Genomic DNA, 232,697 nt, shown 5'->3' with positions numbered 1-232,697 from the left:
TGTTCTCTGCCTCTCGAACAAATGGCACATCGAGTCTTATGATGTGCTTCACATACTTGATGACAGCAGTGCTGCTGACTGGATACAATTCCTCTGGGCTTCAAGTTCCTGAAGTTTACAGGACACAACACCAAGCACTTGAGCTGAACATTTGTCCTTTTCCAACAGGAGATGCTCAAATGTGACAGCTTTTTCTTGACACGTAAGTTGGTGAGGTTTAACGTCTGAATCCTTCCAGTCTGCTGACAGACACTGCTCTGGAGCTGCAGATAATATATCTTAGCTAACCTTCCTAAGCTGCCACACTGCAGATGAAATGCAGGCGTGCAGTAGCAGAGGCTTAAAACAATGTGGAAGGTCAATGGAGAGGTGCTGATGTCAGTCCTTGTTGTACTAAGCCCAACTGTGCCAGGGTTCATGCAAGTACTACATATGCTAAGGAAGTGAACTACAACTACAGAAACCAAATTCTAGTTCTTACCATCACCTTCACCCTGTTTGGTGTTTATTGTCACAGAAGAAGCAATGTAAAATTGGAGAAAGGTGTATTATATATTGGGGCTGTATTAAGATCGATTTTGTTTTTATTTCAGACAATTCAGATGGACTCAAACTGTTCCAAGAATAACAAAAAAAAAGCTGAAGTGGAGCCCTGGAACACTTGGCCTTTTATCTCAAGATCACCTTCCTTCAGCTCTTGGCTTCCTCATCAGCTGTGGGAGTGGATGCATGGAAACAAATGGTAATTCCACGAACAAAAAGAAAAAATAATTAATGACTTTATTTTTTTTCTTTTTTTTTTTTTCTTTTAGTTCAGTTGGCCATCTGAGGTGCTAAAATCTCAACACCAATGAAGCAAGTGTGCATAAAAACAAATGATAAAACAATCAAACAGAAAAGAGGCTGGAACAGTTTTGGTGTTTTTTGTTGTTGTTTAACAAGTTGGGTATATACGCTTTTCTGTTAACACTCCATACATGCCAACCATAAAAGCCTTGAACAATCTGAGTATCAGAGATCACTCTCATTCAAAAGGGAAGATGCCAAGGCATATCCCTTCACCTGGAACAGACTTTGCACACACGCACGCACGCACACGCAGATACAGAGAATATTTAAATTACTGCAATGCCATCAGAACTTGGCATCCTCCACACCTCCTTTCAGTGACATCCTCATCTGCCTGCTGCCCTGTCTATAGCAGTATTGTGAGCAATCCAAAAGCGGAGGCATTTGGAAAGCTTCTAATCTCTGTTACTTTGCAACAGTCAAGAGCAGGCGATCTCTCTCCGCCAACTATGTACAAGCTGGTTATTAGTATGCTTTAGAGTTCTCTTTATTGCAGACAGTGATGATTTAACTTCCCATACAGCCATGCTGTGGCTTTTCAGTTTGTACTCAGGAGATTTTATAATGCAACACCTTTCTAGTCCGCTGGCGCTTGGTGTAAACGTTTAATTGAAAACTCATTTTAAAAGAATGTTAACCAAACAAGGTGTAGCTGTGAAAATTTTAGGAACAGCTGCTAAGAAAACAGAAATGCTGGCTGCTCTAGATCATGCAGTCTAGACCACTTATAATACTTCATAATGTTCAGGATTAGGATGTATAAAAATATTAAAAACCACCAGAGTGCACACAAATGTGGTGACTAGCTCTATGCAAGCACCGTGTTCTAACAGAGGCCTAGGCATTGCACAAACTCAGGTTTTTGACCGCAGGGGTAACCCATGGATCCACTGGTGTCTTTACATATAAACAAATATTTACATAAAATGCAGAGACAGAGAGTAGCACAGACTTTTAAAACTTGTAGTTTGCTTGAAAATATGTTCAGCGACGCAGTTTGTATCGTGCCCTAGCGAGACCATGGGGTTTTGGTTAGCTGAAAAAGAAAAAAAAAAAAAGGAGCATGTCTGGAAGTTGGAGCTGAAAGATGCTCCTGTCATCTCCCCATGCATAGTTCTGTGAAGCTCAGGATCTTACAGCCATTTGTGAGCTTAAATGAAAAGACGGAAAAAGGAACAGAACAGTTGAAAAACAACAAAAAAAGTATTTGTACTGTGAAAACAGCAGATCGGGTGTTTTGGCAGTCTTCATTCCCCCATCCCTACTTGCTTCCTGGGTGTTTCCAGGAGGTGATATCACGTCCTCCTTTCCCCTTAGGGGACTGAAGCGCTTGCCACATCCTCAGTGTGCCCATTTGGAAACAAAGGTGGGTTAGGTTCTGAGCTCTGTGCTCCTCCCACGACACGGAGGAAGGAGCCAGCCCCTGGTATGGGGACTGTCACATAGGGGCATACAAGCAGATACCATTGCATGCCTAATTCTCAGAAGCTGAGGGCCTTCTCACTTCCTTCATGTGCTTGACGGACACACGTCATTGAATACACATGGCTGAGACATGTGCTGCTTTGCACCTGGATAGCACAAGGAGCTAGAACATCCTACTTGGATTCTGATACAAATAAGGGATCTTGTGGTCACAAGAGCCTTCTTTAGCTTTAAAAATACAAAGTTTGAATTAAAAATATTCAGACAGTAAAAAAACCCAGTATCTGGTATGTAAGTTATATTCTTAAAGTGCAACTGAACAGCAAATACAAGTTGTGCCTTTTAAAACCATTTGATATAAAAAGGCCTTGAAAGGTTTCCTTTCATGTACTTTCAATTGACTGTGTGCGATGTTAGGTCTCCACTTTCATTCTGAGTGCTGGAGGACTTCAGCACAACTCAGAGAGTTCAGTTGTAGGATATGCATTTTTCCCCTGCAGTAGGGCATTACACCCTCAAGTGATAGACTCAGGCAGTGAAAAAATCTGTCCCACGTCCCCCAGCATGAAAAGGGATAGGTACTAACCTGGTACGTCTTCTTTACAGCTCACATTCAGTGATCTTTTGTTAAAAGTTAAATATGGTCCATATGCTACAGAAGGGACTGAGGCTGATTCTCTGCGCAGGACAGTTTACTGGAAATTACTGAGGTTCTCTCTTTCTCCTCTCCTCTGCAGGTTCCACTGGCCCCTCATGCAGACTATGTAACCTATTATCACCACCAGTTTGACTCCACAGCTGGCCTCTGCCCTGGCAAATAGGCAGTACTCTGCTAACCGAATCCTCTTAGCAGGCCAACACTCCTCAAGAATTTTGTCCAGTGAGGTTGGTATAGGGGTATGACTTTCTAACATGCATAGTTACTAAGTAGCACTGAAGCTGCCTACCTGCTTTGTTTCACAGCATGTGTTTAATTTGCAATGCCTTAAATGACAATGGTAAGGAGGGGAAAAGAGGAAACTCCTGAAGTATAAAAACCAAGTTTCCGTAGTTAGCAATCAGCCCTGCTCACAGACCTTGGACACCATCCTAAGCATTCTTCCTCAGCATCTGTTCATCCATCAGAGGTGACCTCAGGTTATAGACAGCTGGCCTCTTTGAAGGAGACAGAGAGTCAGCAACAGTAAACCATGTTAACATTTACCCTGGGGCAAAGAATTAAAGGATGTTCAGCCCTGCTTGGGCATCTTGCACCAACAGTGTATGTTCAAGCTGAAAGAGCCACCATGCTGTATGAATATGCTTGGGAATGGAACACCTTTCCAAAGACACTGGAGAGCAGGCTTAGTATTTCCTTAACGTGAAAAGAAAATAGGCAACAACTCAAGGGGAAAAACAAAAACGAATTAAAAACAACTTCTTAACACATTACGTTAAGGATGGGACACAGACCCAACACACAGTGCTATTGCTCTGTGCAACAAGTTAAGGATGTAGCATGCTCCTGAATCTGTCAAACAGTGGATGGTGCTGAATTGCTAAGTGCATGACCTGCGCATTACTTAACACACAATTGTAATGAGTACCCTCTTAGCTTAAAAGCAGCAGCTTCACCAGCTGAGTCAAAAGGAGCTTCTTCCAACAGGAAGTAGCAGGAAATGTGCTGTTTTTGTTTTCATGAAAGTCCCTCCAGCTGTATCTCAGGAGTATGAAGGTCCCTCTTTCAGTGAGAAAGGGACATATGGGATATTTCTGCCTTACATTTTTGGCTTTCTCATTATAAAAATTTTAAATTTAAATAAATTATAGGTTTATTAGTCCAACAGAGGGATTTTTGGGATGCAGAAGAAAAGTATGCTAGGAACACAAAATAGATTCTTACAACTCCACAAGTGTGCAGGATTTTATCATAAAGGAAATCTTGCTAGGGCAGGATGCGTCCATGGGGTCCATAAAGACTGCCCTTGCTCTGAAAGAGGGACCAATCTGCAGTAGTGTCTTCCTCTAATAGAGTTAAAACACTCCCCCATCCCCCCTTGAATATGTGTAACATTATAAAAACACTAATAAATAGCCACAGGTAACAACGTCCAGTAATTTAGAAGTGGAAGTTGTAGGATGCAGCAGGCACACACACCTATCATTCATCCATTTTTTTTTTTTTTCCTAAAAGATACAAAAATGAATTTTCTTTCAAGTATTAAAAAAATAAGTTAATCGACATAAAAGGGTCAAAGTGACTGAGGGCCCAGGCAGGTCTTAAGCTTCGTTTCCAATGTGCAAAAACAAAATATAGAGGAAAAAATAAAAACACTGAAAAGTCTTAATGGTGGTTTCAGTCACTTACGGGCTTCTCCCTTTTAGGAGCTGAACAGCCAGGGAATGCTGCTTGGTAACACCCCTGCCCCAGCGCACACTCAACACTGTCCCACAGTCAGTTTTTCCAGTGTCAAAACAGTCGCAATAAAAACAGAACGAAGAAGCCCATCAGCCTCTGAGCTGTGGCCAAGAAGATAAAGGCCAGCAGCAGCTGTCTCTCCAGTGTGTAGCAAAGCAGAAGGGCATCTTCTGTCTCTTCTTCTCCCCTTTTTCCCCAACAATAAAGCCTTAGGAGACCGTGATGGGGAGTGAGTCTTCTGATGCCCAAATCTCTTTACAAACCGTGAGGCAGAGAGTTCCATCACGCATAACTAGTAGTGTCTTCTCTGTCTCATTTCTTCATATCCATGCATAATAACCAACTGTAAGTTTCTTTGGTGGGGAGGAAGACTAAAACAAAGAAGGTGCTGCCCTGGGCTTCTGGAGCTCTCCTGGATAGCTGATTCCATCAAACAGGTTGCTACAGGCTGCTGTGGTTTTCCAAAGAGGGTTGTTACTTCCCTCCCTTTCATTAGGGCTGTTGTAGTAAAAATGGGAAAGGAATGGACTGCCATAAATCCAGATTAGTTAAGGTACTTCTTCCCTTAACCTCCTTCCCCACAGGAGGATGGATTATTTCTCTCCCTGCTACCAAACAAAAAATAAAATGCAGTCAATTGTACTGAACTTCAAGGAGACTCCACAGGCTCCACTCATTATCTTCAACATGGCTTGCAGACATGTAAAACTTAAGCTTCTGGAGCCAACACACTTATCAAAAGGCTTCTGAGTGCTTCAAACCAAATCGCTGCATGCTGTCGGGCCCTTCGGAGATTTCCCCTTCAACATCTTCCTATCCATGTAATTCTGGCGAACTCAGGGTAAGCCAACTGGAGAACACAAACCAGCAGAGGTAAATGTATTGAGCTCAGGACCAGTTCAAGCTAAATCCTTTGGAAAGCATGACTGCCTCCAGGTCCTTGTCTTCCTCTTTTTCTCGAAGCCGTTGCTCCTCAAGGAGAGCCACGAGAGAATCTCTCTGCTCTACTACTTCTAGCATCTCATTCAGGATCCTCTTCTCCTCTGAGAGCTCCTCATCTGTCTTTAGATGATCTACAGAGATGTCAAAAACTGTTAGCACACTCAAGACTAGAAATATGCACATACAAACTACGAGGTCATATTTATTGCTCTCACCTTCCACTGCCATCCTCTCCCGGAGTTCCTGTTGTAATCGACTCTGCCTGTCTTCCAGTTCTAGCTCCCGTGCGCTGGAAGGAAAACACACCAGGAGTTCAAGTTCTGGATGTAATCAAATACTCTGCACAATTGCTCCATATCCCTTCTCAATTTCTTCCCCCCCTCTAGATATCTGCTATGCATTTTATCAATCTATTTTAGAACAACTTTAGAGATAACTGATGTATAGAACTAGATTTTTAAAGATTAAATCTAAAACAGTGTGAAACACTGGGAACAAGCAAAGCTGCAATCACTGTAAAATCATACCTTACCTCAACGTTATCTGCTATTTGCCACTCTAAGAACAAATTACTTAACAACTCAGGTCATGCCAGGGCATTGCCATTTCAGATTCCAATGCAGACAACATCTTGGGGCTTTTCTGACAAAGGCACCAAAAGACACCAAGCTTACACACTGCTCAGGTCAGCCTCTGTACTCAGAAACTAATTCCTGTGAATTTGCACCACGGGGACTAAGAAAGCTCACGGATTTTTTACAGGAAAAAAATCTGTCCAAACGTGAGCCCAAATGAGAAGCACTGGAGTCCCACTGCACGCAGAGAAGAGGGGCCATATGACAAAGGTAACAGAATTAAGCAGTTTGGCTACACTTAGGAGCCATTCATCATTTCTTCGTCATTCACTAATGTGCTGTGTTTTATCCAAGAACAGCTTGGAAAGGATGCAGAACTGAACAAATATCCTTACTGCACACATGCAAATAGTTCTTGTACTCTTCTGAAAGTTTTTGATCCCTATTTCAGCCAAGAATCAAACTGTATGACTGCTGATCTTCAGCATTGTAGGGAAAACGGTACTGGCAGATCTTCCACTGCTGTTTATAAAATAATCCCTCTTTTCAAGTTTGCACATTGACTTACAAGATCATCAGTTCAGACTCATAGCGAACCAAGGCATTCTTCTCTTGCACCAGCTTGAACCATTCTTGCATCAGCTTGGGATCATCCTTCTTTCCCATGCCTGCAAAGAAGAAACTTGGTAAGACTGTGTGGCAAAATGCCACACAATCCTTACAAGCCCAAATGGCAAAAACAACAATGGGGCAAAATGTGCAAAGAAAGCCGAGCAAGATGCTGCCAGAGCACTCCCAAGCCGGGTCCATTCAGTTTGCCTAGAGCACACAAAAGAGTGGAAGTCATCTCCAAAAGGATTCTCTTGTCTTTGGAGTCTGATTTTTATTATTATTTTTTGCTTTCTGATTTTCTTTTGATTGCTTGTTTCTTTCTCACATTTACTGCAGAAAGCCCACACTTCTGTATTTCACTTTTCCTTTCATTAGAAGAGCTTTATAGTTCCTAATGCCAGCTACTTAAGTGTGTGCTCATCAGAAATAGATTCAATTGCCACTCTACGTCTTATTTTCTTCAACTGCACATCCTCAATCATTTATTTTACTGACAGAAAGTAACATCTCATCTTTTTTCAATAGCTAAATGAGTGTTTTTGACTGCTCCTCCTAGCCACATGCATCTATCCACCCTGACGATCCCCTGTGCGCAGTAAGCACAGAAACTACTTCTGCTGTATCGCACATCAGCACCAGAAGGAAAGAGAGAACCCCCAGACACATTTGCTAATGTGAAAATGGAAGCAGAAAAATCTTGGGCCACGGTATATCTTGGTTGGTATTTATTTTTTTAAACCAATTCATAAATTGATGCAGGAGAACACTGATCAATCTCACATCTGTCAGAAGTTGCCTAGAATAAATTGCAGAATTCTGTTCCCAAAACCTTTTGTAGATTTTTACCAAACACAAGAGCTTACCAGGAAAGCTCCTCCTGGCAGTCCCTTGTTTTGGGCCACTGAATTCACATTGAATTATCTGCAGATGAGTGCCTTGACTCTTACCAACACCATCAAGAACCTTGGCAACTCACCTACCTGCACAGAACGGAGACAAGAGTAAGGTCTCAAAGTGAGCCCTACAGCACTTCCTGAGCCCTACAGCACTTCCTGACATGTATGGTTGGCATTCCAAAGTAACTAACAGCCCTAAGTTTGTTATCAAGGCTACATACTATCTACACCAAGAGCAAAACCTATTAACTAGTCATTTTGATTCCAAAAATAATCATGCAGCAAGTTTGCTATTGAAACTCTAGGAACGACTACACGAATATCACAGTAGTGACTATTAATGGTCAGGTCTGTGACCTGACTTCAACCTTCTGATCTCAGAGAATTGCTGTGCTGGAGAGAAGTAAAAACAGGCCTACAATTCCATTGAACTGCAACTTAGTCTGAGAACATCTGCCTTTGAAAAACTGACAGAGCAAACCCTTGGGAAATACCAGACCCAGCTGCACAACCCTAACAGCCTCCAGTTCTCTGGGCTTGGTATCAGTGTGTTGCTCATTTCCAAGCATTCCTTTCTGAGCATCTCTGCACAATATGCCCATATGGCGGCAGGAGAGGGGAGACGGAACATGCAGATGTCCAGTGCAGTGGCGCATGAAAGCACTGGGAAGTCTCCCTGCCCCTTCCAATGTCAGGATGTACAGAAAACAAATGCCTCTAAGAAAAAGCCAAAAACACAGCACTACTGACCTATGGAATATATTAAGTATTTTTAAACAGCCAATGAGAAGAGGAAGAATGGTAGGATTGGAGAGAGAGCACTGACAACTGATATGAGGGAGCACCATGGAAAGCAAAGTAAGTGGTTAGCAAAATTACACCATGAACACACAAACAGCACCCTTCCCCCATGCCTTGGCAATGGAAACTCTATGGCAAACTCCATTTGATACAGTTAAAGAACTCACTCAGCAAGACAGATGAGGGAAAACTAGTCTAACTTAAGGTTTGTTTAATTTTAAACTTCACGGATGTTTTGCAAACCAGTCCTTTAAAAAGACACAGTATTCCTTTAATCCATGTAAATTAATTAAAAGGCAATTTAAGGAAGCAAATTTTCTTCCCTTACCCCACCTTCCAAACACCTCTCAGGAGGAATAGAGAAATCAAAGCCACCAAATGCAAACAGAAACTTTTGAGTGTGATGTTACTGCTCCCACCACCGCTCCACCATGCCCGCCACAGCACAGCTGGGTCTAACAAAAGGGATACTGTACCTTTAGTAACTTCTCATAGGCCCACAAAGCTGGTTACCAGGTTGCTACTGAGAAGGATGGTTTGGGGAAACAGTAAGAAAAGGCTGGGGACCCTGTGGTCACTAGCTGACTAGTGCTGCTGTTGACAACCCAGCTGTGGTCAAGGAGAACAGGGAGCATGTGAGGTTACGTTACCTTCGTGGGCACAGCAAGGGCAGAAGGAGAGAGGTCTACGACGTGGTGTCCCGCCATTGGGCTCAACTTCAATAGGACCAAACGAGGAAGAGGAAGAGGCAGGAGAGGAAAAGGAAGTTGGAAGTGGAACGGAAGAGAGGAAAGGGATGAAATAAAAGACAAGCAAAGGACAAAAAGCGTAAGAGTGAGAAAGAAAGGAAACACAAGAAGAAAAGAAAAAATACAAGAAATGGAGAAACAGAAACAAGGGAACAGTCTACAGATGAATAATGTCTCTAGCAAGCACAGATAACAGATAAGAGGTAGGCCGAGAATCAGTGAACTCTTACTGAGCTATACAATTCCTAGACAAGAGGTTATTGCTGACTTTTTCCTAACATAAATTTCCAATCACATGGTCTTTAACTGAAAAGTTTGTGAACAAGATGTCAGGAGGAGCAGAGATAAATATTTAACTCCTGCTGATAAATCTCAAATTTCAAGCAGGGTTACAAAAAGTCTCGCCTGCATGCATAAGACTCCAGCTGTAAACAGCCAGCCCACCTTATGGCTTTATCAGACCATGCTCTTATCACCGTGGCAGCATCCACTGATGGAAAAAGTATCCTTTTAAATGGAAAATAATTCCTTCAGGTAGGGAACATCACAGGAAGAATCTGATTCACGTGGAACCCATCTGCCAGGATCTGCCATGTCAAGCATGGTGAGTACATGTACTGGGTTGGGTGCTTAGAGGAGAATCAGCTTTTTGTGGATAAAAGAATGATTCATGTCAGTTTCTGTGGTGGGAGTGATCACCTAAGGGCATTGCATAGATAAAATGGTGAATTTAAAGCTGTCCCTTGACATTCTCATTTCACAAAGCTTACAAGTCCTGTTAACATCAGTGACTTACTGAATATTTTCCATCGTCACAGTCACTCAATGAAGGACAAACATTTCTCATCTCTAAAATGGTTCAGCTGCTTCAACACTTACAATCTCCTCTTCAGCTGTACTTAACGTTGCAGAGATAAATAGTAGAAAATAACTGGTACCACTTTAGTAGTTACAGGACAACAAATGCACTAAGGAGGTGATGAGCCTGAAATATCAAAGCCAGCAAACTAAAACACTTCTCAATGAAGAACCTCATTTACAAATGGGAGGCATTCCTATTTGGGAAAAGGAAGCTCCAGAACAATAATATGGTAAGAGTAACTTGTAAAGTGGAGAAGCCAGCAGTTTGATACATACGGTTTGGAGACAGCTTTACATAACTTTAGACTAGCAGCAATCTGGGAGAGCTTTAGAAGGGACCATCACAGAACTAGAACAGCACATGGAGGACGCACTGGAGTGAGAGGAAGAGCACATCAGCTTCAAAGGCTGTGTCTGAGCAGCAAGGCTTTCTCAGACAGGAAGAAACCTCTGCACTGGGGGCAGGAAGGGGCAACACTAGGAGAGGTTCCACAGTTGGCCACATGACAGTTACAGATAAAGCATCATACCAACATAAGTTGACAGTACCAGAACTTTAATTCTAGTTATTCGGTCTTCCAGCTTCTTCACTTAAAATGAAAAATGCTAGGGCTGCTTTTCCTGTGATTTGCATTTCACAGATTTAGGTTAAAAAAGCAAAAACAAGTCCCCAAAACAATGAAACATACTGGCTGTCCTCTGTGAAGAAGCTTCCATAGAAAGTAGAGCATGTAGTGCGTTATGCCCATTACATTTTTTGTTTCAAATCCTACCTTCATCCTACCAACATCACTCTTTCACCATATAAGCTCTTATACTCTAGTTGATGGCCTACCAGTTCTTTTTGGGATCAGGAAATGGATATTTAACTATGTGGAAGAATCCACTTCAATTTCTCAGGGTTTGAGATTTCATTCAGAATTTTAGGGGGTAGGGTGATATTGCTGACTTATGCACAGTTTCTGAATTTCTAACTATGGAGTTACAGATTTGGTGAGGAATTCTGAATTTGCCATATTTGATCTTAAAATAAATACCTGGTGTTGAAAATGCCATTCAGCTCATTGCAACAGTGGCCACAAACTATTAACTTTTGTCATCAGTAAGCAAAGTGTCACATCCTAGGAAGAGATACCACCTTTGGTCTGTAATGAAAAGCCATAGGTCTTACACAGCAGAAGACAACAGTGCAGACACCTCTCCACATCATGTTTTCTTCCTTTGGCCTTAGTTGTCCTATTTTTTAACAGAAATATAATCCTCTCCACTCCTGTCTAAGAATAATGTGTTCTTGAATGGAGTTGCAAAGTCTATACTATCTATACTCTTGCTACTGGAAATATTAATATTGCTCTTCATTAAGGTAATGAATATAACCTGCACTATTAAGATATTTTCCAATTATTCCTGTTGCAAATTATAGTTGCATTAGTGAACACAGGTGACACAATTGTTACAGTTGCTCTGGAAACAACTTCCATCAATCTATGATGATTAACAAGCCATGATGGTTAACAAGTCTTTGAAGTGCTCCCTATTTCCTGGAGGTCCTAAACAGCAAGGGCAGAATGAAGTGCAGCCTGAAACTTACCTCTTCTTGTTCTCTAAAGCTGTGAAAACTGCACCAATTATTAAGCCCTAGAATGTGGTATAATCCAAACTCACAAGTGTTGCAAAACATATAACGTAGTGGAATTTTAAGTGTGCTTTTACAATTGTCTCTAAGGTTACAATTATGAAAACTGCCTCCCCAAACCTGCTAACGTAAGTATCAATGCAGGTGGTACAGATGCTGTAAGCAGACTGAAATGGGAACTTTCTGGTTTTGAGAGGAAAAATATTTTATTGTATTTCCTGAAAAGATAAAGATTTTTCAACAACAGTAACAAGTATTGAGGTGTGTTCCACGTCACATATTTCACTATCCTTTCAGATGAACTCTGTCAAGAAGAGGCCTCTTAAATGTTTCAGAAACAGAAAACTAGAAAAAAGAAGATCACCTGATGAATGGAAAAGGTTTTACTGATGTACATTGATACATGTGTAGGTAGCAAATGTATCATCAGATCACTCACATTCCTGCCAGCTAAACAGCACAAGTTCTCACTGTGAACACACTCCCAAGAAGAGCCTGAGCATCTCACTGAGTACTATAAAAAGTCCACACTGTCTCATCTTCCTTGCCTTTCTCACTCATCTCACTCAGTAAATCCCTGTATGTCTACTTACTTCCCTCAAAGCCATCAGTAAACCCACAGCAGACATCACAGCCTTCTCATTACTAATTAGCAAAATCACCAGCTCATGAGCTCATTAAATTAAAAACGTGATCATCACTGCAAGACAACTTTTCTGATCACAGACAGACGGAAAAAAAACCATCTTCTTTTCAAGCAAATTAAAAAACAACAATGAAAATAATGGTTCTGTTCACATGTCCCCTACCACAAAAAGAAGAAAAAAAAAAAAGAAGAAATACAGGCTAGGTCAGGCATCACAGGTCTTTATCCACAGCACTGTTAGCTATGTGCTGCCCCGCCAATGTCATTTGTTCCAGGCCTACTTCACTGTGAAACCTTCAAAGCAGAGATCAGCAGCCTCAAGAAACAAAGATGGCAAGCAGAGGAATTCAAAAGGGTGCACGGGAGGACAGCCACATCCCATCAATGATTTGACTGGAATTATCTTGCCTCTGCAAACAGCACTCCCCAGATCTTACGGAGTTCACACAGCCATGACAAGAAAGACCTTGTTTGCCATAACACATTTGAGAGACCGCAGACTTGGCTGTCATAGAATCACGAAGGTTGGAAAAGACCTCCAAGAACATCCAGTCCAACCATGAATTGATGGAAGTCAGGAGCTAATCCAAGAATAAATGCCAGAGCTCCTATGCCTCTCCAAAACAAGGAAGAGAAATTTTATAGCAACCATGAAGACATTCCTTCCTTTTCACTCTGTGTTGTTCTTTGTTGCATCCAGAAGGCTTCAACTTCTGTATGGCTATTTGTGAACTAACCAGGGCAGTTCAGAAATCAGCATATGGCAACACTGGGTAGGAAACCCAGCTCTGAGGCTAATTTCCATTCTTATACACTGCTATGCTAGCACTTGGCCTTATAAGCCAAGAGCATGACACTTTATAAATTCTTATTCTGCTAACAACTCCCATGTGCCACTTAACAGCAGATGAAGAACTCTAAATTTTATCTCAGTACTTATAACACAGATCAGTTAAACAGAAATCAGGCAAACTGTGGTAGTAACAGGAAATATATGCTTTCCCATCTTTCAGAAACTGTTCATGGTAAGAAACTGAAGTGCTGAGAAATAAAGCATTTAGTGAAATTGTTGTAAAAGAGCATGAACACAGAAAGCCACCTCTTACAGAGCAACAGCCACACAATCATAGGCATTATAAAATTGAAGGAAAGGATTCTGACAACTATCCCGTAAGTACATCGCTCGAGGTGTCTGATAGCAGTTTACTCAAACCATGTTGATAAGAACGTGCTCTGAAATACAATCATTCTAAGAAAACAGGGCAAAACTCACGGACCACTGCATTGCCATGCAAACTGAATACTATTTTTAAGCAGCAGACGAGAGTGGGGAAAAATAACTGAGGTGGGGAAGCTAAAGAAACCTGGAAAAGCAACAGCTGGAGAAGAACGTGCAAATGACTGCATAGAAGTCTTCTGCATCCCACAAGACCTGAAGGCACTTCAAAATGCAACCAGAACTAGTGCAGTGTCTTTGTATCTGTGCACACCTGTGAGCGGTGTCCAGAAAGAAGCAGGTAAATGACAATTGTTTGCTTACAGTACCTAGCAAGTACTCTCATTACACCTAACAAGTTCTGCTTATCAGATGTCCTTTCCTGCAAAAAAAACACGTTACAGTTTTGCTTCAGTCTCAAAAGCAGTTGCAGACTGAAAACGGAATGTTATCTTACAACTCCAAATCTCTTGAAGGAGTAGGACTGTTCCCACTTTTGTATATCAGACTCTGGTCCTGCAATTAGAATTAGATCTGCAGGTCTTTGAAGAATGCAGTGAGCCCAGTATTTTAAATAAGCTAATAAAAAGTGAATTCTGGGACACTGTACTTCAAAGAAGAATTTTCAAAAACACAATATCTCTTTTTTCCTGTTTATCCAATGTTCAGCAGAACCTTATCAAGAAAGAACAAATGTCTGAAATCAGCATTGTCAAACATACCAGCCTTCTTCCTGACTCCAACCAAGAGGAAAGCATGACTGGAGTGTGGGGCTGCACCCCAAGTGATTCCCTGCTGGGTGCAAGGAAAATGAAGTTGTCCATTTAAATATGGAGGGAACAACAAAGTTGTCTTCCAGCTAAACTGGGACAAAGAACTGGTGGGAAAGGAAGGTCTGAGGCTGAGACTAATTGGGCAAGGAGACTAAGAACACTAACTGCTAAAGAAGAGGCAGAGAGGAGAGGGGAAAATAGGGAATTAGACTGATTCAAGAAGGTATAATCTAGGGTTATCCAGAGAAAGAATAATGGTAGAAAAGGGAGAAGAACTCAAACATTTTGTGATGAAGTCATTGGTAGGAATTGAATCTGGTGGCCTGAGTCAGTGGGAACACAAGGGGTAGAAGATCAGGAACAAGTAATGGGGAAGAACAGGAGGTCTGAAGGGTAAACATTAGGATTTCTTTGTCAAAAAGATAGGGATTAAAATTAAATGCCTGAGAAGCAGAAACAAACTCAGAATGAAAATGGAAGTGGTGTAAGGAGCTTTGGATGGAAAACAATTCCCTTTGGATGGAATCCTAATGGGATTAGGACAAAGATCGCCTGGAAAGTGAGTAAAATGGACAAAGTGTGTATCCACCAGAGTACTGTATCCTTCCTGGCTCAGAATCCATGTTTTCATGTCTCACCATTCCACAGCTGCCAGCAAACACCTGTGAAATCCACTGACCATGTCCCATTTCCTCTCCACGAGGATCTACAGAGATGACCTCCTAGTGTCGCTATCAGTTACTCCTTAAAGGTAAGTGGCAGATTTTTCGGCAGTGGATCTAAAGGTTATAGATCTGTTGATAATTCAACATAATACACAACCTTAATTTCAGTTGATTTAGCCACTTTTGTAACGTTCTTTTAACAAAGCTGCACATACACACAGGAAAAACTACTCAGAATTGAAATGTGACCATCTGAAGCCTGAAACGAAACATCTGCTTTAGAGCAACAGCACATGGTGTTTTAGAACAGGAAGAGTGTAGAGCAATCTGAGTAGAACAACATGGGTAGCCAGGGTAGCAAGCCGTAATCCCATAAACTGGAACTTGACCAGAAGATGAAGAGTTACCACACCTTGCAGAAGTTGTTGTTGTTGTGTAGCCTGTAACCACTAAATGAAACGTAACTCTTATTAATACAAAGAAAATCCAGATTAAAGTAATGTCCTAATCACTTGAAAATAATTACCAAGTTACAGATAACTCTGCAATGTATTTCTGCTTATCGTTCTTCCGACATCATGACTCAGAGCTATGCCCATGCCTCAGAGACACAAATTATCTGGAGAATAATTAACCCACAATGCTTACAGTGCTCAGCAGGACCACGCAGCCCCACGGGGTTTAACAGCACTCCACCCAGATGCAGCAGCCTGCACAGACACATTACTTTGAGAGCCAAGCTTTAAATCAGCCGCTGAATAGTGACAAGTATCAGCACAGCAATGTATCCCCTCGGGCAAAAGTGTTCTGGCAGCCCTCAAAGCAAATAAAAAGCAAATTAAAGAGGCAACAAAACTGAATTATAAAGCCACATACTCAGCAGGCTCTACTGGCTCAGTGCATTTAAAGGGATACTGCCCAATGCTTTTTTTTTTTTTTTTTTTAAGTTTCTTTAGGGAAAGGTATTTTTGACATGAGCAGAATGATATGTTTTAAAGTGCCTTTTTTTCTTTTCAATATCAACATTGTCTCTGCTTGGAGTCCAAATGACTACATCGCCACATAAATAAAAGCAGTTTGTAACAGAAGCCCAAAAACAACTACTCTAGAGTGACAATTTCAGCTCAGAGAAATGGAAAAAGCAAAAGATACGAAATGTAAATTCATTTTTTTTATTATTTGAGATTTTCTGCAACACAGTAATTTTTAAGTGACAGTGTCCCTTTAAGTAAAGATTATTTGGTTTTCTTAAAGCCACCATCAGTGATTTTGATGGGACTGCTGTCTCTAATGAGGCATTGGGAGAAGAAGGATGGGGAGGAGGGAAAGGTCTAGTGGAAGTAGCATTAGACAAGGAAAAGGATCTGTTAGGGATAATTCAGCATCAACCCTTTTACAGCTCCCATTTCATGTTCACGTGGGTCTGGGCACACCTAGAAGAGGATTTCAAAGCCTCTCTGCAGAAGATACCTTGGGAAAGAATGCTGGTGGGACGGAGCAGTGCAAGAAGCTTCATAGTTTGTGGAGGACTAGCTCACCAAAATTACCAGCGGGGCCCAACTGGGCAACAAATCAGGTCTAATAAGAATTTAAACAAGTCTTCCATTTTGAAACTTGATTCCAGTTGGCTTTTCTTAAACAACAAGGCAATTTTGTGTAAATCCCAACAAAGGGCTGCAAGCAGGTATTTTGTGGGTTAGCCTTCCCTTGGAGGAGGAGAAAAAATGAGAATTAAAAGCTTGGGCATGATTTCATCTGAAGGTGAATGCAGAAAACAATAAAACTAGAGGGAAGACCTCCAGGGATCTGTCCTAGGTCAGGTCTGGAGCACGTGGACCCTCCATCCTGCTGAGCTGGATGCAGTGTGGCCCCTCAACAAAAGCACAGTTTAATCAAGCAACTTCATATTCTGATGACAAATGAAATGAAAGACTCTCAGACAGCAAAGCAACCTAGCAGGGTTTGCCTTGTCTTGGATCCACTGACAGATTTGTTTACTTTGTAAGAATAGATTTACATTAACTAAATCAGTAAAGGGAATTTTAATTTTCAAGAGGGACAAACGTTAAACAAGCACCATTTACAAAGCAGAAATTATCCGCCTGCTACAGGATTCAGGAAGTAGCATTAATTAAGGAAATGGAGAACCACAGTGCAGACTGATGACCACATTATAATGTAAGGTGAGGAAAAAAAGAGCTAAAAGTAACATTAATTAAAGAAACGAAGAATCACAGTACAGAGTGTCAATCACATTATAATCATCAAGCAAGGAAAAAAAGAGCTAAACTCTTGTATGTTTGCCACTTAAATGAGACACAAAAAATAAAATAATATAGCAAGCTTAGTAGCTGTGCAATGGTGCAAACGGAGGTGACTGGAAACAGTAGATTGCACCAAAACTGACTGCAACTCTACTTGTAGATCCTCCTTCTAGCCCTACAATAAGACAACCCAAGAAATAAGAAATCTGTTATCTACCACTGCTTCCAAAGTGCCTTCAGGATGCATTTCTTGTGAGCACATCAAAACACTCTTTGAAAAGAGCAAAAGAGCCTCAGAAGGAGAAAAGGGAGGCAAAGGCATAACTAATCCTTTAGAGTGCTGTAGCTGTTGGGAGTTGGTCAGATCTGCCGTTCCCTTTGTGTTAATATATTTTCCTGAAGATTAGGATGGTAGAATTGGACTTTGCAAAGGAGAAACAAAAGTCAGAATGGCCACTTCTAGCAGGGAAGGTGGCTGGAGTGAGAACTGTATATAAATTCAGAAATAATTATCAATATAGAAAATACAAGAAGGAGCTTTACACATGGCTTGTGGAACATGCCAGGATTTCCTCTTCCTGAGCTGCAAAAGGGGTTCTGCCGTTCATGTGCAAGGACTGTTTCTTCTTGATTGTGAGCCAAGGATGGGAGAAGTAGGTGAAGGGAGGGGTGGGAAGGAGTGTCAGCAGGGTTAGTGTCAGCGAGAGGTTCAGCTATACATACCACCCAGATGCAAGTCGATGAGGTCACTGTAATAAGACTCTCCCCAATAGTCTATAACAAGGAATGGGTGAAGACAGAGTTATTGAGTCAGATACCCACCCTAGCCCCACACAATCAAAGCAATCTATGAGAAAAAAAGACATACAGGCAGACAGAAACAAAAAAGACAGAACAACAAGAAACATGCATCTATGTACGTTTGCACATATATATAATACATATAAAATTACGTCTTTGTTTATATACATATATGTACACACGCACATATATGTATCACAAAATATATTGGGAAGATGAGGAGAAAATTCCCAGCAGGCAGGCATGGATATCCATGGAGAAAAATCAAGAAGTTTACACAGACACTTCACTCTCTCAGTCTGCACCAGCACTTGACGCTGATGTCTTCCCAGTTCCTGCTGGGAAAAGCAGAGCTATTCTTGTTGTTTTCCTAACTGTTTAGGTCAGCTGCAAGAAAGGTACAAGGACTGACTTCTTGGAGGTGAGTGTGTGGAGGATGTGTAGAGAACACGAGTGAAAGGCACTGACTGAATGCTGACACAAATGGCAAACGCAGAAGTGTGGCAAAAAGGGTTTCTGCTAATGCAGTACCTATGTGAGAGAAGAACATAAGAGGGTGTGAAACAGAGACAAGCCTGTCCACAGCTGCTAGAGTCAGGTACACCGTGAGTCTAGCACTGCATAATTATTCCTTGGGGAAGAGACATGGGAGTACTGAGAGCACTGTTTCTCACTGCATATGATTCACTTGATGTCAAGAGGTTGCTCTTAAATTTTTCAATATCAAACTGTCAGTACAAGACATCTTAAAAATGACTATCAGAGTTTGTGCTAAAGGAGAACAAGGGAGAAGAAGAAAAAGGTTCAAGAAATTTTCAAGTTTACATATTTTTCAAGGTAATAATTGAAAAGTCTTAATAATGTCCAGACAGGCGAATGCACTATAACACAAAGCAGTGTTACTTTAATAGTGAGCCCATCCCAGCTGTCTCCTGGGATGCTGAAGGAAAAATGGGATAATTTTTTCCTGACATTATCATACTTTACCTTGGAAGTGAAATACCATGATTCAAAAGAAAATTAAAAACAAAAAGGGAAGAAAAAAATACAAATGACAAAAGCGTGGCCCATCTTGTATACAACAAACTTGCCACCTTAAATAGAGCTTCCATTTCAGATCATTCATTCTTGCTACAAAAGCCACTGCCAAAGGGTGAGATCTTCAAAGACATTAGGAGAGAACAATTAAGGCAATTGAGTAATCATATGTGTGAGACTATTTTCTGAATCAGAAACAAAATGTTAGACTGAGCATTCACAGCTTTTCAAAGAAAGGAGGCCAGCTGCACATTCCCTGAGGCTGAGACAAATTAAAAAAGAAGAAAAGAAGTTATAGAGAAAGGTGCAATTACTTTGTCAAAATTAAAGTTGACAGTGACCTGCTAGCATCATCATACAGAATATTTCAGCCTGGCAACAATCAGATAAGGACTGTCACTTCTGGAAATAGTACTGAACTGTTTGCTCTATTGCTAGGATCTAAACTGTAAACACACAGGACACTGCTGTGACTTTTCTGCTTGGTATAAACCACCTACTAAGGCCGAAACAAAACGGATGGAAAATAAAAGCAAAATTATTCTAAGCAAACAAATCCTTACCCAGACTATCTTTTTTTGTTCTCACCAGTCTAATGAAAGAAACACTCCTATAAAGGTGGGAAAAGATCAAGAGGTCAGAGACATGAACAATTAAGTTTATGAAAGACCTCTACACAAAGAAAAATTGAAAGATGACTAACAGAGAACATGCTGAAAGATGATAAGAGACTTGGAAAGTAACTCAGATGGTCTTGTCTGTCCCTTTCTACAAAAGAAAAAGAATCACTACGAAATACAAAACTGTTTTTTCAGTCAGGATTTTCAAATATCTAGGACTAGGAAACACTTCCAAAACTTCCTGTTTAAATGTTTAGTCAATGAGTGATTTGCTCTCTCTCTACAGGGAAGGAAGCTGAATAACCGACTCATTACAGAGCCCTTATCATCTCCAAGTTAACACTGGTGGCCCTCTAGAGGACAGCAATTACTTCGGCCCCATCTTGCAATCCTTCTCCTTTTATGAGGATGGCGTATGTGCATAGGGGGCATACTTCCCACCCTCCCCTTTCTCTCACTTGTACAAGCGTACTGAAAGGATTATTTTTTCCCAAATGTTGACAACATTGACCTTCCTCTTTTGTTTAGCTTCTGTTTACACAATTTCATTAAGAAAAACTTATCAGAAATAGGAGTATGGCACCACATCAGCACTGCTCAATGCAGTGGTCACAGTTAGGTCAATACCCACGCAATGCAGTTGAGAAGTACATTATTCTGCCCTCTTGAATAATTAATGGTATTGGAGGCAGAAATTAAATGCACTCACAGGATGTGATGTCACATACTTTAAACAATGAAAATAATTTCTGCTATTTTATTGCAAATTTATGTAAATACTGAAATATGTAAGCAAAAGTGGTAAAGGATGGAGTTTATTTTTAATTTTCAGTTAAAAAAGGCTATGCTTTATACATATATATAATATAATAATATATATATATAATATATATAATAAAAAGTAATTATATATATATATATAATTATATAATCATATATAATTATATATATATATATAAAATTACTTTTTCCCCCATCAAAATGTGTTTCTTGTTAATCCCTGGATGTAACTGGAGAATTGGAGCTTGTGAATTCTTTAAGGTGGAGTTAAGCCTCCGTAATCAAGAGTAAAGCACACCTTACAGGCTTCCTGAAGAAAAGAGGTTCATATCACAAAGAATGACCTACAATTTCATAATTTCGCTAGGAAATCCACAAATACAGAAGCTCATCTAAGACTGCTTCCATTTTGGGAGAGCTGAGAGTAAGGTATTATGCAAAGGTTTAAGTCTGCAGCCTTCCATACAAAATACCAACTCTTATTCTTGGTCTGAACGTTTTTTTTCTTTGGCATTTTGAAGGATGTTCTCTCAGCTGCTAAGATTTCCAGCTTGTGCTGATATATCTGACATGAATGCCATTTAGCAGCTGACTATTCAAGATAGACTTCTAGACATAGAAGAAAAAGAGGAATTAGAAATAAGAAGAGGTGTTAGTAAGCACAGTGACTGGCAAGCCAGCAAATAGAGTGGAACTACAGGGAAATACACTGCATAAGGAAGGTGGCACTACCACAGAGAAAGAGTTTATACACAGGATACTTCTTGAACCCACATGTTAAAAACCCAGTCGGATCACAATACCACTCCAGTCATCAAGACTGTTTTTCACACTTGTAGAACTTACTTGCTTTGGTAACTATTCAGACCTGCTGCTTTAGCATGCCTTCATGGAGCAGCAAACAACTAAACTTGGTGAAGTAATTGGAAAGGAATCTCAACAAACTGTTCTTCCAGTGAACCTTCACTGCTTAATCTTATACCGTCTTCATAGGCATAGTGGTCACTCTTAAGTCCAAGCAACAAGCCAAATCTTTCTTCCAGTCTGTTCCACTGTTACCATTACTGATTTCTAGTCTTTGTAATCAGGTACATAATCCTGGGCATAATCCTATCAGATACAGTCACACTGCATTTGCCTGCTGGATATTTGACTCCATGCAATTAAAGGACTCTTTTTTTTTCTTCCAGATCATTACACTACTATTAGCATTACCTCAACCAAGTACTCCTCCACTCATGTTTTGCCAGATCAGGTGAAACTCATTTAGTTTAATTATAAACACAGATCACATTCATTTAACAGCTTGACATGGATACCTTTCATGTTTGCATTTCTGCTCTGCACAGCTTTGTCTGAAGCAACCAGTGTGCTGGGCTGTGCAGTGAGGAAGATGTTCTGTGATGGTCCCTTGTAAGGACACTACCGTAATAATCCAACACAATAGAGAAAGCACACACAAATTCACAGTTATTTTCTTCATGTACAAAAGGGGTTCTTTTTCTGTGAAAGCTGTGAATTGCAGCTGGGAACCCCCCAAAATTTTCTAGCTGTAAAATCCAATAATATGTAGAAAACAGTCAGACATCCATTATTAATAATTGGAGGATTACTTCCTGAGTTTCTGGTAAAGACAAGCAAACTAAGTCTCTGCCATTAGAAAGATCCAAGGATTAGAGGAAATACAAGAACAAGGCCTCGAAAGAGAAGAAAAGGGGGAATGGATTCATATTGGACTCTAATTCTAGGCTACAAAGGTCCAAACGCCTCTAAAATCCAAGCACCAATGGACTACTGTACAAGCATTTGATAAAAAAAAAAAACATTAAAAAGCAAACCAAGCTCTGCTGGATACCTGCTTCTCCTCGAAGGGCCTTCTCCACAGCAACCCCTCTCTCCTCTAGCTGTCTCTGCTTCTCTTCCACTTGTTCAAGCTGCCGCTGGATGATCTGTTGAGAAAAGAAATGAGCTTATCAGTAGCAATTCTTCTGTTCTGTATGTAGCACATATCCAGCACCAATTCGACTTCAGTCAAATTAGCTGTTTGAAAACTATAAGCATTTGCATCCAACAACACAATGGCTTGAAAGCTAGCATCACAGTCCCCTCCAGTGAGGACACCCCCATCTCTGCATCCTAGCATCTCGTTTTACAGACACCTGAATATTCACCTATTTGTTACAACTGAAATCCCCCTCCTAAATGCTAAGTGAAAAGTGTTGCCATTCAGTTAGCTGATCCCCTTCCTCGACAAAACCCATGCAATTTCCTTTAAACAAAACCCATCTCCTATAAACAGTGCCAGCAGATTCTCTTGTAGTTAAAGTTTAGTTGTTAACACTTCACCCACCAGCATAATCTAGGAAAGCAGTCACTGACTACAGCTCTTTCATTCAGTGAATGGTACTATATTCATCTCCAGGTAGGAAGGTGTTATGCTCTCATGCTCTTGTCATTTTTCTTGCTGTTAAACTACCTTGACAGGTTACAACAATTTCTTCCCATGTCTGAAAGATTGCACCAAATTTGACAGACAAAGTAGGAGCAGAGGTAACCATGTAGAACTAGAGGGAATTCTGGTACTGGAGCTTCTTCTGACACACCCAGTGGAATGTCAGGATCATGATGCCTTCGGATAGGGTTTCCTGCCATAACAAGACTGTGAGACACTACCTGAGCTCTATGTAACCTCTTGAGCTCTTCTTGCTTGGCTTGTCTGCGGGCAGCTTTCTGTACTCGTCGGGTCAGCTTAGCATTCAGTTCCTCTTCTGTGTAGGCTCTCTGGAGGAGAGGAAGGAAAAACAGCAGACCTTATTTCCATGCCCGGAGCTAAAGGGGAGGGAAAATGATTTTCTTTTCCAAAACCGCAGAAGGGAGGTGTTCTGTTTTTCTCATAGCTGTGTCAAAAGTCAAGCTTCTGTAGGCAAAGGTGTTCACGGTGCAGCGAGCAACAATTTCAGGGTCAAATCAGGAGTGAAAAAGCACATAAGCCAATTGCAAAGCTGTGATTTTATATGATGTCCCATTTCAGTCTTCCGTTGCTATGAGGAACCTCTCCACAATGATCAAATCCATTTTTAACCTATTTCTCAACAGATTTAACCAAATGGACTTAATCAAGTCAATGAGTACCTTATAAGGGGGTCACCTTGATTTCATTTTAGAAGACAAAGACATGTCTACATGAACAGTTACAGCAGAATAAACTAAGAGATTAATATAGACAGGTGTAGTTACATTGGTATTCTGCTCTCTTCATAGAAACCGTTTTATTCTGGATATAAATTATCCGTATTTGGGAATTATACTGATATAACTGGTAATGATTACCTGTGTGAATTTGTGCAATTTTTCTCTAAATCAAGAAGGCAAAAAGATATTTGAAAGCAGAATGGTGTTCTGGTGTGAGAGGGTAAATCCCATCTCAGGAACAATGCCACAAAACTGTCTGGTATAAAACAGAGCAACCAACACCTTAACTAAAACTAGAATATTATAGCACCAGAAGTTATTCAAAATGAGAAAGGCTACATTTATAGAAAGATACTCCTCCTTTTCTCCCAAGTGAACTGGTTTTAAAAATATCTAAATCTAAATTTTTGATTGTACTGAAATGAAGTTCAGTATCTTTTCAGGTATACTAGTTGGTTTGTTGTAATCTAGGTTTGTTTCCTCTCATCACCTTTAGAGCGTCAAAGGAACTTCACAATTGCATTAAATGAACTACAGGGAAGAAATGTCTTCCTACATACATGTATGTAGTCTTTATGAGATAGCTGTTCACAGATGTCTTCCACTTCTGGAAATATCTTCCACATCGACAGTTCAGTTTAAGGACAAAACATTAATACAGGCATGAAATTTCCTTTATCTAGTTATTGTACTGCTGTGCTGATCACACTATCTGTGTTTTATTGTTCTCAGTGAGCAGAGGTTTATATGGTTGAACCACAGCTCTACTAAAAACTCCTCAGATTGGTGATCAGCAAGCACCATTATTAAAGCTCCAAGAAGTCAATACTTTGCTGGAAAGTTAGAGACAGCATGACTTTCCTATTCTACTTAATGCTGTTGTGACTGTCAATAAGGCCAATAATGACTTCAGAAAGCAGCAACATTTCTAAAACAGAAATGCAACTTCTATCTTGATTTTAGCTTGACAAAGAATTTCACTGAGATTTCAGTGAACCCAAAGATTTTGAACAATGATTTTGAAAGAAGGAGTGACAATCCACTTCTATGTTCTTACGTATGTAAGAAAATAATACACATATATATTTAACTCCCTACCAACCCCATTTGTTCTGAAGCTCAAAGATCATCCGCATTACTCTGTACCGTGGTGCACTGCTGGGCACTGATAGTTGCATGCATTCTAACACAGACAATTTGGATCTCAGTGCATTGTTGGTAGACAACCTCTACGCAGATTTTGCTGCCCATGTCTGCTAACATCTCACGCATGCACAATCAATGTTGTGATGTTAGTGTACATGTGATGGGTAGCTACATATTCAATGGGTTAATACAGGGATATACATGCAACAATGGCCAACTACTGGGAATGGAGACACTACCTTTGACGAATATGATCTCTTGAATGCCAAGGCGTGTGGTACATAAATCGACTTTAAAGGGGGAATGGTAAAGGAAAAAAATAAAAAACATACAAAATGAAGTAAAATCAGTTCAACATTGAAAACAGATGCATAGTAAAAAAATAAAGCTGTTTTTAAATGCAACACAGAATTGTGCAAATGCTGAACACGGCCCAGTCTGATTAAGCACAACGAAACCGTTGTGCACAAAATCAAGTTTCTAGCAGTCTCCTGAAGAGGATTAGCTTTGGCAGCCTCTTTCAAGATACAATCAACCTGGAAATACTTTTTTTCTAGAGAATGCTATGGCCTTTATCCACCTATGGATTTAATATCCACATGAGCAGTAAGTATACATACGCATACAAAATTTTGGCTTACAATATGGAATAATGTCTTGTTTGCTGGGGCATATTTGGTCTGAGCTTGCTAAGCCAATCACATATTACTGTGTCACACAACTCTCCATTTATACACTGTTTTACAACCTTTCATGGAGGTTGTGTCTATTTCATGGTTTAAAATAATTTCTACTCCATCAAAATAATCATTTGCATTTAAATAATGACATAATCTTCCTCACTGCTTTGTGACTGGAGAAACACAAGATAGGCTCAGAGTGAGTTACCTGTCCTTTCCCTGTTTAAAAAGAGAACCTCCAGAGAACCTGAGGAGCTAAAATTAGGAGGAAAAAAAAAGATGCAACGTTGAGGGGAGGGGAGAATCATAGCCTTTCCCCTCCCAAGAATATTCTAGGTTCAAGTGTACCTGAAAATAAGGCAAGTAAACCACCTAGAGTCTAAGAGAGGGGAAATTTGTCTTGTGTCATGAAGTACAGAGGGCATTATGTCATTCTGGGCAGTCAGCATTTTGCATTTTCACATTTAATTAAGTAAAAAAAAACAAATGAAAAGCCATAGAACAACTTTAAGCACATAAGCAAACATCAGTAAAAAGCAAACTACCTGTGAGTAAAACACGTCTGATCACAACACCACAACTGTAGAGGAACAGTGACAAACACGCACAAGGACACACCCATACACACGGAACCCACAGGGTATTCACAGTAGGAATTCTTTACAAGATGCTTCTCTTGAAAGACACTTGAATTACACTGAACAACACGGAAGAAATTTGCTGCTGATCGCAGAGAACAGGCTACACAGAGCAAGCCATCTAGGAAGCAAGCTCACTACAATTACTGGAAAAGCAGCAGAAGTAAAATTTCAGTTTAGAGAAGGGGTTCACATAAAAGTTATGTGCCATATAGGAAGTAAACTTCTACCCATAGTAAGTAGCTTGTAATTTAAAACACATAACATTCCCACCCCAAATCAGTACAAACCCAGTTTCGTCAGTCCCAAAGTTCAGTTACATTTCTTTTGACAGCAACACGTTCCATGTTTGCATCTATGTTTCACATCCTTGGACTGGATGCAATAAAATTAGGTGAGTGGAGTTCTCTGATTTGTTTCCTCTAAACAAATCCATTCTCAAAAACTATTCCTTTAGAAAACAGGCAGATGCTGAGCCAAAGAAATTCTTAATATAAGCTCAGCAACAGCAAACAGGAGAAAATGAGATGTTACCAAGATATCTTTGGCAAAGCTGGTGAGATATTTCGAGTATTAGGATTCCAGCCATCTGCCACTGTCACCTATCCCCACAAAGCTCAGTGACCATATCTTTTTCTGCTAATGTTATTTTAAATGAAAGTAGCTCAGCAGAGAAAAGACAAACATACAAAAAAAAAATAAAAACCAACAACCATGGGCCATCAATGCATACTCAAGTCTGAAAATAGGCATGAACCTTATTTAAGGCCTGCTTCCTCCCAAGGAGCACACAAGATAGAACAGTAACTCCGTAACTCTTATCTGAACCCCTTTATTGCATATCTGTCCTCTGCTAACCACAGGTACCTCGTTCTTCTGCATCTCTTGGAAAATGCAGAATTTCTCATGAAACACCTTGAGGGCATGCAAGAAGGAATGAAAGGGGAAGAGAAAAAAAGGAATAAAATAAAAAGAAAATAATCTTCCTCTCAGAAGAGATCTACATCAACTAGGACGAGAAACTGAAAGAGAGATAAGTAAATGCAAATAAATTCTTACTTTTCATCAAATCCTTCTACCAGCCTTATATATACACAGAAATGCAGGACTAGATCAAAGGTTTGAGACAGGAGGTACAGACCACTGTGTCTGGCACACTACCCTCTGAGATAATCTCTTCCTGAGTTATTTAATATATGGACCAGGCTCCATTGAGAAAGGACAGGAAGAATTCATTTTTCGTTCTGTAGTACCAGGAGGGCCAATGGAATCTCTACTTATTCTTTATACCTTGCAAAGTCTGTCTTGCAGAGCTTAGAAGCCAATAACAATGAAAGAAGCAGAGCATATCCATACATTTTCCACCAGCAGTGGAACAGTGCCATCCAAAACTGAAATAAGTAACTTACAAGCATCTAACTTTGGCACTTGGTTCTCACCACTTTTTTAAAACACTGCAAATAAATGAAAAGTATTTTTCTTTCTGGGATTTACAAAGGTGCACTGGTATCTAGTCTGTTTTATTCAATAAGTTCATTAAAGTACCACTTAAAGTGAAACTATTTTAGATGTTGATATGTCTTACACCACTGTACTACTGCATTAGCTTGGGGAAGTTTGCTCAGGAACAAGAAGAAGCACAGTTCACACCAGACTACACCGGAATGAAAATACCATGCTAAGGCTAATCACTATATACTGGGATTTCAAAATCATTATGTATTTTGTCTTTACATTTGTTTTCTTTATAATAGATGCAAAGAAATACTCAGCAACTACCAAGAAGTCCTCAAACAAAACAAGGTCAAAGTAGGAGTGACAACTGATGGCTCATCTCTCCAAGAATAAGAAGGTACTAACACTCTTTGCCTAGGAAAAATACGTAGACCTGCACGAGTCACAGACTGCAAACTACAGCTTACCTTTCAGTTGACAATCTGTCTTGAATGTGCTCTTGAGGCATAAAAAAGTATACTGCTGCCTGCAGTTTGCTTGGAATTCTACCTCATCAATCTATCAAAAAGGCTGGTGAAACAAAGTGCTGCAGTCGGACTCTTATAACAGGTGAAGACAACCTTTTTGCTTAAGAGTTAGGGAAATTTGCTCTTCTGACATTAAACTGTTGTTTTCTGTAGAGTATTGGCATGATCATTACCGGGACAAGATTCACTATTCAGACTGTGATATTCAGCTGTAAAACAACCTAAGTGAGATAACAGATGCTTCATATTATAACAGTAAGAAGTAGCTTGTAATTGTGAAGTAAGTGAAACAAATCGTTGGTCAGCTTCCAGGAAAGCCTGTTCCACAGAAGAAACAGTAACAATGACAAAAAGCATTACCCAAGCTCCTGCCATGGGTCTGAGTCTCTGATCTGTATGATACAAGATCTGCCTACCTCTCGCTTGGATTTCTGGGAGGAGCGTTCCAGAACATCATCACTGGAGAGGTCAGAATCCTCTGAGAAACTCAGGTGTCGACGGAGCTGCAAATCTGAGAAATAGGAATAAGAAGGGGAGTTAGAAAAATAGTAGCTACAAGAGTGCATTTCCCTCTGTAAGCACTTCAGATCTCAGCTGGCAAGCTGCTTCAACTTCAAAATTACAGTTGTTTATGCCAGTCTTAGCTGTGCTGCCTCGGATTACACAGTCAGCACAGAAGCACTGTTCCACAAGATGATAGTCACTGGTTAGAAGCTTAAATCTGGGTGTGTATCACTTTCTGTGAACAGTACTAGAAGTCACGGTCATGATTCTTCCTTTCTGCTGCTTCAATTCTCTAATGCAACATACAGCACTTGGTGACAGCAGCAAGCACTATTCTGGCTTTTAGAACAAGGCCAAAGAAATGTAACATGTTTGCTTTTGATCATGTTTATGGCTAATGTACCACATCACAACTTGCTATTAAACATCCCTGTCTGTACCTAATGGCGTATGAGAGATTTACACGAGGCTGCAGAATCTTAGGTGAGCAAACAGTTGTCAGATCGCAGAGAACACATCAGTGACTGCATCTCTGCAGTCTTCTGTATCCATAGAACCAGGTTGAAACGAACAGAAACAGAACATCCATGGAAAAGATGAGGATCAGATATAAAACAAAGATCTAACATCACAAACACCTGACTCCAGTAAATAGTGCTTCTGTCTCAAATCAGCATAAGGCAGAACCTGGATGTGCCTTGTACATATTAAGAGTGAAGCTTCTATTTAAGGATCCTTTTAATTCCGTAAACATGCAGACACATAATTCCAGTTGCTGCTTATCCTGATCTTTACCTCTAACAATGAGGAGAAGTGCCATTCAACACAGTATCATGATAACAAATTTACTTTCAAGGATATGCAGCTGTATCACATATCTATTGTACCTGCAGCTGTAATCAACGGAGATGCTTTGTGCTTGCCAGAGTCCACAGTAGCACTACTTGAGGGAGTACTTGGGCAGGATTTGTCATCAGCTTTCTTCTTCTTGTCTTTCTTATACCCAGAAAAAACAGACTTCCATAATGACCTGGACTTCGTTGTTTCCTCTGTCCCACCACTAGATTTGTCGGAAAGCCTGCTGTCATTTTTGGATTTCTTCTCCTTTTTGTTCTTACGAGGGGAGAAAAGAGAAGTTCTTTTCTTACTCTTCCCACTGGAGCCCTCTGAAGAGGTGACAGATCCTTCAGGTCCAGCCACATCAGCAGGAATGGAGAACTTCTCACTAGCAGCATCATGCTTTAGTGTGGACACCTCTGCTATTTTCAATGCCAAGTGCTTTGGAGAGTCATGAAACAACTCTTTGGTCTTCAAAGGCATAGAAGATGCCTTTCGTGCCCTTGCGGATCCAGCAGCTGCAGCTGCAGCCATCTCCATATCTTTCATCTTACATAACTGTTTAGCCATGGCATCACGTAGTGCCTGGCTCTTGACAGACTTCTCTCTGGCTCTCATCCTTTCTTCAGCAAGCTCCTTGGCCTCTGCAGAAATTTCAGGCAACACTCTCTTCTTTTGGTTAACCCCTCCCTCCATAGACGGTGGACCACCATTTTCCTTCACCAAGGGCAAAACAAGTGGTTTCTCTGGCCGTGGCCTACTGGTAGGAGGTGTAAAGAACTTCTCATGAAGGCTTGAGTCCTCTGTCCTGTCATCATATGTGTCCTCCACATCATCAGCAAATGGAATTTCATCCACACTCTCTGCAAAAGACTTTCGCACGTCATCCTTTTTGGCCTGCGTTGGTTCTTTGACAGCAGAGGTTGGCTCATGGCGTGGAGGAACGGGAGGCGTTGATGCTGGTGTTGGAGGTGACTTGGATTCAACCTCATTCTGCCAAAGTGCTTGATACCTTTTTCTACGCAAAGTAGCTGGTTCTTCATCTTGAGGAGGTGGTGGTGGGGGACTTGATGGAGGAGTAAGCATAGTAGAGTCAGAAGTGTTGAAGCTCTGGCTAGCCAAAGTTCTCATGTTAGATGAGCTCTCCTGAAGACCAAGTCCCGAACTGCTGGATACATCTCTCTTAACTTCATGGGAACTCCTCAGTTCTTTTTCTGATGGAGATTTTGGAGTGAGCAGAGAAATTTGCTCATTTTCTAACTTGGACAGTCCCTGCCTTCTTGGGACAGGCTGTGGCTTCACAAGATGCATCCTTTCATCCCCTGTGACACTCTCACTATTAAAAGTCTTCAGAGGAGTTGTCTCAAGGGCAGATACAGGAAAGTTTGATTCTGAACGTTTGTTTCTGTCTACTGGGGTGAGTCCTAAGCTCCTCCGGATTTCAGCACTCTTCATCCAGAACTCTTCTACGAGGTTACTACGTTTCAGAGTTTCTTCTGCAGTGGTAGGGCTCCCCAGTTTCTCCACTTCGCTATCCTGGCTCCTGAGGACCAGTTTAGCTAGAGGAGTAGAAGTTAAGGCTGGGCCAGGCTGGAAACATACTGGAGGCTCCACTGGGGATGGAATGGATGTCTCGGCAGAAGGCAAAGGCTGTGAACAGATAGGCTTTTGAGAAGACGTTGGAGATGAAGCCAATTTTGGTGCTGCTGGCTGAGATTCTGCTGGAGATGTAGGTGCAGTAGTTTCTGGTGATGCAACCGGCTGAGATAACACAGGAGAAAGTGGCACAGAAGGGCTTTTAGCTTTTCTGTCTTTGGGAATTTCATCCTTTGGTCCTTCCTCAAGAAGGAAAAGCTCAGGGAAAAAGCGTGCCTCTGGAGATTTTATTGCAGCCAGGGGATCTTTTACATCCTAATAAATAAAATATAATATAATGTAATAAAATATTAGTAGTCACTGGTCACATTAGAATGCTGCTACATTTTTACTGCTAAACCACCCAAGTATTAAAACTTGGAGAAAAAAAAGCACAAATTGCATCTCACTCCCAGGCCTTGAATGTTGTTTAGGATTCCTTCTCAGGTGCAGACATCCAATTGTATAAAACTATTCTTTGTACACAACAATAAGGCAAATTTAACTTTTGGAACAAAAAGAATGCTAAATTCCAGAAACCTATTTCTATCTTTTCCCACTCTCCCTTTCAATATCCAACTCTGCATATATTAGGAGTCCCTCATTTCAGACAGATTTCATTCAAGTCTCTCAAGCTCTCATCAACACAGCAGTTTCTGCTGGCTTGCATCTACTGCAGCTGCAACATTTTTTTAAAGTAAGGAGTGCTTTAAGAGCAAATTAGGCAAACTGCCATATTACTCAGTAGTACAATTCTTGGTTTTATATCTAACCTTTCGGCAAGGGACTTCTCTTACTGAGTTCTTATCTTTCCATGGTATCTTTCGCGCTAGCTTTCTTCTAAAAGCAGGAAGTTTAGTTCAATTGTCACAAGACCACGAGAGAATAAACTGCTCTGTGTGTTTCTATGACATATTAAGCACTCAGGTCTTTAAGTACTGCATTTGGGCATTATCCCAATGCAAAGTATAACTCTGTCTAACAGAATCATTGGATTAGTCTGAAAAAATAATCACCCTCCATTTTAATAGACAATATTGTCAACAATTGCTGTCAGCAAACTAGCCTTATCCCATCATCTGTCCATTGTGCAAGTAAAATGGTTTATAACAAAACTCTCTAGGAAAGTCAAATCATTAAGCAATTCTTCACAAACACTGGAGATGAATGTTTGAAATAAACATTTTAAGGGTCATGGACTTTCTGTTCTTGCATCCTATTAGCTGGAAACAACAGTAAGCTTGCATGCCGATTTCAGGGCTAACAGTACAATGTTAAATAACTCAGCTTCCTTCAGCTGAACTATGTTGCTACCCAGGAAAAACTAAACACTTGGTTACTATGGAATAAGTAATACAAATAAGATTAATACAGAATCTGGTTTTGGTACAGAAAGGATACCCAAACCAGGACAAACAAGAAATAGCTCACTGATGACTTCCATTATGCATTATATGCAATATACTTCTTGTTAACTGTGCATTGAAATGAAAATATCCTCTAATTCTTTTTGCATTTTGTGATGGGAACTTGGGTGACTATGACAGAGCCTCTACACTCTAAAAGTAGGAAAGAAAGACAGTACATTATTTTTAAAGCCTACATAAAATGAAATTTCAAGAACACCAATTATAGAGACTAAAAAGAAGAAAAGAGCATGGCTGTCAGTTCTCAATAGTTTGACCAACAAAAAGTTCTCTTGAACTGTAGGTTCTAAGCAGAAAACTCGACCAATTCCCCTTCTTACCTCTGCTTGTTCTGCTTTGAGACTATCAGCTGGAGACAGAGGAAGAACAATGTCATTAGTTGACTGGTTAGGAGCAGACGGCTTGCATGGATCTATAGAAAGCAAAAATATGTTTAAGAAAACAAATGAGACTGCTGTATCTTGAATTTTTAATGTTACATGCAGCAAGTAGTGACAAATTCCACGGCGTCTTACAAATTCTAGATGAGACATCTGGAACCTCACCAAAATTTTGTACATGTACAAAGCAGTAAAAAATTTTATATAAAAAATTCTACAAGAAGCAGCAATTAGATGGGCTCTCACTCTTTCCAAAGCCGTAATCAATGGATTTATGGATCCAAGTTGAAGGAGGGAAGATTTAGGTTGGATGTTAGGGGGAAGTTCTTCACAAGGAGAGTAGTTAGGCCCTGGAACGGGCTGCCCAGGGAGGTTGTGGATGCCCCGTCCTTGGACGTGTTCAAGGCCAGGTTGGACGGGGTCCTGGGCAACCTGATCTAAATGTGGATGTTTGGTGGCCCTGCTAGGCAGGGGGGTTGGAACTACATGATCCTTGAGGTCCCTTCCAACCCGGGTGATTCTGTGATTCTGTGACTTTGCAAAACACCAATGCAGGCGCATACCTTGCCACTGAGAGCAGTGATTTGGTTCAAATCCAAGAGATTTAAAATCTTAAATAAATGTATAGACTATCCAGAAGGCAATTACAACCACTCAAACACTGGTGGGAAAGCTATTACCTTCTGTCACGCGGCAAGAAGCATCTTCTGGTCCTTCTTCATCTTCAGAAACTTTTAGTCCTGGCTCATCTGCGCTACCTCGATGTAAGCGAAACTCGGCTTCTGCATCAGATGGGATGTCATCTGGTCATGAATAACACAGGTTGGGCAGGAAGGGGTAAAAAGAAAAGAGAAGAAAAAAAGAAGACAACTGTTGGATGCAAGTCCATCAGGACATCTGTTTATTATTTTCAAAATCTTTCATAATTCTTTTGTTCACATGGTTCCAATCACTTTCATAACATGAATACCTAAATGTTTTAGGTCTTTTCTTAGTGCTGAAACAGTCATTTAAGTAGATATGATAGATCATTACTAGAAAGTACTAAAGAGGTAACTGATGTTATAGCTTCTCGGTTTTCTAAAAACTGCTTAATGAGAAGATTTTTAGTATAATACTATGACCACTTCACAAATCTACTTCTATTTTTGTTATTCATACTGAACATGAACACAAGACTGAGTCTTCTAAATAGCAGACAGGAAAAGGATGCAAGAAATTTATTCTACAACCCATAGCACAGAAGTTTCTGTTTCTTTTTGTCCTTCAAGCCTGGCTCCCTCTAGGCTATTTGAAAGAAACTCCTACTGAAAACATGATTAAGCTTAAGTACCCTCATACAAACTGTTTTATATCAATACAATTCTGTTGACATAAGTGGCTCACAAGATGCATAGAGATGCCCTACCGTCATCCAGCTCTGCACCCGTGTCTCCCTCTTCACCCGCCTGCCCTTCAGTGTCTGCAGGCTCTGTGCCCAGCTCATCCTCGACACCATTATCTTCACACGAAGCTAGAATATATTCCAAAATTTAGAGAAAAGAAAAACATCTATACAGTGAAAAGGGCATACACTGAACTGAAATCATACTGAACATATTTATTTATTACTGTCAGAACAAGAAATTCTGAAGTGTGTCAGCTGGAAGGACATAATATGAAATTATACTTCCAAACTCCAAGAAAGAAAGGAGTGCCTGTCCCTTGGGATCTGTAAGGCATTTGCAGTGAAAGTTGCAGGACTTTTCTGAGAAGAAGGCCTTCTGAAAAAATTCAACAAGGGGACCGAGAGGCCACCAAACCAGAATTAAGTTTACTTTTTTTCCAGTAAATCACTATCACTTCATAGCACCCGTGTATTAGGTGAAAACTGAAATCTCACAGTGTACCACAACTATTCATCTAGAAACTGAAACAGGCTTTTGAGGATGTAAGTCAGAGATGAGCAGTCTAGCATTAGGACTAAACCTTATTACGTGTGGAAACAAACTCTGGGCAGCTGTGGCTCTCTTTGGCATTTGACGTTGGCAATTGTAGCAGTATTTAGTCACAGGAAGAGAGAAGACCAAGCTGTGAGGTCTACCTTTCATTAATAACTGATATTAGAAAAACTTAAAAGCAAACAATCAATCAAAAAAACAGCCCCACAAAAAAAGACCCAACAACAACTACAAAAAAACCCACAACACCTTGACCCATCTCTAACACTGTGAATGTTTCACTAGGGTTTTTTTCATTAAGCATTTCCATAGAATGCCATAATTTCAAACATAATTTAAATATAAAGAAGCACTTCCAGATTTTTCAAGGTAGAGTCAATGAACTACATTTTTAGATTTGAGCAGCAGGTCATTTAGCACTGTTATATATCCAACTATTGCAAATGCAAACACAGTCAGCATGTGTCATCATGCAAAATGCTAACTATACACATAGCACCCAATGATGATTCTTGGTCACTCTTTTACAGTAAACTACTCATCGCAAGCTTCCGGACCTGCATGCACACAGTGTCACACTGTCCTTTCTAAAAGGGTTCCTGGCAGTTTCCCACAGTAGAGCTGGAGGTTGTTTCCAGCAGGAGTCTGGATGCATTCCTCCAAGTTTGGATGACAAGGAATTTTCCCTATTTTTGCCCTATGGGTGTGGATCACACTGTGTCATCTTTCTTCAACGTCAGGTAGTGGACACTGATCTTCTCATTTGCCACTGACGATGGAGCATTTGGGACCACAGATATGTTAGTATTGCTAATTAAGACAATCCTGAAAATAAACCAACCCTCCCTAAAACTGAGGTCTTACAGACTCTCCTCTTTCTCAGTTTTTCTCTGGTCTCAAAATATAGCCTTCAGTGGAGGGTTTGTCTTCCTCATTCTACGTTTTCCACAAGGTATTTTTTCTATGCTTTTCCCCTCTGTAATATTATGACAGACAAACATATGCGTTAATTTATTTTCTGTCAACTGCTGTGAAAAGGCAATTGTGCTTACATGTGATAAAACACTGACCTATTCCCTTACATCATAGGCTTATAAAATACAGAATCTTACAGGATGTAGGAAGCTGAGTCACGCAGCAAAGGCTGGACTTCCCAGAGAAGCATATATAAATGTACTGAACAAAACAAATTGTGTCTGATTGTTGCTGAAGTATGCACTAGCCTATGTCGTTTGGGGAATAATAATGTTGTGGGATGGTTTTATGATAACAGCAAACATGAGTAATCTTAATCAAAACCCGTAGAAATGTAACCTGACGTTAGGAATATCTGATTCCACTATGTACATGTGTATCTTCAGATCCAGACACCACAAGGGGACACAATACACACAGGGAGTGTTGGAGGGAGAAAAGAAAATCAGCTCTTAAATAGGTTGGTATACAAACCTCAAGCGAAGATTATGGATGCACAGACAAGGAACGACTTGGAGCAAGGGGGATCCCATTTTGAGGGACACGGAGAGCTTGCAGGTGGTCGGTTATATTATACATATACTGTGCATATACGTATACGCAGTTAGGATAAGAAGCAAGAGGCCAAAAGCTGTCACACAATAATTCAGAAGCTACAAACTATGGCAGCTGGAAACTGGGATCAGCACTTTGCTTGTACCAGCTAGCAGCCAGGAGCAGGCTGCACAATGTGCAGCTATCTCGGAAACCACTGCTCTCCTGCCAAAGCAGCAACAGAAGCAAAGTTGTACAGATGAGCTGGCTATTCTGATGTGCCAAAGCAACTTAGCTGTAGATTACTACATACCCATAACTGCTTCTGTTCCACTCATTTAGGTACTTGCACTGCTTACAGAAATCTACTCTCTCAACTCTAGTCCCAGAATCATCAGTTTTGTCACAGAGCTTAGATGACTGCACAACAAAAGCGAGCGAGCTCTACCTACCATCCTTCAGCTTTACTGAGGCTTTCCTAGATACATGGATCCCCAAGCCAAAGCCAACAGCCATCGTTATTCTGAAAGATCCCACCTTCAACCTTCATCTTCTTTCCTGTCTTCTTCATCAGATAGCTAGTTTGCAGTTGCTATAGATAACTGCAACTGCTTTCAGCACCCCATCTCTTTATCTTTTGACTGGAAGAAAGCCCCATGTTCTTTTAGTCAAGGAGCCGGGAGAATAACACCTGGCCTACTTTTCAGTTTACAAAGAGAATCAAAACACTCAGCTAGATTCCTCCTTTGTTATACCAAAGATAACCTCTCTGTTTGGCCTCCCTTCAGAATGGTTACAACAAACATTGAGTTCATGCAAGAACGGGCTGTCTGAGCAAGGTGTGCATGCACACTCCCCTCCCTCCCTCCACTTCCCGTCATGCAGTAGCGATAGGGCTGTAAGTCCAGGGTTAAAGTACCAGCTCAGCTGCTGAAGGCATGGAGAAGAGACGGGCAGGGTTATTGTGCATTGGAATACATTTAACATCACCAAACTACCTCCAGGGACCGTCTCCAGCCACGCCTGTACCGCCTCATGGCGTACGGAGGGAAGGTCGGACGCTGAATTTAAAAAACAACAAATTATAAGAAGTCAAAATTAGACCATCAATAAGCGTCTAAATCAGAAGAGTGACAAGGGGAGAGTCTTCTCTGAGAAATACACGAACAAAACCTATGAGATGTTAAAATTGAGATATCAGTCAAATGCCAAGGGCCAAACCTTTAGGATCTGCCGTGTTAGAGGAAATACACAGTGAGAAAAACTGACGCGCAGGTCACTGTTGCTGTGTGCTTCACCTGAAACTTTGTACAGGAAGGAAACCCACAGCTGAGGGAACCGAGCTGCCTGGGTCTGAAGGCCAGCAGATGAGAAGGGGCACTACAGCACAGTGGTAGGGGCTTCCGTGTGCCACCATGCTACCCCAGCCTTCAGAACAAACCCCACCGCCACCGCCGCCCTGGTAAGCTCTGCAAGCACCTCATAGCTCAGCTCAGCCAGGGACAAGGTTGTCTACTGAACTCAGATGGAAAGCTTAGAGCCTACCCACAAGTGCTTTGCGACAGCCTTTGCAAAAAACAAACTGCCTGTACTGTATCAGAGTGGAACTGAAGGAGCTCATCTACTGATCAATGTTTTCCTAGTCTGGCCTAATTTGAAGGAAAGAGAAGGAAGTATTATTGTTCTGCTTCCCAAGATAAGCTGGAAAGTCCACAGTCAACTTGGAAGTGCAGGTCTCCCTCCAATTTGCTGGCAGGTATACAATGTAGAAAAGTGGAATTATAAAATGTCAACTAACAGAATTCAAAAACTACAGTGTCACAGGCCCTCAGGCAGAAGCTAAAGCAACCTCAGTTGCAGTAAGCTTATGAAAATATGTTGACTTTTTTTACTTGTCGTTCTTAAAGCTCTAGGAACACTGAATATTACAGAAAGCAGAACACTGCGTGCTTCTTACTTGCAGGGAGCTGTTTTCACATCAGAAAATCCCAATGCAACCTGCAAACTGCAACTGTAAGCATTGCTGAGCTGAACTGGAACTGTGTATCAAGTTGGATCATGATTTAAAAAAAACAACAAAAGAAAAGCCAATTAGAAATATGAGGAAAAGATCATTATCTGGAATGGAATGTGATCAAGCAAGATGAGGTAAAGCCCTAGGTTCTGTAAAACAGATCAGTCATGAGCTTAATCTCATATTTCCTGTGAAAGACATCCCTTCTCACAACATACTTACTCCCCCTGCAATTCTGCCACAGTAATTACAAGACTTTGATAGAAGACAGCCACTCACTAACAGCATCATTAGCTTTAACTAAGCTCAGCTTTCTGCACCTACAACATACTTACCTTAAGATACACTGTAATGCAGGCTAGAATAAGGGCTGTAGGGACTCACAGGTGTTTGTAAGACTGCTAGACCGTTAGCATATTCCCCTTCCAAAGTTTTCCTTTATGCAACTGGCAATTCAAAAAGCTCACACCTCACTTTAAAAAACAGGTATATTTTCCAGTGTTCAGCACAGGGAGTCAACATAACCCGTGGTGAGATATGCAAACCTTTGGAACTCCACCGTTCACCAATGATACAAAATGCAGTTACGCAGTTTGAATAACAGCTATAGAGGCTCAATACAGAAGCCAACTCCATTTGATCTTTGCTGTAGCAGGTACACAGTATAATCCTTTAACTTTCTCTGAAGGGGCACAGAGTCCTTGCTGCCACAGAAAGCACTGCTACCCCTGAAGTCAGTTACCAGGACCTGATTGCCAGTACTCTGCACAGTGAGGGAGAACGCTACAGAGCCAGAGCAGGCACACAAACAGGTCAGAAGTCACAACAACATAAGGCTGAGAAAGCACTCATTTTAAGTACACACTGTCTTGAAAAGCAAAATGTTTAACCACGTGTAATTTCAGAAAGCAGTTCCTTTGGATTACAGCTGTCCCTGCTGTCCACTGGTCTTGAAGGGCACAGAAGCAACATGGTTAAACAGCTGCAGCTGTGATCTAGGAACTGATGATGCACGGCAAGGGAAAATTACCTCTGGAGGTGGAGGACTTTGAGGCTGGGACCATTTTTTCCTCCTCCTCTTTTTCACGTATGTGTGTCCAGTGCACATCTGCCAGAATCTCCAGAGGATCAACCGGATTTACAATCTGCTGCAGCCTAAGGTTTCCAGCTAGCAGATGGAGGAGGGGATGGCATACCGGGATGTGGGCAGGGTGGAATGAAAGACAGGGAGGAAGAGATGGGACAACAGTGGAAAGGAAAGGTAACACATCATAGGAAAGGAAATAAGAAAAAAGAAAAGAAGGTGTTACTGGCTAAGACAGTTTTCAAGACAGAAAAAGTTTAGCATTGTGTGTGCACGCAAACACTAACACAGAGCTCTCCAGACTCCCCACCAAAGCTCATTAATGCCATTCCAGAGGCAAAGAGATGCTATCAAAAAAAAACCCCGTCATTGCAGATTATGTCTATTGCAGGCAGTTTCACTGAAATGAAAGACATTCCCTGGGTGTCCAACAGATATGTGGTGTGCAAATATCAATGCAGCAGAAATTTCCAGCTCCTTCAGCCTATTCTTCATGACTACTGACAAAGACATCTTGCTTTTAAGGGACAGTCTGCTTTGTAGCTTGAGGCACCAAAACAAAAGGTCTTTCATGCCCTACTATTAGGTTAAGTACTCCTATTTGTGCTGAACAGTATCTCCTTGTGAATTAAATTACATGAGGGATCTCAGAGTTTCTCACACATGTGGATGTGCGTGCATGCTTAAAATAGTACATGGCACAATCCTGCTATTTTGCACTGTAAGGCTTGTTCAAAAGGTGCAATTCTTTTTCCGAAGAATATCAGTATTTTCATTATGCCTTAACAGTGTCTCCACTTCCTCAGAAGGGACTTCCTGTTACAGAAACGAATTTGTTTAAAGTAGTTTGCATTACTCCCCAATTATCTGCCTATACAACCCTCGGATATGGATAGTCAGAGAGAACAATAGGCACACTACTGAAGCAACTGATAAGCAAACTGCTTAACTGCTGCAAAACATCCGTGTTGCAAACATCTAACCTGCTGCACATCATATTGACAGACCCTACCTCTGTTGCTGTCAGTTACGGGACTACAGCTCAGGCTTTATTTACCCATTAAAAAAAACCCAACTTATTCTATAGGGAACAAGGTGTTCTGTGTCTTCTGTAGTGCTCTTCAGAAGCAAATGATCCATTCTGAGAAGTAAAATGCCACTTACTTCATGAGCAGTAATTCAATTTTTAGAACAGCTGATTACTCCTACATAGGGCCAACACTGTTTCAGCAGTTAAGAGCCCCAAAAACAATTAGGTTTTTATGTTGTGGACTAGTGTTTGAAGGAAACAAGAAACATCAGCAGCATTTAGAAGTTGCACTCATCATTTCCTGCTGTCTTGTTTTAACAAAGGTCCTCTTTCCCGGCCATGTTTTTCCCAGAAATGACAAAGTGTTTGAGACTTCTGTTTCAGAAATGACTGTGTGTGACATTTGGCATCAGAATTGCAGAAGAAACAGGCAGAAGGAACTGCAGGAAGGACAGAATTACCTGTTGGTTATTAAAGAGGAAAAGGGGTCAGATGCACAAACTCAAACGCAGAGCAGAATTCACGATTTAGCCAAGGATTCAGCAGTTTTAGGTCTCTGTTAACCCATCAGAGAGCTTTCTTATCAATCAGCACAAACTACAGGACATCTTGCAGGAACAAAGGTCTGGGCTTTTCTCACTGCAATCCAAAGCACTCACATGCAGGCCCCAAGGTGAGTAGAGTTAGCATTTGCATCGCCAAACAAAATTTTGTGTTAAATGGTTTAGGTTTGCCAGCAATGGCTGAGAAGTATATAGTCACTCAGCAAGGCTAGGAAAGAGCAGGTCCCACGTGATCTCGATGTTCGAAAATGGATTTCTCTGGGATTTAGTCTAGCGTAACATACCTTCGGTTACCCCACAACTATCCAAACAGAGGCCTGTCTCACTTAAAACATTGGTCCTTTTCACCTTTTCCAGTAAATAAATAGCAGTTTAATCAGCACAGCCAACTGTGTAGGAGTGCTGCTTGCCTGACAGGCAAACCTGATATTTCCTTGAGATCTAAATGCTTGAGAATTTCAAGAGACACTTGGTGCAGCCCTCTCTCAAGACTGCCTGCAAAGTTCTACAGGAACTGGAAGCTGGGTGCTAATTCCACTTACATATGGTAAGGTAGCTTTCCCCTCCAGGCACTTTCTAAGAAGTGAGCAGTCTGGATGTTTAACTTCAAATGGAACAAGAAGCCACTCACTAATCAACTCCTCAGAATCCACATCTAGAGAACAGTAGCAGCTACAACAGCTTCATTTATGCTCTTCAGCCATCTTACTAATACTTCTCGTTCTTAATACCACAAAAGTTAATTTGGAAAAAAACATAACTTTTTTTTTTTTTTTTTTTTTTTTTCAGGAAAAAAAAAAAAAAAAGGTCAGAAGCTAAGCTACAGCTGTTACAACCATAGGCTGCAAAATAGGCAGTTAGATGACGGGGTATGCCCTCTTACCTGCAGTAAGGCACTTGGGTTCTCCTCTTATGAATTCTGGCTCTAATGAACCACATTGAGGGACTAAGGGATTAATAAGCTATTAGGACCAAGTGCTTCAAAAAAATAAAAAACAACCATCAGAAATAAACTGCAACAAAATGCATTATGGAAAACAGCACAACTAGTTAGATAGGAACGTCAGATTCATCTTATGCACATTTTATGATCAAAATATCTGAGGGATCTGCTCCATTTGATTAGCTCCCCAGTAGTCTCTCCCTACAGACACACATTCACAAAGGACAATAACAAAAAATGCAAGTTTGCTCCCACAATCGCAGTACTTTGGATGTGCCCCACATGTCTGACATATTGCACAAGTGTGCAGCACACCTATGTGTGTATGAACCAAACCTGAAGCTCCTAACTAGGTGGGGGTCATTGTTCATGCACATTACAGTTGCAAATTGTCCAGGCTTTCTGGATACCCTCAAGTGCTGGGCAACTTTATTTTTTTTTCCTAAAATCAGGGCAACGTCTGGTAACAACTGCTATCAAATCGATATTTAGAAAGCTGGTGAAGTAATTACGTAAAACACAGAACCTTCTCGTGTGGGACCTGCTCTTTAAAACATTCCCCCCATACTTAGGGGAAGTGGAAATAGCATATGGGTACCTTTAAATGTACCCGTGTCCTCTTCATTTGAGAGACGTTGAAGCCAGAGGCCTTGCTGCAGCTCTTTCTCCCAAGGGCAATACTCTCCCTCTACAGCAGAGGGAACCACACATCCATATATCACATCAGACACACGTGTGTACATACACAAGCAATGGAGAGAGAGAGAGAGAGAGAGAGAGAGAAGGAAAGAGAGAGAAAGGACAGCATCAGAAAGAAAGACTGACTGGAAATCCACCGAGACCCCTTATTTCTACTGTATGTAGCAGGAAAACTGCTCAAAAAAAACCCCATCTGCCTGAGCACACCAAGATTTAGCAGACTAAACATGCATGTTACCACATTAAAAAAGCAGTCCTGACTTTCACAGCTCCTACATTTAAAAACCAGGCAAGCAGCCTGCTGACCTGATGAGCAGAACTAAGCCAGTAAGACCTAAAATAACAGGACCAGTGTTGCAGTAGGTAGCCAAAGTCCTTTGTGAAGAAGCTCTTTGGAGTCTACTAGTCTTCACAGAAAGGAAATGCGAGTATAAAGACAAAGACAAGATCAGCAAGAAAATGGGAATGGTGATGAAACACTGAAAATGCCTGTTCTTAGCACAAACTCTGCATTTTGATGACTGAGACAAACACAGAGGGGAAGGAGTCTTTCCCTAAGATTTTCCACAGAAATCCCTCAGAGAAAAAAACAAGAATCCTCTGAACTCCCTGAACTTCTCAAGGTTGTCCTTAAACAAAGGAGGACTAAAAGCAGATTCTTCTGGGATGTCCTGCTGTGAGCTAGGGCACTACCCCTGAGTGAAGCACCCCGCAGCACTGAAAACATTGCCTCCACAGTGCTTCCAGTTCTTGCCATCAAGGAACAAAGAGCCCATTCAAATCCAATTCCCAATAAAAATAATAAATAACAGTAAAACAATACATTGTCACAGAGCTGTGAGTTGCACATGTCGGCATGGTGTATGGACAGCATACTGCGCTGGTACTAGCGCTGCAAGTGCTCCGTGGGGAAAGTTCTTTCTGTATCCAAAATGGACAATTCAAAGCTTCCCTCGACAGTAACACCCTCAAAAACCAAAGTAATAAAGTGAAAGGAGAAAGAAAGTTTTCCAAGGCTCATTATGCAGAACAAGAAGCACGCAGCCCAGTCTTCCCTGCTGTCTAGCAGAAAAAAGGGACAAATCAACGCGTCTAACCTTCGCTAGACTCCTCTTCATATTCCTCATCGTCCTCCTCCTCTTCGTCTTCTTCTCTGTCATCATACTCATGATTTTCCTCCGCTTCAATCTCTTCTTCGCTCTTCCCCTTCAATAGGGCATGGATGCGCACAGCCTCTTTCCATGGCACACCTCCCAAGTCTGAAGGGGGTTGCTGAGGCAGCAGCAGTTCATCATCCTCATCTTCATCTTCCTCCTCCATCTCAGACTCTGAACTGCTGTTAAAGTTTAAAAAAAAAAAAAGATAAAGAAACCACTAGTAAATGTTTCCTAGATCAGCCCTGGACCACTGACAAGTCATTTCAGTACATACAAGTCTGATGTACACACAGTGGAAACCACAATACTAATTTTCTGCTTTCAATATTTCATATGTATTTTCAGTGACAGCACTATGCGTGGCCTGTAGTACGGTCACAGTGTGGCATAAAAGTGCTCATGAATCCATGCCCAAATATTTTTGCAGTATTAATTATTACAGTGCGTGATCATACAGTGGAGAGAAGTGACCTTCCTAATACCACATTGCTTTGGATAAACTCGTTCAAGAGTGCTTGGCAGTATCATAACATAGAAGGTCACATCTTTTGATGATGGCAGCTTCTGCTAGCGTTTTGGATAGCTAAGATGTTTTTGGCACTTGCTGGGGACAACTATAGAAGACCTTATGAGTAGAACTCACAACACAACTATCAGGTGCCAAAGGATAAAGAATGTAAGAGCTAAGGAAAGATGGAGAAAAAATGCAAAATTCCTCACTTTTCTACACAGAATTACAGCATGGTTTGGGTTGGAAGGCACTGTTAACATCACCTAGTTCCAACCCTCCTGCTATAGGCAGGGACCCTCTAGAGCAGGTTGCTCAAAGCCCCATCCAGCCTGGCCTTGAATGCTTCCAGGAAGGAGGCATCAACAACCTCACTGGGCAACCAGTTCCAGTGTCTAACCAGCGTCACTGTAAAGGATTTCTTCTTAATATCTAGTCTAAATCTACCCTCTTCCAGTCTGGAATCATTTCCCTTCCTTCTGTCACTACACGTCCTCCTCAGCTCTCCTGTAGGTCTCCTTCAGGTACTCTAAGGCCTTCTCTTCTCCAGGATGAAGAACCCCAGTTCTCAGCCTGTCCTCAGAGGGAAGGTGCTCAGACCTCTGATCATCTTCATGGCCCTCTTCTAGACCCACTCCAACAGCTCAATGTCCTTCTTGTTTTGGGGGCCCCAGAACAGGATGCAGTGCTCCAGGTGAGGTCTCACAAGCACCACCTCCCTTGAGGTTACACTCCCTCCTGGTCACACTTGTCTTGATGCAACCCAGGATACAGTTGGCTTTCTGGGCTGCAAGCACACACTGTCGGCTCATGTTGAGTTTTTCATCAATCAGCACTCCCAAATCCTTCTCCTCAGGGCTGCTCTCAAGTCATTCTCTGCCCAACCTCTATCTGTGCTTGGGATTGGGATTGCCCTGACTCAGGTGCAGGACCTTGCACTTGGCCTTGTTGAACTTCACGAGGTTGGCATGAGCCCACCTCTCAAGCCTGTCCAGGTCCCTCTGGATAGCATCCTTTTCCTCTAGCATGTCTACTGCATCACTCAGTATCATATCCAAATTTGCTGAGAGAAACAAAATTATCATATGTATCCAATTAAGTACAGAGTGTACACAGTGGCAAGAAACCATAGGAAGCAGTATAAGGATAATTACAATGATGAGTTCATTATTCTCACAGTGTAGTCTAAAACATGCAAAACAATAGACCATTAGTGCTCTTTGGTAGGCATCTCTCTTTGATTCAAGCAGTTCTTCTCTATAGGCGGAAGGGACAAGGGATTGTCTAGAACTGTCGTTGTCTATACAACACTGCATCTAGCTCATTCTTACATGCTGGACCACCTAGAGATACTGGGAAGAACAATGGTTGCAAGTCATTGGAAAACAAATATAAATCATAACATCTTCAGAGAATGCATGCACATGGTGACAAAGTATTCTTTCTTTATTTTTCCTTAACAGAACACTGTCAGAAAATAATTGTATTTACTACAGCAGCAGTTGGATGTTTCCCATATAAATCTTAATAGGCCCAAACTCATCTCATTTGAAGGACAAAGCTAAAATTTAGGTGAATCATTTGAGAGCAGTATTCTGCTGCTGCTGCTTCCTTATGGAACTATCACTGCAGGCAACAAACTGACACCTTTGGCAGAACCCCTTCCACATAAACAATGAAAGGGAAAACAGAAAAGTTGAAAATAGCAAAGGATGAAGTTTAAATTGCATTTTGGTCTATGAAATATACCTTCTTTTGCTGTTGAAATTCTTTTCCCCACAAGTAAGATTTTCATTATATGAGCATTATATGTGACAAATTGACACTTTACAAGACCAATACACAGCAGCACCGTTTCTTTTGTATTGCAGATAAGCATTTTCAGGCTTAGAATGTTGAGTTACTCTGCCACTACATGAACCTATCAGATTTACATAATTTTATTCAGCTGCTAGTATGAGAGATTGGTTTTGACAGTGGAGTTAATGAAGAAGACATTATTTTTTCATGTCCTGATTGTCATGTACTTTTGTCCATGAACTCTGCAAGTTCTGCTGCATATACATAAAATCATTTTGACATTCATGAAATGCTAAAGTTATAAGCCACATTTTTACAGCATAGATTGAATACTTATTTTTAATGGGCCGTCTCTTTTTTTCACATGCTAAACACAGCTGCATGCCATGGACTCCATGTATATTCCAGGAGAATGGAGTATATTCCAAAAGCTTTACACAGGTATGCTCACAGAGATAAAACTGATGTTTCCATCTTCCCTGCTCCCCGATTAGCAGCAGACTTTCCTATCCTTTAGTATGGAAATAAACCTGACAGGTGCTGCATGCTGGCTTGTTCATGGGCTGTCAGCAAGGTTTACTGCTGCTCCAACTGTTACCATGACGGCTGAGTGGGACAAGCTCTTCAACCAGTCTGCTTATCTCATGTAATATTGACGACATGCATTCTTTACCACACAGCTCACTTTACCTTCCTTGGCTTTTATTTATAACCTGCTTTTTGTTTGACCTTTGAATACTGAGAAATGAGAATATGAGAGAGCAGCGGGATGGCCTGGTACAACGGGCATTCCTTTCAGCTGGCTGATTATGTGCCACAAGAAATAATTCAACAGGTGACACTTTTCTTCTTTTTTTTCTTTTTAATTTCCTACAAAGTGGCGATCAAACAGCAAACTTGGTTACTTTATGGAATTCTATAACCAGTTGAATAGCCCTTTGAAGAGATGTTCCTACACAGATGCAGTGCTGTGGAAAGGAGCCTGAACCGTGGAAGTGAGCCTCTTCCATTCCCTTGCCATATTCCTTTCCTCATTCCGAGGGCAGTGAGGCCCTGGCACAGCTGCCCACAGAAGCTGTAGGTGCCCCATCCCTGAAGGCATTCAAGGCCGGGTTGGAATGGGGCCGTGGGCAGCCTGAGCTGCTGGGTGGCAGCCCTGCCCATGGCAGGGAGTTGGCACTGGGTGGGCTTTGAGGTCCCTTCCAACTCAAGGCGGTCTGTGATTCTATGACACAAGCCAACACTACATGCACTGTCCTGTCACGCTCCTTTGAAAGGTCACCATAACAGAGGATTACACCACGAGTGCAGATGACAAATTGCACATTACTGCAAGCTAAAGTCAATGAGTAAAGCACATAAAGAGTTTTCTCTTGAGGAGCTGATGGAAGATTAACTCTGCTTTGAACAAATGTCCTTAGAATACAATTTTCTGTAAAACTTCCCTGGAACGCTTACATGCTCACGAGTACGTGTGCATATGTGTGTAGGGAAGCTGCACAACCAATGGCAACTCTGATTTGGAGCTCATATCCAGGAACCTTGAAGCTCAATCCCTTACTCCCTAAGACACGGAGGGAACAAAAAGTCCTGCATTTCCTCAGCCTGCTCCTAACCCTGCGGCTCTGCGCTGACAATGAAGACGATCAAATCAGGGCTTTGGTTGGCTTGCTGCAGGAATCAATTTCTTTTCTTTTGTTGCTGAAAAAGCACTGAGATTTCTTCCTTTTTTTTCCTCTCCGTTCTGCGAAATACCAGGCAGTTGATACAGCTGAGCAGAGGTACAGCAGAGAGATACATCATCTAGAAACTTCTCTGATGTTTGCCCACACAGCCTTATTGATGCTCTAACTAAATTGCTTGCAGTATCTGGCTTTGAGACAAAATTTTCTCCAAGTCAAACTGAATGGGAATTTGGTAACCTTTTTCTTTCCCTTCTATTACAAGTGTGAAGTTCCCTAGTAAACACTGCTTTGAGCATGCAAAATCTACCAATTCCACATATGATAGGCACAAATACTTAGTTCAATTCAAATCACAAGGCTAACTAAATAAACGACAAAGCCTACAAGAGGAAATCAAGCTACCTAATCTAATGAAGTAATGGCCTCAGACTCCACAATTCTGCTGAATAACTCATGGAGATGACCAACAGCTTCATCCCCAAATGCCAAAGTTCCACTTTTTAAACTAATTCTTCTCCTTTGGAAATCTGCCATTTGCTCAACATAACCACCACGTCCTGATTTACTGGAATCATGACAAATAATAATAGGGCTCCATTATGGTGAATTTTGGTTTAGAGCTATGAACATAACAGACCACAAACCCCACAATATTGCTAATGCCAAAACTGTCCCACTGATATAATTTCTAGGCCTGAATTGGGAGCTAAAGGAGGAATCAGTAAAGCAAGCAGAATTTGCATCTGCCATTAAATTGTCTCATGATTGCTTAACCAGATCAAAGTTCTCAATTGGGCAAAATATGTCAAAATAGTATCTTCCAAAGAAAAGAATATGTGAAGAAATTAATCGAAAAGTATTATTTAGGTTTTGGAGAAATCTTCTATACAAATTATCAGCAGTTCCTAGGCACTTCTATTAAGCTACATCTTCCTAAGTCCAAATATACATGCACTCCCATCTAGACTGGCAGAGTTCAGGCTATTAGCAGTTGCTCATTTTTAGATGCTTCCTCTTCAAATTTACATCATAAGATAAATAAATGGCAGATTTTTTCACTACCTATAAACATTTTAATGCACACAGCTGCATTCTTCACCACACCAATTCAATTTCACATGCGTGAATGCAGTAAAACATTTTTTTCTAGAGTCCTATTCCTGAAGGTTATGTATGCTTGGAATATGTTTGCAGGATCTAAGCCTTGGGAAACCAGAAACAGCATTATTTGAGTTTATTTCAAGAAGACTGACGGGAAGAATAAAGCTGAGAAGATAAGGATTGTTATTGTTACAATGACTAGAAACCCCAACCAAGAGACTGAGAATTTAAAGAGTGCAAGATATTCTTCATCAAATACTCTCTCCCACTGACTCCTGCAACAACTATTTCTGTCAGCTATACCTGCAAATACTTGGATTTTGATGTGTTTACACATTGCTTTAAAGAAAAAGACAAATTTGTGAAGGTGCACAGCTATAAGCACCACTTCAGACTAAGGTCTCTAGGCTTTCCACCAGCACGCTGCTGGGATTACGTGTGTGCCAAGCCTGAGTTTTTTAACTAAAAATGTTGTTGAACTGTGATGTAAAATAGGAAAAAAAAATAGTCCATTTTGGAACTCCCTTCCATTTGAATCCATGTGCTATTTTCTCAAAAGAATTGTTTGTCTTTAATACAAATTTCTAAACAAATGAATGAATGAATGAATTCTGAAATTCCTTTCCAACTTAGGACCGAACTTCATGTGATTGTGGTTCTATAGTTATCTTCTAAGAACAGCAGTAAGCTATTGAGAAGATAAGAAATTTCAGCAGAAAATAATGATGTGCACATCTGGAATATTTTCAAGAACTTTAGAAAAAGCAACCTGGTAAACAGTATGTTTAAAAAAAAACAAACAAACAAAACCGAGTGAGCAACGGGCAAAAATCTGTTGGGATGGATATAAAAAGCTTATGGACAAGCATACTTACCTGCTGGGCACATCCTCCTCTGCTCCTTTGTCCAACACACTGCTCAGATTATGTTCTGCTAGTGTCTCCTCAGGAACCTCTTCCAGTTCCTCTTCCCGTTGCAGTGACAGTCGGTAATTCTCCAGCTCAATTCGCTCAGGTGTGCCACGCAAGCGCTTAGCAAGGCTGGGCTCTTCCAGCCCATTTACATTAGGACCTAAAGAATAAGTCAGTGAATGAACAATAAATGCAACAGTCGGAACGGTAATTTCTGAAGAAATTGAGCAATTGGGAGAAACAGGGTACGAGGCAGAGGGAGATAAGTAAAGCGAGAGAATACCTAATTTCATTATCCCATTCACCACTACTGGCAGAACCTCCTGGGAGCCAGACAGCAAAAGGCAATCTGAGTGTTCTGGGATGATAGATGCTAAAAAGTAGTTAAAATGTCCTAGTTGAGAGATGTTCTAGCTGCAAAAACCTATAGTTGCAGTGGAGTCTGCACAGTCTGGCCACAGGCGGGATTTGTTCTCTGAGATGAAGCAGGAATGCTATGGGGCAAGCCTGCTGCATGATGTTAAAATAGCTACCAGTCAAGCCAGGTAGAGCTATAGAAATAAGAAAATATGACAAATACTTGAAGGAGGGGGGGAAGGAGGGAATGAAAAGGGCCACTTGGAGTGATTTTTCAAAGTTTTTTAGACTTGAATCCATTCACTTTTTAATCAGAGTTTGTTATGAAACGAACCACAGTAAAAAATCTAGGTGAGATGTTCACAACCCCAGCATCACAAAAAACAGAGGACTACACGATTCAAGTGTACATGAACCAGACAGCCAGAGAAAAGTACACAGAAGCTTCGTTCACTGTGACGCTCAATTAATTGCAGTCTAACCTACACTCATCCATCTCTTTGTTAAATCTTAGCATTTTAATAGGGAGCCACTGTTTACCCAGCTTACCATTTACAGAGTCTAATCTTTTCTAGCTTTTGTTTTGCTTTGCTGAACAAACCAAGCCTTCCTCTCGTGAGATAAGCTCTTCAGTGCACAGATCATCCCCCAGGTCTCCACACCTGTCCCTGTTTGGATTAATCTTTCCAAAACCTGCATGATCTGAATTGTGCACAGCTTCCCAGATGAGGTCTTATCTGCGTAACATACAACCCTGCCAGAAACCTCTCATCTGATACACCCTGAGAACACATTTGCCTATTTATACACCACATAATACTGGGGGCTTTATTTATTGACTGATACTCAAACCTTTCTCCTTCTCTGCTTTCAACTGATAAGCACCTTGCTGGCAGCCAAAATTGCCAACACTTACTTGGTGCATGCATGACCTGGTACCTTCTAGTATTACATGTCTATTTTTAATATTATAGTCCGCATCACTTTGCGGTTCTCAGTGTATGACATGCCTTTCCTCCTCTGCACTGATGAGGGCTGGAAACATTGCCTCAGCAGCGAGCTTCATTAGCAGATTTCTCCTTTTTGGTCAGTATCCTTAGCAAAAGCATTGCAAGGATCAGTCCCCAGATCCACAGTCTGTAGGTGTTACCCAACTCCATTACTTCCTCTTTGAATAAAATTGCTGAACTCCCATTTGAGCCAGCTCCTCCATTACTTGACACTTCATACACTATCCCTCATCTTATCCAGCTTTAATAATTATTTCCATGTGGCTGCTTTCAGGTACTTTACTGAAGTCCAGACTTTGGATATGCTGCATTTTCTCCCAGAGATTTGCGGATTGCTTCATCACTAAGAGCTGTCAGGGTAGTTAGGCACAGTGTCTGGTGAATCCATGTCACATTTTATACCACTTACCTTCATGAGCTCAAAGGACTTCACTGCAGAATTAGAAGTCTTTATTTATTCACTCAAAGAAGAAGTTTTATCTACTATTTACATTAACTGATGTGTACTTGTTCCAATCTCCTTTTCTCCTTTTTTATTCACTTGCTCTCCTGGCTGTATTTAAGACTACATTCAACGTCAGACTCCACGTCTGCAGACCCATTTCTTTCCCATATAATTAGACTAGAGAATGCTCTCCTTCCTTACCTTCGCACAGCCTAACCCAGCTTGAGCTTTCTCAACATTTACTTTATCCTTTCTTTTGTACATCCAAGAGAGCTTTTGCTTTTTCTCTCCATTCTTTGCAGTTTCTCAGTTTATTTCTACTACAGCCTTTTTTCAGGGCAATCACTCACCCAGGAACGCATTAGCCTTTCACGCAAAAGACTACACATGCCTTGCCATAACTAGAGGCATTAATTCCTCAGTCCTTCTCCAGAAAGATAAAATCTCATGAAGACAACTTCCAGGACAATGCTTGGTATTACCGAACCCCTCTATGATGTGGACAAGTGGTTGCTGTGCCCCTGGGCTGGACTGAGCTTCTTTATGGTGGAAACCGCAGCTGCTAGCTCAGGTGAAAGGCAGGAGCATCACTGTCCATTTCCAGTGAGAAAGTGGTCTCCATCATTTCCTGCTGCTAAGCCTTCTGTTGTATTAGTGCTTTCAAAGTTTAGTGGAACTGATCTGTCTTCTCAGCTGGGATTCATGCTTCATTTCATTCTCTCTAGATGGTGATACCACCTCAGCCAAATCTATTTTTATAATCTGTGTTACATTCCCTAGCCCTGAGCTCATAGTAACGGGAGAAATGACCTGGAATACTGCTCCGCCAGTTCTGGCTGACAGGGGAAAACCAAGGGCTCTGGGTAATGGAAGAGCATCGAGGTGAGAGAAAACAACTAAAGAATTCACAGAATCAGCAAAAAACGAGAGCTCTTCTACTTGGAACCCTTTATACACAACAGAGCACTCAACTAGGCTCAGCTGTTTCCATAGGAATATCCTTTCACAAGCTCCCTTTTGCTTGTTCTCTTCCAAAGCATACCCCAAAACTGCTGCAACATGCACCAGTGTAAAAAGTGATAACAAAAAAAAAGATAACTTTTTCACCGTCTGATATTCTCTCACTCCTCTGATTTTCTAACTATCTTAAGCCTTTTTTCTTGTCAGCCTTTTCAAAGTTGGAAAAAAGAGAAATATTAAAAAAATCATTCCATATAATTAAACTGTATGAATGGAATATATATTTTATATATACATATAATATATATGTAAAAGAGATGCTCGTTTCACTGCTACAGCATCTGGGTTGGGGAGAAAGATTAGCAGCAGTAACACTGAGGTAAAAGAGGACTGAACATCATGCTGATATCTCTTTATATGCATTGCACTCAGGTATTTAATCTTCTGGGCATGTTATTCAATAGAAACAAAGGATCACCAACCTTCTAATCGTGAAGACTGAGTACAAGTACAGATTGTGCAAAGAGCATCAAACCAATTACCTCACAGTACAAAGTATAAGTATGAGCAAATCAATCATTAAAACTAAGTTAGAAAAAAATGGAATGATGGGAAAAAAGAGAAATCTACCTACACTTCAAGGCAAAAGAGTGTACTCAAACCAGGATGTCTACTAGGCTTGAGAAGTGCTCTCTGCCTCAAAATCCCAAAGAATTAAAAAGAAAACTCCCAGCAATTTTCAAACTCGTTTCTATAACCACCCAGTTCAGATGCAGGATTGATAACATTCATTTTACTTTGTACATAAAACAGCTCTATGCCGGACAACATAATCCAGAAACTCAACTGATAACTAAGGGATTCAGCAAGGGATTTCTAAAACCTTGCTCTATATAGACACACTTTGTGTACAAGACCTGGTTTTGTTTCTAAAAGGTGCCATAGGCTTACCTGACTAACTGCAAAGCCACTGCCTTTGTTACCCAGTGCTAATAGGAGAAATGCTGACAACCTTCTGTCTACACCACGAAGACATCAGCTACCAAAGGGAAAAGCGTTAATTTACAAACCTACCTAAGGGACAAAGCTAGCTGAGAGATATAGGTATACTTAATGTGGCAAGAACATGAGTAATTTGTCCACATTATGCTACAGAGTTCATATCAATTCATTCGAAGCTACAAAAGAAAATTAAACCGGCACAAGGAAATTTGAAGCTGTCCTACCTCACTTCTTCCAAACATACATGGTGCTGTATGCATGGAAAAAGTCTGTTCCTTACTGCGGAGTCGGCAGCCAAGATTTGTGAGGGCTGCCAAAAGTATGGCTCATTTCTAAGCCACTGCAGTTCAGCACTCGACCTGTCCAAGCGGAGCGTAACTGATTTTTGCATCCAACGAAGGAATGATATGACAAGAGGAAATGGCCTTAACTTGCACCAGTGGAGTTTTGGGTTGGATACGGGGAAGAATTTCTTCTCAAAAAGAGTGGTGGGGCATTGGAGTAGGTGGCTATGGGAGGTGGTGGAGTCACCATGCCTGGAGGTGTTTAAGGAAAGGACAGATGTTGTACTGAGGGACATGATTTAGTGGGCAATATTGGCAGTAAGTGGACATTTGGACTAGATGACCTTAGAGGTCTTTTCCAACCTTAATGATTCTATGATTCTATGATTCTAAGGGTTGCTCCAGAGGAGAAGTGCTTCTTTCAAACATGTTGTATTCCCAGACTAGTTTGTTGCCTGCCAGTGGGAAATAGCTGCAGAATACATTCATCATTCGTTATCTGACATTCCTCCTTGTCAGTGCATCACGGCTCAGAGCCAAATGACTGAAACTGGTCACAACTGAGAGAAAAGGGGATGATAAAGCTGCATGTGCCAGAAGAATTCTGCATTACTGGCCATGGAGGGGAGACACCTGAAAGCCAAGAACAGCTTCTGATGCAACCAACAGATCAGCTGAAAATGCACAAACAACATCCAAAATAGGACACATTTCAAAATCCAGACCTTTATTTTGGAAGAGCAATGGGCCATGAACATTACATAGATCATCCAAAGGGAATTGTTTTTCCTAACAGGACAGGCCTCTTAGCTGTTGCATGAAAGCTGCCAGAGTCCTTTATTTATCTCAGCCCTGACACTGCCTGCATCCTGTACAGAAAATCGTACCATCAGAGATAACAACCCTACACCAAACTGCTCCTGGAGCCTGAAAGCATCTTTTCTTTTGACCTGATTGCAGCTTTGGAGACTATTGGAAGGTTCAAGAATCTCCTGTTAGGAGAGGATTCCATCTCTGTTTTTCCTTAGTAGTTCTTTGTCCTATGAAAGCTACAGATTAATTCGTGAACCAGATGAAATCTTGCCAGGGTTATTCCCTGACATAGGACAAACATACATAGGACAAAACTGGGGATTTGAGAACAACAGCTTTTTCCCCAAAGGGAAACTACCTGCCTTGCCCAGTTCATTTCTCTGTGTTACTTTCCTCCAATTCACTGTTCATGAATCCCGCAGTACCTTTGCACTTCCTTTTCTTAGTCTAGTCTGGCAAGACTGCAAGCTTTCTACGGTAAATGTCAAGTACGGAGCCAGCATTTTGCACAGGCTCAGATGGAGCCTTGGAGAGGAGCAGCAACTCAAATGAATCTACTGAGAAAGACACATAACAGAGGGAAAGAATTAATACACTTCTCAGAAAAATCTCCATTCTGGACTTCACACATCTTGTACTTTTATAATCTGAAATACTATCTGTTTGCATTCAATCCTCTTTTCTAAACAATTCTATCTCCACAGAGTTGTTTGAGAACATGGTTATGTCAGATAAAACAACTGCTATGGATACAACCACATATCACATACAACAAAACACAGAGATGGAAGATGGAACTCTTCTGTGGCAGTTAGAAGAAATGCAGTGAACACTGAGTCAAATGCTGAATGTTCTCAAATTCCATTGCCATTAATTTGTAAGAAATATCTTGGAGGATAAGGTTTCTGAAGTTTGCTTGCAGTCCAAAAAACACTATCAATAAGGTATACAGAAGAACACAAATGAGCTCTAAGAGCATTTTTGGCATCTCATTTTCCGTGGGTTTTTAATGTCAGATTGAGTTTCAGTTTTTTCTCAGAAGTTTCACCCTCGCCCTTTTCTATTCCATTAACTGCCTCTTTGTACTTCAGCTCCACTTCTCATCTCAGGGCTTCAGAATGTGTTACAAGTCTTAGCGTATTAAAACAAACCTATTTTGGAAGTAGATAAGTACTGTATAGGCATCACACAAGTCCAGACACAGTGATTAAATACCAGCAAGTCAGTCTCACAATAGATTAGCAGCAGTGCCAGAAACAGGATCCAGAATGCCCAACTCTTTCCTCTCAGCTTCCCTTTAAGTCAAGACAAAAGGCTTTGAAATAAGAAAGGGGCTAAAACATGCCAGACATCAAGCATCATGATTATCTGGTTTACATGAGCAGGTTGAGCAAAGGCCCCTCCTATGAGATGCTCACAGTGCTCAGCACAGTGCGCTCTAAAGCAGAATGCTTAGTACTGAGACATGCTGTTGGATGCTGCACGTATGGAAACGGTAAGTCAATTAAGACATCTCATTTAATTAAGTGCAACTGATTTCTTTTGAGAGACGTAGCCAGAAATCCTGTCTTTAATCCTGTACAAAATTAGTATCTAACCACTGTTAACAATTTTGGTACTGCACAGTATAAGATATACTAAACATGCCATTGGCAGCTCTAAGCTGACCTGCAGCAGTATCTTAAATGTAATTGCTGAGAGTTAGGAAGAAGTTTCAGGATTTTACATCTAGATATAGCCACCCTTTAGAATTTAATTTCTAAGAAAAGTATATAGAAAACCAGTAAGAGCCCAGCAGGACTGGGGAATTCCTGTCACTGCTTGCTCACACAGCCTCACTTTGCACACTGCAGAACTGCATGTTGCCTGGTAGCATCCCCTGAAACTTGATAAGCACATCCTCAGAGACAGAAAGGGTGATAAAACACCTAATTAAACAGAGACAAAAACATATTTGTTTGAACATAAATACATAACAGTCATCAACTGTCAATGCTTCTTTGATAAAGTGCCTCATCTTTCTCTCTCAGCCTCTAAGGGTTTTCCCAAGCCCTCAGGGAGCCTCAAATACTTTGTTATTCTGGGAAGACACCAAATCTTGAATTTTGTTACGTCTGCATTTCCAGCTTGATCCATAATCCACAAGTAAGTTATCCAATGGTCATGCACAGGATTGAAAACGAGCTCAAATCAGAAGACAACACTACTGAAATTGGTCAGTAATGCACATACAGCAATCTGTAATAAATAACAAGTAACTAAACTTTCTAAAAAAAAAAAAAATGTGCCTGGGGCTTCTATTATTGCTTCCAACCTCAGTCCCCAGACTGAGGCAACTGTCACTAAGGCAATTCTTCCTAGCAAACTGGGAACTAAACAGAGAAATAGGGAGATTAACGTGCACAGAAAAAAAGCTGTTTGATTTAAACACCCTCTAATGCAGAAGTACCCAACGGAGAGTTATTACAGGACCAGCACCTCAAAACCACTACCATGTACAGGAAAAACTGTTAGATAAAATATTCAAGGAATTTTGAAACAGATACTCTAGAAACAAACTTGAGGACATAAGGCTTCCTCCACGCATTCCACAACCTCCAGCTACAATTAACTTCTCCATATCTCAGATACTGTCAGAAAATATAGGACCCAATCTCTTCATAATTATAAAAGTGAACTGGACTGACTATAGAATGAAATCTATCTTACTGAGGCTTATTCAGGATTTTCCACCTGCTCCCACTGAGAGTGATTAAAATGGGTTTTTAGAGCTGTCAACACAGATGCTGACAAAATGTTGCCTCCTACAACAGTGGCAAAGCAGGAGCAAAACTGCTGCGTATTTGATCAATCTTTCTTCATTTCCAGTAGAAGCCAGCAGACGAGAGTATCATCAATCAGTTTTATTTCCAGGTCATCTTTACTTCACACTTGTGTCTTGAATGCAAGTAAAAATTCATCTGCAACTTCAACACCATCAAGTTACGCCTGAGAAATACGTGGTGTTTTTCATATGCAGATGCTGTGTTACAACATAATGAAAATTTAAAGCTCAGGAAATAGTTCAGTACAGAAAAGCCTTCCTCACTACAGCAGGGGTATAGAACAATCCAGGAATGTGTTTCTGGACTCCTGGAAGGAGTCCAGTGTTGCAGACAGTGGGTGGAGAAAAGGAACGGGGGAAAGGAGGTTATTAGGTCACCTAATCCGAGCCCCAGTGAACACCGCTAAGCTTCACTCTTCTTAATGCATCTTTTCTGGCACAGAATCTTATCACCTGCACAATTTAATTTTTTACTTCTGCTCAAACAAGTAACAGAGTTGGTTTTTTTTATTATTTAGTTAATTATCGGAGAGTCCATTATCCAGGAATATTGGCAAATCAGTGACATATTACCTATAATTTTCCCTTTTGTTAGGGACATCCGGGATGTTTGAGCTCCCTTCAAATGTTTTGATCAGCTCTATCATTTGTTGCCTGGCCTTGTTTCTATTTCCTGGAAGAAGCTGAGTGTGGGGAGGCTGAAGGGCCCTTAAGGATAATCTGGCTAAAGATAACATCACTTTGTAGGCGTAACTTTTGTCCTGGAAGCTATTAAAGGCATGTTACCTCAAAGGGCCACCTGGGATGAGGCACACCCAGGAAATGGCTAGGAGAAAAAGGAGAGAGTGGCCACACTATGCTAAAATCACCTTGGCTTTGGCTCTGACTTTTCCCCCTTTCTAATGTGAAATACATTCTTTGTACCGTGAAATTCTTTAGATATTAATGTCTAAGAGTTGATCATCCAAAAGTAAGCCAAACAGCAACCACTTTTATGTTAAGAAAGACAGCTACTTTCTCTACTACATAAGACTTCAGAGAGCTTATTTATTCATCATGGCATCCATCTCTCACCATTTATTCCTAGCAGCCCTCTGGAATCCTTCATCTCAGCAGCAGGCATCAGGCATGGTGGTTCCCAATGTGCACATTAACACAACAGTGAACCAAGGACATTTCCATCTAACAGCACTTGAGGAACCTATCAATACAAATCATGTCTAGTTTGTTGCTGTTTTTTTTGTTTTGTTTTTTTTTTTAAACCTGCTCTTCCAATCCCAGCTTGGATCCAGGAAAATGTTTTCATCATTAAAGAACAAATAACAAGGAACTAGAAATTTCATCATATATAATGAAAACGTTTGGAATACCAACTGCTTTCAGTTTCCCATTCAAACTGGGATCAGTTTCAAAAGATAGCTTCCAAATGGATATCTTCTTTCATCTACTGAGCTAACCACTCTCTCTTCTGTAGCAATTTATTGCAGATTTTCATAATTACCGGATCTCAGGATATATTTAGATAATAACCACATTCGCATTTAATTTTTTTTTTTTTCCTCCTAGAAGATGAAGTGCTGCAAATGGAACAGACTCAAATCTGAAGCCTGTGGTTATAAGAAAATATACTGGGGAATACTTGTCCTACGTAAAAGTTCTATACTCTCCAGAAAACATCAGCATCTGTTCTCTCATTTCTTAGCATCTGCATTTATCCCACATACTCTTGCTTAACTTGCAAAGCAACAGAATGTTCCAAGCAATTCAGAGCTTCATACCTTACCGCGAGTTTTTTTTGAACCCAAGAAAATTCTTTTATATAGGTATATCTAGGATGGATTCTATCAACATTTAGGATGGATTCCAAAAGACATATATCTGATTAAAATAGCTTACATATCAATTCTGGTGTTTTAAATCATCGAGTTACCAAAGTCTGAAAGCATCTAAAACATCTCTTGGGTAGAAGAAAGCCTATTTTTGAACACTACTACCCCCAGGGCAATTAGATAAACTTCTGTAACAGCATATAGGACAGTTATGAAATTTTCCAAAGAAAGAAAACACAGTCTTCTGGGATGACAGCAACACGAGAAATGTCAGACTAAACATACATTTTTGAGACGAGATGTAAGTAACTAAACAAAGCACCCAAGTGCCGTCTCATCCTTAAAGAGCATCTGCCCTGTTTTCTTTGGATAGCCTAAGCTAAGCTCTACATCCCCATGATCAGCTCAGCAACTGCTACTCCACCTTCTTCCATAAATATACTTCACAGAAGCAGGAGAACGGGTTCATTGTTGACTCAGTAGTATCCATTCCGTCTCTTCAAATATTTTCCATTTGGTTTTTGTTGCTGTTTTGGGTTGTTTGCTTGGTTTTTGTTTGTTTGGGGTTTTAATTTTCTTTTCCTCCCCTTGTTTTCCTTTTTTATTTGAAGATACAATATGAAGTGCATATCCTAGTATTTCATGCTGCTGGCTATAAGCAGATGGCCAAATCATTACTGAATGGCTTTAATCGGTGCAGAGATGAGCATTTATTAATTCATACTATTTTCAAAGTATCTCATGCATTCTCACCGTTGTTACAGAAATTAGAGGAAAAGATCTACATTACTTTCTGCCTTATGAGATGAAGCAACTCAGTCTAAAACATGAAAACTTGTACACAACCTGCTTTCTACACTACCCTAGTGGTGCGTGCCGCAAAGGAAATGGTCTATGCCAATGTTTCTCTTGACAAAACTGCTACCAAAATGATGAAGCAAGCTCTGGTTTTGGATGCATGATGAAAAATACCTTAATATTCCTTAAAGCTTAACTCTAGCAATGAAGTTCCCAAACTCCTGCAAAGGCTAACTAGTTCACCTATTATGGAACTAACCAGTTTGTCAAGGGAATGAAACATCCACATTTCCCACAGACTTCTGTGCATATGTTAATGGATCAGTACCTCAAATATATTAAAGTCATTTACACACCCACTTACAATAGATTGTTTTAAAACTTGTCCTTAATACAGAATCAGCTATATTGTGAAGTTGAATTCTCTGTTTTCAACTTTATAAATAAATAGAAGTAATTTAGCATCCACATAAGATTTTCTGTGGATTATTTATTGGGCGACTCAAAGTGAGGATGGAATTACAAAGAAGTACATACACCTGCTCATTTACCTTATCTGTAAGACAAGAGATCCTTTTAAATCTATTTAACAACTGCTACAAGTCCTAAATAATGCTAAAGACTCTCAAAAGTGATGGATGCAAGTTAGGGACTGTGTAAGTCAGGATCCTAGAACAGCATATTCTGAAAAATAGACATTTTCTCTTTACAGGACTACACGCAAAAAAGCATTTACACTCAGCAAGAGCATGGCTCAGCCCAAACCTACTTTTCTTCCTCATTTTCAAGCCATTTAATCTGCACAACAAAGGTTAAAAATAATCATATTTGATATAGTGTGTTACTTGGGGCTTTACTTACAGATTTTCCTCTAGAGTAAATAATTTTCAGGTAAGTATAGGCTGAAATGCAAGGGAGGAGGAAGGGTGGTGGTGAAGAGAAAAATGCCTGAAAGATGTTAATTTTCTTTCACAAGCAAAACTAGGGTGTCTTTAACACAAAGTGACTTTTGAGTTGGTGCTTTTGTCCAAAGAAGAAAACCTTAGTTGCAGCAGAATTGGCATTTCATGCGTAGTTCTACAATCTACTGTTTAAACGTAACTATGCAGGCCAAATCAACCCATATGTTTCACAATCAGATGCTCAAAGGATAACTGACTTTCCATGCTCTCAGTTGCTAGCGGTGCAGTAGGGAGCATGAGAAGACATGAGATAAGACAGAATTATTCTCTAATGCAGACTCATCCGGTTTACCTTTGAGAACTGGAAAGCTCAGAACTATGATACAGCTCCATATGTTGGCCATGGGGATAACATAACAAAACAGTCTATCAGTGGTTTTGAGGAATGAAGGTCATTTCCTCACGCCACCATCCTGAGAGGAGAGAGCCATCCAGATGGAACATAAGACACTGGATTTGGCTACAAGGCTCCACGTTTCCTCATTTCGTGCCTTTCCATCGCTTCTAATGTCCCAGAAACACAGCTGCTGCTGTGCAAACAAGAGGAAACAAATCCTGCCAAAAAGCTTACCTGTCACACCAGATGCAAAGGCTATGCCTCCCTGTTCCTCAGTGTTGGCTTACACTTGCTCACACTCTTCATCTCCCTCCTCTCCCCTCACAGATGTATTTCACTGCCCTGTTTACAGAGAACTATGGCCTGCAACAAGGTACACTCCCAAATCAACAAAAATCCATGAAGCCACAACACTGACAGCATCTCTACAGCAAAACAGTAGAACATTCAGTATGGGGGTCCTTAACAGCTTTTCTACAGAAATATGTAATGCTGTCTGGGCAGCGCATGCCCTGCATGTTGAGCACACCACAATATGGCAGAAAAAAAAAAAACACATTTAATTTAGCCTGTGTCTGCCAGAGCTTAACTGCCCTTGTAAGTCTCTGTAGTACTCTGCAGTTACACGTGCCATGCAGCTCCCCAAAACGTCTTTGGAAGACTATTCAAGCTTGCTAGATCTATTCATTTCACTCTCCCCCAAAAACTTATCCCCCACAGCATTCCTAACCTGGAGCTAATGGAAGGAGGAGGGAGGTGACAAAGAAAAACTCAGAAACCTGAAGGTTGTTTGGAATTTATTCCCTTGAACATTTCACACAATTGAACAAATAATGTCTTGATTTCACAGCAACAAGAAAACCAAGTATTACATAATTTAAGGAGACACACACCCAAAACAAAAACAGGTTAAAAACAACTGCATAAATAAAAATCTTCAACGAAGCTATACAACGGAGACATGAAGCCTTTCTGAGCACTAATTGTCTCACTTGAATATCAACTATCCCTACTTCATACAAACTCCCTCCATTTCTCTGAGGGAAACTTAATCTCCTCAGAATGGTTATTTCTTAGATTCTACTTTTCAAAACAAAACAAACAAACAAAAAAACCCCAAAAAACGAACCCACAGATGTTATAATTCTGTAATTAAAAAAAAAAATCCAACACCTTTACACAGCATTCTTTTTCTAAGTTTAATGAAACTCTTAAAAGTGCCCAGAAAAATTCATATCACCCTTCAGAAATTACACATACAAGCAATAAACAAATATTTCAGTGGAACAAGTCTACAGGTCTGAAAGCTAGAGAGAAAGGTGGAAGAGGGAGGTATTTTACTCCCAAGAAAAAGTGTTCTTAGCAGGATCCAGCCATGAGCACAAACCAACATCGCTGCTATTTTGAAAACCCTTTCTCGGTCCCCAGATCATTTTCTTGGGTTTTTCAGTGAAGCTCTATTAGGTCAGCTGCTTCTCAACCCCTTAGAACAAATAAACCAGCAATTCACGTCTTTGCTTTTCCAAATTTTCTGGGCTTCAAATTCTCTTTTCATTTACACCAAAGTCACCCAAATCCTGATAAGAACACCGACAAGGAACACGATGGACTGGGAACAGTCAAGCACATCCCCAGGAGTTTCCTGGCTTGCTACTGAACAATGATTCACTGAGCACTGAACCTTGGTCCTAATCATGCAACCCACACGCTCTCCTCAGCTTCCAAAAATACAGGGGTCTGATTCTTAAGTTTACATTTTAAATATTCCAGCTGAGAAAAATAAATCTGGCATTAGATCTCTCTGGAGCCGTATGAGGCCCTGTGAAAGGGTTCGTTACCTTGTGCCCTGTCCTGCAGAACACAACTCCACCGTGCCTCCAAACAGAAAACTTCAAGGCATGGTAGAAGAGGAACTACCTTTCGTCTCAGTTTGGTGGTGCATCTTGAAACATGATTTTTAAAAATTATTTTATTATTTTGTGGAGCAGAGGAGGAGGGGGAAGGTGTATGGATGTGTCTGTAAATGCAGGTTAGCGGTTTCAAATGAAGGCACCACAAACTGAGCAGTATGCCACAGAATTAGCTTACTGTATTGGCGGTAATGCAGTGTTTATGACACATCAAATTAAAACAAGTATGAAAAACAAATCTGAATAATAACAAAAAGGAGTGGCCGAGTGGAAGCCTTCGTGAAGATATGTTCATACGCACAAGTAAACTGTTTTGCTTTGAGATGAAATATTTTCAGAAGGCACATTCAATGTATGTAGAACTGTAAAGGGACAACATCAATGAACAAGAAGACAGTTCATATACAGAAATGCATACAAAAATGATTTGTACTTCCTTAGGCATAGAAATATGTGCAAATAATACTGTATGCATTCATAAAGATTTGTGTAAACTCAATGGACAGCCATGATCCTTTTGAAAATGGGGCTCAGATAATTTACTTGAAAGGGCACAGCATTCAGAGGAAGCAACCACCACTTTCTAGATTACTTGGTCGCCAAAAGAGCCCTCTCATGTAAGTGTCCACTTTTGCTTATTAAATGCAACACATTACATGTTTAAGAGTCTACCATAAATGGTTTGCTCATAACATTGCTCCCTGAAAATGTTTAAGGCACATCCATAAGAGGATTTCTAACCTTTCATATTGCACCCATCTCATATATAGGATATACTTTTGCAACTGTAAAGCAGGAGACCTAACACCTCTACTTCGTATTGAAATTTTCAGGTTTGCATACTACTTATAGTGAGTTTCTTACATTTTTTGCAGCTCAAGTAACTATTGCAAAGATCTCATGACTTGCATTTTATTGCTGAGAGTTTTTGAAGTAAGAGTTTCCCTAGGTCTTTTCTTTATGAAATTCCTACTGCTGATAGGGTCAGAAATGTACTGCTGTGAGAACACAAGCCTGGAATAGGAAACACAACAAAACATCACTACCTAAAGCTGCCCCAAAGAGCATTATGATAAAGCAAAGACTGTTCCAAGTCCATCTGTCAAGAAAGAGCTGAAAGTTTGAAAATGTGTTCTTACAGACCTTTAGAACAAACAGAAAAAAAAAGCATTTACATTAAAAGCACATTCAAATCATATAAAGTATTGTAAATAATATTCAAAAAAATCCAAGACACGGTGGTTACAGATTATGAAAGGGAGAGACAGTTGAGGAGCAAAGTGTTTTTTTCCCCATGGCAACAGCAGCAATTTTGGCACAAAGGCAAACGCAGAAGATAGAAAGAGGCAGACAGAGTACAGAGAAGAATTACAGAATCTAAGACAAGCATGCCACAGTTGAGCAGAACCAAAAGCAAAGTACCAGCTTTCCCCAGCTTCCCTTCCCAGGAGAGAATGGCATCAACCACTCAAAAGCTTGTTGCCACTTCCCCATCGAAAGGGGCTGATCAGTACTGCAGGAGCCAGTTAGAACTTAACTCCCTGAAAACATCCCTGTGACACTACATAAGATGTCACGTGGGCTCCCTGGCAAACCAGGCAAGCCTTCGTAAGAACGACGTTTGTAGAAGACTGCTAAAAAACTCAACTTGCTTCTCACAAGTTGTACCCTATAACTGCAGTCACTGCAATACAAGGGACAGACAGCCAGTGAGGGACTGACATCTTTAGCAAAGTTAATGCATGCCTGTCAGGTTAGTACGGCATCACAAGAAAGTGCTTGTTGGGACCAACTGTACCTAAGCTGACCAAAGCTGCTGAACGTCATTTTGAGTTCAAACAGATTTTAATTATTAATCTGGCTACAAAAAGAAGAGCACAGATTTGGTGGTAAAGGAGGTACTGAATGTAGGGGGAAAACCTGGAAAATTTACATTTGTTTGGGATTCTGTGGCAACTAAGAAGCAGGCCTGCCACAACTTGTCGTAATGGTCACTGAACGAGCTAATTCAGGACTGAATTTAACTCAGAGGGTACAAAACTTAAAACCAGGGGGCTTTTGTCTTGTGCACTGCTTAACTGATGTTTCTGCTCTACACCTTCCTTTTGAATTCTAAGCTATCTTGAGAACTCCATCACAAATTAAACCTACGCATTTCACACTCCTATTTCACTTAATCGTTTCAGAGGCAAATTATACTCCTCATCAACATCTGCCTCACTAGTAAGACTGACTCAGATCTCAAGGTATGAAATCAGTACTGCCCAACCTCAGCCGCTGGTTCTTGCCTTAAAAGAGGCCAAAGAGTTTTCAGATATACAACCAGTTCATGGTAAGTCCACTGAATGGGTAAAGTTGGAGCGTGGGAAACTATCTCCAGATCAGAGAGCTTTTTGCTTAAGGTATTCTTGTACATTTCAGTGAAAGCAGAATGCCTATAGTTTCTCACCTAGAGAAGTTAATAAATTACAAGAAAGCATATATGCACATAGTTCAAAGCCAGTAGATAAATAAAGATGCAATCTTAGAGACTCCCTTTGATTATTCAGAAATAGTATCTTATTCTTCCACTGTATCATGAAGTTTTGCAATTCAAAAGCTGAGGTTTTGTGGGGTTTTTTGTGTGTTTTTTTTTTCAAGCCATACAAAATGGTAAACACAATGCAAGTTTCCTGATCTACTGTGCAAGAACTGGAGCTAAAGAGAGGTACTACAGCACATGACCGTTAAACTGACTAATGGAGAACTGGCCTGCCTTAATGACACCGCAGCTTGCTTTTAAAATATATGGCATTTAGCCTCCCCTCCTGCTTCCTAACCCTTGTTAATCCAGTAGTTTTAAAATATACTTACAACTTGCTTCATAAAGAAAATGAGATCTCAGCTATAAATAATGTTTTCTAGCAGAAAAGGGGAGACAACAGAACCAGAAGGTAACTCTTCAACCATTAAAGGTGTTTCAGTCATGCACACACAACAACATGTTACATTGCCTTAAAGATGAACTAGCTTCATCCAGCTGAATATGCCCTAATGATGTACTTTGCAGAGCACAAGAGCCAAAGCTTTAAAGCTCCAAAATATTTAAAAACAATGCTACAGTTAGGCACAGCAAACTGGAGACCTAGATTTCAAGTCTTGCTGTTTGATAAAATGGTGTCTGTTCTACTTTTCTTCTCTAGAAATATTACAGCTCTTCTAACTGTGCCATTGCAGGTGCCAACTATGTCACCAGTACATAAGGAGAGATGGAAATACCTGGCCTAACATTTGTCCTACTTACTGATCACATAGATGCTGTCTGCTGAAGGCTCATCTAGAAATGCAAATAATTAAATTTGATCTGTTCGAAGGACTAAATCAAGGAAAGGAGACCGACAGCAACAGTACTGAAAAACTAACTGATATACACAGCTAAACTCTCTTTCTTCCACTTCTCATCACCAATAGCTTCAACCCACAAGTCACTTTTCCTATAATATAGTCTGTGAATTAACAGCTCTAAGAAATATCTTTTTCACACATGTTAAAAAAATATGCTCTATATTAAAAAAATCGTAAAACCAAAAACTCTTCACCTTTAGAGTAAGCAATTTTAAACCTAGCCTACAGTACAAAAAAATGCTGTCATTATCCCACCTGCCATTGGCACTCTGGACCTGTCATTTTTCGTTACATTTTTTCTCTCCTTCATTCTCCCATATGGAAATTCCACGCCATTAACAGACAAAACAGCAAGTGTAACTACACTTAAAGAGTCAACAACACACAGTAGGAATGACTTTCTGTGTTCAGTTACCATCTTAGAAATGCTTGTAAGAATATTACGTCACATATAAGCATGATTTTTATCTGCCTGTATGTTTTTAATGTTTCTTCTCAATTAGCACTGTGAAGACATTCATTTCTAAATTTTTCCTCTAAGTATGTTCTCCCTCTAAAAGCACCTAATTTCCTGCTTTCATAGCGTTCTAGAACCAATATTAAAACTAAATCTCTTGCTGACATCACCAAGTGAGCATGTAGGGGCTGGGCAAACGAGCGTTTGTAGCAGAGTCACTTCTCCCATGTTAGAAGGAATTAGAATTTTAACTTAATAGGCAAAAATACTTCACAGTAAGACACACACATTCACTACCTCGTTCCCAAAGCCATGGCCAGGAGCAGCACAGAATCTGGCAGTAAGGGAAAAGCACCATGACCTGTCAGCACCACGAAATTCAAGAAGTTTAAGGAATCCCATCCCATTAGCTGTCACAGACACCCAGAATTCCAAAGGAGACACAATCCAAAGATAATGGGATCTTCCCATTCAAGTACCAGATTAGTGAACAGAAATTTGGGAGAATGAGAAACCACTCCCAGATTTCAGGCAAACACAGAAATCCAATTTTAGAATTATTCCAGTGTATCAGAACTTGTAACTTGAGTCAACATTGAGGTAATACAGTACAGACAAAGCCTCTTTATCTGGGTCCACTCAGAGGAGACCCTTAACTGAGGATCTGTGTTTTCCTGGAACTATTTCAGACAGTATCCTTTAAAGAAATGAGAATATCTAGGCCCCCAAAGCCACAATGCAAAATAACATATTGAGAACTTCACATAACACACAAAATTCACACGGCACCCCAATTCACACGAGTTGTACAGCTTATAAAGTTGGGTCACGTTAATTCTTAATGGTCAGCAGACTGGCCACAGAACTCCCCTAAGATCTGCACGAGAACTTCTGACTGGACATAGAGAAAGGGAACCCCAAAAGCCATCAGCTGACACATGAAAAAGGAGTCCAAAGGGTTCTGGGCTACCTGGTGCCCAATGCAGGAAACTGTGCTTTGCAGTCGCTGGCTTGCCACCCTAACTCTGTCAAAGAAGCCGAGAGAGTACTGCACCACCCTGCTAAAGAAGGAAGCAGAGCTACCTGGGGCCCTCTCTGCTGAGGAGGAGATGGAATTTGCCCGTCCACTTCCATCACTTGCCATAGTGTCCTGCAGAGGTCCTTTGGTGTCCTGGAAGAGTGAGGAAGTGAATTAAATCCATACTACAATTGCAAGCACTTAGAAAATGCTCTTTTCATATGAGGTTGTATGTACTGAACACAATGAACTAGGAAGATATCCCTTTGCCAATTAAGAGACCCCTTATTTATTGTATAAAGGCAAGGTCTGAACCAAACGCGTTCCTTCTCGATAGGCTTAAAACCCCAAAAAACAAGCTAGATATACAAGGTGGTCAAAGCAGTAGGATCCCTGAAGTCTGCTCATCTGGGATACATAATGTTTCACTTTTGGTCTTTCCTTTTGGCTGGAAGCATGGCACAGATTTTGAGATGGATCCCTAGCCCTTCCAAAAAGGTGCACAGCTCTAGCTTGCACTAACAAAACTTGACAAGCAAGCAGAAAGATCACCACCACCGCTACCACAGAGGAAAACATCATCTGAGGGGGAAGGTCAGTTTGTAGCATTCAGTCTTAACAGAACTTGAATGCAAAGAGACTACCACAGACAAAGACAAAAGCAGAGACACATTTCTGTATTACATAGTAGGTCTTGGGCCTATGTTTAAAACACAGATGCTTCAATTACAATAATATAGGGAAAAGGATACCCTTTCTTTCCATACACTAACTGACAGCAAAAGTGCAGAAGAGACAGTACATCATCTTAATAGCCTACGCAAGCGAGTTAGAAATTCAAGTTTCAGAAGAAATGCAAATAATTTGTTTAATCTTAAGGAAAAGCAAAACCAGCAACATAAGTTATTTAGTCTCTACACGAACTAAATAAGCATTTCAGTATAACAAGAATACAAATCAAAATACTGTTCTGAGTGGATCAGTACATCATTTTACAGTAAGAACCATGAAAAGAAAAGTGATAATTGCAAGCTTTTAATGAAAATTTATAGAACTGTAGGACATTATGACATTACAATGCCATTTGATGCATTCTGAATTTTTCTCCCTTCACAAAAAGAAAAGCATATTTACTCTTTCAGTGTTAAGAATCAACATGCTAGATGAAAAGAATGAGTTACCTTTCCTGACACTGCTGGCCTCTTCCTTTGAGCATAACCGGAGAGTCGGTAACAGTAGTGGGGCTTACAGTAGAATTTACCTGCAGACAGAACATTAATGATGGTCGACAATCAGAACACACCACCTTAACACAATACAAGTGTCCATCTCACTGCAACTTATTTTCTGTTGTCCCTCCTTCCTCTAGTTTAATCAGTATGCAGCGAGACAAGCACAATCTGAAGTTTTAACTCCAGCCCTCCTCTCTCCCCTGCCTAACTAGCTTCCCTTTCATTGGGTGCCTGACAGCCACTGAGCATAATATCCTATCAAACACCAAAGCAAAGCTGTGAGGCTTGTGTGGTATCACATGCTAACAATGCGGCAGTGTGTGAGGAACAAAGAAATCATCACATGAAAAGCTGGCAGAAGCACTTTTGGAAAAAGCAAGAATGAATACAAGCAGCAGAGGAAAGAGGGAGAGGAGGGCATTAACTCCCAGAGAACCATCTCCGAAAACAGATCCTAGTTACTTGCAGAAAGGGCGATCGAGCAATGAGTCATTTTCACAAGTAAGACCTGTTGTGACACTGATGTTTTAGTAACACTCCAGACGTCTAGATGGGTTTTCACCAGCATCTGAACACTATCCTAAAGACAAAGCAGCACTAGCAATACCCCAGTGCAAATAACAGTAATAGGAGCAAACTGATGGCACGGTTATCTTCCCATGTTCTTTTGCTACCATATCCTGCTAAGTGTATACAGCCCACAGCATACCTTCTAATATCCTGTTCCTACAGCCTTCCTAACACATTTCAAATCTATAGTCTGACTTTTGCTGCTTTCCACAGTTTCTCTGAGCTGGTACTAGCACAATATATTCTAATGATTTGTTTTATGATAGAAAGGTGGCAAATACTATCTGTTGAGAACTGCCTGCTTAAATAAACATTTGTTAACGTGGAGTCTTTCAAATTGTTTCGGGGGAAACATCTGACAAGAGATACAACAGCAAAACCCCTACATACTCAGGCTTTGAACCAGACACTGATTGTAGAACACTACAGGACACTCTCAGTTGGAAGAGCTAGATGAATAGCAACTACATGAATGTATTTTATCTTCTCTTTCAAAACAAATCCAGAATGAAACATGAGCTACATTTTCACAATGATTAGAGACAATAACACACTTTTCTATGTGGTCACATTTGGTATATATACATATGAAACTGTTAACCGTGTAACAGTTACTTCAGAATCAATGCTGCAGATGTGCTGAGACTCCAAGCTTTGTGCTTGTTTCACTGTGAGCTGTCTGGCCATAACTGTGTACATAAGCTGGTTGGCAGAAAGAATCACTAAGTCTGGTGGCAAAAACTGCTTCAGCACATACAACAGATAGAAGAGCTCAGCTTGCACATTTAATCAGGTACACATTGCACATTTAATCAGCTACCCCATGACTTCTGAGTGCACAAAATAACAGCAGTGCTCTACAACTGCCTTGTCCCAGCTTTGATAATTGACCAAGCTGTTGATTTTATACACAGACTTCAAAATTATCACTGGCCCCTTTAAACTTCCAAGTCAAGTCCGCTGTCATTCTGAACAAGTAATAATGGCTTTTCTATTCCTTACTGGGTGCCTGGTTTGATGGTTCTGAGATTCCTCAATTCTTTGTGATCCAAGCCCATTACTAAAGGTCGCTATATAATTCATCTTCAATAGAAATATTATGTTGGTACTTTTTGCCCCATAAGCCTAGCTGATGTATCCATGGCCACTGTCAGTATTTTCAAAAATATTCAACCCAGTTACACAGATGTCTATCAATTTCAGAACTTTTCAGTCTGCGGAGAGTATTCTGGAGTTTCATTCTGTAACATACAGCTTACAATTTTTACTTCATCTTTGACTCAATCAATGTGGAAAAATATCATTTGTAGCACTTTTTCCTGTTATTTTTATTTCTACATCATCATTTCTGGTGTAGAAGCCTCTCCATCTAATATCTCCCTACTTTTACATAATTTTGTACATATTTTATTATTGATATCAGAGCAAAGATAAATGACAGCTGTGAAAGAAGGTAGAAGTTATACTTCTTGATATACATTAAGCTTTATCTAAGACACCTTACTTCTTCAGAAAATGTGAATTTTCTGCTAACAAGCAGCAAATGTAACACTGCCACTCTTTGAAGGATGTTACTCTTCAGAAGTGATGTGCAATTTGAAATTATAATTTTCAACATGCTCATCTTCTGGGTGCTAAAGTAAGTTTCAGCTGCTGCCACACTGTCTGGTTTCTCAGATCTGTTATACCTAATGCTTCCCTTAACCCTTTGAATGTTGGACTCTGTTAAGAGTCATCAATAAATTTATTAATTTGGTAATCTTATTTCTTGCTCCTCAGTCTATCAGACACAGAAAGAAAAAATTATTACTGAACTTTCAGTAACTAATTCTTTCTCCATATATTTAGCATTGACCTATCCCTACTCACCTTCCATGTCCTATTTTTCCCCACTAAAATATAACTTAGTCTGTAATTATCAATTATCATAGCCCTTGATTATAAACTGCTTCTTTTGTTGTATCTAAAATCTCTATTGCTGTGTTCTCTTAAAAAGTAAAAGCTGATTATGTCTGTCACCAACATGTTACGTTCTCTTAAATAAAGCCAAACTAAATTTAAAACTAAACTCATTTAAAACTAAAATGAGTTTGCTCATTTAAATGTAACCAAAGGAACAGTAAAGGATCTAGCCTTAAAGATAGCTGCCAAACCATTTTAAAGCCCTCAAATACTATTTGTTTCTTTCCATTCCAGCAGCTATTCTTAATTAACTCCTCACAGCTCTCAGCATTACCCAGCCACAGGAAACCCACAGAGCTTTAAGAGTTTGAGAGGATATCTCTGGACCTGAAGTTACTCCGTCTCTTAACTCACCAAATAATTTGTAAGCAAACAGCGAGCTGCGAAATCACTTGACAAACCTCCAGGACAGTTAAGAGAATTCTTACAGAAAGGCAATTTCTCTTACCATCTTCAATATCATAGGCGTAAGATGACAACCGCAGAGTGGTGGCACAGTATTCACACTTGAAGCAACTGCGGTGGAAGAACTTGCCTTCAGCACTCAGCCTTTCCATCACATAGACTCGCTTGCGGCAGAAGTAACAGACATCACTGCCTCCCAGGTTCTGGGGGAACTCCTTTTTGAGTGAGCCCTAGACAGATAGAGGCGTGATTAAATTTGTGTGTGTCCATTCTCACCAAGACTGCATGGTCATATTTTCTCTTCATCTTTGCAGGTATGGGAGCGTCTGGATGCTGCTGTTCTTTGACACATGGGTGCTGCAGCGCTGTGACACAATTCAGTTTTAGCCAGGAAACCAAAAACTAACCTTGAAGTCCAGTGAAGAAGGTCCTAGGATGTCATGCCTATGTATGTGAGGAATAAATTAGGCTCTGGATGGAAAAGTGGACACAAGTACTATTAACAACGACCTTGAAATAAATGACTGAGGGAGGCATATGATAGAAAGGCAAAATCATTAAGAGACCCTTCAAACTGCAATTCTTAGACCAGAACCTCACTCCTCTAGTAAACAACAATGTTGAAGTAGCCACAGTGGAACAAATACATCTTCACAAATACAACCACCAGTTTGTCAACTGGTTGCAGCTAATCCTTGAGTGCTGAGATTAGATTCAGCAATTTTGCAAGGAAAATGAGGACAAGAGAGAGGGTGGATGGAGAAAGGGAAGTTAAGTCTTTTACAAAGCTACTATGGATCCACCAGCTGTACTAGCAACTCACAATACTTCAGATCTACAGTACATCTAATCACAAACACACATCATCTTCTGCACATCATCTTACCAGTTCCTTCTTGTCTAGAAGGGTTTTGGGTTGCTCTTTCCTTTGAAGCTGATTGGCTATCTGCTCAGCCAATGAGCTCACTCCGCCTGTGTACATCTTTATATACTTCTACCAGATGGATGGAGTAAAACAAAAGGGAAGTGAGAAAAGAAAAAGAAATAAAATTATAAAAATGACTAAAATGATAATAGGTTAGGTGGTGAGAAGGTGCAGAGAGGTGAAACCATGCCAAGACAGTGGACAATATGGAGTGACAAGTAGTAACAGCAACACTAGTGCCATCAGTAATCATTGGAACAGTCCAATATCAACTGCAACTATGAAAAAGAAGGTTTGCATTTTGCATTCCCTAAGTGCTCTAGAAATGCTATGATGATGAAGAAAGCCAAGTTTTTTCTTGCTTATGGGGTACTTTGCACCTGGAAACCTGAACAGATTCACTTCTCAAAGATGAAACCAAATACAGACAAAAATTTGAGGTTCCAGGTAAAATTGGCATCAGAATCAAAGACATTTTGGAAGACATGTCATAGAGTCTAATGTAACATGCTGATTGCAACAGTTTATTTATATGATTAGCATCTGAAAAGAATTCATTTAAAGTGCATTCACAGAGTAGGAAGAAATCCTTAACTCAGGAACTCACAGTCATTCAAAACTATCATTTTTCCAAAGCTAAAAATACATAGAAGTTTATATGGAAAATGATGGCAAGAATCTCATCCAACACTTTAAAGCCATACCTGCAAACATCTGGAACATGTATTCACTCAACACTGAACATGGCTTTATGACTCGGCTTTTCTCCATCATGGGTATTGACTGATGCAATGACTGTGGATAGCTAAAATCCCTCCAGTATTCTGAGAAGCCTAGGCATGTTGGCAGTTACACTAGACGGTCTAAAATGAGTGTTTGCAAGCCATGTTCAGCCACTGCAGGAGCAGAGGAAGTGATTTTCAACGGAAATAATTTCAGCCATCATCAATAATTACATGGTTAAGAGAATTATGTGCTTACATCCGTGTTAGCTTAATCACACTGCAAACACCACGAATTTGACTCAGCAGAGCAGCAAAGAGCACGCCAAGCAATTTTCCTTTTCCAAACTAAGAAGTACTATGAATATTTCTAGCTGGAGTCTCCTCAGGAAATGAAGGAGCAGAAAGACACTGCCTTCTGGCAAGTGCAAAATCACCAGGATAAAAGTATCTTGAAGGAAAAGACTGAATTCTTCTCTCAAAATTCCCACTACCATACCAGAACTAGTTATTTCCCATAAGTAACAATTCAGTATATGTTTCACAAGCGTGGTTATTAGCCTTTTAGAAATGTTTAAGACCTTCACATATTCAGACATGAGAAAAGCAGGAAGCATCACAAAAATCTGAAATCCATCACAGAATGGTATTTCAGGGGGAAAAGGGTCTGAAAATGGCATGCTTGGCCATCAGACTGTAGTTGCTATCACTGACGTCCTAATTCCTCAAGAGCTATGTCACTACAATAAAGGAAGTTTATTTCTGCCCACAAAGAATTTATACTCACTCCTTTTACATACTTGTCTGCTAAATCCAGCCCAAAATATTGAGCACTTGCAGTATTTACGTATGCAAGTAACAACACAATTTGTCTTTCAGAATTTTCAAGCTTTTCCAGGGGAAGCAGGTGCTTTCAACAGACATTTTCTTTCAGCTGGAACTGCATTTCATCTATACAGGTTCCTCACCCAAGCTTAACTGCAGGTGTTTCAGGATCTTTAAATTTCTATCAGCACATCTGCCTGAAAACTGATTATTCTAATCTTAACTCACAACATCTGAGACTATTTCGTGTGGGAAATGTAATTGCTCAAGTCTTGATTTTAGGTTCTGTGGTTCTGATTTCTCTACCTACACATGGCAACTGGTCTAATATTGGATTTTAAATGGAGCACTTTAACTTTCCTTGGGCAAATGTCTTCAAGATATGCAATGTTCTGAACCATTTTGAACAGTGAGCAAAGAACCACTTTAGCTTAGGTCAAATCAAACTCCTTTTGTTTTCCAGCATGGCAACTGCAACTAGATGAAATTCCTAGTGATTTTTCAGAAAGCCAAAGTATTCTGTATTTCATACTATAGATGAAGCATATACACACAAGCCCATTCTGTAGTTTGGCCCAGAATCTCAACAAAAGCAGCAAGCAAAACAAGAAAGCTTTATTCCAAAGCTAGACTATTAGTGCTCAAAAAAAAAAAAAAACCACAACAGACAATTTGAGAGCAAGATAAACCAGAAGCTTTTTACAGTTGCACCAAAAGTTACATATATTTAGTTTCAAACTGCTTTATGGTTGACAACAAGCTATGCCACAGGCTGCTTGATTTCTCAGTTGTGCATGAATATGCACAGAGATTGCATTTTGCAGGTGAAGTGTTGCAAGCCTAGCCATCTCTTGTGTTTTGTCCTTGGCCAATGGGCCCAGGGGGGGTAAGTGACACAGCCGAGTGCACCTAGCAATGCTCAGGCCAATGCTACCTGTCGAAGAGAGTCAGATGAAGGTGAAGAAGGGCGATTAGAAGAACGGAGGCTAAGGGAGAGCTCCCACTGGTCAACAAAGAATCGGCGAGACGGTTCAGTCTCAGGCTAAAAAATAAAATAAGAATCACAACAATCATACACAGATATGAAGGAAAACCAGGTGAAAATAAAAACAAAAATTCAGGCTCTTCTGCCCACCACAAAAAAAAAAAAAAAATTCTTAATGACATTTGTAGGACAACTTGAAAAAAAAAAAAAAAAAAGGTCCAGTGCATCTTCAATTTCTCCCTAGTGAGGCAGAGTATGTTATTCTTAATTTGTCCTTTATTATGTTTTAAGTCACTGAGGGCCATTTGGAAACAGTTACCTTCTTCCACAGATGTCCAGCCTTCTGTAACCCAACCAACTAAGCCACTGGCACAGATCCCAGATCAATTTCCTCTGTTGCTCCTGTATCTCCTGTTGTTCCGTATTACTGGCTCAAGACACTAGGATTCTATTTCAGGCCACATGAGACCTCTTCTACATTTTAACTATAAATGCAAAAAAAAAAAAAAAAAAAAAATCCTGCTCTCCTTCCAGGTGGGAGAAATTAACTTGTAACTGTTGCCAACAAGCAGCACCACATTTCCAGTATAAAATTTAATGCAGCAGATTTGAAACACCACAGTAAAAATAATTAAACAATATAATGCAATCTGCTATTTTTGCTTATCAAGTGGCAAAGAGCAAATCTCTAACTGAGAATATGCATCCTTCTGAAATGGGCCCTTCACAGGAGGAAGAAGGTATGGGCTCCCAACATACCCTTCTCATTACCTTTATGGCTAACTAATGCCCACCTTCCAATACACTTAATTTAAATAGGGAAAAAAAAAACAAGGTAGCGAGGTGTATCAGACAGTACTGGTAGGAACTGTGTATTCCTTAAAATTACTATCTGGAAGAAAAAAATATGTAAATTTCAAATATTTGACTTTCTTTTAAAAGAAAATTATGTTTTGCATTACAAAAAGGACAAAAATAAATGTCATGAAGCTACTTGACTCACAAAAACAGTAATTTGTAGCCACTTAGAAAAAACTAACTTGTTGATTAAACCTATTGAGCACAATAAAAACTAGGTGGGTTTTCAGAAATATAATAGTATATTAAAACACTGATCACAGAATGTGTGATTCTGTGATTTTCTGTACTTAAGATCAATATTTAATCAAATTGCTTTTCTGAAAATGTATTACTTTACCTGAGCTTTCTCTTAGTACTCTACTTTTTCTCGATTTCTTTCCCTAAATCCCACACTATAATCCATCATTGTCTGCAGTGTTCCAACATCCGTTTCCATCTTCATCTCTGCCTCACTCTTTTTCCTTTCCTCTACTTTGTGTTCTCCATCTTCACTATATTTTCTCTCCTCCTTAATTCTACACTGTACAGAATTAAGGTTTTTTTCTCTGCAATGCAATACTGTTAATCTTTTCCACCCTCAAAAAGAGCCTGAAAGTGCGAGATAGCAGGAAGAAGGTAGGAAGTAGGTGTCAGGGTCCAGATGCTAACTCCTGTACCATTATTTCTACACAGTAATGAAACACATACGAGCATGCTATCCTCAGATCATGCCTGAGATCTTCAGTTGTGTCACCCATTAACAAATAGATACTGGTATGTTCAAACCAGTCTCCTTACCCACACTTACATGGTTTCTTCTATGTCTGCGACATCCTATCTGAAATCCAGCCAAAGGTTCACTCTTCCTGGAGAACAGCTTCACTGATTTTAATCATCACATCAGCAAAGACTGCATCCCCAAAGAACAGTAGTTAAAAGTGACTTATTTGTTACATGTTTCCCTTTAAGATGGCTTGGAAAAGTTATATCCACCAGTAAAAGTTATAGGACTGTTTATACTCCTGCTCAAGAAGACAGTTTAATTTTGCGTAATTAAATCAAAACCATAAATTCTGCAAAAAAAAAAAAATCACTTAAGTTGATAGTGTTTTCTGAAAGTACTCTCCAGTTTGCCAAAGGCTGCTGAAGATAACCAAAAACAGAAATGGGGCAAGGAATGTGAACAAAAGAAGCCACAGTTCAAATTGGCACACTCCCATATGCCAGAGAAGACAAACAGGAGAAAAAATCAAGCACAAAAAAATAATCCAAAAGTGTACAGCCGAATCAAAGAAAATCGGCACAAGCCACCAACTCTGTTGTTGGAAATAATAATACAGAAGTATGGGCACAAAAGTCGTACTTCAGAGCCAGGAGTTAAGCTTGGAAAATGCACATGTTCTTGCTTCCAGCAGCAAGTAAAACTGGGGAGCAACTGACTGGTAAACGAGCACTGTGAGATGATTTGATCTGGAGTCCAGCTCGTTTTCAGCATGTGCTCTGAAGCTCGGAGGCTGCTTTCTACCCTATTGATTGCAGTGCTTTGTATAACGGAAGCATTCATCAGGGAGACTATTAAAAGCTGTCAAGTCTGATAAAAAATACTACACAAAATAAACTTGCTCTTTCGTTTTTATCCACGGGACTGTGCGCAGCAACGGGCCCTGTATTTCGTTGAGCTCTTCTAGCCGTGTGACCCCAGATGCCAGCAGTACCCACACACTGACCCACTGGTACAGCAGCTCATAGACAGCGGGGCTGTAGTCACCTGATGCCTCGCTGCAGGCCTGGGCTCCAGGAGGGCAGCCAGCTGACATGCCCTTTGTTCAACATTCTCAGGCACTTGGTCATCAGAAAATAAACGAGGAGATCTCTGTGAGATAAGGAAGGAGGGAGGAAGTAAATAAACCAGAGGGGAAAAAAAAATAAGAAGTCCCAAAAGGAAAGCCAGACAAAAGGTATGAAATTCACATGCAGAGCAGTGAAAGAAGCTCCCCTCTGAAGACTGTTTTCATTTCTATTGTGTACTGGATTACTATTCTATTGAAGTGCTAAATGTTGACCTTCCAGGCCAGGAGAAAAAAAACAGCTGAATTAGACCCTATTCACAGCGCTCCCACTGCTGCAACAAGCACAGAGCCGCTCTCTGGCATTACCATCCGAAGAACTCCCACCCCTCTACATCAAGATGTGGCTTTATCATGCAAAAGGAACTGATTCACCAACTCATTTCATCACAGTTCTTTTTTTGTCAAGGATTTCCTTTACACATCTAAGTGTGCATGTATTTGTGTTTCTCAGATCTTCTGCAGAGAAACACATATTTTTAGGGTAATGGATTTCAGTTTTCATAAAGAATGAATTAGTTTCCTTAAAGACGCTGGTAGTATGTAAAAAGAAATTGCCGTACTTACCAAGGAGAGGATGGTTAACGAGAGTGGCTGGTGGATGCAAAGCATAGCAAAATCAAACTACCACAGAAGTTTCAACGCTGCTTCTGCACTTGTCTGAATTGCCATGTCAGCACACCCCAGGCACATTTCACACCTCTGCTATTCTGGTCCTTCGTACCAGTCTTGCTAACATGGAAAAAAGACCTGGCTTGGGGCCTGCTGTACAGAGCAGGAGTATTACTTGCAACACCAGGTAGCCTTCAGCTAATATGTTTGTAGCATTCAAAAGCAAATGGAGCAGGATTTACAAGGGAGTGTGAAGAAATCTCAGGCTTGATCTGTCAAAAAAGCCAGAGTGCTGCTACATGTTGTTAACTGTTCTTCAAAGCAGAACAGAAAACCGGGTTCACACCCAATCAGTGAGAAACGCATTTCCCATTCAAATGCATTAATAATATTCTCTATTTTCAGCTGCTTTCAGTTCCACCTACTCCTCTCTACTAGATCATTTTCACTAAAACTAGGGCCTATTATAAAGCTGTGGGTTCTGTGTCGCTGCAGACACACGCTCATTCATTTTCCACTGCCTGTCAGAAAACATTCGGCCCACAAGTGCCTTTTGTGTAGAACACATTTTTGAAGTTGTAACGGTTTCATAGCTGGCTATCATTTATGACTTCATTCATTAAAAGCCTTTACTGGAATGTCAATTTATTTGCCAATATGAATTCAAATCAGCTCGTTCTTTTGAATGCTTCTCTCTCCTTCTCCCATGCTTCTGCATAATACTGAACCGCTTAGACAGCCTGTTGAATATTCCATTAATAAGAAGGCTTCAAAGTCTCCATACTACATAATGCCTCATCTTTGGCCTGTAGGAGGCAGGATGGAATGCCAGTTGTTTAACCATCCAGAAAGCAAGCAGCGAACACAATGCAACTGTGTTCGCATGAATTAGCACAAAACATAATTCTTCTTGTTCTGCTACAGCCATAGCATACTCCAATAAAGAGGTGTAAGAGAAAAAGAACGGGAAGAGCTCAAGTGCCAAATAATGGCAAAATAAAAGCATATAGCAAACTGTTGATGAAGGCTTGTTATGCATTTATGTGGACATCACACAGAAATAGTCACTCTTAATTGCAGTTGCAGCGTGTTAACAGCAGCGTTAGGTAAGTGTGTTTCACTACGTGGTACATTTGCCTCCTGAATTGCACACATCCAATACGGCATTGTGTCATCAGCATCCATGCCATTTGTTCATGCTGTTTACCCTTTCCTGTCTGGGACTCTGCTCCCCAGGATATCCAGCACCAGGATCCCTGTATCTCTGCAGGCAACAAATTATGAGCTTAATAACAATCACAGACCAATTTTCTAGTCAAATAGACTTCGTCTCACTTTGTTGACAATGCGAGCAGCAAAGAAGTCATAATGAAAGATAAGTATTTTATTAAGAAGAATATTCTAAAACTGACAAAAATAATTTGGCTCCCATAGGGAAGATTTAAGTCTCTATATATTCATATTAACTCATTTAATCACAGTTAGTGCAATAAAGATAGCAGATACTCAGTACAACTCATATTGTGATGTTAGCTCAAAAGAAGTAAATAAAAGATTAAAAGAAGTGGCAGAAAGACTCCATTAGCAGTGCAGAGAGAGTTTTTAAAAGACATCAGAGTAAGAAGGACAAAGATCCACCTGACTTGTCATGAGGCCTTGGCCCAAGGCAACTTCAGAGAAATAATAAAAGGAAAAAAATCTCTCCAAAGGCAAAGGCATCAACTGGCTGTACTGGATTAGCTCTGTAGCACAGGATGCATATATTCCTCAGAATTAAAAGGAGGAAACTTTTTTTTTTTTTTTTAAGCAAAGAGGCACACAAAAATTTTCCTATGGGACACAACACAGAAAATAGTGAAAACATATTTGGACCCCAGCAGCAGTAAATTCTCATGACTGAAGTAGGCAAGTGAAAGACAGGACAAACAAAACACTTGGAGAAGAGAGGGAGGGGAGACAGCTAAAGGGTCCTCAGTTACTGAAAGCTCCTTTTTTCATATGGAAAATGATTGCCCTCTAATAGGATGAAAGGTAAATTTTACCACTGCCTTCACTTTTCTATCTGCAAACTTGGGGAAAAACTGTTGTTTTCTTATAAAATCTTAAAAAGACTTTGACAAGAGGAAGACTGCTAGCTACCACAATATCTAATAATACAATTCCCCATTACAGTCAATCCAGCTTAGCTGTGGATTTTGCCCATTCTAGCCAGATGTGCACCCCTGAACCCTTCCTTGCACCACACTGTCCACAGGGTGCCAAAAAAATAATTACTTTTTTTTGTGAAGACAGTTTTAAATCAGATCAACAAGCAGCCCTGATTCATCTTGTGGGTGCACAGTCTGATACAGGAGAGAGGTGGCAGAGTACATATGGGTCAGAAAGAAATGACCCTTCTCTACTTTCCTTAAAGGTGACATGTGTTTATAGGGTTGATAGGCAAACAGAAAAGAAACATTATCAATCTCTGGAGAAATTTACTTGTGTAATGTCTATTGAATGTATGGGATGTCTTGGGAACTGCAGCTGCCTTTTTATCTCCTAAAGATTAGTTCAAGGTTGAGGAAGGAGTGGGATTTATTACTGCAGTAGGAAAATGAAACAAAAATAGATACAACTGAAAGAAGCAGGATGACTGTGTACAACAAACAAACAGGCATTTAAAGATTTCAGGTAATATTTAACTAGAAAGACAAATACACGTGTACACACGGCTGCACATGTATATGCTGTGTGCAGAATAAGGCTTACACTGAATCCAGACTAAGACAGACAGAATGCAAAGTCTTCTTGAGACAAAGGACTGAATGTGGGGGAAACAGAAGGATCACATCAGGCATATGCACAACAGTTCAAAAAAGCACTTCATACAAGTAAACTTAAAAGACTTTCATGGAGAAAAGAGGAAATTCTCACTCACACTTGTATAAACAAAAAGCAGAGATGGAGAAAACTTGCAGTCTCCATCTCTGAATTACTCCAAAAAGATTTAACTTCTGTGTAGAAAAAAGAAATTTTTGCTAAGACAGAAGCAATCCGTTGAATTTCTAAGCAGCATGTATACACTTTAAGGGTAGACTTGACCCTTCAATTTCACTTGTACTTCGCTTCAAGTCAAAATTGAAGAAGGCTACTGTGATTACCAATTACCCTACAGTGAAATCTCAGAATCTCCAGTGCATCAGATAATAGTGAGATAACACTATAAAGTGTGTCTAATATAAGAGTTTGATGAAGCCTTATCTACATACGAGAAAAGAAAATTGGAAATGTATTTATAAATGGGATTTCTGGTAATTGATTTAGTCACTTGTACAAGCAGCAATGAAGAGAGAGGGACAGAGCATGCAGAGGGAATCACCTGCAGTCTGGGATACGGTGGAGAGGAAGGTGGAGTGGAAGAAGAGAGCATGATCACTTTTTTGGGGCAGGTCCGAGAACGTTCCTTACTCCTCATCTTTTTTTAAAAAAGAAAAAGAAATAAAAAATTGTAATAATGGCAGGAAAGCTAACATTCCCATTCATTGACTTTGGGAGGACAGGCCAGAATGCATAAGCTGGGAGACTGCAATCTTCTGCTCACACCTCTTACCAATGATCTAAAGCCAGTTGTACCAAAGTTGAAAGAGGTAGATTTTTCTCCTGTACTCACATGATCACGTCTGTTGGGCAGAATCTTCTGCAGACAGCCAATAAACGTGTAGTTACAGCAATAACCAACTAAACCAACCGTTTCTGACTCACAGACAAATATGCAACTTGGAACTCTCAACAGCGGAATTGGACTGCACTTTTTGCTTCACAAAAAAACTGCTTATTGCTGTGCTCTGCAGAGTTTAAAAATATCCGCTGTGTTGACTTAATTAGTCTGCTTGCAGTTCATTAGCAACATAATTCAAGTCATAGTGCTCTGTTCTCAGCTTCAAATCCATCTTCTCTGCCTTACAGATATTAAACCATCTCAGGTAAACTGAACTGCTCTTTGCTATCCTACTAGAACAGAAATATTGCTGCTTTAAAGGCAATATGTACACAGCTGGTAATTTGAAGACTGCACAATGCAGGTATGTCCTCATTTTCATACACCATAAGAACATGCCTTCATAGTTCTTTATGTCATTCTTATGGATAGTCTTTTAACACATCTTCTGCCTATTCTTTCTACCAGAGCAAATCTGGTAATTGCTGCACTGAAAAAAAAAAACAAAAAAAAACTTGTGTACCTGGAACCACTGGAACCACTGTTACATAGCTTTTAAAGAAACAGCATGCTGTCTAAAAATATATGGATGTTCATTATGGTCCTGACAGCTGAGATGGCATGAACATCTTTTGGGTGTTCTCTTCCCCTTCAGCAAAAAAGTAAATTTTAATTCAAACAGATGCTACAAGCAGCTTAAAACTAAGCCACATGACTTTGCACTGAAGTGGATGAGGAACATTTATACGCTCAGCCTTGAAGGCACTAATTTCAAGCAGAAAGGCTGGCAACATTTTCAACCACTACAGCTGTTTGTAGACTGTCATCTAACAACAGCCTAGTTTGCATTTCAGATTTCAGTATATTCACAAGGTTGTGTAATTTTCCACAACAGATCATAGTATATAGCATTATATAGGATCTAAGATCCATTCTTGAACATGCAAATACAAAGACGGCTATAGGAATGAGGAAACAAAAACATATCAACATATTCAAATGAGAAATTAATTAGGAAAAACAGTATTGGTAATGTAAGCTCTCTTCTACTGAGATTTCAGCTCCAGCTGTCTGTGGCCATTTCATTCACTACATGTCTTCAAAGATCACAATTATAACAGAGTCACTGAGAAGTGTTTTTACTGCTGTGCTTTTCTCATATTTCAGGGAACCACCTCAAAAGAACAAGCATCAGACCTCCAGAGGCAGAAGAGATCTGCATTATACAGCATGTGGATTCTGTCTTACAAGCAACACATCAGATGTCTTTGCATACATCAGTGATTTCAGCTTGTGCATTACACTCTTCTTGTTGGGAGGACATCTCTGAAACTGGCAGAAAATTGCTGAAAACTGGAAAATTAGGACAAGATTCATTTTAATCGGCTAATTTCCCATACCATACCCAAGCAGTCATATATTCTTCTGGATAGACTACATGGCTTCATGATCCCAGATGAGAAGCTCAAAAAACATGACTGCCCAAAAGCAGTGAAAACGGAAAGCAGTAGTACACAATATGGAAGAAATTTCTGTACAGCAAGGAGTTAATTTGAGATTAACCACCATACCATAAAACACAATCCAGACTTTATGTGAACATATATCCCTTAAAAAAACTTCCTCAGATTTCTACCGTGCACGTGCACAAACACTATCTCAATTCATTACTAGGTGCTGCTGAGGTGCTCCTAGTACCGCGAACAAGCTTTGACAGTACAGATGAACATTCCCAATGTATAGTTCAACAAAGAAAATACTGCAGTCCAATTCATGAGGAAAATGCAGGCCACACTGAATGCACAGAAGCAGACTGAACAGGTTTCTAATGTTTCAAGGTTATGCCTTTGAAAGAGAGATAGCAAGAAAGTCTTGTGATGAAAGTAAGAACTCCTTCAGAACAGATTCTGCCAGGACTTAACAGAATTTTGTTGTACCAAGCCACCCTATCCTAGCTCTACAAACCACCCAGAAACACTCTCCATTATGATCTCATTACATTGCTGGTCTGATAACTCTTTTAACTCTAAAGCAAAGCAAGATCTTAGACTTACTGATAAGCAAGTACAGCTAAGAAAATTCATCTGTCAGCCATTGGCAGATCATAGCCCACGGCAGGTGCATATCCTTCATCAAAACAGGTGGTCCAAGATGCAGGACCAAACCTATCAATCACAGCATAGGAAACTGCCCTTCTCCCAAGAACCCCTTAGGACCTCAACATCACCCCACCTGTGGCCAAGAATATTAGGCAATTAGTTGTTTCCCTCTAAAGCAGGTCACTAGTTTGTCCCCTTGAAAACCACTTTACTCCTCTTCAAAAGACTCCTCAATAGAAGGCTTCCACTATGTGATACGTTATGCGGACTCACTGAAGGAAGGTTCTGCTTCTGAACTCTTGATACCTGTGCCAAACAAGAGAACCCTCTCCCATACCTTCATGAGCAGCTCTTCCTAAATCAGCTCTTTACAGCAAACACAAATGTTTCCTGAAGAGTTTGTCAGGAGCGATACCACTCCATTACAGCATCTCCACAACACATACAGGCATCCAGCACCAATTCCACTGCTGGTGATCTGTGGTGCAGGGAATAGCTTTGTAACTAGTGCTTAATGTTACCATAGAAGGCTGTTCCAGTACTGTAGTAACGCAGTCTCACAGCTATCAGATTCCACATGCCTAAGCAGCTAGAATTAGCACTCTCAGCAGTCAGCTGAAGCACTGCTTCAACAACAACTTCCTGCAGGATGGATGTCTGTACCAACTTAGCAAAACTGGCTATTTGGTTCACTGGATGGCTTCTAGCCTCTCCTGATCTCCCATGAATTCAGAATAAACAGTTCAAAAGGCTTTTGGATAGAGACAAGCGATGTTCTTCATTTCCCCAAAAGTCCTAAGGAACCTCTGGAATAGGGACATGAACTGTTACTTTGATCCTAATTTTGCAGACTGTGCACCTAGGAGATCCACTTTTACTCTTTCACATTTCACTGTCAGATGAAAACCACTGCAAAATCCAGCATGAACTCCGCACCAAGAATCAAGCATCTTCTGTTGACACAGTAGAGCTCACTGAGGTAAGATTAAGAAAATACTTCAGAGGCAATCGTGAGTGGAAAAGTACCCAAAGACAGCTGACAATGTCCTGTTAAATAAAAAAAAAGCTCTTGAAAAGTACAATAATTTGTTTTTTCCAAGGATCTGCCCTACATTGCCATGTACATGGAGATGGCTATCAATGTTGAGGGAAACCAAAGGACTTCTTTCTCTCCTGTTCAATAAACTGTATAGTTCCAAACAAGAACAAAAACAAGAATAAACTACTTTTGAGAAGAAAATCATCATCATAAAAATGAGAAACATAAGTTTGTCCTCTTTGATCAGTTACAAAAGGAAGACAATAAGAACTTCTGTGTTTCATCATAAAGACTAGATTACAAGGCCTTCATAAAGTTTCAATAGTAGGTTCAAAGACAACTCTCCAGGCTGCAGGGATGGGATCTTCCCCAAGTACAAAAGCACAAATCTTAATTCATCTGAACTGAGAAATACAACCAATGCAATTCAGTTTTCCTTTTATTGTAAGGTAGAGGGCACCACAAGCAGTGCTCATCAACTATACCAGTATTGTACAGCTGTCTACAATTCTTCTCCACCATTTCTCCCCTATATGGAGTTGCACTCTTAAAATCTGAAATCTGTCTTAATCATGGATGATGAGCCACTTGAAAATACTCATTAGATTATAAAGGAAATTTTGAAGAGAAGGTAGAAGAATAAACAAGTCAGAAAAACTAAACATAATGTTGACAGTCCTAATGACAACAATTCTCCTGCTTTGAGTCTTCTTTGGGAAAAAATCTTCTAGATGATAGCACTGAAAAGAAATCTTGGCACTGGCCATGATGTGAAGCACTACTTGCACTGAATACCTTAAGCATAAAGTATATCATGAATCCAAAAACATGCAGAAAAGTCAACTTCCAAAGTAGTGTTGATTTCTTCCTCTTGACTCCATAGTACGCACTGATAAAATTGCAACTAGAAAGAAACAGGTGCTTGTCTAAATTATGACTACTAGAAAAATATATCTCAGCACTCTAAAGAAACAAGAGTGTGATTTTCACAGGGAAAGATGGAAGCAGACCAAGCAGTAAGATAGGTATCCTGTTTGCCTGAGAAGACTGACTGTCACAAGCCTTCCATTTGAATTGTGCTGCTGAAAAAAAAAAAAACCCCAAGTAGTGACAGTGAGTCAAAACACATCAGAGAAAAAATAAAATATGATACCTATTGATTTTTCTTCTCTTGATCCATGTTCTGTCACTCTGTGTGGCAGAAAGTCTAAAATACACTTATACTACAGTACTACGGGAATTTGCAACACAATGAAGATGATAAAGTGGCAAGGAAAGCTGGGTCACAAAGAAAGGGAATCCACAGTAACTGAAAAACCTCTTCTAACTGGCAAACATGTAAGATTTCACGTGAATAGAAAAACTAATAACCAATTTTACTTTTTATACTAATGACAAGCTTCAATAATTACAGACTCCACAACACTTTTAATCTCGCTGGCTGCAATAACTGCCTACATGCTCTCTATTATTTTCCACAAGAATAATAAAGAAATATCTCAGACAATACAACACCTGCATCTGCAGGCAAAGTTTCTTATGAAACAACCACTGAAGCCCCAGAAAGCTAGAATAAGCATAACAGGCAGGCTTTGATTTTTATTCATAATAAATTAAACTGTTAAAAATAAGAGACTGGCATTATAAAGATTGGTTTTGCTGGAAAAGGATTGGTTTAAAAAAAGGACAGTGAGAGCTGGCATTGGGTGCAGGCAACAGATCACATTCAATCAATTTCTTTACCTGTTTCCACTGGGGTATAGGAGCTAGACGGCCCTGCTCTCGTCTGCTGGATGGTTGATTGTGAACGCGTTCTTGATAAGGCAGGACAGGTTGCTGCATGCAGGTTGCAGGGCAAGTGGGTTGGGAGCAAGGGGGAATGATACAACAGCAACAAAAATTTGAAGAAAGCCAAAGAAATGGGAGATACAATCAGACAGACAAACATTTAAGAAAAAAAAAAAAAGAGGGTAGGGGAGAATTCATTTAGCAAGTCATATATGAAAAGGGAAAAGACATTTTAAAAAAAAAAAAAAAAAAAGGAGGGGGAAATGCACATTTTTTGGACCTGCCCTTTGTCCCTTTGTTTTCATTTTTTCTTCAATTCAGCCTGGTTATTCAAGACAGCATGCAATGGCTAAGGAAACATTTTACTGGTAAACAATAGGATAAATGTCACCATTTTGAGATTATGCTGTGCTACTAACAGTGGTATGCAATGTAGCATATGTATACATAAATTCAACTTAAAGTAGTTAGATAAGATCCCATTCGCAATCTGGCCACAGCAGCTCTGAGTTTGACACAAGCTATTAAGATGAAGTAACCATTAGAGCAAGAACTCAGGCACTTAAACCATACTGAGCCTTATACTGCTGACACTGCACTGCTAGCAGTGTCTTGAAGTGACTCAACATAACTTCAGATATGACTATCTTGCAGTTGCAGTAGTTCAGATACTGTACTGAATAACCAGCAGTCGTCAGAAAGCCTCATTTGAATTGATATAAATATTCTGATTGTGAAGAACCTCCCAGGTATTTACCTGCTATGCTTATGTACAGGTAGAAAACTTAATCACAGTTCACAAGCATAAAAACACAACCTGATAATGAAAATCTTCAAATTAGAAACTAAATTAGAATTCTTAAAGGTTAGAAATGGGATTTTCCTGGACAGCTTTTCCATGAGCAATAGCAGTTATAAAAAAAACCTAATTACTTGTAAGATATTTTTGAATGAGATTATAAAACATCATACTGGCAGTAACAACGAAGTGGACTTTCATTAGGAAGTTCACTATCTCATACTCCTAAATTTAACTTTTTTCTCTATGGAGTAACCTTCACTCCTCCCTAGGGGAGCCTTTGCAGTAGAAGGGCACCACTAGCATCCAGTCTTGAGGAATGCATGTTATTACTCACGATTTTCTATCATGATTTCAAAATACGAGGATTTATTGACCATCTCCTACCTGTCTTCGTAATGTTGAGGACTGTACTGGTGCATTCTCCTCAAACTTGGCCAGAAGCTGGGTTGCCATGGACTTGACTTTGTTCTGATTCCCAATGGCAGCATCAATTCTCCTCTCTGTCAGGGCACTCACCAGTGTAGGTCTTTCTTCTCTGTAGCTTCGAGGAATGTCCTCCTATCAGTCAGTGAGATCAACATTTAACAAGTACATCCGAATCACCTTTTCCACTCTTGCTCTTTGCTGTACTAGGTTTCTAGGCTGTAGAAAACAAATCTGCCACTCTGCATTAGGATGGATACACTCTTGGCTGGGTAAGGAGCTGGTTGGAGGGCCGGGCACAGAGAGTGGTGGTAAATGGAGTCAAATCCAGCTGGCGACCGGTTGTGAGTGGTGTTCCCCAGGGGTCGGTGCTGGGGCCTGTCCTCTTCAATATCTTTATTGATGACCTCGATGAGGGCATCGAGTGCACCCTCAGTAAATTCGCAGATGACACCAAATTGGCTGGAAGTGTGGATCTGCCTGGGGGTAGCGAGGCCCTACAGAGGGATCTGGACAGGCTGGAGAGTTGGGCTGAAGCCAATAGGATGAGTTTCAACAAGGCCAAATGCCGGGTCCTGCACTTCGGCCACAACAACCCCAGGCGACGCTACAGGCTTGGGGCGGTGTGGCTGGAGGACTGCGTAGAGGAAATGGACCTGGGGGTATTGATTGATGCTCGGCTGAACATGAGCCGACAGTGTGCCCAGGTGGCTAAGAAGGCCAATGGCATCCTGGCTTGCATCAGAAACAGTGTTGCAAGCAGGAGCAGAGAGGTGATTGTTCCCCTGTATTCAGCACTGGTGAGGCCGCACCTCGAGTACTGTGTCCAGTTTTGGGCCCCTCACTGCAAGAAAGATATTGTGGCCCTGGAACGTGTTCAAAGGAGGGCAACAAAGCTGGTGAGGGGTCTGGAACACAGGCCATATGAGGAGAGGCTGAAGGAGCTGGGAATGTTCAGCCTGGAGAAGAGGAGGCTCAGGGGAGACCTCATTGCTCTCTATAACTTCCTGAAGGGAGGTTGTAGTGAGCTGGGGGTCGGCCTCTTCTCTCGTGTCATTAGTGATAGGACCAGGGGGAATGGCTTCAAGCTACGGCAGGGGAGATTCAGGCTGGACATGAGGAAGTATTACTTTTCAGAAAGGGTGGTCAGGCACTGGAACGGACTGCCCAGGGAGGTGGTGGAGTCACCGACCCTGGGGGTGTTCAAGGAAAGACTGGATGTTGTATTGAGGGACATGGTTTAGTAGGAGCTATTGGGAATAGGTGAACGGTTGGACTGGATGATCTTTTAGGTCTTTTCCAACCTTGGTGATTCTATGATTCTATGAAAAGCTCACATTTTAATTTTCTTTGGTATGCCATCAAAAGCTCTGATAAGCTTTTCTCATTTTTCCAACCTTACTTGATACATTTACCTACCAAAGACACCAAACACCCTCATAAATCCACTGACATAAAACAAATGGATATCATCACAACTTCATTGACAATTCCAAGCATTCAATTTTAGCTCATTTATATCTGTTTGGCTATAAGCACTTGATCTGAAGGACTACCTTGTGAAGCATACTGGATATGTATGCATTTTGCACTAACTGAGACTACAGATCCAATATGAATGAAACTTCCGATTCCTGAATGGCTTTACTAAATGAAGTTTTATTCTTGGTGCACTCATCAAATCAAAGTAAACTGCAGTAAAAATAGAAAATGAAGGAAATGCACATTTCATTTCTAGTGTATTCTCATAAACATCAATAAAGTATTTTCCCTACAAATAGAACAGAGAATAACCTTTGAAGAAGAATTTTAATTTAGAAATTCTCAAGTAAGGCCTACCTGGTTATAGAAAACAAAAGGATTTAAATGAGAATGAAGAATGTACCGTATATATTTTTCTTCTTTACACCTTTCTCATTGTAATACTTACATCCTCAGATTGGCTGGTTTTCCTCCTCTTTCCTGCACCGTCCAATTCCTTTTCTTTTTTGTCCTGAAAATAGAGGAAGGAAAACAAGGATAAAGACTCTTGTATATTTCTAGCCTGAGGTAAATGTCATCAGTGCGCTTAAGCTTTGCAACACAACTAATTAATTCTCTAAGGTCATTCTCCATCTGTTTAAGGAAAGAGTTTGTTGTTGCTGCTTCTGTTTGTTTGCTTTTGTTTGTTTGTTTTTCCCTTTATCCTCCTTAGGGATTTCTAGCATTCATATTGGAAAGTCTACCTGATTGAAGTATATCCCCAAATTCCTCCAAAAAGCCAAGATTTTAAGACTGAAGTATATCACAAACTGAGAATGCACATTACCAATGTAATTCTGCAATTATAAAAGTCATGCATTGTCAAGAGCTGATGAACATCTGGTTTTTGGAAGATACATGGCAGACAGACAGACATATTCATTTCTGTCATGGTTACCTTTGGAGTGCGTTTCCGAGATATACTTTGTCCCAGTTTACTGAGAAAAGAGATTGGAGATTTGGTACTGGCAATTAGGGCGGCCTTTTCTTCTGCATTCAGATCCACACTATCTGTAAGGAGGAACAGGTCGGAGAAGGAATGCCAAGAAATTATTTCTGAAGTGCTGTTATTAAATACATAACATAATGCTTTCTTCATTTTGCCAGAATCAATTCTCCCTCTAGGTTTTGTAACGACCCAGAATACTGTGTTTGTTCAGTTTCATATTTGAAGAGCATCATCGTCATCAGTATTAATAGAATGAGTTCAGAGTTTTGGAAATAATTCCTAATCGATAACACACTATATTTTTTAAAGGCTATCAAACATATCTTTTTTTCCATCAGAATTATATACTTGAATATCTTAGGAAATTATAAGATCATTAATAACAAAAAAAAAAAAAAAAAAAAAAAAACCAACAAAACAAACAAAAAAAAAATTACTGCATTTTTAAGACTTAGAGATGGACAATTTTTGCTTCTGTTAGGCAGGAATGAAAGACAGATTATAACTGAAGAATGTAATTGCCTCTCATTGGCCTAGAGTTACTCTCACTATTCATGGATGGTAAATAAAAGCTATAAACCTTGGCCAGAATTAGGAATTACCTACTAAAAAATTACTAACAAGGCATCTCACATTAATGAAGACTGATGAACCCCTAATAACAGCAAGAAAGCAGAGAAGTTGCCTAGTAGCACTGAAGTGACCTTAAACTTACGAGGACATCAGTTTGAATTAGTTTAATTCCCCGTTTTGCTCCTGATATTGCTAACATGGTTAGCAGCAATAATGATACCAACAATAAGAAGGTAACTTTTTGTTACATAAAGTTAGCGAGTAACAAGTTATACGCTCACGTGGAAAAAGCATGAAAATAAGACATACTCATTCTGCAGCTGTCTTTAAAGATCATAGACCTGCACCAAATTCCTTACCACTGGAAGGGATGGTGTCTTTGAACATCTCATAGAACTGCGTGAGGTACATCACCATGGAGAGTTTATCTGGTTCCCCGACAGATGCCATTTCCTTTCCAGTCATAATGGGAGATATTCCAAACTCTTTTTCAGCAATGTCAAAGGCCAGCTGGTTATTCTTCTCCACATTGTGTTCATCCAAAGAATCAAAGTCTCTGCAACAGGCAGGAAGAGGGTGTGCAATGAATCAAGTGGAAACCAGTCTTCTGAAAGGATTCAGGTGCTTTTTTTTAAATCTCTCAAATTTACTTGCCAACAAATTATTTTGTATTGTAGGGTTGATGAACTTTTCTCAAACTTTCTTTTTTTATTTGTTACTCTTTTAATAAAGAGTATTTTTTTTTCCCTTTTAAGGACCTACTGGTACCTCTGCCAGCCAGTGCTCTCCTGTTCTAGAATGGGGTAGCTATTTTACCCACTACAGAGTTTACAGGCACAACCTCTCTGTTCAGACAGTGAGTCACTACTTCTATAAGGGGCAGCCTCAACTTTAAAAAGAGTTACTGTCAAAAAGGAGATTATGAAGGCCTGTGTAGAGACTTGTTCACTAGAAATTTTTCTGAGCCCATCAACTGTTCCTGACTAATTCCACAGAGAGAAGAGTTTTTCTGACAATAAAGCATTCTAGTCTGTACCAATTCGAACTTTCATTTTGTCAAATCATCCATAAAGGAAAATGACAACATGTTTACCTTCATATTCATTAAGCTATTACAACCTTCCACTCCACTGGTGAATCACTTGTACATTAGCTTCCATCAAGCTTAATTGAATTCATTTCAATCCATTTCTTTATTAGTCACAAATGCATTGCCTCAGTCTCAGTAGTACTAGTTTGAAATAAAACTACTGTTCTGCTCTCCCCAAATCTTCAAAAGAGCAAATTACTTACATTAAGTCTGGGCGGTATCTGTGGATAATGGCACACAAAGCTAAGCCACTTTTCCATGACATCGTGAGATCTGTCACATTTACACCAGCATACCCATCTGTCTGCCTCTGGCACCAACTGAGCAATTTACTAGAGCGAGCTACAGACTCTGTAAGAAATCATGCTGTTAAGTAGAAATACACAAAATCTCTTTTCTGAATTGTAACTACATCATAAAAAATAGAAATCAACAAACAAAACTTTTCATGCAAAGGATAAGCTCCTTCTACAATGGGCAGCATGGGACACAACTAAACAGTAGCATTTTTTTTAAAGACTATTACATCTAATTTAGGTGCAAGAAAGGATTTATCATTCACTAAAAAGTATCTACCAAAGTTATAATTTGACATACAATTCACCCTAAAAGAGCCCAAATAATTATAAAGAAAATCACAAAGGCTTGTTTTAAACACAACCTAAAGACTATAGAGTAGTACAATATTCTCTGAAGCCCAGATACAGCGTTTCTAATGGAAGAACTGCAAAAGTACTTTTGCAACTCTTTATTTTCTATTGAAAGCTTTCCATTAGAAGTACTGACCTATTTTGACCTTGCCTTACTGCAAGATCTGACAAGATTACTGCCCAAAGGGATATGGTTGCAGGCCAAAGAACATATCCAAAGACTACGCAGATTTTGAGCAGCAAAAGGAAGTTCAGTAGCAAAGCACTATTGAGGGAGTCCCCAAACACCATCTGGATAGAATAATGCAAGTAAAGTGATGTTTCACTTAATTAAGCTAGGAGATGAGCTTTTCTTAACTAAAGAAAAGTATGACCATGAAAGACTGTAATAGACATACCTTCTGTTATTTTTATTAGAATTTTGGGTTTATGATTAGAGTGAATTCTATAGTATAGAATAGTATAGTATATACTATATACTATACTATTATAGTATAGTATATACTATAATATAGTATATGTACTATAGTAAGGATATTCTTATAGGATAAAAGAAATGAAGAAAATGCTTGTATAAGGAAATATGCTCTAAAATTTTAACAGCATTATAAAGGAGGGAAATCAGGCAAATAAAAGTATATTTGCACGTTAATTGAAACTTGAATGACTAGAAAAAAAAAAATCAGATTTTTGACAAAATAATTGCTTTATCTAAACCAAAAGAAGCTGGCTAAACAATACAGCACAGCCCTGTTACTCTACGTGCGCTGCACTGAAGCGGCATCTGAATATCAAAAGGAATGGAGCAGTAACCAGGCCTACCATTCCGAGTCAGCTTTGGTGTCCTGGAGTTCACAAAATTCTCTATTTCCAGGTGTATGTCTTTCAAATCTCCTGTATTATACAAGTGGCGTACCTAAAATGATACAGAAAATTACAAGTTACCAACACACTGCGTACCCAATGGATACAGAAAAGAGCAGGATGAGCAGCAGCTATCCCAAGGCAAAAGAACAAGTATTTTTATGTAACAGAAATCTCTAGCCCAGGAAGTCCTGAACAAGGAACAACTTGTCAGTACTGAACAGTCTAGCTGACTGATGCTGCTCAGTGGGTACAAGATTGCAATCATAAACTGGCACTAGAAAACGCAGGCAAAATCAAAAATACAACTGAATTTTTAAGCACACTTTTAAGACTTCAAAACTCTGAACAAAATAGGAATTTAGTAAAGAGGTCAACTCTGCATTTCACTGCTTCCAAGTTCTACCACCACAGTCAGGTCATTATCCCTAAAATACTAGCACAGTTTCACATAAGAAAAGACAGTGCAGAATACAAACATTCAGAAGCATCACTTCTCTCCAGTTACCTGCTGTGGTCGCAAGAAGTTGACGTTGATATTGGGATACCGAGTGGCTGGATCAATGCTATAATGGCTGAAGTTTTTACTCACATTCTCAGGGGTGGTCTGAGGCAGTAGTCTATAAATGCTTTCCCTTGGAAAAAGAAGAATAATCTTTTTATTTTGTGTTTGTTGAGTTTTTTTTTAAATAGAAAAGATGCAACGCTATTAATACTGCTAAATCAATTCTGAAGAGAAAAAACTTCAATAGCTAAAAATTCTTATATGTATATTTAAATTTGCAATATAATACAACTCCAAAAATCAGAAGGAAAGAATAATACACTGACCACAACTAAAGGGGTTCCCCAGCACAGGAAAACATTGACACTCTGAAAATGACTCAGAAAGAAGTCCTACCAAGGGAACTGGAGTACTCAGCCTGTGGGGAGAGGCTAAGGAAAGTGGATTTGGCCAGCGTGAAGGAAAGAAGGCTGAGGAGGGATCTTATTGCTCTCTGCAAATGTCTAATAATGTATGGCAACAACTGAAACATGATTAACTTCACCATTTCTCAAAATTAAAAAAGCAAAATATTAAATATTTAGCATGGAGTTTAAAAATTTATGCTACAGCTCCTAATAGAAGTTGCAGTTGTTTAAAATAGGTTCTTACACATTGCTTAAACTCCATTTTTTAAACACTCAAGGTCTGATTCTAAGCAATGACCTTATGTCACCAGAACAAGTCTCACCAAAAGATGATAAAAACATCAAGAACATGATACTCAAAGAAAGAAAAAAAGACAAGACATTCTTTGGCTCACATGAAACAAAGTGAATAATTATCTGAAATAAAAAACAGGTTGTAGCTTCTTTGAGAGAAAATTGTAAAAGATATTTACAAGATAAGAAGGGAGAGAACATTTTTTTATTTCTCTTTTTAAAGGCACCTTCATCTGGTTTGCTATTGCAATTCTTGTGACAGTAAGTTAGGCTCACTTTCTCTATGTTACCAGTAACACCAAGAAGAGACTCTCCACCTAATCAGTTTTGTACCACTAGGACCAAGAACAGCTGCAATATTTACTTTTCTTCTATTAATATACTTCAGTTTATCAGCTGCTATGGACATTTTTCTTTAATTCAGTTATAGCTACAAGCACCCTCTAAAAACAGCGGGAATCTGTATCTCATATTTTATCTATGTATTTATACTAGAAGGAACTAGAATAAATGACAAGATGTTGGAGGATTAGATTACAACTCAAAATGTAAGCATTTTTTTCTATTACCTCTCTGCAAGAACTTCCAAAGGACTTGCTCCGAGTGACCAACTTCGTACCATCCAAGCAGAGTCCATTGCAGCTAAAAATCCTCTCGCTATTCCAGTTCCCATTGGCCAAAATGGCTAATGTTATAGTTTACAAAAAGGAGACGAGAAAGAAAAAGCATCAGTTAGGGAAAGCTTTAAATTAATATCAAGAATATAGTCAGGGAATAATCTGCTGTGAAATTTTAGCTCAGTAATTAGCTTAAAGCTCTACTCCCACTGGGCTAGAGGAAGCCAGACGCATCATGTCCATGAGAGCTCCAATAGCCAAACTCTCCTCTATTTCCAACAACAGTTCATTGTCTAGAGTGCCTTAAAAGCTACTTTTCAATACTGTACTTTTTAACCAACTATAAAATGCTAATTATTAGCAGGCTTAGAGTAGGTTCCCATACAGAGTGTAATTGCCTCAATAAGAAGCACATGGAACAGATACAATTTCAGAGACGTTTCTGCACATATTTTCTTAAGCAAGATTGTTTCCATACTAAACATTCTGTTTTCCCAGGACTCCTACTCTTCATACAAATCTCTTACTTTGTTACACAATCAACAGCAGCACACCTCATAATAACTGTCCTATAGGCAGCGCATATTTCAGTGATAGGTGCAATGGTTTGTACTTATGCTTTGATAAGTCTAAAAGACAAACCTCCAAGAGACTGTCCCCAACCAGTGCCACAAGTAACTGGTGGCCGTTCTGCTCTCGCACCAGCGCTGCATTCTCTGATGCATACATGCACGTGAAGTCAAACATTGCCACATCTGGCTGCCCGTAGTGGTTGATGGCAAAGTCCAGTGACGGCAGCTGCTGATTAGTGGAAAAGTCAGCTGCTTCTCTGGCATAGTTTAGCAAAGCTTCCTGGTCCACGTTCTCCCGTGAGAGTAATAATTCCGTATCAGCATAATCCTAACAAAGAGAAACGAGTAAAAGTGAGACAGCCAAATCCACAAGGTTGTATATATATAAAAGTGGGCATGAAATTATATACAAATCCACTGATAAAGGTCTGCCCTTTCATTCTTACATTCCTAGCAATGTGTATAAGTTGGACAAAAAAATCTGTAAATACTACTGGCATTTCTGAGTGTGAAAAGCCAAAGAAACTTCTGAGCTTTTCACTTCACACAAAAGGAGCAAGACCTCAATCTTTTTGCATTCACTTACAGACAAACCACTTTTACATTTGCTTCTGTCAGAATTAGACTCTGGTAAACTTTCTTTACTCTGTCTTTTCATTATATAAATGAAAAGCCCAAATAAGCCAACAAAAGTTATTTCTGCATACTCTTTCTTAGCATGCTCAAAACCCCCACACTGACAAGTTCGGATGGTATAACATTCTTGTAACACTTCTAATGGCTGAAAATGCCTCAGAAGGGCATTAACCACAAATGTTTGTGTTCTAAAATATACCTGTATAATAACATAATGTGGTGCAAGAAGAGTGTTCTTTCAGTATATTGAAAGCAAAATCTCCCCAAATCTTAAAATATAAAAGTTAATACCCACATGTCGTATTACGCCTTTATCCAGCAAGCTCTGTTTTTTGGCAGTCATGACAAAGTAGTGTGTATCATCCTTATAGTAGACGATGTTCTCTAAGTCAATACCTTGTGACAGAACAAAAGATAATGAAGGAACAAGCAACAAATCAGCTCTATTGAAAGAAAGTAAACTGAAATTATCTGGTTAGAAGATCTTAAGAGAGAATGTCAGGCAGCCTCCTTCCACTCTTTCAATGAGTTTAAAATCTGTATCTTCGACAAAGCCAGAAACGGAGCATTTCTTTAGAAAAACATATTTATCATCACACTAAGTTTTGTATTCAGATGTGGAATGCAGGAAACAAAACTCAGGATTCAGGCTTCTCTTGTGAATGGCTCAGATTTCCTGAAAATCCTTAGGGAAAGAAGTTCTGAACAAAAATGACACACATCTGAATGATACAGATCTGCTTTGTACGGACGTACAGAACAGCTGTAAAAATGAGGGAAGTTAGATTTCAAAGAGAGACTGAAACGACTGTCTTCCTTGCGCACGGCTTTTGTTTACTGACTAAATATTGTGGTACCTGAGTTAGAGAAGTTGTAATAATAAGGACAAATAGCTTTAACTGGAAATTTGACAATTGCCGACATACCGGTGGCTTCTCGTAGATCCTGGAAGAACTTCTGGTTGAATATGAAAGCCACACCACTGATCTCTTCTACTTTGGCTTCAGCTGTGGTGTTACGATTGATGAAGTTTGCTGTGATAGCAATCGCTAGTTTACCACGGAACTCTTTTCGGCGAAACCCTACAGAAAAGATAAAGGAGCAACACTGAAAAACAGAGCATAGCGTCAGAGAAGGCTCAGCACACCCCAGACCAGTGCCCTCAAAAATACAGGAGGTTGGACCTGATGGATTATGAACTACTCCACCGAAAAAGCAAAAATTGCTTCATCTGAAAAAAATAAGTGTTCTTGGTTAGGAAAAAGGATCCCCGTTCTTTCTTATCTCTTTTCCTAAAACTGCAACACGCATAACAAATAGTAAGAGAAAATTCTCTACTACACAGTTGTACATTCAATGCTTTCAGCTCCTACTCCCAAAATTGAGTTGCAACACTATGCAACCAAGGAAAAATTGTGGGAAAGACTTCTGTGCCAGTGGATAGGAAGAGGAAAAATGCATAGATTTCTACACGGACTTCTTATTTCCTAGTCAAACGTCTTGATTTTTATTGGGATTTTGAATGCCACTTTTGTTCATATCTATTCTAATTTAAGAATTAGTTGTATTTTAAAGTGAATTATGGACACATCATTACCTTCTAAAGTGTTCCTTCTACCATCCCCTCCAATGATCACTTCAAATTCATACTCTGATACTGGATGGGTTTTTGGATGGACCAATGCACGCCAGCCTATTCCTGTCAATAAAGTCCAGATTAATGACAATGTAAAACAGTGCACATAGTAGAACAGACATATAAAAACACTTTCTGCTATCCATAAACCCTTTCTTACACAGTCAGTAAAGATATACCACAAGATAGCTATATTACTGACAGGGCTATTGCTGACTTTCATAAGCACTCTATGCATATCAAAGAATGCGCTACAGTAGACAGAGAGAGCCCCAGTAAACCCTCCCTGATTATCTTCCAGGAACGCTAAAACCTTTATTAGGTATTCAATTAACAGGATGCCAAAAGACAAGCAAGCCACCACTTCCCATAGCAATCAGACAAGAGGTTTCACAAAGATGCAAAAAGCATAACAAAGACCATTTGCTGGTATAAATATCCTCAGTAAACACAAATAAAGGAGTTGTTTTAAAAAGGTATTTCTTAATTGTAATAAACAGGCTTAAATATGTTAGGAGACATTAGGAACTACTGTGTCTTGGATTAATTTTGCTAAGTACTTCAGGTGATTTTACTAGAAAGAAGTAAGCTTACAAAGAAGTCAAGCAAAAGTCCGTTGAAGATAACTGCCATTAATGGAACATGAGAAAAGGAGGAGTCATAACATTAAGGAGCAAGAGTCTATGTATCTGACCATAACTTCCCCTTTCTCTACAACCCATTTCAACACTACTTGCTTTCATTTTCCTGATCCTCCGGAGGGTAAACAAGCCCTTGAAATTCCACATTGACATGGATTTCTATTCCCAAGATCAAGGCAACCTTCAAAAGGATAAGCTGGAGTTGACGGATACCTGAAAAAAAACAATGACAAAAAAAATAGCAGAAAAAGGAAAGAGTACAAGTACACACACCTCCCTTTGACATTACTAATAAATTGATTTAAAGGCTAGTTGTTGCTTTCTTCTTCCCACTGTGTTCTCAGCACTTCACCCAGGCAGCACTGGTGGGTAATAACACGGCATAAGAAACTCCCATATAGCAGAAACTGCAGCCCTTCTCAAAGAAGGGAAATACTTTTTTAATGTTTCAGTCTCAAAATCAGCAACAAGGGAAACAACTAGAATATGCACTGCTGGAGAGGAAGAGAAGAGAGCACAAGCAGGACTGTCTTTCTGTTACAGATGGTAACCAGCTATTTGATCACCTTGTAATACTGAGATGTACCTTAATGCTAACACCATTGGGTTAGGGAGGGAATATTAAGTTACTCAACACCTCTTTCCACTTAAGTCAGTGTCAGTAACAGGTATGAAAACGACTGTGTGCAAATCTGAAGGAATAATACTAATTTTAAGGAGGAAACCTCATTGTCATATTTCAGATATTGAAATGAAGAAATACTCCAACTAGAAACTACATTTCAACTGTGCTGAGACACAAAAGAAGACAATATAAAGTATTGGAAGAATAAAAATAAAGGGAAAACAGAAGAGAACAAGTTGCAAGACTGAAGTGATAAGGGCCTTTCTGTTTCTACCAGTCATTTTTCCTCAAAAAAGAGCAGCTTTCACATTGAACAAGAAGTTAAGTCTTATCTACTATGATTGTGCCAATTTATACTTCCATTTACGCCCTGAGGTGAACACAGACTGATGGGCACTAGCGTGCTTGGAAAGTTTTTTTGGAGAAAAAAATAAATTGAAAAATGGCAATTTTTGCCCTCAGAAAGCAGAAGATATAAAAGATAACAGGTACACTAAAAGATATATATTACATGTTTGATCATGCCATGGCACAATCTATTTCTTTCGTTATATACCATGCTGACACAAGAGGAGTGACAGGTGCAGGATGCATTTTCATGAGATGCTCCATGCCTCAGCCACCTCACCCTTCTCAACAAGTGCTGCCATGACAAGCAGCAGCTGTACTTACTGATATGGTCTATGGATCCTGCACAGAATTTGCCATAAAACTTCTTGGCGCCAAGACCCCTCAGGTCATGTATGGTGAATGGCCACAAATGCAGAACGTTATTGCGGGAAAAGGCATCCCTCTTCTCTATGACCACCACCTTGGCTCCCAGGAATGACAGGTCGATGGCTGTACGAAGGCCACAGGGTCCAGCCCCAATTATCAGACACTGCAAAAGAACCAAACACAAAGTAACTGTACGATTCAAAGAGGAAAAGGGTATTTTCAACCCTTCTTTTAAGGGATTAAGACCATAACATAATGCTTTCCAAGCTATATAAGCACCTGGAAAGCAGCAATATTTCTGAAGCAGCAATATTCTGAGAGAATATTTCTCTCTCCAGTTCCAACCACGTCTTTTCTGTTTTTAAGAAAAGGTGAAGTAGCCTTTTCTTCTCATCTCCCAAAGCCTGAGTTAGCCTTTTCCAGAAAATCTTCAGGAACGCTGGAAATTCCTCATCAACACTGAGCAGCACAGCAATGGTTCAGGCAGATAAATGCAAAGTTTTTACACACATGATCATTTAGATTAGCAGAGACAGCACTCTGACTTATACCCATGCTGATGTTTCTAGTATTGAAGCAAAGGAACCTCCAAGGTAAGTAAATACAATGTAAAACTGAATTTCGTGTAATTAGACCTTTTTTAATCAAAATACGTTTTCTTCACTTTAACCTTTTTCATATCAAAGGTATTTCATCTTCCTCCATCTTTCTCCACTCTATTCACAAACACTTTTAGAGGCTAATAAATGACTTGAGAAACACTTGCATATCCAGTGCTGGAAGTACTTCTGAAGAAACAAAGGAACACAGCAAGATATTTTATTTTGAGAATAAAAATCCAAGATACTCAACTGCCCACAGAAACTGAAGTCCACAGAGAAAGCTGGCCTGTATGTGTGTATTCACATTAATACAGTGCATAGTCCATTTTGCCATATCAATTTTGTACTGGTTTTCTATTGATTATGAACCAGACACACTGGGTAAAGACTCACCAACGTGGTGATTATTTCTGCCACGTGAATATTTTCCAGATCCCTAAGAATCCTTACAGCTGGAAAACAAAGCTCCTTAAGAAATTCTTAAGTATGCTAAAACTTCATCAGAACCTACTCTTCTGATTACACAGCCTATCCCAAAACAAAGCTCTTTGTTCTCTGATAGTCCCCATAAGCCAGTTTGTACAGTTCCCCACATTTTAAACTTGCTGTTCACTGGGGTACAGATTCTTCAAATGATGTGAAAATGCAAATACAAAGCCTAAATGATAAATAAAAGAGTACAGTTTGCAACAGTAAAGAGTTAACAACTAACATGCAAATGCTCAACAAGGCTACTGTATAAGATAACAATGCATATAAATCTGAGGGCAGAGATACAAGTCCAGAGAAAAGGGAAGGGAAGGATAACAGCAGTTTATTTAGTAGCTTTGGGAACTGGAAGGCATAAATACAAAATGCTAGCCCGACCACTGAGGTATTAGCAGTGCAATTAAAAACCAGACTTACATTCTGAACAGGTGTCCAAGTTGTAATTTGTTAAAAAAGCAATAATCAATTAGGAACTACTGCATTCTTCCAATTCAATATTGTTTTCTTTGTGGTTAAGTGTAACTCTCAAACACCACTTAGTCTTTAATTTTTTAACCTTGTAAGAGAATGAGCCAAGTGTGTCATATTTAAACAGGTAATTTATCTAGCTTTACATGTTCTGGATCTAAAATACAATACACAGCAAAGCAATTCACGACAAAGGTTGCCACCTTTTTTTACCTCTACAAAAAAATTAAGCGGTGTTGTTATAAAACACAGCAAGCTTTCAGCACAATTAAAAACAGAAGAAAAGACTCTGTCCCCTTTTTTACCCCTACTGACTCTTCCAGTTTCAGATCTCTTGTAGAAACCTAAGTTGTGATATTTGCATGGGCGGCGATAAGCATGAAACCTTAATCATAGCCAAGTAACTGTCGTCCCTTCTTCCTCTGCTCCACAGTGACTCCAAGCAACTGCTACAGCTCTGTGCACTGAAGCAATCTCACTCCTCACTATCATTTCTTGCTCAAGATCTAAGTTATATTCAGTTTCCAATAACAACACCACGGTAATGTAACATTAAATGCAAACAAATCCTGAGTTCTCCAGTTCTCAAGTGGAGAATTACCTTTCTGTTCTCTTTTGAGCTGCTCAAGCTAAATAAATAAAGGGGCTAATATAAATTTTCGGTAACTATTTACATTTGGACAAATCATCACATCCAAGTCTTGTTTTCATGAACTATACCCCCAACCATCTGAATTCCAGTTAACCTGGACACTGGCCATGTGCACCAAGTATCTGGTCTGGCTGGGACGCTTCAGCCCAGCACGACTTTAAATAGAAAAGCAGCAATTAAACTCTAGAGAATGAGATCTTCATATGATCAAGTACAGAAGCTGACTTTACTAAAGAAATGACTGACAGCAGTTTTAAGAATATGGGTAGAATTTGATCTTTGTTTTAAATTGTCATTTCCACACACCCACCTTAATTTCTGTGTTGTATTTTTTGTTTAAATCAGTGTTTGCAAATTACATTAAAAATTAGGAATATAAAACTGAGTGAGATGGGAAACATCAAATCAGAAATGAATCAGTTCTCAAAAGGCCTCCACTTTGAATAGTTGTGTTTACCTCCTACGAATTACAAATTTATTGGCAGAAGCTGTTAGGGTCAGAAGCAAGTAATTAACAGAAATATATGAAAAATATGAAAAAATACACTTGAATATCATTTCTTTACATAAAAAAGCAACAAGGTTTGTAATTAGTGGCATACAAAAATCATTTATCATAACAAGTACGTATTCTTTAAGATGTACTAACAAAAAATAATTTTTGAAACAATTTCCTTTCCCCTCAGCTGGCTGATTTCAATACTCAAAATGACTCGAATCTCAAATCAACAGTACTGCACGTTCCTGGCTTGGGACATGGGTAAGCGTGGAATTTATTTAACTTATCCACCCTTTTTAGTTGCATTTCAAAAGAGCATCTCACCAGCAGCTTCTCAGTAACACTAGCAAATAAGATTTCCCTCCTCTTCCTCTTTCCCTTCACTCTCCCTCCTTGCCACACATAAGAGAGCTGATACGCAATATGCCCATTCCTTCCTTTGGTAGGACCCAGTTCAGCGTGAGTTCCATTGACCAACACTACTTATCTGCCTTATCTGTTTTCATAGTTGATCTGCATCCCACCTGTTATCTATAATTGGATGTAACAATTATGAACATTTTGAGGAAAGCATTATTTTCACAAGACATAGAACAATGCACCTTGACATTGAGTAATTATTACAGGTGTTATTGTAGCAATTACTTATGTCACTTATCTATACAAAAAATTGCAAGTAGGAAGTGCAACAATCAACGAAATAACATAACTTTCTAATATCTAGCTGAAAGTAAACCTGAGTCCATATATCTGAAATGACCCATTATATCCCAAATAGGATATATTTCCCTCTCAGTTCTCTTCTATAGGAACTAGTATTTAATTCTTCGTATTACTTCTTTCTGCAGAAAGGTTAATGTACAAGGGAAAGAGAAGCACCTATTGTCCTAAATGAAGGAGGGGAGAATCTTGTTCTAATTTTCTCATAGTCCATACTATCTTTCTTTATTTTTTGAAAGGAAAACTATATGATCACTTGAGAAAATAACTTATTCCATAAACATTTTGATGAATGACATAAATGTATTTCAGTAACAGAATAAATAGAAAAATAAAGCTCATACTGCAGAGTTCAACCAGGGCGTATGTAGCACACAGATATCAGTTCACAACAAGACACGTAAAATACAATGGAGAAGGTGAGTGAAAGCAGTAAATACCATACATATCAATCCTTTAAATGAACTGGTATGAGTTTCCACAGCATTTGTATTTTAGTGGGTTGATTTTTATTTTTTATTTTTTTATTCCCACAAATAAGTCTCTTACATAGGATCACTTTCCTTACCTTCGTGTTGGCGCATGCTTTCCCCTTCTTATAGTCCTTATGGCTGCCCCTTTTATCCAATTTGGCCCACAAGGCTTTGGCTTTCCAGTAATTTAGCTTGGACTTGAGTTTGTGATAGAAAGAACGGTAGTCCTTGGGCTTTAGTTCTAGGTAGTCACAGAGCTCCTGGAAAGCCTTGAGAGTCCCTTTGCATGTTGAAGCCTGGACAAATCTGTCGAAGAGAACGTGAGCCTGGTTCACCTTCTCGTTCTTACTCTCCTCCATGCTTCACGCTCGGCAGCTGCCCTGCAGGGCAGCGGTTCTCTTCCAGTCTGCCAGATTTCCCAGTGTTGCTCTGCTGAGCCACTTTCACCTCTGGCTTACAAGCATTATTAACCTATAAAATAAAAAGAAAAAAAATGTAACTGAGTTTGCTCTTTTTTTTTTTTTTCTTTCCAAAATTATCTCTGTGTCTGAGCTGAGGTCCAGATTCTCAGTAACAAATAAAGCAAGCATCAGTCCTAAATAAGTTAACTAAGCAATACCCCAGGCAGTCCTGCTGAGCTGACTGAAGCACAGCCTGTCTTCAGACACTGGGACACGTCCTTTCTATCAGAGCACAAAATAGTTTACCTGAGCCATACAACCTGTGAGTTTGAAGGCCTGCCTCTGTGCCCTGTCATAACAAAAACGATGATGGTACTGCAGTACTAGAATGAGGTTAAACTTTAGAGCAATCAAATGCTTACAATGTCAAGACTGGAAAAAAATGCTGGCCTGTGCTGCATCAAGCAGTATAAATATCTCTTCACCTAGAGCCCATGGGGACATTTCCTGTATCAGTAAGCAAGTAGCCCAGGAGAGAAATGGGGCTGTAGTACTATCCATGTGGGGTTCTCAGGCTGCTTCCTCTGTGGTTTTCAACACTGTTTGATATGCACATCCCCACATTTCAGGTGGTAGCTGGGATCCTTGGCAGATGAAATACGCTGACAAGAAGTCTGCTACTCTTAGTTGCATTCCTGGGATCCCACAGAAGTACAGAATTGTTTAGAATACAAACAACAATTTTCTTTAAAGAAAAGCTATTCCACTTTATATATAAAATCAATCTTTCTTTTATACACATACACATATGAACACGTACATACAAACAAGGTATAAACAATTACTCTAAGAAAGAATATTTCTGTTTATCTTCAGGTAGGACGGTAGCATGGGAACATATGCTGGAACTGTGGAAAAGAAAACAGTTTTGAGGTACATTTTCCTTTGTTTTTTTTTTTGCAAAGGGCATTAAGGTAAAAAAGGAAGTATGTGGACTCGGATAAAAGCTTTTAGATTCTCACCAGCTCTTTTCCCGCTTCCAGCAGACAGGAAGCCAAGGCAAACATTACAGCTCATGTCTCTCTTCCCCTCCGCCAGGACAGCCCTACAGCAGTTTATGTGGGCACTCCTGCTTCCCAGCCAAGCATGGCATCTATTGATTACATTTACAAATAGCAAAAGAGACCCAGAAACCCTTACATACATCCCTGAATTGTTTAGTATTAGAAATAAAATTCAAAGTTTCTGCAGAAGCCACAGCATAACGACAAGTTATACCACTCAGTGTATTTCTGACTTTATTAGGACAGCTGCCTTAGAGGACTCAGCACAGACGAGGATGTTTTTCTACATAGCTGATGGACATTGATGTTGTCCAAGCAGTACTGCTCACTAAGCAGTACGGAATTAACTTCTTTCCTTACTTTTAATCTTAACTTCACTACCAAGTGCGGTTCAGGCTTGCACCTAAGGGGGACCACCATGCTTTGGTGCTTTAAGTCTGCACCTCCTGTTCCCAAGAATGCTACAAAGAGCCCTAAAAAATCTCCTCTTACATTGAAGCAGCAATTTCAGTACATCTGATAATGGAGAGGAAATAAAATACTTGCAGTCTAAATCCATACACCACATTTACCAGCACAGTTCTTCAAGTATTCTGCTCATTTCCCCCACCCCTGACACTCTACCACCCAAAACCTCTACAGCAGCACTTCAGATGATTGATACAGCACTTCTTAAGAATAACCCTCAGAAACTACACAGCCTAAATGCAGCTGAGTGGCAATTTAAGCCGGTTGGTCCACAGACTATTACTGATACACCCAGATGCAAGGACAGCCTGAGTCTCATTTCCTGCTCTTCCTTCTGTTGTGTCGTATTGAATCCTGTAGTATTTTCAAAAAAGGAGCAAAGTGACACTGATTCTGCACTGTGCAGAGAGATCTGTGAATTAAAACCCAGCCTTCTGTCACCACAGGAACTCAGTGCTTTGTGTTCAAGGATGGCCAAGTCAGGAGAGACCTGCAAAAGCAGGTCACTTTGTGAAGCACAACCAGAGCAGCACATTAATTTTGCTGTTCTGCTTACATCCCATCTCACACTGGCTGTTAGGTAAGTTATGCCCACAGGTCAAATACAGAGGCTTCAGTCACTGTAATTAGTCACTCCTCAAAACTCTGCATTCTTGATGTATACACCCAAAGCCCTCAGAACCTGTGAGCAACATGTCAGAGAGCACGGAAATTACAGGAGGCAAAGCAAGGGCAGGCAGGAATTATTTGCCACATTTCCAGGGTATTTGTGTGCCTTGCTGGCCCTGCTGCAAGTCTGCAGCATCCTGCATGTTTTGTCTCGAGGCAGCTGATTGCTGACTCAGAAGCTCTGCAAATCCCTTGGCTGAAGCGCTGGGAAAGAAAGACAAAGTCTGTGAAAAAATGCATGCAAAAGCAGCGTTCATGTTGCTATTTACAATAATAGCAAGGGGTTGTTACTGACTCATGGCTGAAAGTACGCTCAGGATCTCTGCTCCTGCGCAGGATAAAAGAACCCAACGAAGAACAGAAACAAAGGATGAATAATTCCAGGTGGTGCTTCCTTCCCCTTCCTGCAGTCACCACAGGCACATGAATATTGTACCAAACACGTGCATGATAAAGAAAGATGCCTGCAAAACTCACAACTTGTATCAAATGGAAGAAATAGGAAAGGATTTTGCAAGCGATGCACACTGCGATTTTGGTTACACAAATTCAAATTCCTGCAGTGCTGCAAATCCTATATCCCAAATACATGCCTCCCGTACAGGAATCATCCTCCTACCATTTTCAATCCAGATTTTGTTAAAAGTGCTCACTCAACTAATGTTTTGGGCCTGGAAAAGTTTAATATTTTGGTATGGGAATGTATTTTCCAGCATTCTTTTACTTTTTTTTTTTTCCAGCAGTAACTATTGACTTAATTCCATCTAAACTCACAGATTGTTCTTTCTGGCTCAAAACAGCATTTTGAGCAAATGAAACATTTGCCACTTCTGATTGAGATCTTTTGAGCACCACGCCAGTATTTTCCTACATTTTGATTATTTCACAGCTAGACAAACAGTGCAGATGCACCCTTGACAGACAAACCTCTGAGGGGCTAGTGATCAATAAACTACAGTATTGTATGAAATCTAAATGACTGATAGCTCCAAGAGCCCCAATTTCCATTGATTTCATCCTTTCCATAGTATTTCCAATTGTCCAGCAACATCCCCTGCCCCTGTCTCCCCTCTGTGGCCCCTTACCTTCTGCCTAAGACTCAGTAAAGTGCTCTGGAAACTCTGAGATTAGTGTAGTACCACAGCCAGTACACACTTGCAACTTGGCTAGCAAAAGCCTAAGAACAGATTACTGCTAAGCTATGCTGCAGACAGTGGGGACACCTATTTTTGTCTCTCTCCCCTACCCAGCCACCAGTTTTCTTGTAGGAAATGAACTACCTTCAAGACTTTTACTCCCTGTCAAATCTGGATGAAATGGTTCAGAAGTTATTAAGGATGAACTGAAAAGCAGATGGACAAATGACTGAATCCAGTAAGCCTCCCCTCTGTAGGAAACCACACTAACAAAAGTCTTTATTCCAGCAAATGAAGGAGCTCTGCTTTCGTTTCCAGGATTTGACTTATTTATACTTTTGGCTCAAACTGAAGAAATGGTCTTTGCTACAGTGTGCTGATCACACTGTAAGTGATCCCAGATAACAAGAAGTGCAGGCTTAGGTTGGCTATAAGGGCTGGGGAACAGATGGCAAAAAGAGGACAACTTTGACAAGAAAAGATAAAAAGCATTGGCAATTATTTTAGCTCCGTATCATGCAGACAAGAAATGGGAAAGCAGGAGGACAAAAGGGTGGGGCTGCCATTGTGTGCAGCTTCCCTTTTAGACCAGATGGAAAAAAGAAATGTCAGTACCACACACAGTCAAGTTTGAAGATGGTATTTAGATCTGCTCTCACTCATAACACTCAAGCAAATACAGTGGACAAGGAATGTTTGCTGTTTATGCACCCATCAAAACCAGGTTTGAGGAGCTTCTGCACACCATGTGGGGATGAATCCCATCTACCTGCTTTCTAACTCCACCAAGCTAGAGTAGAAGTGAGAGAAAGAGGGATCAGATGTGAACTTGTTGCAAACACAAGAATCCATTCCTCATAAGATGATCAAAGTACATATACAAACAGGTCATGGATTGTCACAGAGAAAGCTCAACTCAGTAATAATTTGAAAAGAAATTCAAATTATATCAAAGAACATGGAAACAAACACAGAGGCATCTGCAGATATTTGGTTCCCAAATTCACATCAACGTACTGAATAAAAATATGTAGATTGTTCATTCTTAATCCTTTCTTAAGTGCCATAAAATGTTTACTGAGACATCAGAACTACAAAATAAGACTTTTATCTACATAAATTCAACGAATGTACTACTCTGCTGCTCTGTCATACACTGCTCTTTGATCAAATCAGGGTCCCTATAGGGAGTGAACATCAGCATCCAAAAATGAGGCCAAATAACAGATCAGATGTCTTCTTTTCTTCCTTTGATAAAAAATAATGCCCCAGAATGTTCTACTTGGGATTTTCCTTCCGGTGTTTGGGGAAAAGCTGCTTATCTTACGCATTGGAAGTGTTATGTATTTGACCATTTTAGGCAGTTTCCTTGAATTATAAAGCAAAAACTCCACAGACAATAAAAGAAGAAAAAAGCATGATACCATAGAATAGGAAGAGGTAACTGCCCCCTTATTACATGGTAAAGGAACGATAGGCCATCTGGATGGCTGTCATACTGCACAACAAACTTCAAGAATGACTAGCTTAGAGTTCCTGAATATACTCATGACACAGCCACATACCAGGGAGACCCCTCATAGCACAAGTCTTCACATGGGGCCAACAGTAACCAATGCAGTATTCCTTCTCATCTAGAACCAACTTGTTAACTGCATGCTTGAGAAGCTGAGGACACCCAAGGCGTATCATGGAACTGTCACCATTCTGTAAAGAACCGCGTTGTTACCCATAAATAAAATTTATTTCCCAAAAGAAGAGTTAATTACTTGTACCTAGAATCAAAACTGTAAGGACAAACTTTTTGGAATGTGTCTATTAGGGCGTATTATATGGGCAACTTTCCCTTTAAAAGCCTTCCAAAACCCCAAGACATCAGGCAGCAAAGGCTGCGTTTGTTATCTGCATAGTGAAGTTCATGCGCATCCTACAAAGTCTATTAAGTTCTTCCTGGTACAGACGCTACCATGATAGCGCACTAAAGACATGCAGCTACGCATCATCATCACTGTTCCATACACCATATGGCAACAAGGTGCTCAGCAGCAAGCCTACTGCTCTGGGAGGAAGGCAGCACTCCCTCCCAAAACATTTCTCCACAATTACTTCTTGGTGCACCTGCTACAGCACAGTGCCAGCTTCTGCTTTCACCTCCTCCCAGATTTTACCACGGTAAATACTGGAGGATGCTAACCCTACCAAAGGACTCGCCCCCATCTCACAGTTTGCCACATCTTCCTTGCCTCAGAAACCCTAGGAACTAATCCTGTAAGTGCAACGCTTCCCTTTACAAGTCTCCCAAACTCCCAGACGCTTGACAGCAAAGGCTTCATTTGTTACCTGCATGGTGAAATTCATGCATCTCTCACAAACTCCAGGGAGAAAACAGGAACTCTCAAAACACAGATCCTCATGTTTCAGTACAGGGAGCTCTCAGTCTACATACATGCCCATAAGACCATGCCTCACACCTGTAGGAAGTCAGACCATAGGTATTTTCTGATGAGCCATACATACATAACTTGTAAGTCAAGTATACAATCAGTTCGCACTAGGTGAGGGAGATCTTAGTGCTGGGCTGAAACACCTGGAGGCTTCTTACTCCACCTCTTACTAGGTAAGGAGGTTGGATACCATTCCTTCATTTGAACCGCCTTGAAGCTGAGCTTGATGTTACCTTTCAACACGAAAAATCATCCTGAAGTTACTTCTATCTAGTTTGCAAGCTGGCCTTTACTCCTGGAGTTCTTCAAATGCTATCTGAGGACAGCTCCAATATAAAAAAAAGCCCTGTAAGAAATACTGGAATGACACTTTCACAATACTTTATGATTCCAAATTGAGAAAAAAACCAAATCAGTTGGCTTAGCACAGCCAGACATAAAAGCTTTTGACATCATACAGAGTACAAATTTTCATCTTTCTAAGCCAACATGCTATGGCACAAGAAAAAAAAAAAGGTTTTCAAAAAAGCTGTACTGAAATCAGAGGAAAAAAAGCACTGTTCTGACCCAACTAGAAAGTTAAAGCAGAATGAAGACTGGAGGCTACACATGCACTGTAGAGACCTCTGCAGCCCAGCAATACAACTCCTCTGAGATTTTCAGGTTCTGCCAGCACTCCGATCACCCCAAGCTATCCCATGGCATGGTGGAACAAACAAAGCCCAGATTTTAAAAAACATAAGAGATCTCACAAAAGAAACTAACTATCTAATAAAACTCACTTTTTTTCTTTTAATTATACGAATGAAGGTCAGACCTGTCTGAATGTTTTACCAAAACAAGCTGCAACAATCACAAAAGATAACGTAGGAAAAAATCAACGTGGACAAAAAGACAGATACATGTGATCTGCAAGCAACAAGAGGGAAAAAATTACTGTCCTTTAAGGAGCTCATCAAATGTTTCATATGAAATCTAGAAAGCAAAAAAGCCTAACTTCTAATGTAGTACGTGCTTGCACTACAGAAGCTCATGCCTCCAATTACAAGCGCTTGTCTCCGCCTATGTGCTTCAGATCTTCCTTTCATCATCTAATTCTGCATATACAGGCAGGCAAAGGTTACTCATCACAAAGAAGCACGTGGTCCAATCTTGGCTGAACTTAACAAAGTCACCTTCATTTGGGTCACCAAGGGAGACATCTTAACATTCAGAAGCAAATTCTCAAATTTGTCATTTCTGTCAGCATTTATTCCAGTCAAAGCAGGTGGCTGCCTGGACTTCTAACTCCAAGGCTCCCTCCCCAGGGGTATGGTAAATACCAGACTCTCACAGTCCAAAGAACAAATATTCCAGTTACAGACCTTAAAAATGTACATGGAAAAGCAAGTTTCGTGTGTGCTGCTTCCAACTTTCAGCTATTATAGAAGTGGAAAAAAGGAAAGTGGTTTCTTGAAGGGGGAGAAAGGAGATATAAAACAGGATTAAAAGATTCCTAATTCCAAACTATACGCATACTCAACTAACTAAGGCATCACAAATAAAGCATATTGCACAGGGCAGTTCAAATGGATATTTAATAGATCTATCTCGAGTTTCTGCAGAGGAATACTGTATATAGAAAGCTGATCTACTTAAAATTTTTTGAGTTGTTTTTCTAAAGCAGACATTGCAAGACTATTGGGGAGCCAAGAAACCTATACGAAGACATTTGAATAAAAAAGCCATAAAAAATTCTCCAACCCACAAACCACTTCATTTAGAGGCTGCTGAACTTTATAAACAAAACAAACCTCAATGCTTAATTCTATGAAAAGCCCAGAAAGGGTTGGGACCATGCTATAACCCGTGGGTGCAACCTTAGCCTTTATAATTGCTAGGTAAAATATACACAGAAAGCTCAGAAAACACCCAAGGAATTGGACCTCAAACCCAGACCTTGCCTCCTTTTGCTGACTGAACAGATCCAAGAGCAACACCTCAAGGGCTCAGCTGCAGAACAGGACCAGACTTCACTCACTGCATGCCTTCGCTTGTCACTTAGTGTTGGTCTATCCAGCACTCTCCATCGCAGACATACGTCTCTATCTGCCACTGCCCCCAGCACACACACTGCCAGCAAAGCCAAGCTCCATCAGCCAGGCCAACTCCCTCTGGTTTCATTGCTGCCAAAGAAAATCACGCCGCACGATATCTTGTACCCTACTTATTAGCCCAGCTCAGGACATTCAGTTTTCCTCTTTCCTTAAAAGTTGTGCATGAAAATGCATGCTGTGTAGTCCCCCTACATATCTAAACCAGAAATGGCAGTCAAGAAACTTGATCCAGAGAAAGTGAAGCAGGTTGCTTCTTGATACTCCACAGGCCACCACAGGTCTCTTTTGTCCTTGCATGTTAATTAGCCATTAGATTAGACCATAATATACTATTAAGCAATTTCACTTCATTTTGCAAAAGCAGAGTTACGTACCTCAGCAAGAGCAAGACTGGCTGAAAAGAGTCTGAATGGGACGCAGAACAGGATTTGAAGGGAAGTAGGAAGAGACTCAATGACCTTTAGTGGGTCCCTTCCAACTCTGATATACTATGATTCTATGAACTGCTCCTAGCAGTTTCACTGCAGAGTTAACACCTGCATTCATGATAGAACTCACTTGTGCATGGGGCTTCTAGACAACAAAGAAGATACTGAATATCTTCAATGAACACAGTGATAAATCCCAATTCATTAGACCACGGGAAGAAAAGAGAAACGCACACACACAAATCCCATCGCTTTTATTTCAAAAATGAGATCCTTCCACCAAGCTCTCATTTACAGGTCCCACAACATCTTCTATCACGTCTCCTGAGCTGAATCCTTATAGATTAAAAAAAAATAAAAACAACCCTCTATCAAACCCTTTCCTCAAGGCATTTCATTTCTGTACTTATAGCGTGGAGTTCTTGATTTGACAGTACCTTAGAATGAGTTTAAGATACTTTTCTTGACAACCCTAGTCATGTAAATCTTTCCTCTTCTAAAGGTAAGAACAGCCAACCCTTTGCACTCTGGTACACACCACCACCTCTAATCACAACAACAGTAAATATTAGATTATTAATAAAATCAACACAAACTCCAACCCCTAGCAGCTAATAAATTTCACTGCAAGACTGTCAAGCAACAACTGATCAAATCAAATGCCCCATTACACAATCCTGGGTCTAACCCATCATTCATTTTCTTCACAGGTAACAGGAAAGCTTTTACCAGGAGACAGGAAAAGTTGCAAGCAAAAACTTAACTGGCATTTTGGCTGCTCTATCACAAATAGGCAGAATCAAGAAGTTACATTTTCTCACGCTACAAAACATAGCAAAACCTCCACAGGTAATCCCGATTATAGGTGGAGTTCAGAGCATAGCAAAAGCAAAACTCAGAGTGTTGAGCCTTCTGTTCTTGACATAAGTTAGCTCCATTTGTACATACTGTTACATAGCTTAAAAATAGTAACCACGCAGTATGTTCCCCACTTGGCTGGACATTTGACTCTCAGTAAATGCTGAACCAGTTTCAATTGGCCAGATAACGATTTCCCTCAAGCCCCCAAACGCACACGAGATGCCTCTCTCAGCAAACACAGTGCCAAGCTCAATGCCTAGAGCAAATGAAAATCTGTTAGGAAATCAGTTACAGAGGAAAGAGGTGGAGGCGGTTTTGTGATTTGCTCTCCTCTCCCTGAGGCTTTGGCAAGGAGAGTTTCTGAAATAAGATGGCACTCATCATTTCCAGAGGCAAACATTACCAGTCTGCTCAAATACAGCTGCACTGGTGGGGACATGAAAAGACTTGGTATGAATTAGTCAGAGATTTAATCCAATCTAAGTGTAAGGATGCCATTCAGCAGAATTTGTTCCTAGCAGTGAGCACACATAAAAGCTCCTCTTTGCCTTTCATCCTCAAGGACTTTCTATCTAGTCTTTTTTAATTCCATCCTTCTTTGGATGAAGGCCATTCCTCTGCAAGGATATCTGGGGGTCTGAGGCAGATATCCTTAGCTGAACTTCCCAGCTATCCTGCAGAGATAGGTGAGGGTATAAGCATCCATTTCACTTACTGCAGTTCTGAGAGATCCCATCACGGGAGCTACAGTGCCTTTTTGTGCAAGACATCTACACGCATCACTTTACCAGCCCACCATTACAGGTCACAGAGAAATATCTGCAGTTAAACAATTCCTGTCCAGTGTGCTCTGACAGCCCCTAGGCCCTGTGCTTTGCCACTGTGCTCTCTGCAGGCTGGAATTTGTCTTACGGGGAATTCCAGGATCTTCACTGACAGACAATTCAATTCTGGACTTTGGGCTCGAACTGAAGAATTTCCATAATTCCTCATTTCGTAATATGAACCTCCATCTGGTATTTGAGCACCAGCCAGACCAGTCTTTTTTCAAAATGCTTTTAAATGCAGCAAGAAAGGGCACAAGAGACCGAAGGCAACAGTGATACTCTTTCAGCAAGAAACACCAAGAAGTTGCTGCCAACTTAGGTAGTAACTTCAGAATCAGAAAGTACATTTAAGAAGAAAAAAACTGAAATTAAGAAAAACTTCCTTCAGGATTTTTTTTCAGCTGCTGCCTTCAGGCTTAGTCTGCTGCTGACTGATAGCACAGCACAGCTCTGCAAACATGGGGAGACCAGCAACTGTGGCAGAATGTCAGTGTGAAGCAGCTTCTTTCATGGAAGCCTGCTCAGCGCTCCTATACAACCTTCCACATGGTTACTAAAAGGTCCATTCCAGATAGAGCAGCCTGAGGCTTTCAACATTCGGAAACCCCTCTCTCTACAGTTGCTCACCAGTAGTAAACAATTCAGTGTTTGTATATTACCATTAGTTACACTGATGTTTACACCGCTATCAAAAAGGGCAGCTTTTGTCCAACTTGAAGACTGAAGTAATGTAAAGAATTTATTCCTAATTAGATTGGAAACCACCACTGCAATTTGAATCACAGAATCATTAGGGTTGGAAAGGCCTCTAAGATCATCCAGTCTAACCACCAACCCAATCACCACCATGCCCACTAACCATGTCCCTCAGTGCCACATTTGCACAGTGTTTGAGCACCTCCAGGGTCAGTGACACCACCACCTGCCTGGGCAGCCTGTGCCAGTGCACCACTGCTCTTTTGAAGAATACATTTTCCCTAATGTCCAATCTGAACTTCTCCTAATGCAACCTGGGCCCATTCCCTCTCCTATCACTATTATCTGACAGAAGAGGCAGACCCTCACCTCGCTATAGCCCCCTTTTAGGTTGTTGTAGAGAGCATTTGATAACATGACTATTTCTCATATCTACTGTAAGGGAAGAAAGATGCCAGGGAAGCTCAGCAGTTTCAGGCAAATGGAAGGGTTCAGCATCTGAGCCAGAATCAAAGTCCTTGGGCAATAAACCCCTTCACCAGATCAGTACAGTATGGGTGGTGTGGTCTCAAATCCGGTGGCCATCTGTCTCTGGAAACGCTCCTGCACCCTGTCCCAAGCCACATACTCTCACCCCTTTTCTTGCCCTCACACTGGTGATTCTCTGTCCTTGGGGTGACCCAGAGCACAAGGTAGGTCTGCAGAAAAAAAACCCAAAATTATTAGTTCTAAACCAGCATATTGAAGGATCAAATGAGCCCAAATCCCATTGCGAAAGAGAGGATGTGGTAGTTGTCATTATAGAGAAAGAGAAACATCTCTTATATCATGATATCTTTGATATTTATATGCTCCCTGTCTCCTGTATCCCTCCCCATGTATACAGCTGTTTGTGTCCCAGGCAGGACTGTGAAGTAATTGGGTTTGAGGTGGCAGAGTTCAGGTTTTTTGCTATTTCTTTTTGCAAGGAGATGCACGTAATGTGATGAAGCACTATTGCTGTAATTTGGCCAGGTAGGTTCTCTAATATGAGAACCTAATATTAGGATGAACATTGTATGGTTTTGCCCCTTTCCTGATATTCCATTAATTTTATTTGTACATTCTAGTTTTCTACAGAATATACAGTTAAAAATGAAGTTAGTCCCAAAAAAGGGCCATCACATCCCCCATTTGCTAAAAAACATGAACACTGTCTATCCCCCCCACCCTAGCTCCTTCCTCCTCCAACTACAATTTGCTCCTTTTTGTTCCAGAGGCAGATGCTCTGATATGGTACAGTATTCAGGCTCAGCACCACTCCTTTTCCCAGCTGAACAGCATCAAGGATAAGCAGTCTTTCATGCATAGGGTCTTCAGTTTTATGTTGTGCAAGTATGATGCATTCAGTGGAATACACAATGCCCCAGTACAGGCTATTAATGTTTCACAGTGCATTTGTTAGCGATGAGAGCAGAGCCACATTCACCTCTAAGCGAGCTTCTTGGGGGATTCAAGCCGTGGGAAATCAGCTAACCTCGAGTCCTAACTATAGGAACAAGTAGAAACACTCCCAGGGCCATCAAACACCCATCTGGACAAAGTGGAAAAGAAGCAAGTATGATATTTGGCTGCAGCACACTTTCCAAAGGAAATGTAATGTTAACTTCACTGGTTAGGAGACTGATAAAAAGGCTCAACTGAAAGTGCACGCAGTTCTTTCTCACAAAGAGGTACAGGAGGAGCATTCAGCTCATCAAGCTAACAACAATGGTGTGGCCCACATCTTTCAATTTTCCCTGCTTCCTGTCCCTTTTCTGTCATAGTTAAAATGTGTGTAAGGTTTCAAGCTGCAACATAATGCTTGAAACCAAAGAGATGAGGTTCTAGAGCACTCTCCCATGAGAAAGGAGCAATACAACAAAAGACTTCATTTGTTAACAGCATGCAGGTTTCTGAGACTGGAAAGAAACACATCACAAACCAGTAACTCGATTTTAGTGTACATACACAGATGTGACAGTATATGCACAAATAATGTCCCAACTCACAATCAAATAATCTAAACCACGATCACAAACATTACTGAAGGTTTATAATGCTGTATAAAATTACCAGCTTTCAAGGTCTTCAGGTTCATGAAGACGAATTTTCTCTGTAGAGGTAGCTGATCTTGTAGCCATTTCTGTAACTGCCTGTCCTCTAACTGACATATGTGTTGTGTGGGGTGTGAAGGAGGAGGGTAGTGATCCTCACATATTTGAAACTTCATTTCCTTGCCAGGATGGAAGAAATATTACATCTTCCCCTGTTTTAAAAAATAACAGCTTTAAAAGCTGAAGAACAGAATGGACTTAGGGAATTTTGCTTGTGTGTAGGGCTGAAAGGAACAATGTCATTAACAAAGTTACTGGGAAAAACAGGAAATGGATTCATTAAAATTGTTATTATTATTATTAAGAAAAATGCTTTTGGTAGTTCACAAGTGTGCAGCAGCAATATACTAAAAACTGCTGGCACAATTATTCTGCACGTTGACTTTGGAAAATAAAATTTGAGTGTTGTTTCCCCCAAATGCACAGAGACACTATGCAAAGAAAAGCTACAGGCCATTTATGCCACATCTGTGTTTGTTCCTGCAGCTAATAAAGGAATGTAAGATGACTACAAGCTATACAAGTAAAACGAATTCACCACATTATATCAGGGAGTTTAAAGGATAAGTACTGCTCCAGTGCTCCAAGTATGTACTACAGAGCCCAGTAATTCATAATCTCAAAAGAGAAGTTATTCAACGTGTGTCTGACTTGCTCTTAAAAATACTTAAGATACACTAACAGTATAGATAATTCAGGATTGCTCCAACCTGGCCCTGAGCAAGCTTGATTTTTCCTTTTCCATATATGCCACATAGCAGTGACTTCATTTCCATTAGTCTCCTGGTTACTCAGTGGATGTGACAAAAATGTAGCCATTAAGTAAATCAGTAGGATCTCCTAAATTTACCAGAAAGATCAGTGTTTACATGTCTTTATAAATCCAGTCCAGAGGTGATGGCACATTTATAAGCTCTTATAAATTATAGATTGAGATGTGCTAATATCTTAGAGAAACAGAACAAAAAAGCTTATAGCATCCAGCTGTAAGAAACGTGGAACTGAACTGCGTCCCTGACAAACATAACACGGCAGTGTTCACCGAATGGCAAAGGAGGTCCCTTCTGTAGTTTGAGTCCCCACTTGTTAATAGTGCTTCTGGGTGCCCCTCTGTCCATTATATTCACTGCCTTTGGGGAAAGCATGCTGCTAACACAAAGTACGGAGTTTGCCTCTATAAAGATTATGCCGTGTAACCCTAAGGTTATTCAACATTTAGTATTTCAGTAATTCACAAGACACACTGTAGAGAATGCTAGTGGTATCCACACGCTTCTGTAGTATTTGACCCAGAACACCCCATGTGTGTATGTTGGGATCCAGGCATTAGACTCCCATGTAGCTCCACTCCAGAGTACATGGCAATTCACTTGCAGGACAGAGCCATTTAATAATTACACCACACTTCATTAACAACATATAAAGTAAATTAAGAGCAGAGTTAGGCCTAATCAAAATGGCCAAGATAGGTACCTTGCTATTCAATGATGCTCTCCCAAGAGGAATACAAAACAGTGCCAGAATCTGTGAGAGAAGCTGACCATACTACGTTACAGTTACTTGCTGCAAGGTAAAGATGGATGGAAACATCTGCAAACAAACTCAATCTATTCTGTTTTGTCTGTTTTCCCCTCCCACCTAATCACTAAGAAAATCACATACCAACCTGCACCCATAATCACTACAATCCGATCATGGGTCCAACAAATTCTAGGTGTAAATAAATCTCCCCAAACTCAGCAAGCCTTGAGGATAGACAACAGCAACAAGTGAACAAAACCCATCTCTCTTTCACATAAAAAATAAACAAATAAGATGCTATCTGGCCGGAGCATCCAGGCAAGATGGATCACTCTCAAAACTCTCCCACAGACAGGATTCAGCAAGTAAACTTTCAGCATGCTCTTTTGGCTTCTTCCACTGAATGTAAGTTGAAATCCACTCATGGAAAAACAGCACACGGCCATGAAAATTCTTCTGTTCCAATTAGGCTACACTCAAGAAGAGTCAGTACTCAGAGTTGACCCTGGCAGTATGTGACTGGAGGCCTGCCACGCCAATAGCTTCTCCAGACCAGTACATTTGGCTGCAGAAGAAATAAGGATATTTTGGAAAGGGGAAGTATTCATGTTTCCTTTCTCTTCTACATTAAGTATGTTGTTGTGGATGTTGATAAAGGCAGTGCACCAATCCGCCCTGTTTAAAACTCTTGTTTTAGAAGTGGGTCAAATTAAAAATTTGGGAGTTTAATAGCCACAGAATAGTAGAGGTTGGAAAGAGGCTGTGGAGATTGCTTGGTGCAATCCCACTGCTCAAAGCAGGCAGCTGAAGCAGGTTACTCAGGGCTGCACTCAGCCAGATTTTGAATATCTCCAAGGACGGAGACATGGGGAACACTTTAAACCTAATGGAATATCCCTTACAGACAGATCTGCATATTTAACCTCCAGGCAGATTATTTTGTATGTAACAGGAGGGCAATTGTAGCGAAGAAATGCTCAAGTCTCGGCAGATATCACCCTAAAAGGTGAAGCCAAGAGAGCAAAAAGCAGCAAGTCATTTTTTCCCCTATATTCACAAAACTCATAAACTCTTCAGATTTCCTTCTCGCCTTGAAACAAAGTGTAATGTTCATTCCCAGGCCTCATGGAACATTAAACAAGAGAGCTTAACCTATGAAGATAACGCAGAACTACTGCCTAGGTTTTGGGATTTGTAGCTATGAATTTCATCTCACACACTTCTTTCTAAACAAAGGTAAAACTAAGCCCGCAGGCTCAACTAAGCTACCTCTCTTCAAATAGAGTTCTTGCTGGTTTGGAGACATCTGAATTGGCAGCATACAAACTCTAGCAAAATCAGAAAAATAGCACTGTCAAGACTACTGAGTCTATCATGTTGCTCCAGATGTTGACATAGAACATGGAGCTTCTTAAGGGCTGCAGTATGAAAGAGACACCTAATGACATCAGAATGGATTATTTGCAACCACTGGTTTAAAAATACATTTCCAAGAGTAGAGTACAATTCCTGGCAGTGGGGCAATAGGGAATAGCTGTTCAATTGGCAACCAAACCACAAGGTTTTAAATAGAGAGTTCAAAGGCAGAGATTATTCCCTTATCCTGTGCTGTCAGTGCTAAAAGCTGTGAGGAAATGTAATACTGATATAGAGTTGGGAAGCAAAAATGTTTACCTTTAAGGTTAAGTTCTTTTAAGTTTGTCTTCACAAAGCCGTATCTCGGATTACTTGTAACGTGCAAAGACAGTTTAAAACACAGGAGACATACACAATACAGTCAAAGATCTATCATTCCATTTCAGTGCAATCAAGCTTTGGCTCTTGCAGGGTTGTCATTTTAGTTTTGCTATATGACAAATGCATTCCTTAAAATGAGGTTCATCTTCCGATAGGAATCTGTTGTGAGGTTCTGGTGGCAGTTAATGGTAGCTACTTACAAATACTTGGGAAATCAAGCTATTTTGATGGAGAATAAAAAACAAGATCAATCACAAGGGAAGGCAGGTTTAGAAACCAGCAGATTTGTCTCTACAAACAGTTCATTTAGAAGAAAGCCTGATGTCGTGGTAATCTATTACACACATGCATGCTGGACGAATGAAATTACCAGGTCAGCCCTCATGTGTCCCTGGTCCTTCTTCCTTTCCTTGCTCCTTTGTAGGAGGTTCTGGCAACAAGATTTCAGAAGATTACTAGGTCAAAGTTGGAAATGCATTTCAGCCAGCAGTCTAAAAGTGAAGTTAATCACCTCAGTACCATTAAGGACTGAGACAGACTGCTTACACTAACTAGCCAGTAATTAATCACATGCCATGTAAACAGCACCTCTGAGTACACGGGTGAACGAGTCCCCAGCAATTGTTATTTGAGGCAACAGATGCTGGGTGATACAGAATCTACTTCTCTGCACTGTTCCACACAGAACTGTTTCAGCTTTCGACTAGACAGGACTTCTACAAGCCCTGAACAAGAGAAAGCTTTCCTAACTTCATGAGTCTCCCTTCTCACTGCATGCAGCCCAGGAAGCAGTGTAGACAGTGCTGCCACATTACCACCATCCAGGCTGTTTCATGAACTTATCAACTTACGCAAAAACTTGGAATAAAATATCCCAAGCAGTGATTTCAGCCAAACCCTGAGTTACAGAACAAGATTTCAAGTTTTTAGACTAATGAGGCCAGTTGCTGCTTGTGCAAGTGTTCATGAGCTTCTCCTGCATGTGATGTATCTATGGCCACCCTCCTCTTTGGATAAAAAAGGAAGCCAGTCTTTTTAAAATCACAAGGAAGTGATTTTAAAAAACAAGGTTGTTCTCATTTAAAGAGATGTTCTGCAATCATCAAATAACTCATCTCCTTTGGTCAAGATTTGATTTGAGGGTTTTTTGTTGCTGTTTTTTTTAAGTGACTTGTTTCCTCAACAAGTGAATAAAAACACACCTCAAAGAGATCTGGAAACCCTGAACACTTCCCTGCTCCTGCAGGAAGTTCATCCACATACAACTCTTCAAGCTCCATTTCAACCCCTGGCCATTAAGACTGAAAAGGGAACAGAAGTTTTTAGATTCCTTACCATTGTTAAGTTCTAACAAATTAAGACTTCAATGTTGAGTTCTTAATTTCACTGTTTAATGAGACAAAACTAGACTGCCTTTAGGAGTACAGACTTGTTTACAGCCTTCATTAAAAACTCTAAAAATCTTATCCAAGATGTTTAAACACATGATGGCATTTATAGTTAAGATATTAAACTACACAGTTTATATAGTGTATTTATATAGTTCAATGTGTCATTATGATACAATGCTCAGTTTCAAGATAAGGTAATCTACAGGGTTTTCACGGATTCAAAGCTTAAATCAACTCCCAACAGAATGGCAAGAAAAGCTGTAGCTTTCCTTCCCTTTGCTTTTAGATTCTCTTAGAAAGGAGAGGGATTCCTTTCAGTACCATCTCTTCAATTCAGATTGCCAAGAACAGTTATGGAAAACATTTTCTAGGGTTGAGACAAAAGAAGACTTCCAAAATCAGCTGCAAAATTTGTAAGGGTAAGGGACACCTCTTAGACTTTTTCAGTCACCAATAACCGCATTAGGATGGCACTAGAGATTCCTAAGGTAAAAGGTCTGTTATCCATCACCAGCAAGTGAGCTGCTCTGAACTCTGTAGATGTACCTCAAAAGGAATCCATTGTTACACTCCTCCTATGTTTACAGTACAACGAGAACAGGGTAAGGAATACAGCCTATTAAGAATTCTTTAATGCCTCGATATGTTTTCATTCTGCATTTCAAAACTCATTTGAAACACTAAAGTGCACATTTCTTAAAAGTGGACATTTGAAATGCAACCTCAGTCAAACATGATAAAGAAAATTCAGTACCTGCACCCAAAACAAAAGTACTAACAGGCATTTCTGCCTTCAGAAAGGCCAAACATGCTTGCTCACCAAAACCAGTTCCTCATTTTCACATCTTTCTCCTCTAGTCCTGTGGTTTCATTGGGTTTACTCATATCACTCAATAACATTAAGTACATAATGATACTGCAGAAAGTAACACCACCACTTCTGCGGTTGTAAATTTAGCCACAAATACCCTTCCTGTTAAGGCACAATTCAAGGCAATAACTAACTGTACATGCATCCAAGATCTCCAGCTGCAAGAATTCATGTGTAAGCCAATTTAGAACCAAGCCACCATAGAAAGGGATTCATTTTACTCCTCTCATTTTGGCTCTAAGAATGAGTTAAACTTGAAGACCTCCCCAGCACTATTGTCCCCTAACCTAAGAAACAAGACAAGCCTGTTCAGTAAGACATGATCCAACTCCCCACAGGCTGTGCAATTATCATAACAGAAACAGAAGAGGAAAAGAAACACAAAGTTTGTGACAGACCCACCCCTAAGGCAACAGGGTGATATTCAGCTGTTTTAGGCAAATCAAGAAAACACTCTATGGGTATTCCTGCTTAGGGAAGAGGCTGCAAGAACAACAGCCTCCCTGGTTTTGCAAAGTCACTGACAATTGCTGGGTTTTTTAAATCAGTGTCTCAACAGAAGAAAAAAATTATTATTATTTTTTAATATCAATATTTTTAGGAAAAAATCCTTGTAGCTCCCACTCCCTCAATATGTTATGTCCAGGAAAAAAATAAAAACCATTTGTTTGTCTGTTTCAGTTGCAGTGCTACCAAGTTTAACTAGAAGCAGTACAAGCAAAGCCAGGAGTCCCTGATCTGCTTACTAACAAAGAAAGAACACAAATCATTTCTCTGCATCTTCCCACTGAGTTCAAACACCCTGGATACTTTAAGGAAATGCCTCTTGAGAAACTCACCTTGCTTACCTCTTTAAGAAAGGTTCCAATTGCTCTATTACTACCACCATGTTCTATTTCAGTTTCTGAAACCTGCAGTTTTACCTCCTTTTTGTTGTGCATACGGCAGTCGCACACTAAGCAGAACTTCATTCCAGAATCTTCATTTGACTTTTAATGACTACAGCTAACTGGCTCCCAAAAAACCTGGAGGAACAGCAATTCAGGCAATCCAAAGGGCTGCTTTTGGGAACTGTGACAAAGCAGTAAAGAAAAGCTCACACCCCCACCAGAAACGCTGTGGAACAAACTGAATGTTTGCTCTCATATCAACCTGGCACACTCTCAAGGGAAGTTGTGGAAGTCTGTTTTTCAAAGCATTTCAAATTAAGACTATTTAAAGAAATAACAGCAGAAACAAAGCATAGCTGTCTAGATTATATTTCCTATCGTTTTGAAAGAAAATTAGACAAATATCCACAGCTTCACTATTGTGTAAGGGCAATACATTTGTGAGACATAAAACATCCCAGTGTGAGATGTTTAAGGACTTACACACAGAAAGTTTGCACTTCAATGTTGTCTGCACTATCCATTAATATTTCCTATCCAAGTAAGTAGGGTGCCTGGCAATAGGTGAGTTCAAAAGTCAGCACAAATCTATGAGATTTTCCTTACCTGAGCATCCCAAGTCATTCTCCCTTCAAGCCCTCACAGGCGGCTCCAGAGCCGTCAACCAGACAGGACAACCTTCTTGCTCCTATTTCTTTGGGAATCTCAGCTCAGGGAACACCCAGTATCTGTACCAATGATGGGCGTGTTTTCACAAAGATCTTCAGAAAAGCTAGAGTGAAGCATGGGAGAAAGGAGCAAGCATACAAAGGAGACTGCCTTCACAGCCCATCTATGGTGGCATATATTATGTTGTGTATTTAGAGTTCCTGAAGGAACTCTAAACTTTATCCAGATTATGAGCAGTTATTTGTTTCCTGACTAAGTCACTTTATTGTGAGAGCCTGTGCTGGCACTCCCTATGATGGAAAGAACGTCTACTAGCTACTAAAATAACAGCTTTCTGAACTTAAAAAAAAAAAACAAAAACAACGCAACCAAAACTGCATACTGTCAGACAAAGTAAACTAGAGGCTTATACCTACCATGTATTCAAAGCCAGAAAACACCCAAATCAAAGCTGTGTCATACCACCCATTATGATCCAGTGTAATTGCATTAGTACAACAAACAGTTCTACCTCTGCCAACATTGCCATCCCTCAAAACCAGGAACCACAAGTCAGTATAATCTTGGCAACAAACAACTCTTGTTCTCATGCAATTACCACAAGTTTACCAGTCATGGCTTTTGTATTTATTTAAAGTCTTCCTTGGGCAGCCAAAAGCATGCCAGAGCTGGATGTGAAAACAGCCACCTTACCCATATCTGCAACTAAATCCCAGGACACATCTGACCTAAAATCTGAGACGTGGCCACAGACAGTACTCAAACATAACCACTGACTTTTGTACTTCCTTTTCCCTCCACATCTCTGCCAGTTTTTCTACATTCACATGCCTTTGCTTCACATGACACAGGTTTCAGAACAGTCTTTCAACAATTCCTGGACATTCAGGCCCCTCTCTGAAGTCTCCCAGGAGATTCCCCAGGCATCAACCAGGCAAAACCCACACATTCCTACTGGGAATGCATTTGCCCTCCACAGTGGACTGATTTGTCCGTAACAAACAAAACTGACTAAGCAAAAGGTTACTGTAGCTATTAAGGTTTTCAGTGTAATCATTTATGTTCAATGCTACTCATACAGTATACTAGGAAAGAAATTAGGGATTTAACTTCACTGGTTAACTCTAGATGTCATGCCTCATCATTCAGACAGAAAAGACTTGAGAAATTAAAAATAGCCAATGCTAAAAAGCCATTCTTACTCACAGACCGAAAGTATAACAACAATCACAGAACTGTTTTCAAAAAGCTTGTAGTGTTGTTTAAGAAAACATGCACTAAGCGAAACACAAAAGAAGTTCCCCGTTCAAGTATTTTTTTTTCCTTTTCTTATCCTTACAGTGACTTAGCTTTAAGACCTCCACACAATTTTTGAATAGAGAGTAAGCTTGAAGCATCTAATCACCATTTATGTCAACACTTAGAAGAACAGGTACAGAACTAGGAAGGATTTATAGCATCTTGCCACAGTGAGCTCTGACCAAAGCTCAGTTCTAATTAATAAAACTTTCAGAAGATTGAGCTTAAGGCTCATGGCCTATTTTCATTATGAACATCTGATTATCTGACAATTCAAACCAGGGCTTCATAGAATCACAGAAACCTTAGAGTTGGAAAGGACCTCTGAAGACCATCTAGACCAACTCTCCTGCAATAAACAGGGACACCACACTAGGGCCTGATCCAGGGATGTCTCCAGGGATGGAGCACCAGCCACATCACTAGGTAATCTGTGCCAGTGCCTCACCACCCTCACTGGAAAAGACTTTTTCCTTATATCTAACTTAAATCTACCCTCCTTGAGCTTGAAACCAGTTCTATCATCACAGACCCTGCTAAATAATCTGCCCTCCTCTTTCCTCTCATTTCCCATTAGATACCAAAAGCCTGCTATCAGGTCACCTAACAGCCTTCTCTTCTCCAGGCCAAACAGCTCCAGCTCTTTCAGCCTGTTCTCACAGGACAGCTGTTCCATCCCTGGATCATTCTGTGACCCTTCTTTGGAGGTGCTCCAACAGGTCTGTGTCTCTACTGTACTGAGGACTCCACATCTGGATGCACTATTCCAAGTGAGGCCTCACCAGCACAGAGTAGAGGAGCAGGATCATCTCCCTCAACCTGCTCACCAGTTTTCTTTTGATGTAGTCCAGGATACAGTTGGCATTCTGGGCTGCAAGGGCACACTGCTGGCTCATGTCCAGCATGCCATCCACCAGTACCTCCAGGTCTTTTTCTGCAAGGCTGCACTCAATCTGTTCTTCCCCAGCTTGTATTGGCCATGGGGGTTGCCTCGACCCAGGTGCAAGATCTTGCAAGACATCAGAAGCTCACATACTTTATTCACAGATAATTTCTCTCAACAGAAGAATTGGGGTTTTTTTGGCTGATACAGCCCTGAAAGGTCAAAAATTCTGTTTTCATACATTATTTTTAATACACTTTTAAAACTTATCTGATGTATCACCTTCAGCCAGCAAGTTGCTCGAAGTGTGGAGCTTCAGAGCGTGCCTACTCTTCTGGAGTATGTTGTGTTGAGCAAAATGTAAACCATCTGTGTCATTCTGTCTTTCATGAGGTGAAGCTGTACCACAAAACAGCTAAAGATAGCACAATGATTATATGTTTGCAAGGAAGCAGCAAATTAAGCCTTCCCTAAGCAGAGAGAAAACAACTACTGCTTGAACAATGACAATTTTCTACAACAGTCTTTCCTATTTACTTCCAAAGCCAAAATATATGATCTTCAAGATCCTTTAAAGCGTTATGAGTCAGCTACAAATCCAGGTCAGACTTTTTTTTTCTTCAAATCGGCAGGGATTTTTACATGGCATGACTGAATCTAAGTAACATGCTTAACAAGTGCACCCGAGATCCAGAAATGAGAAGTTTTAGAGAAACAGGAAGACAAATTCAGCTGGAAACAAGCCTCCTGCCAAGAAAGCACATTCTGTCCTTACTATAAAAATCTATTTACTCATCTTCAAAGCAGCAAGATGAGGGCATACTCACAAGAAGTACTAGACCAGATAAAGCAACAACTACACGGAGTTAGTGTCATACAGTTAGCATTCAGACACAAATGTCTATACCCAGTCCTAGTTTAAACCCTACTTTTTGCCAGCTTGCCACCATTTTAAAGTAGAGCTCCTGTAGCCTCCACAAAGTCTATACCATCAGGAGCTCTATTTGCAACACAAAACTTCCAGCATCCTCATCAGGTGATGATGCTGTCACTTATATGGTACAATAAAGCAGGCTGCAGCAGCATTTTTGCTCCCATACTTCATCATTTCTCCAGACTGATAGCACACATCCTGCTGGCTACCCTCCCTCCTTCCAGTCTTGCACTCCAGGGAAATCGATGTAGTTGAATTATGCACACTTACATCACCACCTACCAATCAAAACAGGACAGAGTTCACGCATTAAGCCACGCACCCTTTGGAAGATAATGAAAGAAGTGCAAGTATAAAGCAGAAATCTATCAACTCCGACTTTAAAGGGCAAGGGTAGATCAAGAGAAACAACATACAAGTGTAACACAAGTGAGCTGCTGGACTCTTCACTGAAGCTCTTAGAGCACACATAGTTCAGCATAAAGTGAGTGTTATCACTTATTTTTTTTCTCCCTGTCTTACACAGTCATGGGTGAGGTCAGACAGAACCCTGCTGATGTGGCAGTTGTTCTCTCCCTAGAGCAGATGATTTCAATCCAGCAGTGTATGTTTCAGCCTATACACTTATTTCAGTCAAAGAAAATATCCCAAGCCATCATGAGCTCAAAAAAAGAATTTCTAACCACAGTGTGGCAAGATTGGGGTGGAGAAGGAGAAGAGGAAAAACAATGTTGTTTTAAGACCTATTCCAAGTTCACATCTCCAGCCAGAAACAGCTTTTAGTACCACTATTCTCAGTAATAAACTTCAGGACCAGTTACTTCCATTTGTTTTCATCCCTAAGGAGTAACTAGATTTGTACAAATGGAGCTGTCTATCTAGGTTCAGAGCATGCATGTGGGGGTAAGTGGGAAAAGGGATGAGTGGGGTGGAGAAGGCAGCTTACAAAAAGAAAATTACAGTGCAAACACTGTTAGTGTGGTACAGCATTTGTAATCACCTCACCTGCTCAAGCAAATTGTTGAATTAAATCTCAAACAATGCAAACAGGTGAAGAGAAGCCTGGTACTATTGCATCCTTTGCTCCACAGCAGGCAGAAGGGCTATGACATTCCATGCAAAGTTCATAGGAGGGCAATGGAGGAAGTCTTCATTCCTTCCCAGGAGTTAATTACAGTGAAGGAAAGTCAGCCTCAGTTTCACCACAACAAAAAAACAACTCAATGAGCTTATACACAAGACCAACCTAAGAGAGACCCCGAAAAATCAGCTGGAACTGAAGAAAGTGGTCTGGAAGTCAAACGGAATTCAAGGACTGCCCATCCCGGCCACGAAAGCCCAGCTCTAACGGTGCCTTGCTTACCCAGCAGCATTATTATTACAGGTTTCTATTTTTATCTGGACAGTAAAATGTAGACGAATACAGTTACAAGCTTCTCACTGCTTCACCGACTTCAAGACTAGTTTTGAAGTCGGGAAGGAATGCATAAACACCCCATTTATCAGCTGTACAAGCCTGACTGCTCAGTGCCTGTTATTCCCTGTGTGCCTACTCCGTTTCTTTGGATTATCATTGACACCTGCTTAATTCTTTGACTCCAAGATTATTTGCAAGTACCATTTATGGTAGTTTTGCAGAAACTCACGCCCGAAGAGCCTGACAGATTGCCAGCTCACTTCATTAAAAAACCTCCCGTGGTAACAGCTTTCTTCTACTGCTGACTAGGGCTGTGTTTGAACTGGTGACCCTAAGCTGAAGTGCTCCACATGTCAACAATCAGCTGTGCCAAGGCAGCCTGTAACCTGTGAAGATGGGGAATTCTTAACACAGAGCTTTCTCTAACCATGGCAGCTGTTATTCCCCTAGAAAAACAGAAGAGCTAATAAATATGTTTTTACGGTAATCTGTAGACATCTAGAAGGTGCCAAACTTTGGTCTTCAAGCAGCTTGTTAGGAGAAGGCACAGTAAGTGCAGGGTGGGGGGTGGAATAATTCCATGCCAGGCAGACAGCACAATTCTGTTTGGGTTGAATAAATCCTGAAACAAACTATAAAACCTCTTCTAGTAGTCCTACTGCAGGTCACCTGCCAATCAGTAACAAAAAAGGGACCAAAAAGGCCACAAACAGACCTCTTGCCATTCTAGTTAGCACCCTGAAATGCGAAGGAACCGACAATAGAACAGCAGACAGGCTCCACCCTTGCTACAGCAGTGCAGCCTGCCAGCAAGTGATTTATCAAGGCTCCACAGCCTTGCAAACTGGAAAGCATTCTTCAGGCTCCTGCCAGCTGTCTCAACTCAGGTTAATACCAAAACACTAGTTACAAAGGCTGTGACAAGCTGCACTGAAAACATGATTAGAAGGTGCCACTCAAACACATCACCTCCATACTTCTCTTAAATCTAAGGAAGCTGACTATTAGATCACTGGCACTAACTACTTTCATTAGCTTTTTTTCCTTCCTAGAAGCACCTTTGTGACTTCTCTTTCACCATTCTCAAGCACAGGGATGCACAGCTGCCTCACCAACTTCTGAAGGTGGAGAGCAACACTAAGGACAATTCACAAAGAACCAGATCCAAAGGGTTCTGCCAGCAGAACACCAAAGAGCATCCAAGCATCAAGCAGTCTGTGTGCTCTGCTGCTTTGTAGGCTGAGCTTTCAGCCTGGTCACATGCTGAGCCCTACAAATGCATGTGGTAAAAGCAGTCCCAATCCCAAGTACCCCGAACACAATAAGCCCTGCATCCAGGCCAGCAGTCACAGAGGTTACCGCAACATACGAAAGCTCTCTCTTCTATCAGTGAACCTGAGAGATGCACAGAGGTGCAAAGCTTTGACTGTTATGAAAGCATCAGAGCTGCACTTAGCTTCCTCATTCTTCTGTATTACAGCCAGTAAAATGAATCACAGTGCATGAGCACCTGTTTGACTGCTCAGAGAGGCCTCTCCTAGCAGTGCTCCCACATGCACTTCCTCTCTCCAAACTGTGCTGCAAGCCTTGAATTAACACTCTGCAGAGTTGATGTGCTACTTTCACAGAACAAAACAAAATGAGGCAAATGAGCAAGCCTTTCAAGTCTAATTTCAGATGCTGTTAAGATGCTGAAAACCAAACTGTTTGATCAGTGTACAGAGCCAAGCAGGAAATTGGCTTAATCCTGAAAATATTCTACACAGAGAAGGAAAATACCTGCAGTATAAATAGTTCTGGTTCAATATTGCTGCCTCAAGGGCCTAAAGATTAGTAGGACAGGAGTACGTCTGAATTAGAAGCACCTTACCTGCCCTTTTGACCAATGCTTCACCCAGAGACAAACAGGCTTGCAGGGTCAGAGAAGAAACTATGAGTATTTCTGCTTTTTAAAAGATGATTTTTGTGTTGAGATACATAACTAACCGTAGCTGAAGTCATATCTTCAAACATTCAGCATTCAGTCAAAATTTCTTGTTTATGAACTACTACATGAATCACAGTTAAAAAAAAACACCTGTCACTCTCCTGCAAAACACTGTCCTTGAAATCTCACACAAGCAGTAAGCATTTTTAGACTAAGTGAAGGTTATGAGAAAAGCAATGTCATTTGCAAATGAGCTCTCTGGAGCAGGAAACATCTGAATTTGAGTTCACTGCTGTTCAAAACAACTTACCCAGCATTTAGTATGAAAGCTTCACACAATCTGTTTAATCAAAGGTATATTTTACGTATAAGAAGGAGCTGGTTTCTAGAAACAAAAATGCATCTGCTACAACTGAGCAACAAACATAGGCACTGAATAAGGCTTCAAAATAAAAAGAATGACAGAAGAAAAAGCTTTCCCCCCTTTTGGGCACATTTTGGACGCTGAGAAGAAATGAAAAGAAGGATACACTGTAAGGAGGGAAGTGAGAGGGAACAGAAGGAATAGAAGGAAGGATGGCTGCTTTTCAAGGATAGATATAACCGCAGTTTCAGTTCATGTGATGCAACAATACAGACCATATGAACTCATGGTTTGTGTGTTTATATATGAATACACACACACCCTTTGCTCACCACAGACAAGTGTGGCAGGAGGGACTGAGGATTCTGATGATTACAGCCCCACATGCCAGCAGTTTTCTTCCCACTGATGTCAGTGCAGCTTCAGAGCAGCCAGTATCCTGAATCATCAGCTCTTGATATGTAATTCTACAGGTAAGACTCAAAAGTAAGGATGACTATCAACACTGTTGTGTTAGAGGCAATTTGGGATTCAATGAGTAAATATTCCTCTGCAGCTTCCAAAGCAAACTTCAGCAGGAGTCAAGTCTGCATACCTCACATTGTTAGTCCAGCACGGAAGAACAGGTCAGTACAGGAGCCTCCTGGAAATGTCCCATCAAAAATCTCCCTGTAAAGCTCTATCTCCAGGCTTCATTCCGTCATTCCACGGAAATATTTTCATTTCACTGAAACGTTTTTTTGGGGGGATGGTTGGAGGCACTGTTAGTATCATGAATACTTGAGGAAAGGCAAAATTCCCCTTCCCCTGTGCACACCCGTATCTCAGATTACAAAGTGCTTTGTAATTACGTTGGATACTTCATATTCAGAATCGGGTGTATGTTTCTTCAAAGTTCCAGATTTTACTTCTCATTTTGAACTTTATTATGATTGTTCCTCAACTTACTCCTTACCCTGCTTGCAGTGCTGAACACTGAACACAGCAGCAGTTCCAAGGCTCAACATTTTGCAAGATCATGCAGTTGATGCTTTATCATAAACTACATCCCTCATACAGCTTTTATGTAAGTTAAAACAAAGCGTGCTTTTAAATAATTGTTTATTTAAGAATAAAACAAAAAAATGTGACGGTATGTCTTGAGAAAAGAATAGTACTGGCAAGAAGTTTGAAGCCATTATTTATACAGGATGAACCCAGCTTTTTCCAGAACGTGACCAGAATGTGATACATTGTCATAGCTGCAGACTCAAAGCTCAAGCGACTGCTAATAATTTTGTACATTAGCACAAAAGTTACTTACTAAATCTTCTACTTAACTCTAGCATCCAGCTGACTGATCAAGCCCAGAGTACATCTGGTGTACCTGCACCATTGGCATAGAACAAAATTGTGTTCGAGTCAAAGCATACAATGAATTATCGTGTATCAGCAGTGGCTGCCAAGTTCCACAGGACCCAAAGAATACTGATAGATATTACACTGTAAATAGCATTTCTGCATTGTCTGTTTTAACATGCTTAAAAGCCAATATTTTAACATACAATTTGAGCATACTTGGCCAAAGAAATCTGGAGGCTAACATCAAAATGAGGCCTCTGGTATCATTTTAGATATCATTAAAAAATAGCCTACGCTCAACTTGCAACCAGTACTAGGGTGAGAAAATAGCCTCTACAGCCTCCTCTACAATAATACACATTTCCCACAGAGCAGCAGAATGTTAAGGAAGATATATTTATGTATTCAAACTAAGTCAAGGATGTGGACAAGGATTTTGCCTGCCTAATAGCACTGAATGCCAAATATACATCACCCTGAAAAAAGAAGGGAAGGAAAAGCTAGATGCACACAGCAATTCTGTAAGTTGAGCCGAGCCCAAATCAGAGGAGGAAAGAAAAAGAACCAGCAATCAGCTGACCTACACAGGTTCTTCTACAAGATGAGATTCACTAATGCTGTGCACCCAGCCTTTTTCTTTTGGTGACGCTCTCAAGAAGCTTCTCTGTGGAGCACAGCAAACCTACGTGGTTCTTCACAATCCAGTGCAGCTCCCAAACACTTCTTTCTATCACGAAGAACCACAAGCATTTGGAAACCTCTCAATACCTGTTCTCCCACAAAACATTCACACTGTGTCCTGAACATGGAAGAGTCTTTGAGTAGCACTGCTCAATCCGGAAGGAAGTTTTTGCAGGAAGTACTGAACATTTGGACTGCAGGTGCTTTTAAGAGGTTACTTCACCCCCTGCAGTGATAGAAATAATTATGATAATACTTTAATGAGAAGGAAAAAGCCCTGGCTGATATTAATAGCTCCAGTGGAAGGACGCAAAACACAACTGTCTTTTCTACTTGCTGTGAACTAGAGGAAACTCCAACTTCCTTCCTACAAACCTCCATCAAAGGTTTTGTATAACCTTGGATTAAGATTCTTACATAAGAAGATATTTCCGATTAATGGCTAGGGAATAGGCCTCTGCCAATATTTAAGATACAGCAACAGCCTCTCCTACTCACCTTATAAAACTACTTGTGAAGTTTGAACTATTCAACAGAAACCTTTCTCACAATGGTTACTGGGTTTACTTTGTGGAAGTGAACAGGCCTGACTGAAATGCAAAACCATAAGTTTGCTAGTCCAACTCTTGCAAAGATTCATCCTACAAAAAGAAACTTCACTGCAGAATTATCTGTGTATATTCCAAAACATCTTTATTTGATGTCAGTCCTTTCCATCAAACAAAAAAGCTCATCAATAAACTACTCGCTTTCACACGAGGCCACAACAGACGAAGATTCCTGAAGCAAAGCAAATCTCCTGAACCTCAGAACAGTGAGAGAACATTATCCTAACATTCAAACGGAGATGACTAGCACCAGTGATAGAAAAATTAAGGCACAAAGAACATCAACACACAGACTCTTAGAGCTAGGAGTTAAAAGCAAAAGCCTAAAACTCTACCTTCCACCCAAAAGTAGCCCTGGAAGCCCTATAACTGGGATGCAATTCAGGACCTTTTCAAGTCAGTGCGCCGAGCAAGGCTACAGCCACCTCAGCTCAAACCTCAGTAAGCCTTTCCCATCTCTATACTGCAACTCTCGGCTCACTGGCAGCAATTTGCTGGATACCATCCCAACCATCTCAACAAAGTAAATAGTGTAGAGACAATTACTTTAAAACACATCATCCAACTCTGCGTATTTCCTCATACACAACCAGAACTCCATCAGGAAGTATCTCTACCCAGATGGATAGATTTCTTTCTTTCCACAGCAGCATAATATCACTGAGTGCACTTTACAAAGCAGTCTCCTCACCCAGAATGGTGCAGAATATGAGTATGCATTCTAAGAGGGCAGAAAAACCAGTTTCTGATCTTCTGCAGAAGACAAATTAAATAAGCCAATGCATTATAAGGAAGGTTCTCCTCAACAGAGGAGAAGATATCCTCCTCAGAGTAAGATATCTGAGGCACTGGGGAAAAAAAATCAGGAGCAAATTTATGTAAATGGCTTTTCCTCCAATGCACATCCTAACAAACTGGACAGCAAATTTCACATGGACTCAAATGGAGACTCAGCTCTTCTTACATGACCTTTCCTTCCCTCCTTCATTGCCCAAGAAATATCACACCATGCTAAACTTTGACAAAACATACTTAATTCAGCTCCTAGCAGTAATCTGCTGAAGCAGCTAGCGCCTTCAAAGTCCAAATGAACTGAAAGTTAATTAAACTGCTTGTTGCAAACACAAATCTTTGAGAGGCCATCAAGCTCACCTAACATAAAGAGAAGGCTATGATAACACTCAGAAGGCTAAGTATTTATGCCAGGGCACAATTTTTTTTCTAGAAATTGAGCAGTTTCTCAATTTAAAGCTACTTTTCAGTTCAACTAATTTGTCCAGAGTCCCAGGTTTCCAAGGATGCAAGCTTTCAAAGCCAGTATTTTAGAAGAGCCTAAAATTTCCATATGTCTAAGTTCCACCAATTCTCACTGCAGTTTGGCCCTATAGGAAGTCCTGCAAGAAGTGTTCTGCTGTGAAAAAGAAGGTGCTCCTGCTGTGACTGCAACCAATTCCAAAAAGGCTGCCTCCACAATGCTGGAAACGCACGTAGAAGAAGTGTAGAATATCTCATCCTCACTATTTAATGACATCAATACACCTGATCTCCATACAAACCAATTCCAGTGATTTTACTGTGAGGAAAGCTTCTGGCAAAGTCGTAATCAAGGTCATTTATTAACATTTTAAAACTAAAGAACACCTGCAGTAAATTCTCCCTTTCTTCACATTGCCCCTGTGCCCCAGCCCATGCCATCAACCTTACTTTCTCTTTCCTACAGATGCCAGTCCAGATCTTCTCCCCAGCAGCATGAATTTGCTTGAACAGTTAAATGGTGCCCCACCTGAGAGAAGAATACTGACATAAACACCACAATCTATGCAAACTGAGATCTCCCCAAACTGAGTCTGTAGTACTTCAACGTACCAACGCAGCTCTGGCTTTTCAAGAGCCTGTATCTGTCTTCTAACAAAGTCCAGGGCAAGCTGACAGCAGCTGGTGATAGAGCCAAGCCCACTCCCAAAAGCTTCAACCCTACAGTTATCTTCTTTGCACAGGGTGCTTTGTGCTCCAAACATGGAGTTTTCCCACCATGAGAAGAAAAAAGCAAAGCAGCTGTTTTGGTTTATGGGCTGTGACCCAGTAAAGCAGACAGCCCTAGCACGTAAGGTAACACTGCAAACATTAGAGCACTCATGAGGAACAGAATGGGAAAATATTGTTACCTGCAGAATCAGCATGATGCTACATTTCCACACCTCACTACTGACAAAGAAAGGTGGCTGTATCCAGTCCATTTAGGGGAAGAGTTCAAGAGAATCGGGCACACAGCTAGGATTTTAGGATTAAATTCTGCTCCATTACATTCAAAATGATGCTTTTAATGTAGGCAATGACAATTATTTATCTCATTCGTAATGAGGCTTGTGTTTATTTGGAAAGGATTTAAATCACATTACTGCCAAAAGTAATACTTACATGCAATTTATGTAGTCATTTTGTAAAGAATAGAATAGGGCATTTGTGTTAGAATAGAACTAATGTCAACAGGCCTGTCCTCGCTTACCGGGCACAGTAACCTTACAAAGTCAAAAGAAACCGGTTTATGCTTTTGCTTCTTCTTCATAGAAGTTGAACCAAACAGCACTACATGTCCCAAGCCTGTTGTTACCACAGGGAATCCCCAGCTGTAAAGCTTCAACTCCACAAGCAGAAGAAAACATCTTTTCTGCAAATCAAACTGCAGCAGTAATGTATAGCACAAAGCTTCAGAGAAGCTTAGAGCCGGCGTGTGTGCTGTTGCACCTATTAAATTCAGTGTGTTCATTCGTTATGGTGGCATTTATTAATGTCTTCCCAGTACAGGAGAAAACCAGCTATGCAAAAGAACATGACACATCATCAAGCTGACAGATCTCAAAGATTTGCTCTGCTAGCACAGTATACATCTTACTTGAAACCAGCAAGCAGTAGAACATTTTCGAAGAAGCAAGATACTCAAGAAAACTGCATTTCTTCATTGTGCCAAATGAATCTCCGGACATAGTCATAACATAAGTGGTAAGCATAATATGCCTGGGAAAGAGGAGAGCAATGAAGTTCAAATTGCAGCTGCTGCTACACAGAGACAAATACATGAAGAAAAACAACATAAGTCTTACTAACATGCTGCACTTACTGGGTAGTGCTCCTGACTTCTGTGCGACAATAATAGGAAATGGAAGTATCTTGCCTTTTTCACAGAACGTACAAGTTATGAAAACAGTATGAACACTACGCATTTTCCAAGAAGCCACTCTCATAGAAAGGCAGAAGAAACTTGCAGCTGTGTATGAGATAGCCTCCTATGCTTCAGCTGTTTCATTACAAACTAACAAAAGGGAACATTCGGTGTGTTCTTTGCTGCCATAAGCACTCACCTTAGAATCAGAGTTTGTTTCAATAAGTTCATACTGCCACCAGACCAAAAGTGAATCAAGTTCTGGTCAGAAATGCTGCAAACTCTTTGCAGCCCTCTCCCCTCAGAGCCAGGGTCTGAAGTTTCACTTCCCCCACGCCACAGAAGTGGCACTTACAGGAAAGTCACTTTCTCCTTGATGAGCATTCCCCATAAAGGAAGCTGACTTGTAATTAATAAATGGTAATGGCAGGGCTTTTCCTTCCCGTTATCTAACCATAAGTTCTCTATATTTTAAAGCTTGACACTTCTCTGGGGCCAGAGCCTTGAATTTCTGGTCATCTCATTTTTTTCTGTGGCACATAGAGAAGTCACAGCTTGTTCTGGAAGTGTGAAGCTGACATCTGTCTAGGGTCCAAAAATAACTTCAGTGGAACACCTGAATCCAGGTCTGTGAGGAAGGCGACTTAGAGAGACAACTATCAGTGCAGTATAAGGAAACTGATCCTCAGAAAGAGCAGGGAAGTTACTTTTGCCACAAATTCCTGTTGCAGTGCTGTCTAGACTTACAGACTTCTTTTATAACACACCCATGCCAGAAAGCCCAAGGGACTGACAGCCAAAGAACAATGCCCTATCAAATAGCCACACAACAGATTCTTGTCACCACTACATCAGAGCAGGAGAAAACTGGGGAAAGGCCCCTTTCACTTGCCCTTAACCAGAGATCTTGAGTGCGTATGGAGGCTGAAGACTCAATCCCAAAACGAATACCTCAAATGCCTCCAGTCAAGACACCAAATTCCAGCTTAGATTTGTGGCTTCTTTTCAACTTACTGAGGAAAGAAGGGACTTAGTCTTCAAGAGAGGAATTACAACCAGGTTTATAGCAGCAAAGGCACACCATTCTTAGATTTCTTTGTTTTTAATGCTGCTATTTACCAACAAAGCTGTCCCTTCACACCTGGCAAGTCAACCATTCAAAAACCCTACACAAAATCTATGTGTGAAATGCATCTCAGACAGACTGAAAGAACGAGCTAGATCAGGAAAAGCAGAAAGTCATTTGCTCATTTAAGTGCCCCAAGAAGTCAGAACAGAGACTGGAGGAAAAAAAAATAACAATAAAAAAATCCACACCACACACATTTCCTCCAGCTGACGAACTGCACATAAGTCAGATAAGAAAACACAGTCACCAAGTCTATGGGTTGTTTGAGTTTTTATTATGTCTCATCGTTATTGTCAGTACTGGCCTAGGCACGATTTCCCATCTTTCTACAGACCCTGCAGTCAGCACTTCTAATTACATAGGGGAATGTACTTCTCTCAGTCAGAAGTGTTAAAACCAGCCATAAAAATCTGGAATCTTTCAAAAGTATGATGAAAATAAGAGACAGGTCAGGCTTACCAAAATCAATAAGCTGGCATTAGAAGACAAAATCTGCACAAAGCTGTTCTGCTTACTTCCCTTTCTGAAGGCAGTGGTTGATTTTATTTTTCCCTATTAATCTTATGCTTCATCCCTATTAAAGGGCCAGGCAGGAGCAGCAAGAGTTCCTGCTCTACATTACTCCTGCCAAACTGAGCTGTCTCTTCTCTGCTGGCTGACCTTAAACACACAAACAGAAAGGTTTCCGAGATGCTACCTAGCTGATCATGGAAATCACCTCCATAATTTAATTTGCAAGCAAGTAACTCAGTGTGGCCAGAAGGAAGAAAAAAAAAAAAAAAAAAAAAAAAAAAAAAAAAAAAAAAGCAACACCTCCATTGTACTGAGCAATATTAAAAAAAAGTATGTCCTAGGGCACAGTGATTTCAAGAGAGGAAATCCATCCATCAAGAAGGATCACAACTAGATGTAGCACACTGCCTTACTCCAGAGGCAAACAATGCAACAGCAACAGGATCATGCACTGCCTTGGAAAATGGATGAGCATGCATCGATTCTCAACTATCGACTCCAAGTCAGACCAATTCAGCATCTGACTGCCTATTAATTCACTAGTTTCTACTGTATGAGAATGGTTCGTGCACTGATTTTCCCTGCCTCCAGGTTTGTTTGGTGCTGTTTTATTCCCCCTTCCATCTGTTATCTGACACCTTATGAAACCAGAATGTGTGAGCGCTGCCAGAAGCAGTATTGTACAAGGACAACTATACTTCATATCTCAGTATGGCTCCCTGTGTCAGCTGAGGAGACTAGACAATTTATAGAAAGTTCATGGACTAAACATGCATATAGGTAGCTTTTTTTTTTTTTTTTTTTTTTTTTTTTTTTTTTTTTTTTAAATAAAAGCCTGTGTAATCAATAGATATCAAGATGTTATAATCACCATATAATCAAGAGAGTTAGGCAAAGTAGACAACGACAACAAAAAGAGAATAAGTGGAAGAGCTTACCCTTCGGCTGAGCTCACCACAAAGCACCAAGAGAGGTGATCTCCAGAAGAGATCCTTCCCCTCTGGTAGCCAGCTCTTCAATAGCTCTAGGAGGGGTGCAGCCAGGCTCCATCCCTTCCAGCAGCACAGTGAATGGCCTCCACCTGTGCTCCTCTGCCTGACTCATGGCTCGTCTCAGGTGATCAATCAGAGGTTCAGGCCGTGACTCCGCAGTTCCCATAGTTGTGAGGTTTACAGGAAGAGGACACCAGATGGAAGAATCACAATCAAGTCCATCTTTGTCTCTCAATTGCATACTTCGTATTACAATGACAAAGTTAATAAAAACAGAAATACTCGTTCCTTGGTTTCCTGAAAGAGCATCAAGTGATACAAAATTACAGAATGGTCTAACTAATTAATAACTCAGGGCTGGCCCATAGAGTGCAGAAGGCTGTATTCCCAATTCTCAAATTATCCACGCAGTGCCGGTATTCCCCCGTGAAGCAGCAGTCTTTCAACATTTACATCAGAATGATAGTTGTGCCAACAGGAAAGCTACAGAACCAAACACTCATGCTCTTGCTACAAGAAAAAAAAAAAAGTAAAAGGAATAAAATTAGCACAGAGAGATCATAAAGTACAATGGAAATTTCAGTAACACTAAAGGTGTCAAGGAGGGGCTTCAATAACACTGTAGATATGGCAGCAAACAAAACACGCTATTGATTTCAGAAGTATTTTTTGAAACTACTATGAATCACAAATCTCAAAATGAATAAATAAAATGTTAATGCATACATCCCTACAAGTAGCTTTACTAACATGCAGTCCAGTGAAATTGCCAACTTCACCCGTTACTCCAATCCTAAACCACAGAGCACACTGAAGACAGTTGTTGGGTTGACTCCAATGCCATTCACTTCTCCATCTGTACTCGGGTATGCGGACAGTGGCACACAGCACAGGTTCCCATTCAGAAAGTCACCAAAATAAGAAAGTGGGAAAGACTTTAAGATTGTCACAAGTAGAAATTACACTTTAAAAAAAAAAAAAAAAAACCTAGGGTTCATGACTCTTTTCAGAGGGAAGAGAAGGTAGAAATTACTTTACTTTAAATACTATTTTGTAAGTATGTGTTTGTATACACACTACGTGCCAAGTGGCACAGTTACAAGCTATCACAATTTTCCCAGGCCTGCATCTATTCACACCCACACTATCTTGCAAATTCATACCCTTATGCATATGTGAAAACAGATGTAAGGATTCATTAGTATTTGCATAAGTTGCTATTTCATGCCCTCAAACTTGTATATTCACAGACACTGAAAGTCTCCTTCTTAATGTACTGATCCCAGGAGGTGATGTGGATTCTTATCCTAACCATGTCTAAGCTCACAAAGGTCATCTACAATACAACCCTGCGCTTCATGCATTTCCCTTCAAAAGCCAAAAGGACACAGGCTTTTATCCCTTTTATAAAATGGCTGGAACAATCAAGATGAAAGGACTTCAGAGCAGTGTTAGAGCACCAGCATTCTCACCGGTTTAAAAGGTAACACTGCTTTCCCAGATAAGAACAGGTCACAGACAGAAATCCTGCAGTGCTGCAAATGCCTATCTAAACTAGAGAGCAAAGTACAGGAGAACGACAGAAAAGCAACTGTGAATATCTCCTGCACATTGCACCCTGCTTCATGCGCAGTTCTGTGAAACAGGAAAGACGGATGGATCCTTCCTTTCCAATTTATTTCCTTTCAAACTTCCCTTCGAGGCTTTTTGTGTATGTGAGTAACATTTGGACCTGTCAAGGTTAGGACTCAGTTTCTTCAGGCAGTGAGACAGATCACCTCGTTTCATTCTCCAAGTGTGGTGAGACTTTATAGAAAGTTGTTTTCCACAGAATTGCAGGGTTAGAAGGGAGATCAGTGAATCCAACCCCCCTGCCAAAGCAGGTTCCCTACAATAGGTAGGCATCCAGGTAAGTCTTGAGTATCAAAGGAGACTTCACAACCTCACTTGGCAACCTGTTCCAGTGCTCCATCACCCTTACTGTAAAGAAGTTCTTCCACATATTAGTATGGAGCTTCCTATGTTCAAGTTTTAGATCACTGCTCCTTGTCTCATTGCTAAGCACCACCAAGAGCCTGGTTTCATCCATTTGCCTCCTATCTCCCTTCAGACATTTATAAATACTTATCAGATCCTAACTCAGTCTTCTTTTCCCCAGGCTGAACAGACACAGGTTGTTCATCCTCTCCTCACACAGGAGATGCTTCAGGCCCTTTATCATCTTTCTGGCCCTCCACTGGACTCCTTCTAGGAGATCTCTGTCTTTTTCTTTTTAACTGGGGAGCCCAGAACTGGACACAGTAGTCTAAGTGTGACCTCACCAGGGCAGAGCAGAGGGGGAGAATCACCTCCCTCAACCTGCTGGCCACACTCTTTTTATTGCACCTCGGGATACCATTTGGCTTTCTTGGTCAAGTTAATTTCACCCTACCACTTCCTAAACAGATCCTGACACACAGTGACTCCTACTTAATTTTATTTGAAAGCATCATCCTAAGGGCACACTGATGGACAGAGAGCCCTCCTGGATCAGTGCAAAGCCCTTTGAAAGAATCAGAGGGGAACTACTTGGCTAGAAGAATCTCACTAAAGCCTAAATGGTACTTGAACATTAATCTAAAAAATTAGTTCTTAAAAAAAAACTAAAACAATCCCAAACCCAGTTACAGTATTCTAATCATTTTTACCATGCTGCTTTGAGTCACTAATTAACAGGAAAATGTAGTCATTTCTTCAGTTATCAGAAGGTTTCTCAACATATTTGGTAATAATTAAGAATGAACAACTAGTACACATTTTGTCATTACAAGTATTTTTATGAGGTTCCTCCATAGAGAAGGGGATTTTTCTTTACAAGACCAGCTGATGCAAGCAGAAGTGGCCAAGCTCACAAGCACAACTGAGAAGCTTACAGATCTATGAGGGAAAGCAGACACCAGCTAACAGGGAACTTTGGTGTCAGAGACAGCAACCCCATCAGCAAGCCACCCCCACCTGACCATTAGTGCCATTACAGCCACTGTGGGACTGCACTGTATACCAGACCAGGTTCGCTATCTTTCCTTCCAGCAAGGCTACTTTTCAACTCAGATCAGTTTTCTGATTAGACTTCTCACACGTGCACAGACAGCTGTCCTGGGTGACAACAAGATGAGAAAAAGAAGCAGCATCCCAGGATAAAAACCAAGCAGCTGGAGGCAGGAGCACTGCCCAAGACACTTCTAGAAAACACACCCTTCTAATTGTTCCCCCTTGACATTTAGCTTTGATGATTGCTTCTATTGTTTCAGATGTGAAGGACCTGAGGTCTCAAGGCCCATCCATTTACCAAAAAGTAACCCGCTTCACTAAACAATGTAGCTATAGGAAAGCTGTATATAAAGCCTGTTAAGAAAACAACCAACTCCTGTCTCCCTTTAGTATGGTCAGATTTGTAGCTTTGCTGTTATCAACATTTAATTCAAGGGAGGTATTTAAAAAAAAAATAAAAAAAATAAAAAAAAAAGAATACTGAAATGAAGCACTATTCTCATTTTCCCCCACTGGCTCTGCAGCTGCAGTCTAGATGAGAAAAATCCTGGTTTTAATAACGCTGGAAAGAAAAACCATTTTTAAGTGAAAAGTACAAGTCAAGCAAGAGAGGAATTTTGTTTGTTTGCTTCTAGAGTTGCCTTTTTATTTAACAAAACACAATGGAAAGCATAAAAATCTCAGAAGATTGAAGGAAGAAACAATGCCCTAAAGGAAGGCAGCACAGAGGCTCCAACAGCAGGCAAGAACGATTAGGCTGTAGGTCGCTAAGCTGCACAGACTCAAAGACCCTCTCCTGCCCAAAACTTATGCCTGATTATTCACAGGCTGCCATCTTGATAGTTGCCATGCAATTGCTCCAGTATGCCTGCTATACATTTATTTCTTCTTGCTCGTGAGGCCTTAAGCCAATTCAATACCCACAAGAGATTTGACACATCTTTCAGAAGCCTGGGGACAGCAACATTTATAATACCACACAAAGAGGTGGCAAGATGTAGCTATTACACTTTCACTGAAAAATCAAAATGGATCTCTACAGAGATACAGAACATTTAAGCTGCCCCCACCCAAACAAAGGGCCTCCCAGAAAATATTTTCCTAAACACAAGTCACACCTACATTGTTTCACTGGAACGGACACTCAAGGTCACTCACCCCCCAAAATCCTACCCTCCCTTCTGTTGGTTTCTGTGGATCCTCAGATATGAGACTCTCTGAAGCTTTCTCTTTTCATAGCATTGCATCCAGGCACCAGCACGGAAGCCTGCTGTATTTCGCAGACTCTGCCGTTAACCAAAGCTTCGTCCCATATTCACCCAAATTCTCACTAACAGCATGGTGATTTAACAGACATCCCCCTGAATTTTGGAACAAAGCATGCCACATATCAGATGCTCACTCACCCAAGAGCTCACAGCCTGCCACCACAGGGGAAGAAGAGATGGGAAAGAGCTCCTAATCCCTCTGTGTTTGGCTGCACAGCTCTCTCCCTCCTGTGCGCTGCATTCTGTGCAACTACTGCAATGCTCAGTGCAAGCAGACTCACAAGAGCAGCCAGAAAGCAGTCCGGAATGTCCAAAGCTGAGCAGAGGTGTCCATCCCAGCTCGAGGGTGGTTCCTGCACAGGAAACCTATCATCTACAGCACCTTGGGCAAAGGGAGGGTCACAGTGACAAGCGGCCGCTGAAAGGCAATAACTAGGGCGAGAGAGAATAATAAAGCCAGAGAAACTGTGTGACTGCACACATGTGTGTGTGTGTAGGAAGGGAAAAGAATAAGTGGAGCAAATAATGAGTGAAAGAATGGAGTAAGTATACAAAGAAAATTATTTACTGAACAGACTGATTGTGCTGCTGACCTCAGTTCATTCCTCTCCAAATTTTAACTCCTTACTACCAGGGCTCTGCTCATGCAGTAAGCTCATGTCCATCACCAATGTCCCATCACCACTTAAAGCTGCCACAACCACATCTCACAGGTGAGAATACACTCAGGCAACAGACCACTGCTCAGTTTCAGTGCTCTAATAAATTGTCACAAATTAAAACATGTTTATTGAAGGCTTGGTCAGCTTGCACCCCTGCCTCCCCATTCTACTCCCAAAGAAAAGCCCTCTTGAACCCAGAGCTGAAAGGATTGGCTAGGGTGCATATTACCACCATTTTTAAGACCTTCACAGAAAGGAGAGCTGAATATTGCCAGCTTATAAAAGTCAAATGTTCACCGAGCACACCTTTCCACAGAAAGCACTGCTGAATGCAGGTTAATCCCATGGCCATGACCTTGCCACCTACAGATTTTACTGCCATAACAAATTCCACTGAGCCTGCAAACCTTCACTACGCATAACTCACCGTGAACTCCCATTTATCAGAAGAAAGTTGTATTTTGCATGACAGGAGCTACTCCAAGTGGAAAGTGCATTCTACTTGGGGAAACGGGCAGAGAAGTGACATAACTGATAGGAAATACATTTTAAATATTACATATTTTAAGTCGTTATTGCATTTGCCAACAGGATCACCTGCTCTCAGGTTCCCCAGCACCAGGGATACTCAATGATATTGCCTGCACAAAGAAGCAAGCAGCAAGTCCCAGCAAAATGATGCAGTGTAACCATCAACATTACAGGTGATGATTGCACTATATTGCCTAGCATTTTATTCACAGCACTGAAAAACCTAAAGTCCATACTGCTGTGAAGAAATTATTCCAAATACAGCCAAACAATACGACTGACTTTGTAAACAGCCTGAAGGCCGTTCCATTCTCTTGTCAAATGTCAAAGGACCCAGTTAAGTCATACAAATTAAACCAGAAAACTTGCAATTACCACTGTAGCAAGTGAAACACAATTCTAGTTTTCAAAAAAGTCAAATCAGCTTAAGCTAAGACAGCTGCCCACTCTTGCTTCCTGAATTGCAATAATTAACACAGCATTTTAAGGCAGTTCATCCTCAACTCCAGCAGGCTCATTCATCTGACAACACTTCAATTTCCAGCTTATTTCAGAGTCTTCCCTTCAAGATCCACCACTATTGTGATACCAACAAGGAAAGGAACAACCAAGAGACTGGTTAGCATGGAGCTGGCATTTCCCTGCCAGGTCAAGTCTCTCCTACAGGTCTTCAACCTACCAGGCTCAGTCAGTCCTTCTCCTTGTCTTAACTACTCCTTTCTTTTTTTTTTTTCCTTTTTTTTTCTTTCTTTTTTTTTTTTCTTTTTTTTTTTAATATCATGGTTCTGAAATTCCTTGCTTTCTTGAGAGCCTAGAAGCAAAGTACTAAGCTGAATTTGCCAGCAGATACTGACTGCGAGAAAGCATCATGCACAATTTGCACAAATGTGCACAAAGCACATTTCTAAGTTATCCAAGTCTGCACAAATGCATAATGCTCAGTAAAGAATTTACCACGGTTGTTGTCTTCCATCAAAAAGCCTTACTGCCTGAGATATTCTCCTGTATGCTAACTGTTCCTAACAGGGCCCCATCTAGCCTGATTTTGAATGCCGCCAGAAACGAGCACCAACAGCTTCCCTGGGCAGCCTGTGCCAGGGCCTCACCACCCTCAGAGTAACAATTTCCTCCCAATATCTAATCTAAATTTCCCTTATATTAGTTCAAAGCCATTATCTCTTGTCCTATCATTGCATGCCAAAAGTCCCTCCCATCATTCTTGTAAACCCTCTCAGGTACGGACTGCAATGAGGTCTCCCTGGACCCTTCTTTTCTTCAGGCTGAACAAACCCAACTCCCTCAACCTTTTTTCATGGGAGAGATGCTCCAGCCCTCGGATCATATCCATGGATCAACTCTGGAGCTGCTCCATGTCTTTCTTGTGCTGGGGGCTGCAGGCCTGAACTCCAGATGAGGCCTCACAAGGGCAGAGCAGAAGGGGACAACCACCTCCTTCACCCTGCCCTGCTGGTCACCCATCTTTTCATGCAACCCAGGATACTGTTGACCTTCCAGGCTCACAAATGCACACTGCTTGCTCTTGTTGAGCTTTTCCACCAGAACCCCCAAGTCCTTCCTGCAGAGCTGCTCTGTGTCCATTCATCCCTCAGTCTGTACTGGTGTTTGGGACTGCATTTCTTTAATCATCTGATTCACCAATTAAATGAATCACAGAATTTCTTGGGATGGAAGGAACCTTAAAGACCATCTAGCTTTGTGAAGTCATCTAGACATAACATGATTCCAAATGAAATCAGCACCTTAATGAAATGTAACTGTTGCAATGGCACAACTGAATTGACAACTGTAGATTAATAAAACGTACAGGTACAGGAATACAACACGATAAGGCTATTTGACCTCTTTGAGAAATGTTTTCTTTGAAATTTTCTGGTGTAGTGGAAACAGCAAAGAGCCCAGCTTTTTGGCACAAAGAAGGAAAGCTTACAAGATGCTCCTCCTGCAGAAAGTAATATTATTAGGCTTGTGAAGCACCACTGTTTCACAACAGCCACAGCGACTATCCTGAGACAAAGCCCACATCAAGGCAGAAGTTAGAGAAGAAAATCATGTTTTCATAGCAGAGAATGAAGGACAGTGCACAGCACTTCCTGAACTCAAGCATTTGGTTTTGACGTAAGTTCAGTTTAGGAATATCCACCTTTTAAACTAGAGTAGAAGAGTTTTGAGGAATAAAGTTATGAAGCCATCTATTCTTGAAGTAAATAAGCCTTCTCCCAGAATGTAGTTTCACCAATACTATCAGCTAGCATTAGAGAAAGGAACAAAGAAAGACATTTTTTCAACCTACCTTTTTGGAGATTACTAAACACTTGAATTCTTTCTATCTTAGCACTGCAGCATTTTACAAGACTGTTGCTTCAGTAACTACTTAAAAATAAGCTCCCGAGAGTGCAGATAGCATTAAAACAAGCCTCTCCAGACTGATGACACATCTAGACAAACGCCTGCAAAAGGGCACATTAGCAGAAGACTTCTTCTAAAGGGAAGCAAACATCTCAAGTGACACAATCCAAGCAATTTAGCTGTTTTAGATCACAGCTGAGATTACTCCATTCCTAAATGAACATTAATTGATACCCTTCCCCTCCCCCCTGGCAAAAAAAAAAAAAAAAAAAAAAAAAAAAAACAAAATCCAGCAAGCTGCACAGCTAATTCAGTCCATGAGACATACCCTGCTCTTACATTTGTTCCTCCTGGCTCACCCTGCTACAAACAGGCTTAATAGCAATTGCCAACAAAATGCAGTAGTTTCTCCTCTCTGCACCAAAGAAGAGTACAACACTAAGAAACCCACCAGGTGGGAAACCGCAGTGGGAGACCAGAAACCAGAAAAAGAGGGCAGTAGGTTAAAGGAAGGAAAACGTGTAGGAGGTGGCAACCAAATCTTTACTTTGTAAAGAATCTAAAATTCAGCCCTACCAGGCCAGAAGATTCTGCCTCTTGAGAAGGCACTGGCTAGAAAGGGGGCAAAAAGAGATGGGAGAGTAAAGAACAGTCAAAACATAAGCAAGCCAGAAATGAGAGAGGGGCTACCTGCTTCATGTGCAGCACACACAACGAGACCCTTTCTGTGCCAGAGGGTAATGTAGACCAGGAGTCTCTTCCCCTCAGGAACTACACAGGGCATACACTCATGACCACAATCATATTGTGACAGTATCAGTAGACTGCAGATCAGTATATAAGGGCCACGTGTAATAGCTCTGATTTTAGGAAGCCCCAACACTTACTGTCTGGCTAGGACACTAGCTCAAGGAACATGGACAACATGGTATGAGTGCAAAGAACTGTGTCTGAGAGACAGTTCAACAGGAAATCCATTTGATGTCATGAAGGCTGACCAAGCTGACGGAAGGAGGAAGATAGAGGATGTGCCAGAGACCTATGGCCTGAATGCAGATTGGTTATTCCAGCACAAAGGTTCCTGCATAAATACATACCTCTCACACATGCACAGTTCTCCAAAAACCCACAGCTGACTTGATTTGTAGTTGGCTCACATCTTGAAATAAATTCACTGTCAAATAAAATCCTATTCAGTGCACCAAATTCAAAACTTACCAGCATTTGCCAATCGAAACATCAACAGAAAATTGTATTTGCATTCTTCTACTCTCATCTGCCTTATTTAAGCAAATACATATATATATGTATGAGCAGGGGCTTGTTTTCCATGCTTTAATACAGTGTTTGGCACAGCAGAGTCCTAGCTAAGTCTCCAAGCGTAAGTGTAACGCAGCAGGCATTATATGTAATGCAAAAGCAACACAACTAGTATTAGGATAGAACAACGGTCCCAGTTGTAGCCCATCTGCCTTCTCCAGAGCGTGGAGATAATAATTCATTGCGGAGAATTATTAGCAGCAATCTCCTGCTGTTATCTTCTAGATAACTGCTCCATTTTCACACAAACTTCTATGTTTTGAAGTACTGGATGCAGACCAGGCATCACTAGTCGTCTTCTCATATACTTTCTGCACTTGCAAGCAGTCCTAACTCTCCCAGGAAAGTCCATAACAAGACCAGTGACACTTGTAAGACCCAGAAGAAATCTGAAACACCAGGCATGCAGCATTGACCTCCCCAGGCTCACCAAGGAAACCATACACAAAGGCTAACTCTGAACTAATCTTTCTTTACAATCAAAGCAGGAAGAGGCACAGCTCTACAGAATTCTCAGTGGGAGCCTTGCTTAATTAGTGATTTACCTTGGCTAAGTGAATCACCAAAAGCATGCCACTTGCCCATAAACTGTTTGCCCTTCCTGGCAATCTAAGGTAGTTTTCCCTCCAAAACAAAGCAGAACTCTGTTTATAGCAGCTGGAGTACCATACATAGTGCACACAGGCTTGCTAAAGAAATAACTTTGCTCTATGAAGAAAGATTAGTGAAGTATTCTGTCATTTCAATATTTTAAATAAGATTTCAGTGCAAATACTGCATCTTTCTGTGCAGATCACCACACAACAGAAATGAGAAAGCCTGCCATCCTCCAGTCACAAGACTGTGGTGTTGCAAGTGTCCCAGCAGGAGACCCAGAGTAAGTAGTCTGTTACATGGGTGGGTACCAACTGTTGCTGGGTTTAACTGGTTTGAGCCAAATTTGGTTTCAGTTGCTTCAAGTTTCATTTCTTGAATGAACCCCCCAAAAAATCCAAGTGTTAAATAGCACAAATCTTAGCAAGCTTCAGCATCTTACAGAAATGGAGCAGAGATTCTGCTGTCCTTTTCACAGGACCTGTCCAAATGGAAGCCCACTTCAACAGCTGTGTAACTACATATCACATTTTAGAGAGACTAACAGAAGGGCAAGAAGGAATTCCCAACCATCCCAATAGAACCAACACAGTTCTACCAGAACCACAAAGAGATGCCAATGTCAGATAGGACTTGCACAGCCACAAGACTTTTACTGGCATGGCAGAGATAACAAGATATGATCCCACAAAGATAAGGCTTCCACAAACATGATTTCTTTTAAGGAAAAACAAACCTTCCAGCAAGAAGTCTCCTCACAGACTTAAAGAGATCTCAGTAAGTTAAAGGGAGACCTCTTAAAGTTATGCTATCCATTAAGTCACTTCAATTCAAAAGTTACTTGATGAGTAGCGGGATTATACCCTAAAACTTCCTGAGACACACACAAAAAGCTCAATCCAAAGAATAACACAGCCATGACAATAAAGGACATAACTAAAGTAAAGCTTTAAAGGAAGATGCTTTTCCTTAATAGAAGCCTTCCATGCACTGAAATGCCCTCTTCCTTCAACCACAAGCAAGCCTTCCCTGCAAGCCTCGCCTCACTTCAAAGCACTGCAGATTCAGAGGAATTACTTCCAAACAGCAGGGCAGAAAGCAGTAATACAGAACAATTTCCTTCTGGCCAAAGAGGAAATTGATGCTGTAAGCAGGTTATTTCCCAGATTTTAATTAAGCGTACGCTCTAATACCGATGCAGACAAACACAGCAAAAGACCCAAACCATCAGATAAACATTCCTAATGTTGGAAATAAGCAGCACAGAAAATGGAAAACTGCAGGACTGAAGCTTTGTTTTGTAATGTACAGTAAGAAGCTTGAGACTCCCAGCCTAAATCAGAAGTCTACTGTACAGTATGCTACAAGGAGCAGAAGAAAGCACATCTCCTGCACACAGGCTCCAACTCAAGGGACGGGATGATAGCCAGACAAGTAATTCCAAAGAAAGAAGGGAGTACAGCAAAAAGGCTCATGCATTCATAACAATAAGCTCACTCAACCACTGTCTAGCTGTTGCAGTTCAGCCAGTGGTAGAGGATGGCACTAAGGACTTCCCTGCAGTTCTCAAGGCAGAGGCTGAGGCAGCTCCATTGGTGTTTGTGAGACCCTCATGATGAGACAACAGCATCTATATCTGCCACTCCTCTTCCAGGATCAACAAGGTAGAGACAAAATCCTGTCCTTGGAAGGTCAGCTTGGATGTGGCTCTGGGCAGCCTGGTCTAGCGGCTGGCAACCCTGCTCAAGGCAGGGGGGTTGAAACTAGATGATCCCTGAGGTCCTTTTCAACCCAGGCCATTCCATGATTCTAGGAAAACAAGGAGCCTTTAGTGCCAGCCTGAAGGTTAGCAGCTCTGACAGCTGGGACTGTGTCAGATTCTCCATAGCATGCCACTCTCAATGACAGCTGAAACTGACCAAGAAGAAAAACAGTTTATGCATGTAGCTTCAGGACCCACATAGAAATGATTTTGTTTAAAGCCTTAATGGCAAGCAAACAAAAGCACTTCTTTCAGTAAAAATGGTCACTGTTTTGAACAGTTGAGTGTCAAAAAGAAAACCAGACACAAAGCAAGGACAGCCTAGACTAGTTTTAACCATACGGCTAGACACAAAAGATCATATCTCGGAGATGCCATGGAGAAAGAAAGAAAAAAGTTAACATATAATCCAGATAAAGATCTAGGGAGAAGGCAGAAATGACAGGCTGAGAGAAAGGAATGTGGTAAAAAGGTTTTCCTCGTGATTTCCATAGCTTTCTTCAGAACCCTTTCTAAAAAATGAAATGCAGTTGTGTCATGTGTCTATTGCAAAAACAACAACTTCCAAACAGCTGATTCCTGTCAGAGCAACAGGGATTCTACCTTCAGTAAGAAGCTATGCTGCTACTGCACATCTTCAGCAGAAAAATTACGAGTTCTCCTTGAGAACAGTGGGATGAAACTGGTACTTCTTTTCCTGAAATTGAAATGGTTCTGTTGTTAATTTACTGCTGTCTAAGAACAGCAAGACCTTGCACTTCCTTTCCTAGTCACACCAACTGTGTTTGAATGGAGATAATACAAATGCCTCAGAAAATGAAGAGAGATGCATCACCTTCCTCTTGCCACCAAGCCAAAAACCTGCCGTTTGATCAAACTGAAAAGGAGCAGGGAGCAAAAGGGAAGCTGTCCACAGAGGTGAGCAACCTTCCACTCCTTCAATTGCCTCTTACAAAAGGGCACTGAGTTTCTATCAGAAGATGCTCAAGAGCATCACTGTGCCTCTTCAAGAGGCAACATGGACAAAATGGTTAAGAGCTATGATCCATGTCAGTTTAGTGTTTGCATCAAGAAGCCAAATGCTGTTAGAGCCTTACTAACTACCTACCCTAACTACCCCAAAATTCATAAGAAAAAGCTGGAACAGACAAGTAATTCAGTGTCTCCATCCCAAAAGCTTGGTTGAAATCCAGATGTTTTCACACCCTTCACAAGCCCTGGCTACATGCTGATCTCTCACACACAGTATTAAGAGTGCATGTTTGCATTCCCCCAAATGTGTTTTCTCTTTCTCCCCCTCCCTTGCGCAATTATAACAGAAGATGTCATTCAGCTCAGGAGGGAGGAGGAGAAAAAGGAAGGAAAGGGTGGCGATTTGATGTGCCTATATTGGCTCACCTCTTGCTGTCTGTTGTGTTGGTCTCCCCTCCTAACAAAGAAAAAGTGCCTGCCTCTTGCACTTCATCACATCTTTTCCAAATTGCAGAATGAATGCTAGATCAGTATCATTACTGCTTTATTGCCACCCCTGTAATTGCAAGCAGCATTCCCACAGCTGGCATTTCAGTTAAAGCCATATAATAATAACAGACTACAGAGGTAAGACAAGCCCTAACAGCATGTGTGTTTTACTGGTGTAAGTGACTCCGTGCTTGGACCTTACATATCACAGATCACAGCCCTGAAAGAGAGCTACTTGGATGGAAAACTGTAACCGTAAGCTGAAGGATGTTTCCATCCCACGCTGTTCAGATGTATATCAAGCAGCAGAGAATGGATTCCTAGAACACTGTGCTAGATGCTGCATGGCTGAAGCAAGCTTTGACCAGACTGCTATCACAGCCGAATGGCAATGGGATCAAAACACCTAAGCCTTCTCTAGGGTAACAGCACCGAATTAAAACTGTAACAACAACAAAGGTCCACCCACAGGCTCCACTGCTGCTCTCACCAGTTTTCTGCGACAGTCAAGAAGTGATGCCATTTGGAACAAAGACAGACAACATCATCACGGACAGTTCTCCCTCTCCCTTTACCTTGAGCTGTGAATTCCACTCTAAGATTATGCTGGCAATACAGCCACTGTGTGTGCAAAGCAGGGCGGGCGGGGGAATAAAAAAGGAGAGTTAATCCATGAGTGGATTAAGCAAGTGACTGAGAAGTCATTCTGAAATCCTGCAAGCAGAGAGGAGCACATTCAGCTGAGGACCAGCTCTGCCCCAACTTTCTCTAAAAGCAGAACAGCACCAGCCCTGCGCTACCATGCACACACCGGTAACTAAGCCCTCAAACAAGAAAGTAACAGCACTGTAGTCTTCATGGAAGGAGAGCAGCATCTGCAAATCAGCTAAGCTTTCTCAAGAGGCACATTTGCAAAATACTCCTAAATGCGAACAGAGGAAGGTTAAAAGCAGGATATGTAAAACCACAGAGGTAAGCAAGCCTAAAATAAAATGTCATTGTGACCTCGGCCACCAGTGTTCAGGTTTACACCAGGAATACACTGTCACATACCACTTACCAGTCCTTTCTTAACACACAGAATTAATCAAGGACAGGATTTATACTCAGGACTTCCTGAAGACAAACATTCTGATTCGAGTCATTCATAACCCATGCAACCATTAGTTATGTTTTCGCCATAAATACATTTAAGTGACTGTTGAAAGGAAAACCTAAATGGTCTTCCTGTAGCATAAGAGGAGTTTCCCCATCCATTGCTTTAAGGACCGCCAGATATCCGAGTCCATCAATTAGCTACAAGGTACAACCTTTTGATTGCAGACTAAGATATGAATAAGTGCACACCTAGTGAGCACTTATATACTTCTATTGTCATCCATATGTACTGCAGCAAGCTCCAAGCTACACATAAATGTAGCTGTTTTATAACCAGAGTCTGAATTTGTCATTCTCAGCTGCAGATCAGCACGTAGCAGACTTCTGGATGGCTTAAAGCAACACTGTCACCTTCGATCTAACAATCCTGAGTTTAGTTTCTTGCAAGTGAGCGTCCATGGGATCTCAGAGCAGTGGAAACACTCCTGTGAATAAAGAAGTTAATTCCCACATGGCCAGTTATTCTTACCAAACACATCCCCACAGGATAACCAACACAAACACAAAGCCCTTGAAATGGGACACTGAAAAATACACAGAATAAGCACACTCTCAGCAAGAAACGAAGAACGATGGTATTAGTAGGACCACAGAACAAAGAAGACTATTCAGATAGATGCTTAGGTACACTCGAAATCTCCAGTATGGATTTTTAACTTGTCGCTTTCAGTCTGTAACTAGGACGGGCTCCAACGCGCTGTCAGTTCCGTGCCCGGATAGCCCACCGCCAAGCCTTTTCACTCAGCTACCCCTAAATCCTCTACGGCAGTGCGGGCCGTTCCACGCGAACCGCAGAACCGACGACAGCGCCGAGCCTCCGAGCCTTCCGGCCGGGGTCAGAAGATCCGCCGGCACAGAAAGCAGCGCAGCGGAGGCACGCGGGGCTCCCAGCAGCGTCTCTCCGCCCGCCCCGTCCCGCGGCCAGCGCCGGCCGGCCCGCACCGACCCCACCTGCGCGGCCTCCAGCAGCGCGGAGCCGTGCGGCGGGACCGCGGGCTGCCGCTCCGACGGAAGGAGCTCCGCGCCGCTTTGTTCGCCGCTCCCGCACCTTAAGCGCATCCAAAAGACCCGCGTCCCCATCGGAACAAGACGGCGGAACGCGGAAAGGCGGCAGAAACGCGGGCACGCCCGGTACCGAGCGCGCCTCAGCCAGACGCGGGGCCGGCAGCCCGCGCGGACCGAACCCGAACGCGCGATCCCGCCCGGCCGCGGGGGCGCCGCGCAAGGCGCCGCGACGGAACGCCGTGAGCGCGCCGCGATACTGCGGCAGGAGCGGGGCGACGAGCCGAGCGGCGCCCAGAGCTCTGCGGCACCGCGTCCGGCTCCGTCCCGCCGAGCGTCGCCCCCCTCCCCGCCTCGGGGCTCGCCGCCCTCCCGCACTTGCCTTCGCCTCATGCCGCCCGTGGCGCTGCCGGCGGGGCTCGGCGCGGCCCGGCTGGCCCTGCCCGCCGCGGACGGAGGGGCGGCGGCGCGCGCGCGCACACCTTGGCAGCCCGCGCGCGGAGCGAAGAGCGCCGCGAGGGAGGAGCGCGTGCCGGAGAAACGCCTCCGCCCCCCGCCCTGCTCTCATCAGCGGGAGGGCAGCGGCTCCTGCCGCCGGGCACGCGGAGCCCTGAAAGAGACAAGTGGAAGGATGGGGAAAAAAAGACCACGCAGCCGGGCGCCGCGCGCCGCCGCAAAGGGACGCGGCGCCCCCTCGCACCCCCGCGCTCGGCGGCGGTGGTACGCTCCACGCTCTCGAATCGGACAGGCCCGGCGCCGATTGGCCGCGCGGCGGGGCGAGGCCAGGGCGCGCCAAACGGGGTCGGAGGAGCGGAGATGAGAAAGGAAGGGGGCGGCCCGAGACGCGACCGCTTAAAGCGCCCCGGGCGGCGCGGCGGGAACGCGCGTCAACAACCGTTGGGCTGCGCGTGCCTGCCCGCAGACGGAGATACCTACCGGGGCGGCCGCCGCCCCTCCCCGGCTTTCCCTGCCCGCCGCCGTCGCACCCAACTGCGGTGTTCGCTCCCCGCGTGAGAGGCGCGCCTCGGCTGCCCCCGTTAACCGCCGCGAGGGTGGGAGGCGCGTAGAAACCGGCGGGAGGAAGGTGTGGATCGGAGCTTGCGGTGGCTGGAGAGGCGCTTATAAAGTCATCGCGAGGAAGAGCTAAATATATTTTTGTTTAGGGTTGGCTTGGGAGAAGCTTGGAGCTGTGGTCATGGCAACTCCTCCTGTTTGGGTCGCGTCGTGCTCTCAGAAATCGCTGCTCGCGTGCGTGCTCTGTGAGACCGAGAGAATTACGTCAAGTGGATGCCTGGCTCCATTATCGCAGAATAACAGCGTAACGTGAAGCATTGTCAGCCGCTGTCAGCTGGTTCTTGTATGACAGATCGCCTAGGTTGGAAATCATCTCCAAGAGCAAATCCAGCCATCAGCCTGGAGTCCCATGGCTAGTCGTGTCCCTCAGTGTCACATCCGCACATCTCCAGGGATGGAGGCTTCACCGCTTCCCTGGGCAGCATGCTCCAACGCCTCACTGCCTCTCTGTTAAGAAATCCTTCCTTATATCCAATACAAACCTCACTGGAGCAACTTAAGCCTCATTACCTGTCACCTGAGGGCAACATCCTACTGAATACAAATTCCTCTCTGGAAGTTTTAGAGAACAATGAGATCTACCCTAAGCCTCCTCTCATCTAGGCTGAGCAGCCCCAGCTCTCTCAGTCACTCCTCATAACTCATGTTTAATAACAAAATCCTGTTCTTCAGGAAGGTACTGAGGAGTGCATACAAATGTGTAAAATACAAGTACGTAGGTTTGTATGTACATGCATACTTCTAAATGGTCTCAGAAGCTACTGCTTACTAAGAGTTCCCTACATCTGGAATAACAGTCAGGAAGAGCACTTTCCATCCAGCATTTATATATACCCAATATGTCTGTATGCATACATATATTTGTATAACATTTACCTATAAATACTTTATCTCTGTCTGCACCACTGTGTGTAAGCATAACCACATAGATGTGCTATCTTTGCCCACACTATGTTGAGTATGCCAGGGGAGTCAGCTGATGTACACCTGAACAGAGAAGGAATGCAAACCAGTACAGAAGCACTGTGAATAATCCAGGAATTAGGAATCAAGAACAAACTCAGGATTATGTCGTAACAACATCGGTAATACAAAAGTAGTGCACTGTTCCTTTCAACAGGCTTTTCCAGCAGAGGTAATTCAAACATCTGTTATATCCAGATCCATATAGTTCCAATCTCATATGAAAGCCACAATTTTCCAACTCTACCTTAACAGAAGTTTTGATCTTCATAATCGATTAACTGTGTGGGGCTTGATTTTGACATGAAAAGCAGTCAGGTACAGTAACATCCAAAACAAAATGGATACCATTCATAAAAGACGCACAAAATGAGCTGGCATGGCTGGCTGTGGAAATTCTTACTACTGTGTGGTGCAACAAATATCAACCTGAAGTGCACAATTCCCAAATCACTATCTATATCCCTGTCTGAGAACAGATGGAGGAAAGCCTTCAGCTGATACAAACTTGGCTCAACCCACTCTTAATTACTGATGGAGTTTCCATGAGCATTGAAATTAGAGCTACCAGTTGCAATCAGTAGAGAGCCTGCTGAGTCAGCTTACGTGTGGAAAATCTGGCACAGAGATCTGTCCTCACCTGAGTAGTGCATATGTTCATACCCGTGCAAGTACCAGATGGCAGTCGCATCTGCATCAGTGAATATTCCTGCCTCTAAAACCAACCATGGTTAGTGAGTGGGGTAGTAGTTTTCTGCAGGTGAGGCAGCAGCTCTTCCTAACTTAATAACCAAATAATCAACATCTCCTTCCCTACAAAGACGTGAGATGAGGATGTGTTAGATTATGATGTGTTAGATTATTGAAAAATGGAAGTAGATGGAGGAGAGCATTTGCAACACAAAAGACTTTTTAAAATGCTCCCGAAGAGGCCAATGCACATGGTGTGTCCATTGATTACTGGCTGAGCACTTGGCCTCTGGACAATCAGGAGGGCTATCAGTTTAACAGTAATCTTTGTAAAATGCTAATAAGGACCTGAATAATTCCCATTAGGGAATTGAAGAGCCATCTGCACTCAGAATGAAGCTGTCTATGGCACCCACAGCAGGACTCTGTACATTTTGCCTTGCTATCTTGGAATCCAGTGGCAGAGAGCCTTAGTCATATGACAGGGTTATTTGCATCATTACACTGTCCTATTCCCAGAGGAGTTTTCACAATGCACTGTAAGAGGAAGAGTTTAAACAAGCAGAACTAAAGCAAAAACAAAGCACTGTGCTTCCTTTACGTGTCTCCTTTTACTGCATGCACGTGGTGTTCAGAGTGGGAGGAGGGTGGAAAGCAGTATCATAACTTCAGGCTAATAAAACACACCCTTGAGAGCACACAAGAAAAAGGGGCTGCAAGATCAGTACAAAAAAGGGTTACTCCATATAAAAAAGCTCAGAAAGCTGAAATTCTGCATCTCAGTCTAGTAGAATACTGACGTTCCAGACTTGTAATGTGCAAGGTGAGCCCATTGCTGTGTGTTCCCTGAGGCTTTTACAGTGCTGCTGTTTAGCACTGGGCTAGATAACAATCACCTCACCCCAGCAAAGCAGTGATTCTCTGTGAATGAGTGCCTGCAAGCACTATAAAACTGGGTGCCTCCGGTAAGCTGACCAACAGTCAAGGCAGTAGTCCCAAACCAAGCCAGAGGAAAAATATTGTCGTTCAAGAGTGAGTTCTTGAAAGGCAGTGAGCTGCTGCTGCTCAAAATAAGGTCACGTTATGGCACAGTGCCCCATTTTGAAAAATCAATACATAAAAACAGGGCCTGATTTTCTATATATTCAGTTTCTAAAATAAATTACTAAAGGTTCGTGAAAGCCAGCTGCTGCTCCTGGTTAGACAAGGATTATAGCAAGGAAGACAGTTACAGAAGGAAACCCAAGGAAATTTTTAGTATTTTCATGGTACCAAAGCTGTTTTCACATTAAAAATGTCCAGGGAATCTTAAATTCTCTTCTGAAGACTTTCCAAAGCTCAGAACTTGCCAGGTGGATGGCCGCTCCTGTGGGAATTTGTAATCTCTTTAAATACTGAGAACAGCAGATTCCATCATAAGCATACAGTCCTGGAGTAGAGTTTGGGACGCTTTGGGAGTTACCAAGCAAAAACACAGCGCAAGGATTTTCAAATGAGGAGACAATTGCTGAGTTACAGGGCAGGCTGGGAGGGATGCTGAGAGGTCATCTAGCTCCATCCCTGTGAAAGCACCTCTATCCTATCTGTTTTACTCTTAGAGACCTCCAAGGCTGAAAACACCAAGATCTACCCAGGCAAGCTGTTCTGCTTGCATGATTATCTCTTTTTGCTTTAGCTTTTCCATAGTGATTAACCTGGATCTCTTTTCCCATAATCTGAATCTACTTCTTATCCTGCCCATCACAGATCAAGTATTGTTCCTTTCACCTTTGCAGAAGCCTTTCAGGTGCATGAAGACTTATCATGTCACTTTTTATTACATTCTCCAGAAGTAAATCCCATTTCTTCTAATCTGTCTTCCTAGACTACATTGCAAGACCTCTGGTGATACCTTTTGAGGCTCTGAGTTAGGCCAAGTGCTCCCAATTGAGGCCTCATCACCATTCTGTTGAACGGGAGAAGCACTTGCTGTGTTCTGCAAACATCCCTTCTATTTATATAACTTAGTACAATGTCTGCAGTGCTAGAGGGTTTCATGTGCTTTCCACATTGATGTAAATTTGTAAGAGTCAGGTCAACAGCATGAAACCAAAGCACCACTGAAACATCTGAAATGCTCTCCATTAACAACAGCTCTTATCTACTGTACAGAAGTGTTTCCTGCTAAAAGTCGCTGCACTGAAATTGCTGCCTGCTGGAGGCAATTTCATTGGGGATCTCCCTGACGGATTATATTGCCTTATTTTCTGATGCTCACATCTACTTGGATTGCTAAGGCATATTTGCTTTGTGTAAAAGTAATATGTATACAAATCAGCAACTGAATGTTTCCAAAATAAATGTTTCCAGAAGAAGCTGAGGGACTGCAGAAAAAGTCCAGTTTTACAGAGGTCTGAAAATTTGTTGTCTTCTGCATCAGCTGCAGCTGTTAGTAGGAAGAATCATCAAGTTCTGGGGAAAACATGAAGAGCTTAATCCCTAAGCAATAACACAGGTGTTCGACTTGTGTTTGAAATACAAGGCAGAGGTCATCAAATACCCAGCATCCTCTTGGATGCCAGTGGTTATTTATTGCATGAGCATTTGGATAGCTGTCATCTTTATAAAATGAAGCTATTTAACCCTTTCCACCACTGCTGAACACACAAGCACACAATCTTGAATGATGTTGTGTGATAGGGGTTGAATTCCAAATAAATTGCTAGCAGTGTTTCAATAAAAGAAAAGAAGCCTAATTCACTTAGGAAAGCTACTTAAAGGATCAGCAAGAAAAAGTGAAGGCTTCACTTGGTAAAAACTCCTCGGGTTTGACAGGAAAATAAAAAGCCAGCCTATTGATCCAACAAATTTTGAGCATTTAAAAAAAATGTTACTAATCCTTCAGGCTAAGCAAATGCACATTCAGATAGGATCCAGTAAGGAAAGCTTCCTTGTGGCTACATGCAGACCTGCTGAGCATTGAGTATGGACAGCATTTGGGATCATTTTAGGAATTAGAGAGGCTCTGGATCTGTTCATACACTCTATAGGCAATTTCACTGCTCACAGATTGTCCAAGTTGTAAAACATAAAATTGCAGTTGATTTTACTGCTACTGCTCAGGTATAAGAAAAGCTAGTAAGAAACTTTCACTTTACATCGCTTCACCACGTTATGCTACATTACATTACACTACACTACACTACACTACACTACACTTTACTGTAAGTAAAGTGACCTCTACTACAAGTAGAGATAACCTAAGACAAAGGCTATCCAAGGACAGAAAACTCCCTCCCAGCATTGTACAGGATGCTAAGGGTCAGGAAGAGTAGCCCAGGTAAGTTTGACTTCATGGTTCCTTACAGAACAACAACACCTGGATCTGTAAAGACATGCAAGATCACCTTCAATTAGCAAAAGATATATATACAAAAAAACAACCGTTGCCACACTATGTAATTAATAGCTTAAACAAAAACTCAGAAGTACAGCACTTCCTTTTATGCAGCTAGCCCTTGGGAAGGACTAGAGAAATGGATTTAAATATATCTTGGTCAAGTACAATGGAAAGAAAGGCCTGTGATATCATCACTGGGACATATAATTGGTTCTTGACCTAATTTGGGCTATACCAATCCTGCACAAGAGCTGACTGGGCAGGACTTCCCCTGGAGCTGGTTTACTCAGCATAGCACACGTTAAGGTCTAGAAGGCATGTTTAACACTTAGAGTTTAGCCTGAGGCACGTTTTGTGTATTTGTTTATAAAGCAACATCATTTTACTCCTTTAACCAAGCTGTGTGGAGCAGCTCCCTTGTGTTGCCTAGAAATAACCAACAGGCCTGATTCTCAAACAAGTCTGAAAGTTTTCTTCAAGCTTGTATCTTACTCGTCGTTAGGCTCTCTTTAGCAGAAGGCTTGGGGTTGAGGAACTTACTGTTTAACAAGTAGTATTAGACCTATCCTTTGGCAAACTATAAAGAAGACTCTACTTATGTGCCATCCAAATTCATCACTGTTTACAGAAGTATTAATAGTAAGAGGAAAGTAAATCAATGAAGTCATTTTATTGATCCTGAAAACGTGGAACTACTATTAATAAAACATGTTTATGTTGTTTTATGGATAGGTCAAAGTCCTGGTAGAGTATGTTTGTCATTCTAATTTATGCACAGTTTCATCAACAAAGTATTTGTTATTGCAGCATTGTATTTATTCATCTCCTGTTTTCCTCCCCCACAGCCAGAACATCTGCTAAATATTTCTGAATCTAAGCTTGTTGGGATAGGGCCCGTTACTTTTACATATTTATGAACTGTGTGGTACACTGGCATTCATTCAGCAAAGACTGCTTCCCAAGGCTCATGTACGAATGACATAAACCGGTACTGGCTTATGTGCAGGAGGTCTACATGTGCAGAGTTCACAGAGGGGCTGGAAATCCTGTTACATGCAAAACTACTTATGCTCCACTGCTGAAAAAGAACAGAACTATCTGCTAATATCTGAGTGATGCAAGAAGGCCAGAAAAAAAGGAAGAACTGGTACTTATGGTGATCTAAGGCATTATAAAGAAAAGTAATTTGAAAAAACTGAATGAAAAGAGACATCTCTTAGCATCAAATCTGGAGAAATATTCCAAACCTGCAGAAGATACAGCGCTTGTGTTAGTTGTAATGGAATGAACAAAGCAGAACACAGAACTGGTTTTCGGGTGGAAAAGTGAACAAATAAATCATTTCTGATTTCTGTTTTTCTTGTTGTAGTCCAGCATCCCATGCCAACACTCACACAGGCCCATCTTTATGCTGTTTACACACTGAAGGGAGTGTATTCTGCCTTCATTGTGTGGAGAACTTACACATGTGACTCCCATTAGCACAAACAGAAACTACGTTCATAAATTTCCCTTTTGTGCACGGACTGAGTGGGCCTGTCACTATTTGCTTTTCTGGCTGGGTTGCAAATGGTACCTTTCCAAAGTCAGAGCAGTAACATTTTCTAACCTTGTGAAAAAGAATGCAGCCCATCTCCTCTCGACTGTGAGAGCCATCTACACTTTGAGGATCATCTGTCTGCCTAAGTCCATGCCAGCAACAGAACACAAGCACAAGCACAGCCTAATAGCCTTAATGAGATTACAGCTACAGATGCCCCTGTGCTGCTGTCTGGCCAAGGAACAGAACAAGCACCAAGTTCATTTAGAGAAAAAAATCCCCTTAACCTCCGCCTGAGTGGGTTGCAGTCAGATCAGAATTTCAGAACGACAGTGAGTGAGATCCACACACTGATTTCCTTCTTCTTGCAATTGTTTTGCAATGCATTATTTTTTACAAAGCAGTATATTCTCATAGATCTTGGGATTTAAGTAATATTTTTCAGGTAAAATACTAAAACTGATGTTCTGTAGCCACAGTGCATCTAGAGATGCCTGATATTAGCTATATTAGATTGATCTCACCTATGACTTTTCTATGTTTGCCTACTGTCTGTTTGTATGCTTGCCTATGATATCCATATTCCACAGTGGAGTGTGGTGGATCTTTGCCAATATAATCATTATTTTTTTAATCAGCACTTTATCTGATGCATCTGTTTGTAACTCTATCCTATGTACAGACAGTACTCTCTCTGCACCTGTTTCAAGCAGCGTTTGGTTTACTTACTGCTTAAATTCCTAATCTGAACAAAAACAAGTAAGTAAGTGTGTACGATGAAGCCTGGAATTAAATGAAACAGCTGACCTTTGGATAGTACCATATCAGCTGGCTAGAATGCAAAACCTGGTATCAGTGCATTAAGGTACCCACTGTGCTGCTCTGATTACAGCCTGCAATTGCTGCCATGCAGATTTCGTTGAGCTTCCTGGGTGCCAGCAAGAGAGAAACCCAGTGCAAATAGCTAACTCTGTAGCTCCTACGGGACTTCGTGCCTGGAAAAGAAGATCTACTAGCAGCCCCTTTGCAGATTTTGCATGAGGCCTATTTAAAAGGGCTAGCACAAAAGAAAATTCCTTCCCTTACGAACAGCAAAACCCATAATATCATAGTATCAAACAATAAGTAACATTTTCAGCAGAAGGAAGGAGAGGCCAGCTGGGTCAGTACTCACAGAGCACGGCTGTATCGTCACCTTCTCCAGGCACAGACCAGCTCCTCCCCGAGGGGTGCTTGCAGTTCACCCACCTGTGCCACAGCTGCCACCCAGAGCAGAGAGCTCCCTCGCTTCCCTCGTGCCCAAAATTGCCCAAACAATTTGCTCTTTCACTAGGCCGGCAGAATGAAGCCAAACTAAGAAGGAAATGGGGTCTGGGATGCAAAGCTCCTGCTGTGCATCTTGCAGGGTATTGGGGAGATGGTGTGATGAGGCTCCGGCTGCCAGTTCGTCACTGTTGCTGTGGTAACGGAGCAGTGGTCTCCTGCGGCCTGGTAGCAGAGGCAGCAGCACTGAGAGCAGGCATTGCCCCCTCCTCTGAGGTGTTCTCTGGCAGAGGCAGGACCCAGCGCCTAAAACAGGCTCTGTCACACCGAGCATTTCCTTCCCCCATATACACACTTTAGGTTACTCCCCTCACCGAGCTCTATGGTGCCTGTCAGTCGCATTTGTATGGTATAACGAAGCTGGCACAAACCCGAGGGAGCCCGTTGCTTCCTCTGGGAAATACTGTGTCATGTGAAAACAGGAAAATGGCAACCTTGTTCCGGTAAACATCTGAGCATCACTCAGTCATAGGCTCACAGAATGGCTCAGGCTGGGAGAGACCTTAAAGCCCACCCAGTTCCAACCCCCTCTGGTGGGCAGGGCTGCCACCCACTAGATCAGGCTGCCCAGGGCGATACGTGCTCACCAGTACTTGAAGAACAGCTAGGGTAGAGGGAGATCATTCTGTCCCTTTCAGCAGGTGAATGAACAGCTGAGGCAGTAATGGGACTTTCCTCTGCCAAGATTTTCCCTGCCAACATGACTGAGTGCAATGTGTTTGTGAGGCCCCATCCACAGCTACAGCAAAGCTGCAGGGCAGGGAGAGATCCTTTGTTCATGTCCCCTGAAGTGAAAAGTCTGGACGGGATCCTTTCTGAGGATTTATTGGTGTTTTTGATTTGTTTTAAATATTATTATTATAGTATTGACATTAATGGTAATATGACAGGACAGGCTGTAGCAGCAGATACCTACAGACCCTGTACTCTTTGTAGAGAAGTCAGGACTGCAGAGCAGGCATTACGTTGCTGGACAATGAACAATTCAGGCTTGTTTTGCAAAGCAAATCCTTGGATAGCTAAATAATACCACTTGTTTACATGAGATTATTTATCTCATCTTCTTAATAAAATGTTGGTAATGGTTCTTTGTTACTTTCCTTATTATTCTCTACTAATGCCAAGTGCTTCTTTCAAAGTAATAGATTTCCTCTCTCAGGACAGCAGTAACAAACACAGCTTTGTGTGCACGTAGGTGGTACAGACAGAAACAAATATGCATAAGTTAAAACCCACACATTTGTTCACTTGATTAAATTTCCTGTCCTCACTTTTAACTCAGATTGTTGAGCTTCCCCTGGCAGTAGCTTATTGCCGCTTGCTAGATAAAGACAGGTCTCTAGATGCTCAAATCCAAATATTAAAGATCCCGTCATGACAGTGTATTAAATACCTTTTTACCCCAATATAATAGGAAGCAGCAGGGACAAGACCAGCTCAGAACAGCAGTAAGAGCCAGAAGGGTTAGAGTGTACTGAGCCAGATTCAAAATCTGTGAGTAGGCTAAAAAATTCTCCAACAACAATAACAATTAAACTCATTTTACTCTTCTTTGCCTCTGGCTTCAGACTCAGTTTACAAGCTTTTATGCAACACTAAAAGGATTATAACTTAACTCAATTTAGGAAAAGTCACATTTCTCTAGTGCTTTTGTGACTCTAAACCATGGGACTCTGAGAACGTCACCAAATGGAGTGGTGGCCACAATAGTGCTGAAAGACTGGTTATGAAAAAGTGCCTTTTCAAAGCAGCTAAAGAGCATCTAGAGCCAGTCCCAATAGGTCTGGAGCTTGTATATTGCAGATGCTGGGCTTTAACAGCATCCTCTCCCAGTCTTTGCATGGCAGCTTAGTGGGTTGTTCAAGTTCCAGGTACATCCAGAGTTATAAGCATCTGGCCCCATACAAATGTAAGCTTACTAAAAATAGGAATGCATGTAATAATGCACCATGTTATAATGGCCATTTTATGGCTTCTTCCTCAGTAATTTTAAATGAGAATGGAATAAAATCAGAAACTGGACTGTATGCTTAATCTTACATAAGGGAAATACTAGCTGGTAGATACAATTAGATACATCTATCTTGCTGATACACACACATATACCAACGCTTTTATGGTTGGCTTGATGGAAAAGACTTGGTGCCTCTGGGTGTGATAGCACAAGGCCACTCAAAATGAAGCTGTCCCTGGAGAAGGCAAGCCTGAGAGGGAACAGTGCTGGGTAATGAACGTCTCAGAGAGATGTCAGGGAGAGGAGGTGGCTAGACTTGGCCTGCAGCACTGAGGAGCTGTTTGCATCTTTATCCTCTCACAGCCTGAGCACTAGCTAGAAGTATTTAATGGGATCACAATGGCAGCTGTACCATTACTCTTGGAAGAGGGTATAAAAATGACAGCAGTTAATAAGCACCATTTTCTCATCAGTCGCCTCATCAGACTAATTTTGCAAACAGAATGCTTTAGAGGCTAAAGGGCTGGAAATGACATTCAGACTGCTGAGTTCAGGCCAATGCCTACACATCTCAGTCTCAAGCACAAACAAAAAGAGAACTACACTAAATGTACATCCACAGGAAGGCACAGATTTCATAAACTGAACGGGAAGGCTAATGTTGGCACTTTCATTCTTCTTTAAGTTTAAGAGGCAACAGAAGCAGCAACATGAATGCCCTTTTGTCTATAAATGTCCAAACCATATTCCTAGGTGTGAAGCTCCCTCACAGAAAGGACTGCTTGTTTGGAGTTCATGACTGAGGACAGCAATGAACCCTTAAAAAACCCACAAATGTGGTGGATCAGGGTGGAAACAAGCCTGTAATTGAGGAGACAGTTCAGAGAAGGGGTCCTTGTATCCGAAGGAGGGGGCTGGCTGATATGAAATGGAGACATGCGTGTGGTCCAAGAGCAGGATAAAGGCAGGGAGTGTGTTTATGCGCGTAGGCAGGGAGTGGATTGTTTGCAGTGGGAGTGCATGCATATGATTTAGAGGTGGCCTTTTCACTTTTCCTTCTTCTAGCCACTGAAGGTTTGAGAAGTTCAATTTTCCAGACATAGCAAAAAAAGTATCTCTTATAGTACTGTCATCATCAGTCACTAATTAGATAACTCTGACACAAAACATGTGAAAAGAATTACTGTCCAGCTAAATATTGAGGTTCAGTTTTGCTCATAGTGTCCCTCTCCAGATGTTTTTCTTTTCACATCCATTTCATTTATTCATTGTGATCTACAGTTGGCCTTATCAGCAAGCATCTCTGCTGTTTTTCTATTTTTAAAAGAGGGGAGCACATTTGCTCTGATTTTGCTTGAAAATCTGTGGTGCGTAGCTGGTAGAATTAACTCAGAGTGAAATTTCAAGGCTTTAATAAAGTTATCACCTCACTAAAATAGATTATATGCTAAGCAATTTGAATAAGCTAGGCTTTCTTCCTCCCCCCCCTAAAAAAAATAAAAAAATCCGTATCTGATGTTCATGAAGATCCTTGCTCCTGCTTGTCTATACTCCTATTAATTGCAGCTATAGTCATGCCTGTTATTGATGAGTTTCTGGAGAGCTCAGCAACTCAGCAATTTTATAACAGCATTATAAATAATTCAATCAACTGTTCTTCCTCACATCCAGATCTCACTTATTAATGGACTTTCTTTCTAGGCGGTATTTTCTCATCTCTCATCACCATCCAATCTATATTCTTGGAGGATGGATGTAATTAGCTTTGCAGTCCTTCTGCCAAAACTTCCACCAACTTCAGTCAGAAATTTGCCTGAAGAATGCCTAATGATAGCCTGTAGGAGTTGGTCCTATTTCTGTACAGCGGGAGCAGGCTGAAGTGAATGAACACAGGTGGGCAACACAGTCCCACGGGCGTCTGAATCCCATGGGAGGGTTTAACTCACAAGTATTTTAAGAGAAGCATGAAAGAGTGGGTTGGGATGTATGAGAGAAGGCAGATGAAGAACATGGGGGAAACAAAAGAGGGTGGAGAAGCAGAGCAAGTTCAAGATTTTCTATGATTAACCCATGTTAAACCCTGTTTGGCTGTGGATTTGTTTTTGTTGGTTTTGGTTGTTCTTTTAGTTGGTTGTTTTTATTTTAATCTTTTCGAATAACAGAAGAGCTAATTTTCTCTCTCTCCCCTTTTCTATCATCAGACAGCTGTGCAAATATTTTAGCATGTGATTGTAGAAGCACAACACTAAAAACTTCTGAACTGTGCCAAGAGTCAAGTACAGGAAAACAAAAGGCAAAAGCCTGGGGTAGGTCCAGCTGCCAGGACTGTCCATCCCCAGGAGAACTGGACAGAGGAAAAAGAGAAGAAAAAAGGAGGTCTGATAGCTTTCATTGCTTACAGTGACAGTATTCCAGGTCATAAGGAAACACAGACTTGTAGTCTTTTATAAGCAAAGGTATCAAAGCAATTAGCAGTCTATTAAATCTCTTGGAGGTGGTGGTTTTATCTGCAGCAGCAATTGCTTGCATTGTACTTGTACAAGATACTGACTTATCAGGTTGCACGTTCATTGAAAACCCAACTTACACCTTACAATATGTCAGCCGTTGAATTTGGGAAATCAGTGCTATGTGCTCAGTATGAGGTAACACTGCTCTGGCATGAAACACTTCTTCCAGCAGTTTTGAGGGTTTATCAACAAAGAAGTGATCCAGGTCAGCCAACATAAGATGCATCTCTTCACAGGTTCTCTGAGGAGTTTATGCCACATACGTGTGGGCAGCAGGTGATAATGAAAGCCTAAATACGTCATGGCCAGGAATCAAGTTGCACAGTGATTCTCTGCCAAAGACTCCTATCTTCTTACTGCAGAGGAATGACTTAGCCCTTAAAAAACTCAGCTTTCACTTGCAGTATCCTGACAGAACAGCTTTATCTTTCCCTACTTCTTAAGATAAAGCCGTAGATATATAGCCATGCCCTATTTTCCTGCAATGGAAAATGCTAAGTTTTGCAAAGGAATGTGCAAAAATTCATCTCACTAGTGAGCAGCCGAAGGAATAAGATTTCTTACTGAAGCTGGTTATAATTCTCTGCACTGAAACGTAGAGCTGGCTATGCTGCGTGTCATCTCCTATCCTACAGAATTAAGCAGGTAGTTATTAAAACTGCACTAATTACACCCACACCGAACACACTGCAACCCTAAAGGAAGACATTCCTCCTTCCATCAAAGACAGCAAAATCATTTCATCATTTCAGGAAGCTTTCACAGTCCACACTTCCTCTAACAATTTTCATTCCACTTCACTTAATTACCTGAATTATTAATTAATGTTAATCAGCTAATGCTTTGCACAGTGCTTTGGCTTAGTAAAATACTGTATAAATCCTCGGTATGAATGATTCATTAGGCTGCTATTTGTTTTACCACTGTTGCTTTCTATTCTCACTGTTTTGTACATTGCCCTTCAGAGGCAGTGGCCAGGATGAAGCCAGTGCTGCCATGGTTATTGTTCCCAGCCTAAGCTGTGCAGCCAGCAATGCCATCTGGCATGGCAGTTTGAAGATGGTAGCTTTTCTAGCAGTGCCATTTTTTTTAAATCTGAAGATCTCATGCCCCTTTATTCACTTGGCAGCATTTTCACCTTGCCACCTGGCTCAGATTTTAGCCTTAGCTGCAGCTATCCCCTTACCACATCTGCACAGTGAGGAGACAGACAGAGGCTCTCCTCACTCAGCAAGACAGCAGAAAAAAGGGGTGGTTGCAGCCTCCCCCAGAGGGAGATCTGTTTCTAGACTGAATCCTGGAGATATCTGCAATTCTGTGATTCCTTCAGAAAACCTATCCAGCACTCTGTTAATGTCAAAGAGACAACAGACTGCAGCAGAGCTGCAGCTAACGTGGCCCCAAATGACAGAGAAGAGGCTTGTCTGTGACCGAAATTCCACCCTTAGCAAAAAGGTTTGAGGCCTTCCAACTTCTCCACAGCGTGTATGACTCTGAATAGGCCACTTACAACTAGATGTAGAAGTGTTTCCTTTTGGGTGTCTCAAGTTCTGGTTGTTCTGAGAGACAGAGACGCAGTTTAAAAACATGACGGTACACATCCCTCCGATGGCAGTCAGCAGGCCTCATAGTCATTGTCTTTCCAGATCAGATGAGGTAAACATACAAAAAAACTTGGTTTGCTTTGTTTTTCTTTAGCTGTCAACCATACAAATTCTGCTTTATAACGGAGAGTCAAGTCAAGTTCTTTCCTCCTTACTCATAAGTAACGTTCAACAGGCCAAATCAGGCCACAGTGATGCCAAAAATATAACTCTTCAGAACTTGGTAAACAATTTTGTTGATACTGCTCAAAATGGAGAATTGTTTTCTTAGTGCGTTGGCTCTTCAGAGCTAATGATAGCTCATTTCTTTGAGTCACTGAGCTCGACAGACCCAACTGTGAGTGCAGCCGGGCAGGCAGAGCTGTTGAATTGCATGATCATCTGATGCTCCACTTCAACTCCTTCTAGAGTATCTGAAGCAAAAGGCTGTCTCACATTCAAAAACATCAAAGTCTAGAAACAAAGAGCCTGTAAAGTTCCCTTCTTTCTTGCTAGTTCACTCCTAGACAAGCATAGGACTATTTCTAAGCCACAATATCCAAGTATAGTGCTAAAGGCAGGACTTCCCTCCCTAAACAGAGCTGTTGTGCTGTGAGGAAGAGGAGGCCAAATCTTGTGGAAGAAGGGAAAGAAGGGAGGAGAGCACCCAAATCATTCTGCTTCTAATTCCCCCTTTCTTTTGTATTCTCACATTGTGAGCAGCTCTGGGCATGGTTTTGGAGGGAGAGTGAAGCCCTCCTTTCTTTGAATCCTTCTCATTTAGGCCCTTGTGATGTCTGGGATACCACTGCCAACAGCATCAGCTGCCAGCCAGGACAGGCAAGCAAAGTGTCTCCTGCACCTCCTCCAGGTCAGTCCTGCAGCAATGCCCAGGGGCCTGCCCAGCAGGGGTACAGCACAGTCCTCCATGCAGAGAAAAATGGGATCTGCAGCAAGACAACAGATGGGGAGCACAGAGACAGAGAACAACATGGAAGAAAAGAAAAGGGAAACAAATGGACAATTGCAAGGAAGAAATAAACAGAAAAATCCTAAGGAAAATCCTTCTGAGCCACGCAACGTGTTTTAATTTGATTTCTGGTTAAAGCACCGGAAATAAGGCACTCTTGTTCTGAGGCCTGTCTGTGCATGCAGACATGGAGGCTTTATACAGGCAGCATGGACAAAGGGACTGAAGTCTATGCACTATGCATGTGTGCATAGTGTTATATATAAGCAGTACCATAGCTCTGAGAAGTACAGAATTGTGAGTCAAGCCTTGCATCATGATGGATTTTTGATCTTTAAAGAAAACAAACAAACAAACAAACAACAAAAAAAAAAAAAACGGACTGTGAGCACTTGTGCTGAAAGCATGAGGATGGAAAAAAAAATTGGTGAGGACAAACAGTAGTGATTTTATGAAGGAGCTATGAAGGCAGGCTGAGGGAGCTGGGCTTGTTCAGCCTGGAGAAAAGAAGGCTGCAGAGTGACCTCATTGCAGCCTTTCAGTACCTGAAGGGAGCCTACAGACAGGAGGGGAATCAACTCTTTGAAAGGGTTGATAACAGCAGGACAAGGGGAAATGGTTTGAAGTTGAGGGAGGGAAGATTTAGGTCAGATGTCAGGGGGAAGTTCTTTACAGAGACAGTGGCGAGGTGCTGGAACAGGCTGCCCAGAGAGGCTGTGGATGCCCCGTCCCTGGAGGTGTTCAAGGCCAGGTTGGATGGGGCCCTGGGCAGCCTGGTCTGGTATCAAATGGGGAGGTTGGTGGCCATGCCTGTGGCAGGGGGGTTGGAGATTCCTGATCCTTGAGGTCCCTTCCATCCCTGGCCATTCTGTGATTCTGTGATTGCTGAAGTTTGTCTGCCTGTCTGTCCACCTGTGCTGGAGAATGAACGTAAGCTGAGTTCTCTGCAGCCGTGTAAGGGTACTGCTTTACGCAAAGAGAATTCCAATTTGTGCTAACTGTCATGATTGATGGACTCTTCCAGTGAGCAAATGCCAAGTTTGGATCAGTATACAGTAAGAGGATGCTGATTTGCTTTTGGATTTCCCGATTAGAAGGCAAGGAAACAGGCTTACTCTGGATGACTGGGCAGAAGAAAGGAACTGTAGAAAAGAGTTCAGACTTCTTTTACTAAATGAAAAAGGAAACAATATATGGAACTTCCTTACACTTGGCAACAGCACACTGCAAAAAACAGCAGACTGGTTTCCATGGCTCATTAACCGGGCTATTGCTGTTTCATGAAGATCAATGTATCATTTAATAGAAAGAGGCTTTTCAGCTCTTCAAGATATTATCTGTTGATGGCTACCATGGTATTTATAAGCACATCCATCAGTGTAACAGCAGGAAGCAATTCTCTAGGGGTCAAATTGGGTGGATTCCCCCCATTTAAATGCCATTATGGATGCAGCTTTCTGTATAGGATTAACCACTTAACTCAGTGAATCCTGAACAACATTGGCTATTGTTCATGAAAATTGATGATCTCCAGGGCTTAGCTGTGGGATGGTTGACTTGTTTTCAGTGTCAATTATCTTTTCACAGAATAAGGTTCTTTGTTAACCTCTGACTTGCTGAGCAATGTGAAGGCAGCTACTATGCTTCACGATTCTTTTCTACCCCTGTGATTCAGGCAGCTCTAGAGACTGAGTCCCATGATTGTCCTATTTCTGGCCAGTCTGAATCTTCAGCTGTCACATGAGCAGTGAGAGCACAGAGCCAGCTTTGATCTCAGCAAACTTGGAAAACAAAAAACAGTGGTTTGGAAGATGAAGGCACAAATGTTGTGCACATAATGCAAAGTGTTTTAACACTTCCAGCCCAATTTTTGGTAATGACTGACAGAGCTAAGACTATTTTGCAAGTCAGTTTATTTGGGGATTTAGTATTCACTGATACCATCTTCTAAAATAATCTAAGTATCTTTCTAATATTGAATTTCTTCTAGTGAACACACCTTCTGGCGTGAGAGAATCTTGCAAGAGGAGTTTAGAATAGGATTATTGTTCTGGCAGCTGATAGCAACTAGGGAATAACTGTTGCTTAATTTTACACAAAAAAAAAAGACGAGATGCTGAGTCCGGGCATGGATAAGTGCTCTTGAACACAAGCTACACATTTGAGCTACTTATCATTCTGTTTCCAATTGCAAAAACTACCAGCAGCCACCTCTTTTCATCCGCTCTCCTTTTCAAACTAGCCACTACCTCTTGATCCACCTATTTCTTGTAACCTCCATGTGTTACAGGGGCCAGTGTTACACTGACGTCCAGCCCAACAATTTGGCTGTGTTCCCGGTGCCATCCTGACAGTCCAGCAGGCAACTGTGATCTTCCCCAGTCTACTACCCTTGTAGTGCTTCCTCTCAAGTACACTGTGTGAGAAATGGGAGGGCAGGTGCTCTCTATCACTGAATACTAAAATTAAGTTCTTAGGCTCTGGCAGAAGACATCCAAGTTGCCATCTCAGCAGGACTGGTCAATGTGTATGCAGGGGTCTCATTTCCATTATTTAGCACTTGAGTAGTTTTCTAGTGTACACAACTGCGGCATGCTTTTTTTGCTTTGCTTTACTTCGGTGCATTTCTTATTTACAGTTCTCAGAACACTTCATAAACACAACATAAATCATTGCTCTCTACAACTACCTGAAAGGAGTTGGCCTCTTCTCCCGGCTAACAGCAATATGACAAGAGGCAATGGCCTTAAGTTGTATCAGGAGATGGTCGGGCTGAGTGTCAGGAACAACTTCTCAGAAGGAGTGGTGTTGCAGTGGCACAGGCTGCCCAGGGGGGTGGTGGAGTCACCATCCCTCAAAGTGTTCAAGAACCGTGTGGATGTGGCACAGAGGGACACGGGTTTGTGGGCACGGTGGGGAGCTGTTGGCAGTTGAACTGGATGATCTTATAAGTCTTTTCTAACCTTAACAATTCTATGATAAACTACAAAACTAATAGACTTTCTCCCAGGCAGTAGAGACGACGACATTAACTGAGAAGATGTTCAGAAAAACTTTATAGGATGAAATCTCTAGTCAGTTAACTCTGCAGCTCACCCTGCTCAGAGGGCACTGCCCCTGTCTTCCCTGAGCTTACAACTTGTCCTCCTCCGTGGAGCAGTCCTGCTGTTCTTGGAAGCTCTTGCCCCCACAGCCAGGCTTCTCTCACACTGGAGATGCTAGAAAAAATCTTGCAAGAACCTCAGAGTCTAAAAGCCATCCTGGTCCAAACTCTTCTCAGCAGTAGCTTAAAAGCAGCCACTGACTTTGCAGTGAGTTGGTTGACAAGAACTAAGACAAACTGTTGTGTTATCGCTCTCCACAGATGAAACAGCATTGGTCTGAGGTGAAAATAATTTGCGGTGGGAATACCATGCTGAATTCCCCAGCTAGATCTGCCAAAGGGTGCAATTGGAAACAGGGAAGTTATAGCTTAAAGTTCACTTTGACTAAACCAAAAATATTTAAAATGCAACTGTTCTGATCTATGGAAAAGTTCCCAAATATATTAATTACAGTTTATTAGCTTTTCCATAACAATTCAAGCAAGTTCTTTCAGACTGTCTACACTGAGTCATTGTTTGGAAATAAATATTTTGGATCTAACCCTAAATGAGAAATTATTTCATATTTAGTAATACAGACTCAGTTTTCAACTTTCTCTGCATGCAGGCATGCGGAACAAAAAAAGTAGTTGAAAATTCTGCCCTTTCTTTCCAGTCTGCCCAGACTCAGGCTGCTTTTAAAGGAGAGACAGCAGTTAGGTTCTGGGTTGCCCTTCCCCCAGTGCCAAGAAGTAAACAAGTTTGTTTAAGGCAACGTAAACTAATTAGACACCTAATCCTACGTTCGTCTGCATCCAGTACTGCTATGATGTGGCTGAGAAAGATGAGAAGGACCAGCAGGAAATGGACAGAGGGAAAGAGAACATTAATTTGCAGAAATAGGAGGCAATATAATGTTCTAGGCATTAACTTTACACAAACTATGATCATACCTCTCAATCCAGTAATGCTCTAAAATAGCACACAGATCTTTAAAAGGAAGGGAAAGATCCTACCTTAAAAAGAGTTGTTGCTTTTTCATTACCTCCGTAAAAAAGCTCAGAGATAATTTAATAAAAAAGTAGCAGCTTAATTACTATATCAAGTTTGTGAGCAAACCATCAAGCAGTAAAGTCCTGACTGACTCCATGCCACAGCCTGGTGCAGGAGGGGAATGCAGCAGCACATTTGCCCTGAAACACAAGACATGAGCTGCATCAGGGAGCAGCCCCTTCTCAACTGATCCTCTCCAGAGCTGAAGATGCTGTTACCGAGCAACTCTGCAGCACTGCTGGCTTTCCTAAAATAACATCTAATTACAACCTGTGTGAGCATCACAAGACTTGGCCAAATAAGAACCAGGTCCAGCAGCCTGAAGTGTGAAAGAGTTTGCTAATGTCAGTAACATTTCCTGCAATTTCCACTTCAGAATGCTGAACATGCAGGGTCTGTTTGTAGTGATAATTAACAGGAGGTGGTGGTAAACTTGCATTCAAAAGGAAGAATGAATATCTGACAAATACTGAAAAAAAAAAGGCAAGTGATGAGAAATCATGAAGTTATGAATTATTGAGAAAATATTGTTTTCTTATTTGCCATACGGTGTCAGTACTTCCAGGATTCCCATTGTCAGGCATTTCTCCCAGCTAGAAGAGCACATCATTCACTTTTGAAAAAAGAGAAAAGAAAGAAATCAGTGGACAACAACTGATTTCAGTAGGAGAGATTCTAAGAAGAGCTATGAACCATTAGAACGGCATGCAACTCTGAATCAGCGCATGGAGGGAAGCAGTGTTAGGCAAACAGGATTCAACTGACCCACGCTGGTGACAGCCTTCACTATTTTCTCACAGGTAATAACTAGTTGCAGAAAAGAAGCCTGAGGCTTTCAACGAATGGCTCACCTTACCGTGATGAAATGCCCCACCCTGCACCAATTATTACTATTATACCAGTAACAACTAAACAGAAAGTAACAGCTGTTATACTTTGCTGTCCTGCCAAGTCTGGCATTTTGTTTGATATGGAACAAAGAAAAAGACATAATTAATTTAAAATTGATCTTTGCTTCGGAAACCTTCTGCCACTAGAATGAGAAAAATACAAGTTACTACAAGTTGTGAAAACAACTCTGTGTTTCCAGTTTTCTGGTTTCCAGTGTTTGCACTTGACACAGCGTTTGTGTTTGCGATGAAGGTTAAAACAGGAATTTGCTCATACTTTAATGTCATGTGATATCCCCCATTTGAACTGTGACTATGATTACCTCCATAGTTTTCTCTCCTGTCTTCTACCATCTTCGCCTGTTATTTATATGGGTTTTCGTATGGCCACTGTAAGAGGTCAGTGTTTTAAAAACCAGTAACTATCAGCAAGTGGTCTCAAAAGCAGGTGAGGCACCGCTTACTAGTTCTAGGTTTCAAACAACATGTTTGATTCTGTTCCACACTAAGTAAAATATGAAAGCAGAAGGTCATGCTTGGCCAGCTGTTTGGTGCTCAACCAGACAGTGCTCATCTTCACACACTCGAGGGCTCTCATGACAGCCTGCCAGGAGCCAGAGGGAGCCCTGAGTCCAGGTGAACTGAAAGGAACTTCAGCCGGCTACCTTTGTGTTTAACAGGGATGTGTTGCTGTGGAAATTACAAGCAAACTACAGGTTCTGGCGTGTAATGGCCTAGCCAGACCAAAACAAAAACATGTGATGCAAGGGACAGTGCTGTATGCTGGGACCTCATTGCTTTATAAATAGCTACAACATTCTGCAAAACAGCAGTTTTTCTACAGAATGCCCTTTCTTCAGCTCTGTTTATGATGCCTTTATATAATGTGTAACTCTGCTCTTTGTTTTTATATGGCTGTAAAGGTGTTTCTTCAAGTCAGAAGGCTTCATTGTTTCTAGCTCCTGGTCTCCCTAATGCTGCTAATCCCATATTAACAGCCTACTGACACAGAAGAGACCACAGAAAGGACTGACTGCCAGCGCCCCTAGCTCTGTGACCGCATGCTGGTCAGATCTGGATTAATACTTGAGGCGATTTACCCCAGGAGGCCTTGTTACAGGTGCCTGTAACTCTAAACTCTCCTTGAACTGCTTGGGGGAGAGGAAGAGGGCAACCTGTACATTCACAGCTGGTGAAGACACAAACAAAGCCCTTCTGTACCTCATCCCCTTTCTTTTCCTCTATAAAATCAGGGTGACTGCAACCAAAAACCCTAGATTTCGGAGCAGAGGCAAGGAGCCAGGCTTCAGCACCCCACCCACAGGGCAAAATCCACGGTGAAGTCCTTCCTCTCCTACCACCTGTCGCTGACAGCAGATTTGCTTGAATTTAGCTTTTCTGGTTACTAGAGATTGTTATCCAGGAAGCAAGATGCAGCCAAACACATTGACTTCCTCTAGTATTTCTGCAGTGATATCGCACAGCTGCATTGGAGAATCCAAGTACAAGAATGGCTCTTACAGCCTTAAAAACAGTTCACACAATTTGCACTTAGCAAAGGCTGGAAAAACAGCATCATTCTTGTTTGGCACTGAGCTCCAAGCGATAGCTCAGTGTACTATTCTAAACTGCCACATGCATCTCTCCATGGCCAGGCACAGCTCCTGCATTTGCAACCAGCCGAGGGGTCACAGACCTGGGCTGGGGGTTCAGCATTCCTCGTCTCTCCTGGGATGGTTCTGTGGCAGAACGATTTCATTTGGCTTGTTAACCAATTGCCAGTGGTACAGGTAATTGCGCTGAGTTACTGTTCTTTGCGGGCCAGAGACCTGTCAGTTTGGCCTTCAAGGCACCACACTGTCCCCTCTAGGAAGAGTGGTGAAGTACAAAAACATACCATACCTTACACAGACAGTACGTTGACCCATAATAATAATTATTATTACACAGCTGCTTTTTTCTTAGCTTCTTAACCAACAGCCCCACAACTCACACAGCCGTGCTGCTTAGTGCATCTCTCACCTCTTCTCTGCCCTTCTCTGCTTCCAAACAACACTGTTGTTGCTGCCCACATGTCTTTCCATAGTCCTTTATTAATAAAGAGCATCTGCAAGGAAGCAGGATCTGACTCACCCCACAGCACAGCTGCCCCTGCTGCTGTTTTCCCACCTGAAACAACAATTCCCTTTCCAAAGTCCCTTCCATCACCACAGCAGCCAGCTCCACTGTCACCCAGGCAGCGCTGCACCCTCCTTCTAAGGAACGGAATATTGTTAGCTGCTCTCTCCAGGAGATGCTTTTGAACAAAATCTTTGCGTAACGCACTCACCTCTTTCTCATGCTGTCTCGCTCCTTTTCAGAATCTCAGTGAGGAGCATTCGGTGAGTGTGAGGCTTTTTCAAAATTGATTCCTTATCCATATTTGGGAATTTGTGCTGGGCACTGGCTGGTACAAGCCGGAGTCTTCCCACAGTGCACTTTGGGACTTGTAGTTCCCAAAAAGGAATGTTGTTTTCCCAATTGCAAGAGCCAAGCAACAGTAAAAGAAATCCAAAAAGCTTTTATCTCTGCCTTTGCTTAGCTGCTGGGCCCTGCATTCTGTGCTGTCTCTGTGCTGTGCCTCTGACTTAACAGGCTGAACACGTGTGGGGCCCCTTCCACAGCCTGCAGCACAGCACACAAACCAGCATGCTCTGCCAAAGGTGCTGCTGTGGGTGCTTGTCCTGAACAGACAAGGGCTGTCCTGCTGCCTGCAAGCAGCATCTTGGGGAGCTAGGAGCAGGCACAATGAGATTCCCCACACCTTCTTCTGGCAAAGAAGCTCCCTTTTTAAACTCATGCTTCATTCTTCAATGCTTTTTTAGTACATGTGATTTTTTAATTACTATTGGACCACTAAAGCAGTGTAATAAATCCCACCTCTCCTGTAGAGATTCGTTTAATGAAGAGTGTTTCCAGAGTGCAATAGTTATTTTGCAATTAGGACACCCTATTGTTTCCGAATATCAGCTAAAGAAGAATGTGGCACAGTGGCACATTTTATAACGCTGCTGCGCAGAACCAGTGGAGATGCTGTTACTGTTACCCAACTCCATTTCCTAGCTTAAGCCGCCTGAAGCAGCAGGCTCTCTGGCTGGAGATCTCAGGGGAACACACTGACGAGAGAAAGGCGTGTACCCACCCCACCAGCAAACCGCCTCAGCCGCGAGTGAAGAACGCTCTGCCTCCCTGCCACCCCAAAGCCCTCCTCCCACTGGCAAGGAAAACCAATGGACTACAGCTGTGCTGGCTCACTTCACAGTAACCTCCTTCGGCACTTGGAAACCGAGCTGGGCAGTCCGACATGCTTGTGGATGGTGACACCTGGTGGTCCCGAGGGGAAAGGCAATGCCTGTCGCCGGGCCCTGACTCCCCTGCGAGGTGTGAGGCTCGGTTCTGCCTAGGCTGCCAGAGTGGGAAAGGTTTCTCTTAGTGAAAAGCTAAGGGTTTAACTTAAGCTAGTCAAACTCCCTTTGCTTGGAAAGCTGCACGGAGGGAAAGGATCTGGGTTCAGTTTCAACTCAAAACCTCACTACGAGAAATACTTCAAAGCCCTGGAAATTGTCCAGAGGAGGGCAATGGAGCTGTGAGGGGTCTGTAGCACAAGTCTTATGAGGAATGGCTGAAGGAGCTCTGGTTGTTCAGTCTGAAGGAAGTTCAGGGGAGACCTTATCAGTCTCTACAACTGCCTGAAAGGAGGTTGTGGAGAGGTAGGGGTCTCCCCTGCTCTGAGTTTAGGCCATTCCCTCTTGTCCGACTGCTGTTCAGTTGCACAGGGGGGAGGTTCAGGTTGGGCATTAAGAAAAATTCCTTCTCAGGAGTGGTGCTGCAGTGGCACAGGCTGCCCAGGGAAGTGGTGGAATCGCCATTCCTCATGGTGTTCCACAACCATGTGGATGTGGCACACAGGGACGAGGTCAGGGGGCATGGGGGGGGGGGACAGGGAAATGGATGGCTGGCAGTTGGACTGGATGATCTGAGTGGTCCTTTCCAACCTTAGTGATTCTGTGATCCTATGAATGAACGCTACTGAGGCAAAAACAGAGACATCTCTTCATCCCGAGAAAAAGCTTTGTCTCACGCAGGTGCAAGGCATTGCTGGGCAACACGGATCTCCACGGTGCCGCTGAGCCAACGGCTCTCAAAATCCTCACACAGCTCCGTGCCCGGATTTCACCAGAAACCAGCCGATACTGCAACGCAAAGCAGGCTTTACACAACAGACTGCGGTCGCTGAGAAAGCAAACCTGAATCCTGTCTTCAGCCCTTCAGCCCCAAACCCAGTCCCTTCCAAACCGTCCTGGCACCACAGCGCGGCTCCTTAGAACGAGGAGAGCCCGTTTATAACCGACTCGTCCGCACCCGCAGTGCGCTCGGACTACGTTTCCCAGCGGGCGGCGGGTCGGAGAACGTGTGGGCCGGGGGCGGCCCTTCCGCTGCCGTCAGGCGGTGGCAGAGGGGATCCCTTACGGCTTCCCGGCGGGAGAGGGCGGCGCGGGCAGGCAATGGCGGCGCCGGAGCCGGAGCCGGGTGGGCAGCAGGCGGCGGGACTCGGTCCGGGCGGCGACAGCCCTCCCGCCAGCCCTCCAGCGGCCGCCATGGGCGATGGGCCGTTGGCCTGGTCCCCGGCTTCGGCCCAGGCGGCCTCGCTGCTGGAGGAGGCGGCGGAGCTGCTGGTGTTACAGCGGGACTTCGCCGCCGCCCTGGAGCGCTGCGAGGCGGGCTGCGGCAGCCTGGGCCCCGCGCCCGGCCCCGACAGGTACGAGCCGAGCGGGCTCCGTGCGGTCGTTGTGCCGCTTGCGGGTGCCGGCAGTGCTTGCTCCTAAAGAGGGGCTGCGTGCATGCACCTGCCCGGGTGTGCTGAATCCCCGTTGTTTGAGCGGGGGGGAGGAGGGAAAGTAAGGGCAAATTCAGAGAACTACGAAGCACTTCAGCAGGGCTGTAGCTCAGAGGTGGATAATGCGGTTCTAAGAAGCGCTTAGGTAGGTGTCATGGTTCTATGTTTTTGTTTTTGTTTTTTGTTTTGGATTTCAGTATTCCACATCAAAACATCATGTACGGGGCATTAAAGTGTCACTGCCCCAATCCCAGCTACCTATCCCTGTACATTACAGCAGTCACGGGATCTGGCCATTCCGGGTGGGGGGGGCGCTCTCTTGCTGCCTTGCAGTGGGTGCTGGAGGTGCTTTCCTAGTCGTTCCAAGCTTTTCAGGTTTGAATCGGTCCCGGGAACTCTCTCTCTTATCTTGTCTGATTTATTAATCTCAATTTCAATTAAATTGTATAGATTGCGTTATTTTGTATTCCGATATTATAGTAAAATAAGTTTTCCTCCATAGATTGTTGCCGCTGTTCTTTTCCTCCCTTCCTTCCTTCCCATTTTTTGTGGGACTGGGGTGGGGGGGGAGGGCAGAGGCCTGTCGCCCCTGTCACAGACACAGATTGATCTGATCAACTCCGTGACAGTAGGTGTGTTTTTTGTTAGCAGTTGTGCGGAAGTGAAGTGCTCCCTTTGCGTGGTGGGCATTCAGGCTCTGGCTGAGATGAACCAATGGAGAGAAGTTCTGCCCTGGGTGCTGCAGTACTACCATCGCCCTGAGCAGCTGCCTCCAAAAATCCTGGAGCTGTGGTGAGTGTGGGCTGCTGTGCGCAGAGAGCTGGCGTTGGTTAGATTTAATAGCAGGTGAGACTTGAATAATTTCTGGTATTCTCGCTTTGTGTGCCGTGAAGGATGAAGGTGGAGCTTGGGGCAGGCCTGTGCTCAGAAAGAAAAATAAATAAAAAGAAAGGCGGTGTTTATTCGGACAGCTTTAAGGGGATAAAGTACAAAACTGTAAGGGAAAGTTGTTCCTCTGGGAAATCTATGTACCTCAGGTGTAAACCTTGGCGTGTGTCTTTGTGGGAAGTGCCAGCTGTCTCAAATTCTACGGAGTTATTGCCTTCTAATTTTTCTTTCCTGTTTTGCAGTATCCTGTTATATGGCAAAGTGAGAGAGCCCCAGCTGATGCTGGAGGTTGGCAGTAGCTGGCTGAGGGACCAAACCAATAAGAGCCTGTCTGAGTATGTCTCATTGCTGGAGCTGTATCTGCTGCATGTGCTGCTTCCACTTGGACGATTTGAGGGGGCAGAAGAGCTTGTGTACAGCTGTGATGTTCTTGACAGTGAGCAGAAGCTGGCATTTGTTGAGACCATTTGTGAAAAGCGATGTCAGTGGACTCAACAGGAAGAAATGCACTCAGCTCATGATGAGCAAGAGGATAAAGCAACAGAGACTGTTTTGGGTAGGCTTTCCCTCTGTTGTTTGTATTCCTCTCTCAGATTTCAAGGTTTAAAGGTACATGTATATTAAAGATTACCATCTAGACTGTAATTGGTCATCAATATCCATGCATTCTGCGACATTAACCTATGAACTGTCTGCTCTCTTTATTGTGATGTGTGATAGTCCATTCCAGAAAGTCTGCTTATGCTATAGTGCTGTTGATGACATAGCTTTCACAAGCACTTAGGGCTTTCCAGTGTGTGTGTGGACAGCAAACTGTCATTGGTACATAAAGAGAGTGGAAGCATGTTCCAAAAATGAAAGCTGTTCGCAAGCCCAGTGATCACTGAAGCTCTCTCAGTTGTTGATGTCTGAAACCAGATTGAGACCAGTGGCTCAGAAAGGAAGCAGTGCTTTATCTTACCAGTCATGCCCTTAATTTTCTTAATTTCCTTAAATGAGTTGATGGCTTCAGTTCATACGGTTGTGCATTGACATCTGGCTTTAACAGATTGCAGAACTACCTGACCAATTGCATTCATGCATTACTTACAAGGAGTAGCAAGTATTAAGTCTGTATTAATACTAGTGTTAGGCCTTACCAGCCTTAAGGAAGTCATGCTGGGTATCACAGAAGGAGATCGTGATTTGTTTGCTGACAATTATAAAGAATGCTTGTTGCTTCTGTGTGTTCTCTACTTCTTCTGTGTTAGCAGTCAAGCCCGTGTAGAAGCAGCCACATCTGGCATTCAAAGATCTGCTTCTCCAGCACTGTACATCACTTTATCTCCCAGGAGAGAAGCAGGCATTACTGTGGTATAAATTCGTATGTAAAAGGAGTGTAACAAATAGTATTATGAAATTTTATTCTTTCTCTGTTCTCTATGTAGAAACAACAATAAAAAAGACCACAATCAACCAAAACAGAACATGAAAAGCACTTGTAATCAAGCTAACAGCAGTATTTATATTAATTTCTTAGTGTCTGTGTGATTATTTTAATGTTTTTTACGTTGCCCCAACAGCTTTTCTGATCTGTGTTCCAGGTGCTCTGTCCCAAAAGCTCTTGACCATGCTGACTTTGCTACGAAGAACACTAAGGTCCATGTCAAGCCACTTCTATTTACTTCCTTATAAAAAGATGCTCTTGGCTACTTTTCTGCTGTACCTGGTAGTGGTGAGATTAGACCCAGGTAGAGTATTAAGTATTAAGCTTTTTTTAATATATTGAATTGTGGCTATGGAGAAGAAAACTGCTGTTTTGTAATAGATTAGATCTGTATAAATGTTTCATCTTCAGGAGAGGCAAAAGTTGTGTAGCTAGGAACCTATCAGTGGAGCTTGTTTCAAATATTTTCAGTTGCAATCCACGTAGAAAGATGTGGCTCTACAAAAGCCAGTTTTCTGCAAACAGTGATTTCATCCTCAGTTCTTTCCGACAGACAAAGTGCTGACAGAGAGAGGCAGGCTGGGATTCCTAGATGCAGCTTCTGCCTCAGTGACTTTGAGGTGCTACAAGGTGAATGCCTCTTAGAAGAGCAACTGTAATTTAGGGCTGACCTGTCAGGGAAGCAGAGAGTTGCGCAGGGCAGCACTGTGGTCGTGCTTCTGATTTTCTTATACTGAGGTCTTACAAGTGATGCCTGAAGCTGTCACAGAATCACTAAGGTTGGAAAAGACCTCCAAGATCATCTGCCCGACCATCTACCTACCACCAATATTTGCCCACTGAACCGTGTCCCTTAGTACAATGTCTCCGTGTTTCATGAACACCTGCAGGGATGCTGACTCAACCACCTCCCTGGGCAGCCTGTTCCAGTGCCTGACCACTGAAGAACTGGCTGGTTGTATGATACAGAGGTGGCTGCTGGGCTGTGGAGGGATTGGATGTTTTTTGTACCTGGAGACATCCCTTCTGCTGGGTGGCAGGTGCTCCATAGCTATACTGCAAATAACGTGTTGGAAAATACTGAAAAAATCTTGCTAGATAAGGGAGCAGTGCCTTGGGTGAGAGCCTGAGTACTGAACAGAAGGAAAGTAAGACACCTTGGTTTCCATTAACTGTAGCTGAGTTAGTTCTTTCTTGATATGCTTGGTCTTCAAAGGCTAGAACTATCTTTGTTTTGCTCTGCAGCTTCTCCTACATCCCTGCCGTTCATTTGCAAACTGGTGCAGCTCTTCCGACAGGCTTGGGCAGCTGTGTTGTCTCCAATCCACAGGCCTCCAATTCAAGACTAAATGTCTTCTGCCTCTGCTCCTGTGTCAGCTTGTCTCGAGGACTTTATGAAGTTCTTCAAAGACTGTTGAAATCGGTGTCCTAGTGGAGATGACCACCTGTGATCTCCTGTACAGTGGTCCTCTCCTTTCTTCAGACAGGAAATGGTGTGTGACTTTTGAAGCCATGCCAAGTCTTCCTAACATTGCCTTGGCTATTCAGCACCATTCTGTCCAGCACTGGAGTAAAGCCACTCCTTCTGTAATCTACAGCTGATTAAGATCCTCCTTTTGAAACACTTTGCTTTGGGTTGGCTCTTGAGTGAGAGTTATGTAGACAGTTACAAAGTACGATGCCTGTTTGGAAGATGGTTCCGTCCTTGCAATTACCATGCAGTTCCCTGAACAACTGAAACAGCATTCTTAGAAGCAGGAATGTTAAAGGCAGCAGAGGATCAATACTTAGAGGGAATATTCTGTTTTGTCTCAAGACATCTCAAATCCCAGTTCTTCTAGCATGGGGCTGAGGACAAATACATGGGAGAAAAACACTGCAGGAAACAAAGCCTGTTGTCTTTTGAGCACCATGGCTTCTCTTGTGACCGATGCCCCCTCATACAGGGGCTCTCGATTTTAATCTTATCTATGGCAGAAAGCCAAGGTGGTGTGCTGCAAGTACAGCTGTGCTGCACCTACAGTTCTTAAATGCATATTACAGTACCTTGCACTTGCCTGGCCCATAGTAATCTATAGGCGCCCGTGCCAGTGGTGATGAATTTTCTTTTAAATTATGTTCCATATTGTTTAGTTGAACCACTGAGGTTGTTGCATTGTTTTACTCTTTCCCTACCTCTTTACAGACCTCTTCCCTACCTATTACTCTTTACTGACCTTTATGAAGATGTCAGAAAGTCCCATTAGGTCTAGAAAACTTCCTCCTATGCCCATGAAGTCCTGATTAAACAGTAACCATTCAGCAATGCTCTATCATTCAGAACAAACAAATCTTTGATAGAAGCTCTGAGATCCCCACAAATGTGGCAAGAAAGTTACTGCCTTTACAGAAGGTCTTACCAGGCTGGCGCTGTTTCTGATCACCTGGGGCAGAGACTGGAGGTCTGCAGGAGAATAATTAATTCCCATAGATTGACAGCGAGTAAGTGCCAAGGGAGAGAGCACTATTTCAAGATTGCTTCTACAGGAGCAAGCTGCACGTGTCCTGGAGAGAACAAGTGTCAACGGTTTAAGGGCTGGTTCGGCCCGGTTCCATGACGAGCGGGGCAGAGGGATCTGCAGATCCGCGCCTCCGGAAAAAAAGGAAACAGGGACCCCAAAATAATTAAAACAGCTGCACCGATCTGAGGAGAAACAAACTAATTTACTAAGTATATTATCGGAATGCAAGATAACACACTATAATACAATATAATCAGAATTGAAGCTAATAAATCAAATATAATGAGAGAGAATGTCCGAAAGGTGGATAGGCCTCACCACAACGCTGAGGTGAGATGCGCAGTCCAGTTGAGCAGCAGGGAGACGGGAGCAGCGCCCACGATGAAGGGCAGGCGAGAAAAAGCGATCAGGTGACCCTGCAGGAGTTAAACCTCCTCTCCCTGACCGCAAGGTCCCCTGGGGAATGTAGTTCTTCTTCTCTTCAGGGCAGGTACCCAGGACTTGAGCATTGATAGTTAAAGTCCCAGTGCCCCACATGATGTTATGATGTGGAATACTGAAAGCCAAAAATCACAAAACCATGACAACAAGTCAGAGCCCTGTGGCGAATGTAGCCAGCTATCCCAGCATCTGTGCCAGATGATTCAGGCTGACCAGCGTCACCCAAAACTACAGAAACGAAGCCGCCTTTCTGGTGGCCAATTTCTATCCAACACACCAAGCTTGTGTAAAGTAGCCGATGTAGGTCCCACTGCAGTGTCTTACCATGATAGCCTCCTTTGAAGTGATCATTTGTTTCTAGCAATAGCTCTACACTGATAGTGGCTATTTTTGTCTTCTTTACAAGGATAGCAGCCTGTTGGTGTGCTCTGTCACTTTGCAGCCTACCAGACCACTGGTAAAGTCTGTGTCTTTACTGCTAGAAGTCTTGTTCTGTCTAGATTGTTCTAGAGTTATCCTGATAGAGAAATACTCCGGTGTTACTGTGAGATAAAGTGGGGCACCCATGAATGCAGAAAGCAGTCATCACCTTACCTAGTTCTCTCAGGTAAACAAAAGATTAAAACCACAAGACATTCCTATCCTCTCTCCCCTGGAATTTTTGTCTCCAGCTGGATTTTACACCAGGACAAGTAGCACATCATGCTTCACCAAATTAAAAATCTATATTTATCATATGGTGTGTATACAGGGAGGAGCAGTTCTTGATACTGCTAGATGATTTATGTAATCTGTCAGTGTAGCTATGCTTCCCTACAGCCAGCCCTTGATGAAAAGCCAGGTAGAATCCAACACAGAGGGGCTGGCTGGAGTTGAGTTCCTCCAGAAAGGTGACTGGGTTGCATCTACTGGCCTCCTAGTTGCAATACCTTGCTCTAAATTAAACCAGTTTATGAAATAATAAATTTCCCATCAAAGTCAGGCTCAATTCTAAACAATACATGATCATTCAGCTAACAACCTCTTTTTTAATCTCAATTTCTGTTAACACTTCCAGTTAAACTACAGAGCTGCATTTTGGGGACTGGGTTCAGTGGGTAGACCATCTGCTATGTGTAGAGCTCTGTTAAATATCACAGCCATTCATTTACTAAAACTCTATTTGATTTTATTGGTAGGTTAGGAATCTCTGCTTTTGGGTACTACTGATATTGGATTTGAATTGTGTTTAGCACTCCATGAGAGGGGTGAAGGCGGAAACAACCAATCTTTCTTTTTTTGCAATGACTACTAAACCTGCAATATTAAATTTTCACAATAAAATGACTACTTATTTACCTCTTTGTAGAGTTGCTTATTTGTGCTGTGATGAAGTGTATCAAAGCTTTAGTATTTAATGCATTGATGCCGTAGAGCCTCAGAACAGTTTCTAGCAATGTTTCATACGTGTCCTCATTGTACAAGTATCCTGGAATTAGGTAGCAGACTTGCTAGTTAAGTAGAGACTGACAGGCCTGCATTTTCATAGGAGTTCAGAAAGTGATAATTACTTTCTGTGAAAGATGCAATATATGTGTGTGTATATATATATATGTTTAAAATATATTGAAGTGTTTCGGTGTACTTTGGGATGGCTAAGATCAGAACTACTGAGAATAAATTACCTGGTACTTGTCTTGATCTGTTTTTCTCCGCATTGTTAATGTATCGTGGAGGGAAAAGATGCAGTTGTGTTAATTCTATTGGAATCCTACCATTTAAGGCTTGTTCAGAGAGAATGTGTGTGCCTGTCACGTGCATGCAAACTTCATGCTGATATGTCCCGATGTAACAGCAAATGTTCTGCTTTTTTTGTTCCGGCATCCTCTAAGTGGATGCACAGAACTTGTGTTAGCCCATAGTGTAGGCAGGTGGAGGACTGAAGAACAGTTGTCTATAACCAGCTGAAGGGGTGTTGCAAAGAAAAGGAGGAAAGAAGATAATCCCATGTACTTTGCCCACAGATGACCAAACAGTTGGTTAGGTGGAATTCCTCATAGTTCAACCTGCTCCCCAACTCATTTCCATTGAGCAACTTGACTGTAAATGAAATGTGGATGTGGAGCTTTTGTTGTCAGCAGGACAAAATGTTAAAAAAAATAATGCCACCTTTTGGAAGGACTAAGAAATTCAGAAGTGATAAAAAACCTTAAAAGATGAGTTATCAGTAGCAGATTCACCAGGTGTGTTTTAATGAAGGAAACAGTTATTGAACAACAGATCTGTTAAATTCTGGTTAGAAATACCAGCTACGATTTAAAAAAAACAAACAAACAACCACCATTCAGTAAAGAAAATAAACTGGGAAAATTAGCTTAGGAACAGACTATAGGGCTGGGAGAAAGCTGGCTGTGATGTAACAGGTGGGTGCAGTGGGACGGTTGCCAAGGAGAAACTGACCTCTCCTGCACTGTGACATCACAGGGTCCCAACCAGCACATTACAACACCAACTCTCCCTTGCACCAGGTTGCTTGAACAGCAGTAGAAACATCAGTAACCAAAGCTTCTCCTTTCCATCAAGAAAGGAAGCACAGAGGAGGAACCATGGTAACAGACGTATCATTATCTTATTGGATAATGAGCAAGGATTTGGGCCTTTGTTTTTCTGCCTTCTAGGCAAGATATGAGGGACAGGGAGAAGGCTCATGGAAGTATTTTTGTTTCAGATTTGAAACTGCAGCTAAGTGAGGGGGACAGAGATGAATGGTCATTATCTGTGGTCTTCCCAGGCCATCACCATTCTCTAAATCTTTCAAGCAGCATGAACCAGGGAAGGTCTATAATTTCTGTACTGAGTTTCAAGGAGTTCTCAATTGAGAGATTGGGTGAATCTTGCTAAAGGCTTTCAAACTTTGTTTGAAAATACATCCTTGAGTAATGACACGTCTCCCTTTTCTCCCATTTCAGCGCGAATGCATCTCTGTCCACATTGGCCAAGCTGGAGTTCAAATTGGCAATGCATGCTGGGAACTCTTTTGCCTGGAACACAGCATTCAGCCAGATGGCACCTTCAGTGACCCACCCAGCAGCGATGACTCTTTTGCCACATTTTTCAGAGAGACAAGCATGAGTAAATATGTGCCCCGAGCTATTATGGTGGACTTGGAACCAACTGTAGTAGGTCAGTACAGAATGCATCCTGGAAAACTGAAATGAATTAACTCTTCTCCGTGCTGAAGTTCAGACCACTGAATGGCCGGTGTCTTCACCTTTAGGGATGATCCCAGCATCCAGACAGAACTGACACGTTTAGAGGTTTTAATAGCAAGTATTACTAAAAGATGTGACTCTCAATGAAAAGGTGAAAACTAACTACACTCTGTCATGGATGCTTTAACTGATACTAAAATAAAAGGTTTTCTACTCTCCAAACCCATACTGGTTGAATACAATTTGACTTTCTTAAAGAAAGTATTGTTTTCTTCACATTCATGTGGAAAACAAGAACGTGAATAATGAAGTGGGAGTGTCCTGACAGACGTGCTTTTCCTGCACGCCTTATCTCTTCTAATAATTCCCTTGAAGGTTCTGATCAATCTACATCCAATCAGTTGGAAAAGCTGAAATTTTATCACACCATGGCACAAACCTCATCTACTAAATTAATTTATTTGTACAGCACAACCATTTACACTCAGATAGGAGCCCAATTCTTTGGTCAAAACTGAGATCATCCCAGACACTGCTCGTTACCTCTGTACTTGTCATCATCATCCCGCCGCTTACCCCCATGCAGATATTCCATAGCACATGTTTGCCAACATGTGTAAAATGTTCCATTTGTTTTGCAAATGTTATTAACTTTGGTGAACCATCTCTTCTAAGCTTATAATTCTAAGCATACAATTCTTTTTTCCTCTTGTTCAGACGAAGTACGAACCGGCACCTACCGGCAGCTTTTCCACCCAGAACAGCTGATCACTGGAAAAGAAGATGCTGCAAATAATTATGCACGTGGCCACTACACTGTTGGCAAAGACAAACTTGACATGGTCTCAGATCGCATCCGCAAACTGGTACGCAATATTACATTGGAAGCAAGGCCGTTGACGGATGGGAAGTGAAAAAAACGTGCAGTGCTCAGAATAGAGCAACTCAGTTCTTCGATGACCCACCTTAGGTTTCAAATGAGTGAAGACTTAAGTGAAAAATGTCAAATACTGATGTAGCATTGTTACACTGTCAGAAAAAAACCCAACAGTATTATTCTAGTGATACTCCAGCCTGAGATTTACAGGTGACAGGAGTTTTTACTGGAAAAACTACCGATGTCTTTGCTGTGCTTTAGCTGTGGGGGTTGCTATTTCTATCTGAGTGAAATTTGAAGATATATTCACTTACTCTTTCTTTTCTTCTGTTGGCTTTCAGGCTGATGCCTGTTCTGGACTGCAGGGATTCCTCATCTTCCACAGCTTTGGAGGGGGCACCGGCTCTGGTTTTACCTCTTTGCTGATGGAGCGCCTCTCTGTGGAATATGGGAAGAAGTCTAAATTAGAATTTGCCATTTACCCAGCTCCTCAGGCCTCCAGTGCCGTGGTGGAACCCTACAATTCTGTACTCACCACTCACACCACTCTGGAACACTCAGACTGTGTCTTCATGGTGGACAATGAGGCCATATATGACATCTGCCACCGAAACCTAGACATCGAGCGCCCAACCTACACTAATCTCAATCGCCTGATCAGCCAGATTGTCTCCTCCATCACCGCATCGCTGCGCTTTGATGGTGCCCTCAATGTGGATCTGACAGAATTCCAGACAAACCTGGTGCCCTTCCCACGCATTCACTTCCCCTTGGTGACCTATGCCCCCATCATCTCTTCTGACAGAGCGTATCACGAGCAGCTCTCGGTGGCTGAAATCACCAGCTCCTGCTTTGAGCCCAACAACCAGATGGTGAAGTGTGACCCGCGGCATGGGAAGTACATGGCTTGCTGCATGCTCTATCGTGGAGATGTAGTTCCCAAAGATGTCAACGTAGCAATTGCTGCCATCAAGACCAACAGGTCCCTTCAGTTTGTTGACTGGTGTCCAACAGGCTTCAAGGTGAGAATGCCATGAATTTCTCTTTAAGGGCAAGATCAGTCTAGCTGAAATCTTGTATTTTCAGCTTTAGATCTTGCATGCTTTTCACTTGTGAAAATAAGGTACCAAAGAAAGCTGTGATGGTATAAATTGAGCCCCCTTCCTCCCTCAGGCATCCCGTAGACGGACTCCTAAGTGTTTAAACAAATGTGAATATATGTAGTATTTTTATATTTAGTAACAGGAGAATGTGGACACTCCTAATCTTTAAACTAGAAGAAACTGCATTCTAGAAGAAAGATTAAGGTACAGCTTATGTTCTAAAGGTGCCACTGAGAGTGCGCTCCATGAGATTCAAACATACCAGAAGAATAACCCAAAACAGTGTCAACTATATATTGTTGCAAACTGAAACATTTATGCTACATCTCCAAGAATGCTAGTTTTGCCAACAGTGCCAAAACCTTTTTGTTTTTCTTCACTTAGTCTTATTCAGGTTATCGAGAGTAGGAATTGATTTGCACCCAAAACAGTACATTGAGTGACTTAAGACTTAACAGAGATTTACTGTTCCGGTCAGGTTCTCTCCTTACCTCCTTTCCTTCTCCTGACCAGTGCTTTACAGCTTTCTTAACCTCAGCTTTTTTCTTAACCTATTGTAACTGTAATGCTATAATATGATGGGGAAGCACAGCAATAATAGCGGGGTGGCACAATCCGAGCCTGCAGCAAATGAAGACAAGCCCAAATGCAGCAGCCAGGGATGCAGAAATAAAGGCAGAAAACTTGCTTATCTTTGGAAGGCCTCAGCTAGGCAGGAATCTCCAGCAAGATGCCCCTAACCCACTGCCAACCCTTAAATGAGATCTGGGAAGGGATGGATCCTGGCTCTACACACTCTGGTCACTCAGGTACACTACATGCACTCGATCTCCCCTGGGTTGGCCCTGCCTTCCCACCAGCTGCTCAATCACTGTTTCAGGCCATGAATTAGCATTTCCACTACTAATAGAAGCCTATTTGTGTAACTCTTTTCACAGAACCATTTTATCTGCTCTTTGCAGGTTGGGATCAACTATCAGCCACCTATACCTACACCTGGGGGAGACCTAGCCCAGGTTCAGCGAGCAGTCTGCATGCTCAGCAACACCACAGCTATTGCAGAGGCCTGGGCAAGGCTTGACCACAAGTTTGATCTTATGTATGCCAAGAGAGCCTTTGTTCATTGGTATGTAAGTGAAGGCATGGAGGAAGGAGAATTTGCAGAGGCCCGAGAGGACCTGGCTGCCCTGGAGAAGGATTATGAAGAAGTGGGAACTGACTTATTTGAGGATGAAAATGAGGCAAGGGAATCTTAACGTCCACTTTGCCTTTTTTTTCTGTGCATAAAACACTCTGTCTTTCGCTGTGCACGTGATTGTCTCCGTGTCTCTTTATTTCATATAGCTACATTTTTGCTTGTCTCACACACAGTATGTTTCTGGCCTCACCTGTAGTACTGTGTCCAGGCACGGGGCCTCCAGGACAAGAAGAATGTGGAGCTGTTGCAGCAGGGCCAGAGGAGGCTATGAAGATGATCTGAGGGCTGGAGCACCCCTCCTATGCAGAACGGCTGCAGGAGCTGGAGAAGAGAAGGCTCTGGGGAGACCTAATAGTGGCTTTCCAGTACCTAAAGGTACTTCCAGGAAAGACGGGAAGGGCCTTTTCACAAGGGGCAAGAAAACAAGAAATAAGGGCTTTAAACTAAAATAAGGGAAATTCAGATTAGATATTAGGAGGAAATTCATTACTCTGAGGTTAGTGAGGGCCTGGCACAGCTGCCCAGAACAGCTGTGGGTGCCCCATCCCTGGAGGCATTCAAGGCCAGGCTGGATGGGGCCCTGGGAAGCCTTGGCTGGTGGGTGGCAGCCCTGCCCGTGGCAGGGAGTTGGAACTGAATGGGCTTCAAGGTCCCTTCCAACCCAAGGCATTCTGTGATTCTATGATTAATTCTAATTTCATTGACACTTTATTAGACTGTAAACAGGGTAAGTTCTTCACTGTTGAATCACAGGACAGTACGTGTGGGATACATCACCAGCTAATCATTACTCACTTTGCTTTTAGAGGCAACACACTTCCTATTTTTTGCTAATATATCCTGCAAGGAATTTTACTTGTAGAACTAAGAATCCCTCATCTTCTACACTGTCATTTATTCAACACAAAGATACAGTCCTGTACCTGTAATATCACTTGAGGAGTTCTGTTGCTTCAAAATATCCCCTGCCATTACTACAGACACTATGTGAAGGAAAGTTTCTTGCCCTTAGTCTTTATTTCATACTAATAACAAACATAATGTTTGTAAAGCTGTTCCACTCTAAGATGCTTTGAGAACTCTGTCAGTGCTGAGAACATACAGCTAGTGCCCGGTTGCCTTGGTTCTACAAAATCCACAGCGTGGGGTGGTTAGAAATGTTGCTAGGTGCCAAGAGTAGGAACACAATCCAGATTCTCTTAGCTTCAGCAGAAATTTAGAGTACAGTATGCTTGTGCAGCTGTGGTGCAGCTATCCTAACTGGTCTGGAGGCATAAGTATGCTGACAATTCTGTTGCAGTGGTAAGTGAATAACATCTATGAGTCAAGAGCCTTAAAACATGGCAATGCTGGACAAAGCCTTCACCAGTTTCATCAGACTTACTGAGCTACAATAAATCAGAACAGTGACAAGGAATGTGTGTTGTAGACACGGGTAGGATAGTACAGCTTCGAGTTTAGCCTCAAGTTAGCAACCCCAGTTGCTTTAGGGTAGTAGAACATTGCATCACTAAGACACAACAGGCAGATGGCCTGCTGCAGTCTGAGGTAAACCAGGTAACAAAGGAATAGGGGAAATCTTCGATGCTGCTGACAACAGATCATGAGAAGTGGCTGGCTAATATTGACCTGTATCTTAAAAGAGAACGGCAGCAGAAGCTACTGGACGTTACATATAGTGAAAGGGGAGTTTTGAGGTCTTGCTTTGAATGGGAGACATCAACAGAGAGCAAAGGGGGTGCTGGGTTACCTTGGATGTTAACTAAAGCTGACATCACCAAATAAAAGCATAAAAATCAGGAGAACAGGGACAGTGGGGAAAAACAGATGGCTTGTGCATCTACTTAAGAAGGGCAGAGGAAAAGTAATAGAAGGAAAAAAAAACTGCAACTGCTTAGGTGTAACTGCCAAGCAGCCCAGCTATGAATAACACCTGAAGCAAGACAGCCCTGCTGTGATGACATCACCATGTATGTTTGACTTGCTTATGTACTCACACTTATCTGGAAGGTTTCCCTTAACCCTGATGAAGAGACATCCTGGAGGGGATGGAGGACAGAACAAGGTCTTTTAATATACACCACAATACTATTGGAACGATAGATTTGTTAGTGATCCTTAATACATTTCTTTGAAAAGAGAGTTTTATTTGAAGCATACACTCATCATATACAACTCCAGCATGTCTACAGAGATGCATTATGTTTTACTCAAACTGTTGAGAGGAACATTGCCCTCCTTCTGGCACCTCAATCTGTATTAGATTTGCTAAAGAATCAAAAGAAAAAGCAGACATCATAGAATGGCCTGGATTGGAAGGGATCTTAAGGATCATCAAGTTCCAACCCCCCTACCACAGAAACACCATATCCAGAAACGTCACTGATGTAGGTTACCTTTTTATCTTCAAAATGAATAACATTGGTCTTTGCAATGCTATAGTGGGATGATAATAACAGGGTGGCAAATTCTTCAGCTGTAGCAAATGAGAACAAGCCCAAACACAGTGGCCATGGATGAAGAAACAAAGGAAAAGAGCTACTTACTCTTGGACAGCATCTCCACTGCCAACCTTAAATGAGGCCTGAGAAGGAATGGATCCTGGCTCCACCCCTTCCAGTCACTCAGGTGCACTGCTTGCACCTCAGCTCCCTTGGGTTAGCCCAGCCTTCCCACCAGGTGCTCAATCACTGGTTCAGACCATGACTTAGCTTTTCCACTACAGCCTTTATGTTAGAAAGCATTGTTCTGAAATTGAAATACTATAGGGAACAATTCTGCATCTAATTCTACAATTTATAACATATATAGAAATGATAATATGGCAATTTTTATTAAAAAAAAAAACAACACAACAAAACAACAAAACTTTTGAAACTGTATTCCAAGAGGTATTTTGTGTTTCTTTATTTAAACTTTAAGTTCCAGATTATTCAAAATGCTATTTTCAGAGAAGTGTCTGTTTTTAAGTAGGAATTGGGTTTTGTGTGATTGTTGAGGTTTTTTGTTGTTGCACCTTTAAGAGGCTGATTTTGATAGTAGCATCAGCAGATGGAGGTAATAACTCACAACTGTCTTTCTGTGTTGTCATCATGTAGCACTCCCTCCTCCCCAGAAGTGTTTGACCAGTGAGAAATGACCCAGACTCTACTCAGTGGGTCCTGGACAAGTGAGCAGTAAAATTAGCACTAATTCCAAGAGGTGCTCTTAGTGCCTGTCCGCAAGAGATGAGAGGGGGAACAGAAGAGCAGGGAAAGTGCAGATACGGACAAAATTGCAAATGTTTTGGTGATTCATGGAGCTCTTTTGGCTTTTGTAGCTGTGATATTTGACACAATGACTTAAACAATGACTAAGATGTTCTGGGTAGCGGATTTGCTTTGAGATCTTTTCCTGATGTGATTCTCTGTACAGATGATCTATTTGGTGGAGCTATGACTATTAACATTTCAGATTGCCCAGAATACTGAGGATTGTCTGGAAAGTTACCAGCTCCTTTGGAAGAAGAACACTAAAGTATTCTTTAGGGTTAAAGTCACTGCCTGATAATTTCCTGGAGAAGTGTGAGAATCAGCTTAAATAAAGCAGCAGATAAACTGCCACGGGAATTTGTCCTCTTTAAAAAATATCTTTGGCTCCAGAAATCTGAAGCTTTCCTAGCCAAAACCAGAGGTGTTAAATTTGCAGGTTTGTGTAAAGAACACCCAAACAAGAGCATACCAATGTTAAGTGCAAGCTTATGAAAAGTGGCATGAACTACTTCACGCTATTAAAATGTAAGATTTAAAGCAAAAGATACATGCTGGTTGCCAGCAATGGCAGAACAATCTGTTGATATCATCATGTCAAGGTAGACTAACCTAAAATTTAGTAATTGTAAATTTAAATTTCTGCATATTAACATAATTATCTACAGTATATTTCTAAAGATGGGGTACATCATACTCAGATTCAAGAAATTAAGTGTACCTTTCTCTTTGTGACCTAGGAGCTGAAATCATGAGGACTTATCTGTCCCTTGAGTGAAGCAGCTTCTTTCCAATGCTGAGCTAGTGTAGAAGGAGCAAACAATGTGATGGTGGAGGTAACTATCCTAGTTCAGACTGCAAGCATGTGTTTGATGCCTCCAGCTATTTCTCGCAATAAGGGATGCAGTAAGAATCAAATTCCTTTCTGCATTTGAACAGACAAGTCAGACTTCATAATGAATGCTGCACCATGCTGCTGACAGTACAGCCCAGATGACTGTATGGAAGGAGAACCAACAGAACTAATTGAAACATTAACAGAGAAGCAGGAATATGGACAGAAAGAGGTCAGCCCAACATTTAAGAGCATTGGCAGAAGACGCTTCAAAATGGGAAGCATATTTACTTTCAATTTCTCTGTTTCTGTCTTTTCTTTTGTTCTGCTCTTTCCCACTCATTCATTCCTTTATGATCTCTGTATTTCATGCTGGAATGTAGGAATGGCTCTTGTCTACACATGCGTGCTGGCAGAACAGGGAATTGGGGTAGCATGTCACTTGTATGTGACGCATATTTATATAGCACTCAGAAATTACAGTGTGAGGCATGTTACATGGCCACATTCAGATTTAAGAATCGTGCAAAATCAGAAGCGTCTAAATGTGAAATGGTGGGGTGTATCTGAGCCCAGCCTGCCTGGATGAATTTGCATATTTGGGGCAGCTGGGAGGGCAGAAGGCGGTAATGCAGTAGGCTGAACTGTGGAGTCTGTGACCTATTGCCCAAAGCACTGTGACTCTGATGAGCAGAAGCAGGTGCCCAACGAGGTTCAGTGCAGGGCTCTGCAAAAAATCTGCCATCACTGATCCGAGAGGGAAGGAAACACCACTGGAGACGCCATGGTAAGGGGGGATGGATGTGGGGTCACCAGTCATACCACCAGGGACCGGGAGGATGACGGGCAAGGGTAGTCAGGGGGATCTGCCATTATCACCAGCTTGTGCCACAGAGTCTGATCTCACTCACGGGTTATGATGTTAAAGGTCAGGAAAGCTGTGTCGGAATATCTCACTGGGGCTGCAAGGCACACAGAGGCACAGTTTTCTTCAGAGAGTCTCTAATTAGTGGAATTATAAAATAAAGTAGATCTGGAGTTTTGGTTTTCTAGTAATCTCTCTTGTGACTACGTTTTCTCAATGCATGTTCACTTTCATATGAAATAACAATCATTTTCCTTACATCTGTGCCTGTTTTAAATTAATTTAGCCCTGATGTCTGTAATGTTCACAGTTACACAATGTATGTGTTTCTGGAGTGCAGGAAGGTTTCTATAAGTTTATGTGTTTAAGTAAGTAAAACAGAATTTTGTCTTTTTTTTTTTTAATAAATCCATAGAAATTGCTCAAACCCTCTTATAAAGTGAAAAAATAATTTCACCTGGTACACCAATTTATGTCTATAAATTGTCTATATGTCGTATTTTAGTGTAGAAAACTATGTGATAAAGCTCTTTTCCAAACGTGGTGATTGTGTGTGCGTTTACAGCTGCAAAACAAGAAAGTTTATTTCAAAGGCAAAGTACATACACTTCCATGCACTTGCCATGCTTTAAAGCAGACTCTGTAAAAGTGAGATTCACAATTTGTGAGATAGGTCCTAGTACGTCAGTGATGCAGTGTGAAATGTGAGTTTGGAGGAGGCTCAAAATTGAAATACCACGCAGAGATCAGCTTACCCATCTTGTGATTCTGAAGAAGGGCCATTCTTTTTCCTATCAGAAGTCTAACATTATTTTAAGAGCTATTTACTACTCAAAATTAGAAATCTCTTTGTTACTGTCTTCTTTACTTGCCAGAATATTTCCAAGCAATTGCTGGGTTAGGAAGAAACAGGGGTTGAAGCCAGGAGTCATGGCAGAAAGCCTGGCCCAAATGCAGAGTTAAGACGCTGTGTCAAGCCAGTGGAAGTGGAAGCCCTGTCTGAAAGGAAACAAACTGGGTCTACAGTTTTCATCTGCGGTCCTACGCTAAGCTCTACAGTATCAACTTAGTTGTTCTAAGACAACACACACACACACGCGTGCACGCACACAAATTGATTCCTCTACTGATTTGAGAAAAGCTTTCAAGTGTTGCTTGGCTCTTAATTGTAGCTTTGCTCCAAAGGAGAGTCTATTAAAAAGTTACCTTGTCTCGTTTCTGTGTTTAAAAGACAGAGCTGCTCTTTTTCTTGCTGTCAGCCTTGCAGATCCACACTGGGATCTAACTGAAAAGCAAGAGCCTGTCTTGTGCCAAATCAGCATTAATTGTACTCACTAGACCCAATCTAACCTTCAGTGTTTCCTGAGTAATCCTCCAGCTTGCAACTCCATTGCAGCATACTAGCCTATGCAGATGCACCAGCACTCACTTGTGCAAAACTTAACTGAAAAAAACAAGGTTGCACAAGTGTGCTTGAAAGCACATTACACATGCTTTTGCAAATGAATTCTCACAGTCAGCAATTTAAAATGAGCACTGAATGGAAGTAAAATATTTCCTTGAATGAAATAATTAGATTGGTTTTCTATATTCATTTGAACTTCTGCAAATGGCAACCTGTGGCAGTAGTGACTTCTAAAATATCACTTGCTTCTGAAAAAATATATTTAGTTTTGTTTATAAAATGCAAACACTGAAAATTGGTGAAGAAAACTGCCCTAGAGATGATGCTGGTCGTGCATTCTGCTGGAGGATTTGTTTTTTGGGGAAGATACATTTAACTGTCAGATCGTGGGACGATTTTGCAGGATAAGCAGTTACAGAATTTGAGAGCAAAAACAACAGAAAGTTAACTGGCCACATCTGCTCTTACGTAATCAAATATATATCTACATTGCAAACTGAAAATGACTGGGGACCGCTCTCTTGCCTTGAGGCAGCTAGGATGGCCAGCTTCGTATTTATGCATCTCTTGCATACACATCTCTTTCCCCCTCCAAAACCAGGCAGTGGTCAGCTAGCTGCTCACTGAAAACCATTCTCAACAATGAGCTATCCTTGAACGGTGCCCAAGCGATACCTGAGAAAGTAGGAGCTGGCACAAGCCAAAATTGTGCCATAGTATGTATTAATTATCAATCAGTACAGGCTACCCTGTCTCTTACTCACTAGCATAGATAGGGCCAGTGATACCACAGATTTGGAGCACAGAAGGTTATAATCACAACTGCTCCAAAGCAGAAAATGAGGTTGAAAAACTTCATGTGGTCTGTAACCACCTTTTCTTACAAAACTGCCTTTCCTTCATGTGATGTCATGTTAGTCTGGACCAACTCAGAAATCTCTACTTTGTAATTTTCTTTCTGAATTTATGAAATCTAGTGCCAGGTCCCTGTACTCTATGTGTTGAGGCCTTTCAGCAATTGCATCTGCTTAGTTAAGCCTGGTGTTACATATGTTGTGCTCCTTTCATTGAAGTTCCAGGCTACCACAGGAATTATACTCAAAATTATGTAAGTAAGCATATTCCATTCTGTCATATTGACTTAATTAAGCAGTGAACCTGCAGTGTAAAATTCACAGCTTGTTCAGGATCTTGAAAGAACATTAGTTTCAACCAAAAGAATCTGAAAACATTTCCTGAGGTGAATACTGCTGAAAGCAGTTCCTCCAAGTTTGCATTCTGGTGTGCTATCAGAGGGTAAAAGGATCAAAAGACATCACCCGTCTTGGGTTTCATACGGTTGAAAAATACCATATGACTGTGTCAGGTTCCAGCCAGAAGTAAAAATAAAGTGGGATGTGTTCCTCTATATAGCCAATCATAGGAGGAAAGGCAGGTTTTGTAGAACTGAAATTATTATTTATTGCTTGCTTTCATGTATTGCAGCACAGAGACCTCAATTTTTAAAAAGTCTGTCCCAGTCATTGGTCTGTATATGTGCAATCTCAATCATGATCACAGAATCACAGAATCACAGAATCGTAGGGGTTGGAAGGGACCTCCAGAGACCATCGAGTCCAACCCCCCTGCCAAAGCAGGTTCCCTACAGCAGGTCACACAGGTCGGCATCCAGGAAGGTCTTGAACATCTCCAGAGAAGGAGACTCCACCACCTCCCTGGGCAGCCTGTTCCAGTGCTCCGTCACCTCACTGTAAAGAAGTTCTTGCGCACATTTGTGCAGAACTTCCTATGCTGCAGTTTCCAGCCGTTTCCCCTTGTCCTGTCTCCACTCACCACTGAAAACAGTCTGGCCTCGCCATTCTGCCCCCCACACCTCAGATATTTATAGACCTGGATCAGGTCCCCTCTCAGTCTCCTTTTCTCAAGGCTGAACAGACCCAGTTCACTCAGCCTTTCCTCATAGGAGAGATGCTCCAGGCCCTTCACCATCTTTGTGGCCCTCCGCTGGACTCTTTCCAAGAGATCCTTGTCTTTTTTGTACTGGGGAGCCCAGAACTGGACACAGTACTCCAGATGAGGTCTTATCAGGGCAGAGTAGAGGGGGAGGATCACCTCCTTCAACCTGCTGATGTTGAACAAACAAGTGAAATACTGCCAGTGACAACTAAATATATATATATTTATGTATTAAAGTAATATTCTGGGAAAAAGTAACTTAGGAATAAGGAACATTAATGCACACTGATTTTCCTGACCTTATTTCTCTGCTCTCTCCCTTTAGCGTGAGTGCATCTCTGTTCATGTCGGCCAGGCTGGAGTTCAGATAGGAAATGCATGCTGGGAACTCTTCTGCCTGGAGCACGGCATTCAGCCAGATGGCACCTTCAAGGATCAGCACAATCAGCTCAACAACGATGACTCTTTTACAACATTTTTCAATGAAACTGTCAGTGGGAAGCATGTGCCACGAGCTGTAATAGTGGACTTGGAACCAAGTGTAGTAGGTCGGTATCAGCGTGCAAAATGAAAAAGGGTTACTCTTCCTAAGTATCACTACTGTGTGTCACCAGGCTGGAACAAAGAAGCACATCCTTTGTACCGTGTCTACCATGAGACTTCATGAAATTAATTTTTCTGTGACACTGAATGTCACATTCTGTCATGATGCTATTATCTCTATGGGTGTTAAAGACCTAGGAATGACAGGATCCCCCTAGCTAGTATATACAGTTGACTCTTCTTTGCAGAAACTCTTAACTCTTGGTTTCCTTTATCATGACATTTTTGTCATCTGAATTCTGCTTTTCTCCGCTTCAGATTCAAAATGGGAACTGGCATTTTCCTTTCAGGAAAAAATGGGTTTCCTTAAAATTAGGAACTAGATTGTCTTCTGCCTTATTTTTTTTTTTCCTGGTAATCTGTCCTTTTGTCAATACAACTAACTAACAAATTCTTCTTGAGAGAATAACAGCTTTGGCAGATGCCTCACAAAAATAAACAACGCCACAACAACAATGACAAAATTCTTAGGGAAGCTTTCTCTTCTCCATTAATTCTCCCCTCTCAGTCAGCGTATGCTTTTTTGGGTCATTTTTTGGGTCATGACCTCCCACGACTGAAAGCTGGCACCGCTGCCAACAACAACCAGCTTGTTGGCATTGGAGCGTGGTCGTGCAACCTCTTATAATTTCCCTTTCTTGGTCAGACGAAGTGCGGGCTGGCACCTACCGGCAACTTTTTCATCCAGAACAACTGATCACTGGAAAGGAAGATGCGGCGAATAACTATGCTCGTGGACACTACACTGTTGGCAAAGAAAGCATTGATACAGTGATTGATCGTGTTCGTAAGCTGGTAAGTCCCAGTAGTTTTTTTTAACAGCGCTTTGGTTCCACTGAAGGAAGAAATGCACTATAGGAAAAGTGAATCAGTTCAGAAAGGAGACTGCACGACCTACAGAAAGATCAGTACCACTCTAAGAAAGACCAATGGAGACCTCCCAGTTGCATGGCTTCAGATAGTCTGAAAAGATGCTTCTGAATATGTAATTTTTCATCAATTCTATGCATCAGCAATTCTATGCAGTTAATCAGCAATTCTATGATTCTATCATTAGCATAGCTCTAAAATACCAACACTGACATAGAAGTATGGATTACATAGTTCAGTGTTGCTGGTTTCAGTTAGATTAACTGAAAGAACTGTGGACTTCAGGGAGAGAAGTTCACTGTTAAGACAACAATTTTTAAGTCAAAAGTCAAGCCAGTGAAAGAAGAAAAGAACAAAATTACCATCAGCTCTTTCTTAAGAAATACTGAGCTGAAATATGTGCTGTATATTGCTGATGATTGCTCTCTCCTTCATCTCAGAATAAACAAATGCAGTAGATCTAGTCTTTTACTTCCTTTTCGGCCCTGATTCTTTCACTTTATCTTTTGGTTTCTAGGCTGATGCCTGTTCTGGACTGCAGGGGTTCCTCATCTTCCACAGCTTTGGAGGGGGCACCGGCTCTGGCTTTACCTCTTTGCTGATGGAGCGCCTCTCTGTGGAATACGGGAAGAAGTCTAAATTAGAATTTGCTATCTACCCAGCTCCTCAGGTCTCCACAGCTGTGGTAGAACCCTACAATTCCATCCTTACCACACACACCACTCTGGAACACTCAGACTGTGCCTTCATGGTGGACAATGAGGCCATATATGATATCTGTCGCAGAAACCTAGACATCGAGCGCCCAACCTACACTAATCTCAATCGCCTGATCAGCCAGATTGTCTCCTCCATCACCGCATCGCTGCGCTTTGATGGTGCCCTCAATGTGGATCTGACAGAATTCCAGACAAACCTGGTGCCCTACCCACGCATCCACTTCCCCTTGGTGACCTATGCCCCCATCATCTCTTCTGACAGAGCGTATCACGAGCAGCTCTCGGTGGCTGAAATCACCAGCTCCTGCTTTGAGCCCAACAATCAGATGGTGAAGTGTGACCCGCGGCATGGGAAGTACATGGCTTGCTGCATGCTCTATCGTGGAGATGTAGTTCCCAAAGATGTCAACGTAGCAATTGCTGCCATCAAGACTAAGAGAAATATCCAGTTTGTTGACTGGTGTCCAACAGGCTTCAAGGTGAGAATGCCATGAGTTTAACTTTTAATGTCTGGCTGAAATCTTGTATTTTCAGCTTTAGATCTTGCATGCTTTTCACTTGTGAGAAAAATGAACCTATAAAAGGTTTATGGGTATAAAATATGCGCTTTCTCCTTCAGAAATCCTAATGGCACAGATTCGTAAATATTTATAAGTAGAAATCTAGCTGTATGAGTTCAAATCTAAAGTCATATTACTTTCAGACCCAAATTGTGAGAAAGCCAGTGACTGTGCTCTCTGAAGCAACAAATAAAACTAAGGAAATACCAGAGTAAATACATTCAATAAAGGAAATACTGGTACTCAAGAAGCTGCCAGCTAACCCTCTCATACAGAAGTACTATGTGGCCTCTCTCCTTTGGCTCCATAGAACGTTGACAAACATCATTTCTACAGCAATACATCTGTCATGCAAATATCTACTTAAGAAACTGAGTACTTTTAACTGGGAACCAACTTTCCGTATTAGTTTGCATCTTGTTGAAACAGTATGTTTGGTGTTGAGTAGCTGTTAAGAAAGCTAGGAAGTTTCCAGTATACATTAAACAGAATAAGTGTACAGCAATTACAATGATTATATATTGTGTATAACCTTATTATGTTTTATTGTATTTGCCATTTGATAGTGGTACCATGCTATCACAGCATCTGTGACTTTATTAATTTTTTCAACTTCCTGACTACATTCTCCCCTTGCCTTTTTCATGCTTCTCTCATATTCCTACTTCCAGGTTGGGATCAACTATCAGCCTCCTACAGTAGTTCCTGGGGGAGACCTAGCCCAGGTTCAGCGAGCAGTCTGCATGCTCAGCAACACCACAGCTATTGCAGAGGCCTGGGCAAGGCTTGACCACAAGTTTGATCTTATGTATGCCAAGAGAGCCTTTGTTCATTGGTATGTAAGTGAAGGCATGGAGGAAGGAGAATTTGCAGAGGCCCGAGAGGACCTGGCTGCCCTGGAGAAGGACTATGAAGAAGTGGGAACTGACTCATTTGAAGATGAAAATGATGGAGAGTAATTTTAAAATATATCTTGTTCCTAGTGAGCACAGAATTGTCTCTGTATCACTGTACTGCATATGTCTATGATTATGTCACACCTTTGTAATATACACCAATATAGGAGGAGTCACGTAAAGACATTTTTTTGTTCTATGAATCACAGGCAAATTGTCCTGTAAGGTATGATTGTCCTGTAAGATACGATGATCATATCTCCATTATGGTAGTAATGCTCCACCATTCCCAGCAATGTACAAAGACTTGCTCTCCTGTTAGTGTAAGCTTTTAAAAACTCTAACACATGTTAAAACATGAAAATCAAATATTTACAAGCTTCTAATGGATTACAGTGAAACACCATAGTTTTCAAATTTAAATTTGACATACCTTTGCCTTTTGCTTGTTGACATGTCAAAAAACAATGGAAATGGAGAAATGGTTCCTCTGCTCTGTGCTTCATTATCCTCTAAATGATCTTCAACTGATGGACATAAAATGGACATTAACAGAAAAAACAAACAAACAATTTATTAGTAGTCAGCATGTATTCACCAAGTCATGTCTGAATAATTTGATAAACTTCTATGACAAAATGACCGTCTTTGTAGACTAGGGGACAGCAGTGAATATAGTCCACCTAGACCTTGGTAAGGCTTTTGATGGTCTCTGGTCAGATCTTCAAGATTCTCAAAGAGAAGCTGCCAAAGTGCAGGCTGCGTAAGTAGACACTGAAATGGATTGAAAACTGGCTGAATGGCTGAGCCTAGAGGGTGAGAGGAATGGCAGATATGCCAGAGGGTCACGCTGCTCCAGGTAGCACTGCTTGAGCTGGAGAGTTGGACCAGTCAACCTCCAGAGGTCTGTTCCAACCTTAACCATCCTGTGATTTTATGATTCTGTTATCTTCCTCACATAGAGATTTCTATTTATGTTGACAGTTACAGTGTGCATGATATGCATTTAATCATCCAGATCACTAAAATGCCGAACTGTGCACTTACAGAATACCAGAAATGCCTCTCTTTAGGAAAATATCCCTATTCAGGATATACTTGATTATGTATTTAAACTGAAGCAACATGAAAGAATGTTACTCAACCCAATGGGATTTAGACTGTTAGACTCCTTGTTATCTCCTACCTAAACTGGAACCAAAGCCAGAAACAGGAAACTTTACACATAGGACACTGTTAAAAAAGAAATGGTGACAAAATTGGCAGACAAAGTGCTTGCTTTCTTGAAAAACTGCTGAAAATGATACGATGAAGAAGTGAGAAGACAACAATCCAGAGTGGAGTACATTATAAACTCTAAACCATAGGATGTGGAGTTCTTAACTCCCAGAATGCTTTTCAAATCTCATCCTGATTATCAATTTTATGGTTTATTTTATTTTATTTTATTTTATTAGCATGGACACTTAGGAGTCAGGATCCCAATTTTCTCAGTAGTCAATGAACTCTTTAGAATGATTTGGAGGTTACTTTAAAAGTGCTATGGCAGTTACCAGGAGCAAGCAGGTTTTGTCAAAGTGACACTACCCCATGACATTCAACAGGCAGTGTATTTGGATCCAAACACTTTATCTACTCACTTTTAACTATCTCTTCATCTAAGTGTATTTCCCAGGCTCAGACACCTGCCCGATACATTTTGGAACTGGAGTGTCACAACTGACTTCCAAAGGCAGGCCCTACAATATTATTAAATAAGACATAAGCTCCATTTAATCTAGTAACCAGATTCTCAAAGAGGTCATTACCAAAAGCCATGGCAGCTGCATGGTCCTTCACTGCTTAACACAGATCTAGCTCCTAGTTAATCTCCGGTGTCAGTTTGCACTCCGCTTAGTTGGTTTAACTGTTTCAAGGCAGCGTACAGCTATGCAGTTCTTCTTACTCTTCCTCTCACTTTTATCAGGCAGACTCCACACAAACTAGTAATAGAGTGAAAACCATTAACTCTGTCATTACCAAAATGATTCACAAATTCCACAGGAAAGATGTTGATTCATTTGTACTCTTCTGCCCACAAGCCTCTACAGGTACTCTTGTCTGCCCATGTGATAGCTCAGGAAGCTTTTCACTGCCACTGCTGCCTTGGCTGAAGAGCTCTTGCTGTGAGGGCCAGGCCGTTTGAGCAGGGTCTCACTCCTGGGCCCCCAAAGGCTCCATCTATTTCACGCAGATTGCAGAAAGCCTACTTCACAGGTGGCAGGAAGAGGGGAAATGGCCTCAAGTTGCACCAAGGGAGGTTTAGGTTGGATATCAGGAAAAACTTCTTTACAGAAAAGCTTGTGAAGCACTGGAATAGGCTCCCCAGGGGGGTGGTTGAATCACCACCCCTGGATTTGTTTAAAAACCGTTTGGATGTGGTGCTCAGGGACATGATTTAGCAGAGGGTTGTTAGAGTTAAGGTAGTTTGGTTAGGTCATGGTTGGACTTGGCAATCTTTAAGGTCTTTTCCAACCTGAGCAATTCCATGATTCTATGATCCTGTGATTCACACACACCACTTCCCAGCCAGCAGGGCAGCACCACTCACCTCTCAGCTCTCCTCTCTCGTTGTGTGGTGCAAAGCTGGACTGGTAGCTACTCCCCAACAAGCGGAACATCCAAGCAGGGCAGCACATCGTTCCATTCCTTCTGCTGGTGCTCTGGAAGAAGAGGAAGGTAGCCTGGAAATGCACTGGAGGAGTGGGTGCCAGAACTCTTGCTGGTCTGGATGCATTTGGACTCGCTGAGTCCAGGCACCATCCAGCATGGGCTGGAGCTGAAGCTACTCTGTGGTTGAGCAATTTCGTTTACTGTATCACTGCCATTCACCCGTGCTCTGCTGGGGACTACGGCTCACTTACGAGCAGAACTGGTTACACTTCGAGGCTGCAACACGCATTAAGTTTCTAAGCAAGTAACTTATTTGGGGTTATTTTAAATAAGTAGGTTACTGCGGGCGTTCCTAACAGTTTGGCTTTCTTATTGCTTTTGTAGCTAAAAGGAACGGACGCCGTACCTCACAGCAGCCTACTTCTGCGCCCCGTCCGCCCCTGGCGGCGAGCGGGAAGCGAAACCAGCGGCTCCGCCCGGACTGCACCGGAGCTGAGTTTCACTTTCTGTCCGGGGGCAGAGCTAAGCGGGAAATGAAAGCTCCGCTGCGCTGTGGGCGCTGCTGGCTGCCCTCTGACGCAGCCGGGCGGAGCGCGGCAATCTCTCAGGCAGCGCCGCCGCGGCAGCCGCTCCCTCAGCGCTGCCCGCGGGACCGAGGTGCCCTTCGCCCTGCGTTCATGCGCCTTCCTGGCTCGTTACGGCTGCATGCGGCCCCGGGGGAAGGCTGAAGATCCGCCGTGGCTCCGAGCGCTCGAGATCCTGCAGGAACTGGTAGGGAAACCTTTTGGACCGCTTGTCGCTACGGCGAACCGCAGCCGTAGGGCGCCAGTAGGGTCCCAGGCGTAATATGTCGGGGTCTTGTTGTCTGCAAGCTCTTACTGTGCTAATTAGAGGGCATGAAGTCAAAGGGGTGCGAATAATTGACGTTTGTAGCGGCTGGAATGGTTGCTTTTGTCTGGCTCATCAGAAATATTCTTTAATGAACAAAAATATGTATAGAAAGGGAAAGAAAAAAAAAAGGGAGCTGAACAAGCGCGTAGTTCGACAGAGGAGTGGGAAGTCTCATTTCAGCCGTGTCAAGACAAGTGCTCAAGTCCAGCTCTCAGCCCTGCAGCTGCACCTCAGGGCCACCATCATCTCCTTGAGAGCTCCATAGATTCCTAGAGTGGCTTAGGTTGGAAGGCACCTGAAAGACCATCGAGCTCCAGCCTTCTGCTGTGGGCAGGGTTACTGGCCACTAGATCAACTCATTGCATTGGCCTTTGTCTCCCCAAGGCACTGTCTGTCCCCTTGAGAGCCCAAACCCCATGAGGATAAAGGGGTGATGATGGTGGGAAGGGTGAATGGTGACCAGGGACAGAGGCAATCCTCAGGCAGAGAGGGCTTGGGTGGCAAAGGGGCAGCAAGACCACAGGGATGCTGGGGCTGAGAGCATTGTGGCATGGAGGTGTAAAGGGGCATGGGTTTTATCGTGGATGGTCAGAATCCTGAGGGGACAGATAGGCTGTGGTGCATTGAGAGTGAAAGGGACGAGTCTAAGCTGACTGAGAGGATGGGCGAGAGAGCTTGTAGATGGTGGGTGAAAGATAGAAGCAGACGTGGCTGCTGCCTTCTGTCTGCCTGCAGTTAGCATGGTCACTCCGCTCATCTAAGCCACAAGTGGTACTGAGTCATCGCCCTCATCTGCCAGGGAAACAGAGAAGGGACCCTGCCCTTCAGTAAGAGGGGAGAAATCAGGGCTAAGTGGGAAGTCTGCTCCCCAAGTCCTCTGCCCACTCACCAGATTTCTTATATATTTATGCAGAAAAAGGAGGATCACGTGCAAATCTTAGGAATACTGTATTTTTTATAGCTGAGACAAGGCAGTTCCATGCAATGGTTGGGAAGTTCAGGTCTTGTCCTTGCTCGCAAGCCAGGGTTCCTGTTAGCAGGGCCTGGGTGCCTGGGGGAGAGTTTCATCAAACCGCAGACCCAAATCCTTCTATCTCTGTAGATCCCTGCTCCTTCCAACACTAGTGTAATTCCACCTATTTCCAAAGTCACCCGAAGCTTCCTAGCTCTGAGCTTGCTTGTTCATCCCACTCTTAAGCCTACCAAAAGCTGTGTCTTGCAAGTTCTCCTCATCTCCAGCACACGCATAGCTGCTGTTCAGCTCCCTCTACTCTACTGATCATTTTCCCTCCTTTCTGTCTCCTCCTACATCACCACTGGCTGATGGCATTACTCACACTCTTGCTGATACACCACAAATAAACCCAATATTTTCTACTGCACACAAAGATGCATTCTTTCTCTGGATGGGATTTCAGAATCCTGAATGCCTGGTTAAACCACTTTCCAGGAGACGTGGAGAATGAGTTCTGACTGTTTTGCAAAAGAAGAAATTGAATCCAGTTAAGCTTTTCCTGAAATAGCTGTTCAAATCACTGCTTTTTCATATGAAATGCAGTCTTCTTGAATCTATCTTTCAATTTCTGATTTTCTTTTTTTTCCCCCCCAAATAAAATTCTTCAGTAAATTTGATGATGTGATCTGATCTGAGTGTGGGACACTGTGATTTTAATTTCTTTTTTTGTTTAGTGATTGTTTTGAGTTTTACTTTAAGTGCCAGTTGCTGAATCGTAGAGGTTTGTTAGAGTAATGGTTCATTCAAACTCAAGGCATTGTAATTGTTCTCTTGCTTAAACAGCTCCTTTGTGATCACTTGAAGAAGCGTGAACTGAAAATGATATTCGAATGCTGAAATGCCTTTAAAAATTAGAATACAAAGTGCTGCAGTAGAGCTGTGGTTGGTGTGCTTAAAAACAATGGACAGCCCAACCAGAAAATAAATGCTTATCAGCTCAAAAGATTAGGTGAGGTGAAATTTTCTCCTTTGAATACTCGGGCGTTACTGTTACTAACCAGAGGAGTTTTTCAACATCTGACAGTTGAACAATAATATTATTCACTGAATCATGAACAGGTAGGTGTGTCTAGAATTCCCTTGGTTAGGTGGAGCTACTTCTGTGGAACCAGGGGATCATTTATTTAGTCACAGAGAGAAGGACGTGCAGTTGCCAACAAGCTCTGTGTCTTTTACCTTGCTGATATATTGCCCATTTACCACGCCCACAATAATTTAAATGTATCAAACACTACTGCAGTAATCAAACTAGTTTTATTTACATTCCATAATTTTCATCGTGAAAATATGAAATAGAAATTGTATGTTTCTGGGTGTTCCCTATCTTTCTGATCTTTCTATGTCCTTCTGCAGTCCTTCCGTGATTGTACATGCAATATTATTGATGAGCCAAAGAGGTGAGCATCAGGAAAGCAAGAAGGAACTAGAGACATCACCAAGTGAGACCATGAAGGCAGAAGAAAAAAGTTATAAAGAAGAAGACAAAGCGTCAAAGAGTGAAGACTGGAGGCCACCATCAGTCTTTGGTGCTGCCGACCTAAAAAACAGTAATCAAGTTTTGTCTATTTTTCGCATGTGTATTTTCTGTCTCTCATGCCTTCTGTTCCATTCTCTGTTCTTGGGCTTTGTTTTCTCCTTTACCCCCTTACTGAGGAATGTGCAGATGATTCTCATTTTGCAGTGTCAAGAAACCATTTTGGGTTTTGATAAGGACTTACATGAGGATCTCAGAGCTTTCTCCCCTTCCAACTCCTGGTATTGGCCATTGCAGCTGAGAATAAGTAGGTAGCAGCCTTTTTCTAAACACAGCCAGCTTTGCCTATTGATTTGCTAAACTAGGCAGTAGGTCCTAGTTACTATGCTGTGTCAGTAGATTGGCTCCCCAAAAGCTGCCATCAGTATTTCAGGTGTACATTCTGTTGTGTATCACATAGATCTCTCGTTACCACTGGCTGTACACATTTCACAGTTGTTCTGAGTTTCTGCCCCATTTCCTTTCTCCTGACTTCAGAAGACAAACTTTTCCTTTCTGATGCTTTACTGGCATTGCTTTGGGGCACAGAATACAGAAAGAAGTTCTATATGCAGTGTAAACAGCTGCGGGTTAGCTTGTGTGGTAGACACTTCACATGTGCTTCTCACATGCAGCTCCTTATTTTGTTGGTAGACCTGTCTGTTTAAAAGGCTGAATAAAAATGTTCATACAGGCAGCCTTTGGTATCTGTTTATTTTAAGCGTGTTAACTGAAAGTAGAGGAGCTGGGAGACATCTGAGTATTATAATCCAGGCTGACTTGGATTTTTCATGCCAGCTGTCAAAAGAAACACAGATGTTATCTGCTTGAGGAAAGTAGGTTGGAGCCTCTCTGAGGTCTGAGCAAGATATTGAAGCTGTGCACTAAATGGCTGAAACATACAAAGATGAGTTTTCTATCTTTTAAATCTTTTTCACTTTCTTTTCTTGTCACCTGTCTTTGGACTTCACTTTCTCTTTTCCTGTGCCTACAGGAGCTGTTGGACTGTATAATATTGGACAAACCTGCTGTCTCAACTCTCTGCTCCAGGTGTTCTTCATGAACATACACTTCACAAAGATACTGCGAAGGTACTGCCTGCTCACATACTACCTGAGATGGTTCTGTTGTTGCCCCATTGTCTCTGGTCCTTTTTTCATATGGAGCATACATTTGAAGGACTGATTCATTAGGAGGTGTTAAGTACTTCCAGCTAGCTCAAAAAGATCTCTATCTTGCAGTGCCTCTTATTTTACAGACTAGGGCCTACAAAGTCAAAACTTGCTGTTTTCTTACTTGTTAGTCATCTCTCATGTAATGTTTGCACATTGAGGCATTGCAGGCTTGAACTGAGTCTTTATGATTTGTACCTCTTTTCAGTAGCAGGATATGATTTTGTCCCAAGTATGATCAGAGCACATTATAATTAAAGGATGTGCCACGTAAAACCATATCCACTATTAACCTTGTAACTGCAAGCATATGAAAATATACATCCTGATGATCCATAGCTTCTGGCCCCCACTGCCCTGGGGCCTAACTCTTGATAGAGATGACTAATGTGGTAGCAGAGAGCAAGTACACTGCTGCTTTGTTCTGCTTCATAGTGCTTGCTACTTGTTTGTGAGCACGATGTGGGCTTCTGCTGCTCTGTGCCACCCTTAAAACTGGTGTCCAGTTTGCTCAGTTCACTGTAGCTTTAGGCATCTAAGTGGATCATTCCTATTCAGTCTTTTCTCCAAATCTCTTACACACTCATCAGTGTGCAGAGTGGGAAGGAGACAAGTTACAGGTGTACAGGGATGATAAATGTCATTAAAAAAGCAAAATAATGTAGGCTGAAGGTTACTATTATTATTTAAAGAAAGACATAGAAAAACATGTTGACTCTAATAAATTTAGAGAGGATAAAGAGCTTCCCAGTTGGCATATAGTTGAAATCTTTTCTATATTCAGCATTCATTAATTGTGATATACTTGCCCATGAAATTTTGAGGGTAGCTGAAAATGAAGGAAAGGAGTAAGGCAAGAGCAGCTCTGAAAACAGCTGTAGATAATATTGCTTCAGAGCACAGAAGGCACTGCAAGTCCTGCTCAGTTTACCCCTTATTCAGAAATGGGCCAACTTAAAATCATAACCTTTGCTTTAGAGCTGTCAGCTTGCACTGTGGGCTGAGCTGGTGTTGGTGTTTTCTTCCCATTTTTCCTTATTTTGCTGAAAATGTGCCCATTGTGGTTCTTCTTGAGTTGCTATCTGTGCCATCCACCTCTGCTCCTTCTGGTGTGAAATCTAATATTCCTCCATTGCGCTGCTTGGTTACCATTCATTTTACTTCTCTTTATAGGATCTCAGTGCCAGTGTGTGGCACAGGAAAGAAGAAGAATGTCCCATACCAAATGCTTTTGCTGCTAGAGAAGATGCAGTGTGGAAAGCAGAAAGCAGTTTCTCCCAGAGAGCTTGCTATCTGTCTTGTAGAACACAGAGTGACAAGTAAGCATCCATTTTCTCATGCCCACCTCTGCCTGCAGACTGGGAAAGTTTGTTATCAAGCACTGGAAAGCAGTGCAGACTTTGGCATCTCGTTCAGGGATTCAGAAATGCAAGAAGTAGGTACATGATGATGTAGCTCTTTATAGCTACCTTCCTGTCATGAGTGAGGTGCTGTGTCTTCTGATTTACTTTGCTGGTGTCCAAAGGATGCAAAGATGATCAGCCTGCTAGAAGACTCAGCAGTTGATACTGGACAGAATAAAAGGCTGTGCAAGACACAGAGTGGATGACTTATGGCTTGATTTGACTCACTATACTACTTAATAACAGTGCAACAGCTGCTATTTCTTATTAGAAAAAAGGGATCGTGTCAGAAAGATACTGAGCTCACCCAAATCCCCAGGGATCCTATTCCTGTTCCTTGTTATAAATGCTAAGAGAAGAACTCACTGACCTACTCTCCCATCTGGACATGGGTACAAACGAGAGAAATAGTTATCTGCACAAGTGACCAGTAGGGATGGGATACTGAGGGTCTGATTACATGTACAAATATGGATGGTAGTTTGCATACAGATACTCTGATCTTTGTATAAAAGCTAAAAGATGGCAATTCTGGAAGGGAAAATCGATAACCAGCCCAGACCTATATGAAAGAGGAACATGAGCTAACCTTAGTGTTTCTATTTATATAATTCTTCCCTCTGAGGTTTTGCATTCTGCCTTCTCTGTTTCACTTAAAGAGAGATGCCCAACTCCATGAGGCATCAGTCAGGCCTATCCTGTGGTAGGTTATAGGCATATGCTAGGCTCTGTGTCCTACTGACAGAGACGTTCCTCTTGCAGTGGGTAGTTCAGTGGGGGACTTGAGCCCTCCCATCTTTTCCCACTATTTGCTCAGGTCACGAGAAGACACTGTGGCTGTCTCCAGACTAAGCTCTGTCCCTGGTAGAAGGTGGCAATGGAACAGAACACACATTCCAATGGAGAAGAACAAATCTACCTTTGCCATCTATGGAAAACATGCTTGGCATTCTTGATAATACTGATTGAGGTTGTTTTCTGCTTGTCCAGTGTTTGTACAGTATGATGCTGCCCAACTCTTTCTGACTCTCTGGAACTTGTTAAAGAAACAGATGAAAAACCCAGAGCTGGTAAGTATGATCACTAAAATGAACACCATGCTTTTGCCATATGTTCTTTCCTCTGTTTCTCCAAGAAGAATCCCATTCATTGTTATCCTAAATGAAATTCTTGGAATTATCTGCCATCTAAATATTCCCTCTCATATTTAAATGTAGACAGTCTTGATCTCATAGACTTCATGGGTTTAAATCACACTTCTATTATTCCTCTGTTTAGAGCATGCCAGGTTTTCCTTTCTAACAGGAGAATCTATTAATAAATGATAAGACCAATCTTTTAGCAACACCAAATTTAGTTAACTTGCATGTCTTCCCAAATTTCTGTAAGCATTAACTGGCATGTCTTTACACAGTTCCTTCATTCTTTGGAGTCAGACACGTGCATTTCATTATTGGTAACTCTTGGTATGTATATGACAGTTCCTCCAAAGAGAATGATGTAAAGTAAGAAAAAAAGTGTCTGTTCCTCAAATCAGTATCATAGTTCTGCTCATACACAAGACAGATTCCTGTTACTGTTCCAAACAGAACAATAAAATTGCATTTAAAGCAGACATTCAGCTGTCCTTTTACAGGAGATGTCTTTCACCTCGGTTAGGGGGTGAGGGGAAGGAGCTGTTCTCCTTTAAATGGTGGAACTGTCCAGTCCACATGAGTCAAGGTCAGATCTGGGTTCAAGCCTTAAAGTACCAACACTTCATGAAGTGGCATGTCCCTTCCCATTCGCAGAGGGAAATACCTCAGCTGTGTTCTTCACAAACCTTGTTTTGGCCATTTTTACCTCCTCCAGGTTGAAAAGCTGAGTGATTTGTACACCATCAGTGTGCAGGAGCACCTGGCCTGTCAGACGTGCTCTTCTGAAACAAAAAGGAACAGCAGCATGTTAACCCTTCCAGTCTCATTATTAGATTCTGGCTATCACATGCTGAAGACTCTGGTAAGTTCAGTGATAGTGCTCTGACCTTTGAAAGAAGATTCCTCTCTATTCAGTGTCAGAGCCATCTCCCTGTAGGACTGGTGTCTCCCTGTACTTCTCTAGAGAATCTCTGCAGATTGTCTGGGGCCTTTTCTCATTCACATTTCTTGCTTGTTTTGAAGGCTTTTAAACTTCTCTAGAAAAAAAAGTCCGTTCAATTTTGGAGAAAGAAAATAAAATCTTTGAAGCTCCTTTCTGAGAAGGCTGTTGACTAAATACTCTGTATGATCCAAAGACTTACACTGTATGGTGATGTGTATCTGTGAGAGTTTGCTTACCACAGAGAAGTGCCCTCTATAAGTGTTAGTCCCTCACCAGGGGCACTGCATTTGCCCGGTGCAGTGTTCTTTTGCTGTCAGAACAGTACTGCTGTTTGATATTCCAGATAAAGAAGTGATGGTGTCAAATAGAGAGTGGAGGTTTCAGCTGTCAGTGGACAACTGGATCTTATTCTGATCGCTTTATGCTGTTCCAGGATAAAGGAACCTTCTTCAAAATCGCTGAGGCTTTGGGATGGTGTAAAATACCTTCATGTACCAACACCTTTTTTGTGCCAGGCAGTACTCTACTTTTTCAATTAGTGTAATTGCACCCAGAGCTTAAGAAAGAGGAGATATGTTAGGAGTTGTCTCTTCATAGAAAATTTGCCACAGTGCTGCACTATCAAAGAAAAACAACACAATGGGGATGATCCTGTACCAAGCTGCATGCCAGGGGTATGATATTGCATTGGAATGCATGAGAGGTAAGGGCTGAATCTGGAATCCAGTCTTACTTTTCACCCACTGCAAGGGTAGAAATTGATGAAATGTCAGGGCTGTGATAGGAAAAGGAATATATAGCATAACATGTGTCCTGTTTGAAAGGCACACAGTTATTTGCTATTCACACTCATTCTAAAATGGGGTTTAAAACAATGTGTTTCTATTGATGTTATTTTGTTGATACTTTGTGGATATTTTTTTTCTTAATGTAAAGAAGATGCTCTTTCACCTGTTGAAATAACAAAACAAGTGTCTGTTTTAGAACTGTCCTGGTCACATTGCAGTAGAAATGATTTGACACAGTCTAGGTGTGTGCAGGAGTACACATACGAATGCACATTCAGTACAGTTTGACTATGATTATGTCTCTATAGTCAGTTCTAATAGGAGAGGCACTACGTAAGGAGGAGGTTTACAGTCATATGTTTGCTGACTTCAGATGGTGAGAGCAGGAAGTGCAGCTCAGTGAAGATCCCACTCAAAAGTCCCTAGTGATTTTGAATCTCTTGGTTTTGAGTGTCCCAGTGTAATGGCTTCTTGCTTTTCAAGGTCCAAGGCTAAACAAGAGTTGCCAGTCCTAATGCACTGTAAACAGGGCCTTTGGAAATTCAGGCACCTAATGTCACTAGGCACTTAAATACAGGTAGGTCAGAGTGAACTGCAGTCCAGCTCTCTGTGTTTGGTCAAATTTCCCAGCTCTGCATTGCCCAGTTTTCTTATCTAGGGAGTCTTCTTACTGCAGCATTCCTTCCTAAATTCCATCTTTGTATGTAGAAGAATAAGGGTTATTTTTCTTCTGACACTCTCCAGTGAAGGCAAACAAAAGAAAAAAAGTGTTTTTAGAACTCAAGTAAACAAAGACTGAAAGCAACTTTTCTTCATACTGTACCTATATGTGCTAAAATGACCAAACCCTTCCTCTGTTTTCTTTGGCTAAAAAATTAAATGCATTAATGTCACTGTGAAGAGCATGTTTTACAGTGACACTATGTGCTTAGTCCACAGGTTGCTGAACACGTCACGTTTTGTAACTGCTTGTGCAGTTGGTTATTCAGGAGCAAGTCTAACTTACAGATGAATGCAAGGCAGACAAAATCTTTCTGAACACTAAAAAAATGCAGAACAATTCAAACTGACTAGCAGTACTTGATTTCACTTTTTCATTCATGGTAAGGGACAGAAAACTGATTTTTTCCTTTGAATTAAAAATTGCCTTCTGTAGCTTTGTTGTCTACATGCAGCCCGTGAAGCAAAGTTGAAATAAAAGTCTAGCTTGAAGGAAGGAAATAAGATGAAAGAAAACTGTTCTGTCTTCTTAGGAGGAGTGCCTGCAGTGCTTTTTCCATTCAGAAGAGTTGACTGGTCAAAACATGTGTTTCTGTGAACACTGTGGAAAGAAAACACCGTTTCGGCAGGTAAGCAGAAGTATTTCCCCATACATCTCTTATATTCAGAACTCCCTTTAGGACTGGGAAAAACAGAGAAAGAACTCAACCGTACCAGTTGAAGAGATCAACAACTCAAAGCTGTGTTGACATAGCACTGTCAGCTGGGTAAAAGCCATATGGCAAGATCCCTGCCGTGAACGTAGCTGCAGGGACAAAAGAATGCTTTTATGGTTTTTAATATAAGTCACCTAGGGGTAGACAAGAGTATGTTACCGGTGCTGTGCATACCTTTAAGAGCAGGAGAGCATAGGGTGGTTTCTTTTCTCTCCTTCTCTCCATTGGGCTCTGTGTGTTTACAGTATTGGTCTCTGCCAGCAGATGAATTAGCTGTTTCATGCAGCAGCAAGTGCATTGAAGAGGGAGGTGTGTCAGGGAAGAGTGCCTCAGCCCAAGGTTTGGAGGGGACTTTCCACGGCGTTTCCAGGGTTGGTCCACCCTCCTAGGCCACAGTGCATACATGTCTTGGTGGCAGTCATGGCAGCAGCAGTACTGTCAACAAAGGCAGCGCCAGGTGGAGTGAACTGACAGCGTGGCATCCTGCACAGAGCTCTGTTGGCCATGTCACAAGAAAGCTGGCTTGCTTCTCCTCACCAGGCACAGTGCTTGACTATCCACTCACCTGCCCAAGACCCCATCCAGTTTATCGATGGTATTGTGGTGCTTGGGTTTAAAGAGGTGATGAACGCAGTAGTTATTTTGCCACTGAAGAGTACAGCCAACCCAGCAGACAGAAAAAACTGTTCCAATGAATCTTCACAGACAAGTTGTGCAAGAGGGAAATTTCTTCTGAATGTGACTGTTTCTTTGTTGTGTAGAAACAGCCTGCTGATTGTGGCATCTAGGCAGCATGCTGCACCATCTGTATTTTGTGCTATGGCTGATTTGGTCACCTGAACATCTTAAATGCCATAATTTTCAGTCCATGGGTTAGTGAAGAGAGGGAATAATTATGGGAATGCTAGCAACCTGGGGTTAGGAAAGCAGATGAGAAATGAAGCAGTCAATGAGACACGCAAGGCTCAATGCTGATCAAGTTGAAGTTGAGAAACCTGATCATCACATCTCTGTGTAGATGGGCTGCTATGCTACATTCACTGTCTAGCAATGATAGAGTTGGATGTCAGGGGAAGTTCTTTACAGAGAGAGTGGTGAGGTGCTGGAACAGGCTGCCCAGAGAGGCTGTGGATGCTCCGTCCCTGGAGGTGTTCAAGGCCAGGTTGGATGGGGCCCTGGGCAGCCTGGTCTGGTATTAAATGGGGAGGTTGGTGGCCCTGCATGTGGCAGGGGGGTTGGAGATTCATGATCCTTGAGGTCCCTTCCAACCCTGGCCGTTCTGTGATTCTGTGATTCTGTGGCAATGGCTTTTTCTACCCCAGTTCTCCTGGGTTTGCTCCTTGGTTCTAAATTTCATTATTTATTCCTTTTCAGAGTGTAAAGCTGGTCCACCTGCCACAGACTCTGACCATACACCTAAAGCGCTTCTGCTTTGGAAGATCAGCTTACATCCACAAAATTAGCAACTGCCTGCCATTCCCACAAGACCTTGATTTCAATGCAGTCTTGACAGAACAGCAGTGCCAAGCACATGACAATGAAAAGGTGAGATAATCCTAATGCCCTGTCAAAAAGAGTCAGATTTTCTTCTGCCTTTAGCTCGAATTTGATAAGATCAGTGCGGACTTCATTTCAAATCAGTGTTAGAAATGTATGTCTCAGACTTTACCTGTGCTTGGTGTTGTCTGACATCTAATTGTTTTGACTGGTTCAGGCATTATTCAAGTTCCTGTCTCCAAAGGTAATATAACTAACTGGAGTTTTCTGCCATGAAGCCAAAAAACAGGCTTTATGGTTCTTTTTCTTTCTTCTGAGAGCAATAAGCATAACTTCTTTCTTCCGTGTCTAAAAATACTACAGAAAAGATGTAAACACTGTCAATTTAGTTGACCAAATCCAGACCTTGAGGTTAGCAGGAAGATGACAGCTTTGCCAAGCAGCTGAGTGACCTGCTACATCTCTTCCCCTTACTGAGAGTAACAAGGGAAAGTGTGGCAACAGCAAAATCTCACTGGTGCAGTGCTTGGATGCTGTCACCCCTTTACTGCCTCTTTGCTGTCCTACTGCCCTTTTTATGTTCCTGTAACCTCCAGGGAGGCTGCTAGTCCACAGTTGGCAGGCAAATCACTGAGGGTAATATTATAAAAGGCAGGATGCTCAGGGTCAGTCTGATCTTTCTTTTCCTTATGAAATGCACATTCTTGCTGTCCTGGCTGCTGCTTGTTTTCAGCAGTGGTAAATGAAAATTGCCTTACTGAAAGTTCCTCTTTACAGGCTGCCTGGCAGTATGAGCTCTTTGCTGTTGTTGCTCATTCAGGATCAACTAGCTGTGGACATTACTGTGCCTATATTCGAAGTCTCACAGAATGCAAATGGTATTGCTTCAATGATTCTTTTGTTGAACAGGTAAGGAGACAAATCCACTTTTCTTTTGTAGCTTTCCAGACAGTCCTCTAGATCTCACTTAGTCTGACTGACTGCTAGTTCAAGAGAACCCGGAGAGAAAAATGAGTCTGCAGAGCTTTGTGCATGCCTTTCCTCTTCTACAGCATCCTCAGAGCTGAGGGCAAGATGGCTTTAGCTCAGAACCTCAGGATCTGCTTTGCATTTTCCACAAGCAGTCATTGACTGTGTGCCCTACATTATGTACTCTACATCTGTTTAATGCTTTTTTTTTTCTTTTTTTTTTTTTCAGAAGAGGCAAAGGAACTGATTTTCCTCAAAAATCATGAGTGATTGATTAACTGTTTAATTAAAATATTTGTAGCTCCTGAAAGTAGAAGATGTATCACTGTCATGAGGACTGTTGTGCTGGTATCACATTATGTCCATCTCAAGAGTTTTTACAACCCTTTTACCTTCTGTGTTTTACTTCAGGTGTCATGGGATGATGTTAGAAGTACCTATGGGCATTCAGACCTCAGCTGGTAAGGAAGTGCCTCTTCGTTTTTACTTAATGCCACTCTGGGGTCTAAATTTCATTATTTAAAACGATGCAGCAAAGAGGGGGAGAACAAATGATTGGAATTGCCCTTTGCCTGTCATGAGCTGGACATGTTGGAGTATATAGGGAGCATTCTTGTGTTCTGGCTACTTGAGACAACTCTACTGACTGTGCCTGGAGCCTGCAGTAGTCACAAACTGTGCTGCAGGAGTGGTGTTGTGATTGACCCTTGATCCTGACTAGCGTTAGGTACATCGGTCAGGATTCCTCCATGCTTTGTATGTTGATGAATCACAAGAAAATGAGCATGGAGAGAGAGACTTCCTCCTATAAGCTGCAGTGCTGCCAGGCAGGTTAGCATGCTGCCATAGGAGCATTGGGTAGGGCCGCTTAAGCTGACCTAAATCTCAGAAAGTTGAGCAGGAACAAACCTGGAAGTTTTTTTGCAACTGAGATCAGTGAGATCTTCAAACATGCTAGTTTTGCTTTTTCTTTTTCTTTTTTTTTTTCCTGCAGGGGACAAACAGCATACCTCTTGTTTTACATGAAAAAACATCCCCAGTAGCCTTACCTGGCTGTTTTCAGAAGCTGTGCCTTGCCCATGGAGCTCTGCATCTGCAAGCTAGAGTGGATGTATGCAAATGCTCCTCAATGAAGAACTACATTCCATCAACAACATCTGCATTCAGTTTTTATTGTTTTTTTTTTTTTCCCCACAAAAGAAGTGCAGGACAAACTCAACTGGAGAAAGGACCTTAGAATTACTGCATCTAGAAATCTTTTCTTTCCTGCCATGTGATTATTTATTTATTGTATCCCTCATACGTGCATGATTCTATATATTAATTTTCTCTTAAAAAATAATAAAGTTAGTTCTTTTTTCTGCTGACTTACCATGCTGGTGCCTAGATTCCAGTACAGAAGAACTTTTTGGTCTGAAAGCCTGCATGGTGTTCCAAGAGAGCACACAGTACGGCTGGAGAGCCATGGCAGCTGTAAGACCAAAAAGCTTTTCAGGCCGTGTTTGATGATGGCAAGCTGGGCAAGGGACTCTGAAAATCTTGAGAAACAGCTCTAACAGGGATCAGGGCCCTTATCACACATGCAGCAGTGATCACAGAATCACAGAATGGTTTGGGCTGGAAGGGACCTTTAAGATCACCTAGCTCCAACCTCCCGCTATAGGCAGTGACACCTCCCTCTAGACCAGGTGTCTCAAAGCCCCATCCAGCCTGGCCTTGAATGCTTCCAGGGAGGGGATGCTGAGATATATATTAAGAATCTCTTCAGTCTGTCAATAAAAAGAAATGTCTGTTTTTTGTTTGTTAAATTAAATAGTATGGGATAAATTCCCTAGCAAGTAACATTTCTGAATTGTTCTTGGTCTGGATTTATATGTATATATATCTGAAAACATAAATTGCCTGGTAAGGGCTGCTCAGTTCCCACAGGTGATGAGCCTGCCCCACCTCCAGCAGCAGCACGACCCAACTACTGAACATCTCTGTGGGCACGGTGTTCCCTAAGGTGCTAGAAATCAGGAGCTGTCAAGTCCCCGCTGTGGTGCTGCCAGAAGTGCATGCTACACTTGCATGTTTAATACTGATGAAGAATAAGGTAATTCTAACAATTTGGGCACCTGGTTTCCTGTATTAGAGGCTGGAACACCTCAGAGAGAACAGAGATGACTTAAGAGAGAACGTGCTATGTGATCTGACCACAACAACTGGCTTTCTGAGCTTTCAGACAAGAACAGTGGCTGACAAGAACAGGGATTTGGCATCTTGCTCTAACCCTGCAGTCACCCTGAGCTCTCCACTCTCCTCTCTGGTGCTTTTGTCCCTGAGCAGAAGTGGTAAAGTGAGTGCTCTACTTGCTTCAGCGCTGCCCAAGTTCATTACATGGATTAAGAAACACGGAGACCAGTTCTGGTTCTCTTTATTATGGCAGGTCCCCAAAACTGCATGTCCCTGAGGTCTGCACAGTTGAAGTATAAACTATTTTGATCATCATATCAGATGTAGTTGAAGTCCTGAATCAGCACACTCTGAGGTTAGAGGATTCCTGTCCCCTAACCTTCCTTATGCACCTGCTGGTGTAGCTTGGGCAAGGACCTAGCCTGGGGGCCTGAGTTCAAAGGCAGCCCCCAAAACAAAGGGCGAAGGTTCCAAATAGGGCTTTTCAGAGCTCTGTCACAGAATTTGGGTGTCAGATCCAAAATCACAGCTGCCCTTTATCAACTCTGCTCCCGAACATTGCGCTTGTGAGATGAGGAGAGGATGAATCAACTTCTGTGGTCAGCCCCAAGGCAGGGAAAAGGAGGTTGCAGAGCCTGTCAGTGCACCTGCGGCCCTGACCTGTAGGCTTTATTGCTTGGTGTGAGGCACTTACAGGTTGGATAAGCATCAGTGCATCATGTAGTTCTTACAGGTGTGGAGCACACCCAGCATGCAGGGGCTTGATTACAGAGAGAAGGAGATCCTGTGCATTTTTTAGGATGAAAATGATTAACTTCTCTAGTTCTAAATAGCATGCTCCTTTGTGACCTCTTTACTGCTGCCTTTTACATAATTTGAAGTAGCACAGATTTGGTGGCTGTCCACAGCATTATATCCAGAAGGAGGCTGAGCATGCTGTGTGCATTAACAACGAGTAGTAACGTAGTTCACTGTGCAAATCCAGGGTTGCTGCTTACAAGACTGTCTGGGAGACACACACTGAAGAAGACTCACTGTGGCCCTATGAAAAACTGCCTTGTCTGGAAGGTGTGTGGAAATAAAAGCATCAAGGGTCACCCTGCATAAAGAATACAAACTTCCTTTTTCATCCTTCACTCTGTTGAATAACATAACAGGAAATGCCAGGAGGCTCAAGGCTACTCAGAGTTTATATGCTGGAGAAATTGCACCTCAGAAGTAAGGAAGACAGAGCTAACAACCAAGAAAATGAGACTAAACCTTCCCAGGTCACTTTGCCCTTGCACTGGAGACACAGTGAGTTTATTGTCAGGGTTTGTAGTCAGTTTATTTTGTTTCCAGACCCAATTGGGCCATGGGACGAGTGGGACTGCATTGCATTTGGATTTTAAAACTGCCAGATCTCAGCTGTTTTTTGCAAAAAAGTCACCTTGAATGCCCCTGTGTCTACCTATAGCAGTTAATGTGTGCGCTGGATAAACAGCCCAAGGATGGCTTTTGGAGCATGGGATGAAGTGCTAGGCAAAACAGCCTGTGCTGAAATTCCATGCCCTGCAGTTACAACCTCACACAGTGGCAGGGTGAGGAAAAGCACCTCCTGCCTTTCTACCAGAGTTCCCAACACAGCCATAGAGTCCCCTCAGAGGAGCTGGGATTACTGACCCTGTGCAAATGAAACCTAGCACAGATAGCAAGATAAAGCCAAGAGGGGAGAGATAACTGTAGGCTCTGCTAAATCTTCATTTCCTTTTTATGGCTTTGTTTTGGGATTACCAAGTCCTAAGAGGAAGGGTCTGTGAGATAGGAATAGGGCCATAGCGAAATGCACAGATTCTCTGCTTCATCTCTGGCAGACACATCCTTGGATTCAGTCCCCTGTTTCAATACCCCAGTTTCAATACACACATAAACACCAGAACATTTTAAAATAAACATGTATATTTTTATGTAACGTATGCAGTCACATACGTATTCTCTAAAAGTTCAGTGTGTCATCAATCTAAAGATTATACATGAAAGCAAGAAAGAAATATTTTTTGATGCTTTACTTCAAGTATAATTGTAATTTACAAGAGTTACTTATCAAATAGTTACCTCTAATGTTTCTCCCCCCAGTGTGCCCAGAGCTGAGGCCACCTGAAGGGGAAGAAGGCCCTGCTGGAGTTTCTCCTGTCAACGCTGCCTGTTCTTTCAGCTGTACATAGAGGGCAGTGCTTTCCTTGCAAGTGCAAACAGACCTCAGGTAGCCCTTTGGAGATATTTTGCAATCCGTTTTCAGCCCAGACTCTGTGCAGTTTCCCACACGACTGGCTTATATTTCACCAGGCTGAAGCTTGCATTTATCAGGCTCAGTGGTGTTTGCACTTGACTGTGAAAACAGGCACGGGAGTCATAAATGCTTTAGAGAACTTAAAAGGTAGCACAGGTTTCTGATGTAAATGTGGTGAAGGAACTGGAAAATAAGTGTTTCTGAGGTAAATCTCCTGAAATTAAATTAAAAAACAAAACAAAACACAACATAACTTACAGGCATAACTGCTATGAAAAACTGAACAAGGGCTTACCAGCATCATGGAGTCATGGAATCATGGAGTCATTTAGGTTGGAAAAGACCTTCAAGATCATCAAGTTCAACAATCAACCCAACCCAGCAAGTCCTACCACTAAACCACATACTTTATGCCACATCCACATGTCTCTTAAATACATCCTGAGATGGGGACTCCACACTTTCCCTTGGCAGTCTGCTTGACTACTCTGACCATGAAGTAAATCTTCCTACAGTGTAATCTAAGCCTCTTCATGAGCACCTTGAGACCATTTTAACCTATGTGGAAAGCGACACTTTCAGCTGTCATTAATTTGGTCATGATAATAAAATAGAAGGTAGAAAGGTGGGCCATTCAACAGAAACATCTCCTTATCTCATCTACCTCACGTCTCTGTTTCTTATGATTGTGGAGTAGGACTTGGAGTAGGATTGTGGAGTAGTTGAAGGAAACAGTTCTAACTTTGACAGGGCTTTTGCACTGATTTGTCAGATGGAAGCTGGGCTTACCTCTCCAAAGTAGACCAAGATTTTCACTCAGACTTAAGAGTGCTCTGAAGTAATTGTTATTTTCCTAAACAGATTAATGACTGAAAGCTCTGCTTCCCGTGGGATGTAGTTTGATTCCGTATGGAAATGTGGGCCAGTGCTTCTCCCCAAGACTGCACTGGCAATGGGCAGAGCAGAGCTTGGAAGAAAAAGATATTCTCCTCTATCTTGTCCCACACTTGCAGCAATTTCACACCTCTCAATTAAAATCCTTGGGGTTGAGGTGCCTGTGGCCAAGGCCAGCATGGAAAAGCTCATTTTACAGGAAGAAGCTGCAAGGAGGTCAGCAGCCTTGAGGGTGCGGGTGGAGAAGGAAGCTGCTGCTGGTTTAGATCAGCACAAGCAGTGACAGAGGATACAAGAGGAAAATTACCCAGTGTAAAAAGATACAAAATGCTCAAGGAAAGCTGGTGCTGGAGAACAAGAGCCTGGTGCCACTGGGCACCTCTTGCAGGGAGCAGCAGGGTTGGTCCTTGGCCACCTGATTGAGGCTGCTGGCCTTTCCGTGGAAGAGTGGAAGCTCTTTGTGTGTCTGCCCAGTGGGTACTGAGCATATTCATGCTCAATCTCATGGATCTCAGTTCTTGTTGGCTTTTTGTGTGTAGCATATCCTGCATGCAGGGGCTGCAAGATGCAAAAAGGGCCTGAAGGAAGTGACCTGCACTGGGTCACTGGGCATCTGAGGCTCTGCCTGTTGAAATGTGGTGTTACCCTGGGGCTGTTCCTTGCTGTAACAGGCAAAGAAGTGCCAGACAAGGGAAAGTTCATTGATGACTGGATAAACAATATGTGCGTAACACTCATATCTTTGAAATGACTTCTTGTGAGATCTTGGGCAGATCTAAAATCAGATCAGAAATCAGAAGTCAGCACATCAGCTCCTTCTGTCAGGACACAGAAGCCTCCAGGCTGGAGTCAAACCCTCTCTATATAAAAATGACAGGCCTGGGATTTTCCAGAATAGACTGTTACCCTTCCTGAGCCTTGTAAAACCATCGTGTAATTTATGCAGATTTTTAGCTATGAATGATAAATTATCCGATACAGGACAGTATGCAAACAGATAAGGCCACAAAGTAGCACTACCACAACATGAAGGATCAAGACTGCCACTGCTGATCATCTGCCTTACAGATAAAATGAGTTTAAGTTTGAAGAACCGCTCAGAGGTAACAAAATGGATCTTGAAATGGCAAAGCTCTACTTACTATTTATTTCTTAACTCTTTCAAGTATTTACCTTTGCTTAAAGGAACTGTGGTTCTTGACAAATCACACTGTGGAAATGTCAAAATACTTCCAAAAGTATGTAATCAACAGGCAAATGGGGGGTAACCCACTGTCTATTTGATTATTTTAAAGATATCAATGGAATTACATCAAATGGTTCGACCTCTGACAAGATTTTATCATTATTACATCCTGCAAATGCTAATACTAATCCTGAGAAATGCAGGAAGATTATGAATGAATGGGAAATAGGAATGGGACGTTCCTTTTTAGTTAATATCCCCTTTTATCACGTTGTGTAATGCAGCAAATTGTAGTTTAGGTAAGCCATCTTTCAATCTTAGAATTCTGTGTCAAAGTGAAGTATTCTCTGTAGGCATGAAGTTCTTTGAAAAGATGAAGAAAACTTAAATCTGTCTTTAATGGTGGTGTTAATTCAACTTCCTCACTGACCTGATACATCCCTAAACTGAGGCTGAAAATCTTGTGAAGTGTATTTTCTGATATTAGAAATGACGTTCATGTGGTAAGTACTCTCATATGGTAAGACTGTGGAATTGCAGATTTCAAGATATGTAGAATGATAAAGATGAGAATGATGTGTAACTGAGAAAAAAAAATGGCAGTGGAACATGAATCAACATCCTTTGTTAGGTGGTTGAGGGCAAGCATTGAAGAAACTTTATTTCCTCCCTGAGGGAGATGAGAGATAATGACAGTAAATCTGCTACAGAATATTTCAGGTATTGTAGGTTTTTCACACCTGTCCTTCAGGAAGTGTTTAAACTGAGCAGGTAGTGATGCCAAGGAAAATTTTCTTAGCTACAGAAAGAAAACCCAACAAACTGCAAAAGAAAAAGATTCCGTTGAGCCTTTTTTTCTTTCTTCTTGCTTTTGCCATTGGGTATTAATAACCTAAGATGTTGTGTAGGTGTCTTTGATGAGTGCTTGTAGAGATGGGAATTGAAGTGATGTGGTGAATTTGAATTTACATTTTCTCCTTAGAGAATGTGGATAACCTACTCATGTGACAGCAGACGAGTAGCACATAGCACTTTGCAGAAGAAACAGAAGTCGATTGAGTAGTTCTGTACTTGCAAATGTTGTATTACTGAATTTAGATAAGGAAGAAGATTTAAGGACGTATTGAATTATAAATGTAAAATTGGATGAAACATTTAAAAGGAGAGAAAGTGAGCTTATTAAGAGAGAGAAATTGGATTGTCCCTTGAACTTGAAATTGGAAACTAAATACGAATTGTAAATTGCTGTGTCTGTAACCGTTCAGTCAGCATAAAGGTATCTTAAACTATTTTGTTATATTTCACAGAATCATAGAATGGCCTGGGTAGAAAAGGACCACAGTGATCATCGACTTTCAACCCCCCTGCTGTGTGCAGGGTCACCAACCAGCAGACCAGGCTGCCCAGAGCCACATCCAGCCTGGCCTTGAATGCCTCCAGGGATGGGGCATCCACAGCCTCCTTGGGCAACCTGTGCCAGTGGACCTGTTCCACTTCTTGCTCAGCTGCTGCTATTCATCACGTAAGTAAAAAATTGATTCATTTAACCCTTTCAATCTTGATTAGTTTGATGACAGCAGATACTAAGAAACCTAAACAGTAACTAAATAGGCTTTAAGTGAAAATTATGCCTTGTATAGGGCCTCTTAGGGCACTGATGCTAATGAGCTCTCTGAAGGAACTGGTTAGTACAGTAATAGGAACCTATTAGGACTACATAGAAGGAAATTTTTGGACACATGATCTCTGTCACAACAAAACATCTCTTGTATTAATTCAATGCAAACGCAATCCAAACCTACTGAGATTAAACAATCAAAGCTATTTGATATCAAGGTTCCCATGTAACTGGAGTTGCAATCCTCTGTGTTTCAGCGGGACAATAGGAAGTCCTTTTCACTTTGACTACAGAATTTGAAGCTCTGTACAGTGAGCACAATGTGAAAAAATAGATTATTTTTCTGAAAAACATCTTGTGTTACTCATGTTTGTGTATTGACAGGGCATACAGTCACTGCTGTTCTTCACCAGCTCCTCCTCCACCTGAAAGGAATGCAGATCACTCCCTGCTGTGGTTTCTCCCAGACAGCTCTCTCCAGCACAGAACCACAGAATGTGGCTCCAAAGACTTGCACAGTTTTAAACTTGGTCACATGTAGGCTCATGGGAAAACAAAACAGAAGAACAAACCTGCTGTGATTTCTATGTGAGAACGTTTTGAATTAAGGTGAATCAGACAAACGTCCTTTGACTGGAAACACCTGGAGAATTGAAATCATTAAAAAAAAAAGGTGATGGATGGAAATGTGATTAAGCTAAACATAGGCAGTGGTTGTTGTTTGGGATCATGTTTCTTTTTGAAGTGTCATTTTCCAGAGCTGATATCGAGCTGTCAAGCAACACTTCAGCATCTCAGAGCCAAGGATGGAAGCGTTTTACTTTTCTCTTAAATTCCAAGTTGTGCATTTTACCCAGGAGGTGGCACTGTCTGTAGTGGTTTGCAGTCCTCTTGTGTCTCTTGCTCTGTGTTTACAAGAGTCAGCTTGTTGGTGTGCAAGGCCAGAAGACTTTCCGGAGGTTATTCAGGTTCTTATTGCTGCCAGGATCTCACACTGGAAACTGCTTTTTATTTTGGGGAAAATTAGAACTTATTTCAAGATACCTTGGTGCCTGAATGGGAGCATTCAATTCTCACAGCACAGATCAGCTCAATCAAGTCATCGGTGACCTGCAGCCAGTGCCAAAGTGATCTTTTTACTCCAGAAAAAGTAATAAAAACAAGAACCAAATTGGAGCACCTCGGTATTTTGTGTTTTAAAGTCTCCTGATCTGAAAGTCAACTTACTTTTCTATTATATTCTGTTTTTTCTTGTTTCAGTCTCCCCAAGGAACAGCAAGAGTTGCGGTGAAGTTTGCCATCAGTGTTGGCTACCACCACTTCAACTGCACCTGCATGTACCAGAATGAGTGAGATTGGGGCTGCACTATGAGAAGAAATTAAAGAGGGTGTTGTGAGGCAAGAAGACCTCTTCATTTACAGCCTTAGGTACTCATCTCCTGCATGACCACGGGCCCACAAATGGAATTGGGCTGGGAGCTAGCTCTCCTCTCAGGTGTATTAGGTGGATGGAGAGAAGCAAGAGGTCAACCCTTGAAAATCTGGCTTCATGTGAGAGGGATTTTTTTTGTAGTCCATATCCATTGTCAGCTAGGAGACAGGAACTGAGGCTGTGCTCTCAGCTGCCTCTGAGATAGGAAGCACAGCTATTGTATTCATGGTCACCCCTGCTGCGCTGCTGGGCTTAGCCTGTTAACTCCCGGGTGTTGTTTTGTTTTGTTTCTTCCCCCAACAACAATGGTAGGAAAAATAAAGTAACTTCTATCTACTGGAAACTGGGGGTTGATATTCACCAGTTTTCTTTTTAATTCATTTTGTTTAATCCTCATTTAAATTTCTAGCATTTTTGTCTTAGTCTCATTTTACTTAGCAGACCGATAGTGCTGCAAATAAAGTAAGGTGCACATAACTGCAGCTTCCTCAGGATGAGGAGATGTCCTTTATGGTGAGTTGCTTCTGTTCATGCCAAGTGCCCCTTGCTTGGGATGCTCTGCAGCTGTGAGGCTGGGAGAGCAGCTCCCAGCTCTGTCCCCCCCCAGCTGTGGTGCACCTTCCATGAGAAGCCTCTGGTGAAGGAGGCCTGCTGGAATACACTTGCTGCCCTCCAGCTGGATTATTTGGATCTCTGCCTGATGCATGGGCTTGTGGGGTTCAAGGCATGTGAGGCTTCAGCTTTCCTGAGCCCTCTGTCAGGACATTTCTTCTGTGGGGATCTAATGAAGAGCATCATTAAATCTCATTAAGACACAATGACGCCGTGACGTAATACATGAGAGATGAGGAAGAAAAGTAAGATTATGGGTTTCCGGTTTCATAAAACAAAATCACCTTGCTTTCACCTACACAGCATTTCCTTGGCATGGATCGAATCACCATCCAGATGACATTCCTCTTAAGATCAGGGATTTGGCTGTCCTTTGCTTACCCAGGATCAAACAGTTGTGAATTCCCTTTTTTCTCTTCTTTCTCTGCTCCCAGGTTAAATAAATCCTCACTTCCCCATTCTGTCACATCCCCAGCCTTCCCACAGCCCAACTGGAGCACATAAAAGTGTCTGCCCTTCCTCTGCCCGCAGGACGGATTCTCCAGAGGCAGATTTTCTTGAAGATTACCGTGTTCATGCAGATGATGTTCTTGGCCACTTCTCTCCCCAACACAAACATAAGTCAGGATATCCACTTGCTTGTTGGATTTCTATGCGATTTCTTTAACTACTTACAATTCCAGCCTACCTTAACCCCACTTTTATTTTGCCATGATAGGCAGCTGAGGAGCCATTTCCTGCAGAAGTGAGGGTACGACAATTCCCAGTGATTTCTTGATTTTCTTGATACATGATAGATTCATTCATCAGCTGAATGAAAAATTCTTGCTAGTTTGAAATGACAGACCAAAAACTTCATGCTGACCACACTAGGAGTCATTTTGGGAGAATTTCTAATGTGAAACACGTTGTGGTGTCCTACAATGCACCAGGCGTTCACGGGTGTCCTTTCAGGAGCTGTGCTCAACCCAGTCTGTACCTGAGCTAACAGAACACAGCCAAGCTAACATGCCTGTGCCACCTACCCAGGACATCCGAATTTCCCCCTCCAGAATGGACTGGAATTGCCCAAAGCCTATGGCTAATGCTGAGTGTGCAGGTACGTGCACAGGCAGTGTGTGAGTCCAGACTTCAGTGCAGGCCCACTTTTCTGCTTTCTGAATGATTTCGTCTTCCTCTCCTCTCCTCCCCCATGTGCTCAGAGGATGAGAGACTCATAAGTCAATCGAGTTCCTTGATGCTTCCCCCCTTCAATCCAAGCAAGAATTAGGCACAGTTTTGTTGCTCGTTTGAAGGAAAAAAATTGGTCACGCCAGGCTGCTGCTTATGATAGCAACTTCAATTGAGAAGGATTTCTGATTTGGTAAAGGTGTTTTTTTTCTGCTAGAAAGACAGTACGTTATTTCTCTCCTGCTTCTTCTATGTTGGAGGTGCCAAACTAATTAGGGCTGCCAAGTGGCTTTATCGTTTGCTAGTGTGAAGTAGGAAGTGGAAGGAACGTGGCACTGCTTGTGCTGTAACAACACTGCTAAATGGTACGGCTCCTGTGGGAAATTAATCAGCAGTGATGATCTGGCTTTCTGTTCTGGCTGTCAGGGGTTAGCTGAACACAGCCACTCTGTTCCAACTGTGGGCTTTTTA

At 41.6% G+C, this 232,697-nt stretch overlaps 5 protein-coding genes and 1 long non-coding RNA gene across 11 annotated transcripts; 5 read left to right on the top strand and 1 right to left on the bottom strand.

Annotated features, from left to right (window-relative positions):
- Positions 1-746: 746 nt before the first annotated feature.
- On the bottom strand, positions 747-156,053 carry MICAL3 (microtubule associated monooxygenase, calponin and LIM domain containing 3). Of its 4 annotated transcripts, XM_052668226.1 has the most exons (43): positions 145,267-145,399; positions 105,374-105,749; positions 101,331-101,538; positions 100,130-100,246; positions 99,354-99,455; positions 98,683-98,838; positions 98,052-98,152; positions 97,191-97,448; positions 96,501-96,616; positions 95,234-95,360; positions 94,684-94,777; positions 93,415-93,562; positions 92,481-92,677; positions 91,498-91,610; positions 91,009-91,071; positions 89,040-89,213; positions 87,809-87,901; positions 82,589-82,684; positions 80,435-80,491; positions 78,537-78,641; positions 75,878-75,985; positions 73,358-73,465; positions 72,515-72,701; positions 69,484-69,563; positions 68,368-68,455; positions 49,877-50,072; positions 43,848-44,086; positions 42,650-42,739; positions 39,462-39,599; positions 37,416-37,478; positions 34,377-34,481; positions 33,649-33,771; positions 32,909-33,000; positions 29,577-31,437; positions 28,602-28,696; positions 25,125-25,175; positions 23,221-23,328; positions 22,403-22,496; positions 18,032-18,082; positions 9,149-9,214; positions 6,758-6,857; positions 5,830-5,903; positions 747-5,745 (listed from the first exon to the last, which is right to left on the bottom strand). In XM_052668226.1, the coding sequence occupies exons 2-43, from the start codon at positions 105,635-105,637 to the stop codon at positions 5,561-5,563; spliced, it is 6,891 nt and encodes a 2,296-aa protein (XP_052524186.1). In that variant the 5' UTR covers positions 105,638-105,749; positions 145,267-145,399; the 3' UTR covers positions 747-5,560. The 4 variants fall into 4 exon arrangements, with proteins under 4 accessions (XP_052524186.1, XP_052524184.1, XP_052524185.1 ...); XM_052668224.1 differs by lacking the exons at positions 747-5,745; positions 5,830-5,903; positions 6,758-6,857; ... (35 more) ...; positions 99,354-99,455; positions 145,267-145,399 and adding an exon at positions 156,032-156,053 and having other exon boundaries at positions 100,107-100,246; XM_052668225.1 differs by lacking the exons at positions 747-5,745; positions 5,830-5,903; positions 6,758-6,857; ... (35 more) ...; positions 99,354-99,455; positions 145,267-145,399 and adding an exon at positions 140,777-140,896 and having other exon boundaries at positions 100,107-100,246.
- Positions 56,005-60,707, top strand: LOC128073376 (uncharacterized). Its single transcript, XR_008202691.1, has 2 exons — positions 56,005-56,278; positions 59,174-60,707. It is a non-coding gene; the product is annotated as an uncharacterized LOC128073376 (long non-coding RNA).
- Positions 156,054-181,503: 25,450 nt separating the features above from the next.
- Positions 181,504-188,809, top strand: PEX26 (peroxisomal biogenesis factor 26). 2 transcript variants are annotated; one of them, XM_052668197.1, is made up of 5 exons: positions 181,504-181,795; positions 182,522-182,665; positions 183,004-183,317; positions 184,345-184,399; positions 185,433-188,809. In XM_052668197.1, exons 1-5 carry the CDS (start codon positions 181,542-181,544, stop codon positions 185,617-185,619), a joined length of 954 nt encoding a protein of 317 aa, XP_052524157.1. In that variant the 5' UTR covers positions 181,504-181,541; the 3' UTR covers positions 185,620-188,809. The 2 variants fall into 2 exon arrangements, with proteins under 2 accessions (XP_052524157.1, XP_052524156.1); XM_052668196.1 differs by having other exon boundaries at positions 181,506-181,795; positions 184,345-184,491.
- A 1,268-nt stretch (positions 188,810-190,077) lies between these two features.
- LOC128073373 (tubulin alpha-2 chain) lies at positions 190,078-193,610 on the top strand. The gene is made up of 4 exons (XM_052668222.1): positions 190,078-190,291; positions 191,038-191,186; positions 191,539-192,219; positions 193,263-193,610. Exons 1-4 carry the CDS (start codon positions 190,237-190,239, stop codon positions 193,554-193,556), a joined length of 1,179 nt encoding a protein of 392 aa, XP_052524182.1. The 5' UTR covers positions 190,078-190,236; the 3' UTR covers positions 193,557-193,610.
- Positions 193,611-198,234: 4,624 nt separating this feature from the next.
- LOC128073364 (tubulin alpha-4 chain) lies at positions 198,235-205,941 on the top strand. Its single transcript, XM_052668188.1, has 5 exons — positions 198,235-198,368; positions 202,133-202,355; positions 203,057-203,205; positions 203,798-204,478; positions 205,231-205,941. Exons 1-5 carry the CDS (start codon positions 198,366-198,368, stop codon positions 205,516-205,518), a joined length of 1,344 nt encoding a protein of 447 aa, XP_052524148.1. The 5' UTR covers positions 198,235-198,365; the 3' UTR covers positions 205,519-205,941.
- A 2,705-nt stretch (positions 205,942-208,646) lies between these two features.
- USP18 (ubiquitin specific peptidase 18) lies at positions 208,647-230,862 on the top strand. Of its 2 annotated transcripts, none has more exons than XM_052668189.1 (11): positions 208,647-208,878; positions 211,367-211,560; positions 212,521-212,617; positions 213,872-214,017; positions 215,092-215,171; positions 215,953-216,099; positions 218,222-218,317; positions 219,779-219,949; positions 220,679-220,810; positions 221,282-221,331; positions 229,397-230,862. In XM_052668189.1, the coding sequence occupies exons 2-11, from the start codon at positions 211,398-211,400 to the stop codon at positions 229,551-229,553; spliced, it is 1,239 nt and encodes a 412-aa protein (XP_052524149.1). In that variant the 5' UTR covers positions 208,647-208,878; positions 211,367-211,397; the 3' UTR covers positions 229,554-230,862. The 2 variants fall into 2 exon arrangements, with proteins under 2 accessions (XP_052524149.1, XP_052524152.1); XM_052668192.1 differs by lacking the exon at positions 229,397-230,862 and adding an exon at positions 221,865-222,231 and having other exon boundaries at positions 208,695-208,878.
- The last annotated feature ends 1,835 nt before the right edge of the window (positions 230,863-232,697 follow it).

This window comes from Tympanuchus pallidicinctus, unplaced genomic scaffold (genome assembly GCF_026119805.1).
Source record: "Tympanuchus pallidicinctus isolate F22 unplaced genomic scaffold, pur_lepc_1.0 scaffold8, whole genome shotgun sequence".
Classification (NCBI taxonomy): domain Eukaryota; kingdom Metazoa; phylum Chordata; class Aves; order Galliformes; family Phasianidae; genus Tympanuchus; species Tympanuchus pallidicinctus.
This window is presented reverse-complemented; position numbering and strand designations above follow the sequence as displayed.

Coding starts and splice junctions, on each gene's coding strand:
- MICAL3 (XM_052668226.1), bottom strand. CDS start 105,637: ATGGAGGAGAGTAAGAACGAGAAGGTGAACCAGGCTCACGTTCTCTTC. Junction 99,456..100,129: donor GGAGGATCAGGAAAATGAAA/GCAAGTAGTGTT, acceptor CTTTATTGACAG/GAATAGGCTGGCGTGCATTG. Junction 82,685..87,808: donor CTATACCCCAGTGGAAACAG/GTAAAGAAATTG, acceptor TTTTAAAAAAAG/ATGAGGAGTAAGGAACGTTC.
- PEX26 (XM_052668196.1), top strand. CDS start 181,542: ATGGCGGCGCCGGAGCCGGAGCCGGGTGGGCAGCAGGCGGCGGGACTC. Junction 181,796..182,521: donor CCCGCGCCCGGCCCCGACAG/GTACGAGCCGAG, acceptor GTTTTTTGTTAG/CAGTTGTGCGGAAGTGAAGT. Junction 182,666..183,003: donor CCAAAAATCCTGGAGCTGTG/GTGAGTGTGGGC, acceptor CCTGTTTTGCAG/TATCCTGTTATATGGCAAAG.
- LOC128073373 (XM_052668222.1), top strand. CDS start 190,237: ATGAGTAAATATGTGCCCCGAGCTATTATGGTGGACTTGGAACCAACT. Junction 190,292..191,037: donor CTTGGAACCAACTGTAGTAG/GTCAGTACAGAA, acceptor CCTCTTGTTCAG/ACGAAGTACGAACCGGCACC. Junction 191,187..191,538: donor CAGATCGCATCCGCAAACTG/GTACGCAATATT, acceptor GTTGGCTTTCAG/GCTGATGCCTGTTCTGGACT.
- LOC128073364 (XM_052668188.1), top strand. Junction 203,206..203,797: donor TTGATCGTGTTCGTAAGCTG/GTAAGTCCCAGT, acceptor TTTGGTTTCTAG/GCTGATGCCTGTTCTGGACT. Junction 204,479..205,230: donor GGTGTCCAACAGGCTTCAAG/GTGAGAATGCCA, acceptor TCCTACTTCCAG/GTTGGGATCAACTATCAGCC.
- USP18 (XM_052668189.1), top strand. CDS start 211,398: ATGAGCCAAAGAGGTGAGCATCAGGAAAGCAAGAAGGAACTAGAGACA. Junction 211,561..212,520: donor TGCTGCCGACCTAAAAAACA/GTAATCAAGTTT, acceptor CTGTGCCTACAG/GAGCTGTTGGACTGTATAAT. Junction 212,618..213,871: donor TTCACAAAGATACTGCGAAG/GTACTGCCTGCT, acceptor TTCTCTTTATAG/GATCTCAGTGCCAGTGTGTG.